General features: G+C 40.0%; 2 protein-coding genes across 9 annotated transcripts; one reads left to right on the top strand and one right to left on the bottom strand.

The window, feature by feature from the left end:
• Nucleotides 1–49,822: 49,822 nt before the first annotated feature.
• ALG14 (ALG14 UDP-N-acetylglucosaminyltransferase subunit) lies at nt 49,823–144,821 on the bottom strand. 2 transcript variants are annotated; one of them, XM_065927773.1, is made up of 5 exons: nt 144,608–144,821; nt 139,720–139,871; nt 111,646–111,777; nt 56,161–56,344; nt 50,114–50,255 (listed from the first exon to the last, which is right to left on the bottom strand). In XM_065927773.1, exons 1-5 carry the CDS (start codon nt 144,744–144,746, stop codon nt 50,245–50,247), a joined length of 618 nt encoding a protein of 205 aa, XP_065783845.1. In that variant the 5' UTR covers nt 144,747–144,821; the 3' UTR covers nt 50,114–50,244. The 2 variants fall into 2 exon arrangements, with proteins under 2 accessions (XP_065783840.1, XP_065783845.1); XM_065927768.1 differs by lacking the exon at nt 56,161–56,344 and having other exon boundaries at nt 49,823–50,255.
• A 2,210-nt stretch (nt 144,822–147,031) lies between these two features.
• Nucleotides 147,032–258,963, top strand: TLCD4 (TLC domain containing 4). Of its 7 annotated transcripts, none has more exons than XM_065908299.1 (7): nt 147,032–147,366; nt 210,604–210,769; nt 215,043–215,132; nt 217,056–217,114; nt 219,285–219,379; nt 238,001–238,074; nt 252,999–258,963. In XM_065908299.1, the coding sequence occupies exons 2-7, from the start codon at nt 210,615–210,617 to the stop codon at nt 253,315–253,317; spliced, it is 792 nt and encodes a 263-aa protein (XP_065764371.1). In that variant the 5' UTR covers nt 147,032–147,366; nt 210,604–210,614; the 3' UTR covers nt 253,318–258,963. The 7 variants fall into 7 exon arrangements, with proteins under 7 accessions (XP_065764371.1, XP_065764361.1, XP_065764349.1 ...); XM_065908289.1 differs by lacking the exon at nt 147,032–147,366 and adding an exon at nt 188,006–188,123; XM_065908277.1 differs by lacking the exon at nt 147,032–147,366 and adding an exon at nt 188,184–188,309.
• The last annotated feature ends 15,438 nt before the right edge of the window (nt 258,964–274,401 follow it).

Here is a 274,401-nt window from a genome sequence, read left to right as displayed (position 1 = left end):
CAAATTTTGCATTTTAAAATGCTTGGATCCTGATCACAGATTTTTAAAATATTTTGACCTCACCCAGTCTTTGTTTTTTCCAAAAAGTTTTCAAAGCAACTGCATTGTAAAGTGATGCAAGCACTCTTTACTTTCAGCTTTAAGCAGGTATAGGTACAAGTTACAGGCATTACAGTCATACCTCGAAGATATTATGAGTTCAGTTCCAGATCACTGCTATAAAGCAAATGTTGCAATAAAGCAAGTCACACAACTTTTTTGGTTTCCCAGTGCATATAAAGGTTATGTTTATACTACACTGTAGTCTATGAAGTGTGTACTAGCAGTATATCTAAAAACACAGTGCGCATACAATACTTAAAAAAATACTTTATTTCTGAGAAATGCTGACCAACATCTGAGCCTTTAGTGAATCATAATCTTTTGCTGGTGGAGGGTCTTGCTTTGATGTTGATGACTGCATACTGATCAAGGTGGTGACTGCTGAAAGTTGGGGTGACTTTGGCAATTTCTTAAAATAAAACAAGGAAATCTGCCACACAGATTGACTCTTCCTTTCATGAACAGTTTCTCTGTAGCATGCAATGCTGTCTGACAGCATTTTACCCACAGGAGAACTTTTCAAATTGAGGTCAATTCTCTCGAACCCTGCTGCTGTTTTTTCAACTCAGTTTATGTGATTTTTGAAATCTTTTGCTTTCATTTCAACATTCTTCACAGCATCTTTAACCAGAAGTAGATTTCACCTCAAGAAATTAATTTCTTTGCTCCTCCTTAAGAAGCAACTCCTTATCCATTCAGGTTTTATCTTGAGATTACGTAACTTCAGTCACATCTTCAGGTTCTGCTCCTAGTTCTCTTGCTATTTCCACCACAACTGCAATTACTTCCTCTATTGACATTTTGAACCCCTTAAAGTCATCAATGACGGTTGAAATCAACCTCTTCCAAAACCTGGTAATTGTTGATTTTTTAATCTCTTTCTATGAGTCACAATGTTCTTGATGGCATCTAGAATGGTGAATCCTTTCCAGAAGGTTTTCAACTTACTTTTCCCATCCATCAGAGGAATCCCCAATCGATGGTAGCTACAGACTTATGAAATGTATTTCTTAAATAATAAAACTTGCAAACTGAAATTACCCCTTGATCTGTGGCCTGCAGAATGGATGCTGTGTCAGCAGGCTTGAGAACACCTTTAGTCTCATTCCACATCTCAATCAGAGCTCTTGGTGACCAGGTGCATTGTCGATGAGCAATAATATTTTGAAAGTAATCTTTTATTTCTGGGCAGTAGCTCTCAACAGTGGGTTTTAAATATTCAGTAAACCATGTTGTAAACAGATGTGCTGTCATCCAGGCTTTGTTGGTCCATTTACAAAGCACAGGCGGAGTAAATTTAGCCTAATTCTTAAGGGCCCTAGGATTTTCAGATTGGTGAATGAGCACTGGTTTCAACTTAAAATCATCCACTGCTTTAGCCCCTAACAAGAGAGTCAACCTGTCCTTTGAGGCTTTGAAGCCAGGCAGTGAAAATCTGTTTTTTAGTATAGCACCTTCATTAATGATCTTAGCTGTATATTCCGGATAACTTGCTGCTTCATCTTACACTTTTACATTATTGGAGATGGCTTATTCCCTTAAACCTCTGCTGCTGCTGCTGCTGCTGCTAAGTCACTTCAGTCGTGTCTGGCCCTGTGCGACCCCATAGACGGCAGCCCACCAGGCTCCCGTCCCTGGGATTCCCCAGGCAAGAACACTGGAGTGGGTTGCCATTTCCTTCTCCAGTGCATGAAAGTGAAAAGTGAAGGTGAAGTCACTCAGTGGTGTCCGACTCTTAGCACCCCATGGACTGTAGCCTACCCGGCACCTCCGTCCATGGGATTTCCCAGGCAGGAGTACTGGAGTGGGGTGCCATTGCCTTCTCCGAAACCTCTGCTAGTTTTTTTTTTTTTTTCCTCTGCTAGTTTTAAGTTTTTCTTCTCCAGCTTCCTCACCTTTCTCAGCCATCTTAGCATTGAAGAGATTTAAGGACTTGCTCTGAACTAGTCTTTGACTTAAGGGCATGCCATGCGTATTTTGATCTATCCATACTAATAACACTTTCTCCGTATCAGCAAGAAGGTTGTACTTTTAATTTCCTTCAAGAACTTCTTTGGTTAACTGGCACAAGAGGCCTAGTTTTCAGTCTTTCTCTGCTTTTGACATGCATTCCTCATTAAGCTTAATTATGTTCAGCTTTTTATTTAAAGAGAGACATGTGAGATTCTTCCTTTCACTTGAATGCTTAGAGGCCATTACAGGGTTATTAATTGGCCTAATTTCAATATAGTTGTTTCTCAGAGAACAGGGGGTTGTCCAAGGGAAGGGAGAGTGATAGGAAGTGGCTGGTCAGTGGAGCAGTCAGAACACACAACATTTATCAATTAAGTTCACTGTATTATATGGGCATCATGTTATACAATTGCAAAAGTAACATCAAGGATCACCATAACAAATATAATAATAATGAAACAGCTTGAAATATTGTGAGTACTACCCAAATGTGACACAGATATATGAAGTGAGCAAATGCTGTTGGAAAAATGACGCCCATAGACACTCGATGCAGGGTTGCCACAAACCGTCATTTTCTATAAAGTGTAATATCTTCAAAGCACAATAAAGTGAAGTGCAATGTAACAAAGCATTCCTGTATTTCAAATCCAAAAAATAAAAATCAATTTCAGCTATTGCAATTTGCCTTTGAATTGTTTGGTTTCACTACTGTCTTACCAGAAGTTATACAGGAAAAAAAGCATGTTTTTTTCCTATGGTTATGTGAGGTTTAAATGATCATAGAGAATTCCCTAGTGGTCCAGTGGTTAGGACTTGGCACATTCACTGACTGGGCCCCAGGTCCATCCATGGTCAGGGAACTAAAATCCTTTAAATCTCAAGGCATCTTAAGAAAAAAAAAAAAAAAAAAAACTTCTATAAAAACACAAATACAAGTTAAAAATAGATTAATAATCACATATTTTTATTTTTAAGCTTACGTTTCCAAGGTGAAATTGTACTTATTTCATTAAAAACTCTCAATTGTTCATCTTACATTTATTAGCATGCTCTTATCTTTGCATACATGACTTAAACCACTATTGGTTTTTATCATGCAATTAGCTTAATAATGATTACCCTTCTTTAATGCAAGTGTAGGAGAGGAAAAGATTTTACCCTCTTGGGTTTGGTCACTAATGACTGCAAATGAAACTGACAAAAGACATTAACAGGAGAAAAATTTGACCGTGTATGCACATGGGAGCTTCACAGAAAAGAAGCGAAATCCCAAAGAAGTGTCTAGGCTTGAGAGCTTATATACCATTTTAGCATCGGGCCGTGAATGTGGAAGAGCAACAAGATAAAATAAAGGGGTTCTGGCTTCTAGTGGCATAAAATTGGGGGAAGGGAAATATATGAGGGATATGAATGGAGATAAGGGTTATTTCAGTAAGGTTTGCTATGCAAACTCCAGTGATAAGAGTCTCTTGTGATTAAGGGTCTCTTCTTAGTACAGGAGAGGGAAGGGGGTGACACCTTTACAAAGGGATATTTATTTCCTGATTTTTGGCAGAAAAGAGGAAGGCAGTAGTTTCCTCCTGTGTCTGCTGTTTCTTAATTGCCTTCATTTCAAAAGAATACACATGCCAAAACAACATATTTTGGCATGAATAATCTGATCCTCTTCACGTTATCCCCATTATTACAACTTACATCCACAGGATGGGGTCATGCTTTATGTCTATCCTTAATGGTTCCTAGATGAATCCCAAGTACAAAGTGATGCTCACGTTTTACTTATGAGTTTAAATTGAGGTATAATAGATTATAGAGCTTCCTAGGTGGCTCAGTGGCAAAGAATCCACCTGCCATGCAGGAGATCCGGGTTCAATTACTGGGTCAGGAAGATCCTCTGGAGAAGGAAATGGCAACCTCCTCCAGTATGTCCTGGGAAATCTCATGGACAGAGGAGCCTGGCTGGCTATAGTCCATGGGGTCACAAAAGAGTTGGTCTTGACTTAGTGACTAAACAACAACATGGTCAATTATGTTGCATATACTTCAATTAAAAGAAAATACAGAGTTACCTCCTGAGAACTACTGAATTATTTTTATAACCATCCAAAGGAGTGATTAATATATAACCAGTCAGCTCCTTCAGATATAAGCCAAAAGTACCATTCTAATCAACATTAATCCACAAAGGATAAGTGAAGGTTGGCAAACAGTGCTCTTAAAAAGCACACATCTTCTTATCCAATGCATTTACGCACTCAACAAATATCTGTTGGGTGGTTACTGTGTGCCAGGGTCTGTTTTAGACCCTAGAGAGAGAGCTCTGAGTAAGACACAGTACATGCCTTCAGTATCATGGCTTCCCCTGTTTAGGTCTCACTATCTGAACTCATTCATGAAAAGTCAAGATGTTTGTTTTTTTATATTTGATTTAACCAAAAGCACATGTACCCCAAAATAGCAGCACACTCAGTCTTGTCCTACTCTTGCGACACTCACCTGTGCTTCCAGGATGAAGATACACATCTCTGAGTTTACGATGCCTTTCTCACATGAAATGTCTCACTGATAACCAGTGGAGGAGTGGGAGGGGGTACACTCTGAGCCTCATGTATTTCACCTTCACATTCTATGTTCTAAGCAACAACTTGCTTTTAGTAATTTAGTAAAACAGCTGTGTCCAGAAAGCTTTTGTTCCATATGTCTTTTTCTGCTTTACCTTCTGTCTTGCTCTTTCTCTCTATTTTCTCCAGGAAACCCTCCTGGATCCTCCTTACATGGTTAAATACCTCTTGAGGGCTTCATGACTTTTAGTTTTTAACCTCTGTCATAGAAATGGCCATATACTATAATTGACTAGCCCCTCATTTCACTAGACTATGTGCCCCTTTAATTTAGAAATTAATTCTTTTATATCTATGATGACCATATTAAATTAAAGAAAAAAAGAAGAAGAAAGGGACCATGTGTGGTGAAACTGATAAGAATTCCCCTTTTTTGGAGTCAGACGTACTTGGTCCAAACCCAGCATCAATGATTCTTAATTGTGAAACTCTGGGCAAGTTACTTAACTCCGCTGGGTCTCTTGCTGTCAGTGCTAAGCAGAAGCTTAATAAGCATCTGCTTAATGAAGGAATAATAATGATTATTAGAGGTCTGATAATGATAGCTAAGATACATAGCACTTACCCTGTGCCAGACACTGTTTTGAGCACTTTCCACATATTATTACCTCTGTTAATCCTCACATAATCCTGTGAGATGATGCTATTGTTTTCCTTCTACAGATGAAAGTGAAACTGTGGCTCAGATAGGGTGATCTGCTAGATGGCTCCGGGGGGCTCTTGAGCCTATTCCTGTAACTCGTACTCCCTGCTGCTGGCTACTGGTTACTGACTAAGAGAACAGAGGACAAGAGAAGATGATGAATCCCCTGCTTCATTCTTCCTTACTGTTTTCTCATTCCCTGGGGATGACCCACCCATATACTTTTCTTCATTCTGGCATCCCTTCCTTTCATTCCAAACTCTCCCCTACCTACCAAAACACCTCTCTCTGTGTGTGTGTTTGAGGGTCTAACAATACACAACTCCCTGAATATCCTTGCCCAAGGAGTCTTTCTTCTTTACTTGGGACCATCACCCTCCTCGGCAGAACCAGCAGCCTTGGAAGATCTTTGTGGGAGCACGGGTCCAACCTCATGTCCACAAGAGACCTTATTAATTGGGAGAGAGATCTTGGCTTCCTTTTCAATTTCTGAGCTTTCCTTCTCACTTAATTCATATGCTTTACGTTTACATATTATAAGTCATTTCTAAAAGAATACGTATATACCTCTAGAAATGCTTAGTCTCAGTACAGAAGCACTGGTCAATAAAGTAGACGGGCCTCTCTGAGGACCCCTGAAATTCACTCCACCCATGGGGTCAGCCCAGCAGCTAGGCTTGTATCCGTCAACTCTCCCCTCTCAGTCCAGCTGACTAGAAGACCAAGATGGGACAGTCGATTCTCTTGCTTGGGGTTTTTTTGTTTTGTTTGGTTTGGTTTTTGGCCATGAGGCTTGCAGGATCTTAGTTCCTCAACAGGGATTAAACCAAGGCCCCAGCAAGGAAAGTGCCAAGTCCTAACCACTGGACCACCAGCACATTCCCTCTTGCTTGGGTGTTTGATCCTTGGTTGGTCATCTCAATTTAGGTCTTATAAATTTAGAAGCTATGAGGTGGTCATTTTCCATTTTATACAGAGAAAAGCAGAGAAAGCAGGGTTACTCGTTAGGTTCCAGGCTCTAGCTTCTTTCATAATGACCAAAACAACAGCAGCTTAAACAAGACTGAAGCAGGTTTCTCTTTCCTAAAACAGTCTGAACCTGGCTCAGATAGTAAATAATCTGCCTGTGTTTGATCCCTGGGTTGGGAAGATCCCCTGGAGGAGGAAATGGCAACCCACTCCAGTATTCTTGCCTGGAGAATCCATGGACAGAGGAGCCTGGCGGGCATCAGGAAAGAGCTGGACACGACTGAGTGACTCACACACCCACCCACCCCCGTGCACACACACCCCTCCCCCCACAAGTCATCCAAAACCAATCTGATGGCTCCATGGAGTTGGTCACTAGGCTCTTACCTTGTGTCTGCTATTTTCTATGGGCAGCTTCCATCTTCAGGTCGAAGAAACGTCTTCAGTTTTACCACTTTCAGCCACACTAGCCAGTAAAGGTAAAGGAGAAGAGGAGTTCTTTGTCCATTCAAAGAGGAGCTCTTCTTTGTAAAGAAGGAGTTCTTTTCCATGTAAAGGCATAACCTGGAAGTTGTAAATGTACGTCACTCCTGTCTGTATTGCATGTGACCAGAGCCTAGTCAGCAGCTTCAATTAGCAGCAAGGGAGGCAAAGAAGCATAGCCTTTGGCTGACAGCCTTGGGTCCAGCTAAACCTCTATACCCGTGGAAGGGGAGGAGTGATCTCACAGGTACAACAAGCAGTCTTACCTGGTCTCAAGTTCACACAGTTGGCCAGCACAGAGTCAGCATGAAATAGAAAAAGAGGCAGCCGGAGGCTTGGGAGCTACAAGGAGAACCATTCTGGTTCCCACTGGCACTCAGGTCTTGGTTTTGTTCTCTTACTGAGACCCAGCAACTTTCTTTCTCTTGCTTATAGTAAAGCCTTGGTTTTGCATAAGCCAGCCCAAGGGCACTTCTGTTTCCTGACACCAAAAAGCTTTGTCTAAGACAGGCAACCTGGTTGTAAGTTCCTCGAAATCAACATTTTACTTCCTTATTCCTGACTGTGGGTTTCCATATGCCCTGTGCTCAGTAGACACACATTGATTCCACTGAATGTATTGCTGCCTTTTGCAACTGGATACATTTGCTATTTGTATCATTTTTACTGGTTACAGATTGTAGGCTTTCAAATTACTTCAAAGAACAGAAAGGGTGGGCCTGCAACAGGATCAGGGAATGTTTCAATTTGAAACTTGAAGTGGAAAATACTAACAGTTTTGGCACAGACCCTTCCCTGAAATCTGTCATCACAATCTTCACCCACTGTTTTGCAAACCAGGAGGACCAGGAGGGTTTGGTCCCTTCCTGTGAATGGACAAAGGCTTGGGAATGTGTGAGTTAAATACCAACACATCCAGCTGACACTCACATTGAAAATGCTCTAGCCCAGAGTGGAGAAGAGTCTCATGTGAAACTTCTTTTTTTCAGTGTTCTAAATTTAACCAGCTGGAAAGAGTAACATTCTATTAAACATTTTTTTAAAATATAAAGGATTTGCTTTTTTAATGGGAAAGCTGCCTTTCATCAAAAGGATGGAAAACAATACTCCTGACTAATTCATTTGATACAAAGCCCAGCACAACAACATACCCAAATACATGGTCTGATGATCATCTTCAAGAGAAAATAAAGCAAGGGGTTTTGAGTGGCTGGCCTAACCAGGACCAGTAAGTGGATTCTGTGGTAACATAATGAAAACAGCAGGACTGAAGTTAAACCAAAGAATTGTACATGTCTGCCTGGCACGTAGAAACTATTCAATCAATTCTCATCAAATGAATACATTTCAAAACTGATGCTGAAGCAATTAGTCAAGAAATATTTATAACATGATACATTTGCTTTTAACTCTTAGAGTACAGGATTTGTGAGTGAATATCAAAATTAATTTATACTGGCCAATGAAATCAAGTCCACTTTCCCTAGTGACTTAGGCAGTGAACAATCTGCCTGCAATTCAGAAGACCTGGGTTTGATCCCTGAGTCGGGGGAAGATTTCCTGGAGAAGGGAATGGCTACCCACTCCAGTATTCTTGCCTGGAAAACCCCATGGGCAGAAGAGCTTGGCGGTCTACATACAGTCCATGGGGTCAAAAAGAGTCGGACACGACTAAATGGCTAACACTTTCACTTTTTCAGGGGATAAACTGTATGAAGGGAGCAGGAAGCCTTTTAAAGTATGATGATCTAAAAATTATAAATTATATAGCACTGCCAATTTTTGTCTTCCTCTACGCATTGCAGTTAACTTTTACAGTGCTGAAAGATTCCTAATATCTTTACAATTTTGTAGAGAGGTCATTGAGGACAGAAGCTGCCTGGCAGCATTTTTTTTCTTTGCTTTTTCAAGAACATTTTCTCAAGTCCTATATTTCTGAGTCTTTATGAAAATGATATGTTCACTTATTGATATTGAATTAGATAATGCTGTGGTACCAGTATTTTCCAAAAAAGTATTTTTCTTTCATAGTTTAGCACTGTGTCTGGAGGTCACCAAGACCACTCCCGAGTTTGATGATTCACAAGCAGCACTCACAGGACTCAGCATCCTGTCCCATTTCTAATTTGTTTACTTTTAAAATTGTATTTATTTATTTAGTTTTGGCTGTGCTGGGCTTTTGTCGTTTCACGGGCTTTCCTCTCTTTGCAGAAGGCTACTCTCCAGTTGAGGTGCATGGGTTTCTCTTTGCGGTGGCTTCCCTTACTGCGGCGCACGGGCTCTAGGGCACGCAGGCTTCAGTAGTTGTGGCACGCAGTCTTAGTTGCTCCATGGCATGTGGGATCTTCCTGGATCAGGGACTGAACCTGTGATTCCTGCACTGGCAGCTGGATTCTTTACCACTGGGCTCTGATCTATTACAGTGAAAGGATACCAAGCACAATCAGCAAAGGAAGAGCAGATGGATGACGGCCAGGGAAAGCCTGGTGCAAGCATCCAATGGTCTGTTCCCAGTGTAGTCCCAAAGGACACCCTTGGTTCTTTGATTAAGCAAAGAATTTTGCATGTGTGAGAGATGCCATCCAGAGCTCCTTGGAGACTCAGTGCCCGAGGTTTTGACTGGGCAGACAGGCAGCCTCTGCATGGCACATGCCCAAATTCCAGACTCTCAGAAGGAGAGCGGGTGTTGAGAATAAACCACATTGTTTGTATAAACAGTTTGGGCACAGCAAGTTAGTCTTATCAGTTAAGGGTGGGAAACTTCTTAAAATCTACTTTCCCAGACACCAGCCAAGGGCCAATCTTGCAAGCCGATCTCTTCTTGGATAGCAGTTTAGTTTCATGTATTAGCTTCACATGATTTCAAACTCACTTTTTCCCTCTACATTGGGAATTCTTTTTTTTTTTTTAATTGAAGGATATTTGCTTTTACAATATTGGTTTCATTTCTCATTCCAGAAAGGTCAGCTTGCCTTTGTAGAGTTTTCTGCTATCCTTTAGAAGTTACTGTGTTGGAGTTGTTCCATATTTTGATGAGTTTCTGATGTATTTGTGGGAAGGCAGGCAATCTCCTAGTCTTACTCCTCTGCCATCTTGTTGCCAGTCCTCTTACTTGGTTTTTGATCTAAGAATGAGCTTGTTTTGATCTAAGAGCAAAGTTGTTTACATAGAGGAAGCTGTATCTTGAGGTCATCAACATCTGTTGATGTCAATGAGCATTCTGTAGGTCAACCACTGGCAGACACTGCTGGGGGCCTATGGGTAAAAATGCATGAGGAGTCACTCTGGCTATGGCATATTTCAGCCTTAAACACCAAGTTGGTAAGGACTTGCAAAGAGCATTCTGCCTGGGCAAGGCTACCCTTTGCTGATCTAAATAGCTCTCTGAAGATCCTGGGGCATTAGCCCCTGCCTGGGCAAGGCAACACCTGGCCGGCACTGGTGAAAAACGTGCAGCAGCCTCTTGAAAGAGACTATCTTGCCAGCCAACACCGGCACCTTCATCCTGAGAAACATGGGACTTCTGCTTCTCCAGCAGCTGGAAGTTAGCTTCTGGTTGGTTAAGCCAACTCTTCCAAACCAGCTTACACAAAGGCACAACTCAACTAAATTTGGATTTTATTCCTTTCATCTCCCCCTTGCCTGGAACAATATTGTAATCAATCTATCAGTGGTTTGGAACATGTTATTTCTTTTCTTTTTTTTTTTTTAATGTTATTTCTTTATTGACTTATAAGAGACATTATCCTGTATGCTCTTGACTTGTGAAATTATTATAATTCCCACAATGAATCTACATTAAATGAATAATTAGTAAAGACCTTCTCAGTCTCTGAATATAATTTGTCTGAAAATAAAAGAGCCAGGTAAATTTAACTCTTCTCTGCAATCATCAGTAGAATATTGATAATCATGACAATGACATTAACAAGTTTGATGTATTTTCCCCCTGAATTGAACATCTAGTTCCTTTCTTTGATCATTATGTAATTGACATTTATGGAGCCCTTATCACACACTGGGCACATGGTTTAAGTCATTTACAAATTTTTACAATAAACCTAACCTACTGTATAGATGAGAACATTTAGACCAAGTGGAGTTAAATAACTTACCTAGTCTCACAACTAATAACTGGTAGTGCTAGGATTGGCCAGGAGGGTCTGACAGTGGAATGTGGGCTCTGGCGGGAGTTCTTAAAAATTTTACCATACCTCTGTCATATCTTCTCTTTCTTTCTTTTAATGTGGTCATCGAAAAACCTACACACACACACACACACACACACACACACATCTGTATTTCCCCACATTGTACTGGTAGATCACAAAGACAACCAAGTACAGAACCTGGTGTGATTAACCTTTAAAGGCATGTTGAAATGAACGAATGATTAACCACAACTGAATGTCTAGCGTTTATGAACCTCATCCTTAAAAATAGTATCATGCTGATTCTTTTTTTTTTTTTTTTTGATTTTATTTTATTAGTTGGAGGCCAACTACTTCACAACACTTCACTGGGTTTTGTCATACACTGACATGAATCAGCCATAGAGTTACACGTATTCCCCATCCCGATCCCCCCTCCCACCTCCCTCTCCACCCGATTCCTCTGGGTCTTCCCAGTGCACCAGGCCCGAGCACTCGTCTCATGCATCTCACCTGGGCTAGTGATCTGTTTCACCATAGATAATATACATGCTGGCTTTTGAAACATCCCACCCTCACCTTCTCCCACAGAGTTCAAAAGTCTGTTCTGTACTTCTGTGTCTCTTTTTCTGTTTTGCATATAGGGTTATCATTACCATCTTTCTAAATTCCATATATATGTGTTAGTATGCTGTAATGTTCTTTATCTTTCTGGCTTACTTCACTCTGTATAATGGGCTCCAGTTTCATCCATCTCATTAGAACTGATTCAAATGAATTCTTTTTAACGGCTGAGTAATATTCCATGGTGTATATGTACCACAGCTTCCTTATCCATTCATCTGCTGATGGGCATCTAGGCTGCTTCCATGTCCTGGCTATTATAAACAGTGCTGCGATGAACATTGGGGTGCACGTGTCTCTTTCAGATCTGGTTTCCTCGGTGTGTATGCCCAGAAGTGGTATTGCTGGGTCATATGGCAGTTCTATTTCCAGTTTTTTAAGAAATCTCCACACTGTTTTCCATAGTGGCTGTACTAGTTTGCATTCCCACCAACAGTGTAAGAGGGTTCCCCTTTCTCCACACCCTCTCCAGCATTTATTGCTTGTAGACTTTTGGAGAGCAGCCATCCTGACTGGCGTGTAATGGTACCTCATTGTGGTTTTGATTTGCATTTCTCTAATAATGAGTGATGTTGAGCATCTTTTCATGTGTTTGTTAGCCATCTGTATGTCTTCTTTGGAGAAATGTCTGTTTAGTTCTTTGGCCCATTTTTTGATTGGGTCATTTATTTTTCTGGAATTGAGCTTCAGGAGTTGCTTGTATATTTTTGAGATTAATCCTTTGTCTGTTTCTTCATTTGCTATTATTTTCTCCCAATCTGAGGGCTGTCTTTTCACCTTACTTATAGTTTCCTTTGTAGTGCAGAAGCTTTTAAGTTTCATTAGGTCCCATTTGTTTAGTTTTGCTTTTATTTCCAATATTCTGGGAGGTGGGTCTCCCTGCTGAGATTTATGTCAGAGAGTGTTTTGCCTATGTTCTCCTCTAGGAGTTTTATAGTTTCTGGTCTTACATTTAGATCTTTAATCCATTTTGAGTTTATTTTTGTATATGGTGTTAGAAAGTGTTCTAGTTTCATTCTTTTAGAAGTGGTTGACAAGTTTTCCCAGCACCACTTGTTAAAGAGGTTGTCTTTTTTCCATTGTATATCCTTGCCTCCTTTGTCGAAGATAAGGTGTCCATAGGTTCGTGGATTTATCTCTGGGCTTTCTATTCTGTTCTGTTGATCTATATTTCTGTCTTTGTGCCAGTACCATACTGTCTTGATGACTGTGGCTTTGTACTAGAGTCTGAAGTCAGGCAGGTTGATTCCTCCAGTTCCATTCTTCTTTCTCAAGATTACTTTGGCTATTCGTGGTTTTCTGTATTTCCATACAAATTGTGAAATTATTTGTTCTAGTTCTTTGAAAAATACCGTTGGTAGCTTGATAGGGATTGCATTGAATCTATAGATTGCTTTGGGTAGAATAGCCATTTTGACAATATTGATTCTTCCAATCCATGAACACGGTATGTTTCTCCATCTGTTTGTGTCCTCTTTAATTTCTTTCATCAATGTTTTATAGTTTTCTATGTACAGGTCTTTTGTTTCTTTAGGTAGATATACTCCTAAGTATTTTATTCTTTTTGTTGCAATGGTGGATGGTATTGTTTCCTTAATTTCTCTTTCTGTTTTTTCATTGTTAGTATATAGGAATGCAAGGGATTTCTCTGTGTTAATTTTATATCCTGCAACTTTACTATATTCATTGATTAGTTCTAGTAATTTTCTGGAAGAGTCTTTAGGGTTTTCTATGTAGAGGATCATGTCATCTGCAAACAGCGAGAGTTTCACTTCTTCTTTTCCTATCTGGATTCCTTTTACTTCTTTTTCTGCTCTGATTGCTGTGGCCTATCATGCTGATTCTTGAAACTCAGTAGAAGGAGCTCAGTGAAAGAAATCTGGGTCAGTCACACCTATAGGTACTTTCTTTACCTATTTAGACCTTCTGGAACTGTTTTTGTATTTTTCAAAGCTTAGAAGAAACTTCAAAACTTATATCTTATGAAACAGTGCACATATTTGTCATCACTTCTTCAGTTTTTCCAACATGCAGAGCACAGGATTACTGCTTTTATTCTTAAAGAAAAAAAAAAAGGGGGGGGGCCATGAATAATGGAAGATGTATCAGAGGCCTGTTTGCCCACTGCTCACAGATTCCTTTGGAGCCCAGCTTCCACTCGGGGGAGGCCAGACCACTGCTGTTACACAGCACAATTTGGTTTGTCAGAAAGTCACACTGGTGACCCCAGTGCCTTTTGAAAGAAGTCATTTGCCCTAGATAGGCTGCAGAGGACTAGGAGGACCTTGCATCTCGGTCCTAGAGCAGGGATGAAAGCAAGTTCATAGCAGCTGAACCAAGAAGCATGAGGCTTCTAGGAAGTTAGAGCTGAAAAGATTTCAGAAAGTATGAAACTGAGGGCATGATAACTGTTCACTTCTTTGTAATTGATTCATTCAGGGCACTGCCCCAAGGTGACAGCAATACCTAATTTACATGATCTGTGCTCAGTCATGTCTGACTCTTTGCGATCCCATGAATTGTGTAGCCCACCTGGCTCCTCTGTCCATGGAATTCTCTGTCTATGGAATGGGTTGCCATTTCCTTCTCCAGGGATCTTCCTGACCCAGGGTTAAAACCCACATCTCTTGCCTCTCCTGCATTGGTAGACAGATGTTTTACCACTAGCACCACCTGGAAAGCCCCGTTTATATGGTGCTTAACTGTTTTTTCAAAGTACTTTCACATACATCCTCTCCCATCCTCTTCACAGCAGACTGGAAGGGAGGCCACATCTGTATTATTAAGCCCATTTTGCTGACAAGAAACCAAGACTCAAGGATAAAGTGACTTTCCCAATGCATCAGGGTTAGTAATTAAGCTTGGACACTGTTTCTCATTCTTTAATGAGCAGACAAACCACTGAGGACCAGCAGGTCTGGTAGCTCTGAAATGGGGTCCGGATTCTTCATTTCTGACATGTTCCCAAGGCAACATGACAAAAGTCAGAATGCAGAAGGCATTAATTTTCAATTGATTTTTTTTCTTACTGTGAAATAAAACCTACTTTCACAAGAATATATAAATTGCATGCAGAATGGAAGAAAACATTTGCAAATGATGCAACTGACAAGGGATTAATTTTGGAAATATACAAACAGCTCATACAGTTCAATAACAAAACAGTCAACAACCCAGTTAAAAAAATGGGCAAAAGACCTAAATAGAAATTTTTGCAAAGAAGAGATACAGATAGCCAAAAAGGCTCATTAAAAGATGCTCAGTGTCACTAATTGTTAAAGAAGTGCAAATCAAAACTATAGTGAGATATCATCTCACACCAGTCAAAACAGCCATCATCAAAAAATCTACAAATAATAAAAGCTGGGGAGGGTGTGGAGAAAAGGGGACCCTTCTACACAGTTGGTGGGAATGTGAATTGGTGCAGCCACTATGGAGAACAGTATGGAGGTTCCTTAAAAAACTAGAGTTACCACGTGATTCAGCAATCCACTCCTGGGCATATATCCAGAAAAGACGAAAACTCTAATTAGAAAAGACACATACACACCAATATTCACAGCAGCATTATTTGTAACAGCAAAGACATGGAAGCAACCTAACTGTCTACTGACAGATGAATGGATAAAGAAAATGTGTATATGTACACAATGGAATATTACTCAGCCATTAAAAAGAATTAAATCTTGCCATTTGAGGAAACATGGATGGACCTAGAGATTATCATTTTAAGTGAAGTAAGTCAGACAGAGAAAGACAAATATATGATATCACTTATATAGAGAATCTAAATTAAAAAAAGATATAAGTGAGCTTATTTACAAAACAGAAACAAATTCATGGACACACACAAAAAATACTTATGGATACCAAAGAGGAAAGGGGGAGATGGATAAATTAGGATTTGTGGATTAACAGATACACACCACTATATACAAAGTAGATAAGCAACAAGGACCTACTATATAGCACAGGGAATTATATTCAAGATCTTGTAATAACCTATAATGGAAAAGAATCTGAATGACTTTGCTGTACATCTGAAATAAACACAATATTGTAAATCATCTCTACTTCAATAAAAAAAATTATTTACATACTTTAAAAATTGCTATTAAGCAAAGGCTATGTGACTCAAGCACCCAGAAAGAAACTGGATATTACCTGTAGCCTTCTCTCTGTGTCCCTCCCTGACCTTTAACTCACTCCCTCCTCCTGGGAGGAAACCCTATCTTGACTTTTGTGATCATCATTTTCTTGCTTTTTTCTAGAAAACTGAATATTTGAGGTGATGCTTTTTCATTGTCCTGGTTCCTGATTCTTTAGAGTCACCAGTGCTTCATGCATGATGATGGTGCATAGGCCAAAGTTACAGGCTATGTCTTTGGAAATCTTTAGTAGGACAAAGTCCCTTAGAGGAGCCCAGTCTTCAAGTGTGTAGAAGCAGAGGCACCTGCCCCCTAAAATACTCACTATGGGAAGTGGTGTCCTGGAAGAAATGGATCGTGGATCCTCACTACTGCACCAAGTCAATGTTTAACACATCAGTTACAGTTGGTCAAAGTTTGTTACTGATGGAGGGACAGATAAGAAATGTCAATATCCAGAGGAAGACTAAAAGCAAGGAAGAGGTTTCAAAAGTTTAGTCTGCCTGGGAGTGCTCTTGCTCATGGTTGTTCAAATTCCCTTCACTTCATGGAATAATCACTCCTGATTTTCAGTAAAACACATCTTCCTAAGATAGCTGCTTGTAAATATGAATCTTTGCTTTGTCCAGTGCCCAGTCTGAGTAAACACTGGACTGGTGGCATATTCAAAGGGGCTATCACATTGGAGCCGTCCACGCTTATGTTCAGCACCAGGTGTCTGGGGAGTCTTGGTGTAGCAAAGAGAGAGGCTGAAACTTGCAGCTAGCTTGTGAATAGGGCTGAGGATTAAGATAGGAAGGCAAACAAAGGCACTTACTTCTCTATAGACCAACCCTTCCCGTGCAATCTGTGCTTTATGTGTCCCTGGTAGCTGTTGCTGTATAACATAACATCTCAAAACTTAGTGGTTTGAAACAACATATACTTTCTCAGGCTTCTTTGGTTTGACTGAGTGGTTCTTGTGCTAGTCTTACCTGGGCACTTTGGCTGGAGAGTCAGCTGGGCTGGAAGGACCAACATGGTTTCACACACATAGCTGACACTAGGTACTGGCTGAAATCTGAGGTGTCTCAGACCCTGCATGTGGTAACTCACTCTCCCCACCACCACCTTTGGCTGCAGCATGTGAGATCTTAGTTCCCTGACCAGGGATTGAACCTGTGCCCTATGCAGTGGATGCAAGCTCATAGTATAAACTACTGGATCTCCAAAGAAGTCCTGCAACTCATTCTTAAATGTTTGTTCCAGCGCAGCTAAATATTCAGGATTTTTGCCAGCCAGTTGTTATGCCTCTGGCAGCTTGAAATCAGCCACAATGGGAGTGTTTCCACTACAAAAATTAAAAATTGGCAAATGCTGTTAAGTCTTCTTTTCTCTCTCTCTCTCTTTTTTTTTGACTCAAGATCTATCTTTTATTCATGTGATTCAAATTTCTAGGTGACTTTGGAGGGAGGTGATGAAGTCTTCTTTTCTTGAGTGCTGTTCTACCCGGGCACAACAGGCCTACAGCTGTGTGGGTCCTACGGAACCTCACAGAGTGGGCGTTTGGTGTGTGTTTCTGCAACTGAGTCTTTGGTTAAGAGGCAGAGAGTTGGTTAAGACAGCATGCTACAGTCTCATCAAAAATGTAAACAAACAAACAAACAAAAAACCCTGTAAAATGAGGGGACTAAATCAAGACAGCTGAATTTGAGGAATATGTGTGATTACTAAACACCCACATACATACCCCATGTATTGTAAAGAGTATCAACAACTCTGTTAATTTAAGCTGTTGTGGTGGGTTTTGGATGGAGAGTGTTTGACTTTGACATAAATATGTAATTGGATACTTATATAAGCTGCAATGTAGGGGGAATAATTGAGCTTCCCACAGGACGGCATCCATAAAGCTACACTCGGGTTGTATCTAAGAGGGATACTGTGTTGAAGTAGAGGTCGGACAGTTCAAGAAACAAGCCTCCGCTGTATTCACGTATCTTTGTCTCTTCTTTACTGTGTTGTCTGTGTTCTGTAGAGTTTGATTTCTGTCTGTCTTTGGCTGCCTCTGCACACATCTCTGCCTCCTTTGGTGTTGACTATGTGGTGAGTTTGTCTATATTTCTCCGCATTTGTTTGGGTTTTCCTTGGATCTCTGTCTGGGTGAAAGAGGAGCATGGGCAGCAAGATGGTTTAATAACTTTTTCTCACAGTTTGCCATGCCACTTCACAGAGCATTTCCCCTGTGCCCTGGAATGAGATGGGGAACATGTGACCACTGATCTGTTGTGTTTCCAGGGGTCCTTCACATCCTGAGAATGACTGACTAGGTCCTTGGGACATCCTTCCATTACCATCCCAGGTAGACTCTTAACTCCTATTACTTTTCTTTTTTTCCTTATTTATCAGCCAGAAAAAGAGGAGGAACAAAAAAAGTAAAGTACATAAACATAGTCTATCCCTTCTTAACTCTGTTAAAAAACTGTATCTCCTCTTTTGGCTTTCTTTCCTCTGCCCAACCTTAAAAGTGAGTGTTCCCCAAAGTTTTCTCTTCTGACCTTTGGCTTCTGCCTCCTCTCACTCATTGGGTGGTCCTGGGTGACTTAGTCCACTCCCAACTACTGAAAAAGATGACTCAATCCAGGCAGCCCCAGACCCATGAATTCACCTACCAACTGGACATCTGGACATACTGAAATATCCCAATGGCTCCCAAGGTTCTTTTTTTTTTTTCAATTGGGGGGTAATTACTTTACACTGTTGTGTTAGTTCCTACTGTACAACAATGTGAGTCAGCTATATATACACGTATGTATGTATGTATGTGTACCTACACATACATATACACCCCCCCTCTTGAGCCTCCCTCTCATCCCACTCCTCTAGGTCATCACAGAGCACCTAGTTGCGCTCCCTTTGCTATACAGAAGCTTCCCACGAGCCGTCCATTTTACACGTAGTAGTGTATTTATGTTCATGTTAGTCACTCAATTCATCCCACCCTCCCCTTCCCCCACTGTGTCCACAAGTCCCTTCTCAACATCTGCATCTCTATTCCTGCCCTGCAAATAGGTTTGTATGAACCATTTTTCTAGATTCCACATACATGTATTAATATTTATTTGTTTTTCTCTTTCTGATTTCTCTCTGTATGACAGGCCAATGCTCATTACACCCTCATCTGCTGTTTTTCCCTTTTTCTTACATGTATTTTCTTTCTTAAACAAACATTTGAATGCCTCTTCATTGGCTGGATTCTGTTTTACTAGTTAATATCTTCTATCTCATCTCCCTGTATCACCTATGCTAGTACTGAGCATATAGTAAATACTCAACTCTGAAATCTACTCCAGAAAGATCTCACACTCATCCTTCTATTCTGCAATAGGAAATGGCAGAATATTATCTGTTTCCCCCCCTCCTTGAGAATGTATGCTATTTTATTTATTCCAGGAAACTTTAATAAAGGAGGTGAGATTTCAGCAGCTGCTTGAATGAAGGATGCAAGTCCTATTTATAATCACTTGCCTTCCTATTAGCCTGCAGTGTTACTCACTAGTATCATTACCTATTTCTTTAAACCTCAATTAACGAGAGTCATTCTAGTCATTGTATTGCTCACCTTCAAACAAGTCCTTACGTTTCTGCCTGCTTCAGTTACCCATTGTGCATAGCACAACGCCTACAAACTTACTGGCCTAAAACAACGATTCACTATTTCTTATAATTCTATGGTTTGCTGGGTAATCCTCTATTGTTTCTCCTGGGCTCATGACACTGGCTGCAGAGAGCTAGAGAATGAACCAGCTGGGAGATCCAAGTGGCCTCACTCATAAGTCTGGCCATTGATGTCGGTGCTGGTTGTTAGCTAGAGCACCTCAGCTCTTTCCCGTGTGGCTTCTCATTTTCCATTAGGCTAGACTGGCCCCCTCACATAAGAATCTCAGGGCAATGCTCCAAACAAGCAGCAGCTGCCATGCATGTTAGTCCTAAATTTCAGAGCTCTCACGTCACAATCTGCTGCATTTTGTGTGTCAACACAAATCCCAAGGCCTACCCAGATTCAAGGAGGCAAAAAAAATGGACTCCACTTCCCAGCAGGAGAAGCAGCAAAGTCACATGGCAAATACATACTAGGATGGGAGGACTTTGTGGGCATCGAACAAGCAACCACGTTGCCATATTAAAGATTATAGAATTAGTCCCATGTCAACATCTATCACAATCTGACCTGTGTTTTAGGATAATAAGTCTGGTAGATTATACACATTGAGTTAAAAAGGCCAGAGATTAGAGGCAGAAAGTCAAGTAGGGAGTTGTTGCTGTGCGCCAGGCAACAAGCAAGAGGGTCTTGCTCATAGGATGAGGATGGGGAGCATGAATAGAAGGATGCATGTGTGCATACTCAGTTGCTAAGTCATGTCTGACTCTTTGCAACTCCAAGAACTGTAGCCTTTCAGGCTCCTCTGTCCATGGGATTCTCCCAGGCAAGAATACTGGAGTGGGTTGCCATTTCCTATTGCAGAATAGAAGGATGAGTGTGAGATCTTTCTGGAGTAGATTTCAGAGTTGAATATTTACTATATGCTCAGTATTAGCATAGGTGATACAGGGAGATGAGATGGAAGATATTAACTAGTTAAACAGAATCCAGCCAATGAAGAGGCATTCAAATGTTTGTTTAAGAAAGAAAATATATGTAAGGAAAAGGGAAAACTCAAGACATTAGAGGTGGTAGTGAAGTGCACCCCTCTTTTCTCCTTCTGATAACAGAATCTTTCTCCTGATAGATCCTTTTGCACATTTCAGATGGGGCTGGTGAGCCTGTCCAGACCCTCACCCAAACATACATATCTTTCTACACTGGGGCACATGGGCCAGCACTGGCCAGAGCGGTTCCCTGCTCTGACCATAGTACCGGTTCGGGGTGCACACAGGGCCCAAAACTGAATGAGAAGCCTCTGCCCCAGGTCAGCCCCACAGGCACTGCCTAGGAAGATGGTCTCTTTCTGCTGGGCTTGCCAAGGGTCAAAGACGTGAGGCGGGAGCAAGCAATGCCATGTTGCTCATCATGTAGAAACGGACTGAGAGCAGGGTCAGGCAGGGGCGAGGGATGGGAAGACTAAACTTTAATGATACACGTTTTGCTCCTGGATTCCAGCCATGCTTAACACAGATATAGCCAAGATTTCTCTTTTACACAAACCAAGAAACCCTCTTTTTGCTTCAGCTAGTTTAAGTTGAACCTCTTTCGCATGTAACTAAAAACATTCTGACTAGTACAAAGACAACCACAGACTGTACAATCAGGGGTTGTGAGGATTCTTGTCTCTTGCTTCTCTGTGTTCCTCTCCAAACCATCCTGCGTACTTCCACTACATTGTTCTTCTGAAATGTTATTTTCTTCATGCAAAAATCTTCTAAGGATCTCCATGAGTTATATATTACTTCAATTCAAGCACAATCCAGATTTAATTTGCCTTTTTATTAACAAAAAAACCAATATTCTCCCTAGAATGCTTTCTAGTCAGGTTGTTTTTTTGACTATTCTTCAAGAATTACCCTCTCGTTTCTGCCTCTGTTTCCTTGCTCAAGCCTCTCATCCACCCTCCTTGAAATGTCCTCACCATTCCCTCTGCTCACTGAAATCCCACTCAGGTTTAACGTTTCGGTTCAAGCACACATCTTCCATAAATGCTCTTGCTGAACATAACAGCCCAGGAGTCTTTCCTTCCCCTGAACACCCATTGTACTTCCCTTCTCTCCTGCTCATTGCACATGTAATAATATGTTCTGCTTTCTGTTTTTATTTAACATTGCTTTCCTCATTAGATTTTAAATCTGTGAAAGGTCTAATGATGCAAGGTCAAATACTCAGGAAACTGACACAAGGTGCTCAGTATTACTCTAAAAGGAAACACATTAACCAAAGAAAACACAAAAGGATTTAGAGTTGAGGTGGAGTAAGTCTTCTTAAAAATACACATAATAGAAAGTGAGTGTTCACAAAGAAGACTGTGGTAGCTCCCAAATTCTTTATTCCCTTTCGATAGTGGAGAATGGTTGTTGGGAAGTGGCTTCCCAGTCAAGGGCCACATTTCCCAGACCCATCACCCTTCCTGATGGAGTCATATGGTTAATATCCAGCAGTGGAAAATTAGTGGAAATATGTATGTCTCATCTGGCCAAGGTGGTTAAGAAGATGTGCCTTTTCTGCGCTCACTTTCCTTTCTGGTGGCTGCACACACAGGACTCAGAGGCCTGGAGGAAAAGGGAGCATAAGATTAAAGGATCCTGGGTTTCTGAATCACTACATGGTGGAAAATTGGTCCCTGACAAGGAACTCTGGCATTCAGCTGTTCCCTGAGCAAGACATCAGTGTTCAGTGTTCAGTCATTGAAATTGGTAGGAGCATTTGTTATAGCAGTGTATTCATTAGGGTTCTCCAGAAAAACAGAATCAATATGATGTGTGTATCTATCTATTCACCGAGATTTATTTTAAGGAACTGGCTCACATCATCATGGTAGACGGCAAGGTCAAAATCTGCTGGTTAGGCCAGCAGGCTGAAACCCAGAAAGAGCTAATGCTACAGCTCAAGGCCAAAGGCCATCAGCTCAGGCATTTACTCTTGCTTGGGGAAGGTCCGATTTTGTTCTCTTCAAGTCTTCAACTGATTAGATTAGGCTCATCTGTATCATGGAGGGCAATCTGCTTTACACAGAATCAACTAATTTAAATGTTAATCTCATCCAAAAATGCTCTTGTGGAAACACCCAGAATAATATTTGACCTCATATCTGGACACCATGGCTCAACCAAGTTGACACATAAAATTAACCATCATAAGCAGGCACTATTTCCTTAATTTACACCAAATGTGCTGAGAATAGCAACACACTCAGGCAGAAATGGCATATTTCTCTTTCACTTGCCTTCCCTTAGAGGCCGTTCCTATTCTGGTAAAGGAAGACACATTGTTTTCAAAATAGGCTGGAAACATCAAACTTTTCACAAAGGTATAATAAATTATTTGCAAAAGCATTGGAAAATACACTATGATCAATATACCATAATCCATCATGACTCAATCAGAAAAGATATAATCATCTGAGTTAATAAACTCAGTTTATAAGCATCTGCCTGTAGTACAGGAGACCTGGGTTCAATCCCTGAGTCGGGAATATCCCCTGGAGAAGGAAATGGCAACCCACTCCAGTATTCTTGCCTGGAAAATCCCATGGATGGAGAAGCCTGGTAGGCTACAGTCCTTGGGGTCACAAAGAGTCAGACACGACTGAGCGACTTCACTTTCACATCCTAGAATTAGGCACACTGAACATTATCACCATGGCCATCTTCAACAGAAATGAGTGATGTGTTATTTTTGTGATGAATGGTTTTTCAAGCAAGATCACCTGACCCCTGTTATTCATCACTGCGGCTTCCATGACTTGGTTCTTGGCTCTTATAATGAAGCTGGTAAGCAAAGGAGAAAAACAGGACTGAAAAGAGGATTGCTATATATTAATTTCTCAGAAAATAACTTCTTTACCTTCAGTAGCAAAAAGATCACTCGAAAGCTAAGTGTCTCCCTGACCCCCATCACATCTTATGAGAAAATGGTGGAAAGGAATTGGTATTTTTCCTTAATATGTATACAACACTATAGGTTGTATAGCTCTGACAATACATTGAAATGTTTATTATTTACCCAACATTCCGGTCAATGTTGCATAATGATCTAGGTAACTTACTACCCTCTTCCAGAAACCTGCTCTCATCATCCTAGAGCTTTTTATTTCAACAGGTATATATTTAGTTAACAAATATTAATTGAGCATCTACTATGGATATAGCACTGTATCAGGAACTGTAAATGATTCAAAGGAGTAGAAACTATAGTCTCACACATTTCAATAAGCTCTTACTATATAATCTCCATGTACACTAACTCTGTGTGTGTGTGTGTGTGTGTGTGTGTGTGTATACAAGTGAAGGATAAAGCTATCCTTCTTTAACTCTATGTTCCTACTGTTCTCCCTTGTCTGGAGTATTGGAACACTCTGCCTGTGACCATTTGGAGGGGTATAGTTTCCTGGGTCTCCTTCCTTGAAGGCATTTCTGTCTCTCTGATCTTTGAATTGTAATGAAATTACACTCACAGCACGGACAAGAGGGGCCCAGTAGTCTGTGGTCCCTTATCTACTTCCCAGTGGCCCCTTCTCAATTCTAGAAGGACATTATGGCAGGTGTAGCATGAGGAGAAAGTCTGTTCACTTGCTGACTTGCAAAGGGTGTGAGCAAAGAACCAGTACCTACATACTCTTGCACCCCCAGACCGTGGGGAAGCCCACCTCACAGACACATTTTGCTTGATGCCTGTACAGCCTAACTGCTGGAGACCAGATTCCGAAGCAGAAAGTCACCTGTCTGGGCCTCCCTCCCCTCTTCCTCCTTTTATTTTCCTGTCATAGGTTTCTTGAAGCTCAGCAGGTCTTGGATCCGTGAATCTGGAGCAAATCTTCCCTGTCGGGCAGCGTGAGATGGATACCCAGGCCTTCTGTCTGCAGCCCCGTCAGTCCCTCAGGCGCATTCATGCCTCGGGGTGCGGGGAGGGGGGGCGGCATCAGGAGAAGACATCCTCCTTCACCATCTGGTGCAGCTCTTGGTTTATTTATCAGACTGTGAAGTTTATACCCAAGTTTAGGTATTTTTGTTGAATTGAACCTTTCATGATTCCTCTGGCTAGGCTACAATCTCAACATCCCAGGTTACCAGGCCTTGTTCTCTTCCAGGCCTTGCCGCTTCCCTGCTCACCCCAACTCTTGTCCCTGCTGAACCGCCAAAGAGCAGGGCAGCCAGGGAGGGGCGGGAGGAGGGTGGGGTTCCTGCCTCCCTTCATCGCATAAACAAGGAAGTGAAGGAAGCTTCTGTATGCCTTAGAATGCCAAGCATGGAATGCTGTGAGTCGAAGCGTTTTTATTACTTGGCTGGGATTAAGCATGAAAAGCTTTACTTCTTCAAATCAGTTAAGCTTGAGCTTCCATGATGCATTTCAGGACTTGTGGTTATCATTTTAATGATACTTCAGTGCATGCATTGGATGTTCTGAAAAGTTTTAATTAAACAACAACAATAACAGCAGCTATGATTTAAATCTATGCCCCTGGCTGGGCACCATGTGCTTCAATTGGTATCTTTAACATTTGCAGTTATTCTCAATTCTTACAGAGAGATAACAGGCACAGGGAGGTAAAGCCAACAAATAAAGACTTGCCCCAGGACACACAATAGGGCAGAGGTAGAAGTTGAATTCAAATGTCGGGCTTTTGTTTTGCCAAAGTTCTTTTAATCTCTTCTGATCTCTCAGGAGAATTGACATAGATCAAATTACACTTTAAACCTACTTAGATCTGCTATTTATAGGGTCTGATGAATCCTTCCATCAAATAAATAATAGCCTGTGTGTAAATCCAGACATTATATATACATGTTTATATAATAAATAATTTTTAGCATGTTTAAGGTAAGCTACAATATTTGGATCACAATGAACTGTGGAAAATTCTGAAAGAGATGGGAATACCAGACCACCTGACCTGCCTCTTGAGAAATTTGTATGGAGGTCAGGACGCAACAGTTAGAACTGGAAAGGGATAAACAGACTGGTTCCAAAAAGGAAAAGGAGTACATCAAGGCTGTATATTGTCACCCTGCTTATTTAACTTATATGCAGAGTACATCATGAGAAACGCTGGGCTGGATGAAGCAGAAGCTGGAATCAAGATTACCGGGAGAACTATCAATAATCTCAGATATGCAGGCGACACCACCCTTATGGCAGAAAGTGAAGAACTAAAGAGCCTCTTGGTGAAAGTGAAAGAGGAAAGTGAAAAAGTTGGCTTAAAGCTCAACATTCAGAAAACTAAGATCATGGCATCTGGTCCCATCACTTCATGGCAAATAGATGGGGAAACAGTGGAAACAGTGGCTGACTTTATTTTTCTGGGTTCCAAAATCACTGCAGATGGTGACTGCAGCCATGAAATTAAAAGATGCTTACTCCTTGGAAGGAAAGTTATGACCAACCTAGACAGCTTAAAAAGCAGAGGCATTACTTTGCCGACAAAGGTCTGTCTAGTTAAGGCTATCATTTTTCCAGTGGTCAAGTATGGATGTGAGAGTTGGACTATAAAGAAAACTGAGCGCTAAAGAATTGATGCTTTTGAACTGTGGTGTTGGAGAAGACTCTTGAGAGTCCCTTGGACTGCAAGGAGATCCAACTAGTCCATCCTAAAGGAGATCAGTCCTGGGTGTTTTTTGGAAGGACTGATGCTGAAGCTGAAAGTCCAATACTTTGGCCACCTGATGCAAAGAGCTGACTCATTTGAAAAGACTCTGATGCTGGGAAAGATTGAGGGCAGGAGGAGAGGGGGATAACAGGATGAGATGGTTGGATGGCATCACCGACTCGATGGACATGAGTTTCAGTAAACTCCGGGAGTTGGCGATGGACAGGGAGGCTTTGCATGCTGCAGTCTATGGGGTCTCAAAGAGTTGGACACAACTGAGCAACTGAACTGAACTGAACAATATTTGGTCCTTCTATTTGGGAAAGTAAAGATGTTTCAAAAAACACTAAAGGGGCCTTTGTTATTCCTTTGCAGATATATATTAAGTGCTGCTCTGTGGGAATACAAAGGTGGGAACAGCAGAGGGTCTCTATCCCCACGAAGTACATAGCTTTTGGCTTCCTGGAAGGTCTTGCCTTTTCTATTCAGCTGTTTAGAAAAAGGGCTTCCCTTGTGGCTCAGGTGGTAAAGAATCCGCCTGCAATGCTGGAGACCTGGGTCTGATCCCTGGGTTGGGAAAATCCCCTGGAGAAGCGAAAGGCTTCTGGCCTGGAGAATTCCAGTTTAGAAAGAGAATGTCCATTTTTGTGTGGCAATGGTCAATAGCTTAAAAAACATTTTTTCCCCTATGTATCACAATAATGCATCTTACTGTAAAAACGAAAAAAAGCAAAGACTATATAACATGCAACATTATATATATAGAATATATACTATACAAAGTTAGTTTACAGTATTGGCAGCCTCAAAGGAGCAATCAGAATTACAGATGAAAATATGTAATAAATAATTAAGTCTCTTCCTCCAAGGGAATATTCAGGCTGGTACCCCTCCCATGGCACAAGGCTCCGCAGGACTCCTGGGGACTTTGTTTCTAGACGGCTCCTAAGCTTGGGGCAAGCAGAAACTCAGCTAAAAGTAAATACAAATCAAAATTCTGGCCAGAGGGTCTTACAAAGGCTTTTCTTCCCCTCTTCCTTGTAAATTTATTTCCATGAAAAGACGCCAAAGACATTTAAAATTGGGATTGTTCTAGAAAGCCCAGGGTAGATGGGTACCAGACATATACGGGGGATCAAATCACACCATAAGAAGCACTCAAGAGATGTCTGCTAAATGAAGGAACGAAAACTCTGTCCGGATATTTAGAAAATTAAACCAAAATAACTCTGGAATACAACATTCAAGACTCTACAGGTTTTATAGGTTTTCCATCTAACCCCCTTCCTCCCCCCTTAGACGCAGCAAAGGGAAAAACAGCCAAGAGTTTTTTGGCTGAATTATAAAATTTTGCTTTCAGTTTCTGCCATTTCAGTTCCTGTTATCATGCTCTGAGGTGCACTGCAGTGCGGTGAACCCCTGGGGTATGCAAGGCTGCTAGAAAAACTTTGCAGCCTCGGCAGCAGGAGATATTAATAATGGGATGTCAACACAGTCCACACTCAGGAACCTCTGGGAAAAGAACCCGGAGATAACCCTGGGTTTGTGGTACAGAGCACTCTGTGAAAACGCCTCACTGCAAGAGTGGCATGGGTTTTACAAGGGCCATGAAGAAACGCATTGGAGTTAATAAAGTTCTTTATTGAGTGTTTACTGCGCTGCAGTGCGCTTTACATCTATTACCTCACTTCATTCTCAAAACAACTCTCTAAGAAATCACAGCTATAATCCCCACTTCACAAATGAAACAACTGAGGCACAGAGCGGCTCTATAACTCGTCCAGGGTGAGGGGAAACGGCAGAGACCGGAGGTAAACACAGGCAGCCTAGCCCCAGGCCCCCACGCTAAACCACTCTGCTACAGGAACTTGATCCAATACTTTGTAATAACCTCTGATTGAAAAGAACCTGAAGAAGAATATATACATATACATGTAGGCTTCCCTGATGGCTTGGTGGTAAAGGATCTGCCTGCCAGTGCAGGAGATGTGGGTTCGATCCATGGGTTGGGAAGAACCCCTGGAGAAGGAAAATGACAATCCACTGCAGTATTCTTGCCTGGGAAATCCCATGGACAGAGAGGTCTGGGGGGCTATAGTCTATAGGGTCACAAGAATGGGCATAACTTAGCGACTAAACAAACCATCACCACTACCACCATAACAGAATCACGTTGCCGAACACCTGAAACTAATACAAAATTGTAAATCAACTACACTCTGATAGAAATAAAACACCAACCAGCGAAAACTAAATAAATAAGGACCAAAGCAGAGAAAAAAACCCAACCCCATCCAGCTAGAGTGCCTGTCAGATGACAAAGAAAACTGACTGATTATTGGGTCACTACCTTTTAGGTTTTTACCCCAACCCCCCACACACAAATATGAACAAAACATATCTGAAACATAGACAATAACACTTTAAAAAGTTATTCTTCTATAGTTTGTTCATTCTTTTCATTTTTTTTCTGTTTTTATTTTTTGGCTGTGCATGCACGGTTTGTGAGATCTTAGTTCCCCAACCAGGGACTGAACCCACACCTCCTGCACTGAAAGCAGAATCCTAAGCACTGAACTGCCAGGGAAGCCCCTGTTGATTCTTTCTGGACAGCATTTATTGAGTCCTTACTATGTGCCAGCACCTGTCAGGAAAACGAAGGTGAATAAAGCATAGTTTCATGTAAGAGTGTCTGTGGTGAGTTTTGGAATCACCCTATGCAGGGGTGAGGCGGGGCTTACCAGGTGGCGCTATTGGTGAAGAACCTGCCGGCTCATGAAGCAGACGGTAAGAGACTGGGTTCGATCCTGGGGTGGGGAAGGTCCCCTGCCTGGCAGGCTGCTGTCCAGAGGGTCGCCCAGAGTCTGACATGACTGGAGCGACTTCGTGCACATGCACGCACACACATCTAGTTCTGAATCTCACTTCTGCTATCAACTGTGGGACTGTGGGCAAGCTTCCTAACCTCTCCGAGTTCAGCTTCCTCCCATAGAAAAGAGGGATACCAGCAGCCCTCCTCCAGGGTTGCCCTGAAGAGTGAATGTGCGAAGGTGTGCAGGATGCCAGCCAAGCGCCTGACACATTGTACACCCAGCAGCTACTAGTGAGGCTTCAGGCTCAGACCCTTATACCCTGTGAGGGAGGTGAGACACATTAGACAAAACAGATGATGCCTTCCCTATGGGATCCCCCAGTGTGAGCCACAGAAAACCACGGGATAATTTATGACCAGGAGTGCTCCACTGCGGAAACGCAATCACTGTGGGTATTGGGTGGATCAATGGGAGGATGAAGGCCTCTGACATCTTATTTACTAGCTGGGCTAACTCCACACAGCGTCTGAAGGTCTGCTTCTCCTAATCTAGTTAAGTTGGGTGCATATGTGCTAAGTTACTTCAGTCATGTCTGACTTTTTGCGACCTTATGCTCTGTAGCCCACCAGGCTCCTCTGTCCATGGGGTTCTCCAGGCAAGAAAACTGGAGTGGGTTGCCATGCAACCAGAGATTGAACCCAAGTCTCCTGCGGCTCCTGCATTGCAGATGAATTCTTTACCGCTGAGCCACAGGGAAAGCCCCGCTAGTAAGTTGCAGGTTGGTCTAAATGATGCCAAAGTTTCTTTCAGCTATCAATTCTCTTTTAATCAACCTTTTAGTCTATTCTTCCTGGAAGCCACAAAAGAAGGGAACCATAATTGAATTGCTCCACAAATAGGGTAAGGTCTTTTATCTTTTATTTTGAGTTTCATTGACAGGCTAAGCATTAAAACTGGCAATCACAGGCCAGAGCCAGATGATATATGAGAACGCTGGAGCTGTAGCACATCAAACAAAATCCTTAGGGTACAGAATTTTTTTTTTTGGTATGTAAATTATGCAAGTAACAGATAATTACCCAATCAGAGAGAAAAGTCAAATGTACAGAAACCTCTACTCCAAAAAAGTGAATGTCCTTTACTTCCTTAATGTTAATTCCTCCACAGTATAACTTTAAATAAAGAAACATATCTTAATGAAGTCAATTTTAGAAATCAGTTTCTGGCCTAAGAACCAGAATGACAAAGTTCACACCTGGCCCTTTGTTGTGTTCCTGTTATCAGTTTTCAGTGATAGGTAGGATTATCTTTTTAGTTTTCACCTAGTACCTTATCTGAGTTTCAGGTATGCAATTATGTTTTTATTGCACATTCTTCAATGGCATAGTATGCTACATCAAGTTACTTTTTCTCACTTTAGTTCACTGGATGATGTACAGTGGAAAGTAGGCCTAGGAGTTAGAACACAGGAGTTTTAGAGCTTGTGTGGCTGGCCAGCTCTGTGTTTTGCAGTGTCTTTGGTCTTACATCCTCATTTGTTTAAAAAAAAAAAAAAGTGAAGGTGTCCATTTATAAATCTTCAGTTTCTAAATTTCATGTTTTCACATCTGAGCTATTAACTTCTTTGTATGGTACTCACCAAAGAAGACAATAAAATATCCAATTGAAATGATTTTTTTCTTTGGCTGATTGCAAGCAGAATTAACATATTTGTGCTTTGGCAAACTGTTACTCTTATGGTCTTTTGTTTAAACCCCAAGATGGTTTATTTTATATCTCAAACTTATATTCAAATGATTATATCTGATTTATTTTGCATGTCAGTCTAACCACTAAGCATATGTCATCACATCACTTAATTTATAACAGAACATAAATTTGCTGTGTCGGCTCCTTTAGTTAAAATAGAATCCGGTAATTTACAGTCATCCACAAAAGAATTCACAGTGACTACTAAATAACAATAACAATAGCCAAGAGACCAGGGTAGAAATATTGAAAAATCAAAGGCAGATTTCTGGGAAAAAAATTATTTTCTTTAAAAAAAATTCCATTACTTTTTCCCCCCAATCTTCTTTCTTGCATCCTGCTGCCCTCAGAGAAGGCTTTATACACACACACAGACACACACACACACACTCATACACATCATTCATTTTTGGAGGAGTGGGATGATTGAATAGATACAGAAGGAAAGGAGATAGGTTGTTTGGTTTACCATTAAATTTCAAGATTCAAGTTGAAGAAAAGAGTTAAAAATAAATAAATATGTCCTTGAAAGCCTCAAAATCTTATGTATAAGTTTCGTTGCCTTCTTTGGGGAGTAAGAGAAGAGTCACAGAAAATCTAAAGAAAGTTATGGCCTCTCTTTCCAGAGAATGCACAGCTAAATTTCATAATGTGCAAATATTTCCCCAGCTTTGTCTAACCAAACCTGTTAACGTTATTTTTTTGCTTTCAGTGGATAATAAATGGGAATTAATCTATACCATACACAAATTATACACTGACTCTTTTGGAAAACTAAGGATTTGGTTTACTACTATTATCCATTATCTGCTAATCGTACATCCAATATTTTTCAATATTTTTTCTTCAGTAACTAAGCCAGGGATCCTTAAAACGGGGTTTAGACCATTGTATCTCTCTCTGGAACAGGAAAGGAAAAAGTAAGGAAATCCTTCCATTGTGTAACTAACTTGTTTTTTTTCTCATAACTTGATGCCTTTTAACACATGTTGCCTTTTATCTATACATTCAGTATCCTATGGAAGCCAAGACTCACACGTGGTGACACTTAGATACTTTAATTGTGTGGACATTCACTCCTAAGGTGCTGTCGGACAATAGAAGCAGCAAAAATTCCACAAAAACCTTGACACTGACTGGAAATTGTCTTGATTAATGTCACATTAGAACTTTCACAAAAATCCCTGATGCTTGTAAGAATTCAGTGACTTCTGTTGCTCAAACCAGATCACTCTAGTCCTTGTGGATAAGAAGAAGCTGCTGGCAGCCCACCAAAGGCATGTTGCCACTTACCCCATTGTTTTTAGAATGGAAATAAATATCTGTCTTGTTTCTTTGTGAATTCCTGCAGGGGGTCTCATTGATCTCCAGAGAAAGGCAGTCTTCTAAGAAGCCTCTGTTTAAAAAATTGCAACATGTGGGAAGTTGTAGTAATAATTTGAAACATTGACTATGCCAAAGCCTTTGACTGTGTGGATCACAATAAACTGTGGAAAATTCTGAAAGAGACGGGAATACCAGACCACCTTACCTGCCTCCTGAGAAATCTGTATGCAGGTTAGGAAGCAACAGTTAGAACTGGACATGGAACAACTGACTGGTTCCAAATAGGAAAAGGAGTACGTCAAGGCTGTATATTGTCACCCTGCTTATTTAACTTATATGCAGAGTACATCATGAGAAATGCTGGGCAGGAGGAAGCACAAGCTGGAATCAGGATTGCCGGGAGAAATATCAGTAACCTCAGATATGCAGATGACACCACCCTTATGGCAGAAAGTGAAAGGAACTAAAGAACCTCTTGATGAAAGTGAGAGAGGAGAGTGAAAAAGTAGGCTCAAAGCTCAACATTCAGAAAACTAAGATCATGACATCTGGTCCCATCACCTCATGGGAAATAGACGGGGAGACAGTGGAAACAGTGTCAGGCTTTATTTTTGGGGGCTCCAAAATCACTGCAGATGGTGACTGCAGCCGTGAAATTAAAAGATGCTTACTCCTTGGAAGGAAAGTTATGACCAACACAGATAGCATATTGAAAAGCAGAGACATTACTTTGTCAACAAAGGTCTGTCTAGTTAAGGCTATGGTTTTTCCAGTAGTCATGTACGGATGTGAGAGTTGGACTATAAAGAAAGCTGAGCGCCAAAGAATTGATGCTTTTGAACTGTGGTGTTGGAGAAGACTCTTGAGAGTCCCTTGGACTGCAAGGAGATCCAACTAGTCCATCCTAAAGGAGATCAGTCCTGGGTGTTTTTTGGAAGGACTGATGCTGAAGCTGAAAGTCCAATACTTTGGCCACCTGATGCAAAGAGCTGACTCATTTGAAAAGACCATGATGCTGGGAAGGATTGAAGGCAGGAGGAGAAGGGGACGACAGAGGATGAGATGGCTGGATGGCATCACCGACTTGACGGACATGGGTTTGGGTGGACTCTGGGAGTTGGTGATGGACAGGGAGGCCTGGCGTGCTGTGGTTCATGGGGTCGCAAAGAGTCAGACACGACTGAGCGACTGAACTGAACTGAAAGAGAAAACCAAAGAGAAAGACAAGAGATTCCACTATAGCGGCCTGAAATGGCTTTAAGTCCATCACTTGGAAGCATGTTGAGAAGCAGACAAGTTACTTCTACAGCCAGCATCCTGAATAAACTTTTTCCAGCTAAAAAAGGCCTTAAAGTCACTCAGTTGTGTCTGACTCTTTGTGACCCCATGGACTGTGTAGCCTACCAGATTCCTCTGTCCATGGGATTTTCCAGGCAAGGATATTGGAGTGGGCTGCCGTTTCCTTCTCCAGGGGATCTTCCCAACCCAGGGACCAAACCCGGGTCTCCTGCACTGTGGACAGACACTTTATTGTCTGAGCCACAAGAGAGGTGATTAAGTCATGAGGCTGGAGCCCCTGTGAATGGGATGAGTGCCCTTATAAAGGACACCCCAGAGACCTCTTTTGCCCTTTCTGTTACCTTAGCTTATATCCGGAACACGGCTGCCTGTGAACCAGGAAACAGCTCACATCAGATGCCATATCTGCAAAGCATCTTGATCTTGAACTTCCCAACTTCCTGAAATGTGAGAAATAAGTGTATGTTGTTTATACACCCAGTCTACAGTGTTTTCTCATAGTTGCTCAAATGGACTAGGACAGAAAACATGGCAAAAATGGAAGAGGAAAATAGATTCTAATGCACATCAATATTCCCAACAAAACCACACTTTGGGTAAGAGAAGATGAGATGGGATGAGATGGTGCATAAGCACAGAGACAAAAAGCACAGCATATTGAGTCAGGCTTGTCTGGGTCTGAATCCTCAAGCTGCTGCCCAGTGGCTGTTTGACTTCAAAAGTCCCTTGGTTTCTCTATCAAGGAAAGTGGAATAATAGTACCTATAGCTCATGGCTGTGAGGGTTCAATGGTCAGGTAATTAGTGTTGGGGCACTGTGAATACCTAACACATTCTTGTTATAATTACCAGTGTCTCTAAAGGAGACACTGCTATGAACTTAATTTCACTGAATCACAGAGTTCTTTTTAAAACTTGAGTTGAAAGTCCTTTGAGAGCAAGAAGTACTCATTTCTCATTTTATATGTTAACAGTTTTAAAAAAGCATTATTACTGAATAATTAAATACTCTCTATTCCCCTACTAGCTGTCTTTGGCTGGATGCAAATTTAAGAAGCTATGACCAGGTTAGATCACTCCATCTAATAAAGGGATAGAATGTAAAGTCTGCTGCTGTCTCCTCCAGCAGCAAGAACAGTCCTAGGAAGTAGTAGGCATGTAATAAATATTTGTTGAATGAATGAAAATAGACTGGGATAGGGAGAAATCCTGAAGAGCGTGGTCTGAGAAAGGAATGGGCAAAGAGTTGTGTATGTATTTTAAAGGGAAAAGGAAACAGAAAAAGAGAATTTCGGCAGCTGGTAGAGGAAGAGGGAATTGGAGGGAAAACGTGTTCAGGCAACTGTAAAGATGTTTTGCTGGTGATGTGTGATGCAACCCTTCTCCCCCTTATCCCCAGTGGAAATCACCACTGCCATTCAAAGCCTTTGGAATAATATTTTGGGTGTTTTGGCAGGTGACAATATAGCCACTGATGGCCAAGACAGTCCCTGGGCCCAGGAAATCCCATTACATTTGTGCTGTATCTAGATGAATAAAAAGGGGCCCAGAGAGGTCAAAAGATTTGCCCACAGACCTAACTAATGACAAGATCTGAACTCATATCTCCTGATTCCTGTCTCCTATGAACTGGCCATGAAAAGGCCGTGAACAGGCCCTCCCATGAACTGGTGTGAGGCTCTCTTCGTCTGCTACCATTCTGCTGCCATACTTATTCAATTTAATGGTGAAGAAATTAGAACGTGGTCAGTACAACCTATTTCTGGCTCTGCCCACACACTGGGCCTGTGTTCACAGATGCTGCACTGTGATTGAGCGTCCAAAGATTCCAGACCTGGCATGACCATGTACTATCTTGTGTAGGCTTGGGAAAGGCACAAACTCTCTGAGCTTTGTTAAATCAGAGCCATGACTATTTACCTCTCAGTGTCTTTGCAGGGATCAAGTGAGATGCTGTGAAAGTTGTACATAAAATAGTAAGTATTAGACACATGTTTATTGTGGGTTTTTCTTTGGCCATGCTACTCAGCTTGCAGAACATTAGTTCCCCAGCCAGGGATTGAACCTGAACCCTTGGCAGTGAAATCTTGGAGTCTGAACCACTGGACTGCAAGGGGATTCCCTAGACACATGTTTATTAAGTAATTATTTCTATTATAATTTGTTACACTACTGGTCTGATATTTCTCAGAAGAAATTATGTTTCCCTTTTTTCTACTACCTGAACTAATGATTCACAGGAGTTAATTTTTTTTTTTTTTTTTTTAGGAGTTAATTTTTTAAAAATCTTATTTTCTTTTATTATGTAATACATAGTCAATATGGAGTTTTAAAAATTATAGAATGAACTTCATACATAATTCCTTAACTCAGAGATAGCCGTTTTAAAACTCATATGTTTCTATCCATTTTTAAACTTTACATTTATATAGATTTTCAAATTGTACTCACAATATATATTTATTTGCATCATTTAAAAAATTACTTAATAAAGTATTTCAAGCATTTTTCTATGCTGTTAAATATTCTTCAAGAAAAAGATGTTTAATGACTACACAAATAGTCCATTATCTGGACATATCATAATTTACTAATTTTTATATTTTTCCAATTTAGATTTCTTCTGGGAACTTCCCTGGTGGTCTGGTGGTTAAGACTCCATGTATCCACTCCAGGAGTCATGGTTTCAATCCCTACTTGGGGAACTAAGATCCCACATTCCATGTGGTATGGCTAAAAAATTAAAAGTTAAAAAAAATAGTGTTTCCAACTTTCTTCTATTATAAATACTACATTAGTAAATCCATTTATGTATAATTTCAATCTAAGCTTACCATTCTCTCTATATTTCAATTTCCTCATCTGTGAAGATATAATAAAGATCAAGTGAGCGAATATATAAAAAATGAAGGATTATGCTTGGCACATAATAAACACTCAATGCTGTTAGTTACTATTATTAATACCAACCTTAGATATTTGTGCTTAATATCCAAGACATTACTAAATAGAGCACTTGGTATTAAATACATCAAATTATGCCTTCTAAAAATACCATAGGAATATTTTTATAGATTTGTTCAGAAATTTGCTTTTTTTCAAATTACCTATAATTCCCTGGATGTTCTATGATGAATAGTCATTGAAAGTATGTTTGGTTAGATTTTATTTCTGTGTCTTAGGATATCCTTGGAGGGAAGGTAGGGGTCTTAACATATTAGAAGTAATTTCCTGGTTTTAGAGTTGAAAGGAAATCAACAAAGACCTGCTTATTTGATTGGCCAAACACTTGTTTAACAGGGTTAAAATCTAGTTAAGGTACCTTCTTGATGTTCCGTGGTTGATCTAGCAGCTGTGGGTAAGGAGTTCAGAACAAAAAGTGAAATCCTAGGATTAACTGTCATACTCTTGTATCAAATATTTCTCTGTTGAATCAGCTTCCCATGGTAATTTTTTTTTCTGGATGAGGCTTGGCTCACCGCCGCTGTCTGCCACATTCTCAGTTGGCACCAGTAATGTCTTTGGGGGTAGAAAAGCAACTCGTCTGGTGGAACACAGCTTTTCGGGCCCTTCCCTGCATCTCAAGAGGGCCCTGGGGATCTGCAGGGTCTGCGGGTTTTGCTGGATGGCAGCACGAAAGGGAAGAGCATGGAGTCAGGACAACAGTTGGAACCCTGGCTCCACTGCTAACCAGCTGTGTGACCTCAGGCGAATGACTCAAGCGTTTTGTGTCTCAGTTTCATCCGCTGTAAAATCAAGATGGTAATAATAATACTAATCTCATTATTCCCACCCCTAACATTGACAGAAGCCTAGCCAAGAGCTTAAACACCCACCCTCGCCATTGTCCTTCACTCTCTCCTTTTTAAAGCTTTTTTTTGGGGGGGCACACGGTGCGGAATGTGCGATCTTAGTTTCCTGCCCAGAGCTCGAACCTGCGCTTCCTGCATTGGAAGTGCGTCTTATCCCCTGTCCTTCTCTTTCTACCCGGTTCCACTGAAGGGTTCTGTGCATTGTGTCCGGCCCCCAGCCTGCAGGGACTAACCTTCCACACTCCTCCCCACTGGAAGCAGCTCCTAGGCGCAGCCCTGGGCCACTGAGGCAGGGAATTCTGGGGTCCTCCGCTGCCAGAGTTGGTCCAGAAAGGGAGAGTGAGCTCAGGTGATCACACCCCTCTGGCCTCACACATACAGCGAGGCGGCAAGTGGAGGGGGCTCTAAAGCGTCAGGCCTCCAGCGCCTGGGTCTGAGGAGGAAATGAGTCGCTGCGTGCGCTGTTCTTAGCGCAGGAGCTAGCGTGCTGCTGGCATGTGATAAATCATGGAAGTCGCTGTAACTGCTCTTGTGGTGGCAGTGCTGTAGTCAGAGGGGATCTCAAGGACGAGCTTGCTCAAATCCTTTGTGTTCTGTGTGTGGTGAGGAAACACAGACATAACTACAGTTAACTGTGATTAAACACACGCACAGTGGCGGAGCCAGAGCCTGACTCCGGGCTCTCACCACACAGCTGCCTCTCCTCGGCTCCATGATGCAATCGCGAAGGCCTGAGGGTCTGCACCAGCTTTCATATGCCCAGGCCACAGAGGTGACTTGTGCTAGCACTGTCTTCTGGATGGGGGCAGGGATTGTGGCCTTGGAGAAAGGGGACACCTTTAGGGGCAGTTAGCGCCGGGAGTCTCCTGGGAAGGTCTTGTCAGGTTGATGTGGGAACACCTCAAATATTTACTCAACAACGAGAAGCACAGCCCTTACACGGATAAAGAAGGAGGTGACATTCTGTCCTTGAGAGCAGTATAGTGAAAGGCTCAGGACATTAAGTCAGAAAAACTGATTCTGGTTCAGGAATCAGATTTGCAGGCTGAATTTCTTTTCATGAGTGAAATATGAAATAAAGGTAACCTGTAAATTTCCTTTCTTGTTCTCGTTTTAAAACCTAGCTTATTTCATTTTACCTATAATCAATACATTCTCTTTTTTAGCAGTTGAAGATTTCCGACAAGATTTGTATTTTTAAAACTTTTAATTATGGAAATGCCCAAGTATATATGAAAGTAAGGGGAATAAAATGATGAAGGTTGGGTATAATGATGCCCAGTCTACCCACTGTCCCGTTCCCATATTCAGTGATCATGTATAGCTAAGCCTCTTTCATCTGCAAACCTGAGTTCTTTCCCTACCCTGGCAACAAATCTTGAATCAAATCTAAGACCTTTTTCTTAAACAAATTTTATTTTCTAATGGAGCATAACTGATTAGCAGTGCTGTATCAGTTTCAGGTAAACAGCAAAGTGATTCAGTAATATATGTATCTATTCTTTCTCAAATTCTTTTCCCATGTAGGTTATCACAGAATATTGAGCAGAGTTCCCTGTGCTATACAGTAGGTCCTTGCTGTTTATCTATTTTAAAAAGGGCACTGTGTGCATGTCAATCCTAGACTCCCAATCTGTCTCCCCCTGCTGTCCTCCCCCACCCCAACCCCGGCCCTCCATCTTCCTCGCTGGTAACTATAAATTTGTTTCCTGTTTTTGAGTCTGTTTCTGTTTTGTAAATAAGATCATTTGTAAGCAACGTCATATAATATTTGTCTTTCTCTGTCTGACTTACTTCACTCAGTATGATAATCTCTGAGTCCATCCAGTTGAGTTCAGTTGTTCAGTTGTGTCTGACTCTTTGTGACCCCACAGATTGCAGCATGCCAGGCCTCCCTGTCCATCACCAACTCCCGGACTTTATTCAAACTCATGTCCATTGAGTTAGTGATGCCATCCAACCATCTCATCCTCTGTCGTCCCCTTCTCCTCCTGCCTTCAATCTTTCCCAGCATCATGGTTTTTCCAAATGTGTCAGTTTTTCACATCAGGTGACCAAAGTATTGGAATTTTAACTTCAGCATCAGTCCTTCTGATGAATATTCAGGACTGATTTCCTTTAGGATGAACTGGCTGGATCTCCTTGTAGTCCAAGGGACTCTCAAGAGTCTTCTTCAACACCACAGTTTAAAAGCATTAATTCTTTGGCACTCAGCTTTCTTTATAGTCCAACTCTCACACCATCCATGACTACTGGAAAAACCATAGTTTTGACTAGATGAGCTTTTGTTGGCAAAGTAATGTCTCTGCTTTTTAATATGCTGTCTAGGTTGGTCATAACTTTTCTTCCAAGGAGCAAGCATCTTTTAATTTCATGGCTGCAGTCACCATCTGCAGTGATTCTGGAGCCCCCCAAAATAAAGTCTGTCACTGTTTCCATTGTTTCCCCATCTACTTGCCATGAAGTGATGGGACCAGATGCCATGATCTTAGTTTTCTGAACGCTGAGTTTTAAGCCAATTTTTTCACTCTCCTCTTTCACTTTCATCAAGAGACTCTTTAGTTCTTCTTCACTTTCTGCCATAAGGGTGATATCATCTGCATATCTGAGGTTATTGATATTTCTCCTGGCAATCTGGATTCCAGCTGTGCTTCATCCAGCCCAGCGTTTCTCATGATGTACTCTGCATATAAGTTAAATAAGCAGGGTGACAATATACAGCCTTGACATACTCCTTTTCCTATTTGGAACCAGTCAGTTGTTCCATGTCCCGTTCTAACTGTTGCTTCCTGACCTGCATACAGATTTCTCAGGAGGCAGGTCAGGTGGTCTGGTATTCCCATCTCTTTCAGAATTTTCCACAGTTTGTTGTGATCCACACAGTCAAAGGCTTTGGCATAGTCAATAAAGCAGAAATAGATGTTTTTCTGGAACTCTTGTGCTTTTTTGATGATCCAGCGGATGTTGGCAATTTGATCTCTAGTTGCTCTGCCTTTTCTAGATCCAGCTTGAACATCTGAAGTTCATAGTTCATGTACTGTTGAAGCCTGGCTTGGAGAATTTTGAGCATTACTTTGCTAGTGTGTGAGATGAGTGCAATTGTGTGGTAGTTTGAGCATTCTTTGGCATTGCCTTTCTTTGGGATTGAAATGAAGACTGACCTTTTCCAGTCCTGTGGCCACTGCTGAGTTTTCCAATTTTGCTGGTGTATTGAGTGCAGCACTTTCACAGCATCATCTTTTAGGATTTGAAATAGCTCAACTGGAATTCCATCACCTCCACTAGCTTTGTTTGTAGTGATGCATCCTAAGGCCCACTTGACTTCACATTCCAGGATGTCTGGCTCTAGGTGAGTGATCATACTCGTGGTTATCTGGGTCACAAAGATCTTTTTTGTATAGTTCTTCTGTGTATTCTTGCTACCTCTTCTTAATATCTTCTGCTTCTGTTAGGTCCCTACCATTTCTGTCCTTTATTGTGCCCATCTTTGTATGAAATGTTCCTTTGCAATCTCTAATTTTCTTGAAGAGATCTCTAGTCTTTCCCATTCTATTGTTTTCCTCTATTTCTTTGCACTGATCACTGAGGAAGGCTTTCTTATCTCTCCTTGCTATTCTTTGGAACTCTGCATTCAAATAGGTATATCTTTCCTTTTCTGCTTTGCCTTTCGCCTCTCTTCTTGACAGAGCTATTTGTAAGGCCTCCTCAGACATTTTGCCTTTTTGCATTCTTTTTCTTGGGGATGGTCTTGGGGATGGGCCCATCCATGTTGCAGCAAATGGCCTTATTTTGTTCTTTGGAATGGCTGTCAAGTCTCAGACCTTTTACCATATCAGCCATAAACTTTTCTGTAAGTTTTTCTAAAACTTTTCAGCTTTTCTATAAGATTTTGATGAATTTTAAACTCTCTCTCCATGTTTAGACTTAGCTTGTTCAGCTGGGGAATCAATGGACCAAAGCTTGGGCCATTCTAGAGGCCTTGCTTGGTCACAGGTCCAGAGAACTCAGAAGAAATCAGCTTGAAAATGGAGCCTCTATAATTTGGCTGCCAGGCTGGAATTGAATAAGGAAACATTTTGGATACTTTTTATTCCTTGCTGAATTTCTGCCAACTCTGTATATGGGATTTCCATAAAAGTCTTGTTTTCTTTCTGTTTTCTTTGAAGAATGAAACTTCTTTCCCCTTTTTCTGAGAGAGAAGACTATCATTCCAGACCCCACACCTCCTGCCACTGTTGCCTTCTCTTCTGTTTGATTTCAGCACAAGTCTCAGTTTGTAAATTCTGGGGTTTGGCAGTTCACAGGAAGACCCAGAAATGGGAAGGGTGGGCCTATTCGATGTCATTGAAAGATTGCTGAAATTCAAGCACTGGCTCTTGAATGAAAACTTTGAAAAGTACTCTTTATAATCATTGAATTTTAAATAATTATCCCAAAAAGACTGAGGGAAGAAAAAGGATGCCAAGTTCACATTTCCCTGCCAGAAACATTGTCCTTATTTTCAGTTGAATGGCTTGGCTATTAATTGAGGCTTCGTGCTCTGCGGCTATCTCTTTCTCTACATTCTTGCCACTAATCGTCATACATGTGACACATGACTTCTGTTTAAATACTAAAGTTTATTAGAGTGGAAAAAAAAAAACCATCAGTTACACAGGAAAGGAAAAGAGATTAGGAATCAAGTCCAAGCATTTGCTTATTCATCTGCATATGGTTAAAAGATTTAAAAGAATTCACTGGTTTCTGTTTCACTGCTACATGTAGGCCAAGGAGCAAGGAGAAGAGAAAAAAAAAAAAAGCATTTTCCTATTCATGGTGTAGAAATACATTTTCTTCCTTTTGCCTCGGAGGGAGAAATCGTTTCCTCTCCTAATATTAAGCCAAAGTAACCAAACTTCGGAGGGACTGGCTCCTTCTGAAAAGTTATTGTTCTCATTACCTATTGCTTTGAAGTGAACTCTTCCAAAACTTAGTGGCAGAAAACAGCAACCATTTAATTCTGCCCAGGGATACTCTGGGTCAGAAACTCAACGGGAGCAGAGGGAGACCTTTTCTCTGTTCCGTGGTGTTGGAGCCTCAAGCTGGGAGGACTAAAAAGGCTGGGAGCGAGTCAGATGGTGGGGCTGGAGTCACCTGGAGGCTTCTCCCATCACATGTCCAGCATCTGTATGGAGATGACCCCAAGCCTGTGCTCAGCTATGACCGTGAACTGCAACACCGACAACTGGCCCCTCCGGGAGCCTTGGGCTTCTCATGGCCTGTGGCTGCCTTCTGAGAGGGCATGCCCCCGGGGAGTGAGTTAAAATGTTTGTCACTTCCCAGGTGACATTCTGGTGGCCATGTTTAGATCTGGGGAAGAGCAGCCAGACTCCATTCCCGCGTGGGGCAGCGGCCAGGTCATACTGCAGAGCACGTGGCTGGCCAACTTTGGAAAATACAGTCCACCTCAGCCGTCTGGGGTGAGGCCCTTTAGGCAGGAGGTGGGGAGGGACTTGGTGTGCACCGAGGCCATCTTCCCCCGCCAGCCTCCCCCCAACCCCGCGCTGGCTCTTTTCATCCCGTCCTTACTCAGCTCTTCCCCAGTAGCCGGGCTTTGTCCCCAGCACCTTGTCTTTGTTCAGTCTCCCGCTGTGGGCAGAGATGGAATCTCAGTAAACAAAAACGCTCCCTGTAGCTGCTTCCTGGCTGGTGGGCTGAGTTTTCTGTTTTGTCTTTCTTCATCTGTATACACACCCACAAATATCTACAGACAGATTCGGTGACTACTGATAGGGTTTTTCATTGACAAATAATTCATACGACGTAAGGTACATCCATTTAAAGCATACGACTCAGTGGGTTTAGTATGTTCAGAGTTGTACAAACCATTACCACCATCTAATTACCACTAAGAACAAAAGAAACCTCATATCTCCTTAAAGTTACCCTCATCGCCTCCTTCCACAGCCCCTCGGACTTCCCAGGAGGCACTAGTGGTAAAGAACCCGCTGCCAATGCAGGAGAGATGTAAGAGACATGGGTTCGATCCCTGGGTGGGGAAGATCCTCTGAAGGAGGGCATGGCAACCCACTCCAGTATCCTTGCCTGGAGAATCCCATGGACAGAGGAGCCTGGCGGGCTACAGTCCATGAGGGTCGCAGAGTTGGACACAACTGAAGCGACTTAGCACAGCACAGCCCCTTGGAAACAATGAATCTACTTATTCTCAATGGACTTGCCTATTTTGCACAATTCATATACACAGAATCATACAATACATTGGCTTGTTCCCCTTAGCATGTCAAGGTTCATTCATCCATGCTGTAGCATGTTATGAATTAGTACTTCATCCCTTTTGTGACTGAATGATATTGCATTGTACAGATACACCACTTTTGCTAATCCATCCATTTGTTGGTGGATGTCTGGGTTGTTTTCACCTTTTGACTATTGTGAATAATGCTGGTATGAATGTTTGTGTACAGGTTTTTGTGCAAACATATGTTTTCAATTCTCTGGGGTATATACCTCAGAGTGGAATCGCTGGATCATACGGTAACTTTAATTCTTTGAGAAACTGCCAAATTGTTTTTCACAGCTGCTGAACAATTCTCCATTCCCACCAGCAATGTGAGGGTTCAGTTCCTCCACATTCTTGGCAACACTTGTTATTTTCTGCTTTGTTTGATAAAGGGCATCCTAGAGGGCAGGAAACGGTTGCTGTGCTTAGTTTAAGGACAACCTACCTCTAGGACCTGATATACCAAGGGAGCCACCTTGGTTGCCTGGAGATATCAGGTTGCATAGGGCTTGCTATGTGTTAGGCTCTGTGCTAAAGGCATTACATGTATCTTCTAGTTTAATGCTTAAAGCTCTAAAAGTAGGTAACATTATCATGCCTATTTGACAAGTAAACAAAGTGAGGCACACAACAACTTGCTAGAAAAAGGATAAGGTTTGGAAGACATGAATTTTTCATATTAAAAAAAAAGGCTAGAGAATTTGGATGCTAATGTAGGAGTTTGGTGGCCTAAGTAAAAGTTAAAAAAAAAATTTTTTTCCCCAAAACAGAACAAAATCATCAGGAAGATTATAACTGGCAGCATTCTAAGCTGGCCTAGAATTCTACCCCATGATGCCCACACCCTGTATGATCCCCTATCTTGAAGTAGGAGTTGTTGCTGTTTAGTCACTAAAGTGTGTCTGACTCTTCTGCGACCCCATGGACTATAGCCCGCCGGATTCCCTTGTCTGTGGGATTTTCCGGGCAAGAATCCTGGAGTGGGTTGCCATTTCCTTCTCCAGAGGATCTTCCCAACCTAGAGACTGAACCCACATCTCCTGCACTGGCAGGCACATTCTTTCCCACTGAGTCACCTGGGAAGCCCCCAGGTAGGAGTGGGATGTGTGAATATCATGGGCTATTAATGTCCTGATGACATTATGCTAATATAGCAAAAGGGATTTTTTGGATATTATTATGGTCCCTAATCAGTTGACCCTGAGTTAATTAAAAGGGAGATTACCCTAGGTGTGTCTGACCCAGTCTTGTGAGTCCTTAAAAGACAAGCAGCAACAGAGACTCTCCTGCCAGCTTGTAAGAAACAGATCACCATCGGGGACTTCCCTGGCAGTCCAGTGGTTAAGATTCCGATGCCTGGCTGGGGAACTAAGATCCCATATGCCATATAGCAAACCGCCCACCTACCCCCCAAAGAAAAAGAAACAGGTCACTGTGAGTCCTACAATTGCAAGGAAATGAATCCAGCCAGCAACACCCTGAATAACTTTGGAAGATCCAGAGGTTCAGATCAGAGCCCAGTCCTGGCTGTCACCTGGATTACAGCCTTGTGAGACCCTGAGAAGAGAATCACTTAAGTCCTGCATGGGTTTCTAAGCAAGAACTGTGAGATAATAAGTATTATTCTAAGCCTGTAACTCTGCAGCACTTTTGCTACACAGCAATAGAAAACTGGTAGACAGGGCACAGATTGACGGAAGGCTGCTAGAGGAGGTGAACTCATTGGCGTGTCATTATAAACAGCAACTCTCAAAATGAGAACATGAGGTCAAGACTATTGTCATAAGACATATTGAAATGTTATTTGCCTTTTCCCCTCCACATTCTTTTATTATTTTGTGGGATAATGGAAAGTGTCCTTGTATATTCTTATGTTCAAAAACATTCTGGTTTAATTTCTAATGTGGTAAATATTGACAAATATAGCCCATAGAAACAGAAGTTCATTGGGATCTTTCAGCAATTTTTAATGAGGTCTTGAGAGCAAAAAGCTTGAGAAGTACTGATCCAGATGAAATGGAACTAGTAGAAGTAGGCCTGCTGCTGCTGCTGCTGCTGAAGTCGCTTCAGTCATGTCCGACTCTGTGCGACCCCATAGACGGCAGCCTACCAGGCTCCTCCGTCCCTGGGATTCTCCAGACAAGAACACTGGAGTGGGTTGCCATTTCCTTCTCTAATGCATGAAAGTGAAAAGGGAAAGTGAAGTCGCTCAGTTGTGTTTGACTTTGCGACCCCAAGGACTGCAGCCTACCAGGCTCCTCCATTCATGGGATTTTCCAGGCAAGAGTACTGGAGTGGGGTACCATGGCATTCTCCTAGAAGTAGGCCTAGACAAAGTCTAAAGGTGTAAGAATTTATGTACTTACCTCATGGCTACATTCTGTCCTGAGCTGTGGTAGGTATGACCAAGAATGAAGCAAGGACACAATAGTATGAGGCATAGTCCCTCAAGTAAGACCAACATAAATAATCAGCAAAAGCATTGGTGTCTTCCCTTCACAGGTGTTTATAAGCACAAGGCATTGCAATCTGGTGGTATGTAATCAGCTTTAACTTTGTGTGTGTGGCCAGGACACGGAGTGTGGAGAGGGGCTTCTCTGGCGGCTCAGTGGTTGAGACTCTGCCTGCCAAGCCAGGGGACATGAGATCCATCCCTGATGTGGCAAGATCCCACATGCCGTGGAGCAGCTAAGCTCACGTGCCACAATTACCGAGCTTGTGCTCTAAAGCCCGGGAGTTGCAACTACTGAAGCCCGCAAGCCTAGAGCCCAAGTTCCTAAACAAGAGAAGCCACTGCAATGAGAAGCCTGCGTATCTCAACTAGAGAAAAGCCTGAGCAGCAACAAGACCCAGTGTAGTCAATAAATAAATAAAATTATATGTATGTATAAAAAAGAAGTGCGTAGAGAAGTTGCTGAGACCAGGCTAAGGGTAACAGGGGAGATATTATGGGAAGTGGGAAGAGGACAAATACATCAGGCACTCGGCCTCAAATCTCATCTAAAGTGTCCCTTTCTTAGAGAATCCTTTCCTGATATTCCTCTTTATAGCACCCGGCACTGTATTCTCATCACAGCATCCTGTTTATCTACTTTTTAGCACTTTTCATATTTCAAAACATAGCTGTTCAAGTAAGTCTGGCTGGAGCAAGTGTACCTTGGTTCAAATGCCAGCTCTGCTACGTCCTAGTTACAGAATCTTAAATAAATTACTTAATCTCTTTATGCCTCAGTTCCTCAACAAATGTGTTAACATAACAAGAAATTTATGTTAAAGAGTTAGCTGAGTTGTGACCATGGCACTAAATAGGAAGGCCTGATACGAACTAGTTCAAAGGCAGAATTGATGGGTAAAATCAGATGACAAGGACAGAAGAGAATGAAAAGACAAGAGAAAATTATAGGGCTTTTTTTTTTTTAAAGGCAATCCATTATATGTGGCTTAAAGAGAGTAATAAAACAAAAATTACTCCAAAGTTTGTGATTTGAGCGAGCTGGCAGAGCCTGGCATTGGGTTATCACTCTGGCGAGAAAAGGCGGAGACATGTCAAATCTGTGTTTAAAGTGAGTGGCAACAAGAACGCAACTTGCTTTTCTTTTTTTTTTTTTTCATTTATTTGTATTAGTTGGAGGCTAATTACTTTACAATATTGTAGTGTTTTTTGGCATACATTGATATGAATCAGCCATGGATTTATATGTGTTCCCTATCTTGTTTTTAGAGTGTTGGGCTGTTGAGACTTACAGAAGCAGGCTCATCACAACCCACTCCAGTATTCTTGCCTGGAAAATCCCTTGGACAGAGGAGGCTGGCGGGCTACAGTCCATAGGGTTGAAAAGAGTTGGACATGACTGAAGCAACTTAGCACATATGCGCAAATGACATTATTGAGGATAAAAGACGCTTCATGTAAAAGAGTTTGCTACCAAACTCTTTTTGGTGAGCTGCGGATTTTTAGAAGGTATGAAGCATGATTCCAGGCAGGGAGCTGCACAGTATGGGGTGGTACATTTCCCAGTGTTAACCTCTCCTGGTAAAGGCAATTAAAGTGTGTTTGAAGTTGCTTTTGTAAGGGAAAGCTTGGGCCAGCTCCATTCTAGCAAGGAACTCTTGCTATTCAGTTTAAAACTGTACAACATTCCTCTTGTTGACATGGTATCATAGCACTCTTTGTTCCAGGCACAAGCTTCCTGTGATGACTCTTGGAAGCCCTCTCTGAAACAGTTTGGTTTTGACCTGGCAAGCTGCTGAGACCCTTCAGGACAGCTGAATTGTAGATAAAATCTTCCAGGGAAGTAGGTGTGGGCAGGATGTGTGGTTTGCCTGCCTCTCATTTCAAGACTGATACAACTAATTTCTCATGAGCAGTCTCTACCAGTAAGAGCTGCATTCCCAAGTGTTTCAAGAGAAATTGGAAAAGACAAGCTAGCTACTGATTTCTTCAGTTTGAATCGAGAGTAGAGTGCTAGCTTTCTTTATACCACAGAAATGCACAGCAGGAGAACGGCCTCTACTGCAACCTCAAATCAGCCTCTTTTGCTAAAGTGTGATCCTGAGGACTTGAATTAGTCATAACAAGAAGGCACAGGGGAACACGAATTTGTTTACCAAATAACCTGGAACTGAGCAGGAACCTGGAACTGATTCTGTGTGGCTCTGCCAGGCTCTGAATGTGTGCACAGCAGCCCCAGTCCCTGCAGATGTTTCTAAACTTTTAGTGATATACATAAGATTCTTTCTCTGACATTCCAGACTAACCACTGTCTAAGTTAAGGCTCTGCAAAACATCTGGGACATATGTTTCTGGAAAAAATCATGGTCTCTTTACTACAATTCTCCATGGCCTAAGCCAGTGCAGGAGCCAAGTCAGCAGGCTTAGCTGTGGGGCCCCCGGGGCAGTTGCCCTGGAGCACAGACAGGCATTAAATGCACAGAACACAGGTCCAATTTCACTGAGCAACTATTCACCCAGCGGCACTTACAAACAAACTCCAAGACACATAAAATGTATGTGCTACTGTCCCCCAAAAAATCACTTTCTCCCTAGAAAAGTAGAGGCTTACTTCGTTTCCACTCCTGGTTGAACCACACAAATACGTTGTCTGATATTTCAGACCTTTATGTCAGGTGACACGGAGCCAGTGCCTGAGGTTTGAGAATTAAAGTCAATGTGCAATGAACTAGCGCTTGGCTATCCCATGGCCACCAAATCCAGACAGCAAGGTACTTTTTCTGTTCTGAGTGTCTTCTGCCATGCGCTTCTCCAGGCAAAAACCCAGGAAAAGGTACTGATAACAGATGACCCTACTTGACTGCAGAGAAGGAGATTTTCTAAAAGTACAAGAAAGGCTGGAGTAGCCTCAGTGTTTTAACTGTAGGTCATCTTGGGTGATCACTTTTTTCCCCAAAAGTCAATTTCTTTTTCAATTTCTATTTTTTTATTAGCTTTATATCATACTTATAAAAAAGATTTAAGAGGAAAAAAAATTAACAAACATCACAAAAGGTCTTCTCATTGTCTGTTGCCTTGTTAAAATAGCAAGGAAGGGAATGGAATTCCTGTTTATTGCAGACCTGCCAGGCCAGGCCCTGCACTGGGTGTTATATTTCTGTTAAAGTTGACATGGCTGTTTAGGAGAAGAGATTCTCAAGCTGGGCCAGCTAAACAATCTGCGAGGTCCAGTGCAAAATACAATTAGAGCCTCTTGTTCATAATATGTGAAGAATTCAAGAGGGAGACAGCAGAGTGAGGGGCCTTCCTAACTATGGGTCCCTAAACTGGCTCTGCTATTAAGCTTGAGCTCGAATTCCTACATTGGCACTTATCAGTCATGTAATCTTGGAAAGTCATCTGTAAAATGGGGATAAAAACAGACCCTACGTCACTGAGTTACTATTAGAGTTAAATCAGTTACTATTTGAAAAGTGCCTAGAAGAATACCTGGCATACAACAAGCACTCACCTAAATGTTAAGTAAATACTGAGCTTACACATCTTAAAATGCCAGAGACAATTATAGCCACAAAATGCTGAAGTTACTAAAACGCCAAAAAAAGTGTTTTGAGAGTTCGGCCCTGATACACAGAAACATGTTCTTACTCCTATGACAGTAGTTACCTTTCCATTTATTTTAACAAACAAAAGATTTTAAAAGATATTCTGGATTGAGGCCAACTACTCACAAAGCAAAACTGAAGAATAAAAAAAGATACTGGTTTATGCGCTCAGTTCTGGAAGCCTGTGGAGTGCAAATTGTCATGAAGCCAATTTAATATAACTGCTTCCTTTATGCCGAAAGGATTCACCAGGGACCTCTCTGTTTCCATACAGGAAATAAAGCCTGTTGTGTCTGAACAAAAACTAAGAAATATTTTTCTTTCTATAATGTAGAATACTGTAAAAAAAAAACAACAAACCAACCAAACAAAAAACCTATAGAACAGGAAATGTGGCTAATCATACAAATTCTATATTTAGCCCTAGAAAAAATATTAAGTAAAACAAGTCAGGAGACAATTTGCAGGCAGTGATAAATACTTTTACATAGAAAGGAAATCTGGAGCACAGAGACATACATACTTAATAGTCTATTAATGTTTGTTTTACAAGAGGAACCTCAGTTTCCTCACTGGGTTACTGACATATTTCTTCACTCTTGACCACCAACAATTCTCAGGATTTTCAAAAGCTTTTTTATAAAAAACAAGTTTTTTGTTCCCCATTTACAATAAACACTGTTGCTAGCAAAATTCTAAAGAAGTAAGTTGTCGTAGGTCAAACAATTCGCCCGAGGTACACAGATTTGGGATACTTCTCCTTAAGAGTCGGCCACTGAACAATGAAGTAATCGGAGAGGTGAAACAGAATCTTTCCGGACAGGGATAAATGTTCCACTCGGCAGATGCTCTCAACGTAGACAATGATCACTTTCTTTATTCCCAGTATCCCAAGGAGAAGGGCAGATATACAGATAGGAACACATGTTCCTGGTCCGTTACACAACACCTTGGGGAAAAAAAAAGTTGAAGGTCAAATAACAACACAGGATACTACTCTAAGTGAGGCATTTAAATTAAAAACATTCTAACCTTAAGAGTTTTTTTTTTTTTTTTAAATTCCAAGTCTTGAGTGATTTCCTGTTAAGATTCAGTCTGTAGCAAACTCATGTGCTTGGGACCCAAGTGGGGCTGTGCTGTTGGCTCCCCAGCTTATCAACTGTGTGACGTGGGGAAAATTACTTCACTTCTCTGCACCTGGGAGGCCTGCCTTGTGCTAAGGGAGGTGTGAACACAGTGTTGGGCCAGCACCCACGGGATGGGTGTGTGTTGCTCTTCTGACTGCTCTGTGGATCTTGAATGTTAAATATATGGAAACCAGCTGTGATTCACTGTTTTCTAATGTGATGACTTGTGTTGATTTTTTTTAAAGCAATCTTTATAATAGTTGGAGGACTAACATGAAAGATATAGGAGAAAATGTCTTTAAATGACTAAATTATGTAGAACATTTTTGTTGGAGGTAGAATCACTGAAGTTCAATCAAAAAAAAAAAAAAAAAAAAACCACCCAAAAAAAAAAAAGGGGAATATTTGAGAGAAGGCTACCAAATGAATGAGATTTTCCCTCAAGAGAATTCAATCCACACTTGTAATCCAGAGACTTTTAATGCTTTGAATTCTGCTAATCTTTTTTTTTTTTTTTTAATAGAAAGCCACTGGTTAAAAACAAATTTTTTTTTTTTTTGGGTTAAAAACAATTTAGTTGCTGAATTTAACAAGAGAAATTAAAATTTAACTCATAGAGTAACTGCAAAGAATTTTTATGTTTTTTAAGAAAATGAGAGGAAACCTATCTCACAGAACTGTTGGTAAGATCATTGTTTGTTGCTTAGATGCTAAGCTGTGTCCAACTCTTTGTGACTCCATGGACTGTAGCCCACCAGGCTCCTCTATCCATAGGATTTTCCAGGCAAGAGTACTGGAGTGGGTTGCCACTGCCTTTGCCAGGTGATCTTCTCGACCCAGGGATCAAACCTTCTGTGTTTCCTGCATTGGCAGGCAGATTCTTTACCACTGAGCCACCAAGATCATTTATTATTATTTTTAAAACATTTTGCACATCTTAATCATATGTTCATGTTGACTAAATTAGTAAAACCTAATTAAACATTTTTTACTCCAAAATCTTAAAACAGAAGATCTGTGGTTGTCGACACACACTTACTAGGCATAGCCTACCATGTCACATGATCACTTCAGCACAAGGTCCACAAAACTTATTAGATATTTGCGACCCCATGGACTGTAGTCTGCTAGCCTCCTCTGTTCTTGGGATTTTTCAGGCAAGAATACTAGAGGGGGTTGCCATTTCTTCCTTTAGGGGATCTTCCTGACCCAGGGATCAGTAGGCGGATTCTTTACCACTGAGCCACCTGGGAAGCCTCAGAGAATTTTAGAGCTGAAATTACCATCTGAACATTGCAGGGACCCTCTCCCACAGACATGTGTCACAGCTGTGACACACGGAAGAATATAAGGGTTTGGTAAAGGGCATGTGACCTAAGCTCCACATTTCCCCGAGGTAGGACCATCTAGAACACCATTCACAAGAGCTCTGGGGTCAGACAGAGTAACCTGTTTTCAGGTGGGAACCAATCCTTTTTAGTCTTCCTTAGCTCTTACCTACAAGTTAAACCCCTGCCTGTCTCCTATGAAGAAGTTTTGTTCAGACTTTCTCCTGAAGTCCCAGCTACTAAGCTGCCCTCCAGGACAGTGCTATTCAATCCTCAATGAGTTGCCCCATAACCTTTCTTCACAGACCCTCAAGGGAGCATGAATGAAAGAAAATGGGACAGTGAGTTCCATATATATGCATTAATATATGATATTTGTTATTCTCTAACATACTTCACTCTGTATAATAGGCTCTAGGTTCATTCACATCATTAGAACTCACTCAAATTTATTCCTTTTCATGGCTGAGTGATATTTCATTGCATATACATCCCACAACTGCCTTATCCATTCATCTGTCAATGGACATCTAGGTTGCTTCCATGTCTTAGCTATTGTAAATAGTGCTGCAATAAACACTGGGGTACATGTGTCTTTTTCAGTTATGGTTTTCTCAGGGAATATGCTCAGTAGTGGGATTGTTGGGTCATACAATATTTTTATGCCTATTTTTTAAGGAGTCTCCATACTGTTCATCATAGTAGTTGCATCAATTTACATTCCTACCATGCATCAATTTACATTCCTACCAACAGGGCAAGAGGGTTCCCTTTTCCCCACAACCTCTCCACCATTTATTGTTCATAGATTTTTTGATGATGGCCATTCTGACCACTGTGAGGTCATACCTCATTGTAGTTTTGATTTGCATTTCTCTAATAATGAGCAGTGTTGAACTTTTATTTCATGTGTTGATTAGCCATCTGTATGTCTTCTTTGGAGAAATATCTGTTGAGGTCTTCTGCCCACTTTTTGATTGGGCTGTTTATTTTTCTGGTAACAATGGTAATCTTAATTACCACCTCGGCTCTCACTACCACTATTTATTAACAACCCACTGTGGTCAGGTACTGTACTAAACATCTCACATGTATTCTTTTCTCTATACCTCAGATGTATTTTTAAAAATTTTTAACTGGAGGACAATGTTGTGTTGGTCTCTGCCATACAACAATGTGAAGCAGCCATAAGTATGCATATGTCCCCTCCCTCCTGTATTCTTTAAGTTAATCCTCACAGCAATCATTTGAGGCAAATTTTTGGTTCCCTTTTCACAGAATATGAAAACTGAGATGCAGAGACTGGACCAGTTGCCTGATCATGCATTGGAGAGGTGGAGTTCCACTGTTTCCAGTCTCCTTTCCTCTATGTGACTCCTAACTGTATGTGGGAAATAGAAAGACTGGACTAGATGACCTTTCCCATTAGTTCCAGGATTCTAGAATTCTCTGAGTCTCGTTTGTTTCTGGGTTTGTCTGAAGCCTGAGTTACAAGATTGTTCTGAATCCTTTCAGGGTTTAGAATTCTAAAAATCCTATTAATGCAAGGTTTCTCAATAGCGGCACTATTGACATTTTGGACTGGATTATTTTTGCTTGCGGGGGCCAGTCCTGTGCATTGTAGGATGTTGAGCAGCATCCCTGGCCTCTACCCACAAGATTCCAGTAGCCAAGACGATCAAGAATGTCTCTGGGCACTGCCAACTCTCCAGTTGAGAGCCGCTATGTTAATGTATTCCCTAATCCTTGGATTATTTGTGTTGCTTTTTCTCATTTTGTTCTCCCAAAGCACAGAACAAAATAAAACCTGCAGCTAAAAAAATAATAAAAAGGGTTGCACGTTGGATCTTGAATGTCACAAAACTATTTTCATGTTTGCTGCCTTAAAAAGAAAAAAAAGCATACAGGGCCTCTGACTCAGTGGTGAAGAATTCGCCTGTCAATGCAGGAGACATGCAATTGATCCCTGATCTGAGAAGATTCCACATGCCACAGAGCAACTAAGCTTGTGTGCCACAACTATTGAGTCTGTGCTCTGAAGCCTGAGACCACAACTATTGAGCCCACCTGCTGCAAATACTGAAGCCTGCGTGCCTAGAGCCCATGCTCCCCAACAAGAGAAGCCACCGCAACGTGAAGCCTGTGCACCGCAGCTAGAGAGAAGCCCCCACTCACTGCAACTAAAGAAGAGCCTGCATAGCAAAGACCCAGCACAGTCAAAAATTAATAAATATTAAGAAGTAAATATCTACACGTGTCCATTCAGTATCTGGTTGGCTGACTATATACAAGCTGTGAATATACTGATAGAGATGTCTGGAGATAGAAGGGGAAATGACTGGGCAGTGGTGGGAGACGCTTTACTAACCTGCCATAGACCAGAAGCAGAGACTGTTAAGGTAAAAGTGGAAATTAAAGGTATTTTGTTTGTTTGCCTCTGTTGTATCTTTATTTTGAGGTACCTTACTGCAAAAGTCCTAGGAACAATAAAATCACAAAACCCTAAAGACTGAAAAAAAAAAAAAAACCTTAAAACTTAAGTGAAGGAAAGCTTTTAATTACATACAGGTTTTAAATCTAAGTTTTACAGAAGCCTTATTATTACTGTTGTTTAGATGTGAAGTCGTGTCTGACTTTTTTGGGAACCCATGGACTGTAGCCTGCCAGGCTCCTCTGGGAATTCATGGGATTTTCTAGGCAAGAACATGGGAGTAGGTTGCCATTTTCTTCTCTAGGGCATCTCCTGGACCCAGGGATCAAACCTGTGTCTCCTGCATTGCAGGTGGATTCTTCACCACTGAGCTACCAGGGAAGACCTTACTGAAGCCTAGGTAAATATTGAAAAATTGTGGATTATGGAGTTTCTGTCATTCAACGAAGCATACAGAAAGACTTATTTCAAGCACTAAACAAAACAGAATTTACTGAAGACTGCCTGGGGAAAGAAGATTTTAAACAATATAATGGTTGAAATTGTCTTTAATTTATAAAAAACACAAAAATTCTCTTTCTTATTTTTCTCTTCCCTAAAATACAAATTCTCAGTAAACATGGGTGCAGTGTTATTACTATATTTCTACCTCACTATTTTGTAAGCTGCTTATGAGCACGGTCAACTTCTAGTATAATCTATGCCGTGCACATGTGACAAAACAGGCACTCATTAAATTCTGCTGAAGGAAGGAAGAAAAAGACGCATTGGGGGACAAGGAAGCTGGAAATCATTTGCCTGTCATATATGAAGTCAAAGGCTCCTGTTGCCAGACTCGACTTAGTTTGTAGCTCTATCGCACACATTCATCATGAGCATAAAGGCTGTGACTGACAGCTTAAAAATTCTTCCTTTTTTTTTAACCATCTCACATCCATTGCCTTTTCCTCAGGGTAACTGTACCCCTTGCTCTCAACTTAAGTGCTTGAACAGAGTTGAGTTCACACTCAACTACAAGCAGAGGACATATGACTTTAGTCTGACCAGTGAGGCCCCTAAATTTCCCTGGCAAAAATCATTTGTTCAGGAAGCAGCATCTAATCCAGTGAGTAACCACAAGACATACTAGGACATGTGTTGGGGCTGCTAAGAGAGCAGTACCTTCTCTGCTGTACTGGCACCTAGGAGAATGTGGGCCTGGCACTGTTAGCATCTCTCTTGCCACCATGTGGAGAGCTGAGAATGAAGCCATCACACAGCATAATGGAGCAGAGCTGAGATGAAGACAGGCCAGGTCCCAAAGGTAGCATTTCAGATCCATGAAGCCAGCTGTGCCTGAAGGAAACCAGATCTAGTCCTAGGTTTGTCAGGCATGTGAGGGGATACATTCCATTTTTGCTTAAGCCAGTTTGAATCAGGACTTCTGTCACTAGCAATAAAAAGCATCCCAACTGACACAGTCCTTTATTTTGTCTAACTTATTGCCTAGCCTTTGATTGTTTACGGCGCCAACCAGTAGGTGCTCATATGGGCCTGCTGGATGAATTAACAAATCAATCAATAAATGTCTCTGAAAGCAGGAAACCCAAGACATATATATACTAAGGATAATGTAAGTTATGGGTCCAGAAAACAGAAAGAGGTTAGGGCTAATATAAACATGAAGTCATGAGGGTAGATGAGCCAGATCAAGGATTAAGAGCAGTTACAAAAGGACTGTTGTTCCATAGATTTGGGTCACCACAGGTCAAGTCCTGTTGGTTGAGATATGATACTGGTACATGCATGACAACATATATTTAACTAGGGTAGTCTGAACTTTATTGCTAGCCTAGTACAAACCCCATACACAGAATATGGGTCAAGACCTCTGGGGTCCTAGGTTGGTTTGAAGGTCAGTGAGAGTGATTTAAGCATATGAAGGTGAGCTTGAAAGCCAGATGAAGTGAAAGTTAAAGTGTTAATTACTCAGCTGTGTCCGACTCTCTGTGACCCCATGGACTGTAGTCCACCAAGCTCCCCTGCCCGTGCGGTTTTCCAGGCAAGAATACTGGAGTGGGCAGTCATTCCCTTCTTCAGGGGATCTTATTGATCCAGGGATGGAACCTGAGTCTCTTTCATTGGCAGGTGGATTCTTTATCATCTGAGTCACCTGAAAGCAAGATGTGTGTGAAAGTTACTCAGTCGTGTCTGACTCTTTGTGACCCAATGGACTGTAGCCGGTTAGGCTTCTCTGTCCATACGATTTTCCAGGCAAGAACACTGGAGTGTGTTGCCATTTCCTTCTCCAGAGGATCTTCCCGACCAAGGGATCGAACCTGGTCTCTCGCATTGCAAGCAGACTCTTTACCATCTGAACCACTAGAGATGCCCCACAGAGAGCCCAGTTATGGCTGTAATCTGAAAAGACTGGACAGAAAAGCAGATTCCAACTCTGAGGCCGTGGCCTGAAAACGACCCTCTTGCACAGCTTCTTGCTGGTAGCGGTGGAAGCTGGAGAGAGCTAATGAACTGCAGGAACACAGCTGCAGGCAAGGTTTTACTGAGCTTCCAGGGCCACGGATAAAGCTGGGGAGAACGCAAACCTACTGTCAAAGCCAAGCTGGCTCAGGCAGGTGGTCTCTGGAGGTCACAGGTCCTGTCAAAACCAACACTTCCATGTAGAGGATATTGGTTCCACCACGCTGGAACCAATACAGTGGCAAATGAGATAAATGAGCAGATGAGGAAGGAAGTAAGCACTGAGTCCTGGGACTAGTCGGGAGACACAGGAAAAGCTCAGATGTGAGGTTTTCTATGAAGCCTTACAGGTAGGGCGCTTAAGAATGAACACTTCTTAGTTTAGAAAATAAGAAAACCACAAGGTGACCTGGCTAAACCAATAAAGACAGGATCTTCAGATCTGGCTAAAAGAAGAGTAGTGGAAACCCTAGAGATGGTTATGTCAGTGAATCACTGAGCTAAAATGCAGGGAGGGGAAAATGAGCAGGAGAGAGGGGGAGCTCACATGCAAAGTGGGGCTGGGGAATGGCTTACAGAATGGAATGAAGAAGCTGTACATGAACATAAAGATTGGGAGAAAAGAGTAAGAATTTAAACTATTTAGTTTAAGATTGGACTGGAAAAATTGTACTGAGAACATGACAAATGTTAAAAATGGTGGCACAGGAAGTCTACCATCACCAGATTTTCTTTTCAATATTTATAACTTCCCAGCTCAATGTGAAAAGTGCAGAAAAGCATAAAGAAAAAAAATAATCCTTCTAATCTCATCAATCTGTCAACATTTCGGTGTATTATATGTACATTTATATATCACTATAAAATATGTTCATGTATGCACATATATAATTCTGAGAGCTTACATATTATGAAGTTCTTGTCAGTTATATTTTTGTGTGTTGTAAAAAGTTTTTAAAATTCATGATTTCTAATTACTGCATATATTTAATCCTATGGATATATCGTAATTTATCCAACTATTCCTTTATTGTTGAAAACTCAGGCTGACTCCTTTTTTTTCCTTTTTGCTATTCTAAATCATGATGTTATGAACATTTCATATATAAATCTGTGACCTCTAAGGCTTTCATTTTGCATTAAACTAAGTTCCAGAGTTCATGCTGAGTGAGAGGTTAGAAGAAACAGCTTCAAGGACTTAAGGAAGTTGTAGAAAGTTTAATAAAACAACTGTCCTGAATTGGGGATGGGCCATGTGGCCTCTTGTTTCGCTTTTTTGTTCTTGTCTGGAAACAGAGCTATTTCCCACTGTAAGAGGTGGGGCAGCAGGCTGAGCCCAGCTCTCACAACACCAGTGAGATGCCCCTGTCTGCGTCCCCCCTGCAGCCAGTGGGTGGGCTGTGACTTGGCTGATGTTTCTGCCGAGGTCTGACCAGGAGCTAGTGGTGCAGAGAGGCAAGGCCAGAGGAGACTGTTCTGGCAGAGGAATCACTGGCAGAATCTGGCACCCAGTACTGGGGGCCTGGCTACACTGCTCACTGTCCAGCACGGTGGCGGCACCACCCCTCCAAACCAGACCTGAGGCCACGGTTCTCATGGTTCCAGCTGCCCGGCTGCCCAGCTTGTCCCGCCACGTTTACTAATCCTCCTTCATTAGCTTTCCCAGTAACTCTCAGAGCTCTCAACAGTCTTTCACTGAATTCTTTTTCTGTTTCAGTCAGCCAGAGTGGATTTTTATGGTTCGTTAACAAAGAACCTGACCCGTCTGGAAAAAAGACAAAGGCTTTGAGAGCAACGAACTCAGAGTGAGAGAAGGAACAGTTCATGTCAGAACAGTTGCAGGATCTCCTCGGGCAGGGCTCCGAGCACTGGCCCATGCGCACAGGAAGAAGCAGTGAGACACGGATGAGGATGCAGTAGAAAAGGCCGGGGTGAGTGCTCTGGCCTGGGGAAAGGACACTCACAAGTCCTCATTTCAGGAGCAGTGGGATAACAGCCTCAGAAAACTAGAGAGAGAAGCATCTGAGAGTAATCAAGAGGGTAAGGGAGAAAATGCAGTCAGAGGGCAGGTGGTCTATAACACGCAGCGGAGATCGTCAGAGGACAGGGAGGCTGGGGGTGGGCGTTCAGCCTAAGCGAAGGCAGTGCTGAGTGTTGGTGCTCATTGGAGGTGGACAGCAGGGAGGAACAGGACGCAGAGCAGATGGGATGACGTGTCCGCTTGGCTCACACTGTGGTACACTGCATTTCTTCTTTTTTATGTATATTTAATCATCTGAGTAGTAACAGTCCAATAGGAACATCTAAACATCAAGACCCACATGAAATAACCAAAGAAAGCCACATGAGAAAACCAAAAAGAATCACTATTTATGAACTTCAAGGTCTCTTACAATTCTATTGCTAACACGCAGCATTTTCAGAGTTGTCATCGTGTACATGGCATTTTGAGGTCTACTTTTCCGATTATATCACTACTTCTATTCCATGTTTTTACATGGGCATCAGCTGCTTCACTGCTTGAGCATGTCACAGCCCACCCAGGCCCTGCCCTACTCCTCTTTACTCCAGCATAGCTTTCATCTTCTTTTAAATCATTTCAAAAAAGGTTAAGTTAAAAAAAAAGTTAAGTTATAAATTGTTTTTATCTAGGCTAATGGCTTATGGTGTAAAGACAATGAATTTGTTAGTTCCTCAAATATCAGTTATTCCATTTTGTTTGATAACAACTAAAAATAACTGTTCCCGATGTAAATTAGGCTCCTGGACCCAATTCCAACGAGTGTATGTGTGTGTGTGTGTATGTATAGGCTTCCCCACAACAAACAATGCTATGGACACCTACTGTTTAACTTAATTCTAACACTATCTACTCTGATATAGAATCACATTCCACAGGTTAATGGCTCAGTCCCCAAGACCACCCTCCCCTTCAAATGCCTGTCACAAACTCAGATTGTTACTCACATTACTGACCAACTGGCTATAAATCAGAGGTTCCCATGACCCACTCCTTGAGGTCGAGTCACATGCTAGAATGGCTCACAGAACTCAGAAAAATCAGTTTAATCACTAGTTTATTGATTTATTATGAAGGATATTAAAGGACACAAACCAATAGCCAGAAAGAGACATACAGGGTAAGGTATGGGGCAAAGGTGTGGAATTTCCATGCCATTCTCCCTAAGTCTGCATGTGTTCACCAACCTGGAAACTCTCCCAACTCTGACCTCTTGAGTTTTTACGGTGGCTTCATTACATAGTCACAATTGATTAAACTACTGGCCATTGGTGACTGATCCATCCTCCATCCTCTCTCCCCTGCCAGAAGTAGAGGCTGGGGGTAGGGTGGGAGTGGGATTGAAGTTCTGACCCCTTAATCACACAGCTGGCTCCACGGGCAAGCAGCCCCCATTCTTGAGTGCGTTCCAAAAGTCATCTTATTAACTTAACAAGGCATCTTTATCATTCTCATCACTTAGGAAATTCCAAGGATTTTAGGAGCTGTGGTCAGGAACAGTGGACGAAGACCAAATATGTACCAAAAATATTTTGGTGATCTGAATGACCAAATATATATATATATATATATATACACATATATATATATATTTTAAATCACATAAGCATATAATGTAAACTTTGGTCCTGCAGAATTTTGCCCAATTGATAAGTTCCTAATACTGACACCCCAATGTTGATTACACTGGGCTGGAGGAAGCACAAGCTGGAATCAAGATTGCTGGGAGAAATATCAATAACCTCAGATATGCAGATGACATCACCCTTATGGCAGAAAGTGAAGAAGCACTAAAGAGCCTCTTGATGAAAGTGAAAGAGGAGAGTCAAAAAGTTGGCTTAAAGCTCAATATTCAGAAAACTAAGATCATGGCATCTGGTCCTATCACCTAATGGGAAATAGATGGGGAAATAGTGGAAACAATGGCTAACTTTATTTTTCTGGGCTCCAAAATCATTGTAGATGACGACTGCAGCCAAGAAATTAAAAGACACTTACTTCTTGGAAGGAAAGTTATGACAAACCTAGACAGCATCTTAAAAAGCAGAGACATAACTTTGCCAACAAAGGTCCATCTAGTCAAGGCTACGGTTTTTCCAGTGGTCATGTATGGATGTGAGAGTTGGACTATAAAGAAAGCTGAGTGCTGAAGAATTGATGCTTTTGAACTGTGGTGTTGGAGAAGACTCTTGAGAGTCCCTTGGACTGCAAGGAGATCCAACCAGTCCATCCTAAAGGAGATCAGTCCTGGGTGTTCATTGGAAGGACTGATGCTGAAGCTGAAACTCCAGTACTTTGGCCACCTGATGTGAAAAGCAGACTCATTTGAAAAGACCCTGATGCTGGGAAAGATTGAAGGCAGGAGGAGAAGGGGATGACAGAGGATGAGGTGGTTGGATGGCATCATTGACTCGATGGACATTGGTTTTGGTAGACTCTGGGGGTTGGTGATAGACAGGGAGGCCTGGCATGCTGCAGTTCATGGGGTCTCAAAGAGTCGGACACGACTGAGAGACCGAACTGAACTGAACTGAATGTTGATTACTCCCAGTCAACCAGAGTATTCTTGCTTATGCTGCATTCACATAATCCAGCAAGAAGCTGAACAACATGGTGCTTATGGACCAGGGCTTTGCAGTCACACAGGTGTGAGTTGTCTGCTTAGCAGCAATGTGAATAGGGACAGACTGCTTATTCATTCTATATCTCAGTTTCCTCACTCACGGATTCATTTGTCCAAGAAATAGCTATTGAGTAAGAATAATATGCCAGGTACTGTTCTGGATATTAGGGATATTGTTGTTTACAAGTAAACAAAAGCCCCTTCTCTCACAAAGTTTACATTCCAGGGGGAAGACAGAAAACACTAGGTACACATTTATATAATATAAAGCAGAAGAAGGGAACAGAGACACATGGAGGTTTGGGAGGACGTGACTTGTGAGCTAGTAACTAATGAAGTGGTACAGTATTTTAGGCAAACCAACTAGAGCAAGATGGAGGAGAGAGAATGTAGATTTTGTGGACTGACCATAAATCGGGGCCAATAAAGAGTTTGAGAGGTTGGGGAGGGTTGTGGGCTTGAGACTAATTATAATTTAACAGAGCTGACAGGTCTAGGTGACTATCTCAGGGGCTTCCACCTCTTGTGAATAAAGTAAACTGAGACATATATACAGGGCACGATGAGACTGTCCTGAGGGTCCATCAGGGAGACAGTAAATGCTAATATTTCTCCTTCTTGGGAGCTAGAGATGGTAAGGTAGAGAATGTTGGGGTGGGAAATGGTAATCCAAACAGAAACAAATATAAACACAGGGAAAACAGTATCTATTTTTTAGTATTGCTGTGGAGATCAAATAAGATAACACCTGTAAGGCACTTAACATAGTGCTTGTCCCATGGGAAATAGTCAAGAAATGGTAGCTAATCCCATGTACCTCTGAGGAGCCTGGCAGGGAACCCATGGGGTCGCACAAGAATTGGACATGGTTTAGCAACTAAACAATGACAAAAGCTATTATTATAGTCCATCCAAAAGTAAAGTAAAACGCTTATGGCATTTTTCAAACTCTTAAGAGTACTGTGTGGCTTGTCCCTCACTCTTTCACAGGCATGGCACTGACCTGGCATGATCTATCCTACCCTTCAGAGGGTACCTTATGAGAGTAACCCAACCATCCATTTAAGTTTCTTTATTTGCAAGTCACTTTTTATTTTTCTCTGCCTGATCCACTCCAGTTCATTTCAGCCTCTCAGTGGTGTCCAGCTCTTTGCGACCCCATGAACTGCAGCATGCCAGGCCTCCCAGTCCATCACCAACTCCCTGAGTCCGCCCAAACCCATGTCCATCGAGTCGGTGATGCCATCCAACCATCTCATCCTCTGTTGTCCCCTTCTCTGCCTGCCTTCAATCTCTCCCAGCATCAGGGTCTTTTCAAATGAGTCCGCTCTTCACATCAGGTGGCCAAAGTACTGGAGTTTCAGCTTCAACATCAGTCCTTCCAATGAAAAACCTAGGACTGATCTCCTTTAGGATGGACTGCTTGGATCTCCTTGCATTCCAAGGGACTCTCAAGAGTCTTCTCCAACACCACAGTTCAGAAGCATCAATTCTTCAGCACTCAGCTTTCTTTATAGTCCAACTCTCACATCCATACGTGACCACTGGAAAAACCATAGCCTTGACTAGATGGACCTTTGTTGGCAAAGTGATGTCTCTGCTTTTTAATATGCTGTCTAGGTTGGTCATAACTTTTCTTCCAAGGAGTAAGCATCTTTTAATTTCATGGCTGCAGTCACCAAGTGATACATATAAAAAAATGACAGAAGGAGCCTGATTGCCAGGAGTAGTGTTTTCTCTTTTTCCACAGATGGTGGAAGACTGAAGGATTCTTGAGCTCCCCTGCTCAGGATCTGTGGAGCTGCTATAGTGTACTTCTTGGCTTGTGGCCAAATGGCCACCATTACATGGTAAACAAGCCTGATGACCCAATGTGTAAGCCTGATGTTCATTTTAAAATGAAGTTTGGCTATTTTATTTTATTTTTATCTTTTGGCCAAGTTGCACGGCATGTGGGATCCTAATTCACTGACTAGGAGTTGAACCCACACCCCCTGCATTAGTAGCACATTGTCCCAATCACTGGACTTCCAGGGAAGACCCCAGGTTAAGTTATTTTGTCCTTGTGTGGGAAACCAGACTTCCTAACATTCTGCAACCATCCTGATTTGTTGGGTTTGAGTTGAGATAGAGAGGTGGAAGTTAAGCACGTAAGAGATGCACAAACAGGAGATACCAGTGTCCCCTCACAACTCTAGGGTGTTCACCAGCAGTTTCAATGCATGTTGGTAAGACCTTACTGACCCAAGGCTCCACATTATTTGGCCGCTCCATAAATGTTTATGGCTCCTCTGACTGTAAGTACAGAGTAGGCAAAAGAGCTCAAGGGGGACTTCCCTGGTGGTCTAGAGGTTAAGACTCTAAGCTTTCAATGCAGAAGGCACAAGTTCCATCCCTGATCAGGGGAACTAAGATCCCGCATACTGTGCAGCATGGCCAAAAAAGAGTCTAGAGGTTTTCAGTGCCCATACTGGAAAGGCATTTGATTGTCGTGCCCTGATGTATTTATAAAAATAAATACAAAGGGGCTTCCCTGGTGGTCCAGTGGTTAAGAATCCGCTTGCCAATGCAGGGGACACGGGTTCGATCCCTGGTCTGGGAAGGTCCGCCATGCTTTGATTGTGGCATGTGGCAACTAAGCCACAACTAAGCCACAACTACTGAGCCCACCCGCTACAACGACTAAAGCCCAGGCACTAAAGAGTGCAGGCCCCACAACAAGAGTAGCCCCTGCTCCACAACTAGAGAAAGCCTGCATGCTGCAACAAAGACCCAGCACAGACAAAAATAAATAATGCTTTGAAATAAATAAATACATAGATAAAATCAGTACCTTTTTTTTTTTTTTAAAATCTGAATGGTTAAGCTGTGCCTTCTTTGCATCATCGTTAAAGATCACTGTCAGGCTAGCCAAACATTGTTTTCCGAAGCTTCCTGGCTGATTCTACTTTCAGTTGAGGAAACTGAATCTTTTAGTTTTCCTGTTCTCTGGGCTAAATGGTCAAGGTGACGATTTCCTGACTTCTTGGTCTTTTTTTATTTTCATTGTTTTTCAACACTCTGAAATGTTTACATGGAGGCCCTTAAGTCCTAGTAATCCAGTAGTTTTTCCTCTTGTTTTCCTCACACCATATACTCAGAAGCGCTGATTGCTAGTGCTGGGTGCAGTCTCGGGAGTCACTTAGGTTCAGTCCTTGCCCTTTGGCTTGAGAAGGGAAGGGAAAGATCTCCGTATTCACAGGGCTGCTACTACTTGCCAGGTGCAGAGCCTAAGTGTGGCACTCTGCATAATTATCCCACTTTAACCTTGCAACAGACCTCTGACGTGGGTTCTTTATCCTCATGTTTTAGACAAGGAGACTAAAACGCAGAGCAATTAAGTGACCTATGAAAGATCACACAGCTGAGACTCAAACCAACTTTATAAGACAAGCCTGGGACTCTCTTGTCCCCCATCCTGGTCCTGCACCTGTCCATCAGGTCCAGCATCAGTTGGAAGAGGGCTGAAGGCAAGGCAGACACCAAGGCACAAGCAACACAGGGAGCTGGATTGAGGCAAAATTCTGGCAATAGATGTTCATATTTTATAGCTTTAATAGAGAAATTAGTGGCAGACTATAACATACCATTGGACTACAATGGATTACAAAAGCTTTTCAGCAGATAAAATTGGGGGGTGGTGGTGGAAATGGTTAACATTTTCAAAAGAAAAGGGAGTATCCTTTTTAAACAGGAAGGACTGGCTTGAATTCAAAGCAATTATATAACTCCTGACTTGTGTCAAGGCCCTCTCTCAGGCAGATAAGTGATATTTTATTCATGATCCTTCCCTAATTTCTTTTACATGAACCTATGTATAAAATTTGTCTTGCTGAACCAAAAACTACTCAGCAGTTTTCCTTGGATAATTTCCTTTATGTACATATTGTGTGTACAGTAATAAAAAAAGGCTTACAAAATTTTTTACAGAGGATTATGTAATTCCTTAATTCTAAGGTGAAAGGACACATAGAAACACTTGTTTGCGAGTTTCTGGTTGTGTGTATAAAAGAGAGACAGACATAATACTCAAAGACAGACAATGCAACAGAGGCAAGAAGATAGGATTCAACAAAGTGAGATGCATTAGGAAGCTGTTATCTTATTGCAGCTTAAAGAACATGGTATTCTAGAGCTGAGCTTGGATTCCACACCTAGAATCAGAGATTCAGGATTCTCCAGAGAATATGTGCTTCATTCCCTGCAGAGATTCAAAAGGCATTTCTCTTTCACTGTCTACCACACATCTATCTAGATTCTAGCATTGGTACCCCTGACTCCACTGGTAACTTGCAGAAGCAGAATGACACTGCTTATCAAAATCAGTATCTTTTGGAGCTTTTTATTGCCTTCAAGTTTAGTTGAGTTTTGCTAAACTTGTTTAGGTATGCTGAGCTGTACTAACAACTCTCTCTTATTATAGATTGAGAAGACAGGAGTATTGGTAGAAACTGAGCTAAGCACTGAGTCTGTCCCAGTTCTGTTCAGAGAGGGACCCTTTAAACCCGCAAGGACAGAAGTGACTCCATGTTAGTATTTCACAGCCTTCTGCATCACATTCGCCCAGGGGTACTTGTCAACAATGCAGATTCTTAGGGGAGGGAGAGGGATGGACTGGGAATGTGGGGTTAGTAGATGCAAACTATTACATTTAGAATGGATAAACAACAAGGTCCTACTGTAGGGCACAGCAAACTGCTGGGCTGACCAAAAAGTTCATTGAGGTTTGGTATCTTACAGAAAACCCAAATGAACTTCTTGGCCAGATCTCCTGGAATAAACTATAATGGAAAAGAATATTTTATTTATTTATTTATTTTGAAAATAGTTTAAAAAAGAATGTATATGTGTGTAAAACTGAGTCACTTTCTACTGCAGAGATAGGCACAATATTGTAAATCAACTATACGTCAGTTAAAGTGAAAGTGAAAGTTAGTTGCACAGCTGTGTCCAACTCTGCGATCCCATGGACTGTAGCCTGCCTGGCTCTTCTGTCCATGGGATTCTCCAGGCAAGAATATTGGAGTGGGTTGCCACATCCTTCTGCACGGCATCTTCCTGACCCAGGGATCGAACCCGGTGTTCTGCATTGCAGGCAAATTCTTTATCAACTGAGTCACTAGGGAAGCCCAATATATTTGAATTAAAATGAATAAAAAATTCATATTCTTTCCAATCAGAATCCCTGGGTCTGGGGCCCAGGAATATGCATTTTAAACACGCTCCCAGGTGTTTCTGGTACAGATTAGTGCTTGGAAACCTCTGCTCTGCACTACAGGAAGGGGGCTGGCAATCTACATAAGCATCGCCTCATCTGCCTTCCTGCGAAGGGATCTGAGTGTGCTAAAGGGGAAGACAGTGTGGGGTGGGGGGGATTGGGGGGAGGAAATGTGGGGACTGGTGAACCATCAAAGGCCACTCTCTCTCATCCTGCTCAGAAACCACTCTGGGGACAAGCAGCTCAATTAACTCATTTGGAAGAGCTTTTCAGTGAGCCTGAGGCTCCTAATAGCAGTGAGAACTGCCAGAAATTGAGGAGCTCTGCCAGGACGCCCCTCTTTCCCTCCACTGGCTAGGCTTAGCGATCACCTCCTTACACAGGGAGCAGCCCTGGGAGGAGTCCTATCTTAGAGACTCGAAGTTAACTCCTTAATTATCTAACTCTTTAAAAATGATAAGTGGACAACCTTGTGAGGATAAGGACAGGCTAAAGAGAAGGAAGGCGCCTGAGGGAGGGCAGAGAGCGACACTGATGAGTTAGATGGCAAGGCAGCACAAGCTCTGCCACTCTGTCACCTTTGCTGCCAAGAGGCCCCATCCCAAGAAGGAGCATCTCTGCAGACGTGGGGAATGGTTGCTCATGCTCCTTGGCATCACAGCCCGGGTCTTTTGGGGGTGGTGGGGTGGGCTGGATAAGCAAAGCCTCAGTGGTGGGGCTCAGTCTGTCAGTAGCACCTGGGGGGTCCTTTGCCACAGTCATCTTAAGGGCAGGGCAATAGGCTTTGATTCCAGTAGATAATCTCACAAACGTCTTGGTTGACCAAAAGCCAAATTTTGTTAAGAAATTCTTGGCTACCATGGAGAGAAGACCAAATCTTCAGGTTTTCTCATTCACATGTGCTCGCTCCCCATTTTTTTGAAACAAGTTTCTGTCTTATGGTCAACAAGATGGGGTATCTGAGGCACCGACAGTCCAGGGAAAGGGCAGTGATGAGGGCATGAACCCTGGAGCCAGACCACCTGAGAGTGAATCCTGGCTCTACACTTTCTACCCTGTGATGCTGGGCTAGTCATCTCACCTCTCTGAACCTCAGTTTCCTCATCTGTAAAATGGGGATTGAAGCTGGGCTTTCCACACAGTGTTACAGAGATGTCTAAGTGAGCAGAGTGTGCCAAGCACTTAGAACTCAGCAAGTTCCTTGCGTATATTTGCTGCCTTTATTTTTTCTTTTTAATCTCTCTGCCTAAGGCTGCTTCACAACAGTGACCAAAAGAGGGGTCTCAGAGCTGGAGTGGGGACAGAATGCTTGTGTCATCTGCAGCTGATGCTCCTTCAAGATCAACAGTGGCTCTTTTGACTGGATTGCAGTCTTCCCCCTCCTGCAAACCCTGCCCAGGGCACCGTTGGGCCAAGGTCCAGGCACCTTCTGTTGGGGCAGCAGGTTCTCGCAGCCTCTTTTAAGAGTCTTTTAATGGAAAAGGCGATGGGCTCTATTTTGTTCAGTTCAGCTAATAGGACAAATAATGTACACTGGATGACTTACTGGTAGGGCTTCCCAGGGCAAGACTGAAAATAAAATTCTGTTACAGGGACAGTCTATTCTAGGGTATGAAATGGAATTATCTTCACCAGGATTAAATCATACTTCCTGCCTGTGGCAGAGCGTTTCCAGGGAGAGTGAGCGCCATGCAGCTTTTAATGCCGCTGGTTCATTGTTGCTCATGACTCCCACCCCCACTGGCTGTCTAACCCCATTCAGTCTCCCCCGGCCCGGCCCACCGCGGTTTCAGTCTTTGAAAGAGAGCTGGATGTGGAAACAAAAGCAGGCTCCCTTTGGTCCGGGGAAATGTTGGCAACGAGAATGCTGGAGGGGAGCTGAAGTCAGGCACTCACACATGGGATAGATGCTAACTTCAAATTTGATGTTAATTATAATCAAGCATGTTTCAAGTCCATGCTGTAAGTCTAATTAACTATCACCAGCCCGTCACAATGGATGGTCTCATCCGTATGACTCCATTAGGATATTTACTCATGAATTCAATAGTTTTGTCCCGAGCAGAAGGGTAGCAGAGTACAGTGACTGGCGCATAGATGCTGCAGTCTCGAGCTATCTGGGTTTGGATCCTGTTTCTGCCACTTAGTGTCCCTCGGACTTCGGGCAAATCAATTTTCCCCCCCTTACGTCTCAGTTTTCTTACCTGCAAAATGGGGATAAAAATAGGATAGGGTTATTGTAATGACTGAATGAGTTAACACATGTAAAGTGTACAAAAGTTAAGAAACAGAAACCTCAGTTAAAATTGAGTTGGAAGGCCAGAAGGTTCTCACGCCCTGTGAAGACAGAGCCCAAACAGGGAGAAGACAGACTTCTCCTCTTGCCTGGCAAGAGCTCACAACCAGCCAATGAAAAGCCACTATTCTTCAAACTCTCAGTTCATCCAATGGACTCTTTGTTCACTATCACCCTCCCAGTTTCCTCTCCCCCTCTTTAAGCAAGGTCCCCTCTTCTTGTGGCTTGGCAGCAGGGATTTGCACATGGCTCACCCATGGTCAGTTCAGTTCAGTTCAATCTCTCAGTCATGTCTGGCTCTTTGTGACCCCACGGACTGTAGCATGCCAGGCTTCCCTGTCTACCACCAACTCCCAGAGCCTACTCAAACTCATGTCCATGGAGTCGGTGATATCATCCAACCATCTTGTCCTCTATCGTCCCCCTCTCTCCTGCCTTCAGTCTTGCCCAGCATCAGGGTCTTTACCAATGAGTCAGTTCTTCGCATCAGGTGGCCAGAGTGTTGGAGTTTCAGCTTCAGCATCAGTCCTTCCAATGAATAATCAGGACTGATTTTCTTTAGGATGGACTGGTTGGATCTCCTTGCAGTCCAAGGGACTCACAAGAGTCTTCTCCAACACCACAGTTCAGAAGCATCAGTTCTTCGGTGCTCAGCTTTCTTTATAGTCCAACTCTCACATCCATACGTGACTACTGGAAAAACCATAGCTATGACTAGACAGACTTTTGTTGGCAAAGTGATGTCTCTGCTTTTTAATATGCTGTCAAGTTTGGTCACAGCTTTTCTTCCAAGGAGCAAGCGTCTTTTAAGACTATGGGCACAAAAAACCCACAAAAAACAAAAAACTATGGTTGCTGATCCTCAAATGGCAATTCTTTGCTGATCCCAAGTAAATGCACTTGTGGAGAAGTAACTGGCAGTCTATTTGTTTACAGTCAACAAGTATTGTTTTTGTTTTTAATTTATTTTTTTAATTGGAGGATAATTGCTTTCAATGTTGTGTTGGTTTCTGCCTTACAATAACGTGAATCAGTTATAACTATATAAACATATACATATGTCCCCTCCCTCTTGAACCTCCTGCCGCCCCTCCCCACCCCACCCCTCAGGTCATCCCAGAGTCCCAGGCTGGGCTCCCTGTGTTATGCAGCAGCTTCCGACTAGCTGTCTCTTCTATACATGTTAGTGTATATGTATCAATGGTATTTTCTCAATTCATTCTTCCTGACAACAAATATAATGATGCTTGGCGTTTTTCTTGGTACTTGGGCTTGGGAAGACAAGTAAGCCACTGGGGAGCCTACAATCTAGACACGTGGTCCTGTATTCAGCCCTTATCAACAAGCACTTTGCACAAAACAGATGCCCCAGAAAAGTCTTAGGTGAGCTGGCAGAAATACTGATTCACTGCTGGGTCTCTAGTTTTGCTCAGTTTAATATATCAAAATACTTCAGGAAAAAACAATGGCTTTATACACTGACTCTACAAATATGAACAAAACTCTTTAGTAGTATGTCATTAGTTAAAAACTCCTTGCTCCAATATTGGGTCTTTAAAAACTATGAAATGGAAGGAAAAATCTTCAGTTTTTAAACAGAGAAAATAGTTTTCCATTGTTTTATGTAACCACTTAGAAAACTAAAATGTATGTTCACCACAGACATGCCTAACACTGCTCCGTTATGATGGGAACGGAGTGCTCTGTTTAATTAGTAGAATCTATGGATATAAAGCGGCTTCTCAGGAGGCGCTAGTGGTAAAGAACCTGACTGCCAATCAGAGACACAGGAGTCTCAGGTTCAATCCTTGGGTCAGAGAGATCACCTGCAGGAGGGCGTGGCAACTCACTCCAGTATTCTTTCCTGAAGAATCCCATAGACAGAGGAGCCTGGCGGGCTACAGTCCCCAGGGTCGCACAGAGTTGGAAGCGAGTTGGCACGCACAGACACATGGATATAAAAGGGTGAGAGAAGAACATCATGAACTGTTCCAAAGCTACCAAGTCATTCCTCTTTCCTTCCCCTTCCACCTTGCAAAAGTATTCACTGATCTTTTCTTGTTTACTGTTTTTAGATCTGTTTTAAAACTGAAAAGTTCTGTAACATCCTATAAAAACTGACTACAAGGAGAGAGCCTGTCCCAAGGATGAATTCCCTCCATCCCACTCAATAAAAGAATGCAATTAAAAAGCCCCAAAGAAAAAAACTGTTCACAAAACAAAAAACCATATAGCTTAGTATCCACCTAAGAACTCTTGTTAAATCTGTTTTTTTGGGGGAAAAACTGAAATAAGGCTTTATGTGCTTATTATGAGAATGGCTGACATAATTATGCAAGAGGCAGGACAATCTACAGCTTCACAGCATTCTTGATAGTGCCCCCCGCCAAAGTCCCCAAATGACTTAAATTCTCTGCCTTTCTTTTCCTTCCTCTCTCTTTCCCATCAGTGGAAGGCAGGCAAATCTCTGTGTCACGCCATACCCTGCTGCTTTATCTTGCCAGAAGGCTCCCTCTTGGGAGACTGGTCCAGCCCCTCTTACTGCCCAAGTTCATCTCTCCTCTGGCTCGGTCTCTCTCATAATGAGTTTCCCATGTTAACTCTCTAATCCTGCTTGGGAAGGGCCTCTGGCAGCACTGTCATTTGAATTCTTATTATTCTAACTTTATTTTATAGTTTCTTTAATATTTATTTATTTGGCCAAGCCAGGTCTCAGTTGCCACCTTAGCTGCTACTTAGGTCTGAGTTGTGGCATGTGGGGTCTAGCTTCTGGATCGGGACTCAAACCTGCACTTCCTCTATTGGAACCTTGGAGTCTTAGCCAGTGGACCACCAGGGGAATTCCTATTTTAACTTCAGAAAAGAGCCCTCTTACCAGATACATTTCCCGCCCCCCACACCCCCGCCCTTGGCATCCTGACCCTGCCATTTCTACTCCTGAAGGTCCTTAAATCTGGGGGCTGCTACTTGGTGTGAATCAACTTCCTCTCACCTGGCTCACCTCCTCCCTGCTCTCCCAGACCTGCCTTCTCCCCTGTTTCACTCTCAGTGCTGCTACGTGGCATTCTCCCACGATACAAACCTGACCCTCTTAGTTTTTGTCATCAGTGGCTTCCTGCTGCCCTCAAAAAAAGTCCAAGCACCCTGAATTAAAAGTTATTCCCTAAAACTCACTACCTTTACTGTTTTCCTTCATCATTGTGGTTTCCAGGTTCACTTGAATTCTTTTCCACAGTAATAAAGAACCTCATGAATATCATTTAAGTTAATATAACAGTAAGTGTGAGGAATCAAAACAAACATTTCCCATGTAATAGAAGATACCTGCTTGTAGCCACATATTGTATTTTGGTGGCCCTTCAAGAACAACCAGTTTTGTAGTTCTAAAGTAGACTTAATTGTCTGTAATGCTTCCTTTTTCCAGATTAATGAGTTGTGTAACACGTACACCAGGATTAGAGAAGATTTGGCCAGTTCGCTTACTGTGCTTTAGGACCAGTATTCCTGCTTTTTATTTCCACTTTTTTTGTTTTTTAAACAGTAGTGAGGAGGGGAAAAATGACCAAACTGGGGCTCAAAAAGAGAAGATAAAGAGGACAACAAAGATATATCAAGCCACTGAGTGACTAATTCTACTTTCGTTTGGTCCTGATCAAAGGGTGACAGCTAACAGGTACTCATATTCTTAATAAACAGCATCTCATTTCACTTTAGTTCCCAAAGCCACAGTAAGAGATGGGTACGATGGTTCATATTTTATACAGAACAGACCGGCAACATTTATTCTGCCTGTTATGGTAATCACTGGTTAGGTACAGTGCTTAAGAGTTAAGGGCGAGCTCTCAACCCTCCTGTTTCCCTGGAGGGAAGGGAGTTTCTAGATCCTAGGAGGGAGGAGTGAAATCTTCTCTCAGGCTTCCCACTAGGGCCTTCCCTGTAGGAGGAGTGGCCTGCCTATGGGTGAGGTCAGGAGATGAGGATGCAGCAGTCCCCTGGATTTCTTCACTCTCTTCTTCTCAGCCTGTCTGTCTTCAGCATCTATCCTCTATACCTGGCTTGTGTCCTGAGTAGAGAAGAGAGGCGGGCCTAAAGCCTAATGCAGCAGAGAAGTAAACCCATGGTGGCTGCATGTGTTAGCCACATCCTCCAGTCTGGCTTTCATCAGTTGATAAAGCTGATATTTTGATTTCTACTGTCTTATTTCCCAATTGGCTGGGAACATAAAAGAGGAAGACAGAGGGTAATTAATTGGCTCCTTAGAAGGCACCTAATAGGCACTTGATAAACATTTGTCAAATGAATGAATTTGTCCAAGGCCGCGAAACTAATAAACAACAGAGTAGAGACTTGAATCCATGTCTGTCAGAGAAACCCATAGTTTTCTAAAATTTCCCCTTCAGAGCTTCCTGTAGAGTGTTCTGTTTCCAGGCTTCAGTTCATGCTTTAGCATGGCTGCCAGGAAACTGGAAACAAAGGCTAGTGTAGGCATTAACTGCCTTAAAAACAAATCTGCCTAAGAATTTGGCTGACAATCTGTCTATAAGGTGACCACGGACAAGTTCAGTTTGTCTGTCTGCCGTTCCATGGGCTATTACTGACTGAGCCTACGGGTACATGAAGAGGGGACCCCAAGGAGGAGAAGAGCAGGGGAGGCAGCCCCAGCAGTGCCTGTAACAGACCCGCAGGAGAGAGGAGGGCAGCCAAGCAGGAAGCAGGATGTGCACAAAAGGGGCGGGGCAAGGGCCTGGGGACCCAGACAAGAAAGGGCCGCAGGGACTCAGCGGGACCGGGGACGGGGGATGGGGGATGGGGAGAGAGCAGGGGAAGAAAAAGTGGACAGAAAAATCCCAGGAAAAGAACAAAAGGCTGCACAGACGGGAAATAAAAATATGTTCAAACAAAGAGTATAAAGCAGAGATAGATAAAAGAACAGGAGTAAATCACTTGCTATGAAAATAGCCACAAACTGATTTTCCATTCCATGTCAAGATGATGAAAAGTGAGGCCTGTCCTATGTGCCAGCAGCCTTCAGGAACTAAGAAATAAAACACCCAGGTTGAAAATAGTTTGGGGAGCCAGAGGATGACAAGATTCCTCCTGCAGGCAGAAGTGAAATTAAAGGAATGACAGCATCTTCTCCCCCTTCTCCCCACCGATCCCCACTCCGGTCACAAAGGAGGGGGGAGCTGCTTGGCTGGCAACCGTGCGTATGAGCTCAGCGGGGACCCTGTTCTGACTGAGCTAATAGAGTTAGTTTTTAAGAGAATCTGGTAGAACTCAGGATTGTGTGTTCACAAACACCATATAAAAGAAAAACAGGGTCATCGCTGCCTTTCAAGCAGCTTTTTTCAGTCTGTTAAAGGCCGGGTTTCGTCTTTTTTTCCCCTCACTGGAGCAGCACACAAAGGCTTCTCTGACACGCTGCATCCGCGGCGGATGAGAGTGCTTAAGTGTGAGTGAAAGCAACAACGTTCAGAGTGACATTTACTAGGTGCAAACAGTGAAATCGGAGCGCTCCAGTTCGTGGAGATTAAATGTCAGGCTCTAAACAGTTAGCAGAGTATTAGCTGTGGAAGTTTTTAAAATTTAGGATTTGGTCTTACACTGCAAGCAGCACTTAAAGGGTTTTCAAAGCAAACAGTTGAGTCATAAGCTGAATAAGAATATGTATTTTGTACTGAAGGTGCGACAAGTGCAGGACAGTCATGGGGTTTCGCCCAATGATGCTAGAGGTGGTCGCTGGTCTTCACTGTTCAGATAAGCAAGAAAAAAGTAATATTCCCCACACTTCACGTTTTGGAAAATACAAGTCAAAATCCAAAACACAGGAGTTTCTAGGCATGTAATTTTCCACAGTGGGCACAGACTTTACAAGCCCAAGGGTTTTTATATTACTGTTTCAGGATGAATGCTTTTTAATACACCTAAAAAAAAGTCAGAGCTGAAAACAGATTCCTTTTTTTCTTTCAAGAATATTTTCCATGGATAAATTTATGCATGATAAAATTGGCTATAAGTGCCAAATATAACATCCGTTTGAACATGACTAAATAATAAAATCTCCAAATCTGACAATATCAGCAGTCCGTGCTTCCTTTATTCAAAACAGCTGGTAAGTACCTTCTCTATTTTGCTTCTTATGAGGTGCTGGACAGATACAAAGCCAATGAAAATGGTTAACATTTCAAGCTTTGCTCTAAACACTTTGTAAGGAGTATATATATATATATATATATATATATTTTTTTTTTTTTTGTAAGCAGTATATTATCCCCATTTTACAGATAAGAAAAACTGGGGCTTCCAGAGGTGAAGGCTTTGTTCAAGACCACAGTACTGCTAAGTCATGCAGGATTCAAACCCTAGCCATTGACTCTAAAGCCTGAGCAATTAACTTCTATTCAAGGAACTCTCAGTCTGGCAGAGGCCGCAGGCACATGAACAAACTCTAACACAAGAAATGATACAACAAAGATATCAACAGAGACACAGAGGGGGTAATTCTGTCTGAGATCTGGGACCAGAGGAGGAGACATTTCAGCTGAGTCTCCATGTATGAGTCTTCAAGTTGAAAAAGGTAACAGTTACTCTAGGCAAAAGGAGCTACACTAAGATCATGGCATCCGGTCCCATCACTTCATGACAAATAGAAGGGGAAACAATAGAAACAGTGACAGACTATTTTCTTGGGCTCCAAAATCACTGTGGTTGGTGACTGCAGCTATGAAATTAAAAGACACTTGCTCCTTGGAAGAAAAGCTATGACAAACTTAGACAGCGTTATTAAAAATCAGAAACATTACTTTGCTGACAAAAGTCCATATAGTCAAAGCTATGCTTTTCCAGTAGTCATGTATGGATATGAGAGCTGGACAATAAAAGAGGCTGAGCACCGAAGAACTGATGCTTTCAAACTGTGGTGCTGGAGAAGACTTTTTTTTTTTTGGAGAAGACTCTTGATAGTTCCATGGACTGCAAGGAGATCAAACCAGTCCATCCTGAGGAAAATCAGTGCTGAATATTCACTGGAAGGACTGATGCTGAAACTGAAGCTCCAATACTCTAGCCACCTGATGCAAAGAGCTGACTTGCTGGAAAAGACCCTGATTGAAGGCAGGAGGAGAAGCGGGCAACAGAGGATGAGGTGGTTGGATGCCTCAATGGATGTGAGTTTGAGCAAGCTCCAGGAGATGGTGAAGGACAGGGAAGCCTGGAGTGCTACAGTCCATGGGGTTGCAAGGAGTCGGACATGACTGAGAGACTGAATGATGGGGCTACACTACTCCAGAATGGAAGGCTTGGCATGTCAACAGAATGTTTAGAGTTCACTGTGCACTTGAAGGATGGTGATTATGGAGGCCAGAAAACAAGGATATTATAATAGAAGAAGATATAAGGGAGGTTGGAGCAGGGGAAACAGAGGGTCCCTGAATTAGAGCAAGCAGGAGTGATGGTCTGTGACCCACCAGATGTGCATAGTGAGGGAGATGACCCCCACAGTGGCTAGCTTTTTGGACCACTGTAAAGACTGATAATGAAGATAGTTAGCAAAGATTGAGGAGCGAGGCTAGAGAAGAGGAAGATGATGCCTTGTTTGGTTTCAGAAAAGCTGAGCTACAGCTACTTGAGGAACATGTGGGCATCCTCTCTACTACATTCTCTACTTTAATAAACACTGAGAGCCTCTTGTACCAGGTTCTGTGCATGCTAAGTCGCTTCAGTTGTGTCCAACTCTTCGCAACCCCACAGACTGTAGCATGCCAGGCTTCCCTGTCCACCATCTCCTGGAGCTTGCTCAAACTCACATCCATTGAGGCATCCAACCATCTCATCCTCTTTGTCTGCCAGGCTCCTCTGCCCATTGGATTCTCCAGGCAATAATACAGGGAGTGGGTTGCCATGCCCTCCTCCAGGGGATCTTCACAACCCAGGGATCAAACCCACGTCTCATTATGTTTTCTGCACTGGCAGGCAGGTAGGTTCTTTACCACTAGCGCCACTTGGGAAGCCCCATCAGGTACTAAGGAAGTTAAAAAAAGAACAAAACTGAGTCTTGCCTTAGAATTCATTTACTGTACAGTCTGGCTCTCAATGGTGGTAATGATAAGGGAACAAATAGGGTTGTTTCTGCTTGTTACAGTGACCAAGGGGTGGTACTTGCATTCAGGGGACATGTGCCAGTGATACAGATATTCTGCAATATTTGGGTCAGTTTCAGTCAACAAGGCCCTGTCCCCCATCCCACTGGTCATCTGGATGGGTGACAATCCATTTACAATCACCTGAACTGAAAGCCTAACTCTGTTTTACCTACAAAAAACAAAACTTTTTTACATGTTTTATATATACACTGAAACCTTATAAGTAGAATTACTAAGGAAACTGAAGGAAGGCTGTTATACATTGTGTTGTTTGGACCTTTACCAGGAGTATTCATTACTTAAGAAAACTACATCATGAGTTGAGGGAGACGAAAAAGTTCGGAAGATGGAAGGTGGTGATGATTACACGACAATGTGAATGTACTTAATGCCACAGAACTGTACACTTAAAAATGCTTAAAATGATGCATTTTATGTTACACATTTAAAAATAAACAAGTTATAAACTGAAAAAAATTAAAAGGAAAGAAATACTGTATCATGGGAAGCAAACACATTCCTAGTTTTTTTTTTTTTTTTTTTTTTTTTTTGAGTTACTGATGCAATGTGCCTACACCAGCCTGCAGTGTAGCTGCCCTAACTATGCTGCTCCCACATTCCAAATCCATCTACTTTACTGTGTTTCCTGGTGTGGTCTACTCCTGGAGATTGTGTAAAATATGTTAACTCAAATACAATTTTTTTTTTTCCTTTTAATTGCCCTTAATATAAGGGCTGGAGAATGGCATGGCAACCCACTCCAGTATTCTTGCCTGGAGAATCCCACAGACAGAGGAGCCTGGCAGGCTACAGCCCATGGGGTTGCAAGAGTCACACTTGACTAAACCACCACCATATATATTACAACATATATTTGTTATAATATATAACATGTATTTGTTACAATTTATATATACTATACTTGTTATAAAGAGAATACAAATAGGTTGAAAGAATACAGTTAGGTCCGACTCTTTGTGACCCCATGGACTGTACAGTCCATGGAATCCTCCAGGCCAGAATACTGGAGGGGGTAGCCTTTCCCTTCTCCAGGGGATCTTCCCAACCCAGGGATCGAACCCAGGTCTCCTGCCCTGCAGGTGGATTCTTTACCAGCTGAGCCACAAGGGAAACCATAAAAAGAATACAATCAGGTTGAAAGTTAAGAATCACTAGTGAGAGACAGACAAGTATAAAAAGAATTAAGGCCCAAGTGAAACCATGGCAGTACTTCAGAGCAGTAAGAGTACAAAGGGAGAAGAAAGGGAGGAGATGTTACTGGCCATGGGCGGCCTGGGAAGGTCCACGGTGTAGGTCTGATGTGAGCAGGCACTGACAGCCTCTGTGAGAATAATTTCAGAGAGGTGGGGCTTGGTATCTGTCTCCAGTGATATCCATTCCTTTAGATATGGCTTTGATTTTCATCAAGTTCTTTTTGATGATGTTCTTCCTGTATCTCCCCTCAATGACTCTTGTTCTTGGAGGCTCCAGTAGGCGAAGCACAATGAATCCTTAGCCCATCCTTAGCATCTCTTCCAGAAACTGAAAACTTGTGGTCTCTGTAATACTTTCTGGTTAATCTTCTCTTCTTTCGGCTAAATCTCCGTACTTCCTCCAAGTGTTTCTCATATAACTTGGTTTCATATTCCCTTACCATCTGGGCCATTTTCCTCTGAACATGCTCCAATTTGTCAGTGGCCCTTTAGAAGTGTGGTGCCTAGAACTGAATGTGGTTTCCAGCACTGAAATATATAACTATATTTCCTAATATCCCCACCAAAAGGGGAAAGTGTTGTTGCTCCACACAGTGAGATCAGGATGGGGGAGGGAACAGGGGAGATCTATCTTAATCCTCAATGTATCACCAGTATTGAAAAAATTTTTCCTTTCTTTTGTTTAAACAAGTTAAATTTCAATTTTTAATAGTCACGAAGAGAGTACAGATCTCAGAACTATTTTTTCTTCCGAGTTTGTTTTTGTGTTAAGGATCAAATGAAAATGTGGGTTTGGCTAATAAATACTAACATGTATTTTTATTTGCCAATAGTATCTGTTTACCACCCTCCTATAGTCATTTCTTGTCTGCCCATGTCCCAAGTCTATTGAAGACTGGCAAGTATGCCACCCATTCTAGGGGCTTGGCCTGTAAGCTGGAATTAGTATTTCTGCATTAAGCATGAATCTGGTGTGTGCAGAAATCCCCTGCATTCCTGTGTGTCTAGTGAATGTCAGCTTGAGCCCCACCATGCATAATTCCATCCAGGCTTCTGATTTTTCACCCCATTTTGGTCTGAGACTGAAGCCCTGCAATAACTGGCTCTTACCATGCCGTCCCTTGGGACTGGAACAGCACCAGTTCATCTCCTCATTGTAGGTATAAGGACTTTTGAACCCCAGCACACCATTCACTGGTCTGAGTCTTTGGAAGCTATGCAGAACTCTGTAGAAGAACATCACTCTGATAGAAACATTAGCTTGCTATCTGCCCTGAATGCAAAGATTTCAGTGAGTTGATCAACAAGTAGAGGACCTGTTAGCCTCAGAAATTTAAGCCCTTGATGTCACATCAACTTGCTGCCCATGTCTCAAAATGCTTTTGCAGTGGAACAGACCAGCTCAAAGGTGAGCTAAATGAGGGCTGGGTTATTTGTTTTGTTAGTTGATATACCCCAAGCCCTCAGAACAGTGTTCATGCTGCTCGACAAATATTTGCTGAATGAATCAATGAGATAACCTGATGTAGCAGATATCTATCTTTATTTTGCCCAGTATTCCCTTCTTTTGTGAACTGCTTCTTGATGGTGCTGCCAATAATGAGACTGAACAAGCTAGTAATCGGTGTTATGAGTATGGAGCTTATTAATCTGCATGTCCATAGCCCCTAGATTTCCTACAATTTAAGCAGATATTTGTACTCCTTCCTACGTCTGGAGAATCAACGCATAGTGTCAGGAGGTCTGATGAATGTGAGTGGTACATTTTGCAGGTAGATCACTCAGAGCCTAAACTTTATGTGAATCTTCATCACAAAACCCAAGGCAACAAGGTAAAATCTATCTCTAGTGAGAACAAGCTTATGTATCTAATACTGTTCATCTTTGTAACTAATCAAATACTAGTCTCAGAATATATCTTACTCACATTGAAATAAATCTGGGGTGAAACTTTTTCAAACTTATAATGATGGAAGAAATACAGCTTTTATAAGGTCAGCTTTACCATGATAATACTATTTAAGGTTTCTCAGAAAAAAATAATCAGTGAAACACAGCAAAAATGCATATTGGATTAAAATGACGCAGTAAGTGGGGAGTGGGAAGAGAGTATTACTAACCTGTGAAATATGGAAAAAAATTACATACTGGATTAAAATGACCCAGTAAGTGGGGGTGGCAGGGGGTGGGAAGGAAAGGGATAGTTGAATGAGACATTTTAAAACCTGAGGTAAAATATACATAACATAGGACTTCCCTGTGGTCCAGTACCTAAGAATCTGCCTGCCAATGCGGAGGAGGTGGGTTTGATCACTGGTCTGGGAAGTCTCTACATGCCGTGGGGAAACTAAGCCCAAGCGCCACAACCACTGAGGCAACACACCGCAACTACCGAAGCCCTAGCACCCTTGAGCCTGTGTTCCACAGCAAGAGAAGCCACTGCAGTGAGAAGCCCGTGTACCACAACAAAAGCAGCCTCCACTCGCTGCAACTAGAGAAAGCCTGTGTGCATCAACAAGACCAGTGTAGCCAAAATTAAATTAATTTAAAAAATTAAAAACTACACATAAAATTTACCCTTAAACCACTTTTAAGTATTGTTGTGCAACCTCACCACTTACTGTCTCTAGAACTTTTATATCATACCAAACAGAAACTCTGTACCCAATAAATAATAACTCCCCCTATCACCTCCTCCCAGCCCCTGGTAATCTCCATTCTACTCTCTATCAACTTACTTATTCTAGGTACCTCATATAACTAGAATGAAAAAATATGTCTTTTTTGGGGTCTGGTTTATTTCATTTAGCATAATGATTTCAAATAGATGTTACAGCATATATCAGAATTTCATTCCTTTTTATGGCTGAATAATGATATTCCATATACCACATGGTGTTACGCATTCATCTCCTGAAGGACACTTGTGCTGTTTTCCTCTTTTGATTGTGGCTAGTGTGCTGTGTGCATTGGTGCACAGGTATCTATTTGAGTCATTTGGGGTTAACCCAGGAGTGAAACTGGTGGATCATAAGGTAATTCTATGCTTAATTTTTTGAGGAACCAATATAAGGCTCTTAAAGATAACTTACAAAATAAAATTTATTAATTTAGTAACTATATTCCGCATTAATAAAGCTATTCCTCACATGATACTTCACATATCATTACTGGAGACAGACAGACTGCTGCAGTAGAAAGAACTGAGGATACATCATTTCCTCGTACTGAGGAGGAATTTTCAAATAACTATAGACCCCCAAGAAGGTAAGATATGACAAATAACTGCAACCTGATAAAGGTCCGTCTAGTCAAAGCTATGGTTTTTCCAATAGTCATGAACGAATGTGAGAGTTGGACCATAAAGAGGGCTGAGGGCCAAAGAACTGATGCTTTTGAACTGTGGTGCTAGAGAAGACTCTTGAGAGTCCCTTGGACTGCAAGGAGATCAAACCAGTCAACCTAAAGGATATCAATCCTGAATATTCACTGGAAGGACTGATGCCAAAGCTGACACTCCAATACTTTGGCCACCTGATGTGGAAAAGACTGATGCTGGGAAAGACTGAAGGCAGGAGGAGAAGGGGACAACAGAGGATGAGACGGTTGGATGGCATCACTGATCCAATGGACATGAGTTTCAGCAAGCTCTGGGAGATGATGGAAGGACAGGGAAGCCTGGTGTGCTGTAGTCCATGGGGTCGCAAAGAGTCAGACAGGAAACTGAGCAACTGAACAACAACAAAATGTAAACAGGGCTTCTCTGGTGGCTCATTGGTAAAGAACCTGCTTGCCAATGCAGTAGACACATGTTCAATCCTTGGGTCAGAAAGATCCCCTGGAGCAGGAGATGGCAACCCACTCTCTAGGATTTCCTAGAAGATTCCATGAGCAGAGGAGTTGGGTAGGCTACAGTCGATGGGGTCACAAAAGAGTTGGACATGACTTAGCAACTAAACTAACAACAAAATGTAAACACCAGGATTTTCTCAAACATGAAGTGAAACCTTTAGAAAACGCAGACTTTCGTTCAGAAATAAAGACACAATGAATCCCACTATGCATCATACAACTGTAATTTCTGTATGCAAAATAATTGACCAGTTTGCTTCTAAAGTGTAAAGGTTATGAAAGAGAAGGAAAGACTGGAGAAATGTCACAGATTAGAAGAAACTACTGAGACCTGGTAAATAAATAGCATAGGAATCTCGGATTGGATCTTGAACAGAAAAAGTACAGTGACAGAAAAACTGACAACATCTAAATGAAGGCTGTAATTTAGTTATTAATGGTTATTATACCAGTGTTAGTATCTTGGTTTAGGTAACTGTAGCATAGTTTTAAAAGATATTAAAACCAGTGAAAGCTAGATGAATGATACACATGAATTCTCTACTATTTTTTCAACTTTTGTGTAAGCCTAAAATGACTGCAAAATAAAAAGCGGTCCATATTTTAAAGAAATTATACCAATTCTCTACATTATCTTTTTCAGAGGATAGAACTGGAGGGAATACTTCCTAACTCATTCCATGAGTTCAGAATTACCCTAATTCCAAAAACTGACAAAGACATTAGAAGAAAACTATAGATGAATTATAGCTCAGTTGGTAAAGAATCCGCCTGCAATGCAGGAGACCCTGGTTCGATTCCTGGGTCGGGAAGATCTGCTGAAGAAGGGATAGGCTATCCACTCCAGTGTTCTTGGGCTTCTCTTGTGGCTCAGCTGGTAAAGAATCCACCTGCGATGTCGGAGACCTGGGTTCAATCCCTGGGCTGGGGAGATCCCCTGGAGAAGGGAAAGGCTACCCACTCCAGTATTCCGGCCTGGAGAATTCCATGGACCATGTAGTCTATGGTGTCACAAAGAGTCGGACATGGCTGAGCAAGTTTCACTTTCATATACCAATATCTTTCACAAACATAGATGCAAAAATTCTCAACAAAATACTGGCAAATCAAATCCAAGAATGTTTGAAACTAATTATACACTACAGTCAAGTGGGATTTATTCCATGCATGCAAGCCAGGTTCAACATTTGAAAATCAATTCATGTAATCTATCACAGCAACAGGACAGAGAAGAAAAATCACATTATCATATTAATAGATGGAGAAAAAAGTATTTGATAAAATCCTAATCGATTCTTGATTAAAAAAAACTCTTATAAACTAGGGATAGAGGGAAATTTCCTTAATTTGATAAAAAAAATTTATGAAAAGCCTATAGCTAACATCATAGTTACTGGTGAGAAACCAGTTTTTCACTAATATCAGGAACAAGGAAGGGACGTCCACTTTCATCACTCCTTTTCAATGTTATACTATACATCCTAGCTAATGTGAGTGAGATAAGAAAAGGAAATAAAAGGTGTACTAATTGGGAAGGAAGAAATAAAACTGTCTTTGTTTGTAGAAGGCATGATCTGAAAGAAATGAACAAAACATTCCCCGAAGTAGTAAGTGATTATAGCAAGGTTATAGGATATAAGGTTAATATACAAAAGTCAATCACTTTTCTATCGAACAATTGGAATTTTCAATTAAAAACACATAATCATTTATATTAGCACTCCAAATCATGAAACACTTAGATATAAATCTAACAAAATATGTATAAGCTCTATAGGAGGAAAATTACAAAACTCTGAAAAACAAAATCAAGGAAGATTGAAGTATATATTCCATGTTCATGGATAGGAAGACTCCATCCATACTACCAAGATTTCAGTTCTTCCCAATTTGACCTATAGACTCAATACAATCCCACTCAAAATCTCAGCAAATTATTTTGTGGATATCAACGAATTGATTTTAATATTTATGTGTGCTAAGTTGCTTCAGTCATGTCTGACTCTTTGTGACCCTAAGGCCCGCAGCCCGCCAGGCTCTTCTGTCCATGGGATTCTTAAGGCAAGAATACTGGAGTGGGTTGCCATGCCCTCCTCCAGGGGATCTTCCCAACCCAGGGATCGAACTCATGTCTCTTATGTCTCTTGCACTGGCAGGTAGGTTCTTTACCACTAGTGCCACCTTTAATATTTATATGGAGAGGCAAAAGACATAGAACAGACAACATAATATTGAAGAACAAAGTAGGAGGACTGACACTACCTGACTTCAGTAAGTAAGTACTGACTTTGTAATTATTGTAGAGCTACAATATCAAGAGAGTGAGATATTGGTGAAAGAATTGACAAGTATAACAAAAGAGCATAACAGAAAGCCAGAAATAGAACCACATAAATATAGTCAACTGACAGTTGACAATACAGTGAAGGCAACACAATGGAACAAAGATAGTCTTTTCAACAAATGGTGTTGGAACAACTGGACGTCCATATGCCCAAAAGAAAAAAAAAAGATACAGATTCCTTCTTACATAGATCTTATACCTGTCACAAAAAGTAATTCAAAGTAGATCACAGACCTAAACATAAAATGCAAACCTATGAAATTCCTAGGCGATAACACAGAAAATCTATTAATAGATGACCTTGGGTTTGGTGATGACTTTTAGATTTAACACCAAAGGCACAACCCACACAAGAAATAATTGATAATTTGGACTTAGTTAAAATAAAAAATCTATTCTTTAAAAAACTTTATCAAGAAAATGAAGACAAGTCGCAGACCAGGAGAAAATATTTGCAAAAGACATATCAGACAAAGAACTATTATCCAAAATATACAAAGAACTTTTAAAACTCAAAACTGAGAAAACAAACAAATCGACTAAGAAACGGGCCAGATCTTTACCAACACTTCACCAATAGCAAATAAGCATGTGAAAAGATGCCCCACATCATACATTATTAGAAAAATTCAAATTAAAACAAGACACCAGTACATACCCACTGTTGTTGTTATTCAGTTGCTAAGTCATTTCCAACTTTTTGTGACCTCATGAACTGTACAGGCTCTCTGTCCATCAGATTCTCTGGGCAAGAATGCTGGAGTGGGTTGTCATTTCCTTCTCCAGGGGATCTTCCTTACCCAGGGAAGATTCTGAACCTGTGTTTCCCGCATTGGCAGGCAGATTCTTTACACTGATACATGTCATTATATATTTCTCAAAATCTACTGAATGTGTTAACACCAAGAGTGAATAATAATGTAAATATCTGGACTTTGGATGACACTGATGTATCAATGTAGGTTCTTCAAATATAATCAGTGTACCATTCTGGTGAGGGATATTGATAAATGGGGATGTGATACATGCATGGGGCAGAGGGTACATGGGAACTCTCTGTGCCTTCTTAAATTTTGCTGTAAATCTAAAATGGCTCTAAAGAATAAAATCTACTTTAAAAAAAGAAAGAAACAACAAGTTACTGTATACTGTTATTTCTATCAGCCATGTGACTACTCATTTGTTTAGTATGGATTTAGAAAATACCACAAGAAATGAGTTAGTTCTTTTCACCATTCCTAAGATTTGCAAAGAAAAGAAATTCTTACTGACTGGAAGTGAAAATGATATCAGCATATCATTCCATGTTTAGTGAAAAGTTCTATGAAATTGGAAGAGAAAATTCCAACAGGACCTAGCAGAAATATAAACAAGCACATTCTTCTTTATGTAAACAAAGAAACTGAATAACATCAGAGGAATTGTTCTTATCACATACTAAGAATACTATGTGTTTCTCCGGCTACGCTATGATCATAAAGCCATCTCAGAAAAGAATGAGGGAGGTGGAATCTAAATTAGCCTAGAAACCTAAAGATTCCTATTACTGGATTGGCCAAAAAGTATGTTTGGGTTTTTCTATAAGATGTTGCAAAAAAACTTGAACAAACTTTTTGGCCAATCCAATCCTTTTATGTAAAGTAGGATTAGCATTCTATTATTCCTTGTTATTGAAATTCAAAAAGTAAATCTGATAATTGTTTTAGTCTTTACTTTTAATGAGTAAAAGTGATAAAAAGTGAATTTCAATTATTTCATCAATATGGACTTCCATGTAAACTTGGTTTGGATCTTTTGGTGAATGTCATGGTAATCCACAATCTCTAGTTTAGGGAAATACCATCCAACTCAATGAGAAGTGGAGCTAAACTTCAGAACGATTTTCCAGTTGTTTTGTCTTATTAGAGAAAGCTACCAAGTTATTATAGTACAGCCCAGTAAGATTTTGCTGCTCATTAAGTAATAATGAATTCCCCATATCTGTTACTAAGAAACACAAATGCTACATTTGCTGGTCACCAAGGCTATGCACTCATCTCACACGCTAGTAAAGTAATGCTCAAAATTCTCCAAGTCAGGCTTCAGCAATATGTGAACCGTGAACTTCCAGATGTTCAAGCTGGTTTTAGAAAAGGCAGAGGAACCAGAGATCAAATTGCCAACATCTGCTGGATCATCGAAAAAGCAAGAGAGTTCCAGAAAAACATCTATTACTGCTTTATTGACTATGCCAAAGCCTTTGTGTGGATCACAATAAACTGTGGAAAATTCTGAAAGAGATGGAAATACCAGACTACCTGACCTGCCTCTTGAGAAATCTATATGCAGGTCAGGAAGCAACAGTTAGAACTGGACATGGAACAACAGACTGGTTCCAAATAGGAAAGTATATTGTCACCCTGCTTATTTAACTTCTATGCAGAGTATATCATGAGAAACACTGGACTGGAATGGAAGAACCTCAAGCTGGAATCAAGATTGCTGGGAGAAATATCAATAACCTCAGATATGCAGATGACACCACCCTTATGGCAGAAAGTGAAGAGGAACTAAAAAGCCTCTTGATGAAAGTGAAAGAGGAGAGTGAAAAAGTTGGCTTAACACTCAACATTCAGAAAACTAAGATCATGGCAGCTGGTCCCATCACTTCATGGGAAATAGATGGGGACACAGTGGAAACAGTGTCAGACTTAATTTTTTGGGGGCTCTAAGATCACTGCAGATGGTGATTGCAGCCATGAAATTAAAAGACACCTACTCCTTGGAAGGAAAGTTATGACCAACCTAGACAGCATATTAAAAAGCAGAGACATTACATTGCCAACAAGGTCTGTCTAGTCAAGGCTATGGTTTTTCCAGTGGTCATGTATGGATGTGAGAGATGGACTGTGAAGAAAGCTGAGTGCTGAAGAATTGATGCTTTTGAACTATGGTGTTGGAGAAGACTCTTGAGAGTCCCTTGGACTGCAAGGAGATCCAACCAGTCCATCCTGAAGGAGATAAGTCCTGGGTGTTCACTGGAAAGACTGATGCTGAAGCTGAAACTCCAATACTTTGGCCACCTCAGGCGAAGAGTTGACTTCGCATGGAAAAGACCCTGATGCTGGGAGGGCTGGGGGCAGGAGGAGAAGGGGATGACAGAGGATGAGATGGCTGGATGGCATCACTGACTCGATGGACATGAGTATGAGTAAACTCCGAGAGTTGGTGATGGACAGGGAAGCCTGGCGTGCTGCGATTCATGGGGTCACAAAGAGTCAGACACTACTGAGCGACAGAACTGAACTGAAGGCTATGCTGGCAGCATTAGGTGAAGTTCTGAGGTACCTCTAATCAGGCAGTCCTCTGCAGGTCAGTCACACTTACATCATCATACATTGGGTTTCCCCTTGAGAACATCTATACTCCAGGGCCAAAAGGGCCTGTTCCAGGCAGTCCTGCTCTGGTGGAATTCCCTAGAATATCCCATTAGAATCAGTGAATTAAAGACTCTTAAAGCTGGAAGGAATCTCAAAGATCAAAAGTGATATCACAGGGAAAAGTATAACTTGGTAAGATGTTGTCCAACTCTTTGATGGGTTTGTGCCATTGATTAAACAAACAAACAAAAAAAATCCAGAAGAATCTTTCCTTCTCATCAAAAATATTAGAGTTGTCATATATATAGGTGATCATAGAAATCAAAGAATTGCCTCATCTTTCCAGTGTAGGATAAGTAACAGACTGTATTCGAACTTGACCAAAAGTTATTGTTTATTTACAATTATTCTAACACTTTACTGCTTCTGATGGAAGTTTCCTGTGCTTTATAACAAAAATACAGCAACCAGAACAATTAAAACAAACAACCCACCTAATCTGCACTGACTTTATAGACAAAAGAGATCAAACAATTATTTCAGAGTTTCTAAACTAACTTATTGGTCTAATGAAGACTAGATTCCAACTTGGATATTTTACTGTTCTCAGGTTCCCCCATGAGATAAAATGCTTCAGCATATATTTTTAGCCTTGAATTACTTTTTTTTAAAAATAGCATTGCCTTTAAATCACTTTTCCTTAAAAAAACAAAAACAAAACCCAAAAAACCCTCCAGCATTTCTAACTTTATAATTCTCTAATTGAATTATGAAATTAAATGGTGAAGCAACAGTTTAGCTTATTCAACTTTTATCATCTTATATTTAGAATCATTCTCAGAAATCCAAATTGGCTGATCACTGAACAAGTTCTAATTACTCCCCAGAGACTGTGGGAGCCCGGGCTTTTAGCATTGTTCACTGGCTGGGAAACAGGCTTCCTCTTGGAGCGCCCGATCTGTTATTGATTTACAAACTGACCCAAAGGGCTATTTGTTCTGGGTTCTTTGAAGCACATTTGCTGCTCCTGCCTTCTGGAACTGTTCTGTCAGACATCCTGAAGCCTTATGCCATATTCTTCACTATGTAGTTTGTGAATGATGGGATAATGGCTCATTAATCAGCTCTCACCTCCAAAAGAGGGTCTGGGATTTAAAACACCTCCAAATAATCACCCTGGTGTTTCTGTTTTGAACCCTGAGGCAGGTCAGTTCAGTTCCCAGTCCACACGATCTTACTAACCCAGGACTTGGGGCAGGGCCTGCCTCCAAGATTATAGACCCTTCTGAACATGAATGCCACCCACGTCTCATGGTCACTTCCACCTTTCATGGTGGTCAGCTCAGGTCTCAGCTCACAGCAGTTATTTAATGTAAAATAATAACATCATTGTAAATAATTTACTTATTTATAATTAATTTACAAATAAATTACAATTTTTCATAAACTTATTTAACAGATAATTTTTATTTGTAAATAATAACAAGTTTATAAAACAATAACAAATTCAGGAATAAATGACTTCAAAGGATAGAGATTCAGATTATAACCAATAAAATCTTGCTCTGATACCCAGGTTTTACAATCCTAAGAAGTGGCATCAGAAAGCAATTTCATACTGATAGTTTCAGGTCCTCTTAAAAAAATAAAGAATAATTCAGTGAGTAACATCTTCCCTAAGAATCAAGTGGGTATTTTGGGGGAAAGGCAGCAGAGGAAGAACTGAGTTTCTCAGGTTTGGTTATGTTTCCTAATGTTTTTCAATCTGAAGGGAGCTCTGCATGGTTTTAGACTTGCCATGGTGCTCTTAGAGAAAGAGGAGGCCCAAGTTCCCATGATCTCTGATAACTAGGAGTACAGGGCACACCCAGCTAGCAGGGAGGGAGAGTCTCAAGGATAAAGGTGACCCACAGGCAGATGAAGGGTCCTCTGAATGCCACTCCCTACCACTGACTGGCACCTAAGAAGGAAAACAGCGAGGTAGCCGGGGAGGAGATATCACTAACAACTGGCAGAGAAGGAAGACAGTGTGGTGCACTGGGAAGAGACGATCAGGAGCTAATCTTTGTCATGCTGTCTTCCAGTTCCTTACAATCCAGTTATTAATCAGAGACCTCCATAAGCACCCAACACATTGCAACACAAGCTCCCTGGGTGATAATAACACAGTCAAAAGATTTTGTTTCTGGCCCTTAAAGTGCTCATAATGTAATTTGGGAAACGGGGAAAAATGAATGGAAATGAGATGACCAGAGAACAGTGAAATGCGAGCCTATAAGCCCTAGGAGTTCAAGAGAGGGAAAGATCTGGATGGAGTGATAGTGCAAGACACAGCTAAGACGAAGTTTCCAGAAACTGAGAAAATGAACAGTGTAACTGAGACTCAGGCCTATGCAGATGAGCTCCTCCTTGAGAGGGGCAGATTCAGTAGGATGTTGCTGGTGGCCCGGCAGGAGAGAGAATCCTGACAGACTGCTTTTAGAAGGGCTGGAGTCGGTGATGAAAACACAAGAGGGCCAAAAAAGAAAGAATGAGAAGCAAATAATCCTCAGTTGTTTTCATGCCTGAAGGGGCTCACTGTGGCATGAAAATCAACATGAAAACAGACACATCACATCATCCAAGCTGGGCACCATGCAGGCATTCCTTGGCCTAAGTTTAAAAATATTTATTAACTCCTTGTTAGCCTCTCAGTTTTTGGAAGAGAATATTTAACCTGATGATAAAGGAGTGAGGAGCACTGAATTATGCTTCTCAGTCTAATCAAATATTTTGTCCCAGATCATGAGTTAGTGATTGATCATTATGCTTTCAGATGTAGTTTTAAAGATAAGATTATATAAGTATTTTTTGAAATATGATTTTTAAATAAATTTAACAAAGTGATTTTTGTGAAGTAATTGTGTATAATAGTATCATACAATGAATTATTTATCTTTTCCCTCTAATATGAGATAACTAAAGAGGAATACTTTAATAAATAGCATTATGTTTCTCGTTAAGTCATATGATAATTCTATATTGAATTCCTGCCAAATTGATTAAGCTCCAAACACAATATATTTAATAAACACATCTGGTATTTTGGTTCCCTTTTGAAGGAATAATCTCAGTAATAGGATACTGACATGAATTGATAAGAGTAAATATTTCATGGTCTTTAAAAGTTATATCACAGTCTACTTACCTCATGTGGAAAACTCATAAATAATTAAAACTCAATTATACTTGTTAAAATAAATTAACAAAGTATGCTGCTTTATAAATATATTTTATTATGTTTACTTACCTAATAACTTTTTACCAAAATCAGTAATTTGCAATATTTCTTCTCAATATTAATATATACAAATGGTATTATTCTTAAATTATGTGCATAAGGTTTTATTGTTCTCCTGTTATTGCTTTCTCCCTAAAAATTGTTTTTGTAAGTCATCAAAAATTTTCAATCATTTATAAAAAGCCAAACTTAACATTTTAAAAAAAGAGGTGAAGAGGACCTAGGAATATACCATGGAGGCTCCTTATGTATACAATCGTTATATTCACATAAGACTAAGAAGTATGTATCATGGTCTCTGTTCTACAGAGGAAAAGGAAGTTTACGGATATCAAACAGTTCACGTAAGCTTGCCCATATATTAGAATGGCAGACCTAGATCCTGAACCTTAGTATATCTGCTACCCAAAGCCCATTCTCTGTTTCATGTAGAGAATATACACCTGGATGCCCTAAGTATTAGTTGCTCAGTCATGTCTGACTCTTTGTGACCCTGTGGACTGTAGCCCACCAGGCTCCTCTGTCCATGGGATTCTCCAGGCAAGAATACTGGAGTGTGTAGCCATTCCCTTCTCCAGGGGATCTTTCCAACTCAGGGGTCGAACCTAGATCTCCTGCACTACAGCCAGATTCCTTACCATCTGAGCCACCAGGGATTTCCTTCGAGAGGAGAGAAATCCATGTTTCATTTCTAGTGTGGTCTAGAGCTGAGCCTGGAGGTGGGAGTGAGAAGAATGGGCTTTGTCAACCATGCTTTGCTGTTGGTTCTAAGACAACACAAGGCAAGCTCCCTCCTGGCTTTATAATCCAAACTTTAAAAAGAAGATGTAGGATTAAGCAATTGCTAAGGTATCATCTGTGAACATTTACGAGTCTTAAGTGTACAAGCAGATTCCCCTCCAGGGAATGACTTAATATGACTGCTCAAATTAAAAGAGGAGGGGGGAATATGAGGACACACATTGATCTCTGTATATAGAAATCTACCAGGCTATAAACAGTTCTGTCACAAAAGCAGTGGCAGCTCCGGGATTTTAAGGAGTAAGGGTTCAGGGGTAGCAGGTCTGTCTTGCTACCGTGCACACTCAGCCCACTGCCCTCACTTGCATGGCCTGCATTGAGTCCCCTGAGTGTACGAGGCCTGCAAACCACTGCACTGAGCTACTACCACCCACTCTGGTCTCCAAGAAAGGTGTGAAAGCTGAACACAAACACAACCTGCTCAGGGAGCCTACATAAATGAGACAACAGAGGTAAGAGAATATGTGCCCCCGACAGGACAGTCACTACTCAGCTCTGGCTGCTATCTCCCTGCAGTCACCTGCTCTTCCAATTCCTCAAATAGAGTCAGAAATATGGGTTTTTGTGCAACATGAAACACCTGAAACCACCATGTGGTACAAAATGCCAACTAGCTAGGTGAATCAGACAAAACATATTTGTATCTGCATGTGATCCAATGCTTTTCAGTTTGCTTCAGAATTAGCTGGTTAAAAAAACAGAATGCAGGAGACCTAGTCTTAAATATAAAAAAAAGGGGGGGCCTCATTGAAGTAGCCAAAGAAAAGGCATTGAGAAAGACCTTTGCCATTTTATTTGGATAAAGTCTATCACTAAAGGATAAGCTCTTACATGTCTAACTCTAATAATGCTTACAATTTTTGTCAGTACCTATCTGCTTCCTATAGTCAAGGGGAAGAGAGCCCTTAAAACAAAGATGAGTTTGGTAGGGACAGTCACCTAGCACAAAAAAACTGGGAGAACTGTGGAAAATTAAAATTAAATTCTATCTCCCAAGAGAGCTAAGGGAAGAAGAATTCCTGCAGTGGAAGGTGATCAAGACAGCTGTAGAAAAGGAAAGGTTAATGGCCAAAACTATGGGGCTTTCAACATGAACCCCAATGGGAGGTCAGAGGTATGAGTGAGAAAGCAGAAGACAGAGAAAGAACGGCCAAGGTATAAAAAGAGACAGAAGGGAGAAGCCCGCTCTATAAGGCAGGGCAGTAGAAGGGTAGTCAAGCTTTTGAATGTGTGTGTATAGGTGATAGGTATTCTGCAAATAAACTATGAGGAACCACAGAAATGTTCTCAGAAGTAAGTCATCACAATTTAAAAAAAACATGTTTTGGGCATCCACTATATCTAAGATACTGCAAGGTGCAGGAGCTTCAAGGGGCCATCAGTCATTCAGACAGGAGGTGAACAGAGCAGAATTTAGTGGTTTTAAGAGGCAGGGAATCCATCACCTTCCTGGCAGAGGGAGCGGCTTGTTCAAAAGCAAGTGGATCTGACATCTGTGCTCTGTCAACTTCTTCTTATTCCCATTTGATCGGGAAGAGAGGCTAAGCTCAGACAGGCTAACTGATTAGCTTCGAGTCACATGCCTAATTATTCACAAAGCTGAGAGTGAACCCAAAGCTCCTGATTCCCAGTGTGGCATATTTCCTCCTGTACCAAAACGAAGGTATAATGGGTGCAAGCCAGAGAAAACGGTAATGTGGAAAACAATAATATGGAAGAAAAAATGTAAAGCAAATATTCAGAACCAATTCTTGATGAAAGTTATAGAACAAAAATGAACTCTTCTGTGACCTGAAGAAGTCTGCCATGCACAAGTCTCACCCAGTTCTCCTAGAGAGGAGGAAATACACACCCCCACCCATGCCCACCCCAATTCTGTTCTCTGTGCCTACTGAGCAATGAGGGTTTTTTTTTTTTCTCCTTGTGTGACTTCACAGAGATGAATCACAGCTCCTTGAAAAGCTGAAACAGGAAAGCTGGCTTGGGAATAATAAAACAGCAACAAAGTCCCTTGAGTCCTGGGCACTGACTTCATTAACAAGACTTATCTACAAAATACTGTATTGTATAAGCAAATCTTTTGAAATATAGCATCTGGAGCTTTTAAGATGTGGACACAACTGATTTGAGCATGAGACACCTGTCTTTAGAGAAAAATGATTATTTAGCCCATAAGCACAAGCGTGTTTTCACGAACTGTCAACTATAAACATTTTTTAAAAGTTGCTTTGTCAAAGATTTGCATAAATGGCTTAAGTGTGACTTCAGGAAAACCAAGAATGCAAAATGGTATTCTGCTCACAAACGGAATTCGCTGCCCTTTGCAATTTTACAGATGATTCCTCTGCAGATTTCATTCTTTACGGCAGAATATGGAAATTTTGACATCATAACCATATGAAACTTATAAATCTGCTATTCACATTTCTTAAAAGGAATGATCAGTCACGATATGTTCTTTCTGTAACTTAGAGGTATTATCAGCAGGGAACGGCTTGCTATTTTTAAGAGAGCTCTCAAGCTCTCTAACCTAACTGGGCTCTTTTCACTACTCTAAGCAATAATGTTAAAACATCTTATTCTGTAAGCCACAGCAGTGTTTGAAATTTTTAGGGTTTTATTCATTTTTCTCAGTAAATCTAGGGTAGTCATAAGTTTCCTCATCCCTGACTATAAGGTCCTTTGGAAGGATATTTTTATAATTATCTGTCCACGTGTCTTAGAGAAAACCAGAGTCTGCCCTTTTCATCCTGTGGCAAGGACCCTTGGAAGGTAAGGTACTTGGCTTACATCTTCTGTAAAATGCTGTCCTGGTGGAAGTGGAATCTCAAATCTCATGCTCCACGTAGAGAAGTGATAAGCTTTCCACAGCAGATTTTTCTAACACTAGAAAAAGAAATCCAGGACCAGGAGGCTTTGCTGTATTCATGCTACAAAATACAAGAATTATATCAGGAGGCCAGGAGAAAAAGAAACCATCGAAAAGCAAACTACCAAAGAGGAAAAGCCAGCCTAAAAATGTAAGTTTTACCCAATGATTCGGGGGGAGGGAAACGAGAAATTTAAAAGACAGACTATGACAGAGATAGCATTTAGTCTCCAGAGGCTGCAGGAAAACACTAAGTTTCAATCTTTTTAAAAAAAATAAATAAATAAAGTAAAACACTCTAAGTGGTTTCATGATACTCAGGCGTTAAAATAAAGCAACTCTTGATGAAAATGTTTTGGAACCTAATACAGGTGCTACTTAATACTGTCTATGTACTAAATGCTACTGAATTGTACATTTTAAAACGGTTCATTTTATGTTATGTAAATTTTATCTCAATAAAAAGAAAAGTATAGTAAAGCAACTGTATTCTGCTTAAGGTGAATGAGAAATGTTTGCCATTTTCTTTTGATTGCTCCGACAGAGACAATATTTAATGCTTCAGAAACGTGCCACCAAGAAAATCCTTAGATGAATTCCAGGGATTAGTTCAGTGGGTGCAAAGGTTAGCCAAGGAGCAGTTATGCAATGTTTTTTCCCCTATTCTATTTTTTCCACCCCCTTAAAAGCTCTAAGCAGTCATCACTAAATTTTAATAGCCTCTCTGACTCTTTCCTTCCTATATTCCTCCTACCCAACTTCTTTCCTTCAATATTTATTGAACTCTTACATGCCCCAGAGCACTTTAAGAGGTGCTAGGATTGCCAAGATGAGTAATACATCTTACCTTTCCTCAAGGAGTTCACAGTCTGCATTCAAGCTACTTCCATACCAACTGAGTTCCAGACATCTCCAAATCATTAATGACTGCACTTGACTTGGACCGTAGCAGCCCTTCCTAAACTCACCTATTTCATACTCAGTTATTTGTGTTCTGATTGTGCTCCTTTTTTTTCGTTTTAGTTCAGACCAAAGGGAAATTTAAAAAATCCTAGACAAAAATGGCACCTTAGTGATTTTCAGATACTATAAATATATACCGATTCATGTGAAACTTTAAAATAGGCACTGTAAGGGTCTGAAACTGGCTGTTTCTTAGGAATCATTATTAAAACTGAAGATCATTTGAAAGATTTCCTTTCTCCTGATCCCACTCTGTTTTCACTTAGCTACTGGTGCCTTCCACCACCTTTCTGCACAAGGCCAGGTCTCTCTGAGGTCACTGCCTCTGATTACATATCAGTCCTTTCTTGGAAAACAGCTTTGTTCCCATCACGCTTCCCTAACCCTTTCACAACTGAATTTCTCTTCCTTCAACTTTTGTTTCGGTTTTCACTGTAGCCACGTTGTTTTCCTTATGAAAAGAGGTTAGCTTTCATCTTAAGAGGAAGAGGCCCCACCAGACCCAGATCTCATCTGTGCCTGTGATGATCTGAAACAGTGACAACTCACAAGAGTTGTGTAGGCAAAATGAAACAAGAGAAAAATGGTAGGCAGAACCACGCTGGCTTCTGCAGAGAGGAAAAACATCGCGTTTACCAAGGAGAAAAAGGATCAACTCAGAAAAGAAAAGAAAAATTGTTTTCAAGCTTTGGAGAATACCCCAAAGTGGAGAAAAAAAAATTCAAAGCAATCTCTAACTGATAACACAAAGCATAATTTTGACACAGATTTTAAGGGCACTCAAAATGTGAATCAGAAACCATAACATTTATATCAAATACCTCATTTGTAGATGGAAGCAGCTACAGGTTGTCACCTAGCCATTGTGTCAGCAGCACAGCTGGTGGTTTCACATGCAGCTGGGAAAAGCAGTGGTCAGGCCTAAGAAACCAGATATGTGGGAGAATGCTCACATCAAGTCACTCCTCACAGTGGGCTCTGATCTTCATCAGATCTGCTAAAGGCACATACAATACAGAGCTGGTTCTTCTGTGTCTCTATGAAAGTTGCTAAATTTACAGTACATGTATGGAGAGGAAATAGAAATTGGGAAAAAGTAACACTGGTATTATTTTAATGTGCTACAGAGGATTGGTCAACAGAGGAACAGGAACTGAACAAACTTAAACAAATGGCTCCAAGAATGATTTCACTAATCTTGGAAAACAAGAAGCAACAGACGCCTGCGAGCTAATTGCTTCTTATTTGACTTGGCTTGAAAAATCATATTCTCACTTAACTCCAATTACAGATAGGCATCTTGGGCCAGCTGACCTTTTCTTTGTCTAGCTGAGTTTCCTTTGAACATGCTATAAAGGTTTTGATCACCAAAAAATGTAATACCAGATGAAGGTCATTATACAAAGAATCAAACCAACACATATTAAGGGGAAAAACAAAGTTCCTGTAAAGGTTCTGGCATATCAACAAGAAACTAACTGACTCTTCCTAATGTCTGAAACACATGTCAATCAATAGGCCAATAAAATTTTTATATGCTATGCAAACAAGTGGTAATCCTAGTACCACCCAGTTTGTGGTTTACCACTGAAAATACTTCATTTAAAAAAATCATAGTATTCCATTTATGGACAATAACCCATTATCCACGTCATCAACTTGCTACTGCTATGAACTTAGACATTTCACAGCTCAAACTCGATATAGAACATGGAAAAAAAAAGACTAAGTAAAATAATGGATTTCTTTCATATAAAGCATGAGTGTACATGTAATAAATACATCTACATTTGTCATGGTGAATTAAATCAGCTTCAGCTTCAGGCAAAGAGGCAGAGTATTAGGTTGAAATGGTCCATTTCTTTCCAATTTGTTATACATGTAGAATCTGATATTTATTTTTTACTTGATTAAAAATTAAATTAGGTTTCATTTTAACATGCAGAGCTCTTTCTCTGAGTATTTCATTTAAAAACAGCCAGGTTGGAAGGAAGCCAGTAATCAAATCCTTGCAGACTTGGGAAACCCTTCTGGTTTTTCAGACTCTTTAATAAAGCCTGAGAAGAACAAAAGTTTAGGGACCAGGCATCTTTGTTTTTGTGATGACTCACATCATCCAGTATTCATTCATTTATTTTTAAGTCATTCCACAAATATGCGGAAGACACTTTTCTAAGCAGGGACCATGGGAAACAGAAAAATACATGGCCTTTATCCTCAAGAACTTTACAGATCTCTCTCCCTCAACATAAGTAGTCCTCTTTAGTTTAATGATCAGTAAATCACAAATTCAATGTTCTCTTTTTCACATTGAAACAAACGAATTTTTCCGTAGAAGTATGCTTTCAAGAGAGTATGAGATGAGCCAACTTACTGAAAAAACGATTCAAAGACCCTCCACTTTTAGGGGAGACTAAAAAAACACAATAGTGAAGAAATACATGGGTTTTGAGAGACAAAATAGTGAACTATAAGGTCTATTTAAAATTCATATTGCTGCAGGATCAATCTGTATATTACAATAGGGGGAACAGGGCATTGAATGGATTATGAAGAGCTAAGACCAATGAGACCATTTAGACATAGCTTTAGAAAGACTCATGAAATGGTCCGCATCTTTCACAGTTATATGCAGATCTATTAGATGGAAAATCAGCAAAAATATGGAAGAGCTCAATAGCATCATCCATCAAAAGGATCTAATGGGCAATTATAGAACATCCTGTATAACACAGAAGAACACACATTCTTTTCAAGCACACATGGAATATTCACCAAGATAGACTATATCCTAGATCACAAAACATTAAGTCAACATATTTAAAACCAGAGTGTGTTCCCTGACCGAAATCAATCAAACTAGAAATCAGTAATAGGGAAAAAAAATTCTCCAAATAGAAATTAAAGCATGCTAAATAATCCATGGGTCAAAGAAGAAGCATCAAAGGACATAAAAAATACTTAGCACAAAATGAAAATATATCTACAGGATGAAAATATATCTACAAAAAGAAAATATATCTTAAAGATAAATTTAAAATACTAAATGCTTACATTAGAAAAGAAGAAAGGTCTAATCAATGATCTAAGTCCCTACCTTAAGAAACTAGAAAAAGAAGAGCAAAATGAACCCAAGACAGCCACAAAAAGGAAAAAATAAGCAGAAGAGAAAATAGATGAAACAAAAAGCTAACTATTAGAAAAGATCAATAAAACTGTTAAGTCTCTAGTAAGACTTGACAAATATAAAAAGAGAAAACAGAACCTCCCAATATCAAGAATGAGACCAAAGCTATAACCACAGACCCTAAACCTGTAAAAAAGAAAAATTAGGGAATATTACAGCTCTATGCACATAAATTTGAAAATTTAGATTAAATGGATCAATTCCCTAAAAACCGCAAACTACAAAATTTAGCTCAATATGAGACAGAGAACCTGAATAACCCTATGCCTATTAAAGAAAGGTAATCTGTAGCTAGAGCTTTTGAAAAAGGAATCATCAGGACCAGATGTTTTCACTGCAGAATTTTACCAAACATTTAAAGGAGCACTCATGTAAATTCTACATAATTATTTTCAGAAAATAAGGAGGGTGAAACACCTACCAATCATTTCATAAGGTCAGCTTAATTTCAATACCAAGCTGAAAGTCTAAGACAGAAAACTAATGACAAGTACCCCTCATGGACATCACCATTGACATTCTCACAGATTACTAACAAATCAAACCCATCTATACCCAAAAATGATTACACACCATGATCTGGTAGAATTCACCCCAGAAATCAAGTCTGTTTCAGTATTTGAAAATCTCTCAATGTATTGTACCAACAGTTAACAAAAAATCACGGCTGTATCAACCAACAAAAAAAGTTTGTGACAAAATTTATTTTGTCATTAATACATTAATTTGTCACCAATGTAATTAATAAAAAACATTATCAGAATACTAGGAATAGAGGTTGTGACGGTTAATTTTACATGTCAATTTGACTGGGCCATGAGGTGCCCAGAATTTGGTCAAAGGAGATCAAACCAGTCAATCTTAAAGGAAATCAACCTTCAATAGTCATTAGAAAGACTGATGCTGAAGCTGATGCTCCAATATTTTGGTTACCTGGTGTGAAGAGCTGACTCACTGGAAAAGAACCTGAGGCTGGGAAAGTATTAAACATACTAGAAGTCTTAGCCAGTGCAATAAATTAAGAAAATAAAACTTTCCTATTTGCAAAAAATATGATTGTCTAGAAAATCCCAGAAAATCTATTTAGGTGACAGAGGATGAGATAGTTGGATGGCTTCATAGACTCACTGGACATGAGTCTGAGCAACTCCGGGAGATAGAAGAGGAGAGGGGAGCCTGGCATGCTGCAGTCCATGGAGTCGCAAAGAGTTAGACACAACTTAGCCACGGAACATCAACAACGTCAGTGAGGTGTTTCGGAGTTACGATTAACATTTCAAGCAGTAGACTGAGTAAAGTGCATTGTTCTCCCTAATGTGTTAAGCTGAACACCTAAATAGTACAAAAAGGCTGAGTAAAATCCTATCCTATTGTTTCTGGTTCAGTTTTTCTGGAGAACCTTGACTAATACAAAAGGGAAACTTCTCCAACTTGACAAGGAGCATCTATAAAGAAACCTAGAGATGACATCATAATCAGTGGTGAAAGAATGAATGCTTTTTCCCTAAAATTGGAAAAGAGACAAAGCTGCTCTCATCACTCTTATTAAACATAATACTAAAAGTCCTACTCAGCACAACAAAGAAACGGAAATAAATTATATACTGATTGGAAGAGAAGAAATAAAAATATTATTTACAAAAAAATATGATTTTTCTAGAAAATCCAAGAAAATCTATTTAGAAAAGCAAGATCACAGAATCTGAGTGAGATAAACAAAGATCAACAGTATTTTGGTATGTTAGCAACAAACATGTAGAAACCAAAATTAAAAACACAATTCCATTTATAACTTACAATTTTCCCAAAAAATGAAATACCAAGACATTAATTCAAAACACATGCACATAATTTAGATGCTGAAAAATGACAAAACATTTATGAATAAAATATAAGAAGATCTAAATAAATGAAGAGACATGCCATGTTCACATTTTGGAAGACTCAATATAGTAAAGATGTCAATTCCCCCCCAATTGATCTATACACATAATGCAATTCCTATCAAAATCCCAGCAAAACTCTGTTTTATATATAGAAAAACTTATTCTAAAGTTTATATTGAAAGGCAAAGGGATCAGAATAGCTAAGACAATTTTGAAAAAGAAGAATAAAGTAGGAGAAATCGCTCTACCTGAAGTTAAGGTTTATATGCTATAGCAACCACAGAGATCAACACAACAGAAATTTCACACAAACACACCCAACTACCTTGTTTTTTAAACTTCTGATTTCTTTGTTGATTTTTTTTTTTATACTTAGTAATCATTCTCTCAAAAAAAATTATTTGGCTGCACCATGCTGCATGTGGGGTCTTAGTTCCCCGACCAGGGAGGGATTCTATCTGAGTCCCCTGCAGTGAAAGCAAGCAGTCTTAACCATTGGACCACCAGAGAAGTCCCTCCAACTAATTTTTAACAAAAGGGAGAAGCAATTCAATGGAGGAAGGAAAGTTTTCTTTTTCGTTTCTTTCTTTTTTTTTTTTTAATTTTTCAGTGGGTTTTGTCATACATTGATATGAATCAGCCATAGAGTTACACGTATTCCCCATCCTGGTCCCCCATCCCACCTCCCTCTCCACCCGATTCCTCTGGGTCTTCCCAGCCCACCAGGCCCGAGCACTTGACCCACTTTTTTTAAAAAAACAAACTGCGCTGGGCATCCATAGGCAAAGTAAGCCTTCATCTAAACCTCTCACCTGATACAAAAATTGATTCATACATTTGAACATAAAGCATAAAACTATAAGACTTTTAGAAGAAAATATGAGGAAATCTTTGTGATTGAGGGCTGGATGAAGAGTTATAGATATGACAATAAGAGAATAATCTATGAAAGAAAAATTTGAAAAATTAGACCTCATCAAAAGTAAAAAGTTTTGCTTTGTGAAAGACCTTGGTAGGAAGATGAAAAGACAAGCTATGAAGTGAGGGAAAATATCTGTAAACCACACACTGGACAACAATCCAATATCTAGAATATACAAAACTCAAAAGTAAAATGGAAAACTCAGTTAGAAAATGGGCAAAAGACATGAACAAGCATTTCAGTGAAGAAGAGCTATTAATGACAAACAAGCACATGAAAAGATGTTCAACTTCATTTGCCATTATGGAAATACAAATTAAAAACACAATGGTATATCACTACACACCTAAGACGTCTAGAGAGAAGACAGGGAAACTGGATCTCTCATAAATTGCTAGTGAGATGTAAAATGGTATTGCCACTATGGAACATAGTTTGGCTTTTTTTTTTTTTTGGGGTGTGAGGCTTGTGGGATATTAGTTCCCTGACTATGGATCAAACCCCTGCCCTCGGCATTGAAAGTGCAGAATCCTAACCACTGAATCGTCAGGGAATTCTTGGCAGTTTCTTATAAAACTAAATTTGTACTTTCTATCAGACCCAGAAATCTTATTCTTGGGCCTTTATTCAGAGAAATGAAAACATGTGTCTACACAAAAACCTATGTATGAATATTCACAGTGGCTTTATTCATAGCAGCAAAAAAACTGAAAAATAGTACAAATGGCCCTCAGTATAAATGGTTAAAGTGTAGTACATCCATAGGATGAAATCCTACTTAACAATAAAAAGGAAATATTGATACATATTAAAAAGCTGAATGGCTATCAAGGGCATTAAGCTCAGTGCAAAAAGTAAATTTCAAAAAGTTTCATACTGGGTGATTCCATTTATAGATTATTCTTGAAATGACAAACTATAGTGATGGAAAACGAATTAATGGTTACCATAGAACATGGACTGGGGCTAGAACAGGGCTAGTACAGTTCTCTGGCAGTGATGTGAAACAGTTATGTACCTTGACTTTGACACATGGATTAAAACACCATAGAACTACGCACACACACACACGAACACACATGAGAAAGAGTGAAAACTGAATAAGGTTTTTAGTCTGGTTAATAGTATTATGGGGACACACACACACAAAGTTTGGTTTTAGAAAATTACTATAGTGTGTGTACTAGTGTATGTCTGACTCTTTTGTGATCCCCATGGGTTGTAGCCTGTCAGGCTCCTCTGTCCATGGAATTTCCCAGGCAAGAATACTAGAGTGGGTTGCCATTTCCTTTTCCAGGGGATCTTCCCAACCAAGGAATCAAACACGTGGCTCTAGGCACGTCTCCTGCATGGCAGGAGGGTTCTTTACAGCTGAGCCACTAGGGAAGACCCTAACAGTATTATACTAATATCAATTTTGCACTATGGTTATATAAGACCACCACTAGGGGAAGCTCAGTGAAGAGTACCTGTACCTGGAACGCGATGTACTATTTCTGCAATTTTTTGGAATCTGTAATCATTTCAAAACAAAAAATGCTAAAACATCTACTCAAATGCTTTTTAAAAGAATCTCAGCTACCAAACAAGGTGCAAGCTGAAGAGATGGAAGAACTATTTCTGATTTAAAGGGCTTTTCCTCCCCAACAGAATTACTATTTCATGTCCACCTGCTATTTCTTTATTCCATTTTCCTTGAAGCTAACTAAATACAAGCTTCTTGAGGACACTGGCTGTATTTTATTTAGCCAGCGCTGCTTTCAGTGCTGCTGCAATACAGACATTAAAATATAAAAAATACTAGTTAAGTTTCTATTGAATAAGTTATCTAATTTGGGCAGAACCTGATACATTTCTAAGAGAACTGGAACTATGCCACTCTGACTAGGTTTGTGGCCTTGGTTACTTAAACCTCTCTGGATTTTGAGTTTTTATCCATAGAACAGAGATGAAGAGTACTGTGTCACAGGATTGCTAAGGGTATTAAATGAGTTAATATATGTAAAGCACATAGAATAGTAACTGACACAGGGAGAGTTGGAAAAATTTTATTTTTCTAACATTTTTAAAAAATACGACTTTAAGGTGTTCCATTCACATGAATCAAAATGATAAATCAATAAAATGTTTAAGTGGTCATTTCCTTTAAATACTATTGCACTTCAATGAAAAAAAATCTGCTTATGGGGTTTATAGAGAAAAAAGTCCCATATGCCATCTTAACAGTACCCATAATAATTAACTTTATAAAAATGACTACCTTGCTACTGCATTCAGGTCTTAAGTTTTGGATCTCATTAATTTCTAATAACAATAAAATATTATATGTGAAATGCTAATTAATAAAGGTATAGTCTAAAGACTTCAATCTTATATACATTATGTGACTCACTCAACTGACTTATTAATCTTTTACTCTTCTTAAAATGACCTTTTTCTATTCTCTGACTGATTAACTCTTATCCATCTTTGCTTAAATGTCATCTCCACTCTCAAGCCATATCCAGCTCCCCAGAGAGGACCTATTGCACTATAATAACCCAGCTGTGGGCAAGACTGCTGTCTGCTGTGCTTACTTTCATACTTCTCACACTCAGGATAAATCCTGTCACAGAGCAGGGTCCCTGACCACCATTTGTGAATGAGGGAACCTCTGAGTTCTTCTGTGATACTCCCATAGCAGTGTTCACTTAGCACCGTAAGGCACCAGTAACCTAGCACAGTGACTGGACCATTCATCAGAAATATGTACTGAGAGGTTACCAAGCGCCAGGCACTGCTGAATTAGTACAATGAACACGGCAGCTGCAGTTTCTTATGGAATGACAAGCACATACATAAAATAGCTTTTTTTAAAAAATTGGGATTAGGACTATGAAGAAACTAAAGCAGGGCAGTCTCACAGGGAGGTGAGGACGTGAGCTGGAGGAAGGGCTTGTATCAGGGGAGGCCTTTGTGAGGAGGGAACATTTGAGCTCAGAGAACAAAAAGGCACCAGTCACATTTAGAGCAGGTGTGAAGAGCCCCACACACAGGGAACGGCCTGTACAAAGGCTCTGAGACATGAATCAGATGGGTTTGTTGGGGTAGAAAAAAAGGCAGGTCTGGCTGGCACATAGAAAACTAGGGAAAGAGAGGAGGAGGAGAAGAGGTCAGAGAAGCTGGTCAGGCTGGAGCATGCGGGCTACAGTGAGAGATTTGGATGTTATTCTAAGAACACAGAAGACTGCGGGATGTAACGGCATTCTGTGAGGAGTAACAGACTCTGATTTACATTATAAATCACACTGGCTGCTGAGTGGTGAAATTGCAGGGGGTTATGAATGTCCACAGGCAGACAAGAGACTATGCAATGGGGATGGGGTGGTGCTGGGTGGCAGGGGGACAGGGAAGATGGACGGAAACAGACAGAAATCATGATAAATTGTGAAGACAGGGCTGGCAGGGCTTGCTGTTGAACAGGAGTAGGGTGTGGCAGTGATAAATCAAAGATATCTCCTGAGAACTTGACTTTAGTAAGTTTACCAAGATCGGGAAGAGTGTGTGTTTGATCCCTGGGTCAGGAAGTTCCCCTGGAGGAGGGCATGGTAACCCACTTCAGTACGCTGAGAACCCCCAGGGACAGAGAAGCCTGGCAGGCTACAGTCCATAGCGTCACAAAGAGTTGGACATGACTGAAGTGACTTAGCATGCACATACGGGTGTGTGTGTGCACGTGCATGCGAGTGCTCAGGGAAGAATACTGGAGTGGGCTGTCCTTTCCTTCTCCAGGGGACCTTCCCAACCCAGGGATCAAACCCACGTCTCTTGTGTCTCCTGCTTTGGCAGGCGGATTCTTTACCAATGTGCCACCTGGGAAGAACAGGAAATACCTACTACTTTGACCCAAGAAAGTTTCAGGTGCCTATTGGATGTACAAGTGGATAAGCAGTACAAGGGGAAAAGCTGTAGGCATTTAACATATACTTTCAATAACTAACTCTTTGATGATGACAGACTCACCTAGAATCAAACATATAATACAGCGTCACAAATTTGACCAACTCTACTTACTGTTTCCAAGGTTACCGAGACAAACATAAAATAACAAGTGATTGAAATGACTAGAAATCTCAGGTCATTTGATGAACTATGTCATTTTTGGCTGCTAGAGATGTTCCCTGACCCAGATTCGTAATTCAGCAAAGGAGTTGAATTTTGTGTTCGAAATTTTAGACAGATGCTGTAACTTGACTCTGGTATTTGTGCCACTTAGAGAGGGTCTTAAAAACACTAGCGTGGTGAGGTGCAGGGAGGAGTAAGCAACGATTCACCAAATCACTTTTACTCAAAGATAACTACATGCTATACATGAAGCTATTGGGAGGCAAATATTTGAGGCTTTCAGCCATGATTCAGATTTTAAAACTGATATCTATTAAGATATAATTTATAGAGTGAAATTTATCCTTTTTAGCACACAAGTCTTAGTTATGACAAACACATGCAATTAACAACCACCACCATCACCATCACCACCACAATCAAGATATAGAACAGCTTTTCACCCAAAAATGTTCCTTCAAGTTTTTTGTAGTCAGTCCCTCCCCTACCTCAGATGCTGGCAACCAATGATCTATTTTCTGTTCAATTGTCTTTTTAGACTCAAGGAAACTCTTAGGAACTTACGACTCTTATTCACAGGATGCCTGGCAAAGCCATATTTCTTGGAAAAATATGATATGTGAAATATCAGAATCACCTAAAAAGTATTTCATGACCTTGTAAAAGAAGAAACCATCCATTCCAATTAGTAAAGATTAGATTCAGGCCTCCAAAACAGAGTTTATAACCTTTCCTCTAAGATGCTTTTCATCTAATAATTGGCTTAGAAGAAGCAAGCATGACTTTTTTTCCACTGCGTGGCATGTGGGAGCTTAGTTTGCTGACCAGGGATCACACCCAAGCTCCCTACATTGAAGGCTCAGAGTCTTAACCACTGGACTTCCAGGGAAGTCCCCAAAACAAGCATGCCTTTTAATACATGCTCAACAAGCACGATTCTACACTTTTTCCTCAAAACAACCTGAGTTTTTGAATTACTGTCTCATTCAAAAAGTTAAATTAAGATATAATATTACATATTCTTACAATGGCTTTACATATGATTTTCTACAGGAAACTGATAAATATGAATTCAATCAATTTTCCACATCAGCCTCATTTGTAAAATTCGGTAATATTTCTTTATTAATACTTATTTGAATTACCCATTTTGAATTCTAAAAATATTCTATTTTGACAAATATACATGATACTTAATTTTGAAATATATACTACTATTACTATTATTCAATTAGATCACTCTTTATTAAATCTACTATGAAAGCAAGTAATTGACTTGAGCTGCTGGGTTATATTTAAGTTTACATACTCAATTAGAGGACTGATATTTAACATAATTTATTTTATTTTTTTTTTTTCTTTACATACTTTTTTTCTAACATAATTTATTTTAAAGGTAATTTATTAATTGACTTCTAATTGGCCTACATGAATGAATACACCTTCCATGGTGAGCCAGAATGGGGCAGTCCAGTAGTTAAGGCTCTGGGCTGTGGAATCAGAAAGACCTGGATTCTAGACCTGGCTCTGTTTTCCCCTGGTTTTGCATACTCTGGGCAAGTAACTTCCTGTCTCACAGAACCTGAGTTTCCTCCTCCATTAAATGTGCATAACAGTACTACCCACCTCACACAGCAGGAATGCAAGTACTAAGGACCAAGCCTGGCACATGTAAGTGTGGTCAATAAATGTCAGCTATTATACACCAGATGGAATTCCCATGTAAAAAAATGTTGAAATGTTCTTTTATTCACCATTTGCTCTGAAACAAGGAAAGTGACTTTATTTCTGTTTCACAGATGACAAAGTAAGAATAGAGACAGGTGAATGGAGAGTCAACTTACTGGCTCAGGTGCATACAACTGAGGTGAAGCAGAAAATCACCTTGCTGTTCAGACAACTCAGGTAATTTAAGGTCTGATATTACTATTGTTTCTAAAAGTGGGGTTTTCTTTTTTTTTTTTTTTAACAGAAGTAAAAAAGAAACTTTGATCAAAGTCATAAGAACGCACAAAAACAGACATATGGATCAATGGAACAGAATAGAGTGCCCAGAAATAAGCCCAGGCGCTTGCAGTCAATTAATTTTTGACAAAGGAGGCAAGAATATACAATGGAGAAAAGGCAGTTTCTTCAGCAAGAGGTATTGGGAAAGCTGGACAGTCACGAGTAAATCAATGAAGTTAGAATACATCCTTATACTATACACAAAAAGAAACTAAAAATGGCTTAAAGACTTAAATGTAAGACAGGATACCATGAAACTACAAAATAACATAGGCAAAACATTCTCTGACATAAATGATCAGACTATATTCCCAAGACAATAGAAATAAAAGCAAAAATAAACAAATAGGACCTAATCAAACTTATTAGCTTTCGCACAGCAAAGGAAACCCTCAACAGAACAAAAAGACAATCTACAGACGGGGAGAAAATATTTGAAAATGAAGCAAACAACAAGGGCTTAGTTTCAAAAATATACAAACAGCTCATACAACTCAATAACGAAAAACCAAACAATTCAATCGAAAAATGGTCAGAAGACCTGGAGACAGTTCTCCAAGGAAGACATACAGATGGCCAACGGGTACATGAAAAGATGCTCATCATCATTAAGTGTTAGGGAAATGAAAATCAAAACTCACACAAGTCAGAATGGCCATCACCAAAAAGTCTACAAATAATAAGTGCTGAGGACATGGAGAAAAGGGAACCCTCTTGCACGGTTGGTGGGAATGTAAATTGATGCAGTCACTGAGGAAAACAGTATGGACATTCCTTAAAAAATTAAAAACAGAGTTGCCATATGATCTAGCAGCCCCACTCTTGAGCACAGATCCAGAAAAGATAAAAATGTTAATTTGAAAAGATATATGTTCATAGCAGCACTATGTATAATACCCAAGACATGGAAGCAACGTAAGCATGCACGACAGATGAATGGATAAGAATGTAGCATACATTTACAATGAAATATTGCTCAGCATAAAAGAGAATGAAACAATGCCATTTGCAGCATCATGGATGGAACTAGAGATTATCATATTAAGTGAAATAAGTCAGAGAAAGACAATACCATATGATATCACTTATTTGTGGAATCAAAAAAAAAAAAAAAAAAAGATACAAATGAACTTATTTACAAAACAGAAACAGACTTGCAGACATAGAAAACAATCTTTTGGTTACCAAAGCGGAAGAGGTTGGAGGGATAAATTAGTTTGAGGTTAACAGATAAAAACTACTATACATAAAAGAGATAAAGAACAAAGTCCTACTGTATAGCACAGGGAACTATAGTCAATATCTGCAATAATTTATAATGGAAAAGAATCTGAAAAAGAACATATATACATGCTCACACATAACTGAATCACTCTTCTGCATACCTGAAACTAACACAACACTATAGATTTAATATATTTCAGTTTAAAAGGGCAAAAATATTCAAAAGAATTAGTGCCATTTATAAATTTTTTAAAAAAGAAAAAGTCAAGGATGATTACAGGAGAGAGCTGCGTGTTGTAGTTCTGCTCTTGAGGTAGGAAAAAAGGCCTTTTACCCATTAACTTGGTGGGTGTGTAAAAGGGACTTTCACTAAGTGGAAGTTCATTCTGTGACGCCAACCATATCAGAACAGCAGACTGGACAAATGTTCAGGTTTGAAATAATTTTGAAAACTCAGTTTTAAAATGGAAATAAGTACCTCACATTCCCTCCTTTCCCCCCTCTTATTCCTTTAGAAACAGAATGTGTTTTTTTTCTCCCTTCCACTCTTTATAGGCAAATTTATGGCACTCATAAAATTTTACACTAAGTTTGAAGGAAACTAAGAGGACATCTAGTTCAATCCTTTTGTTCTAAGGTAGAGAATGATGCCCAGAAAGGATCCAAAATAAAAAAAAGCCAAAACGAGCCTGGGACCAAGTGTCCTAATACCCCACCCGCTACTCTTCCCACTACAGGGGTATCAAACACTTGGGCCAGGCAGACACCATAGTCCTCCACATCCACAGCAGACATCAGCCATCACGTCGTTGCCTCCTTCTCACTTTCACACCTTAGTGTCCTCAAGTCATCACACTCAACCTGGCTGCTGCCTGTGACAGTGGCCATGCCCCCAGTGACTTAGTAAATGTAAACTCAAAACTTCCAGCTTAAAATGTGAAGACCATTTTTCTTCCTTCCATTTTCTCTCTTAAGTTTCAGGAATACTTAAATCTTGAAGAGCAGTACACACGTGTGTGCTCAGTTGCTCAGTCACGTCCAACCCTTTTGTGACCCCATGAACTATAGTCTACCAGGCTCCTCTGTCCATGGAGTTCTCCAGGCAAAAATACTGGAGTGGGTCCCCATTTCCTCCTCCAGGGGATCTTCCTGACCCAAGGATCAAACTTGCATCTCTTGTGTTGGCAGGTGGGTTCTTTACCACTGAGTCACCAGGGAAGTTCCTCAAGAGCACTAATGATCTTTCAGAAAACATCTGAACTTTACACACTAAAAATATGGTTGGAGACTGTGAGATAAATTTACTTTGTCAAAAATTTTAAAATAAATATAAGCAAAATTAATCTACAGTGATAGAAATCACCAGAAATTGGTTGCTTGGGGAGGGGCCAGTGGGGTGATAGAAATGTTCTATATCTTGATAAGAGATATAGTCAAATTATATACTTAAGATCTGTGCATTTCACTGCCTATAAATTATAGCTTTAAAAAACAATCTAAATTATTCATATACAAAATTCCGGTTTTAAAATTCTAATCTAAAGGAGGCACTTGAATGGCAATTCAGTTGGTGAGAGGCAAAGACCAAACTGATAGAGATCTTTCAAAATCATCAGAGCTAAGTGCATTTTTGTCCAACTATTCATGAAAATCATATCCACTGTGCCAGAAGTCATGTATAAGGTAAGCTAATCAAGAGTTTCTTTAAGGCTACACAGATTAATGGATTCTGCCTTAACAGGAATGACAGTATTATTTAAGAGCTGTCTACACTATTGTGATAATATATCTGCTGGTCTGCCTTACACTGAAGTGCATTTAGAATTTAGTAACAGAACTTCATCCACAGAGAATTTAAGACCATTATAGATAAGGAAGATACGGTTTAATATAGTGCACTAATTAGGTTTTCACATTTCTATCTTCTGTATTACTTTCCTATCAAAACTTGGGAGTGTATGACATTCTGCCCACTGCATATCATTTCTGGTAACAGAGTTTTATTTGCCTACTAGATTGCTAATTTTTAAAATTTTTACTGGAGCATAATTGATTTACAATGTTGTATTTGCCTACTAGATTGCTAATTTTTAAAATTTTTACTGGGGTATAATTGATTTACAATGTTGTGTTTGCTGCAGGAATTCGGCAAACTAAATAAGATACATATACCCACACATTTTTCGATTCTGTTCTCAATAGGCCATTACAGAAAATCGGTAAAAGAGTTTTGACAAAACAAGAAGAGTATTGAAAAGGAATAAAAAACTGGCTCTTTTCCAGCTGACAAGTAAGCACAAGAGGTTGGCTCAGGAATCACAGGTGGACAGGAGCACAAATTGGTTAAAGATAGTGCTCTGTGAGTTCTTACTGCCATAAGACAGAGAGTGGGGAAGAAGGCAAATTCAGAGTTCAAGTTAGAGCCAGACAAGGAAGACAAATTCCTCACCTCATTCAGCAAAGTGCATTGAAATGATAAATCTTAGCACGCATTAGTAAAAAGGCCTGGTACAGTATCTAGTGCAATGATAAATAGTAGCTGTTTAAGAAAACAGTTTGTCTTATTACTAACAAAGCATCCACAGGAGAGTGACCCTCGCTCCCCTCCAAATACCAAATCTGGTGTCTGGTACCAGATACGTACCAGATCTGGCTTCGCTCGGTAGGTCAGGGGGAAGGAGAGCCACATGGAGTACAAGGTGGTGAGCACTGAGGACAGCCAGGATTGCTGGACCTCCCGGCTTCTGGGAATGCGGTGAACATAGTATTCAGGAAACTGGAAGGAAACAGCAAAAATCCAAATCAACTGGGCCACTGATACGGAAGTTAAACATAGTAACAGTTAACATTTGTACAAACAGGAAATGCTGTCTTGATTACTTTTAACTTTCTTTGGAATTACTTTTAAACTAAGCCTTTTTCCTGCTTTATACAACACACATCATTGGGTTACCACAAAAAGTTCCTAAATGTGATTCAAGATGTTAAAGTCAATGTTGACAATAACTGTCAGTTGCTCAGTCATGTCCGACTCTTTGCTACCCCATGGACTGCAGCCTGTCAGGCTCCTCTGTCCATGGAGTTCTTCAGGCAAGAATACTGGCGTGGGTAGCCAGCCCCTTTTCCAGGAGAGCTTTCCAACCCAGGGATAGAACCTGGGTTTCCTGCATTGCAGGTCGATTCTTTATGGTCTAAGCCACCAAGAAAGCCTGCTGACAATAGTTAAGGGAAATTTTCTATAAAATATGTTTTATGTAAAGACCTTAACATACTGATATGCAGAGTCATTACAAATCAATATATAAGACAAGTAACCTAGTATCAAGATGGGCAAAAGAGATGAATAGATAATTCTAAACAGGAAACACAGTCAAACATTTGAAAAGATGGTTAACAACTAAACACAATAGGAAGCAATGAGTTATTTTTCACCTACCGAGTTGGCAGAGATTGTGGATATTTAATGTTACTGAGGATATAGGGAAATAGACATTTACATTCCCTTAGCAAACACATTGATATAACTTTTGAGGAAGGCCGTTTGTGAATATCTATCAGAATTTTAAGTGTGTCTATTTTTGATCCAGCATTTCCGCTTCCAGAAATACATCCCACAGATTTATCCATATGCTATCCACTTTATCACTGTATATGTGGAAATTGGAAACAGCCCAAATATCCTCCAATAGGGATAGGAAAAGTCCATGCAATGAAATATATGGAGATACATGAACAAATGATATAGATTTATATGAACAGATATGGAAGATGTGCCCAGATAAGTTGTCAAAGTGAATATGCACGTTGCAGGACAGTATGTTTAATATGACCCAATATGTATTAACAAATCACACAGTTATGTGTGTTGGTATACACACTGGTACACATATTAGTATTTGCATGAAGAAATTGGTCCCTGAGCCACGGACCACCCAGTCTGAGACTCATAAGGCATGAAACCATGTGTGAAGGCTTATGCTGTCCTCCAGGAGGGCATCTATGTAGTTCCTAGAATTCAGCATAAAGTGAAAATGGGGTACACATGTGACCACTCTCTTTTACATATGATGATAAAGGATATTCCCTCTTCCTTTCATGCTATACCAGGGAAGAACAAAAGCTCTGGGCTCAATATGTTATTCACTATTATTATTTACTTATTAATCATTTACTATATCAGTGTGTTTGTTTTCTTCCAAAGGATTAAGGTACTAAATGTTCAATGAGAAAATAATACAAATAGTTGCCAAACTATAGACCATACAAGGAGCAGAATCCAAACGAGGACAAACTTGTAAGGAATCTTGTTGGAGGTTGTGTTTGCCTAATTTGTGGAGATTATTCATTGAAAACATGTAATGGGTAAAATAGTCCTGTTAGCTGAAACTGAATTCCCCTAAAACTGAGTTCCCTCACTGAGTTTATGACTAATCTCTCTATCCAAATCTTTGTTCCCTTTATTGTCCCCTTTGACCTCAATCCTATGCTAACTGAACACTAATCCTACCAGTGTCCGATGACTAAAATATATATTGCCAGTAATCATTGCTAATGTACTAAAATCACTAGTATGTGTTTTCATCGTTAACATACAAACCCAGGTTGTTTCTTCAGGGCAAGATGAGCTAATAGACTCCTGAGCCATGGACCACCTGATCTGAGACTCACAAAACAGAACATCCTGACCCCCAAAACTATGATTAAGAAATGTCACAAGCCAATTCATATCAGTCTTTGTGCTTGCCCTTAAAACAAAAAAAAAAACCCTAACTTGAAGAAAAAGTCAGAATGAATCTGAGGCTTGCCTCCCACTCCCTTACTTGGTGCCTGGCAGTAAACCCTTACTTGGCTGCAAACTCCGGCTGTCAGAATTTGGCTTTCTGCACTGTGGGCACGTGGGTTCTAGATTTCAGCACTACAGAGACAAAATCCCCCATCAGAAACCTTTTGGGTCAGAAGTGCTGTGAACAGGTATCACAGAACATATACCATATATTACATAATACCCACCTTTAAAGTTTGGAGAAGTAACCCAGTAAGATGTCATTATTATTACAGTAAAAATAACTCAGTTGAGTCTTAGTATAAAGGTTTTTTTGGGTGTTACTTCCAAAATTTGAGGCCTGATCTTAATATCTATAATATTTTATTCAAAAATCATGGGTATTTACTATGCTCCTTGAATCTTTTAAAGCTGTGAGCAATATAACTTAAAAAAATTTTTATTTTACTGAAGTTTAGATGATTTACAATGTTGTATTAATTTCTGCTGTATAGCAAAGAGACTATGTTATACATATATATATATTCTTTTCCATTATGGTTTATCACAGGATATTGAGTGTGTAGTTCCCTGTGCTATACAGTAGGATCTTACTATTTATCCATTCTATGTGTAACAGTTTGCATTTGCTAGTCCCAAACTCTCACTTCATCCCTCTGCCATCCCCACCTTGGCAGCCACAAGTTTATTTTCTATATCTGTGAATATAGATAAGCTCTATTGTGTCAAATTTTAGATTCCAAATATGTGATATTTATGGTATTTATATTTCTCTTTCTTACTTCACTTAGTATGGCAGGCTCTAGGACCATCCATGTTGCTGCAAATAGCATTATTTCACTCTATTATTAATATATATACACACATGCACACACTGCATCTTCTTTGCTTATAGCTATGTAAAGAAGCAATGAACAATATTTTGGGGGGTATTTTTAGTGTCCTGAGGGGTTGGAAGGGAGATTTGGTTTGACTCTGGCTTCAAAGTCCACTCCTCTGACTCCTGAACCCCAGAGAGGCAAAAACACAGGCCTTCTAGGGCCTATGCAAGGGTCTGGAGACAGCTCTCTGAGACCTGGACAAGGGAGAAGAGCCTACATCTCATCCCAGGTGGCAGCTTGAAGAAGCTGAGAAAACAGGTTCTTGAAGTCTCCAGTCCATTCCCAGCAGAAAGGAAACTAGTGGAAGTGTGTTCTGGGGCCTCCTTGATGGAAACTAGAAGGACAGGCCTGAGGGTGAAAAGACAAGGTCGTGACTGAAGAGGGGTGACGGATATTTGACTTCTGGATGACCCATATAAGGAGCCCAACCTCATTCTTCAGATCAGGTGCCAGGTTGGGGAGGGAAGGGTCTTGGTTCCACTCATGAGCTGGAGATAACTGGGCCCACCACCGCATGCATACAGTGACCAATCATCCAGTTTGCACACGATGGTCCCAGTTTATACCTGTAGTCCCAGCATAGTTATAAATAATACTTCCTTCTGCTCTCAGAAGTGTCTAAATTTTAGTGATAGAGTATCTTGTTACCCATAGGATGGACAATGAGTAGGTAGGTTCATCCTAGAGATAGGAAAGAAAATTTATTCAGCATAGTCCAAGGCAATGTGATGCAAGAATCTACATTACCATCAAGGAGGAGAGCGTAAGTGGTAGCTGTGAAGAGAGCCAACCTGGAAGTTCTACTAGTGCAATAAACAGGAAAACAGAGAGGTGGTGACCAGCGTGGAGAAAGGCGGGTAGTAAGGATTGAGCTAGGCAAGGGCTCAGAACCATGACAGTTACTAGCAGGGGATGGGGCCAGGGTGAGTGGTGGTGGTTACACACGGTGCCACTTTCTGGCTTATGGCTTCACACCAGACAGGCCAGTACCTCCAGATACCATCTAAATTTTCAGGTAACTGGCAATCCTACCAAAATAGAGATTTCTCTCCAAATCCAAGTCTCTTCCCAGCCAACTCCATCAGATCAGTATTCAGAGGCACCTTTTCCGACTAATCTTTCTACACAACCCTTCACCTCTCGCTGGTATACACACTTCTTTCTCCTCCAAACACCAGGCTTGCCTTTTGTTTTAAAGTTATTCTACTTACTCTCCTGGCATATTATGTTTCCTCCACATGTCTGACTGTTTGCTCCACTAGAATATAATTTACCTGAAGAGGCCAGGAACCTGAATCACTGCAATCTCAGTGCTTATGAGTATTTGAGCAATGCATATGTACTGAATAAATGATTCGTACATTATTGCATATTAATAGAAAATAATTCAAGCTTCCTGTCACTTAGCTGAGGTGTATTTAGACAGGGAATGAAGAAATGACACAAAGGAGGCAATTTCAGAGTGCTTCCTTGGGCCTTATTTGTACAATCTACTCAATAAACGGGAATTCCTGGGGCTAGAGGAAAAATGCCCAAGCACAGCCCAGGATTGAGAGTTCACAAACAGCCAGAGTCAAGAGGCACGAAACCCTAAGGGAGATGAGAAGGAACCAACGACAAATGAACAAGACCCGGTACACGGCCTAGACTTCTCTCTGTGGAACCGACCATTCACAAGGGCCTCAAGGAACTTCTTAGCCCTTGTGGATCCTCTCCCTAGAAAACAGGTCCATGAGAGAGGAGTGATGTGATGCTTGAGGTATGAGCACAAAGGGCAAGGGAGTGAGGTTAAAGGAGAGCCTCCCACTGCGTATCTAAAAGTGTCTGAAAAATTCTACGCCCACTGGGTCTGTTAGCCTATGTGCAGGCATACAGTCAAGTGGATGGAAGCCTGAGGCCATCCTGACATGGACAGAGCCCTCAAGTTACCCATGCCTGACTCACAGAAGTTGGTGGTGGGGTGTCTGTCTGATGTCCCATGTCACCTAGAAGAAATACTGAGAACCAGGCCAGGACAAAATCTTAAGAGAGTTTTTATTACTTTATATAGTTTCAGAAGATACTCAAATATATAAAGAAGTACATGAGGAAAACTGATTGACAGAATGCTTATATTTTGGTCTTCACCAAAGTTCCTTTGAAGACAAAGGAAAGGAATAATTTCAGAGAGCTACAATTTAGGCTTGGCTATGACCAGGCATTCTGAGGACTTGCGGCATCTGGAGCAATTCAAGCGAAGGCATCTTTATAGACATGTTTTTGTTAGTCTGTACCTTTGCCTTGAAGAAACTGTCCCTGACCCTTTTTTTATGTCTTATTAATGGGATGCGGGACACAAAGGATGCTTCACTCATCATTTTACTCACTGAACCACATCCCCAGACCTAACATTTGATTTGGGAGTAGCCACACGACCCAAGCAGGGTCAGCTTTTTCCTAGATTCTTATAGAGACCCAGGGAAAGTTCTTCCTCTGAGAAACACTGTGAACTGCTAAACTGGCCCTCAATCCATGCTACTGGGCAAGAAATACATACTTGTTTTGGTGTTCCTCTATTTAATAGGCTTTTCTATAACAACTTGAAACTGAACTCTTATATTTGCTACCAAAACAGGATACTCCTGCACTCCCAAACCAGAAATTGACAAATGAACAGGAGACTCTATCATAAACAGATTTCCTGAATAGACATGAAGATCTATGTTGGCACCAGCAGAGAAGAAGGCTGGTGAGGGGGACTGTCCCCTGTTTCCTTCTTCCCAAACCTCTACACACATTCTTATCTATCCATTTCTTCCCTACATCCTTGCCACTTTCATGGTCCAAACCATCACACCTCTCACTATTACAGTTCCCTTTTAATTCATCTCTGCTTCTCCTCTTGCGCCCCTTCATTTTATCCTTCACAGAATCTCCAGAGCGATCTTTTCCTAAAGTACAGCAGATCTTTCCTTTCACTCTCCTGCTTAAAACCCTCCAAAGGCTTACCGCTGCACTTGGGATGAGATCCAACTTTCTCACCACTGCCTCCAAGGTCCCATGTAGTCTGGTGCTGGCTTACCTCCCCAACCGCCCCCTGCTCACCCTAACCACACTGCTCTCCTTTCTGCTGTTTGAATGTGTCGGACCCATTCCTTCCTGAGGGCCTTTTCTGCTTCTTCTGAGCGGTCTGCCTTGACCCTGGACTGTCTCTTAGGAAGCTCCTTCCTGCAAGTCAGGTCTCTCTTGAATGTTCTCTCCTCAGAGAGGATTCAGTTCTCCTCCATCAGCCCCTGCCCTGAAATACACGGTTGCACCCTCCCCCCACCACACTGTCTTCTTTTACCATCTTCATAGCAGTTCCTGGTAACAAATTAACTTGTTTGTGACGGTTTGACTGCTCCCTGCCTCTCTCTCCAGAGGGAGAGCTCCAATGAAAGAACAGGATTTCGTGATGCTGGCACACAGCATGGTGTTTCATGAGTCACACTGCCCTTCACCACTGAGTAGATAAATGAGTGTCATTAACATTTCTAGAAGTCCCAACCTGTGGTCTCTGCTAGGGAGGATGCTGATTCTTTATCTCATAACATCTCAGGAACCTAAAGTACCAATTAATCCCATCTCCTCATTTCACAAATGAGGAGTCTGAACTTTCCCAGGGGGACAGAGCCAGCAAGTGGTACAGCCAGAACTGGAACCTCGGCCTTGGGTCCCTAAACCTTCCTGCTGAGAAGCGTGGCTCCCCAACACACAGCTAGTTGAACCAGCTGCCCCTGGAGCTGTGCTTCCCAGCCTCCTGTGGTTTCTAAGACAGCCGGCTACCCATCCTGACCCATTTCCTCTTCCTTCTCTGTTTGGCAACCCCCTACCCCACGTGTCCCCAGCCTTCCACCCCCAGAGTGTGCTGCATCTCCATGGGAACTGCTCTCCAGGCCTTCTCTCTTCTCTCTGTGCCCCGCTCTGCACTGCAGGTTTGGCACCCCTCACCCACCTACCACTGTTACCAAGGACTCCCTCTGCCCCCACGCCTTTCTGGGGAACATTCAGAACACAAACACAGGGCCTTGGAAACCTTCAGACTTTTCTGTTGACTCTTAGGCCCCAAGTCCCTGTTGGCAGGGTTCAAAACAGGTTCTGCTGTTTTGCCGCTGCTCCTACCTGGCGGCCAACTAGGTCACACCCTCCTCGAAAGCATGTCGTAGTTGAGCCCTTTCTGTGCGGGTCAACGTGGCCACCCTGCAGTATGTGTGCATCTTGCAATGTGATCCAGTCCCTTCTACACAACTGGCAGTGATATAAAAGACAAAGAGAGACTCTCCCTTATTCTCTCTTCACCATATGGTTAGAGACATCCTTTCCATCTATCTATATAAGCTTCCTCATTAAGAAGTAGCAGGGACCAGGCTTACATTACTATGTAGCCCACAGAGCCTCCCAGTGTTCCCCACACATACTTGATTGATGGATAACCAAATCCACAGTAGCAAGACAGACAGCAAAGGCGGAATGTTCAAGAGTTTAAAAAAAAAGAGTAATAGATTTTTTTTTCAACCTTCTAGCTTGTCTGGAATTATGTGGAACACTTAAGTGAAACGCTAAGGCTATATGACAACTTGTAACTTTCAAAGTGTCTTTCAGAATTACATCACCGCTAAAAACCACAAACATATCTGGCTTTAGATTTGTGACAAGCTAAATAGGAGTTTATAGTGATTTAGATGGAAATAATTCCACCAAGGAATCCAGATGGCATCATAAACCCACAACAGAGCAGGTCAAGTGGTCTATGAAGTCATTCTTTGCTGTTACCACATGCTGAAATGTACAATACATTTATTATTTAGTGAATGCCATGCTAGTACAGAATCTTGGAAACTAGACAAAATGAAAATGGTAAAATTCTATTCAACCAAAAATGGTTTCAGCTTTCTTTCATAACTGCTCTTTTTAATAATGAAAAGTATAATATACGGTAAAAGTATGTTGGATGATTCACCCAACTACTCTGAAATCAAGATGACCATAATTTGCCAAAAAAAAAGGTTTTATACACATGTCCTTCCAGAACTTGGTAGCTGCTTACTTCACGGTAGATGATGATGATGCACCGTGAAGTGACTTAGGATGAATGAGCTGTGGGTTCCAAGCTGGGTTCCGCTCAGATAATCAGCTCTGAAACCCGGGTGACTTAGCCTCTCTGGAACTCAGGTCTCTCACTGGAAAGCAAGGAGGCCTGGCTGAGATCAGGGATCCTTAACCAGCCATCACGATCCCACAACTGGTCCTCAAGCTTGACTTGTCAAAGACAAGGCTGCTGCTCCAGCCCTTCCCCACGACTTGCATTCACTCCTCACTTTACCTTGAGAAGCTCTTTTCTTACGTGGAGGTCTCAGGCTTCAGGGAAATAAAAAAAGAAGTTTGTTCTTGAAACAATTATGGGAATCTGGCCCAAAAGATTTCTAAAGTCCTTCATAATGAACATTAGTTGTCCTTTTCCAGCCTTTTAGTGACTCTTTCTTTTGCCAGCAATAATCCGATTTTTCCTTTGGGTAATTCACTCTTGCTTACATTTGCAGTCAGATGCTTTTGGTGGGATTTTAGCCCGTCTCCTTAAGCCCCAACCTGTAGCTCCAAGAGTAGACTTGGAATAGCTTCAGCACCAGGGAACAACGCTCACCTCTGGCTGTGATGATTAGCTGAAAGGTGGGAACGTGACCCAGTTGGAGATCATTAGGCAGGAGATGTTAGCTTGGATTTTTGGGGAAAAGACGCTTTCTCTCTCCCTCTCCTACATGCTATAAGAGATCTTCTTCTTCCTTACACAGTTAGGGCAAAGACATGAAGCCGGAAGGTGCTAATGCTCTTTGCTCTCCTGGGGGGAGAGTCGGGGGTTGCTGGAGGCAGCACTGGAGGCAGCACTGCGGAGGATGAAGCAGAGACACACCGCTATCCTTGGTGACCTCCCTGGGCAGCTGGACCAAGTCTTGCTAGAAACAAGAGTGAATTTTTCCCATGTTGTAAGTCAACACATTCTCTTTACTGTTTGAGCCAGTTTTGAGTTTGGTTTTAGGGCACTTGCAGTTGAGACACCCTTCCTTTTAGCTTTAAAATGGTATGAATTTAAAGACTATTTTCCTCTGCTTCAAAGGGAAAATATATTCAAATCATAGATGAAGCAATCATTTATGACACTGGCTATCAGAGCCGGACTCTTCATTGTAAGCTCAGATAAACTCCCAAGAGCACCTACCAGGTGACAGAATCGGGCTGGGAGCACAAGGGTAAGTAAAATATTTATAAGGAACTCATTGCCGTCTGGTAGAGCGACACAGGACCACTAATAATTGCAACCAGAGAGACTGATACAATAAGAGACATAATTATTAAACATAATGTTAGCACCAAGTAAGAAATGATGAATTAATACTTTGATAAACCAAGTCAAGCTTTATGGAAGAGCTGTTTTATCTAACTTGGAAGAATATGAGATTTATGAGGTCTAGCAGAGGGGGAAAGAGACTCTTCTGGCATTTTCATAGCAGGGAGGCATGGAGTGGCATGGAATACCTGGGGGACTAGCTTTTGGCATGTAAAGAGCAGAGAGCGGCAGCAAATGGAGCTTGAGAAGTAGGGCCCCCAAAACCATGCTGAAGAGTATGTGCTCAAATCTAAAGGCAAAGAGGAGATACTGAAGATGTTAAAAAGGAAAGTATGAAGAGAGTGGATAGAGAGGCCCTGCTGAGGGGTCTCAACCAGAGAAGGGAGAGCATTTGGGAGAAACTGAAATATATCAATAGAATGATGTTGAAGGCCTAATGGGTACTCATAACACTAAGGTGAAGGGCTGGAGTGGGCAAGAGGCAGGCATCAGGGATTTAAGAAAGACGGGGAGCTTGGGCTGACTCTCAGGTTTCTAGGGGAGTGATGGTAAAAGGGGAAACAGACTGAGAGCATATCATTATGGTTTGGTTTTGAGCATAATTTTGAGTCACAAAAAAAAAACACTCTAAGTACAAAATATATCAGTGTCAGAGAAAGTGTGTGCTAAGATGCTTCAGTTATGTCCCACTCTTTGTGACCCTACAGACTGTAACCCGCCAGGCTTCTCTGTCCATGGGATTCTCCAGGCAAGAATACTGGAGTGGGCAGCCACGCTCTCCTCCAGGGGATTTTCCCAACCCTGGGATCGAGCTCACATCTCTTATGTCTCCTGCATTGGCAGGATGGTTCTTTACCACTAGCGCCACCTGTCAGGGAACACACACAGGTAATTTTCAGGTTGAGATGGGGCAGACAAGGATTTGTATGGGAACATGGGCAATGGGTTGACTTGGCAGGGTGGCAGACAGAATTAGACAACTGGGAATCTAGGAAAAGGTAGTGTTGGGAAATCTAGATTCTAGGCAGGCACTGACAGGTCTCAGGGTAACCTGGCCTGGGGCAGAGGCCTCATTTGTCTCAGACAAGTCAGACTTGACAGCCAACAGTGGGATCACAGATGCTTGTTGAAGACCCCTGGTCTCAGCCAGGCCTCCTGGCTTCCTTCACAGTGAGAGGCTGAGATTCAGAGAGACCAAGTTGCCCAAGGTGATAGAGGTGGTTGGTCATCAGCAGGACCCAGCTTGGAACCCAGGGGTCCTTCGTCATAGCTCACTTCATGGATCGTCACTTTCACCATGACTCAGGCGCCTTTCACATCCCTGAAGGCCAAGTGAACACCCTTGGCACCCCCTCTTCCACTTTTGCCTCCTTCTAGTGCTCAGCTCTTTGGTCAGTTGGTGATTGAAACCACCACCGATCAGCCTCACCACTTGCAGGGCTTAGAACCATGCTGTCCCTAGCAGGATTGTGACTACCGGCTCCAGAATTATTTCCTGGAGCTTAAAGGCTAAAAGGGACCAAAGAATCTCCATTTGTGCAAAAAGAAGGATAAAAGGAAACAGGCCACATCCTGATTTTGTGTCAACAACAACAGAAATTACTGTATGCTTGGGCCCATGAATTTTTAAAGTATGCTATTTATGTAAATATTTAGATTAAAACACTGGTTATTATAATGTCTTTAATTTGCTTTAAAATGGAAAAACAACAGCATCATACTGTAAAATGTTACCAGCTCTGCATGTTGTAAGACACCCATACAGATTTCACTGGCACAGGGAAGGCAGCTAAATTACCTGAAAGTTGAAATAAATGCAATATGCTACTTACAGTTATTTTAATAACATCAATTCAGAATCTGATTCAAAGAAAGTTTAAACTAACTTGCCTTTGTTGCAGAGATGGAGGATGTGACAATTAAGATTTGGGAAAGAGTTTAAGAGATTAAGCTACTTAAAATATTTGAGAACCATATATTATACATCTATTTGCTGTACTGTTTTAAAAAGAATCATTCATTCACTGAAAGAGACACTGCAGGATCTCCAAGTGCAAAACATTTTAGATACTTTCTATTTAAGGTATTTCAGGCATCTAGCATGATCCTCTTCTAAATTAGAGATATTTTTTACCTTCACCTATAATTGAATATAGTTAAGGTCCACTATAAAGAGGAAAAGTGCATGTATACACTGGCCACACTCTAAAAAGGTAAATATGTTAAACCATGAACTGTAACACACAATTCAGAAAGTGAAACAAAACCCCATAACTGCTTTTACACAGTTCACAAACTTACTTCTTTTAGGACTGCCTGGGAATTATGTAAGAGAGATACCAAGTGCATTAGCATTAGATTTAGAAGTCTCAGCAGTTAGACACAGCCTCAGTTCACTGTGTGAAGTTAGCACCCCACCTTGTGGAAAATAGCAGGTGTCGTTAAATAGAAGCACATCATGTTAATTTCAGAAGTACTGGTCGATGAGTCCTGCAATCATGACACTGTCACTGAATCATACAGACGGGCTAAAAGATGATAACAAAAGACCCCTATTTATTAAAAAAAATTATACTAGTCCCAAAATACTAGTGCTGATGAAATGTGAGTATTCAGAAAATTACTACTTCCACTGGGGCTTTTCTCTCTTCTCAGCTTTATTTCTAAAAACACAAACAGAAAAAAAAAAAAACCTCCTCCAAAACACTTTGTTTTCTAATTATAACTTTAGAAAACACAGAAAATGTTCAAACAAAACTGAAAATCAACCATTATTCGTAATGCTAAGATGATTCCTCTACCCACTTTGTACAATCTTAATACCAGCTAACTTAAATCTCTTCTGCAACTGAAAACTAAGACGGTCTTGGGTTTCTAAATCTGAAATAATTTCTTGCCTTGTAAATTTAACCAACTGCTTTAAGCAGCTGTTGTGATTCTTGTCAAACACAACCTCCATTTGTCTGAGCGAGTGCTGCACTTCCCACCTTCCTTACTTTTCCAGGTTCACTCTTGGCGTCCCCCTACCCTTCTGGAGAAGCTACCATTCCCCCACCCCCCACCGCCCCCCACCACTCCAGCTCCAGAGCTGTCCCTCCTCCACACTCCAATCAGCATGGTCCTTTCTCTCTCTGGGCCTGCTGAACATGGCTGTCTTCACACGGAACTCCTTCCCTGCCATCCTGAGAATTCCGCTTGCTGCTCTCAGGCTCCTGGACTAAAGCTTTCCTCCTTCTTGGATGCCCCTTGTTTTGGTGGAGCACGTCCTCTGTCCAAGGATTTATGGGGAAGCAGCTTGAGGACATTTCTCCACTCTCATTCTGAATGCCATCAGAACCTCCAACATAACTCCTTTCCTTTTTCTTTCTGGATGTTTTTGGAATTTTCCTCTTTAACCACTAGCTCTGAAATAGTATGATGATGTATCTTGTTGTGACTACAGTTTTAACTGGCTTGGGGGGTAGTCCTTTAGTTTGAAGGTCATGTCCTTCAGGTGCTAGGAATTTTCCTTGGGTCTTCACTTAAAAAGAAAACAACTTCCCCCATGGCCTTGGTCTTTTTGGATAGTAGACCTCCAACTTCTAATTTAATTATTTAATTTTCTTACCTTTCCTCTACTGTTTTTATTTTTTGTTCTTATTTACAGTAGAGCTCCTGAATATGATCTTGCAATATTCTGATTTTTTAATTCCTATAATTAAATGTTAATAGCCAAAGGTTTTTCTTATTCTATGAGGGCTTTTAAAAAGTAGATCTCATTCTTTTTTTAAAGATACAATGTCCTCTCATTTCTTAAACATTATTGTCTTCCTTCAAAACCTCCTCCTCCGCCCTCCCCAGTTCTTTTTTCAAAATCCCTTTCCTGATTAGTTTTGCCTTCTCTTATGTTAGGGACTTTCCTCCAATATCTGGTAGTCCATGGATGCCGGTTCAAGAGAGAGGGGGAGATTTCTCCCTCAGATATCTTAAGGCGACAAGGACAGGAGACAGGTTTGGTCGCCAAGTCTGGGGGTGAGGGGTGGGGAAGGAATGGGTGCTACTGCCCTCTAGTGGTGAAGGCTGGGGATGCTGCTAAACATCCCACAGGGAGAGGACAGCCTCTGCAGCTAAAATATCAACAGCACCAAGGCTGAGAAATCCCAGCTCCTATTGAAAAATGAGGCATAAAAAGGAAGACGGAAGCTCTGTGTGCTGGGTGGAACTTGTCACGTAGAGGACAAAAACAGGACTTGACCACTTCACTGGGGGAAAATCCCAAGTGTTGGAATACATAGTTCTATTCTCCAAAGCAAATCAGTTTCTTCAAAGTTAATGTTTAATCTCCTGCCTGGGGGAAACATATGAACTGATGGCAAAGGAGACCTAAGCGGTGTGCATGGGGGGGACAGGGGTAGTTCTACACATTCCTTAAGCTCTCAGTTTTTAGGGGAATGTCTTAAGTCATCTGCAACTTGGTTTGTTGTTTTCAAAGCCAAAACTTCTTTTATTTAACCTTTCCGGTGGATAAACCTTGGGTTTTCTACCAGGGACGGGCAGAGAGGCTGGGAGCCTAACTGACAAGGCAGTTAGGCAGACTTCAACCTTGAGGCTTCTTTCCCATCCCAACCTGTACTCCATACTCCAGAGGTACCTGGTGCTATATTATTTTTTAGTCAGTAGCACTGCCCATTAACACTTTCATTAATTAATTCCTAAGGTTTCCAGTATTCATGCTCTGCCTGTCCAACCATACCAAAAAATCCCCTCAGACTAAGGGTACTTCCTTTCCTTACTTCTTTATAAAAACACAGTCTAAATTCTGCATACAGAAACTACTTAATATCTACTTATAATTTTCAAGAAGGACTTTACTTTTGAGAAGGCTTCTAGGGAGCTGTTCTACCTGTCTCAAATAAAGAGTGTATAAAACAAATAAACAGTACTGCAACCTCAAGAAGGTGTTTGGTGAAGAAGACACACCCTACATGGAAAGACTGCCAGAAAGCCAGTTAGAGCCTTTTCAAACTCAAGAAAAGATATTATCTCTAGAAAGGCTATATGATGCTGCTAAAAAAAAAGAACTGGGGACAATCTCTCCTTATCTTCCCCAAGCCAGATTAGTATCGATATGTATTAGAAATCCATTCTGCAGTCCCTGCTAAGTCAGGCAGGGCCCAAGGGCGTAATGCTCCGCAGTGCACTGCCACCTCGTGGCAGCATGAGGGAATGACAGCAACATGGGGCGAGGAGGCAGCAGAGGGAGTCTTAGTATTTCACAAAGTTCCTCAACACCTGGAAGGACTTCCGTAGAATCATTTCTGGAGCTTGAAAGGCGTTTTTGGGTTGGCAGAGGAGGAGTGAGAGGGGAAGCGGGGTAGGGGAGAGAAAAAAGAGAGAGAGTGCAAGCGCACAGGACTTAGGAAATGGTCTTAAACCAGTGCCGGGAGGGCCTGGGCAGCCCCTTTGAATCCCAGGTTGCATCCTGGTTCCTCCAGTCGGTGTAGAGGCTGTTGACTCATTTGGGTGGTACAAAATATTATTTATAAAGACACTTGGAGATGAGGACGCTCCACTGATAGACTTCCCAGGACCACTGACAGCATCTCAGAACTTCTGCTTGATTGCTCTTTTCTTCTCAACTCATATCCAATCTGTCAGGAAATTCTATTACTCTACTTTCAAGAAAAAAAAAAAAAAAATCCCGATTCTAACCATTTCCCCCTATTCCTGTCCCTAGTAATACAAGCCACACTCTCTCTTGCTTGGACTGCTTCCACTACCTAACTACCCTCCCTGGTTCCACCCTGTCCCCGACAGTCTACTTGCAACACAGCAACCAGAGTGATTTGCTTAAAATAGCAGTCAGGCCATGTCACTCTCTGGAGCAACACCTTCCAACAGCTCCCTGTTTTCCTCAGAGCAAGAGAGGAAGTCCTCACACGGGCATACAAGGCCCCATACCATCTGGCCCCAACCTACCCTTCCTTCTCTTCTCTGGTGTCCCTCCCTCCACTCACTCTGACCCCCAGCCATTCCCCCAGCATCCATTCGGCAGCTTTTCCAGACCACACCCTCTGTCTGAAATGCTCTTCTCCCAGGTGCTCCCATTTTCTTGAAGATCCTGATCAGAACTGCAAATTTTTCCTCCTCGTCAAAATTCTCAACCCCCACCGCATCCCCGGTTTTTGTGCAATCATCCCCCAGCACTGACTGCCTACTAACAGGCTATATGGTTTTCTTATTCACTCTGTCTGGTATTACTGCCTTTCTGATCCAGCTCGAGTACATTAAGCTTCATGACTGTAGGAATTTTCTGATTTGTTTTTTCACTGATGTATCCCAACTGCCTATGACAATGCCTGGCAAGTGGAAAAAAAAATTAGCATTGAATAAAAAAACAAAGTAAAAAAACTCCAGAATTCTGACTGATACTGCATCATAAACTGGGGAAATTTGAAAAGCTTTTTAAGTTTTTATACACCAGAAGCATGTTTCTGTATTTATTTACATCAAATCTAATGTCTCTTAATAAGATTTCACTATTGGGTCTATACTGTTTGTTTCCTTTTATTCAAGATCCTTTCCCAATGCTCAATATTTAAGGGATTTTTTTTCTCATGATCTTTACTTACAGCTAAAACTGGCATATAAGAATGCTACTAAGCTTCACATATTCAGATCACCCATGATACCTTCCTGAACTTCTTTTTGATAGTCTTAAAAATTGATTTTTTTTTTTTTTTGGTTTCTAGATATACTTCATAGAATACAAGGCTTTATTTCTTCCTTCTCAATATTTACACCACTTATTTCATCTTATATAGAGGGCTGAATCAAAAAACTGAAGACTAATTTCACGCAAAGATGGGCATGATAAAGGACAGAAATGGTATGGACCTAACAGAAGCAGAAGATACTAAGAGGTGGCAAGAATACACAGAATTATACAAAAAACATCTTCATGACTCAGATAACCAGGATGCTGTGATCACTCACCTAGAGCCTGACATCCTGGAATGTGAAGTCAAGTGGGCCTTAGGCATGACTACAAACAAAGATAGTGGAGGTGATAGAGTTCCAGTTGAGCTACTTCAAATTCTACAAGATGGTGCTGTGAAAGTGCTGCACTCAACATGCCAGCAAATTGGGAAAACTCAGCAGTGGCCCCAGGACTGGAAAAGGTCAGTTTTCATACCAATCCCAAAGAAAGGCAACGCCAAGAATGTTCTACACTGCACAGAATGTTCAAACTACTGCACAGTTGAACTCATCTCACACGCTAGCAAAGCAATGCTCAAAATTCTCCAAGCCAGGCTTCAGCAGTATGTGAACCATGAACTTCCAGATGTTCAAGATGGGTTTAGAAAAGGCACAGGAAGCAGAGATCAAGTCGCCAACATCCACTGGATCATCAAAAAAGCAAGATAGTTCCAGAAAAACATCTACTTCTGCTTTATTACGCCAAAGCCTTTGACTGTGTAGGTCACAACAAACTGGAAAATTCTGAAAGAGATGGGAATACCAGACCACCTGACCTGCCTCTGACAAACCTGTATGCAGGTCAAGAAGCAACAGTAAGAACTGGGCATGGAACAACAGACTGATTCCAAATTGGGAAAGGAGTACGTCAAGGCTGTATATTGTCATCCTGCTTATTTAATTTATATGCAGAATACATCATGAGAAATGCTGGGCTGGATGAAGCACAAGCTGGAATCAAGATTGCCAGGAGAAATATCAATAACTTCAGATACTCAGATGACACCACCCTAATGGTAGAAAGTGAAGAAGAACTAAAGAGCTTCTTGATGAAAGTGAAATAGAGTGAAAAAGCTGGCTTAAACCTCAACTTTCACAAAACTAAGATCAAGGCATCCAGTCTCATCTGTTCATGGCAAATAGATGGGGAAACAATGGAAACAGTGAGAGACTTTAATTTTGGGGGCTCCAAAATCACTGTAGATGGTGACTGCAGCTGTGAAATTAAAAGACACTTGCTCCTTGGAAGAAAAGCTATGACCAACCTAGACAGCATATTAAAAAGCAGAGACATTACTTTGCCAACAAAGGTCCATCTAGTCAAAGCTTTGGTTTTTCCAGTAGTCATGTATGGATGTGAGAGTTGGACTATAAAGAAAGCTGAGTGCCGAAGAATTGATGTTTTTGAACTGTGGTGTTGGAGAAGACTCTTGAGAGTCCCTTGGATGGAGATCCAACCAGAATCCTAAAGGAAATCAATCCTGAATATTCATTGAAAGGACTGACGCTGAACCTGAAACTGCAATACTTTGGCCACCTGATGCGAAGAACTGACTTGTTGGAAAAGACCCTGATGCTGAGAAAGACTGAAGGCAGGAGAAGGGGATGACAGAGTACGAGATGGTTGGATGGCATCACTAACTCGATGGACATGAGTTTGAGCAGGCTCTGGGAGCTGGTGATGGATAGGGAAGCCTGGCATGCTATAGTGCATGGGATCACAAAGAGTCGGACACTAATGAGTGACTGAACTGAACTGAACTGAATTGGCAGGTATTCTTGTTTCAGGTCTGATTCTAGGGAGAAGAATGCTTCTTATGGAGATTGGCTTTTGGCTCCAAATACACTTTTTCACATTAAGGAAATCATAAAATATGTTAGAATAATAGGTTATTTGTACAATGTAGTGTTTTAGGACAATAAATGTAGGCAGCCAAGAATATGAATATGATGCAGATAAGAAGACTAGAATTCAAACTAACTGCAGCACATGGGGGGTTTGAACATAGCATGCGTTCAGGACAACCTGGCTCAGTAAATTATTGAAAAATATGAAGAGAGGGCCAGGAGGGTTTTATTTAGTGACCAAAAGAGTAAGAGTTTGGGACAGCTATCACACTTGTTTACCCCACAGGATACTCTCATATGTTTACTGCATTTACTTCACATTAAGAATTCAATCAACATTCTAGCAGAATGCTACAGGGCCAAAGGGGTGACATGCCCTTCCATGTCAGCAAGGTACTTAATTTGGGCTTTTTGTTTTTAATGTTTTTGTAATCAAAGTCACACTCACATTTGCAGAAAATCTAGAAAGTTATAAGAATACTTGCAGACTATACATAAGTTTGAAACTGTTTACTGTCGTATTCAATGAAAAACTGAAAACAGCAATAGGGAAAAGGTACAACAATACTACATATCCAAGCATTATAAGGTAGACCTACAAGTACCAACATGGAAAACTATCTAGGCACAGAGTTAAAAGAACAAAAAAACTGAAAGCAATATACAGGGTGTGATTTATGAACTAGCCATGCTCTGCTCTCCCACCCCTGTTTATATAGTTACGTATATATGTGCACACATAATTCATAACATTTTGTTATAAGTGCATGTATAACAGGAGGGAAAAAGCAATACCAGCAGGATATGACTCAAGTTGGTACAGTGTTTCCCTCTAGACAGTGAGACTGGAGTGGTTACAGGAAACTCCCATTTTTCACTCCCACACTTCTTTGCTGTTTACAGTTTTTCAATTTAGAAACAAACAAAACTTTTGGAAAAGAAAAGAAACAGAAAAATAACTGTTTACAGTCCTGTAGCAGGTAATTATGGGACATACTGATTATAAAGATATGCTGAAATAGTCACAGAAGCATCATGTCTTGTACAGAATTGGCACACACTGAATATTCTTTATTTTCCCCCCACAAAATAAACAAATGATCTTTCTTGGCAGAACATTATACGCTTAACTACAGAGTAGTGAGAAATCTAGTCAGTGACCCAAAAGTAAAGAAGGTTGAGCCTAATTTTTAACCCTTCAACTCAGTTTTCAGAAACTTCTATTATTGTTTTACATATGAAAAAAGGCCACTCTTTTAATTTTTATGTGTATTAAAAAAATGTTTTATTTGAGTGTCACTGAACTTCTGTCTTTACTGATATGATCTAAAGGTGCCGACTGAGGCTCTAACAGAAATGACAAGGAGTAATGGTTGTCAAGCTGGGTGGTTAACAAATAAGGTGCAGACTGAGAAGCAAATAAAAAAATGAACCAGAATCTACAGTGCAATGCCCTGACTCTTATTTCCCTCAGTGTCCCAGAGGGGTGGATGTCCCTGCTGAAACACAGGCCAACAGTGGATGACTGCTTTCCGGGAAGAAGCTCTACTGTGATTCTTCACTTACCTTTATATAATACAGCTCTGGTAATTGGTTCTATCTGGAAAGGTTACCATCCAATTTTTCTAAAAGATATTACTTTAGGCACTCTTTACTTTAGAGTTAATCTCAGTGGAAATTACATTTTCTTTAGAAGGCTTTTCCAGATTTTTTTCACATAGGTAATTTCACAGCTAAACATGGTTTTGTTTTTTGTTTCGCTTAGCGTTCTGCCCCTCACCTTTCTAATCTCAGTTGCTTTATTTGAGTGGGATCGAGAAGTTTCTCCCCAGAGAAGCCTGTTTCTCTTCAAAAGCTAGTTAAACTACTTAAGGCAACATAGACTGAGAGGAGTTAAAAGTGCACCAGAAATAACTATTTCTCTTCACTCTTGTGTAACTATAAATAAGATAATAAGATAAATTATGTACCTAGAGATGTTAAATACAAGTAAAAATGTGCTGAATCAAAGGAATTAGAAGGCATTTGAATGAGGTTTCTGCAACAAAAGTAGGTCATCTCTACTGTTCAATAATAAGACTATATTATTAACACAAAATTTAGCTTTAAAATCTGCTAGATACTTATATCTAGCATAAATAGACAAATATTAACATTTAAATATTTTTCTAAAAACTAACAAAAATATTTAGAAATTCCATATTAGACTAAGTTATTAACCAAAGACTAGAAACTTCCTATTCTACTTGGGCAACAATATGTGATTAATAATAGGTCATTTGTATCTTGTGGTTTCTGGGAAGGTCTTCTTTATGTTTTTATAAGAGCGGGCTTGTGATGAAAATGCAGGTTTTGGCTTCTTACCAGAACCAAGTGGGACTTGATGCACTTTTATTCCTAAAGTGCTCTGAGTGATATGGATGAGACACCCCACCCAGGCACAGAGTGCAATTATTGTTAATGCTTTAAAGTGGAACAGAGTTTCTGGTTTACTTAAGAAGTCCGAAAAAAAATTAGACTAATAAGAGACAGTCAAGGCCTTTAACTGCAGGAGTATTATCAACTGCTAGGAAACTGCAGTTGGCACAGTTATAAAAGATTTTAAAGAGTGAGGAAAATTGGATGGGTACGGGGTGCTATTTATTAGATGTACTAAACACATTAACACAGACAGTGTAGAATAGGCATCTATATAGAGGATATATTAAAACTCTGACTTAAACCAAGACCCAAACTCTTCTATAAATAGATTAAAATGCTGCAAGATACACAACAAAATATAATTTTATCTGAACTGGAAAGGAGGGAAATCTCTGCTTGCTAGAAACAAGAAGAAAATGAAATGGGAGCAGTCTATGACCCTGAAGCTTGGGGAGGGGGACCTAATGGTGCCAGAAACCTAGAGCTGGGTTTTGGGCTGCCCTCCTCAGGTTCTGGAGAAGAGGCCTACTGGGGAACGACAAACTGATGGGTGATAATTTCACAACAGTAACAGCTCCCCTATATCTGAAACCTAGAGTGCTCTGGGCTTAGTTGTTAGCCGTCGTCTATTTCCTTACTACATTCAATCCCTGGGTGATATCACGGTTTCTCGTTTTGAGTACTACCATGTAAACACAGGTGACTCCAAAATTCATGTTGAAGACCAGCTTCCTTCAACTTCAGACTCATACATCTAGCTGCACAGTCAACATCCTTGCTTACACATTTACAGGTGCCTTACACTTAGCTCTGCTGTTCTCTCTTGTAGTCTTCCTCATGTGAATGAATGGCAGCTCCATTCTGGCCACCCACCCCAGTATTCTTGGGCTTCCCTGGTGGCTCAGCTGGTAAAGAATCTGCTTGCAATGTGGGAGACCTGGGTTTGATCCCTATGTTGGGAAGATCCCTTGGAGAAGGGAACTGCTACCCACTCCAGTATTCTAGCCTGGAGAACTCCATGAACCATACAGTCCATGGGGTTGAAAAGAGTTGGATATGACTGAGCGACTTTCACTTTAACTTTCAAAGGCAAAAATACAGTAAAGGTATGAAATTTTCCATGTGCAAAGCTAGCAGGAAGGTTAAAGACAAAAGTAATAAAACCATCTATATCCACAATAAGCAGATAAGAGATACATGAAACAACTACTGGTAAAACATGAGATCAAAAAGAGTTATCATACGGGTGGAGAATACAAATGCAAAGTTGTTAAAATGCAGTTGAAATTAAGAGATCATATAATCATAATCATATATATAATCATAATCATATATATATATCATGCAAAAAGAAAAAAGAATCCAAACCTAATACTAAAGACAGTCATCAAATCACGAGAGAACAAAAGAAGAACAAGAACAAGAAAGACCTACAAAACAAAGAACACAATGGCAAATAAGAACATGCATATTAATAATTACTTAAAATTTAACTGGACTAAATGCTCTAATCAAAGACAATGAGTGGCTAAAAAAAAAAATGCTGCCTACAAGAGATGCGCTTCAGATCTAAAGATACACACAGACTAAATATGAGGTGATAGAAAAACATATTCCACACAAGTGGAAATCAAAAGAAACCTGGGGTAGCAATACTTATAGCAGAAGAAACAGATGTTAAAATAAACACTGTTACAAGAGACAAAGAAGGACATTATATAATGATCAAGAGATTGCTCTAAGAAGATATAAACATATGCACCCAACATAGGAACATCTAAATACATAAAAGAAATGCAGACACAAAGGGAAAAATCAACAACGATAGTAAGGAACTTTAACACCCTACTCACATCAATGAACAGATCATCCAGACCAGATAGGAGATTAATAAAAAAAGAACTAGCCTTAAAAGATACAACAGTCTTGATGGACTTAGGAGTATTTATAGAACATTCCATCCAAAAGCAGCAGAATACACATTCTTTTCAAGTGCACATGGAACATTTCTCAGGATACCTTACATGCTTCACACAAAAGAAGCCTTGGTATATTTAAGAAAACTGGAATCCTATCAAGCATCTTTTCTGACTACACTACTATGAGACTAAAAGTCAACTCTAAGAGAAAAGCTTCAAAACACACATAGACCCATGTAAGCTAAACACTATGCTACTGAACAATGAATGGACTGCTAAAGAAATTGAAAAGGAAATTAAAAAAAAAATCTGTGAAGACAAAGAAAAAGAAAACACAATGATCCAAAACTTATGGGATGCAGCAAAAGGAGTTCTAAGATGGACATTTACAGCAACACAAGCTTACCTCAGGAAACAAGAAAAATCTCAAATAAGAAATCTAGTCTCAAATCTAAAGGAGCTAGGAAAAGAAAAACAAATAAAACCTAAAGCTAACACACAAAAAGAACTTATAAAGGTCAGAGTGGAAATAAATGAAATAGAGACTAAAAAACAAAAGAAAAGATCAATGAAACTAAGAGCTGGTTCTTTGAAAAGATAAACAAAATTGATAAACCTTTAGCCAGATTCATTAAGAAAAAAAAGAAAGTGGGCCCAAACTGATAAAATCAGAAATAAAAAAGAAGCTACAACCTACACCGCAGAACTACAAAGAATCGTAAGACTATTACAACTATGTGGCAATAAAAAATGGGCAACTTAGAAGTGGACAAATTCCTAAAACTCTTACATGACTTCTCAAGACTGAATCAGGAAGAAATACAAATATGGACAGATCAATTACCAGAAATGAAAATGAATCAATAATTTAAAAAAATTTCAAACAAACAAAAGTTCAGGATCAGAAGGCTGCACAGGTGAATTCTACCAAACATTTAGAGAAGACTCAACACTTATCCTTCTCAAACTATTCTAAAAATCTGCAGAGGAAGGAACACTTCCAAAACTCCAACACACTTCCAAACTCATTCTATGAGGTCAGCATCACCTTGCCACCCAAACCAGACAGAGATACCACAAAAAATAAATTACAGGCCAAAATCACTGATGAACATAGATGCAAAAATCCTCAACGAAACACTAGCTCTAACTGACTCTAACAATACATTAAAAGAATGATATACTACAATTAAGTGAAGTTTATCTCAGGATGTTAGGATTTTTCAATATCTGCAAATCAATAAATATGATACACCACATTAACAAACTGAAGCATAAAAGTCATACAATCATTTAATAGATGCAGAAAAACTTTTTCATAAACTTTAACATCTATTTATGATATTGAAAATGGGCATAGAGATAACACACTTCAACATAATCAAGGCCATATATGACAAGTCCACAGCTAAGCTCATACCCAAAAGTGAAAAACTGAAAACATTTTTTCTAAAATTAGGAATAAGATAAGAATGTCCGCTCTCACCATGTTTATTCAACACAGTGTTGGAAGTCCTATCCACAGAAATCAGCAGGGAAACAGATATTAAAATATCCAAACTGGAAAGAAGTAAAACTGTCACTGTTTGCAGATGATATGATACTATATGTAAAAAATCCTAAGTGAAGTCGCGTCTCACTCTTTGCGACCCCATGGACTGTAGCCTAACAGGCTCCTCCCTCCATGGGATTATCCAGGCAAGAGTACTGGAGTGGGTTGCCATTTCCTTCTCCAGGGGATCTTTCCCGACTCAGGGATTGAACCGGGGTCTCCCACATTCCAGGTAGACGCTTTAACCTCTGAGCCACCAGGGAAGCCCTCCCCCCAAAAAACAATCCTAAAGACACCACCAAAAATCTATTAAGAGTTCATCAATGAATATGACAAAATTGCAGGATACAAAATTAATATACAAAAATCTGCTGCATTTCCACACACTAATCACAGACTATCAGCAAGAGAAAGTAAGGAAACAATCCCATCTACAATTGCACAAAAAAGAATAAAATACCAAGGAATAAACCTACCTAAGGAGGAAAAAGTTCTGTGTTTGGAAAATTATAAGACACTGATGAAGGAAATTGAAGACCACATAAACAGATGTAAAGGTATATCATGTTCATAGATTGGAAGAACTGATAATCTTAAAATGACCATGCTACCCAAGGCAATTCACAGGTTCAATGTAATTTCTCTCAAATGACCAATGGCATTTTTCACAAAACTTAAAAAAAGTTTTTAATTTGTATGGAACCTCAAAAGACAACAAAACAGCCAAACAATCTTGAGAAAGAACAGAGCTGGAGAAATTGTGCTCCCTGACCTCAGACTATACCATTAAGCTACAGTAATCAGAAGAGCATTGTACTGGCACAAAGACAGACACACAGATCAATGGCAGAGAACAGAGATCCCAGAAATAATCCCACACACTGAGGGCCGATTACTTAGGATAAAGGAGGCAAGAACACACAGTGAAGAAAAGACAGTCTCTTAATAAATGGCAATGAGAAAGCTGGATAGCTACATATCAAAGAATAAAATCAGAACATTCTCTAACATCAGGTAGAAAAAATAAACTCAAAATGGATTAAAGGCCTAAATGTAAGACCAGAAACCATAAAACTCCTGGAAGAAATCATAGGCAGAAGACTGAACAGAAATTGTAGCAGTGTTTTTTGGATCTGTCTTCTAAAAAAGGGCAACAAAAGCAAAAATAAACAAATGGAACCTAATGAAAGTTAAAAGCTCCTGCACATGAAAGGAAAACACTGACAAAATAAAAAGACAGTCTACGGGATGGGAGGAGAAATCTGCAAATATATGATCAATAGGGGGTTAATATCCAAAAATATATAAACAGCTCAAATTAAAAAAAAAAAGCCCAGCAACCTGATTAAAAAAGGGGCAGAATATCTGAACAGACAATTTTCCAAAGAAAAGATCAGATGACCAATGATCAGGGAAATATCAGTTAAAACTACAATGAGATATCACCTCACACTTGTTTGGCTGTCATCAAAAAGAACACAAATAACAAATGTTGGTGAGGATGTGGAAAAAACAGAGCCCTCACACACTGTTGGTAAGAATGTACATTGGTGCAGCTATTGTGGAAAACAGTATGGAGGGTTCCCTCCAAAACTAAAAATAGAACTACCACATGACCCAGCAATTCCACTCCTGGGTATATGTTTGAAAAAAGAAACAAAAACACTGAATCAAAAAGATACATGCACCCCAAGGTTTATAGCAGCATTATATACAGCTGCCAAGATACAGAAGGAACCTGAGTGTCCATCAACAGCTGAATGGATAAAGAAGATGTAGTGTACACACACACATACATAATGAAATACTACTCAGCTATAAAAAGAATGAAATTTTGCCAAATGCAACGACATGCATCAACTTGGGGAGCATATTACACTAAGTGAAATAAGTTAGAGAAAGACAAATACTGTATACTATCACATGTGGAATCTAAAAAATAAACTAGTGAATATAATAAAAAAGAAATAGAATCACAGATATAGAGAATGAATTAGTGGTTCCCAATGGGGCAAGGGAAAGAGGGAGGGGCAAGTCGGAGAAGGGATTAAACTCCTACACATAAATAAATTATAAGGATATATTATACAGAATACAGCCATTATTTTATGATAACTACAAATGGACTGAGAAAATAAATTTCCATTGCTTCAAGCCACCCTGTGTATAGTACTTTGTTATAAGAGCACTAGGAAACTAACACAGTACTGAGTCCTGAAACAGAAATGAAGCATTTTGGCTCCTCCCATACCACATATTTCACTATGGCTGAATAATAGCGGGTGGATTTCAATCTTGTTTGATGGGGATCTTCCAAGAACACATTTTAGTAGTGCGTTAAGTGAGGGATGGCCACCCGATGTGAAGAGCTGACTCATGTGAAAAGACCCTGATGCTGGGAAAGATTGAGGGCAGGAGGAGAAGGAGATGACTGAGGATGAGATGGTTGGATGGCATCACTGACTCAATGAACATGGGTTTGCGTAGGCTCTGGGAGGTGGTGAGGGACAGGGAGGCCTGGTGTGCTGCAGTTCATGGGGTTGCAAGGAGTTGGACATGACTGAGTGACTGAACTGAACTGAAGTGAGGGATCAGGGGCTTCCTAGGTCACACTAGTAGTAAAGAACCCACCTGCCAATGCAGGAGATTTAGGAGACATGGGTTTGATCCCTGGGTCAGAAAGATCCCCTGGAGGAGGGAATAGCTATCCACTCTAGTATTCTTGCCTGGAGAATCCCATGGGCAGAGAAGCCTGGCAGGCTGCAGTCCACAGAGTTGCAAAGAGTCGGACACGACTGAAGTGAGTTAGCACGCATGCACACAGTGAGGGATCATGCTTACAAGTGACCAAATCATAATTAAAACAAGGTTTAACTAGCTAAAAAGCTCAGCGGAGGGTGAGTTACCCATTAGTGCATTCTGATTTCCAAGAAAGATAAGAACAACGATAGGGCCCATATGAGGGCAGTTCTGGAGTAACTGAAGGCAGGGTCTCCATCTGCTTTTCCATCTTGCTCTTCCTGTATGTTAACTTCATAAAGTAAAGTGAAGTGAAGTTGCTCAGTCGTGTCTGACTCTTTGTGACCCCATGGACTGTAGCCTACCAGGCTTCTTTGTCCATGGGATTTTCCAGGCAAGAGTACTGGAGTGGGTTGCCATTTCCTTCTCCAGGGGATCTTCCTGACCCAGGGATCGAACCTGAGTCTCCCGCATTGCAGGCAGACGCTTTACCCTCTGAGCCACCAGGGAAGCCCATAGTTTGCTATAAATGCAGTCGGTCTTTAGCTAGCAGGTGAAAACATGACTGCTTTTCTCCAAGTTTTCTCTTTCATAGAACTGAAGCACCTGAAGAAAGACTATTTCCATTCTCGGGGTCCTCAAGTCCAAACAGCCCAGAGGAACACTTCGAGTGGCCTGAGCTGGGTTGCCTGTCCATTCCTGAACTACCTGTTGGAGCTCCATGGCTAGGCAGGTACCAGAGAGAGGGAACGATGGAGACAATCTAATGAAGAACAGCTCTGGTTTCTTTCCTTGATAAAATAGTTTCACTTTTTTTCAATTTACCCCAAATTCTGACTAAAATGCTAAAATGAAGTGAGCAATGAGGAGCTGAGAAGTAATTTTCAAGGCAGATACAGATATAATTGGAAGGATAAACAGTAATAACAGATAAATTATCAATACACATAATACATTGATAAAGAACTTTAATGAGAAACTTCCTTGATGGTCCAGTGGCTAAGACTCCATGCTCCCAATGCAGGGGGCTCAGGTTCAATCCCTGGTCAGGGAATTACATCCCACATTCCATGACCAAGAGTTTGCACAGCCAAATAAAGACAAATATTAAAAAGAATTACACTTTGGTGTGTTCTTAAAAAAAAAAACTTTAACGAAGAGCCAATAAGCACATGAACTGGATGCTTCAATGTATGCAATTATAAATAAGACAATTTTTGCAGTTGGAATTACAAAAAAAAAAAAAATTCTCTATTTAAAAGAAAAGAATATAAGAAATTAGCAACCATTTTTATCTGAAGGTTTATTTTAAAGAAGCTTTTATCTTTGGGTAGTAAAGGCACTATATTTCATTCGAAGTAAACATGTGACTCTATTGTGTGAGCAGGGCACTGAAGTGCCATGAAATTGTTTCATGAGAGAATTAAATTCAATATACAACCTGTAACTTTCTTAGACACAGAAATTATTACTTACCGTAGCACTGGGGTTCCTATCAGCTCGATTTTGTTCAAAAGAATTTATTTTATGGGTACTCATTTCATCAGTGTCAGCAACGATATAATGTCTAGGAGAATAAGCATCGGACAAGTTCTCCAGCAGCCTTAGGATCTCAGTGGTATGCCCACCTGGGAAAAAATATTGGAAGGCCTAAGATGAAGAAACTTGTAATGGACATATCCATCTGATGATGTTATCCTAATGCTAAGTTTTGTGCATTTCTCAAAATACAGAAGGAATATTTGGAAACAATCATCTGTGCCCTTGTACAAATACTACTTCTATATGGGGGAAGAGGATAATAAATGTATAAAAATAAAATCAGCACCAGCAGTAAGTCATGCTACTGTACTAGCTGAAGAAGGTACAAAGAAGTATAAGACGCTGTACTGTGCATGCCCAGTGGCTTAGTCGTGTCCCACTCTTTGCGACCCCATGAACTGTAGTCCACCAGGCTCCGATGTCCATGGGATTGTCCCAGGAGAGAATACTGGAGAGAGTTGGCATTTCCTTCTCTAGGGGACCTTCCTGACACAGGAATCAAAACTGTGTCTCAAGTCTCCTGCATTGCAGGCAGATTCTTGGCCACTGTGTCACTTGGGAAGCCTGGTATAAGACACAGGTCCTGTCATCAAGAAGTCTAATGGGAGAGGGGCAAGACACACACAGGTATATAAAGAGTGACACAAGACAGCAAAAAACATTAAAATGAGGGGGACGGCCAAGCAAACTGTTATGAAAAGCAATGCCCTCAGCATAGAGAAGATGCCTGGTAAAGGCCGAGATGACTTAAAAGTGAAGCTAATGGGCAGACAGGTATGGGGTGCCACTGGGTGGGGTGGGATCTTTAGGACGTGAGAAGACAAGAGCTGGGATGGGTGGTCAAGGCTTGGTGGGAACACTGGGAAGGAAGATGAGGGTGAAGTAAGGTCAGCAAAGTAGGTTGGAAAATGGGAAGCAGCTGCTGAAGGCTTCCATGTTGTGAAGTAATACTAGGCAGGCCTGAGCGCTGATTGCCAGGCTCAGATCTTGCTAAGGAAGGCTTTTGTTCAACACCTCCCAACAGAGGTCTCAGCGCTCTGCAGGTCCTCAAATATTCACCAGACTTCACCCAACCCCTGTGTATTCAATTTCTGAAATTGTACAATCTCCAAATTTTTAACACTTTAATTTTAAAACCATGAATTTAAAAATCAACCGTGTTCATTAAGGTTTCTTTCAGGGGAAAAAAAATCAAAAGAACATTTATTTATCTCATTAACTATATGCCAATTAAGCAAGGAAATTGAACTTCTTAAGAATGAGCCTTATCATATCTATTTAATTGCACAATCCCTTGGCCTCAGCCAGGTTGATGTCTTTAACACTCTCTGTGTTCATCTTATCTGTTACCTCTTCTTTGCTTCTGGTCATGCTACAAAGCTCCCCTTGCCTCACCTCCCTGTTGTAAGAAAGTTTTCAATAGAGATACAAACAAACAAATAGGATAATCAAACAAATTAAGTTTGTGTTTTCTCGAAGCACATATATTTTCTTATAGTAGAAAGGGAAAGATTACTCTCTAGATCCCAGAAGGAATTAGATATAGAAATAAAGTCAGCACAGAGTAAATATAATGGGAATTAGAATCATATTGTAATTTAATAACTTGTCACCCATTTTCTTCTGTGAAAGTGAATGAAAGTGTTAGCTGCTCAGTCATGTTTGACTCTTTGTGACGCCATGGACTGTAGCCCACCAGGCGCCTCTGTCCATAACTTGTCACCCATCTTCTTATGCAAGTAATTCACATATCTCATACTCATCTTAGAATTTTTAACTTTGAAAAAGTTTGGTAGTTTGCAAAGGAGTTACTTATTTTCACAGCTGGAAAAATTAAGGATAAAACCTAATATACACAACATCTTCTGCTGCAGTTAGGACTTCATTTTACCTGCTTTCATGGTCTTTTTTCCTTTTTTTTTTTTTCTTTAAAGGAAACTCTCCCTGAATACATTCTTTGAAAATTTAACCTTGTTACTGAATCAAGTCATTAAAATGATGGGCTTTGTTTTCCATTTTACTCTTTCATTAAGATTTATTCTTTGGGAATGAAATCCTCTCAGTTCTATCTTAAGATCGCAGTTCTATCTTAAGATACCCAGAATGCAATCACTTCTAACTTCCTTTGCAAGCATCCTGCTCCAAACCACACCTCTTTTGCATGGATTATGACTACAGCTCCCTGGTCTATTCCCCTCACTGCCTTTGTCTATTTAAGTATCCACTATAGTCTATTCTCAACACAGCCTCTAGAGTGATCCTATTAAAAAGAGTTGATCAAGTTATTTATCTCTATTCAAAATCCGCCAAGGGCTCCCCTTCTCATGTGGAATAAAAGACTTTGTGTAAGCTCTTGGGCCTCATCTGCTTCTTCCCCACCTTAGGCAGTCTACCCCAGTCACTCTGGTGTCCTTGCTGTTGGGTATCTGTCATCTCCCCAAGGAGGCTTTCCCTGACAATTCTATCTAAAATGCAAATTCCTTTCTCTACATCATAGTATTTATTGCCTGTAACTAACTATATAGTTTATTCATTTTTTTCTGTTTTGGTCTCCCCCACCCTTGCCCCAAAAGAAGGTAAACAAGGGGTTTTGTTACTGCTCTACTTTCAATGACAGACAATTTAATATTACATCTAAAATTGTCTAAGCAGGTCACATGTCTTTGAAACATATGGTATTTCAAACACAAATAGTAATTTTGATCTGTATTCTTTAAACAAGTGATGCATTATGGTAAGATTAAGCATTTTTTGGTATTCAGGGTAAACAAGGAAAATGCCTTCCCCACCCTAAATTTTGGACATGAACTATTAAATTACTTATCTAACTACAAATCTTTCTTTGGTTTGGATGACTTTTGGAGGTCCTTGACTCTTCACACCCTCAAAGGTTTGAATGACAGAGGGCACCACCTGCCAGACAAATTCTCAATTTTAGTTCTGGTTCCCAGTCTGCCAAATCTAATGATGTTAAGTGAACGGCTCGAACATCCATTCTTCCATCCATCTGCTCAAGCCAGAAACTCAGACATCACTCTTGAGCCTACCTTCCCATCACCCTCCACTTCTAATCCACAAGTCCAGTGATTTTTATCTCCTAAATCTCACTTAAATGCATATACTTTTCTCCATCCCCTCACTCATCAACCCTAGTCAGGCTGTCATCTGTCACCTGAAACATTCAAAAGGCTCCTATTTGTCTCCCTACCTCAGTCTTTGTCAAGACATTCTCTTGACAATGCAGGCTGAATAATCTTTGTGAAAGCTCAGTTTCAACTGGGTCACTCTCCATTTAAAAATCCTTTAAAAGATCCCTTTGCTACTAGGACTATCAAAAGTCATCACTTATTAAATGTATTACTATGTGCCAAGCACTTTGCTAAGCACTTTACCACCACATTTACTCTCTCACCTCTTCCTAACTCACATTTTTCAAAGTGGAAATAGAAGGCTCAATGAGGTTAACTAATTTGCCCAAGATCACCAAATTAGTAAGTGGCAGAGATATGATTTAACTCTGGTATTAAGTTAATTTAGAGGTAAGTGATCCTAATGATTATATTGTAGGAAGCAGTGGAGTAGTGTCCTTTGCTCTATTTGTCTGTGTTTGGGGGGTGTTCAAATACCCTCTCCGATCATTACCTCCCCACATCCAACTCACTGCAGGAGTGCTCTCTCACATCTGGCCATCCCAAGTGCCATGGCTTTCTTTACACACCTTTCCAGACCTCAAAGACCCAGCTCTCCCTTATCTGGCTAATTCTTAGTCTTTCAAGTATTCGTTTAGACATCACTTCTTCCAGGAAGCCTCCTGCCTCAGGTTCAGATAAAGTGATGCCCAGTGTGAACTCACAAAGCAGTTTCTACTCCCAGGTTACAGCACTTCTCTCACTGTGGCAAGGATGCATTCTGGTTTTTTGTTTTCTGTTAGTTTTTCTATTCTCCATTTCATTCACAGCTGTTCCCTCACACCTTTCAGCGCTTGGGACACAGTCAGCACTGCAGGGCAAGCAGCGTTAATCAGTTTTGGTATTTTCAGGGCTTAGTTTACTGCCTGCCCTCTCTCCCATGGCTCAAAACACATTAAGTGAATAAAGTAATGAATTACACGTGAACATAGGTTTAGAATACTTGCTAATACTATAAATAATAATCTTTCTGGATGCAATCTTCTGGCATTTCTGTATGTACATAGTGTGGGTATGTATGGCTGCCAGAGCTGTCCATTTAAACTTGTAAGCGCCTACAGAGCTGGCCGATTCCGTTTAGATTGCATTACCTGACTGTACAGATTGTTGTTCATTCCCTGACACAACATCCTGAGGTGTGTGCTGTTCTCCTGTTAGTAGGTAATAGCTTCTACACTCGCAGATTTTGTATATGTATACTTATAAATGCGACGATTCGGTTTGTCTCGTTTTTCATGCAGTAACTGTGATTCCTAAATTAAATCCCAAATGTCTAGATTAATAATGCAAAACAACAATGTTTATTCAGGGAAATTTCATGTTGCATCAACAGGCTTCTGTGTCATCTTTGGTAACTGATACTTACTTTGTTAGAAAAATATACGCTACAGAAAAGCTTATTACAGACAAGTGTAAATTACGCATTTGTCAATAAACGCGCGGCCTGCGGCACACTGACAACAAACCAGCGTTTTGCCCAGACTGGGCTGACTTGAGCCAATCACGCAGACAAACTACAAATCTCAGCATGCAAAGCTGCAAAAATGCCTATTGGCGCCGCGAAGAGCGCCGCGGTGGACGCTGGGTTTTGTAGTTCCCGACCCTAGCCCGCCAGCCACGGCCCGTATACTCACCAGATCCAGCCACTACCAAGAGGCTGAGAGACCGCCGAGGCACAGGAGCGCGAGGACTCAGGACTACCCACAGCCGCACTGCCAGCAGCAGCAAGGCCAGGGCTCCTGCAGCCGCCGCGAGGATAAGCGCACCACCCATTCAAAGAAAATACGCATGCGTGCTATCCCGGTGCCGGCCGCAGGAGCAGTCAGAGTTCAAAACTACGGGATCTCCCGAGACTCAAACTCGAAGAGTGGGCGTCTTGGAGGGCGTGGCTTGCTTGAGGTGGGAGGAGTTCAAGGCCAGAGGCGGAAGCCCGGCCTCAGACCGCTCTGCTGGCGTCTGGGGGTGGGGGGCGGCAGTGCAAAAACTGAAATTCACGGATTAACGCGCTGGAGAAGTTTGGTTGCAGCTCATGAGAATGTCAGGCCACCTGTGCGTCCTAAAAATCCCGGAGTGCCCAAGTTAGCAGGTGTTCCAGCTTTACCAACTTTGTGACTTCCACCTGAGGCCAATGGCATACATCGCCGTTTTTCTTTATGAAACGCCGAGAGAAATGTTTCTGTTGCACATGCGCAGCTACTGAAAGTGTTTGCCAGTTAAAGGTACCTTTGTACAGAAAGTTGAATATAGGGTCTTCGTTTTTCTCCTCTTTCCCAACATTCAGGCTTTTCACTTTTCTAGACATTTTCACAGATCTCAGTGTGACCAGAGTAGCTGAGGGTGATCACCTCAGGTTACGTCGTGATCCTGAGAGGAGTGGACGCCCAGGGGCTCAAGGTGGCGGGCTAGAGATAGCATCATCCTATTCAGTTAGTTTTACCATAAAGGCAACACCTCCCCTATCTCAATTTTGCTTACTTTTGTGTTTACTTAATTCACATTACAGCAATATAAAAATACTGAGATTAGAGAAGCCCCTTCACCTCACGTGTGATTTGCCTTCAGTCCCCCGTGGACTTGTAGGTTAGATAGGACAAGTGTACAGAGGAGTAAAGAAGTCCAGAAAGGCTAAACAGCTTGCCCAAGTGAGATAGTGGCAGATCTAGATTTAGACAGTGGAAACTCCAACTCCTGTTTACATTGTGTATTCCTTTGCTAGGTCTTCTCTGATGGATCAGATGGTAAAGAATCTGCCTGCAATGCAGGAGAACTGGGTTCCATCCCTGGATCCTGGATCAGGAAGATCCTCTGGAGAAGGAAATGGCAACCCACTCCAGTATTCTTGCCTGGAGAACTCCATGGACAGAGACCCCTGGTGGGCTAAAGTCCACGGGATCACAAAGAGTAGGACACGACTGAGCAACACTTTCACACATTCCTTTGCTTAATTCAAATTTGCTTAGATCATAGAACAGTGTTTTTTAAAATGTGACCTCTAGGGTACAGTAGGGAGCTACTGAGACAGAATCTCCAGGGGAGAGACCTGAGATCAACTCATCTAACCAATCCATCTATTTGTATAAGCAGGCATGTTTGGGAAATATTTAGGGACTGTGTAGCATCATTTTCTGACTAATGGACCTTGCAGCACGTCCTGTATTCTATCAAATCCTCTGAACCCTGTATCCTCATAATAAGGTCATAAGGTGAATATTATTTTTGCACTTTACAGATAAAGAAAAGGATTCTATAAAAATTAAATTGCTTAAGATTACTTCACTGGTAGTGGTGGAGAAGTTTTATAATTGTGGATTTAGAACTCAGGGCCTCTCAAATTTTGATAGTATCAGAATCCCCTGGGCTTAGGAGTACATAGATGAAAGTCCAGAGGTAGAGCCTCTGGCTCAGTATGAACAACAGCTTAAGAACATTACAAAGGATATAGTTTTCTTTCATCTGCCCACTCAGCCATTCCCAGCAATGGCTTCAACTTAAGGCTGTTTCCCTTCCTACTTAAAAGCAGATATTAGTGGTCTCAGAAATTACATCCAGATAGGGTGGTCTCCAGATTTCAAGAGGTTATCTTGTCATTGCCCCCCCCCTCCTTTTTTTTTTAAGAGTGAGGAAACCTTTTCCAGAACCTCTCACAGAAGACTTTCACTCTCTGGCCATGTTTATATCACCTACCCATTCAAAGGAATGAGACCACAAAGCTGGCTGGGTAGGATGGAGGATGCCATACAACTCACCTGTTGTATCTGGCTGTTTGATGTTGGGTGGGTACTGAACAAAATGGTCATCCTGTTGGAGAGGAGGAAGTTGGAGGAGGGTGGAGGAGAGAGAATTGTTGGGTAGGCAAATAATAGTGTTTGGCTTGCTGCGGAGATAGTATGTCTGAGGTGGTGTTGTAAACTGACACAGGCAATGCAGATGTTGGACATATTGATAATGTCTAGAATCCAAGCCCCAAGAGATACCCCTGCATTCCCTACTACCCATCCCCTCACTACTGGAATTACCTGTACCTGTATGAAAAATCAGCTTGCCCACACTTAGTTGCAGAAGGAATGAATAGGGGGTGCTCAAACGTTTTAGTGACTACTAGTAAATGCCGAGAATCAAAGAAGGTGGAGTAGCAGACATTGTTGGGAGTTATTGGTTGAGTTATTTTGAATTAAGGCTGACAAGGAAGTTGAGGACGCAGGGAGGAGCTGAGTGGCTGGCAGGGACAGAAACCAAGTTGGGAACTCCTGAACACTTGAATGTCTGCTCTGTGAGCTGAGTCCTGTGGGCTTGACAGGCATGGAATATAATTAAGAGGTCAAGAAACTATACTGGATTAATCAGAAAAGGCTGGACTGATCAGGAAGGAGCAACGAAAACTTCTTTTGGGGAGGTAAGCTACACTGATGATGCAGATAAATGCACAGAGGTAAAGTGTATGAAAGTGTGAAAGTTCTTAATAATTGATAAACTGAATAGTAATATTTAGCTGTAATCAATCCCAAGTAAAGTCTGGAAGTGATTTTTATTGTCTTCTTACATCTGTTTTCTAAAATTTCTTTAACAAGTATTATTCATGAATATTTTTAAAAATAAGATTATTTTGCACTATTGAATAGCATTATACTTATTAATTTTTTTCAACATATTTAATGTACACATGCTGTGTGCTATGTTTCGGTGCAGGGGATTGTATATGAAAAAGACACTAATCCAGACAGAAACCTTAGACTAGGAAGATGACAGTGGGAGGCAGAAGAAGGTAGATTTGGCATATATTTTATAGATAGAGTCAGTAAGACTCATTGATGGATTAACTATTGGGAATCAAGGTGACTCCTAGATGTTTGACTTGAAAACTGATTGGGTGCTGTCATGCCAAGACTAGACAGACAGGGAGAGAAACAAGCTTTTGTGGGTAAAGAAAGGGGAGGTGGGGATGAAAAATGGTGTTCTGTCTTGGATGTTAGTTTGAATAGCCTGTTAAACATCCTAGTGTTGTGTCAGGCACTTTATGTATAAATCTGAAGTCTGGGTCAGAGCCAGAGGTGTAAATTTCGAATTCAACATATAGATGGTGTTTAAAGCCTTGGGACTAGCTGGGTGAGATCACCTAGGGAAGGAATTTGGGTCAGTCGGGTCCAACAGAAGTTTCTGCAATGACGGAAATGTTTTGTGTCCATGTTGTCCACTAGACACATTCACCTACTGTGCCCTTGAGATGTGGCTAGTGTGATGGAGGAACTGAACTTTTATTTCATTTCAGTTATTTTAAACTTAAATAGATACATTGGCATTAGCCAATGGCTAGTGTATTAGACAGCTCAGAGTAGAGAAGAGTCTGGGGTCATTAATATTTAGAAATCCAGTCAAGGAGATTGGGCCAGCAAAGAAGATGGAGAAGGAAAAGCCAGGGAGCCAGGGAGGAAAATCAGGAAAAATGGTGTCCACAAAAACCACAGGAGGAAACAATTCAAGAATAGGAGTGCAGTTAGCTGTGTCACATGCTGCAGATAAATCACATCGAGTGACTTGGGAACAAATTAGTCACTGGCAGTCTAAACAGGAACAGCATTTCCATGGAATGGTGGTAGTGGAAGGCAGATAGAAATGGGCAGAGGAGAGACTGGGAGGTGCAGAGAAGCAACATCTGTACATAGTTGTTTCAAGTTTGTCTTTGAAGGGGAATGGATGAATTGGATGGGAAAGGAGGAGAATTTGTGGTCAAGGAAACATTTTTTTTCTTTAAAAAATTAATTTGATTAATTAATCAATTAATTAATTGGAGGCTAATTACTTTACAGTATTATGGTGGTTTTTGCCACACATTGACATGAATCAGCCATGGGTGTACATGTGTCCCCTATCTTGACCTCCCCTCCCACCTCCCACCCCATCCCATCCCTCTGGGTTGTCCCAGTGCACTGGCTTTGAGTGCCCTGTTTCATGCATTGAACTTGGACTGGTCATCTGTTTCACATATGGTAATAAACATGTTTCCATGCTATTCTCTCAGATCATTTCACCCTCGCCTTCTCCCACAGAGTCCAAAAGTTTGTTCTTTATATCTGTGTCTCTTTTGTTGTCTCATGTATAGTCATCATTACTATCTTTCTAAATTCCTTTTTTTTTTTAAATATATATAATTTTATTACAAAATTTTTTTAAAAAAAGAAAATGCAACATTCTCATTCTAGGAAACCCAAAATCTGCTATTGATGCTAATTTCTATGAGTTTGCTGTGCTACCATACACAAGTCAAGAAATTAAAGAAACCATTAAATATTTAGGAACATTTAACATCAGAAGCTTGAAAATCTAACTGTATGTAGTAGCCCCTCAAAAAGCCACAACTTGCATTTTTAAAAAAGTATTTTCTCTACAAAGAATCTTATCAGCTATACAAAAATCTGTACAGTTTTTATACTGAAGCTAATATTGAGCTGCACTTGAATTCACATTCTTAGCAAAACAATTGCCTGAGCACACACGCACACTCCACACACATCATTACAAGATAGCCATTTATTCCTCATCTTTCTCTTCCTCTTCCTCATCTTCATCTTCTTCCTCCTCATCTTTCCTTATATAAGGGAAACATTTTTAAGATGGAAGTTAATTGTCATAGTCAGTTCAGTTCAGTCACTCAGTTGTGTCTGACTCTTTGTGACCCAATAGGCTGCAGCACGCCAGGCTTTGCTGTCTATCACCAACTCCTTTTGATGTTAAAAATGATCCAGTAGAGGCAAGTTGATTCAGGAGAGAAAGGGAATGAGAACAGGAACACATTTATTTATTTTAAATTACTCACTTATTTATTTATTTTTATTTTTGATTCCACTGGGTCTTCATTGCTGTGCATGGGCTTTCTCTGGTGGTGGGAAGTGGGGGCTGCTCTTTAGTTACGTTAGGCAGACTTCTCATTGCAGTGGCTTCTCGTTGCAGAGCACAAGTTCTAGGGCACGCACGCTTCAGTAGTTGTCGCTCTTGGGTTCTAGCGTGTGTTCTCAGCAGCTGGGGCTCACGGGCCTAGCTGCCTTGTGGCATGTGGAATTTCCCCAGATCAGGGATTGAACCTATGTCCCCTGCATTGTCAGGCAGATTCCCAACCACTGGACCACCAGGGAAGTCCTGTAATGCATTTATTTTAAAAATGAAAAGGATTGGAATCTTGAGGACAAGGGGAGTGGTTGGGCTTTGATAGGAGGGACCCTTATTCCATGGTTACAGGATGGAGGGCAGGGATATGGATACGGTACTGGGAGGTTTGTAGAATTGGTGTGGAGACTTGAGTACAGAAGAGTATAAGGAGCTCAAGAAGAAAGATTGCATGAATTAAGCATCTTGAAGAGTAATTGGCATACTTACCAGGATCAGCCTAGGATTTCTGAGTGGATTGGGATGCCCATTTGTAGCTTGAGATAGCAAATATAGAGAAAAGCCAGTTGGTATGATTTTGTCTCCCCCACCACTGGAAAAGGCAAACAGTTGGCTTTAACCAGAGTTAAATTTTTGACAGGTGAATACATTAGAGAGGTTCTTTTCAAGGGACTGAGGTTCATGGAGTTTTCTCTGGACACAGTGGAAAGTGAAGACAGGAGAGTGGTGGTGGGACTGTGGATGAATTGTGGAAGAGTATAAAGTCAGTGGATTGGAGGCCTAAAAATGTTTAAAAATTGCAATGAAAAGAGTCAGCGAACTTTAGAGATAAGAAGTGGTGGTCAGCAAGTGAGATGCTTGAAGCCGATGTTGTTATTGGTGGTGGTAGTAAGGGCGTGACAGTATGAATGGATGAAAAAGATCACGGGGTGGGGGTGCACACCCAAATGGATGCTGAGGTCACTAAGGGGCAGAGAGGAAGAAAATGAGCTTGGAGTTCACATCTTCAAAGAGTAAGAGGTTGAAAGATGATAGCCACCCAAAAGAGCGTTTTTTAAAAAAGGATATTTATTTATTTGGCTGCACTGGATCTTAGTTACAGCACTCAAGAAGGATCTTCTATCTTTGTTGCCACATGCAGGATAGAATTCCCTGACCAGGGATAGAACCTGGGACCTCTGCATTGGGAGCACAGAGTCTTAGCCATTGGAATACCAGAGAAGTCCTCTCAAAAATCATTGGTTTTAAGCTAGATATGTTCCATCTGTCCCTCCAGATCCACATTTCTCCATCATGCTCAGTGCCATGGGAGCTCAAACCTAGATTAAACCAACTGGGTTTTTTTGCTCTCTGTTTCTGGTTGGGTTTGGCGAATGGGGATCCTCAGAAGATTGGATGGAGGGAGGCTGTGTCCCTGAACTCGAATCTCTGCTCTTCAGCGTGGCTTTGTCTACACATCTGTCTCCTTCTGGGTGCCAGCGCTCCTTTTCCTTGTTCCATCAGGCCTAGGAATGATGATAGTTCCACTGATACTAACCTGAGTCGCTGCATGACCTCTTGTGCCTTCCTTACCTCATTCACAGCTTTGTAAATATGTTGACCTTTGAACAACACAGGTGGAGCTTTTTCAATAGTAGGCACTTCAGTATTCGTGGTCTGAAGGTGGTTGAAATTGTGGAGGCAGGAAACACAGATATGAAGGAATCATGGATATGGAGGGCTGACTATAAATTATACTAGAATTTTCTGCTGTACAGAATGAAAACTCTCACCCCCACCCTAGGGTTAGGGTTTAGGGTTAGGGTTAGTGTCAACAATGAGTTGACCTTTGTTTAAGGGTCAACTGCAGTCCCTTTATTAAATCATCTTCAAATTAACCAAATACAACTGTGCCATCTGCATGCCATCTGTTAGGGACGCTGATATAAGGTGGTACAACAGCATGACTAGAACTTCAAAGGAGCTGAAGTTTTTGAAAGAAGAAGGCGAAATGGTTTGGAAGCAGTGATAGGGGTCCAAGAGGAGTACCTTCCCCACCTCCTGTAAGGATGTGAGAATCAGACAGCCTCTGTTTGAGAGAAATACTGAAGAAATGTGAGAAAGTGAGTTTTCAGCTTATGCAGCAAAGTGAAGAAGACATTCAGAGAAAAGGTGAAGGTTCAGGGAGAATTTGCATTTAAGATCAAGAGGTCCAAAGGTGCAGTGAAGGGGTTTGTAAGGTGGTGAGGAATGCCATTTGGGTCAGATTGGGGGATTTACAAATAACTACAGAGATGAGGCTTCTGGCTCATCTGGGAGGCTTCTGGATTGAAGTAAAGAGGGTTGAGGGCAGGGACTCAATTCATTTTCATCCAGGTGTATTAGTACCTGTTACATGCTGCACTCTGTGGGCAGTGACAGTTAACACCCCAACAGTGACTTTACAATGATTCTGGTTATATGAAATGTGTTTGTCTTACCAGAACCTCCTAGAGAAAAGTCACCCTCCCATGCTCTCATGGGCTGCCTTGAGGTGTGGGCTGCCAGGAAGCCTAGCAGCGAAGCTCTTCCCACCAGAGTTCAGCAATCTTCAATCCTAATGAGGGTGGTAAAGAAGAATGAAGCTTTTCTGCAAGAGCCAGGGAGACCCACTTTGGTCAGCATTATGTTTGTCCTTGACAAGGTAGGATAAAGCTGGAAGGGAGTTCTTAGCCTGGGCCAGAGATAGAACTGTGGCCACCAGGATGGATGGTTGTATGCTTTACCGTAAAGATCTTCTGGAAAGTTGGGTCGGATAGGCTGCAGAAATTGTGCCAGTACAACCAAATATCTGAGTCATAGCCAAGACTTTTTTTTGGCCAAATATACTTAACATATAGGGCTTCCCAGGTGGCTCAGTGGTAAAGAATCCACCTGCCAAGCAAGAGACACAGGATTCATGGGTTCTATTCCTAGTTAGGGAATATCTGGAGAAGAATATGGCAACCCACTCTAGTATTCTTGCCTGGGAAATTCCATGGACAGAGGAGCTGTCAGGGCAAAGAATTAGACATAACTGAGTGACTGCACACACACACGCACACACACACACACACACACACACACACTTAGTATATATTTAAGTCACAACCCTTTCCTAGAGGAAGCCACTTCCTAGTGTTCCTTGAATGCTACCTCTTGAAGGTGATTGTTTAATCCTTAAGTGGCATTTTACTGTGTGCTTAATATATGCCAAGCATTCAGATCATGAACTAACTAATTTAATGCTCACAACAACTCCATGAGGTAGGCATTATAATGACCCCCATTTTGCAAATGAAGACATTAAGGTACAGAGAGATCACATCATATACTGTAGGTCACAAAGCCAGGAACTGGTAGTCAGAATTCAAAATATCTCACACTTTATCTTCTACAGTATCATTAAATGTGTTTATTGTGTATTTATACTAGCTGCTGTGCTATACATTATAGAAAGCAAGATAGAAATACAGTGTTGTTTACTATGCCTGACTTTTCATTTATAAAATTAGAGCTCAATGGGAGGAAAAGGATTTTGAAAAGTAGCTGTTTCACATGCCAGTCAAGAACTGGTTTACTGTTTTCTAGCCTTTTCTCCAAGCATTGATACATTTAAAATACGATACTAGATTAGATAGGTTGACAGACAAATGTATGCTCCTCTCTCTCTCTCTCTCTCTCTCTAGACATAAAGTGAGAGAACAAAATTCGTGTGTCTAGTCATTTCACTGTAAATTCATCTTAACACTTGATTCAATATATTTGCAGTGAGATGTCTAGATGTGCTATTTTTTTCTCTCACTTTATGTCCGTTTATCTCAGCTATGCCTTTCCAGGTATGTTTATAAATCCCTGCCCTAGCATTGTGCACCCAGAATGCCTTATCAGTTCCAAATTTAACAAGACATTAAAATCTTATTTATAAATGTATTCCAAAACTATCATGATAAGCACCATACCACATTATACTATTGACTAATGACAACCACAATAGAAGTAGCTCTTTTAATTTTCATATTTTTTGTTTTAGACTTATAAAGAAACAATTCCATTTTTTCACATAATACTGCTTGTCTTTGATATCTGCTGAATTAATTTTCTACTCATCCCAACCCTTCCTCCCCCTCCCAGAGCCTCTGACCAGCACCTCCATCAAATCCATCTTTTCTTCTTCGTTGTATATCTGCCCTTTATTCTGTCTTTCTCAAGTTGCTTTCTGCTTCCATAGAACTTTTCGTCCTTGATTTATTGTTACTGTTTTTCAGTCACTAAGTTGTGTCTGACTCTGTGACCCCATGGACTGTAGCATGCTGGGCTCTGTCCCCTACTACCTCCTGGAGTTTGCTCATATTCATGTCCATTGAGTTGGTGATGCTATCTAACCATATAATCCTCTACCAGCCCCTTCTCCTTTTGTCTTCAATCTTTCCCAGCATCAGTCTTTTCCAGTGAGTTGGCTCTTTGCGTCAGGTGGCCAAAATATTGAAGCTTCAGCAACAGTCCTTCCAATGAATATTTAGGGTTGATTTCCTTTAGGATTGACTGGTTTGATCTCGTTGGTGTCCAATGGACTTTCAAGAGTCTCGCCCAGCACCACAGTTTGAAAGCAGCAATTCTTTAGCATTCAGCCTTCTTTATGGACCAACTCTCACAGCTTTGTCATGGCAGAGAGCCTTGTGTAAATCAATGAAGCTATGAACCATGCTGTCTGTGCAGGACTGCCCAAGACAGATGGGTCACAGTAAAGAGTTCTGACAGGACGTGGTCCAATGGAGAAGAAAATGGCAACCCACTCCACCAGTATTCTTGCCTGGATAACCCCACGGACAGTATGAAAGGCAAAAAGATATGACACTAGAAGATGAGCCCCCTGGGTTGGAGGGTGTCCAGTATGCTACTGGGGAAGGGTAGAGGGCAATTGGTAATAGCTCCAGAAAGAATGAAGTGGCTGGGTGAAAGCAGAATCAACCCTCAGTTGTGGATATGTCTGGTGGTGAAGTAAAGTCCAATGCTGTAAAGAACAATATTGCATAGGAACCTTAGGTCTATGAATCAAGGTAAATTGGATGTGGTCAAGTAGGAGATGGCAAGATTGAATATTGACATCTTAGGAATCAGTGAAGTAAATTGGATGGGAATAGGTGAATTTAATTCAGATGACCATTATATCTTCTACTGTGGGCAAGAATCTCTTAGAAGAAATGAAGTAGCTCCTATAGTCAACAAAAGAGTCTGAAATGCAGTACTTTGATATAATCTCAAAAATGACAGAATGATCTCAGTTCATTTCCAAGGTAAACCATTCATCATCACAGTAATCCGAGTGTATGCCTCAACCACTGATGCTGAAGAAGCTGAAGTTGACCAGTTGTATGAAGACCTGCAACACCTTCTAGAACTAACACCGAGAAAAGTTGTCCTTTTCATCATGTGGGATTGGAAAGCAAATGTAGGAAGTAAAGAGATACCTGGAATAAAGGCAAGTTTGGCCTTGGAGTACAAAATGAAGCAGGGCAAAGGCTAACAGTTTTGTTAAGAGAACCCGCTGGTCATAGCAAAACACCTTTTTCAACAGCCCAAGAAATGAATCTACACATGAACATCACCAAATGGTAAGTATCAAAATCAAATTGATTGTCCTTGATAGAAACACACAAATTATGTTTTCATTCTTATCTGACTATACATTATTCCTTAACTTTATATGAAAAAACAAAATTCATATACACAGGCATTCAAGCAGTCTACCATTTAGTAGGCATTTGTATAGCTTGTCAACTACCTCTCGCAACCATCTTATGATCTTGAGTACTATTATCCCCATTTTGTAGGTGAGGAACTTAAGGCTCTACTGTGCTAAGTCAACACCACTGATGTTTTGATTTGAGTTCCTGTGGATGTGCTGTGGCCATCTAGTGGCTTCAGGAGTATAGTGATGTTACTTAGGGAAAGTAATTCATGCAGTAAATACAGAGAACATGTTACATTAAGGAGATAAGAAGAACGAAATTTACAGATGTGCCTCTTAAAGGTTAGTGTTATTTTTCTCCCTAAAATTCTGTGCGAATAATATTGAGTATACTTTACAACAGGGAATATATTGCTCTTGCTGTGACATGTAACCTGGTTTCTTCTCAGTTTCTCCACAATTTATTTAATATCCTAATCATTTTTCATCTGTATTAGGTGCCCTATTTACTATGAATTGCTTCTCAATTTGTTACAAACAGGCTTGACAATTTACAGGAAAAGTTTTTTTAGATAGAAATCTTAGATGACTTGACTGTTTCCCAAACTTAAGATTCCTTTCTTTACACCAGTGCTCCAGTGGGATCCTTGCTGGTTATATTTGTTTTGGAGTAAGGTGGCACATTGGTAAAAGAATCTGTCTGCCAGTGCAGAAGACTCAAGAGACTAGAGTTTGATCCCTGGTTTGAGAAGATCCCTGGTGTAGGAAGTAGCAACCCACTTCACTATTCTTGCCTGGAATATTCCATGGACAGAGGAACCTGGCAGGCTACAGACCATGGGGTCACAAAGAATCAGACACGACTAATCACACACACAAGTTAAAAGATAACTTAAATGAACCTGAGAAATTCTTAACACTCTGTAATACCTCATTAGTTTTTTCCTGGGAACTGTGGAATGTCTGTGTCTTAACTTAGAAATTAAAAAAAAAAAACCTCAATTTTCCTTTCTAAAATGGTGCTATAAATGAAACAAAACCTTTTATGGTCAATTTCCTCCATCAATTATGCCTTTTCTCCTGAATCTTTAACTATGGACTCTCATTGTATCTTTGTCCTTAGCCTCTAAAGCTGAAGTCTCTCCCATTAAAAAATAAAAGCGCAATCAATAAAAACCTCCCTCAGTTGGCCTGGCTCAACAGAACTCTTTTAAACTACCAGTTCTGCACAGCTCAACCACACCTTCTATCCCTTTGCCAGAGTGTTTTTCCACTCCCAGTCTATTTTTAAGCAATTGGACTATTTTCATAGAACTGAAGCCTTCTGGTGTGCATAGAACAGAATTATTTTTCAGATGTTGAAAGGCGGTCATCCTGAACATGTAGCTAGGCAGCCTGTTTTTGGTGGACTCCAAGCATATGGAGGCTCCTCTCAGCATATGGAAGAAACTTGATCCTCCCAGCACTACGGAAGTCAGGTATTGATTGACACAGGGCTTGTCCTAGAATGACAGTGCCCTGTGCATACTAGTGACCTCCGTAATCTTTTCCAAGGATCAGAGAGCTTGCTTGGTTGAGTTACTGCTGTTTAGATGTACATTATGTATATGCTGGACAGCTAGAACTGTGAACCACCCTAGTCTCTAGGACCCAATATCCCAACTCAGCCTTGGAGACTGGTTCTTATCTTAGTCCACATGGTAGTGGAACTAGTCATAATTAGTTACCATCATATCCCTTCTTTCCTATAAGATCAGTGTTGTTAAAGACTACTGCATATTTGCTGTCTAGTTTTTGTTTGTTTTTTTCTTAATTCACTGAAATCTAGCTTCTGCCATAATTATTCTCTAGTAACTGCTGGATTTTCAAATCCAAAGAACATTTCTTTTTCTAATTTTTTTTTGTCTTCAATCAGGCAGTTGAACTTTTTTCTCTCATTGACTTCCACAACTCCATTTTCTCCTTCCTACTTTCCTCATACTAGTCATACTGCTCCTCATACTACTCTTCTTTCTACTTTCTGATTGCAGCCTTGTCTAACTCAGTGAAACTAAGCCATGCCGTGTAGGGCCACCCAAGATGGGTGGGGCATGGTGGAGAGTTCTGACACATGGTCCATGGGAGAAAGCAATGACATACCATGTCAGTATTCTTGCCTCGAGAACCCCATGAACAGTAAGAAAAGGCAAAAAGATAGGACACTGAAAGATGAACTCCCCAGGTCAGTAGGTGCCCAATATGCTACTGGAGATTAGTTATCTAAATAATAACTCCAGAAAGAATGAAGAGATGGAGCCAAAGCAAAAACAACACCCAGTTGTGGATGTGAGTGGTGATAGAAGCAAGGTCTGTTGCTGTAAAGAGCAACAGTGCATAGGAATCTGGAATGTTAGGTCCGAGAATCAAGGCAAATTGGAAGTGATCAAACAGGAGATGGCAAGAGTGAACATGGATATTTTAGGAATCAATGAACTAAAATGGACTGGAATGGGTGAATTTAACTCAGATGACCATTATATCTACTACTGTGGGCAAGAATCCCTTAGCAGAAATGGAATAGCTGTCATAGTCAACAAGAGAGTCTGAAATGCAGTACTTGGATGCAGTCCCAAAAATGACAGAATGATCTCTGTTCGTTTCCAAGGCAAACCATTCAATATTATGGTAATACAAGTCTATGCCCTGACCAGTAATGCTGAAGAAGCTGAACTTGAACGGTACTATGAAGATCTATGAGACCTTTTAGAATTAACACCCCAAAAGATGTCCTTTTCATTATAGGGGACTGGAATGCCAAAGTAGGAAGTCAAGAAATACATGGAGTAACTGGCAAATTTGGTGTTGGAGAACAGAATGAAGCAGGGCGAAGGTTAATAGAGTTTTGTCAAGAAAACACACTGGTTATAGTGAACACCCTCTTCCAACAACACAAGAGAAGACTCTGCACCTGGACATCACCAGATGGACAACACCAAAATCTGATTATATTCTTTGCAGCCAAAGATGGAGAAGCTCTATACAGTCAGCAAAAACAAGACTGGGAGCTGACTGTGGCTCAGATCATGAATTCCTTACTGCCAAATTCAGACTTAAATTGAAGAAAGTAGGGAAAACCCCTAGATCATTCAGGTATGACCTAAATCAAATCCCTTATGATTATACAGTGGAAGTGAGAAACAGATTTAAGGGACCATATCTGATAGGCAAACTGCCTGATGAACTATTGATGGAGGTTCATGACATTGTACAGGAGACAGATATAAAGACCATCCCCAAGAAAAAGAAATGCAAAAAACCCAAAATGACTGTCTGAGGAGGCCTTACAAATAGCTGTGAAAAGAAGAGAAGTGAAAAGCAAAGGAGAAAAGGAAAGATATACCCATTTGAGTGCAGAGTTCCAAAGAATAGCAAGGAGAGGTAGAAAAGCCTTCCTCAGTGATCAGTGTAAAGAAATAGAGGAAAACAATAGAATGGGAAAGACTAGAGATCTCGTCAAGAAAATTAGAGATACTAAGGGAATGTTTCATGCAAAAATGGGGACAATAAAGGACAGAAATGGTGTGGATGTAACAGAAGCAGAGGATATTAAGAGGAGGTGGCAAGAATACACAGAAGAGCTGTTCAAAAAAGATCTTCATGAGCCAGATAATCATGATGGTGTGATCACTCGCCTAGAGCCAGACATCAGGAATGTGAAATCAAGTGGGCCTTAGGAAGCTTCACTACGAACAAAGCTAGTGGAGGTGATGGAATTCCAGTTGAACTGTTTCAAATCCTGAAAGATGATGCTGTGAAAGTGCTTCACTCAATATGTCAGCAAATTTGGAAAACTCAGCAGGGGCCACAGGACTGGAAAAGGTCAATTTTCATTCCAATCCCAAAGAAAGGCAATGCTAAAGAATGCTTAAACTACCACACAATTGCACTCATCTCACACGCTCGTAAAGTAATGCTCAAAATTCTCCAAGTCAGGCTTCAGCAATACGTGATCTGTGAACTTCCAGATGCTTAAGCTGGTTTTAGAAACGGCAGAGGAACCAGAGATCAAATTGCCAACATCCGTTGGATCATTGAAAAAGCAAGAGAGTTCCAGGAAAACATGTTTCTGCTTATTGACTATGCCAAAGCCTTTGCCTGGGTGGATCACAACAAACTGTGGAAAATTCTTAAAGTGATAGGAATACCAGACCACCTTATCTATCTCCTGAGAAGCCTGTATGCAGGTCAAGAAGCAGCAGTTATAACTAGACCTCAAACATCAGACTGGCTCCAAATTGGGAAAGGAGAACAACAAGGCTGTCTTTTGTCACCTTGTTTATTTAACTTATAAGCAGAGTATCTCATGTGAAATGCCAGGCTGGATGAGTCACAAGCTAGAATCCAGATTGCAGGGAGAAATATCAACAACGTCAGATATGCAGATGACACCACTCTAAAGGCAGAAAGTGAAGAGAAACTAAAGAGCCTCTTGATGAGGGTGCTAGAGGAGAGTGAAAAAGCTGGCTTAAAACTCAACATTCAAAAAATTAATATGGCAGCCAGTCCCACCACTTCATAGCAAATAGAAAGGGAAAAATTGGAAGCAGTTACAAATTTTATTTTCTTGGGCTTCAAAATCACTGTGGCCAGTGACCACAGCCATGAAGTTAAAAGATATCTGCTCCTTGGAAGAAAAGTTATGATGCACCTAGACAGCATATTAAGCAGCAGAGATATCACTTTGCCGAGGAAGGTTTTGTATAGTCTAAAGCTATAGTCTTTTCAGTAGTCTTGTACAGATGTGAGAGCTGGACTATAAAGAAGGCTGAGTGCTGAAGAATTGATGCTTTCAAATTGTGGTTTTGGAAAACACTTTTGAGAGTCCCTTGGACTGCCTGGATCAAACCAGTCAGTCCTAAAAGAAATCAACCCTGAATATTCATTGGAAGGACAGATTCTGAAGCTGAAGCTCCAGTATTTTGGCCACCTGCTATTCAGAGCCAACTTATTGGAAAGACACTGCTGCTGGGAAAGATTGAAGGCAAAAGGAGAAGAGGGTGGCAAAGGATAAGATGGTTAGATAACATCACAGACTCAATGAACATGAATTTGAGCAAATTCTGGGAGATAGTGAATGATAGGGGAGCCTGGCATGCTGCAGTCCATGGGCTCACAAAGAGTCAGGCACGACTTAGCAACTGAACAGCAACAGCAAATTAAGATTCTTCACACAAGGAAAGAAATCTAGCCTTTCAGCAAAGATCAGATTAAGGGTGTTATACTCACTTATTTTTTAAGATTACCTCAAAGTAGGCACCATTAAAACAATGAAAAGAGGAATGAGTAGACCATAGAAACTACAGAATAAGCTAATTTAAGAGCTAGGTCCATAAAAGAACTTTGGCATCATTTTTGACACATAACTGGATATGATTAGTACAAAAGCCTAAAAGTTTTTTTTTTTTTTTTCAGGAAGTTGCATTACTAAAGAAACCATAAATCTGACCTGCAAAAACCATTCACTGTGTCCTCAAGGAGTTTCCAGGAATGCTAGTCTCCAACGTCCTCTTCAGTCTTGATCCTGGTGAATGGTGGACATGGAAGAACCTCACAGAGGGTGAACCCAGGGGTCTGCAGGCATAACCAAAGGCATCCAGATGGGTTCATCAGTCAATGTCTTCCATGGTTAGGGCAAAAGTTTCTGTCTGGAAAGAAAACTATTAAGGATTACAGGTTGCTACGTGTTTCCCATTCTTTCATTGTTCACATGGAAGTTTGTATTCTATTCCTGATCCACCATTGCAGATTGGGTTGAAAGTGGGGAACAAGTTAATATTTTTGGTTTATAAGTCACTGGACTACATGTAGCCACATCTGGACAAGACAGAGAAGGCTATACTTTACCCAGAGGTAGTAGACTTTGAGCTGGCTATGGAAATGAATAGGCCCACAGATGGCTCCTGTTAGAGAGAGGTTGAGATGTATGGGAAGAAGGGTGCACTTAGACATCTCGGTGGTGTGAGAGATTGACTGAATCTCTTTGTTTACCTTTACCTGAACTAATACAGTCTTGCTTGAGGTTCTGATTTCTTTATTCAGACACCTGTCGCCTGCATACTGACAGCTTTCAAATTTGTATGTCCAACCAGGATTCTCTTTTATATTCTAAACCTGTATTATATGAATGGTAGACAGCTTTGCATGGATTTGTCACTGGAAAAACCTACCTTAATCATCAGATGTCCAGGACTGAAATGATTTCATTTTTCCTTAAACATGTACCCCATCAGTGATAGATTGCAATAAATGGTCACAAACTCATCCTGTCCCTCCACACACATCCCTTTGCAACTACTGAGCTGGTGCCCTAGAGCCCGTGCTCCACAGCAAGAGAAGCCACTGCAATGAGAAGCCTGCTCACAGCAACTAGAGAAACCCATGCAGCCAATAAATAAATAAATAATGCAGAAGTCATGATGTGGCAATTATGAGCCTAGACCTCAAGAGCCTTGCAAGCTTTGCTATCAGTCTCTTGGAAAGCTTCTACCATTATGTGAAGAAACTTGGGCTAGTCTCTTTAAGGATGAGAAGCTACGTGGAGAAAGATGCCAAGCTGACATTCAGCACCAAACACCAACATGACTGGCAGCATAATGTGCAAGGCCCTTGAGGGCCTCTTATTTCATAATGATTAAGAATTTCAAGGTAGCAATAGCAGAATGATGAGCCAAGCACAAGTCACATGTGCATGCTGCTGGCCTTGACAGATGGAGACAACACTTCAGAGCATCAAGCTCTTGTCAGGCTGTCACAGCTGACTGTCACCCTGTGAGTGAGCTCAGACAAAACCAGCTGAAGAACTTCCCAGCCAAGTTCAGCCCAAATTGTTGACCCATAGAACTGTTAGCTAATGAACAATTATTATTTTAAGGCCATGAACTTTGATGAGAGTTTGTTTGGGCAACAATAAATAATTAAGTCATCCTTCTAATTTCTTATCCTGAATGATTACAGCCTGAGTCAGTCTAGCTCACCCACACTTTCCATCTCATTCTGTGAGGCCTGACGAATCTATATGCTACCTGTTTCCGGATATATTCCTTCTTAGCCAGAAATATATGTAGAGGTGAACTACCGAGGCTTAAATTCTAGATCCTACCATTTCTAATTGTGTGACCTTGGACACATTATCTTTACCCCTTGTGCTTCTATTTCCTTATCTGTAAAATAGAACTGACCTTATCTTTTTTATTAGGATCTGTGAAGGTTGATTGAGTAACACAAATGGCACTTGGCACAGTGACCGTGCTCAGTAAATGTTAGTATTATGACCTTGGATTCAACACACTATCTGTGAGATTCAGGATGAAACTTGCAGGAGGACTGCAGAAGACTTCCAGGGTTGTATGGAAACAGATTCAGATAGGTTAAAAAAACAGCAACAATAACAGACATGGTCTGGAGAAACTATAAAGTAGTATGCAGTTAGAAACTTGACTTCTGGTGTCAGACTTTCTTTTCTCACATCTCAGCTTTGCCATTTGTTCTGTTTCTTTGTCAAGTTACTTAACCTCTGTAAGTCTTCATTTTAAAAACTGTGAAGTGGGACCAATGAAAGGAAATCTGTGATACCATTATTGTGAGGCTTGAGTGAGGACTAAATGATTAAGTCCTCTAAGCCTGATTTAGAGAAGTCCTGTGAGCTTGGCATGCAGAATATATGCACCGCATGATACTTGAAATGTAAGTAATGGTCAGAAAGGCAAGCCAAGATCATGTTGAGAGGAGAATTACCAAATATGGAGCACACTATATATAAGCCTATAAGCAGGATATGAGGTAAGAGATTAGGAGCCAAAGAGAAGGTGAACAGATTAAGTTTGGAGATCAAGGCAGATGTGAAACCATTCAAGACTTTGGTTGCTGCATCAGTAACTCTGGAAGATACATTGCATGTTTCCTTATCCTCAATGCAAAGTACAATGGTGAAGCAGAAAATGCTTCAGAAGCAGATTTTGGATTAGAGGAAATAGCTCAAACAAATCTTTAGCTCATCCTCCATCAACTAGCCTTTGAGGGCTCTCTCTAGTTTTAAGGTGAAAAAGTGAAAGTGTTAATCACTCAGTCGTGACCAACTCTTTGCAACCCCATGGACTGTCGCCTGCTAGGCTTCTCTGTCCATGGAATTCTCCAGGTAACAATACTGGAGTGGGTTGCCATTCCTTTCTCCAGGGGATCTTCTTGACCCAGGGATTGAACTTGGGTCTCCCGCATTATAGGCAGATTCTTTACAGTCTGAGCCACCACGAAAGCCCATTTTTAAGGGTGGTTCTTGTCTTTTCCTTCCTCGACAGTCAAGAACCCATTTATCCACAAATTATTTATTGAGTACCTTGGAATACAATAATTTCCAATTGTACTGTACTCCCAGAGCCTCAGACTAACAGGAAAGTCAGATAATTAAACCAGCAATCTCAATACTTTGTGAGAACTTAGGAATCAGAGAAAACCTCCTAAAAGAAGTTACATTTAATATGAAACTTAAAATATAGATAAGTAGGCATCAACTAGGGCTTCCTAGGTGGCTCCTGCCAATGCAGGAGACATGGGTCTGATACCTGGGTTCGGTAGATCCCCGGAGGACGAAATGGCAACTCCCTCCAGTATTCTTGCCTGAGAAATTCCATGGACAGAGGAGCCTGGTAGGCTACAGTCCATGGGGTCGAAAAGAGCTGGGCACGACTTAGTGACCAAACAACAACAAGGCATCAACTTAGCTGGCAATGGGGGAAGAGTGTGGCTGTTGGCTTAGGGAGAAGGGAGTATTCCAGGTCAAAATAACAGCATATACAGATGCATAGAAGGAAGACAATCAGGAACTGGGGGGAATTTAAAGTAGTTCAGTTGGGCTGACAAATTGAGCTAGAAGCTAGAAAATACTAGAGAGAAGGATAATGAGATGAAATGTCCTCTGTTAAGGAATCTGGACTTTATCCTAAAGGCAGTGGGAATCTATTCTAGTTTCTAAGCAGAGAAGTGACATTTAGAAAGACTACCCTGATTATAATGTGGAGAACAGAAGATGCAGGATAGAAAGCCTACTACCTGAGTTTGTAAATAAAATTTTATTGGAACACAACCATATGCATTCATTTCCATATTGTCTATTGCTGCTTCTAGGCCATAAGTGCAGAGCTGACTAATTGACCTTTTGGCCCACAAAGCCTGAAATAGTTATAATCTAGCTCCTTAAGAAACGCAGGGAGATTATTGTAGTAACCTGGCTAAGACAATATTCCTGTCTTCCCAACACTGGGGAAGAAAGGAATCTTAGAAAGGCAGTCATTGTCAATAGCTGAAGAAATCATGACCTAGATATCAGTTGTCATAGTCTGTTTTGTTTCCTCTAAGGTTTTTATAGTATCCAGTCTTTCATTTAGGTCTTTAGTTCATTTTGAGTTTATTTTTGTGTATGGTGTTAGAGAATGTTCTAACTTCATTCTTTTATATGTAGCTGTCCTGTTTTTCCAGCAACACTTATTGAAGAGAATGTCTTGTCTTCATTGTATATTCTTCCCTCCTTTGTCAGAGTTTAATTTTTATAGGTATGTGGGTTTATTTCTGGATTTCTGTTCCATTGGTTTATATTTCTATTTTTGTGCCAGCATCAAAAGCTGATTCCTCTAGGTCTGTTTTTCTTTCTCAGGATTGCTTGGATTATTTGGGCTCTTTTGTGTTTCCATATAAATTTAGAAATTTTCTGTTCTATTTTTGTGAGAAATGCCATTGGTAATTTGATAGGGGTTGCACTGAATCTGTAGACTGCCTTGGAAAGTACAGTCATTTTGACAGTATTGCTTCTTACAATCTATGAACATAGTATATCTTTCCATTTGTTTATGTTATCTTTGATTTCTTTGATCAGTGTTTTAAAGTTTTTCGAGTACAGGACTTTTGTCTCTTTAGGTAGGTTTTTTCCCAGGTGTTTTATTCTTTTTGATGAGATGGTAAATGGGACTATTTCCTTAACTTCTCTTTCTGATCTTTCGTTGTTAGTGTATAGAAATGCAAGAGATTGTTGTGTATAGTAAGTCCCCTACATAAAAATTAGTTCTATTCTGAGAGCACATTTGTAAGTCAAATTTGTTTATAAGTACAACAAAGTTAACCTAGGTACCCAACTAACACATTTTGTTGCAGGAAGGGGGACCCCTTCCAGGGCCCCAAAGTGGGCTCTTGTCTAACACTCAGGAATGAATTGTTCGAGGAGACACATGTGGTGACAAAGCAAGAGATTTTACTGGGAAAGGGTTCCTGGTTGGAGAGCCGTAGGGTAAGGGAACCCAGGAGAACTGCTCTGCCTAGTGGCTTGCGGTCCCTGGTTTTATGGTGATGGGATTAGTTTCCGAGTTGTCTTTAGCCGATCATTCTGACTCAGAGTCCTTCCTGCTGCTGCACACCATGTTCAATCAGGAGGATGCCAGCGAGAAGGGTTCTGGGAGGTGGTCAGACCTGTGGTCTCTCCTTTTGACCTTTTCCAAACTCTTCTGGTTGCTGGTGGCTTATTAGTTCCATGTTCCTTACCAGGACCTCCTGTCATAAAACAGTTCTTGCAAATGGTTCCTATGGTGCCTGGCCATGGTGGGCGGTTTGTCAGTGTGCTTCCCCTAACAATTTGACTATATAGTACTGTGCTGTAATAGGTTTATAATACTTTTCACACATATAATACATAAAAATAAATACAAAAGATAAAATGTTTTTAATCTTATAGCACAGTACCTTGAAAAGTACGGTAGTACAGTACAACAGTTGGCATACAGGGGCTAGCATCAAGTGAACAGGCAGGAAGAGTTACTGACTGGAGGAAGGAGAGGACGAGGGAGATGATAAGAGTAGAAGGACTGTTAGGATGGAGAGCAAGCTGCAGTCACTCATCCCTGACATTGATGGAACACAAGTGTGCATCTTTGAAAGTTTGCAAATTGATGGTTCATATGTAGAGGACTTACTGTGTTAATTTTGTATCCTCCAACTTTACTGAATTCACTGATGAGCTCTAACTGGTCTCTCTTGGCATCTTTAGGATTTTCTATCATGTTAAGACTGGTTCAAGCCCCTATTACACAACTCTTAAACAAAGTACAATATCTCCTGAAGCGTTCTGCAGTTTTCTAGACGCTTGTGGTTTTAGCATTACCATGGAGCCTAGTCCTACCAATAAGTTCAGTTTATGGACTGTCTCACTGTTCTGGGTGTGCTGTCTTTGTTCTGCTCCTGTTTGATCCAGCAGTGGAACTTGGTCCCATGATTTCTTCACTTATCCAACCATCATCTCCACTTACAGTGTATGCTGTGGGGAGGTGGGGTGGTGTAGGGGTAGTGGAAGACTTACTGAAGATTTGAGAGACATGAGGGTGGTTAAACAAATGCAAGTAACAGAATATTGCTCTTGAAAAAAAGCATTTTAGGCATTATGAAGTTACTCTGCCTTCTGTCTCTTTTCTGTCTCTTCTGTCTTCTCTTTTCTCCCCAACTTTTTCCATACCCCTAAGTGAATTTCTAATATAGAACAATCTTTGTTTATATTGCCTCTTGCTAATCCAAGTTCTCAAGCACTATTCCATAACAACATGTCTATTCATAACAACTCATCAAAGTATTTCCCTCTGAGAAGAATTCCAGTGCCTGCTGTTGAGAAATTGGTTTAACTTTACTACGGTAGCAAGGCATCTTGGAACCACGATGGGGTTCTGAGGATAGGCTTGGATCAGATGAGGTGTAATCTGACTCACTCAGGAAAGGAAAGAGTCCAAAGCTGAGGGAGGAGGAAAATGAAATAGAGAAACCAAGATCACTTCCAAAGAGTAGTGTAAATATCAGACCTAAGTGGTGAGTGGAACGCTGTAAATAAAAGAGGTCAGAGATCTAGAATAAAGAAAATCAACCCAAAGAGCTGTATTGTAGACACTTGACTTCTTGTAGAGAAATTATGTCATAACTGCTTTTATGTATGCACCACTTAATACAGTGTTGAACACAAGGAATGTTTGATGAACTGAACCCTCAACCTCATGCCATCTCCGAAATCTGATTCGCTTTGTGTTCCTGGGACTTTGCTCTTCTGATACAGATCAATCTACTATGTCTGAACAAATCAAGCAATATTGGCTTTATTTCTAAGCAACCCAGGTAGAAGACTAGAGATCTCCTCAAGAAAGTTAGAGATACCAAGGGAATATTTCATGCAAAGATGGGGACAATAAAGGACAGAAATGGTATGGACCTAACAGAAGCAGAAGATACTAAGGAGAGGTCACAAGGATACACAGAAGAACTATACAAAAAAGACCTTCATGATGCAAATAACCATGATGGTGTGATCACCCATATAGAGCTAGACATCCTGGAATGCAAAGTCAAGTGGGCCTTAAGAAGCATCACTACAAACAAAGATAGTGGAGGTGATGGAATTCCAGTTGAGTTTTTTCACATCCTAAAAGATGGTGCTGTTAAAGTGCTGCACTCAATATGCCAGCAAATTGGGAAAACTCAGCACTGGCTACAGGACTGGAAAAGGTCAGTTTTCATTCCAATACCAAAGAAAGGCAATGCCAAAGAATGTTCAAACTACTGCACAATTGCACTCATCTCACACGCCAGCAAAGTAATGCTCAAAATTCTCCAAGCCAGGCTTCAACAGTATGTGAACCATGAACTTCCAGATGCTCAACCTGGATTTAGAAAAGGCCGAGGAACCAGATATCAAATTGCCAACATCCACTGAATCATCGAGAAAGCAAGAGAATTCCAGAAAAACATCTATATCTGCTTTATTGACTATGCCAAAGCCTTTAACTATTTGGGTCACAACACACTGTGGAAAATTCTGAAAGAGATGGGAGTACCAGACCACCTAACTGGCCCCTTGAGAAATCTGTATGTAGATCAAGAAGCAACAGTTAGAACCAGACATAAAACAACAGACTGGTTCCAAATAGGGAAAGGAGTACGTCAGGGTGCCTTTGATGTATGTTGTCACCCTGCTTATTTAACTTCTGTGCAGAGTACATCATGAGAAATGTTGGGTTGGATGAAGCACAAGCTGGAACCAAGATTGCTGGGAGAAATATCAATAACCTCAGATATGCAGATGACACCACCCTTATGGCAGAAAGTGAAGAAGAACTGAAGAACCTCCTGATGAAAGTGAAAGAGGAGAGTGAAAAAGTTGGCTTAACACTCAACATTCAGGAAACTAAGATCATGGCATCTGGTCCCATCCCTTCATGGCAAATAGATGGGGGAAACAATGGAAACAGCGAGAGACTTTAATTGTTGGGGTTCCAAAATCACTGCAGATGGTGACTGCAGCTGTGGAATTAAAAGACTCTTGCTTCTTGGAAGAAAAGCTATGACTAACATAGACAGCATATTAAAAAGCAGAGACATTACTTTGCTGACAAATGTCCATCTAGTCAAAGTTATGGTTTTCCCAGTAGTCATGTATGGATATGAGAGTTGGACCATAAAGAAAGCTGAGCATTGAAGAATTGATGCTTTTAAACTGTGGTGTTGGAGAAGACTCTTGAGAGTCCCTTGGACTGCAAGGAGATCCAACCAGTCCATCCTAAAGGAGATCAGTCCTGAATATTCACTAGAAGGACTGATGCTGAAGCTGAAACTCCAATACTTGGGTCATCTGATGCAAAGAACTGACTCATTGGAAAAGCCCCTGATGCTGGGAAAGATTGAGGGCAGGCAGAGAAGGGGACAACAGAGGATGAGGTGGTTGGATGGCATCACTGACTCGATGGACATGAGTTTGAGCAAGCTCCAGGAGCTGGCAAAGGAAGGGGAAGCCTGGTGTGCTGCAGTCCGTGCGGTCACAAAGAGTTGGACACGACTGAATGACTGAAGTGCAGTTTATTTCACATGTTCTGTCTTCAAAAAGACCTACAGTATTGCTAGTTTGTATCACGACAAAAATGGCAATAAGCAGCTGTTAATGCAACCACCATCATTTGTCAAATGCCTACTAGATCTAAAGTGCAGTCAGGTATTTACCCACGTTTTTTCCTGTATACCTCATATAGAAAACTTGGTATTGCCTAGTATGTTCATCGTGTAGATGAGGAGCCTGTTGCTCAGAGAAGTTTTCTTCCCTTAGGTCATGATAAGTGGCATGGTGTCTGGCTTCAAAACTGTTTGACCTCAGTAATACTAGCCTCTGTTTTTTCCTAACTCATTGCTCTGCCTCCAGGCTAAGCCTTTGAGTTCTTTACATCCCTTGCTTAAAAACATTCATTGTTTCCTCATTTGCTCCTGAGCAGAGTCTGCAATATTTAGTGTGACATAGTTTATTTTTCACAATCTCTGAAGTGACCTTTATTGCTCTTTCCATATACGTACATTGAGTTCCAAGCGTTTCTGGTTCCTGGGGACATCCCAAATTCCTCCATGCTTCCAAGATTTTGCACGTTTTCGCTCTTTCTAGAGTGCTCTTCCTCCTCAACTTGCCTGGGCTTTAAAATCAGGAACACAATTGCTAATCAGTCTTTCCTGGAAGATTTCATAGTCACTCTGGGTTTTGAGTCTCTTGTTAGTAAATTGAGACTATGTTTCCTACATTTTGGAAAGAGGTTATCAGGGATGAATTGTGGCTTTGACACTCACTAGCTGTATCATCTTGGGAAAGTTGCTTGACTTCTCTAAACCTCAGGTTCTTTTCTTCATAAAATAGGATAATGAAGTTTATCAGAAACAGGGCCTGACCCAAAGTAAGTACTATTATTTTATCACTCTTGTGTGAATTAAATAAAATTAACATACATAACATTCTAACACAATAATTGTTAGCATACTGTGCTTCTTTTAGTGACTTCCATGTCACCCTTCAAAATTCAGCTCAAATTCACCTTTATAATGCTTTTCTGGAATCATTCTGTACATTCCTCACATGGTTAGCCATTTTCTTAATTGTTCTCACAAATCTCAAATTTTACTTTTTATATCCCATGTAATTATTTGTTTAACCTCTTATCTTTGCCAGTCTGGACTCCTTGAAGACAAAGACCATTTTATAATCCAGCCAAACATAGCATGAATAGATGTTTTATATACATCAGTTGATTGAATGAATTACTACATACATTAATAAACAAAAATGAGTCTCAAAGAACTTATTGTTGGTAGTAATACTACCACTAGTATTACTACCACTGTGTAATGTTTATCAAGTGTCACTTGCTCAATACTGTCCTAAGCTCTTGGAACTCATTAGCTCATTTAATTCTAACAATAGCTCTGTTAGGTAATTATTGTCCCCATTAAAACTTTGCGAAAACAATGAAACCTTATTGCCATTTTATAGATAAAGTAACTGAGGATCAGAGAACATAGTCAAAATCAAACAGCTAATAAGTAACATGGGGTTTCCCTGGTGGCTTGGTGATAAAGAATCCACCTGCAATGCAGTAGACTGCCTGTAATGTAGAAGACGTGGGTTCGATCCTTGGGCTGGGAAGATCCCCTGGAGAACAAAATGGCAACCCACTCCAGTATTCTTGCCTGGGAAATCCCACAGACAAGGGAGACTGGCTGGCTACAATCCATGAGGTTGCAGAGTCAGACACAGCTTAGTGACTAAACCATCACCATCACCAGTAAGTAATATACTCAAAATCAAACAGCTAGGAGGTAAGGTGAAATCAAACAGTAAGAGGTATAGAAAAAAACGTCATGTTTCAGTAGAAAACTTGGTATTGCCTACAAGAAATCTTCCAGGTCACCTCGATCTTGCTTTTCATTGTCTTAGAACTATTGCACATCCTTCTGAACCAGCTGATTATAGCCGCTTATCATTTTTGCTTCATTTTACAACTTTGAATAAATGTGTCCTTTTTTTTTTTAAAGATTATCTTTTGAACAGGTTGTAACATCTGCTTGGTTCCTTCACTGAACGAGTTAAATAACATCTTTAACTTTTTTGCTTTTCTGTCTGAATCAGTCATGATTTTAGTTTTTTTCTGAAAATCATCTTTTAACAGAGATACAACTGGAATGCAACTCCCACTTGCAATGACGGCAAAGCCCATTTCCGTACCTCACAGGCCTCCAACTTCTCTGTGCACTTTACCAGGGAGCCTGTTTTCAAGTTGCAGAATTCTGAATTCCACCTCAAGAGAGTCTGATTCTGTAGCATTTTGTTTTTAACGAAGACTGCAGTTATGCTGTTGCAGGTGGTCTGAAAAGCACTGCTTTGAAAAACTGTATAATATTTTTTTTTTTTTTTAAAGTGAAAGTGTTAATCGTTCAGTCTTGTTCGACTCTTTGGGATCCCCAAGACTGTAGCCTACTAGGCTCCTCTGTCCGTGGGATTCTCCAGGCAAAAATATTGGAGTGGGTAGCCATTCCCTTCTCCAGAGGATCTTCCCAACTCAGGGATTGAACCCAGGTCTCCCACATTGCAAGAAGACTCTTTACCATCTGAGCCACCTGCAGGTTTTTTTTTTTTTAAAGCAGGTTGAGTAAAAATACTTATACAAAGCAAGCTGCAAACTAAGTTTCAAAGAAAGAGAGAAGAGGAAGAGAGAAACTTTGTCTGGAAGAAACACTAAGTTTTATGAAGAAAGTGGTGTTTGATCTGGAACTTAAACTAGGGAAGCTTTTGACAGAAAGATATGAAGACAAGACATCTTGTTTTGAAAGCAGTAGAGCAAAGTCAAGGAGGGAGGAAAATGCACAGCACTTTTGGGAGAATGACTAGTGGTTGGATTTGACCAAACTGAGTAAAAATTTTGAGGGGTGGTATAAACAACAAGACTAGAAAGGTAACTTTGAGCTAGAATGGAGGATTTTGATGCCATGCATTTACTTGAAAGGCCATAAAGAGTAATAAAAAGCTTTGATTGGACATAAAAGGATAAGATAATCAACAGCAAGTTAAAAGAATCCTGAAGAAGCATGAGGTTAGATGAAGAGAGAGAGGCAATCTAATGAATGGCCAGGAAAAGAAAGATGAGAGATCACAAGGATTTGAAGTCTCTTCTGTAATTAATGAATATTTACTGATGGTCTGTCACATGTGAAATATGTGTTATTAAGCAGTGGGAAGGAAGCTGTCGTCCTGGTAGTTTGTGTATAAAGGCTCAAAGAGGGAAGATGTCAGAGAGACGTCAGAGGTTAAAGAAGGTTTATGGGCCTAAACTTTGGTGAGTGAAAGAGGAAGGGTGCAAGACAGAGGATATCCTCTTGGATACAGAGGGCTAAATAAAAGGGGAGAGTCTAGGAAAATAGAAGTTTCTGGGTTGGGTAATTAGGCACATAATGACTCCATAAACTGAGGAAAAAAGAGCATGGGGAAGAAGAGGGGATAATGAGTTATGCTTTATTGCATTTGAAGAACTTGAGAACACAGAGTAGGATATTGGGGATGTAGGTCTGGAGCTCAAGAAAGAGAGCTTTAGATAGCTATTATGTAAACAGAGTTGATAACAGATGTACCTTGGTGAATTGGGGAAATAGGGAGAAGAGTTAAGCCAAAGATGAGATCAGGTCTAAATTGAATGAGGCTGTCTCTTGGAGTGGGTGGAAATGAACTAAGCGAAAGGTTGACTGCAAAAATCAGAGCTCAGAATTAAAGCAGGAAAGCCCATATATTGTCAGGCTATGCAGGAGGTTGTCTAAACTTGGAGATGAAAAAGTCAAGGGGCCAAGAGAGTACAAGAGTTTACTGAGAAATAAAAGCAAGGTAGATGAATTAAGTTAAAGAGTGTTTTCCCTAGGACTTATTTTAGGATTAATGCTGCATTTGTTTGGAAGAACTACTTTAGGTAAGCAGTGAAACTCCAGGGATTTTAAGAGACTTAAGATGCCCACTCAATTCTCATGTGAGGAAAAAGGGAGAGGAACACAGAGCTGTTTCACAGATCATTCGACTCCTCAGGAATCTCCTCAATTATATGTTGAGTTGGGGAAAACCATGAAATTCTTAGAGATAATTTACTATTAAAGCTAGAGGGAGGGTTGAACTCTGGGTACAGGGTGTTGCAGGGCAGCAGGAGTGTCAGTGAATTAATTCTTTGTGTTTTTATGTTGATATCCAAATTCAAAGAATGATTGGTTTTTACTGTTGTAATGGTTATTACAAACCAAAGAAGGGTGGATCTACCATAAAACACATCTAAATTATTGAGGAGACATGTGGTTTTAAACATTAGCTCTATTTGTTTGTCCTCTCTCCCTTCCAGATGAATATGTTGAATGTAGACAGTTGTTTTTAGCTGTTGGTTGTAGTTAGTTTTTTCTATGAATTTCTTGTATGGCTTGCATCAGAATTTATGCAATTAAAAATATTTATTCATTTAGTTGGCTGCACTGGGTCTTAGTTGCGACACGTGGGATCTTTTTTTTTTTAAGTTGTGGTATTCAGGAATATTTTAAATTTGGTTAAATGGAGCATGCAGGATTTTTTTAAAGTTGCAGCACATGGAGTCTTTAGTTGTGGCATGTGGGATCCAGTTCCCTGACTAGGGATCAAAGCCGGGCCCCCTGCATTGGAAGTGTGGAGTGTTAGTTACTGGATCACCATGGAAGTCCCAAATTTATGCACACAGAGAAATGGTTTGTTTGTTTATTTAAGGCAGATGTAGGGCAGAAACACACACCTGGAGAGAAGGAGTGTGAGTGTGCTTTCTAATGAGGAGGAGTTCAGTAAGTCCAAAGCTAAACAGAGATACACACCCAGAGAGGAGTGTGGGTGTCCAGAATGAGGAGTGTAGCAAAGAGGTGATTTAAGTCACTTTTATAGGACAGTCCTTCTGGGTCTTTATTTACCTTTGGCTATTATCTTATTTCTTTCTTCACACCTGACTGGTCCTAGGACCCACCCCAACATACACGTGCAACTTTTTGTTATGATGGATCCTCCTGTAAAGGCCTGTGGGTGCATGTTCACATTTATTATGGGGTTGGGCTCCTTCCCTTTTTGACCCCCAAGAAGCCTTTCTGTACATGTGCAGACAGTAAAGTCTTCCTTGATCTCAGGAGTGGGCACCTTATCACTTTAGCAGAGTTCAGCTTTTGCCACTAGCTTTGTCCTCAAAGTGTCTGAGTGAGAACAAAGCTACAGTTTTACTCTACTTGATAGACATCCGCTGTCCAACCTAGGGGCCCATCTATCTCCTACCTCATTGTAACCGATGGTGGCAATTGAGTTCGATTAGAAGATGTGGGAACAAGCCTGGAGCAGAGGAGACAGTTGCGGTAATGCGATCCTAAAGCTTCTGTGGGGCTGGAAAGGAGTCCAAGGTGTCTTTCAGTTGCTGGTGGATCATGTTGGCCATGCAGAGAGAGAGAGAACTACTGCAGATAATACTCCCTCTGCCAGCTGGTTATTGCCAAATATCCAAATTCCTATGATCTCACCTTCTATCTATAAATGTTTAGAGGAAAAGTGAATTTCATATCTACATTGAAAGAAATAGTTTCTATGCTAAAAAATTTTGACATTTCATTTTAACTTGGTATATATATGATTTTTGTGAAACCCTTGGTTTGTATTTGACTGGAGGAAGAATTCATAGATTAACTTAAATTTCCTTATCTTGATGATCTTTTTCATCATCGATATTATAGTTTCTAACATGCTGTGAATAAATAGTATTAATAGTTAAAATTTTCCTTACCCCACAATTCATTTCTACCTACTTTTTGGCTACTAAACAATATGTTAGCATTTTGAGACACTCCACATTTTATTATGGGACATATTTCAAAAAGTTTGAAGATACTTAATTTAACAGTCTTTCAAAAATTATTTCTTACCTCATATTTTCTGGCAAGCAAAATTTAAAAATCTGTGACTAGAACCACACATTTTCTGGTGGAAAAAAAATTTCCAATGGATGATTTCTTTTTTTATTAAAGCTAGATTGTCTTCCTAGTATATTACAAAGTATAACAGCAGTATTTTGAAAAGAGATGATAATTTTTTGAAACTGTTACTTACTGGAGGGCAAAAATGTTTTGTTTGTACTAAAAGGCAAAGAACACAGGCCTCAAGTTTAAGTGGCAGATCAGAATGTTTTCTGTTTTTGTAGAATGTAATGTTTTCAGAATATTATTTTCTATAAAAATAATAATTATAACTGTCATTCTTAATGCTTCTAACTTCTTATACAGAGTGCCTAAAACAGTAACTTCAGTTAGTGATGAACACAGTTTAAATTGTGGGTTGATTATAGTAATACTATCACATGAATAGGCTTTCCTGGTGGCTCAGTGGTCAAGAATTGCTGCCAACACAGGAGATGCAGGTTTGATCCCTGGGTCAGGAAGATCACTTGGAGAAGAAAATATCAACCCACTCCAGTATTCTTGCCTGGGAAATTCCATGGACAGAGGAGCCTGATAGGTTACAATTTATAGGGTCTCAGAGTCGGACATGACTTAGCGACTAAACAACAACAACAATCAGATGAACAAAAATCATAATGACATTAGGAGATCAATTTGATTGGGACATATAAGGGAGATGTTACGTTTGTATATTTAAAAAATACTGTCATGAAAATTGCTCATATTTTAAAATTTTAGTTAAATTAAAATTTAAAAATAAGACTTTTAGGATAGTTTATATGACCAGTGCATATGAACATATGACCAATGAAGTAGTTGAATTATATCACTACAAGATTTGATTCTTTTGGAACTGAGTATATTTGGCAGAGGATGGAGCTAGGGTAGGAGATGCTTATACTAAGGAATATTTCTAAATTCTAAAATTATATTTGACTATAAGGACTATGAAAACTACTTATAAATAATTTATCAACTTATTTTTTTTTAAAAACATGATTGTTCATAGCATAAGGATGAAGAACATACTGATTTTTATCATACCAATATATGGGTTATTCATATTTCAAAACAGCAAGCATGAATTTTAGTATGTTGATAAGCAGTAATACTCCCATGTTATCTTCTTAAGATCTGTATGCCTTGTTAACAAAATGTATGGGATATAGAACTTATAGAAAGACACAACTTCATAAATTTCCCATTTTTTTGCTCAAAATGATGCTAGATAGAGCCACTCTAAAGAGTGTAGTGAGAAAATACTGAGAAGGTAATATAACAATCTGTGTATGGATGGGATGAGGTTGGTCAGTTGTAATTTGCTTATCTTTAATGAATGAGGGCCATTTATAATGTGTAAGGGTCATTTTTATATTTCTTTATACATCTCTTGTCTGTTAACATCTTCTTTTCACGGGGGATGGTTGCAGGTCTTTTTTCCTCTTAATTTCTAGAAGCTTCGTATATATTAAGGAGATTAGCTTTTTATCAGTGATTTGAGTACTAGATATTTTTCCCTGGTTTGTAATTTGTGTTTCAACTTTGCTCATGTTATTGCTATTAGTTTTTGCCTTATAGTAGTTAGATTTATTAGTATTTTATGATTTCTAGATTTTGAGTCATAGAGAGGCCTTCCTATTCCAAGGTAAGAAAAAAATTCACTTATATTTTCTTAGAGTAGATTCATTTGTGTTCATAGTTTATATATTTGACCCATTTGAATTTATCTTAGTATACAATATGAAATACAGATTTAAATTTGTTTTTTCCACATGTTATCTATTTATTAAAAAGTCCATTTTATACTACTGATTTGATGACATGTATTTGGGTCTGTTTCTGGACTTTCTATTTAGTTCCATTAGTATCTCTATTCCTATGGTTTATCCCCAAATATTTCATTATTGAGGTCCTCTAGTATTTTTTAATATATATTGGGAGATTTTTTTCCTTTTTAAAAAAGTTTTTTGGGTGATTCTTGCTTACTTATTTTTCCATATGAACTTTAGAATCTGCTTGTCCTTTCCTTTGATTTTCATTGACATTGCAATAAATTTAAAAATTAAAACTTTTGGAGAATTGACATACACTGACTTTTCCTACTTAAGAACATGGTCTATTGTTTCATTGTTTGAGTCTGTGTTGGGTCCTATAGGAATGTTTTAAAGGTTTTCTCATATAAGTTTTTCATGTTCCTCATTAAATTTATTCCTAGGCACTTGATGTTTTTTGCTCCAGTTACAAGTGGAGGCTTTTATTTTATAAGAGGGTATTGTGTGTGTATACACATATCTATATATATCACAGATTTTCACAAATTAATTTTATATCCTCCTCCCATACTTAATTTTCTATTGTTTATATTTTTCAGTTCATCTTCTTGGAGTTTTCTAATTACATAATCATAATATACAAATAACTACAATTTAATAACCTTTTTCTCCCAATAGTTACTGTCTTTACTTTCTCTCTTTCTCTAGTACCTTTGACTGATAGCTCTAATACCACTCTATTAGAAGAGGAAGAGTCGCCACCCCTCTTTTCTTCCTCTTTACCTGAGCAGGAATCCTCCAGTGTTTCCCCATTAAAGTTGAAGCTAGCTTTGAATATTTATAAATTTCTAGTCAGATGTTACCAGTTTACTCTATGTGGAAAACTGAAAATTTGGTCCATTAGTAAGGTCTATAAATGTCCAACAATAAGAGATTGGTTAAATATATTATGATATATCCTTGAATGGGATAGTCTGAGCAATTACAAAATAATATGTACTGTTTTAATTCTTCTTGCTGTTTAAAAAATCCTAAAGTATATGTAAGCATGCATGGAAAAATATCTGGAAGGACAGTCAACAAACTAATCTAAAAGTTATAAACATATACGTGAACCAGTGATTGGTAATGTCTATTGAATTTGTAACATTTTTTACAAATTTATGAAAATATAATATTTTGGCACAATAAAACAAAAAGTTACAAATTTAAGAAGAATAAATCCATGTTCATCCCCGTCCTCTGTTTTGGATCCCTTTCTGTTAATTTTTTTTAATCACTTATTCTTATGCAAAGTAGCACTAAAACAATAGTGTACAAAGAGGTTTGCAAGATATAAGTCACAGAAAAAAGAGAACAGGAGCAAAGTACACAGCAGCTGAGAGATCTCAGGAAAACGTGGAAAGCACAAGTTGGGTGGAATAGAGATGCAGTCATCCCTTGGTATCTTTCCAGAACCTCCCTTGGATATCAAAATCTTCAAATGCTGGAGTTCCTTACATAAATTGCTCAAGTACAGTCTGCCCTTCCTAGGTCTGGGTTCTATATCCACAGAAATTACAGGCCAACTATATCTGACTTGACAAATTGGGAGAGATCCCCTTCATGGATCACAGCCTTGTCGTGGCAAAGGGGCTTGCATGACTCAATGAAGCTATGAGCCATGCTGTGCAGGGCCACCCAAAGAGGATCATAGTGAAGAGTTATGACAAAACTGGTTCACTGGAGGACAAAAAGGCTAACCACTCCAGTACTGCTGCCTCAAGAACACCATGAACAGTATGAAGAGACAAAAAGATACAACACTGGAAGGTGAGCCTCCCAGGTTAGAAGGTGTCCAATATGCTACTGGGGAAGAACAGAGGGCAGTTGTTAATAGCCCCAGTAAGAATAAAATGGCTGGGCCAAAGCTGAATCAATGCTCAGTTGTGGATGTGTCTGGTGGTGAAAGTGAAGTCCAGTGCTGTAAAGAACAATATTACCTTGGAATCTGGAATGTTTGGTACATGAATCAAGATAAATTGGGCCTGGTCAAGCAGGAGATGGCAAGATTGAACATTGACATCTAAGGAATGAGTGAACTAAATTGGACAGGAATGGGTGAATTTAAATCAGATGGCTATTATATCTACTACTGTGGGCAAGAATCCCTTAGAAGAAATGAAATAGTCCTCATAGTCAACAAAAGTCTGAAATGCAGTACTTGGGTGCAGTCTCAAAAATGACAGAATGATCTCAGTTTGTTTCCAGGTCAAACCATTCAGTATCACAGTAATCCAAACCTGTGCCCCAAACACTAGTGCCAAAGAAAGTGAAGTTGACTGGTTCTATGACCTACAAGACCTTCTAGAATGAACACCAAAAAAGATGTCCTTTTCATCATAGGGGTCTGGAATGCAAAAGAAGGAAGTCAAGAGATATCTGGTGTAATAGGCAAATTTGGCCTTGAAGTACAAAATGAAGCAGGGCAAAAGAACACACTGGTCATAGCAAACACCCTCTTCCAACAACACAAGAGATGACTCTATGCATGAACATCACCACATGGTAAATACTGAAATCAAATTGGTTATATTCTTTGTAGCCAAAGATGGAGAAGCTCTATACAATCAGCAAAAACAAGACCTGGAGCTGACTGTGGTTCAGCTCATGAGCTCCTTATTGCAAAATTCAGACTTAAATTGAAGAAATTAGGGAAAACCACTAGGCCATTCAGGTATGACCTAAATCAAATCCCTTACAATTTTATAGTGGAAGTGACAAATAGATTCAAGGGGTTAGATGTGATGACAGAGTGCCTGATAGGAAGTAGTGACCAAAATTATCTCCAAGAAAAAAAAAATGCAAGAAGGCAAAGTGGTTGTCTGAGAAGGCTTTAAAATAGCTGAGGATGACTGTGGCTTTGTAGTAGAGTCTGAAGTCAGGCAGGTTGATTCCTCCAGTTCCATTCTTCTTTCTCAAGATTACTTTGGCTATTCGAGGTTTTTTGTATTTCCATACAAATTGTGAAATTATTTGTTCTAGTTCTGTGAAAAATACCATTGGTAACTTGATAGGGATTGCATTGAATCTATAGATTGCTTTGGGTAGAATAGCCATTTTGACAATATTGATTCTTCCAATCCATGAACACGGTATGTTTCTCCATCTGTTTGTGTCCTCTTTGATTTCTTTCATCAATGTTTTATAGTTTTCTGTGTATAGGTCTTTTGTTTCTTTAGGTAGATATACTCCTAAGTATTTTATTCTTTTTGTTGCAATGGTGAATGATATTGTTTCCTTAATTTCTCTTTCTGTTTTTTCATTGTTAGTATATAGGAATGCAAGGGATTTCTGTGTGTTAATTTTATATCCTGCAACTTTACTATATTCATTGATTAGCTCTAGTAATTTTCTGGAAGAGTCTTTAGGGTTTTCTATGTAGAGGATCATGTCATCTGCAAACAGCGAGAATTTCACTTCTTCTTTTCCTATCTGGATTCCTTTTACGTCTTTTTCTGCTCTGATTGCTGTGACCAAAACTTCCAACACTATGTTGAATAGTAGTGGTGAGAGTGGGCATCCTTGTCTTGTTCCTGATTTCAGAGGAAATGCTTTCAATTTTTCACCATTGAGGGTGATGCTTGCTGTGGGTTTGTCATATATAGCTTTTATTATGTTGAGGTATTTTCCTTCTGTTCCTACTTTCTGGAGAGTTTTAATCATAAATGAGTGTTGAATTTTGTCAAAGGCTTTCTCTGCATTACAGTATACTAACACATATATACGGAGTTTAGAAAGATGGTAACGATGGCCCTATATGCAGGGCAGAAGAAGAGACGCAGAAGTACAGAACAGACATTTGAACTCTGTGGGAGAAGGTGAGGGTGGGATGTTTCGAAAGAACAGCATGTATATTATCTATGGTGAAACAGACCACCAGCCCAGGTGGGAGGCATGAGTCAAGTGCTCGGGCCTGGTGGGCTGGGAAGATCCAGAGGAATTGGGTGGAGAGGGAGGTGGGATGGGAGACCGGGATGGGGAATACGTGTAACTCTATGGCTGATTCATATCAATGTATGACAAAACCCACTGAAAAATTAAAAAAAAAATTAATTAAAAAAAAAATAGCTGAGGAAAGAAGAGAAGCAAAATGCAAGGGAGCAAGGGAAAGATATACCCATCTGAATGCAGTGTTCCAAAGAATAACAAGGAGAGATAAGAAGGCCTTCTTAAATGAACAATACAAAGAAATAGAGGAAAATAATAAGATGGGAAAGACTAGCCATCTCTTCAAGAAAATTGGAGATATCAAGGGAACATTTCATACAAGGATGGGCATGATAAATGACAGAAACAGCAAGGACCTAATAGAAGCAGAAGAGATTAAGAAGAGATGGCAAGAATACAGAGAACTATACAAAAAATGTCTTAATGACCTGGATAACCATGAGGGGTGGTCACTCATCTAGAGCCAGACATCCTGGAATGTGAAATCAAGTGGGTCTTAGGAAGCATTGGTACAAACAAAGCTAGTGAGGTGATGTAATTTCAGCTGAGCTATTTCAGATCCTAAAAGATAATGCTGTTAAAGTGCTGCACTCAATATACCAGCAAATTTGGAAAACTCAGCAGTGGCCACAGGACTGGACAAGGTCAGTTTTCATTCTAATACCAAAGAAGGGCAATGCAAAAGAATGCTAAAATTGTTGTAAAGTTGCAATCATTTCATATACTGGTAAAGTTATGCTCAAAATCCTTCAGGCTAGTTTTCAGCAGTATATGAACTGAGAACTTCCAGATGTACAAGCGGGGTTTAGAAAGGACAGAGGAACCACAGATCAAATTGCTGACATCCATCGGATCATAGAGAAAGTGAGGGAATTCCAGGAAAACATCTACTTCTGTTTCATTGACTATGCTAAAACTTTTGACTGTGTGGATCAGAACAAACTGTGGAAATTTCTTAAAGAGACAGAAATATCAGACCACACTACTCTGAGAAGCCTGTATGCGGGTCAGGAAGCAGCAATTATAACCAGACGGAACAACCGATTGGTTCAAAATTGGGAAAAGAGTACGACAAGGCTGACTTGCCTGTTTAACTTCTATGTGGAGTACATCATCTGAAAGGCTCAGTTGGATGAGTCATAAGCTGGAATCCAACTTGCTGGGAGAAATATCAACAACCTCAGATATGCAGATGATACCATGCTAATGGCAAAAAATGAAAAAGAACTGAAGAACCTCTTGATGAGGGTGGGAAAGGAGAATGAAAAAGCTGGCTTAAAACTCAACATTCAGAAACAAGGTCATGGCATCCAGTCCCTCACTTCATGGCAAATAGAAGGGGAAAAGTGGAAGCAGTGACATATTTTATTCTTGGGCTCTAAAATCACTGCAGACAGTGACTGCAGCCATGAAATTAAAAGATACTTGCTCCTTTCAAACAGAGCTGTGACAAATCTATACAGCATATTAAGAAGCAGAGACATCACTTTGCCAACAAAGGTCTGTATAGTCAAAGCTATGGCTTTTCCAGTAGTCACTTATGGATGTGAGAGTTGGACCATAAAGAAGGCTGAACACTAAAGAATTGATGCTTTCAAATTGTGGTGCTGGGAGAAGATTCTTAAAAGTCTCTTGGACTGCAAGGAGATCAAACCAGTCAACCTAAAGGAAATGGACCCTGAATATTCATTGGAAGGACTGATGCTGTGGCTGAAGCTCCAGTACTTTGGCCACCTGATGCAAAGAGCTAACTCACTGGAGAAGACCCTGATGCTGGGAAAGACCAAGGGCAAAAGAAGAAGAGGGCAACAGAGGATGAGATTGTTAAATAGCGTTACCAACTCAAGGGATATGAATTTGAGCAAATGCCTGGAGATAGTGGAGAACAGGGAAGTTTGTCATACACAGTCCATGGGGTTCAAAGAGTCGGACACGACTGAGTGACTGAACAACAACAAAAACAGTCAGCAGTCTGCCCTCCCTACATCTGGGTTGAACATCCACAGAAATGGCAGGCCAACTGTAATTGACTTGGCAAAGTGGGATAGGGGTTAACCTCAGTGCTTAGCATTTGGAGGTACAGTGTAACACAGAGGGTAGGGGTGAGGCAAAAACCTGAAAAAGGGAGATTGCTGAAAGTTGTTAACAAAGCTCTTGAACCAGTAGATCTCTTCCCTACTTCATACAGCCAGCCTGCATTCTACCACTGTACCACTACTAGCACAATCCTTCTGTGAAATGGGAATATATATATATATATATATATATATATATATATATATATATATATATATTTATGGCGAGTTCACGTAACGAAAGAGCTAATCAGAGAATGGGAAAGAAAAATATGTTTGAACTAGAAACTTCAGAAGGTTGGAAGATAAACTTAAATAATTCTCCTAGTCCAGAATTTCTCAATCTTAGCATGACTGACATGTGGACAGGAAATTCTTTGTTGTTGTGGGAGGCTCTCCAGTGCATTCTAACATGGTTAGCAGCCTCCCTAGCCTCTACTCACTAGATGCCAGTGCATGCCCCTTACCCTGTGATGACCACCAAAAATATCACCAGACATTGCCAAATGGCTGGGGTGAGGTGGGGAGAACCAACTCTCCCTCTTCCCAATTTAGAACCCCTGTCTTAGACAGTAGAAAAGAAAGATGCACAGATGATCAATAAGATAAAAGGACAAAAATTTAGAGAATAATACTGAAGTCCCATTACATGGAAAACTCAGCAGTTGCCACAGGACTAGACAAGGTCAGTTTTCATTCCAATCCCAAAGAAGGGCAATGGCAAAGAATGGTCAAACTACTGCACAATTGCACTCATTTCCCATGCAAGAAAGGTAATGCTCAAAATTCTCCAAGCTAGGCTCCCAACAGTATGTGAACTGAGAACTTCCAGATGTTCAAGCTGGATTTAGAAAAGACAGAGAAACCAGAGACCAAATTGCCAACATCTGTTGGATCATAGAAAAAGCAAGGGAATTCCAGAAAAAATAACTGCTTCATTGACAGTACTAAATCCTTTGACTGTGTGGATCACAACAAACTGTGAAAAATGCTTCAAGAGATGGGAACACCAGACCACTGGACCTGTCTCCTGACAAACCTGTATGCAGGTCAAGAAGCAATAGTTAGAACCAAACATGGAACGGACTGGTTCCAAATTGGGAAAGGAGTACGTCAAGGCTGTATATTGTCCCCCTGCTTATTTAGCTTATATGAAGGGTACATCATGTGAGATGGCAGGCTGGATGAAGTACAAGCTGGAATCAAGATTGTCAGGAGAAATTAACCTCAGATATGCAGTTGATACCATCCTTATGGCAGAAAGTGAAGAGGAACTAAAGAGCCTCTTGATGAAAGTGAAAGAGGAGAGTGAAAAAGTTGGCTTAAAACTCAACATTCAACAAACGAAGATCATGGTATCTGGTCCCATCACTTAATGGCAAATAGATGGGGAAACAGTGTAAACAGTGACAGACTTTAATAAAGAAAGCTGAGTGCCAAAGAACTGATGCTTTTGAACTGTGGTTTGGAGAAGACTCTCGAGAGTCCCTTGGACTGCAAGGATATCAAACCAGTCAGTCCTAAAGGAACTCAATCCTGAATCTTAATTAGAAGGACTGATGCTGAAGCTAAAGCTCCAGTACTTTGGCTATCTGATATGAAGAGCCGACTCATTAGGAAAGACCCTGATGCTGGGAAAGATTGAAGGCTGGAGGAGAAGGGGATGACAGAAGATGAGGTGGTTGGATGGCATTGCCAACTTGATGAACCTGAGTTTGAGCAAGCTCCAGGAGTTGGTGAAGGACAGGTAAGCCTGGTATGCTGCAGTCCATGGTGTCACAAAGAGTCAGACACGACTGAGTGAGTGAATAACAACAAATTGAAGTCCCAATATCCTACTAACAATAATTCACAAAGGGAGAACAGAGAAAATGGGGAGGGAGGAAATTAGCAAAGAAATAATGAAAGGAAAAAAGTACAGATAAAGTCAAAAGAACCCTTGAGTATCCAGCACAATCAATGAAAATAGAAGCATTCTAAGGCACACCACTGTGAACTTTCAGACTGCTAGAGACAATGGGAAGATTCTAGAAGGAAAAATAGGTCAGATACAGAGGAATGGGAACTAGAAAGTTATTAGATATTTCAATGGCAATGCTGGAGTTAAAAGACAATGGAACGATTCTCTTAAAAAGCAAAGGGAAAATGATCTGCAACTTATCCAAATGATTAGTCAAGGATGAGAATAGAAAAGAGACATTTCCAGACAGTCAAGCCCTCTAAAAATTTATCTTCCATGCACCCCTTCTGAGTAAGTGACTGGAGTCTGTGCTTTAGCAATGTAAGAGAATAAACAAAAAGTCATGTGTTTGGGCATTAGAAGATAATGTTGATGGCATTTGATAGATGTGTAGAAGCACATGGGTAAAATTCAGGTTAGATTAGATACATTTTAAAAATGTGATAAAGCAAAGCATTTAACTCCAGAAAAAGCAAGAGGTTTTCAAGAAAAGCATTATCCTGGTGCCTTACTTGATTCAGCAATAGCCTGTATTGATCAGTATATTTTCAAGATGATATAAACCTTAATTGTTGACTTGAATGAGAATTGTGATGTGTCTATGTTAGAAGGAAAGTTGGGGGCAAAGTGGGTGGTGGTGTGGATAAGGAGCTAAATCCTCAAATATATGACAAGAAGTCAATAACTAAAGTCTAAAACTGAAAATCAAGAAACCTTGGTATAAGTTTATCATTTAGGAAATGTAGAATACCTAGTAGGTTATGTGGAAATGGGGTGAAGCTAGGTGTTCTAGAGGGGTGAAGCTAGGTGGTGGAGAAGCTGGTTAGGGGACTGATAGAACTCCTGGGTATTTTTTGTTTAAAGCCTTTAAGAACCACTTGAATTTTCACTTAAATGTATTACTTTCATTAAAAATAAAAATTCAAACAAAGTAAGACATATATAGATAATAGGAAGAAAATTTCATAAAATAAGAGAAACAAAAAGAATACAAGACATAGAATCTCATCCGCCCAGAGATAACCACTCTTAATATCCTGAAATAGTTTCTTGAAAAATTCTGAAAAAGAAAGGAAAGTACAAAAAACCTTACACAAAAGTCTTAATACACTAAAACTACCAATTAAGGGAAAACCTGTACCTGGGCATAGTCATCACTGACTAACTCAATTTTCCTTATCAAAATGTTTGGTGCCATTTTGGTTTTATCTTCACTAACAGAGCAGAATGGAGAATTGAGGCAGTCTCCCCAAAATACTTTTGCTTTAATTATCTTGTTATTTCAGGAAGAAACAGCCTTTGGTCTCAGTTTTCCAAACAATTGGCTCTAATTAGAAGTTTAGGAATTTTTGGAAACAGAAATTTATCAGGAAAATTTGTCTGAAAAGAATTTCAGTATTTATTTTTCTTTTTTTTCAGTGTGGATGGATAATTTCATTTCTCAGAACTGTTTCTTGGAACTGTTTCAGTGAACAAAAATATAAAAAGTGCAATCCAGCTTTGCAACCTCATATTCAAAATGCAGAAAAACTTCAGGGTAGTAAAGACAGAATTTGGGGGAACTGTCCTTGGAAAAAGAGTATTGGTAAAACAAAGTTAAGAATAGTAATTAAAAATCTAATGGTAAATAGTGAAATGGATATTTTTGAGGAAATTAAGCTGCATTAAAACTTTGAGGAAAACTAGTTGATGTATTTTTCTACCTCCTGAAAGTCATTGAGTTTTAGTTGGTTTAAAATCTTCAAAATTCAACTAGTATTTACTGAATTCCTTTCATATCTCAGGCCTTGTCATTGATGTATTCACTTACATGCTCTCTATAAACAATTCTGCAGATTTGATGATGCGTCAGTAGAGGCCTAACATGAAGGAGTACGGGGGGACTAGAGGATACTGGATTTCTGCGGTTTAGATGACCTTGGCTCCTGCTGTGGGTGGTAGAGAATATGCATATCAAAGATAATCATGGTGTGTTTATCAGGAAAGGGCAGAGCAACTGTCATGTCACTGTAGACAAGCACAGGATGAAGTCTGGAGGAGTAGATGATAGGTGTCCTCTGTACTGGCAGGGCTGATGGCACAGGTGTGCACAGCCATCCTACCCCGTGGATAGTTATGAAATACCCATGTGAGTATGGGGCAAAAAAAGTCATCAAGGGCTATGCACATTGTGAAACACCTGTGATGGGACACATTGTACTCACAGGGCATTGGTGCCCGGGTACATCCCGAGAGTCTTAGAGAGAAAGGGGGAATGTGTACTGGGGGCCTGCGAGATCTTCCCTGTTTGACGACAGGGCAGGTTTCTGTCTTTTCTAAGTCAGTCTGAAGTCCGTTTAGCAAGACACTTCAGAGGTGTCTATGAATTATTATCCCCATTATACAGATGAGAAAATTGAGCCCCAGTGAGACTCTAAAAAAAAAAGTATTTGTGATTTTTTTTTTTTGGTGTGCAAATTATAACAACCAGAACGTATTTCTTTATTATTTTGTTTTATTCAAAACAATTCTATCGTGTTGATCCAGGACACTTGGAAGTTTCTGAGGCCCTATTTAGCAGATCAGAAGAGCTACTGTTTATTAGCAAACTTCATGCACTGGGCAACTTGGAATTCTCAGCCAGCTCCCCTCAGAATTCCAAATCCTACTTCCCCTGCCCTGACAGCAGAGGGACTCCGCGTGGAGGTGGTGTTTTTCTTGGATTCCAGAGGCGGCGGCTTCCAAAGCACTGGCCTTTTCCACAAACGCCCCCTACCCAGTTTGGAACGCACCTGCAGCCCCAAACGGAAACAGCTAGGACCGCGACGTGGCAGGAAAATCAGCAATTGCCCTTTTACCTCCTTTCTGATCGTCAAACCATGCGCTTCATTCACGCAGAATCTGGACAACTAAGGCAGAACGTAAATTTATAATCTGAAAAGAATTTTGGTTACGTGGCGAGCCCAGGTACTGACCGCTGCGAGAACGGACTCAGACCGTAGCCTCACTTGCTAGTTCTGTTACTTGCTTCGGAAAGACGCGGAACCGAACACTGTTCCAAGCGAGGTGTGCTCTTCCAGAATTCCATCGCAGCCCGCCTCGCGTGCTCCTGTTTTTGAGCTCTTTCCGGGACCCAAGTTCCAGCACCCAAAGGTCGGCCCCATCGCCCGCCTCGGGGCCCCGCCCACTTTGGCCGGGGGTCGGAGCCGCGGGGAGCGGCAGCCGTAGCCCGAGCGCCGCGGCCCCTTTAAGGAGACGCTCTGCGGTAACCCGAGCCCGCAGTCCGGGCGGCCGCGGCGGCAGCAGTAGCCTCCGCTGCTGTTCCCGCGGCCCGGAGCCCGAGGCTCCCCTGGCTCCCGCCGAGCATCTCGCGGGACGGCTCTGGCCGGCGTCAGCCCTCGGGCCGGGCCGGATGACCAGGCTCCTGTAACCCACCCGCCGCCCTCTCCGGGCCCGGCTCACTGCCGCCCGCTCGCGAGTCGCCCCGGGACCCGGCACAGGTGACGCGGTTTGGAGAGGGTTCGGAAGGAGGGCGGGCTCACTTTGCCCAGCGGCTCTCCGCGTCGCCGAGCGCAGCCCGCGGGAGGGGCTCCGCGGCTTCCCGCCCCCGGCCTAGTGAGGCCGGGGGCTCAGGCACCCGGAGCCTGGGTGGGCGTCCCCCGCGCGGGAGGCGGCCGGGGGGGTCCGGGGAGGGCTCCAGCAGGTGTGTGCGACCGGCGCAGCAGCATCCCGGCACGGCGGGCTCCCACGCCGCTCTGGGCGCAGATGGTGTCCCCGGGCCCGCGGCCCCCGCGTCGCCCGGACGCCCCGCGTTCCAGTTGCGTTTCCCGGGCGATGTGATCTGGGCTGCTTGTCGCTGCCTGGCGGTGCCTTGGGGTCTCAGCTCAAAGGGACGGGTGTTTGGGCATCCATGGAAAGCTTTCTTGTTAGAGGCCAGTACACGATCAGGTGCATCAAGTAGGTAAGTCTCCCCCGTCTCTCACCTCCCCGCTACTAAATAAAACAAGAAGCTTTCATTTACCCTTGCAGTTCTCAAGTGGGTCCCATTTTTAGCCAGCGAGTGCTGAAGAGTCTAGTGGGAGAGTGACTGGGCTCAAAGTCAGAGGGAGAAATTGGTTTCTATTTCCAGCTCTACCATTATATCCCGGAGCAAGTTTTTTAAACTAAGTGCCTCGGTTTACCCTGCTATGAAATGGGACCTGTAATGCTAGCATTTTCCTATGGCCCTTCGTGAAGGCACTTTAAGTTGTCTGTGTTCATGAAAGGGTCGCTGTTGCTGGCCAGTGTTTTCTTAGTTGTACACATCTCAGTGTGAATGTAGTGCACATTTTTATACGAAATTACAAAATTATCCTTAAAGAGTGATCTTTGATAATGTTTAAATGAATCTGATTCCAATTTGAGGACAAGTTGGAAGAGTCTGTGAGGATGTTATGAGTCCATGTGTGAAGTAGGAAAAAAAAACCCCAAAACCCTCACTTTAATAAAATCTTCACCCAGTCATAAATGGAGCTGAGAAAAATGGATCTTAAGTGTGTGTTTTAAGTGAGATACTGCTGTGTGAGCCCAGCAGGGTATAGTTTGGAATGCAGCCTCATCTTTATGTAGCCAGTTAAGAGAATATGTTACAGAATTTCAGTCCCTTTTTAACTGAGCTGTGTGAAGTAGAAAATTTTCTCCTTGTTTATCTGTCCTTAAATTGGTGAAACTGTATTAGAAAAGCAGACTCTTGCAACACTAGAAAATTTGAAAGATTCCTTTTGAGGAAGCATGGATTTTAGTTTATTTGCATCCTCCCTCCTGTGCTATTAGATGATCCTGAGGTTAATATATTTTGAGGGTGCTTTTTTTCTCCTTATCCCTGCAACTCCTTTTTGCCACATTGCCTCCCTCCAGAGTTTGATTCCTTATTGTGTGATCTTGCATAAGTTTCACCTAAGGGCAGATGCCACATACCAAGCTGCTCAATCAGTAGTGATTTTTTACACTGTTAACTTTCTGTTCCTGTTCCTTTCACCCTTAGCCTTCTTTATCTTGCTGGAAAGAAAAATGACTCTACAACTCAAGTTGTATGCTTAGAGGTCCCTAGGAATGGCAGGGATCAAGGGGCTGAGACTTTATAGTAAATTCCTAAAAAGCAAGTCTTCCACGTAGTCCTAGAATGTGGATTCAAGAATTTGGCCTGTCTTTTCCTTGCTTTTCTAAAATCTGCATCCAAGAGAGATTCATTTGATGAGCAAGATAAACAGAGGCCTCAGGGGCAGGGAGCCTTCAGAAATCTAATTCAGAACTAGATTGATTCAGAGCTTCTTCAGCTAGGACTAGGGGAGGAGGAAGAGACGACTTGGGAGGGGCTGGAGGGCCCACCCTCCCAGAAACCAGGTGACCAGAGAGATGGTAAGGGAGCTCTGGATTCCTGACTGAGAAATGGGAAGAGGGCCAGGTCACAGAGAGGGGGTTGTGGGGCAGCACGGAGAATTCTGGAATGTGCCCTAGATGTGACTTACCCTTCCTCCCTTTCACTTTGCGAGTGTTTCTTGCCCTTCCAAGCCTAGCCCAGCTGTCCTGCAGTTCTCAGACCTGTTCACCCCCTCCGTTGGTGCTCAAACTGACGTTCCATGTGTATGATCCTCCCTCAAAGCTGGCCTTCCATGTGGGAAAGGAAACCGAGCACTTTGCTTCACAAGAAACCTTCAGACCTCAGTGTCTCCCCACACCCTTCTCCTCAAACGAATGCGCCACATCTTACAGATGAAGGACTCATGTGGCTTTGTTATCTCTTGGAAGGCTAAAAAGTGGGATGCCTAGATTGATTGAGAAAAGTAAAATGAATGATCTACAAGAGGATTACAGAGAAGGAGTTTTTCTATCGAGGAAGATAATGTGTGAATTGTCTCTGGGAGAACTTGGGCACTTGGACAGGGGCGGGCAGGACCAGGGTGGCGTTGTGCTGGACAGCTTGTGCCCTCGCTCTTGAGAGAGGAGAGGAGGCCCGCGCTCCCACGGTCACCTGGTGATGCCTTCTCTCCTCCCATTTGCTTTGTGAGAGGAAGAAGATAGCAACATGGAGGTGGGTTAGCCATCTGTTCTCAAGGATGGGAGACAGACGTTAATTCAACAGGAGGGGTGAGCCGTAGTCACCTGGCATTGGTATCGGACCCTGTATGTGTTACACCAGGGAACATATTACATCAGGAAAGTGAGGTTACTTTTGTAAGAAGATCTAAGGTTATTTCAAGAGTGACTTTGGTGATGTTTTTTTCCTCATTGGAGATGAAAGGTAGCATACAAAGAAATGGAGTCCTGCTGCTCTGGGTTTGTTATTCATAGTGAAACAGTCGGAGATACTGCTAGCAGATCCCAGACCTGAAAAGAGGGCCTGGAATACCAAAGGTGTGTGTGTGTGAACACTGGTCTGATCAAGGAGAAGGCAGTCCCTGGCTACATGAGAGGAGCTTGTGAGTCACTGTAAAAGGCCAAGGTTTGTGCAAACAGCCGATGAAGAAGGCAGCTGGCAGTCTGTTCAGAGCTTGGGGCCGGCATGGAGAAAGCAGTCGCAGCGGGCCCTGCAGCAAGGGGGGCGGGGTCTGACGAGATGGACAAAGGCTTGTTTCAGGCATTTTTGGATTACAACACAGTACAAAATGAGCAGTACAATTTTCACATTGACTTAAGACATGAGTAAGTATATGTGTATGTGAAACAGGTTTCATGAAACAATATGTACCCTTACTCTGTATTGCTTCTATTTTCGTTTCTATTTCTACTCTATTTCTGTTTCTATTCTGTGTTCTGAAAAACTCATCAACTATTAATGGATCACGGTCCACTATTTGGAAACCATTTGTCTAATGGGTGGGAAAGTAGGTTGCAGTGGAGCGGGCAGGACATTGAACTTGGAGATACTGGAGGAGGTAGGGATGTATAGATGTGGTTGGGAGATCTCTGGACCAGGAGGATACAGGGGGAATATGGGAGCTCATCTCTATCTGATAGGCACCAGACTCATGTTAATTGGAGGGCACCTGGATGGGAAGGTGCAAAAGTAGAGCATCATACCAGTTCTGTCTGCTTCAAAGCAAAACAGCTGGTTTTAAGGGAAAAGGAAGTGTGGAAGGAGTAAACTTTGATTTGAAAGTAGTGTCTTTAGATCAGTATGTTTCTCTCCTTAGGTTAAATGAGAAGGCAAATGGACTCAGAACAAGTTGGCTGATTGACTAGGTCACTTTCATCAGCTGGATAGGGATTAAAGGGCCTCCCAGTGTGAAGTGGGTGGGTAGTTAGGCGGTTTTGGGAAGTTCTTACAGAAGCAGCGGATAGATGTGTTGTTTCAAAACCCCATTTGCTGTTCAAAGTCCTTGGGAAGTTGGCTGCTTGCCTCACAGTGAATTGGGAAAGTATTCTCATTGCATTTTATAAAAGGGTTAGATTATAAGACTTCTTTTGACATCTATTTCAAGATCTACAATCAAACTGGGATCATCTTCACAGTCTTTGGGATTGCCAAAAAAGCTTTTGGAGAAATAGGTGAGCCGGCACCCTGGAACTATTTCCACTAGCTGTGCTGTTTAATCAAGGGCAGATGTGATCTGCATGCCTTTGATTTCCTTTTTATAATAATTAACATCTGACTCCAACACCTAACACCATCACCAGTGGAGAAATACAAAGCCAGGAGGAAGACGTACACAGGTATCAGAGATCAGCCGAGTTGCTTGCTTACTGCTTGCTTTTATCATCCGCACTCTGACCTAGTTGGATCCTTCCTTTGACCCGTCTCTGCCTTGTCTGATTTTCCTACCTTGTCGTTTAGTTGCTAAGTTGTGTTTGATTTTTTGCGACCCCATGGACTGTAGCCCACCAGGCTCCTCTGTCTGTGGGATTTCCCAGGCAAGAATACTGGTTGGGTTGCCGTTTGCTTCTCTAGGGGATTCTTCCTGACCCAAGGATCAAACCCATTGATCTGCATTAGCCGGCGGGTTCTCTACCACTGAGCCTCCAGGGAAGCCCTTTTCCTGCCTTAGTTGATGTTTCCAGTGTCTGACTTCAGCTCTCCTCAGCTTTCTGCTGTCTGTCTGATGCTTTCAACCTTGGTTTCTCTGACATCATCTGTAAGGTCCAGACATAGAGTCTCCACCTCACTGTTCCCATGGAGCCCAGGCTTGGAGTTGACATTGGATCCAGGCCTGGGCTATGTTAGTGTTCCCTGTGTCTTGCCATGGCCACCTTAGAAGTAACTGGTACATCAGTAGATTTATACTTGGCTTTGATTTAACTTTAAAATTTGGGGGACATAGAGAAACTATCTTCGTCAAGTTAATTTATTTCACTTTCTCCAAATAGGCTTTAAAAAAACCTTTAAAAAGTACAGTTTGAAGGTATAGAAAATCTCTTGTTTGGCAGGTGTTTATTTAGTGGAAGAGGAGGAAGAAGGAATTTTCATTTGATAAAAAATTTAGAACAAATTAAAAACCCCTCTTTACAAAGTGTTTCATTTTTAGGGGCATATTTCCCCATACTCATGTTATTCAGTTAGCATGTTTTTCCCTAATACATGTGAAAATATTGAACCAATTGTGAATTTAAATGCTCTATAATTTGTTACATGCTATTTTGTTGTTGTTTAGTGGCCAAGTCACGTCTGACTCTTTTTTGACCCCATGGACTATAGCCCACCAGGCTCCTCTGTCCATGGGATTTCCCAGGGAAGAATACTGGAGTGGGTTGTCACTTCCTTCTTCAGGGGACCTTCCCGACACAGGGATCGAATCCGCGTCTCCTGCATTGGCAGGTGGATTCTTTACTACCGTGCCACCAGGGGAGCCCACATGCTGTTTAAAGGACTTAAAAATTCTGCAGCTCTGTTCTGATGGAGAAAGATCCCTTGCCTTTTTATATTTTGACAACCTGTATGGGTTGTTACTGAACGGATCAATTTCTTATATACTTTGTGGAGAAATCCAGGGCAAGATAAATTCTACAGGGAGGAAGGCCACATTGCCAGAAGAGGAGGCCTGGCTGCTTGCAGCAAAGGGGGTGTTTTGGGAGTATCCCAGTTTACTATCTCCCAACAAACCCAACCCTTAAGACATTAGGCATTTTGAGAATTTGAGAGTGCATTGTAGCCTCAAGTCTCTAAATGTTTTCTTCCGTGTTTTTAATTTTTAAATCACAAGAGTGATACTTGCACATTATAAAAAAATTGCAATCAGTGTTCCAGAGAATGAAACTTCATTTCTTCCCCGCCGCCCCCAGCTCCTACCCTACCCCCTTTTCACCCCCAGCCTCAGCTAGTTATCAGTTTGTAGGGTATAGCTCTTCAGGCCTTCTTTCTGTACAAATACCAGAATGTGCCCAGCTATGTATTTATGAAAATGTATCATTTCGCAGCAGCTTACCATTCTTTTCCACTTTGTAGCATGTGACGGACATTCTTCTTTATCCGCTTGTTCATTTCAGTGTCGGTCTAACTTGGGATAGTGTGTCTGTACATATATATTTAACCATGTCCCTATCATTGAACCTTGAGGTTGCTTCTGGTAACTAATGCTAAAGTAAACTCTTGTATGTGCATCCCTTCACACTCATGTGAATTTGTTCTGAAGATAAAAGATAAAATCGTCAGTATACTGCTTATTTCATAATTCAGGTAAAATAATGCTATGAAAATGTACATATTCTGCCATTTAATTCCCCAAATATTTATTTAACAGTAAAAGCACAACACTAGACACTATAGAGATTTTAAAGTGGGGCAATGCACAGCGCTTGCTTACAAGAGCTCCCTCTCTCTAGAGTAGGGGGATTAGGCATACACACTGACTATTATGTCTTTATATCCCACCCTGTTCCAGAAATGATTAGGGAAGGCTTACAAAGATGCACACAATACGACAAGATAAAGTAAACTTAGGATAAGTAAGAAAAATAAGTGAAAGGAAAATAAGATGGAGGTATGAGTGAGGCTGGCAAGTGTACTTTGAAGTGCTGTTCTATTCTTCCTGAAAGTTCTGGCCATCAGATTTCCAGCAGCCAAAGAGAAGAGGTCAAGAATCCAGAATAAGCTTTAAAGTGTCCAGAAGAGAAACCAGATTGGAGAAGCCCATCTATTCCTGATTCGAGGATGTAAAAGAAATCTCTCCTTTGGATTTGCATTAAGAAAATGCTGCACTTACAGTGGCCAGCCTGCTTAACCACATTTCTGGTATCTTACAATAAAACCTAGTGACCTTGCTCTATGATGTATTTCATATCATGTTCCTCAGTTCTGGCCAGGGGTGTTATACCTTGGCCCTGCCAATGAAAGGTCATTAGGGTAAGGTGTAAGTTCATGGGTTCAATCCAGAATAGCTTTAGGAGGATACATGACCAATGAAAACAGCCATCCAATATTGTTCTTGGACATTTTTTTTTTCCTGCAAAGTAGTAGAGGATATATAATCTTAGTGGAATTTCTAAATTTAGTGGAATTTCAGTAGAACTCATTTACCCAAGAATACTAGGCTTGCAAGTTACAAAGCAAGAAGTGAGATGTTTCTGATGACATGAATGTATTTGAACCATAACAAAGATTGAAGAAAAAGTTTTTCTTTAAAACAAAAAGAGCAAAACTCTGCACTTGGTCCATGCAGGAAGGATGGTAATGTGGTCACTGATAAGCTCCACAAATTAGAAAGGTCAGAACTACAGTTCCAAGGACCCTTGAGAGCATCACCAAGCTTAACATTGTTAATAGGTTGTAGAATGAGTGTTTCTGGCAGTAGAAAACTACAACCTGGGTAGCTTGATCCTGTTTTGTAAAACTGGGGAAAGTTTAACTTTCCTGAACCACCTGGATCTGAGCTTTCATAACCTCATTCACTTAAGCCTGGTCTCATGAACATTGACCCAGAACAGTTCTTTGTTACCAAGTCTCTGGGCCAAGCTTAGGTATTTTATAGGACTTAACTCTGTATTTAAACATGAGGTTTGTAATAAATGTTATACTTGAATTCACCTGAAGCCATCTCAGATTTGTTTTGCACATCATCAACTCTCTGATCTGTGAAATGGTTCAAAGAAACAGGTCAACACATTTAGATTTTTTGGCTACCTGAGAGTGTCAGATCAGATACTGAGTCAGATAAGTACCATGTTTATTGGAAAAAAGTGCAGTTGGAAGCAATTTGAGGCAATGGCAGTGTTACGGAAGGAGGTAAGAAGAGAAACCACTCTCACAGTACCTTGGGGAGGGATTTAAGTGGCTCTTAGGTAACAGGATAAAGGGCTCCTTAGAGAATTTAGTAGCTCCTTGACTGTCTTCTCATTGAAGTCACCAAATTTCCTAATCTGGTCATAGGTGTAGACAAACTTCAGGGTCCCCAAGTTAAGGGAAGGGGGAGATGATCACATTGCTTAAGATACAGAATATCCTATCCCTGTGTGACTTGGTGCCATCAGAGAGAGAGATGTAACAATTTCCAATTAGGAAAGAGTGGTAGTAATAAATGATATCCTTTATTGAGTGGTGTTTTGATCTATTGCTAAATAGCGAGCCACTCCCAAACCTAAAGACAGTTTCTTTCTTCTGATTCCAGTTGGTGTTTGAGCAGTTACTCTGTGGGTTATAGGTTCACTAGTGTGTCTGCATTCAGCTGGAGGGTCAGTTGGGCTGGAAGGTCCAGGGTGGACCTACCAGCATGGCTGGTAGTTGGTATTGCATGTTGACTGTCAGGTGGGCAGCCTCAGTTCTCCATGTGGCCTCTCATCCTCCAATAAGCCAGACGGGTTTCTTTCCATGGCAGTCTCTGGGCAACTCTCCACGACAGTGAAAAGCAGATGCTACAAGGTCTTTGGAGGCCTCCCTAGACTCTGAAGCCCTCTCCTCTACTGTATCTGTCATCAGCAAGGCCAACTCACATTCACAGGGGACAGAGACTTGGACGACACCTGTGAATGGTAGGATGGTAATGCCACATTACAAAGGTATTTATGATCATTAAATGACTTGCTGCAAGTGGCTGCATGTGCCAAGCACTGTGCTAGGTGTGTTTAACTCATTTCATTTATGCCACATAACTGTCTCGCACCTTTGGCACTCTTATCTCCATTTTATAAACCTTGCACGTCATAGTCTTCTTGCCCAAGACCACTTGATGAATACCAGGACTAGGATTTGATTGTAACTCTCTTTCTCTCAGTTCAGTTCAGTCACTCAGTTGTGTCTGACTCTTTGCAACCCCATGGACTGAAGCATGCCAGGCTTCCCTGTCCATCACCAACTCCAGGAGCTTGCCCAAATTCATGTCCATCAAGTCGGTTATGCCATCCAGCCATCTCATCCTCTGTCATCCCCTTCTCTTCCTGCCTTCAATCTTTCCCAGCATTAGGGTCTTTTCGAATGAGTTGGCTCTTCCCATCAGGTGGCCAATGTATTGCAGTTTCAGCTTCAGCATCAGTCCTTCCAATGAATATTCAGGACTGATTTCCTTTAGGATGGACTGGTTGGATCTCCTTGCTGTCCAGGGGACTCTCAAGAGTCTTCTACAACACCACAGTTCAAAAGCATCAATTCTTTGGCGCTCAGCCTTCGTTATGGTTCAACTCTCACATCCATACATGACTACTGGAGAAACCATAGCTTTGACTATATGGACCTTTGTTGGCAAAGTAATGTCTCTGCTTTTTAATATGCTGTCTAGGTTAGTCATAGCTTTCCTTCCAAGGAGCAACCATCTTTTAATTTTGTGGCTGCAGTCACCATCTGCAGTGATTTTGAAGCCCAAGAAAATAAAGTCTGTCACTGTTTCTGTTGTCTCCCCATCTATTTGCCATGAAGTGATGGGACCGGATGCCATCGTCTTAGTTTTTTGAATGTTGAGTTTTAAGCCAACTTTTTCACTCACCTCTTTCACTTTTATCAAGAGGCTCTTCAGTTCCTCTTCACTATCTGCCATAAGGGTGGTGTCATCTGCATATCTGAGGTTATTGACAATTCTCCCAGCAGTCTTGATTCCAGCTTGTACTTCATCCAACCCAGCATTTTGCATGATGTACTCTGCATATACGTTAAATAAGCAGGGCAACAATATACAGCCTTGACATAATCCTTTCCCAATTTGGAACCAGTCTGTTGTTGCATGTCCAGTTGTAACTGTTGCTTCTTAACCTGTATGCAGATTTCTTTGGAGGCAGGTGGGGTGATCTGGTATTCCCATCTCTTTAATTTGGCTTAAGAACTCAACAGGTGGGAGAAATTTGCCCAATTGTTCTTCAACACCTCAAACCCATTTAATACAGTCTCCTTTTTTCCTGTGGAGAGCAGGCAAGAGAGAAATAGAAGATAAACAGGCAGGCAGGCAAACTCCTGCCACAGTCCCTTTCTTGCATCCTGAGCCCTTCCTTGGGGGTAATCAGGTGGACAATTTGGAGATGAGAAGGCCCTCCCTGTCTCCTTAGATTTTGAAGTCTTAGGTTGCTTGGCAGGTGTCCCAGTGATTTCTTTCTTTCTTTTTTTTTTTTTTTTTAAAGAACAAAACACGGTTGGAAAACTTGCTCTGTCCAGCTTTTCCTGGATTTCCTAGTGTTGGCAGGAAGCCAGTAGATGTCCCAAGCCAAGAGGCTCCTGCTGTGATCCCTCTAGGAAAGAGTGGAAATAGCACGTCAGAAGCTGGGAGAGATGGGATACAGAACCTCCTCCTCTCCCAGAGTCCCCCAGGTTATGTGGTCCCACCTGGTCCCTGTTTCAGCTAAGGCTCAGGGAGTGCATTGTGTTTGAAATGCTGAGTTCCTTAAAGATGGGTCCTCAAATTCCAACCCCTTACTTTTTACTTGTGTCAGATACTGTATTAGTGTGATCTAATTGTTTCTGTCTTCTGGCTTAACACATTCTGGTTTATCTAAAATCTAGTGGCTGTGGTTGGAGCTTATAAGTTTAAAAGGCAGACTTCTTTATGAAAGTTTTTGTTGGAGTAAGATGCTAGGAAGCAACATTTATCAAATAAATAAAATGTGCCACCTATGCTCTGAGCCTTAAGACCCTGGAAAATCAACTCTTGAATTTCTCAAGGGAAGTATTCTTCAGTGGGTAGGGAGCTGAAAAAGAAGGCCTTTTTTTGCGTTACAGTCTCAATTCTTGTTAGGCATTATAAAAACAAATCCCAAGCCAGGAGTCAATGTAAAATGAAATTAAAATGTTTAAATAAGAACAACAGAAAAGTGCCATGACATAGATTACCCTGAATGAGGATGTTTTTGCCTCGGAGTGGGTGACTCTTATGGCCAGTTTGGGGGAACAATTTAGCCTTCTTCCGGCCCTAACACTGTGATTGTAATTATTACATAGAATCGTGGGGGTAATAAAGGTCAGTTAGAAATGTGTGGATATTTAGCCTTATATATTTCATTCTTTGTTTTCATTAAACAATCTATATTTTTAAAAAAAAAACACAAAACAAAACAAAAACCTGTTTCAGGGGATTAATCATAGCCAAGCTCTGTAACAGTAGAATCAAACAGTTTGTCTTTAACTTGAATTCTATTATATGTTCTAGGAAAAGAAAGGGTTGAAAGTAAAGGAAAAATGTAAAGGATACCCTTATTCAAAGTTTAGGGTCTTAACTGACAAGGAAGAAGTATGGAGAAATCTTTTCTATAGTAATGAGCAATTCCTTCTTAAATCTTAAGTAATGTCATATCCTCAAGAAAAGGAGTGTAACTTATAGGGTTCTTTAGCCTTTTCTGGTTTAGTCTTCATTTCTTTTCACTTGCTTCAGTTTAAAAAGGGGTACCATGAATATTGGAGGATTTATAGAAATTAGGTTGACATTTATGCAGCTGGGGTTTTAGACTTTTCCAGTGCTAATGGTTCTTAAACCTGATGTTCAGGGAAAAAAAAAGAGATGGATTCTCCTAGCTCTTTTTTTCATATAGCTCTTAATGCAGAATTAGCAATAATAACAAAACAATAACAAAAGCAGTCACTGCAGTTAGCCAAAAGCTATGTACACATTTGATTAGATGCTCAGATTTTTTCATGAATGAAAAGTCAAAAGTGGTTAGTGGGAGGTAGATAAGTTATTCTTTACTGAGTGGTTTTAATGCCTCTGGTTAATTATTGACATTTAGTGAGCACTGCGGAGAAGGAAATGGCAACCCACTCCAGTGTTCTTGTCTGGAGAATCCCAGGGATGGGGGGGCCTGGTGGGCTGCCGTCTATGGGGTCGCACAGAGTCGGACACGACTGAAGCGACTTAGCAGCAGCAGCAGCAGCAGCCGCAGTGAGCACTGAGAAAGGGGATTGCAATGTACCAGCCATATGAAAATGCAAATCAAGCCAGAATGGGTGGGGAGCAGGTGTTTTTTTGGTAGGATTTTTATTTGTTTGGTCTGGTGAATATCTCATTTTTTATAGTCATGTGTTCATTTACAAATGATTTACAGTTTGTTAATAGAGACTTTTAAAACACTTTTACATGTTAGGGCTACTGGTAGATAAATTGATAAATAAGTACTTCTGTAATTGGAAAGAATATGAAAACACAGTGCAGATTACAGTTAAATATACTCTTGAAAACTTGAGAACACATGTCACACGTTGGTTGGAATAGACAAACCAAATGTACTGTTGTGGTCTGAATGTTTGTGCCCTCCCCCCCCCCCACCCCCTCCAATATTCTTGTATTGAAATCCTAACCATCAAAGTGGTGGTAATAGTAGGTGGAGTCTTTGGGTGTAATTAGGTCATGAGGGCGGATCCCTCATGAATGGGATTAGTGCTCTTGTAAAAGAGATACCACAGAGCTTCCTCGCCCCTTCCATCATGTGAACTCTGTGACCTAGAAGAGGGCCCTCCTCCAATCATGCTGGTACCCTGATATCACACTTCTAGCCCCCAGAACTGTGGGCAATAAACATATGGTATTTAAAAGTCATTCAGACTGCAGTGTTTTGTGATAGCAGCACAAATAGACTAAGGCACATGCTCGATATTAGTTTGTTTTATAGCATTGGTACTCTTATTTTGGATGTTTGGGGGTGAGGATCCTTTTGTAGTCAGTATGTGTTCATGCTATAATACTAAGGTTGTCAATTTAGAAAATTCTTATTTCCAGTGTTCTGACTGTACTGGCAAAACGAGGGACTTATAACTGATCAGGAACTAGCAGAATGCAAAGCACATGTAAGAATATGAATGTCTGTTGTTATCATTATTACATTTCATAGACATTTGTTGAGCGCAACCTGGGTGGCAAGGCACTGTGTTAGATAAGACCCCATGGTGGGGGGAAATGTTCTTGTTTCCCACCCTCATAGGGCTCATATTCCACTGGGAGAGATGTTCATTTAAATTGCATCTGTAAAACAGAGGGATGTGATGCCATGCAAGCAGACGAGGGGGGATTGCTCCAACAAGACTTTCCTGAGGAAGTGAGGATTGACTTGAGCATTATTGTGGTGGTGGAGGGCTAGGGCGGGAGTGGGGAGATAGGTTATGCAGAGGCCTTGAGGATGGAGGGAAGATGACATCTTTAACAGACAGAAAGAAGGCCACGTTGGCTGAGGAAGGAAGCAAGTGAGGGTAAGTGCCTCCTGAAGCTGGGGAGAACAGGGCCCTCATCAGAGGACTGGGCACCCAGTGAATGTTTTAGGTTGGGGGTAGGTGAGGAAGTCTCCTCATGAGCAGAGACAGCTTTTAAAACCGATTCCCCTGGGGTCCTCCAATCTGTCTTCCACGCTAAGGAGACCAATTTGGAGACAGCCCAGAAAAATGGTGATGGCAGGTTGAGAAAAATGGGTGTTTTTGAAAGTTATTTAGGAAGGGAAAGGACATGGTGGCTTAGTAGGATGGTGTGGAAAGCAAGTTATCAGGGATGATTCCTAGGTTTCTGGCTGTCAAATGAGAGTGTATGGTGGTACCACTCACAGAAGAAATGCAGAACTTAGAGGAGAACCTGAGTTTGGAGATCAGGCCCTGAGCGGGGCTTGAAATGCTCTGTATTGCTAACAGCCAGGCGGTCGGTTATGCGCCTCAGGAGCTCAGAGGGCAACCTTGAGATTTTTCTGCATGTAAGTGGTAACCAAAGCCATAGGTATAGGTGAAATCAAGTAGAAGAGAGTCAGGGACTGAAACTTAGGGGATTCTATTACTTAGTTTCTGGGCAGAAGAAGTGTGGTGTCGTAAAAACATAGGAAGAAAAAAAAGTGTTTCAAGGAGAAAGTGATCCATAGTGTCTAATTTTGCAGAGATGTCAGGGGACAGAAAGGCCACACGTGGAAGTTGTCACTGATGTTAGCAAGAACTATTTCAGAGGAGTAATGAGGGTGGGAACAAGAATGAAGAGTAAGAGAGTTGAGAAATGATGATGATATTTACAAACCTTTCTAGAACTTTGTCCTTAGGGAAGAGGGAAGGAGAAAGGTTAAGAGATTATAGTGGAAAAGAGGAAAATGAAGAAGAGGTGGTGGGTTTATTGATTTTTGGTTTTTTTGGGAACTTGAGCCTGTTTAAGGGGCTTTTTCCCCCTGGTGTTAAGCCAGGTGTTAAGCCTCTGCCTGCCAATGCAGGGGACACGAGTTCAATCCTTGGTCCAGGAAGATGCCACATGCTGTGGAGCAGCTAAACCCATGTGCTGCAGCTATTGAACCCCGTGCACCTAGACCCTATATTCTACAACAGGAAGCCACTGCAATGAGAAGCCCACGCACCACAGCTAGAGTAGTCCCTGCTCACCACAACTAGAGAAAGCCCCTGTGCAGCAATGAAGACCCAGTGCAGCCAGAAATAACTAGCTAAATAAAATAAAACCTTTTTTAAGAAGCCAGTAGTTGAAGAGAGAGTAGAGAAGAATGGGAAATAAAATTTCCCAAGAACACCAGAGAGGTTGGCCCCACTTGCACAGGTTAAAGAGGTGGTCTTGAGAAGGGAGGACAGATGGGTAGTTTGAATGGTTGATGTTTGGCCAAAAAGTTCATTCAGGTTTTTCCATAAGATGCTATGGGAAAACCTGAATGAACTTTTTGGCCAACCCAGTGTGACAACATACTTTTTATATGTTGCCTTCTGTTCTTCTGTGAAGTAGGACGGGTATTTGTTGAAAATGGGGCTGTATGGCTGGAGGTTTGAAAAGAGGAGGGGCAATTTGGAAAATTAATTGTGGAGCATAAAAGGATTGGTTGGCAAGGGCAGTGCATTGGAAGTGCAGAGCAGGGTTGAGAGCTGTTTGATCTCTCTGTAGTTTCACACTCACCAGCCTCAGTCTTCTCTGTTATGTGACTTTTTCCAACAGTGCTCTGATTGTTTGGGGCTTGTCACTGTGTAAATTGTTGGACATATCCCCCGTTGTATGTTTTGCTGGCTCTTGGCAATAGAAAGGGAATGTCGGATGTTAGAAAGCCTTATTGGAATGATGGGCTCTAGGATCTAAGCCGATTAAAGAGGGACATAAAAAGAGGAAAGGGCTAGTGGATTGAGGAAAAGTTGGGAGGTCAATGAACTTGAGAATGTTGTCATACTAAGCACACTTGAAGGAAAGTTCAACAAAGAATTCTTGAAATATTATTGTGGAGGCAGAAAAGTGATGGATAAGAGATGACAAACAAATGATTGAAGTCCCATTCCAAATGAAGATTAAGAGACCTACTGTGTATCACTGGGAACTCTGCTCAATGTTATGTGACAGCCTGGATTGAAGGAGAGTTGGGGGAGAATGGATACATGTATACATACGGCTGAGTCACTATTGTGCACCTGAAACTATCACATTGTCAATCAGCTGTACTCCAGTACAAAATGAGAGGTTGAAAGAAAAGATTAAGGGATTGAGTTGTTGAGGAAACTGGGTCTTCTATGTAGGAAGTCACTCAGGATGATGGCAGGGTTTCCCAGGTGGGTGAGAGGTAAAGAACCCACCTGCCAATGCAGGAGACTCAAGAAACATGGGTTTGATCCCTGGGTCAGGAAGATCCCCTGGAGCAGGAAATGGCAACTCACTCCAGTGTTCTTGCCTGGAAAATCCCACGGACAGAGGAGCCTGGCAGGCTGCAGTCTGTAGGGCTGCAAAAAGTCAGACTGAATGACTGAGCATGCATGCACACAGGATGATGGCAGGGCTTGAGGACGTAAGTGAACCAGGACCAAAGTTTTTGAATGGGGGACATGTTCAGGAGGTTGGAATATGATATCATTGTGGAGTGGAAGAGGGTGTGAATAGAAGGACCTAACACCCTGGTTGTCTGTGGGAGGTGAGGGAAGGGAGGAAAGAGGCTTGAAGTGAACATGAGGAGCAAAGAGGATGTGGGGCCACTCCTGACCCTGAGGGATGAGGGCCTGGGCTCTCTGAAAGGATGCAGAAGAAGAGCATGTCTTCAGAGCAGGCAGAGGAGAGGCCAAGGAGAGAGCACTGTTTTCTGGGGGTGGGCCTTCACTTTCAGGGGGCTAGTTGGAAGCATGTGGGAGGTGGAGGGGTGGTGGGCTGGGTCAGGTGACTGGAAGGAACATTGGAGCCTGACAGCCGGTAGTCCAATGGTGGAGGCTTGATTTCTACCGTGGGGCCACCTGCGTTTTGAGTGTTGACTAAAGTAAAGGGGATGAGTTAGAGAAAAGAACCCAGTGGTCAGAGACTTGTCTTGTTTTCCTTGGCTGGAGTGATGACAGACCCAGGAGATGGACGATAGTGGAAGCATAAATAGTACTCTAGTGTGCACCACATGCCAAGTACTGTTCTAAGTGCCGAGCATTCTGTGGTTTATTCCCCGTGTCAGATTAATACTGTCCTTATCTCCACTTTCTAGATGAAGACACTGAGATGCAGGTAAGGCAAGGCAAGTAGCTTGTCCCAGGTCACACAGCTACCAGTTGGTGGAAGTGAGGCTCAGACTCAAGCCTGTGGCGGAACCTGTGTACTTCCCACCGGGTAATACATAATTGATATTTTCTTATGTATGTAATTTTGATTTTGTAAAACATAAGTGATAGACTGTTGAGAAGCTAATACAAAGTAAGCCTTTTAGATGCCAATTCAGTCCTAGAATTCCAGAATCTTACTTTTAAGTTCTCTAAAATTTAGGCTTGCAGACCAACCTCGTGGTCATTTTACTACTTCCATGATGATATTTGCGTGTGTGTTCGGTCATGTCTGACTCCTTGTGACCCCATGGACTACAGCCCGCTAGGCTCCTCTGTCCATGAAATTTTCCAGGAAAAAATACTGGAGTGGGTTGCCATTTCCTTCTCCAGGAGACCTTCCCCACCCAGGGACTGAACCCACGTCTCTTGCGTCTCCTGCACTGCATTTACCACTATGCCACCTGATGGATGCTTGGGTACTTCTGAATTGTTAGAAGATGCTTCCTTCAGTTAAGGTCAGCTCTTCCCTTTCTGTAATTTTTGTACATTTGGGTCATCTGGAGTAGCGCAGAGTAAGTTCTCTCTTTTACTTTTCTATGTGACACTTCTTTAGATGTCGCAGAATGCCCTTCAGTCCTCTCTAAGTAATCTTGTTCCTAAGCTGACATCTCTCAGCCCTTCAACTCTTTATGATATGATATGCTTTCTAAAAATCACATCTTGGTTACACTGCTCTAAAGGTACTTTGATATGTGGTTAATTCAGAGTAAAAGAGGGCTGATATGTCTTGATCTAACTCTCTGATTATAGATGGTTCTAAAGTTTGTTTTTGTTGTTTGTGTCTTCATTACATTATCATTTCTCATTGGTTTGTGCAAATTAAAATGGTAAGATTTCCTCCATGGGTATTTGTGTGTGTTATGTCACTATTATGCTAAGTCCTATACTTGGATATTACTTTTTAAAAATTTATTCCTGTTTTTCTGATTGGGATTATTATTTCAGCTTCTGAAGATAATTTTGAAACCCGAATCTGTTAACTAATTATATTAGCTATCTTTCCGAGCTCTGTGTTATAAGCAGAGTACACATATAAATATTTATAAAAATATTCCTGAAAGAGATCAAAAAGAGAGAACCTTATGTGATAGCAGGAGATATTTCTTAAGTCTCCTTCAGATCACTGATCTTCATGCTGGTTCTAGTTTTGCAACTAACTCTGGAATTACTTAATTTGGTTAACCAGTCACAATTTTTGTGTTGTTCATAAGGCACTCAAGAGAAACTTTCAGAACTTCCCTGGAATCACGTTGCTATTCATTTGGTATTCTTCAATCTACCAGGACTTGGCCGTCAGTTAACTGTGGGAGTAAGAGATAAGAGGGGGACCGGGATGACAGAGTTGCTCTAGATTGAAGGTGGGGAGGTGTCGTAGTTGATAATGTCCTTCTCCGAGATCTGGAACCCTGGGGGAAGGACTGGAATGGGTTTAAATTCCGCTCAGGCCATGTAGAATCTGGGCGTCTTCAGGATGCTCCTATGGAGCCATTGAGAGGGTAGCTGACCATCCAAGACTGGTACCTTTGGAAATAGTGGGGTTTGGTTGTACACAGAATAAGCCATGTTGAAAGTGTGGGACATATACCCCTGCAGAATCCATAGTGTGCAGAGAAGAGCTTCTTGGTTGGGGTGAGGGGAGGTGGTAAACATTGCCTTCATCAGAAGTTCACACTTGAGAGCCTACATTTTTTGGTGAATTGGGAAGAAACCTTATCTATTGTAAGACAGGGAGAACAGGTGGTTTGAGAGCAATCAGTGTTTGGAATCAGTGTGTGTGGAAAACAGGAAAGGGAACTTACTAGAAATGGGAAAAGGACTGCTAAGCATGTGTAGAATGCTCTTCCCAGCTTCCTCCTTCCTTGCTGCCCTTAAAGACAACCTCACAAGGCCTTTCCCCCTGGTTTTAAGGATTTTTACTGCTAATCAGTACAGCAGTGGTTTTATCTGGAAGTTGTATCAGAGAATGAAGGAGTGTGGTATGTATGTGTATTAGTGATTGGAGGTGACATTGGTGATTCCAGCATACTCCCTAAGGAATTCCTTGTGTTACAATGGGATAACGAACATGGGGAATTGAGAGGAGCAGTTGCATTCCCAGGGTGATAGTTCTAGAGTCAGCTGGTGTAACTGAATCCTTATGGGCTTCAGCCTTAAAGTGTCTTGTTGGGATTTTAGTAGAAGAGAAGGTATTCTGTTGGTTTACCCTGAATACCTCTGGATATCTCCTCACTGTTTACATATCATATCTGCTGGGTATTTATTCCCTGGAAAGCAGAGAGTGCCCCCTTAGCACCATGAATTTATCACTCTGTGTGGGGGTGATCAGTCTGTTGCTTACCTGCTGACCCATGAGCATGTCTCCCATTTTGTATTTGGAGTCGCATCATGGTACCTGGCGCAGAGTGGACTCACGACAGGTGTTGCGTGAACTGTTGGCCGAGGACTGAATCAGCCTGGCCGAGATGTTTCCAGTGGTCTTGCCTCTGGGCGTCCTCTTCCTGGAGTTCTCCTCGCAAGCTGATGGTTGAGAGGCCTTCTGCAAACCTTTTCATGGTTTTCTCTACCAAGAAACCAACTTGAGTTAAAATTTATGGAACTATCTTAGAGGGAAAAGTACAAAGATCCTTTGTATCCAGGAAGCCTCTAAAGAGTTTCTTTGGTGTCCATAATTCCTGTGAATCAAGATGGGCTAATTAAAGTTCATGTCTAGACTCGCCTCTTGTAAATTGCCACAGAAGTATTTCCCGCTTCTGTCCTTGTTGCTCTGTTCTGGGATAGCTTGTTGCTCTGTTCTACCAGCTGCTATCCACATGTGGAGGTGTAGGAACCACGTCTAATACTTTTCTGCTTTTACTGTGTGTTCCTCTACCAAATAACCACTAAACTCTAAAAGGCCTTTAATCTGTGTCAGTGATTAGCATTATTTGGTTTTATCCATTTTTACCATTTTCATGCCAGATTCAGTGAATGAACAGAGGCAGTTGCTTCCTACTGGAAACCTTGGTTTCTTAGGGAATTTTTTTTTTTTAATTCCTTAAATTAGTCCTTGACTTGGCATGACTGATGAAGCAAGCAACTGCTTAATAAGAAGCAAAGCTGGGAGTTGGACAATTTAATTAGCTTCTGTCTTTGCGCCTTTAATGGAAGCCATAACTTGACTATGTGGAGCCTTTTAGTTTTAAAAGTGGGACATTTTTGCAAAGGGAGAGTCTCAATATGTTCCCTAAAAACCCTAGTTAAACAAAAGTCTGTTGAAAATATAAAATATCCAGTATAGCAAAATAGCAAAAAATTAATAAAAAGTAGCTTTTTTTAAAGAATGAGGAATTTTTTTAATGGTGAATTGAGTGATTTTTTTAATGTTACTTAAATTAACAATTCATAAAATGGATAATGTTACATGACACTTTCTATGTTTTATAACTTTTAGCAAACATTCATGAAATAAATGCTCATTGTATACATTAAATTTTAACTGAAGTAAGCAGCCCTTGCCTAGCCACCCTCCAGAACCTCCAGGGAACACATAAAGCCCTTCAGGACAAAGCTTCACATTTAAGATTAGAGTTTGTGCTAGCTTCTTGTTCCTGGTTTCATTGTCTTTGTTTATCTGCCCACCACATAGAAGAAAAGCTATGACCCACCTAGACAGCATATTAAAAGGCAGAGACATTACTTTGCTGACAAAGGTCCATCTAGTCAAAGCTATGGTTTTTCCAGTAGTCATGTATGGATGTGAGAGTTGGCCTATAAAGAAAGCTGAGTGCTGGAAAATTGATGCTTTTGAACTGTGTTGTTGGAGAAGACCCTTGAGACTCCCTTGGACTGCAAGGAGATCAAACCAGTCAATCCTAAAGGAAATTAGTCCTGAATATTCATTGGAAGGACTGATGCTGAATCTGAAACTCCCAATACTTTGGCCTCCTGATGCGAAAAACTGACTCACTGGAAAAGACCCTGATGCTGGGCAAGATTGAAGAAGGGGATGACAGAAGAAGAGATGGTTGGATGGCATCACTGACTCGATGGATTTGAGTTTGAGCAAGCTCTGGGAGTTGGTGATGGACAGGGAAGCCTGGCATGCTGCAGTCCATTGGGGTTGCAAAGAGTCAGACACAACTGAGTGACTGAACTGATATGCCCACATGGGATCCATATCCTTATTTGCTTGAATCTTATAAAAACATTTTCCTTTTCATATCTCACTTAGCAAATTATGATGACATTAATTTATGTAGGCAACTTACTTTTATGTATTATTTGATTAATATTAAACTGAGGCTAAAAGACCAAGATAAATTAAAATTAAAAATTTTAATATCCAAAAAACATTTATTGAATTAAAAAAATTAAATGAGGAGTGAAGTTAATGGAATTTCACAGAGAAGAATTGTGATATCAATATTTTTACTGTGCACACAGGCCAGAAAAAAAGAATGAGGAAGGAATTCATTACAGACAAATGAATTCAGTCTGAAGGGGCCCTGTGGGAGACCAATTCTTATTATGATATCCTGGTTGGAAGGGAATGAAGTAGGGTTATTGCCAGTGTAGTCAATGACTTGATTTTTCTCTTGTGAATTGGCTTTCGTAGGTGATTTTATTTCTTTACATTATGCAGCTGGAAATGCGTATTGATTCATTTCCTTTTCATTTGAGGGTCAGCTCTATCAAAGATGGAGTCATAGAAATGCTGTATTTGCTGAAAATGAGCGAATGATTTAGTGTCTTTTTTTGGTCTGAATGTTCCTAAGATTTTTAGGAGCCAAATAAAGTTGAACTCAATGAGATAGGAAATATACTTTGAATGCGTATATATGCGTATTACTATTCTTTCAGTAATTCTGTCCCTAAAATCTGGAGTGTTTTTATAAAAATGTTTTATTTTAGAGATAAAAAGGCATAGAGGATTTTTGGTTCAAGGATATGTGTAGTTGAAAAATATTTTTTCTTTTAGGTTAAATACTAATTTAAGCAAAAACAACGGTATGATTATTTTCCAAGGTGGTATTATTCTTCTTAAGACTTTAAATGTTTGTCTCATGGTACAGTTATTTTTTATTAGATGATTGTATTTTGTTTCACTATTGCAGATAATGTTCTATTCTTATTTTTGGTATAATTTTTTTCTTAGAAATTATCTAACTAACTTTCTCATTTTATAGATGAGGTAACTGAGGCATGGAGAAATCAGGTGATTTGTTCTTGGTTTAATTAAAAATATGACTAAAATATCTTCAATTACAGTATTTGAAACTCCCTTATAATGTTAAACTTTAGACTTAGATCATTTAAGTATAATGGTGTTAAATTTGTCTCCTGACGTTTATAATATTGAGATCTTTATGACAATAGATTTTTCCCTCTTTTAGGTATAAATATGAGATACCAGGACAGATAGCTGGTAAAGGTTTGAATTCATATAATTTCCTTGTACTCTTAGGTTTGTGCTAAATTAAATTGCAAAAAAATACAACCACATACTCTTTTAAAATTAAAAAATTAATTTGCATGTGTTATAGGAAATATAAAGGAATTTATAGCCATCATTTCTTTTAACAGGTTGAAGAAATATGGATACCAACACCATACTGCTCATCAGCACTTGTTTTGCCAGCTTTTTCACCTTTCAAGTTATTTTCCACATTATAAGTTATTGGTTTTCAGCAAAGATTTCTCCAGGTTTTAATAATCTCAACTTCAAAAAGAAGATTGAATGGAACTCAAGGTAAAGCATATATGAAAATGTAATTGATTTAAAAAAACCTAGTCTTATGAAACAAGATTACACATTTAAAATATTTCCAAAAATTCTTTTTCACTTAGTATTTAACAAAATCTTAGGTCAGATTTTTTATTTGACATTAGAAGTAAAAGAAAAGAAAAGTGGATAGATCTTATACAAGAAACAGTTTTAAATTCTTATTCTGAAACATGTTAGGGAAAGTTTAACTCACTAGGGAAGTGGTAAGTAGGCTGTGTCTAACTGTGGTGGAAGGCACTGTTTTGCATTCTCTTCTGAAATATTTATGATAACAAATACATGTTCTTTGGGAACAGTAACGAAATTAATAGTAGTTGGGACTGTGAGTAGCCTATATATAGTATTGACTGGTTTAGTCCACCCTAGGGCATTAAACACTACATACCAAAGAACCTGGTTTACAGTTAGAACATCTGTGTCTCTCTTATAATGAACTTTTCATTATAATTCAGAGCCCTCCAGAATCTATTCGTTACGTAATTTTAAAGTAAAACTTACTTAAAAAAAATTTTTTTTTAACAAAAAAGTAAAAGAAAAACGAGTAAGACATCTAAGGATGTAGAAATCTACCAGTTTTAGTTAGTTGATTTGCAAATTGTTTGTGCATATGCAACTTGTTAATCTCTCACAGTTTCAAGCGTGAAACAACTTTGATGACTGGTTCACTTGCTTTAGAGCATTTCAGATGCTCAAAGACCTCTGTGCATTTGCAAACCTCAGGGAATTAGAGCAGCTATGGGATACTTTTTATTGTTCTTATTTAGTTGAAGTTAATGCTGACTAGAAAATGAATCCAGCAGATCTCCAACATTGCTATAATTATTTTTCATTGAAATTTCTTTTTAGAATTAAAAACTTCTGCCAAGGTATTTATTTGAGAGTGGCCTTACAAGACCTGAAATGCCCCATCTTTTATCCAAATTGTTTTGCAGGCATGCACTTTTATATCTCAGACTGGGAATAAGTCTAGTTGTTTTTCTCTACGTCTTACACTGATTAGTCTGGTTCATGCATGTTACGGCTCTTCTCCCCAAAAGTTAGAACTATTTCTCCACATATTTTTGAAAAATAAGAGGTATGATTCTTTTGTCTAAAGAATAGCATGGAAATGTTTGTTCAAATGTAGGATACAAAAGGCACCGTTATTTTGTAAAACCATTTCTAACGTGAAGATAGAATGGAAAAGAAAAAGATAAGAGATGGTGGGGAGGGGACAAAAGATAGTGGGAAAGAAAAGGAAAGGGATATACAGGAGGACATACATTTTCTGTGATTAAATTTTGAACTATTTTCATTTTCTCTTTAACATGATTAGGGTGAGTAAAGGCATTTGAATATTGGGGTGCTGCAAGCCAAAGAAATAGGGAGGTTTCAGATAGATTGAAGCAAAGATAAAAATGAAATAAAATGATGAAATGGGAAAATACTTAGCATTATTCAGTCTTATCACTACCACTCTATGAGACATGGAGTCACAATTTGGGAAACTGAGTTCCTATTTGAAAAAAAAAAATCTGGAATTATCTAAGATGCATTATGCTATTCAAATAGTATTCTCTTTCTTCACATTTACTCCTGTTTCCCACTCCACCTTGATTTACATGGGACTTAAGCTGTAAGGTGGAGAGTGCAAAGAAAGAAAACCAGTGGGTTGCTTTTTGAGTACATGTATATATATACGTGTATATATAAATCTATCTTGAACTTCCCAGGTGGCACTGGTGGTAAAGAACCTGCCTGTCAATGCAGGAGACATAAGGGACGTGGGTTCGATCCCTGGGTTGAGAAGATCCCCTGGAGGAGGGCATGGTAACACACTCTAGTATTCTTGCCTGGATAATCACATGGACAGAGGAGCCTGGCGGGGTACAATCTAGGCAGAAAAACTCTCCATAAAGTTCACACCTGAGAGATAACAGTTAATTAATTATAAGTGAGAAAATCTTATACATAATTGTTGCTTTTTCTGCAAAGATGCATACTTATTGATATTATTTATGTTATAAAATTAAATGAATTCATTATTTCCACTTGCTTTCCTATGACGTGGAAAGTCCTGTTATGCTGAAATATTCCTAATTTTTAAGTCGTTGTCTTCAAAATGTAACTCTTTTGTCTGATGGAGCTATATCATTTCTATTGGTCATACTCATACTACTTGTAAGTGATTACATCAGTAACTTTAAATTGCTATTCTAAAATGGTCATTATTTCCTTAAAGAAAAAACCCACAAACATTCTTTTTCAATTTCTTTGAAAAAATTTAAATATTTTATTTTGGGTAGCATCTTGTTTTTTTTTTTTTTTTAAAGACCTTGAGGAATCTACATTCTGCTTTGCCAGGAATCTGATTTTAAAGAATGAAATATGAAATTCTTACTAGTAGAAGTTTCTGAATGTATAGGCTTTTAATACAGAATAGCATATAAGCATGTTTGCTTATATAAGGGTGTTTGTTTCTTTTGTTCATTATAGTGGGAGCTATTTGATCAAAGTACCATGTAACTTTTCTCTCATGAATTATATGTCACTTCCATCAGTTGAGGCTTGCAATTCTTCCCTTTTACCATAAAACATCTCAACAGAGAAGGGAATTTGAGGCCTGAGTATCAGGAACAAAAATTTAGATTTTTTTTCCAAAAGGGAACTTCTTGATAGAAGGTTACCAAGCACTACCATGGGTTAGTAAGAAGTTATGCTTTTTCCTTTAGCAGAATTTTTGAATGTCAACAGGAAACTGGTTGTATGATTATTTAGATGGAGTGCTTTACTTGACATCAAGGAACTTATATTTTTATCTTGCTATGTTCAAGTGGAATACAGATGTACTTGGTGTGAAAATTTCAGACTTGTAAACCAGGTTAATTGAGCTAATTATCACATTTCAAAATGATATTTTGGTATTACCAAGGACTCAATACCTTTAACTTAGACTCTTTGAGCATTTAAAATGATTTGATTAATTTGATATTCTTGCTAAGGATCACATCATTTATAGATCAACTATATTGATTTTTCAAATTGCAGTGAAATTTTTTCATATCAACTTTTATATTGGTTGATATATTTCACTCACTTTTAAAGATTTTGGGTATACTTAGAGAGATTCATTGCACACCATTAATTTCTACTCCTCACTCCTATGCTACACTCAGTCGTCCAACTCCTTGTGACCCCATGGACTGTAGCCCACCAGGCTCCTCTGTCAATGGGATTTTCCAGGCAAAAATACTGGGATGGATCACTGTTTCCTACTCCTGGGGATCACTGTTTCCTACCTAGGGATCCAACCACATCTCTTCTGTCTCCTGCATTGACAGGTGGATTCTTTACCACCGCAATTAATTTCTAAAAACTTTACTATTCCTCTCATCTTTTATTCTAATGAAAAAGAAACTTCACTACTCATAAATGCTTTTGTTTTGTAAATAAGTGTATAGTGTCCTGTATACAGTTCTGTAAGTAGAATATCTTGGAGCTTGGTTAAGTCATTAAATGTTTAACAAGATATGTTCAATGAAACTGATGTTTTTCAGCTAGATGTTATTCTTTCTATAAGGAAAATTTGATCTGGATCCTGTGAACATTTTGTTTTCACTTGGGCATTTTAAAAAACAGATTCTTCTGGATGAATTCATAGCCTTTCATTTTCATAACAATGATAAAGAGACACTAATAATCGATAGCTGCCCTAGCTATCTCACAGATTTCTTAAAAGAATCAAGTACAATAATGTGTGTATTAAAACTGAAATCTCCAAGGGAATACATTTTCACTTCTTAATCCATACCAATTCTGATCCATGGATGTAGAGTTCATTAAGGGCAGTAGATTTGGAAGTCCTTCAGGTCTGATTGGAGCAGGAAACTACTCTCTCAGTGACGCTGCTGGTGATGAAGCAGGGTGCAGGGTGGTGTGCTTACCAGTTGCCACCTGTTTGCATAAGACTGTCAACCAGATCATTAGCTATTCTTGCCCTTTAACCAATAAGTGGTTCATCAGTTGTCTAGCAGGAAATTGTAGACCTAGGCATCCTTCTTGTTATCAATTCCAAAGTAAAGTTATGGCCCTTGGATTTCTAACTAGCCATTTTGTATTATACTCTCAGATGTACTGCAGTCCTATATTTAAATGCTTCCAGATTTAACTTCTTCAGAGTGTTAAATGTCTTGCCAGAATTAGTTAAAGTTTATTGCACAGAATCTAAAATCTTTGTGTGTATTTCCTCTCGTTTCAGGGTGGTATCTACGTGTCATTCTTTGTTGGTTGGGGTTGTTGGCTTGTACATTTTCTTGTTTGATGAGGCTGGTATTGCTGATCCACTTTGGTAAGCTGTTTTTTTCTAATATCATCAATTTGATTTATGTTTTGATATTAATTATTAATAAGAACATCTCTTTACTGTAAAACAGAAAGCATATTGATGGTGTATGGTTTATTTAAATGCTTGTGTTCAGACTTGTTTCAGCAAGGTGCATTAGAATGATTTATTTTAGATTTGAGTACAAATAATGAGGGCCATTTTGCATTAGTATTGCAATTGCTATCCAAAACAGAGAGAATATGATAATTATGTAAACATGTATACTGTGTTAGTGAGTGAAATCAAGTTATTATAACCACTGTTTTGAGCAAAAATGAGTTGTTATTGAGATAGAATAGTCAACTTGGATAAACAACACTTTGTCTTCAAGTTTATGTTTGATCCATCCTTCAATTTCAAAGATAGGAAAATGAGAATTATAGATGTCTTTGTGAAAGGAGTTTAGTACCGCATGAGATGATTTAAAGCATCAATGGTAACTGTGTTCAGCCGTAATAGGATTATTTGTAAAGTGTTCTTTTTGGAGAATTTAAATATCTTTCCTATGGCAGAAATTTCACAAACTGTGCTTCCTGGCAATACATGAGAAGCTTTAGTTCAGCTTAGTTTAAGAGACTGTGTTTTGAGAGAGCCCTGCACAAGGATGTGATAGTCATGGCCTCTGAGGTTGTGGGGCGATTTAACCAGGTCTTTTGATTGTTTCTATTTGACTGAAATTATGTTGTTTTTTATTCATAAATATGAAGTTATGCTAGTCAGAATCACACCAGTTTTGGTTAATTTCCATTGAGAAGATCTTTTTCAAAGTGAATTAATTTAGTGAGTTTAATTCTTTGACCAGGTTTTAATGCAATCTACCTAAACAATTGCTGTTTCTTCCCCATATTTTACCAACACGACTGTCAATAGAACCAGTTCTTTTGGGAAGTAAATTTTATAATGCTGATTTGATTCATTGACCAATTTGTCCTGAACAAATTTTTACCTATTATACGTTGTGATATTTTAGCATTTTTTGGTACTGCAGTTTATTCCAGGTCCAATTTTCCTGGATCATATTTACAAATGAAAATTTGTAAAGAAGACATAACTTCTACTAAATATTTCCACTTGTAGTTTAGCTGTTATCAGTTTTACTTAATGTTCATTTTACCAGTAATTCACCTTATAAGTCAGATAAAGGACTGATAATTTGTATTTGTTCCTTGGAACCAAGGTTAGGGCAAAAGGGTTGAAACAACAGGATTAAATTGTCCTGTTCTGACCATTTTCTAATGTATGCATGCCCAGTTGCTCAGTCATGTCCGACTCTTTGTGACTCCATGGACTGTAGCCTGCCAGGCTCCTCTGTTTGTGACATTTTTTCAGGCAAGAATATTGGAGTGGGTTGCCGTTTCCTCCTCCAAGGGATCTTCCCAACCTAGGGATTGAACCCACGAATCCTTCATTGGCAGGTGGATTCTTTGCCTGGAATCCCTTCTGGGAAGGGATTCTAATATGTGCTAATAGGGAAGTCCCTCCAGTCCTCAGAAAAGTGAGAATGCTAATAGTATTCAATATATTGCCTCTATATCGGGGCAGGCTAGATTATTTCTTGAGCCTGTTTGAGCCTCTGATTCAAAATAGGAATCAAAACAACAACCAGCATCTGGAACTACATTTTAGTCCTTTCAAAAACAAATCATACGAGAACATACTTATAAAACGTTGTTTATTTTCCTAAAACTTTTGGCTAATAAGTATAAGAAATTCTGATTATTGCAATTAGAAGTATTATCATAGCTAACATTAATAACTTATGCAAATGATAGGTTACTATTTGCTACCTATAGAAAGCATTTATATTTAAATCTCGATAGAAAAAATAGTAACTGTCATCTATAACCATGTGCTAAAAAAAGAAACCTGTTTTTTTAATATTTATAGGGGTGATCCATCTCTTGGGAAAGTGAATGTTGCTATTGCTTCAGGCTATCTCGTTTCTGGTATGTGATATGTTGTTCATATCTGTCTGTTTCTTTTTAAACTGCTTATGGAATTATGCAAAGAATACAGAGTCAATGCTTTAGGTTTGAGTATTTGAGAAGTAGCTTTTAGGACCCACACTGAGGGAAAAAATGTCTGCTCTGATGGTAGGATATGAAACATTTTTCATGGTGGCTCTATAGTTCTCAAAGATTAGAACTGTAGAGTGAGGCCTCAGTTAAACCTGAAGTGGTTTTTTGGTTTGTTTTGTTTTTTAACCAGTGATTGTTCCTGTTTAGACTAAAGTTGCTCAGGTGCAATCACCCTGAAGCTAATGAAGTCTAAGCCGGAGAGTCCTCATCTCACAGGCACTTGAGATGTGCTTCCATGGTCATGGTTTTGTATGGTTTTGGTAAAATCTGCAAAAGTAAGCTGTTTTAGTTATAATCAGCTAAGATCATGGAGTCTTTCTACTTCACATTTCCCTCTGTCATATTTCATCTCATGTTGGATGAGATTGGAGTCATCTTTTACACAACGAGACAGAGTGGAAGTTAGGTTGAGAATATGCCATTTAAACTGCTTTTTAAAAAGACATTTTGAACTGCCTCAATAAAACAAGAGAGAAATAACAGATCCCTGACTTGGACATTTATGTAGGAAACACTCTTTTGGAATTTTTGAACTTAATAAACAGCTGAAATAAAATCCAAATAAAAATAACAGAATATGAATCAAAAGTGATATAGATGGTCTTAGAAAATGTTCTGCCATCAAGAAGTGAATTGTAACCAAAAAATTAGATTAAATTGAAACACAGTAATTTATTTAAAGGAAAAGATATATTTGGGATAGAAATAATGAATAGGCTATTGGATTATTTGATGGCCCAATTAAAAGAAGAGTGAATCATGTGGACACACTGGGAAAATATTTGCTCATTTGGCACAAAATTCTGTCATTGACAAGGTTAACACAAAATTTATAATATGCTTTATACACTGGTTAATGACTGTTGTCAATTCAGAGAGTAGTTACAACCCAGGAAATCTTGTACAAAAGGGACTTGACAAAGGTTTACTCAGATAAGACAATAATTCAAAACACTTAAAAATAAGGATTATGAACTGAAACAAAATTTTTATACCAAACTGGGTGAAGAGTGAATTATTTTATTCTCTCTAAAGAAAATATTATAAAATCATTATCTTAATATAAATTGGTGATCAAAGACTATACAGCTGAAATATAGGGAAAGTGCATTTAGAGAAGTATAAAGGGCAGGAAATTACTAACACTTTAAAATTTTCTTGGTTTCCACATTTATGGTACTTTTTTCTCTCCTGAAAATTTATAATTTGATAATTTCTTTTATCTTTATGCCTATAGTCGCATCTAGTTTTGTGTTAGCAATTTTTATAAAAGAAACTCCCCATGCTATAAGCTCCAAGTCCTTAAAACCTGAATTCTCCTCTGGTTTCAATCCATGATAGCCATTTGTTTCCATGTTTAAATTTCATGTTTAACCATTTGGTAAAGAAAATAGTTGTGTTCAAATTTTGAGACATTTCTGTTTTGTTAAAGGAAACAATTTTCTGAATCACGGTGCTGATTTTGAATTAAAAGAAAATCAATGCCTTGAGCTCTCTTTTAAGATCTCCTTTTAATAGCTACAGTTCTTGGTCCTTTTCTTTTTTCTCTTCTGAATTAATATTTAATCACATTCTTTGTTAATTTTTAAATTCTTTTGCTGAATTTGTGTTATAAATGAGTTGGTCATTTTATACCTTTTCTGGGACCATCTTAATTTCTGAGTTTTCATACTTACAAAAATCAGTAATTTAAGCTTATTTTACAATTATTTTTATTCAATAATATTTTTGTTTTGTTTAACTCTGGAAACAAGTTATTCATTTATACTTTCAACAAATACATTACATAACTATATGCCAGGCACTGTGATGGATGCCCCTACTTGGTGCTTGTGCTAGAGGAGTCGCAGTAGTGTGAGGGAGATAGCCTCTGGAGGCACCGGCTTTGTGGTCAAAGGGTAGTTGATCTCCTGGTGTATGAGACAAGTGCTGTGGGCTCAGAGTGGACTGTGGTGAGCTGTCAGGAGAAAGAGTTAAATACATTTGAAAAATGATGATGCTTTCTTCCTATGTAATGTCTTACTTTTCCTTCTTACAGATTTGTTGATTCTCATTTGGTATTGGAAAGTGATTGGTGATAAGTATTTTGTAATTCACCATTGTACAGCGCTGTATGCATACCACTTTATACTGGTGAGTGCTAGGATTTCCAGCAGTCTAACAAACAGGCAACACTGGGAGTAGTGACTCAAGGGTGAACATAAATCTAAACATGTAATTCTTAATTTATAAAGGTCAACTCCAAATGTGTTCAGGGATCACTCTTGTGATGTTATCTTGTATAAGAACAAAAATAATACCTTTACCTGTGTATTTGTATTAGTGTGTATATCTCTGGATTCATAAACTTTGAGAAAGGCGAATGATCCCAATTTCTTGAATGTTCACTTAAAAACCTTTAGGATCATGTGGCTCTTGATGTTTGTCTGTCTTTCTAGATGTATTTATGTTTTAACAGCCAGAGCTACGTATAGATTCCTATATAGCCAGCTAAAATATTTCTTTTCTATTTAATCTCATGTATAATTCCATGTAAATGCATGAAGTGAAGTGAAAGTCGCTCAGTCACGTCCGACTTTTTGTGACTCCATGGACTACTATACAGTCCATGGAATTCTCCAGGCCAGAACACTGGAGCAGGCAGCCTTTCCCTTCTCCAGGGGATCTTCCCAACCCAGGGATTGAGCCCAGGTCTCCTGTGTTGCAGGTGGATTCTTTACCAGCTGAGCCACAGGGGAAGCCCAAGAATACTGGAGTGGGTAGCCTATCCCTCCTCCAGCGGATCGACCCAGAAATTGAACAGGGTCTCCTGCATTGCAGGTGGATTCTTTACCAACTGAGCTATCAGGGAAGGCCTATAAATGTATAATTGCACTTAAGTAGCCTAGAGAGTGGGGCAGGGAGGGATGGGGAGTCTTGCTCAGACTTCAAAACTGAACTAATAGAGGATCCAGCAAATCTAATGTAATGTCCAGCACTAATGTACATTAATTTTTATTTCTAACATTATTTTTCTACATTATACATTTGTAAATTAGCAATTTTATATCCTTTGCATCTCCTCAGTCAATTATTTTTTAGCCTAGATATACCACCAAACCCAAGAGATATTAGGAAATAATAGACATATGCAAACTAGAATAGTATAAATTTTGTGTAATACATGTTGTATACACTTCCATGTTTTCTCTGTTTTAAGACATAAATGTAACCATTGGCTTTTTTTAAATTTGGTGTTACTAAAATATGCATATTAGTGGACATTTGCAACTGTTTTGAGGTCTTTTCTAAAAAAACTCATACAAATGTATGTTCCATTTTTATTTATATTGCCCCACACAAAGATAGCTGGTAAATAAGACATTAGTTCATCATTCTGCAAGAACAGAATATAGCAAAGCATCTCTTTATATCACCCATTTGAAGTCATGAGTCTAAATAATTAATGTAAATGTTTTTAATGTTATTTATAATGCTTATATATCCCAGTAGGTATCCACAATTGCTTTATTTTCTGAAACAAGAGGCTTTTTTTACTGGCATTTCCTACTGTTTATTTCCTTGTCTTCCTTTTTAGATTTTAATAGATTATAAGCAGTTATAACATATAGGCTTCTACTTTTTACACGTCTTAGATAGTTGGAATACATGCACTTTGCTTCCTAAACACTTTTGTTAAAAAGACATGAAAACTGACTAACCTAATATTGGTTAATTCAGGGAAGAATTTATGTGGGTACCTGTTTGAGTTTAATATCATGCCGCAAGTTAGAAATATGGTTTCTGAACACAAGTCACAAATAATCATTGTGCTACGAGAAGAATATAAGTTGGTGAAGGATAACAGGTCACTTACATGCATTTGTAAATGTGACTAGTATGAACTGTTGTTCTCTGTTGACCACTGAAGTCACAAGCTTGGCAAGTGGCTGACTGAACATGGGTTGGCAAGTTGAATATTTCATTATGTGGGATGAATGCTGTATTCTCTTTGAACTTTTATGCCTTTATAAAAAAGTCAGTGATATAAATGCTGGATTTTTAAAAAAGAAATTAACTATTGCCTTTTTTAGTAAAGTTGATAAGATCAACAGCAATATTTTTCAAGAGATTGTTGCTTTTTTGATATGTCTTCTTATGTTCTATTGTATGAAATAAATGAATGGTATGAAATAAATTTAATTAAAGTGAATCTATTCATAGGGAAAGAAAATAGAAACAAAATCGATGAACTAATACGTGTTTATATATAGAGATCCTATGTCATTTATAGATCTTACATTTACTATTTGAGTATAAGGGAAATTTTCCATGTGGTGAATTCTCAGATCACTTGCTTACATTTTAAGTAAAGCTAACAAAATACCAACAGCAAGTACTACTATTCTTATTTCATATAAACTTTTATGAAATTGTTACCCTTATGCAGTGAGAATTGGTACTTGGAAAGCACTTTGACTTGATACTTCTGTAGCTATTTTAGCTGTTTTTTTCAAAAATTTTCTAATTGGAACTAAATAAAAAGTTAAGAATGGAGGCTAATTACCTGTAGGTTTTAAATGTATGCCCTACTGAATAGTTATGTAAGTAACAACTTTACTTTATCTGATATAACACAAATCAGATTGTCATGAATTTAGTGTATTGTAGGTTGTAAAAAGGTTTAGAGTTTAAGAGGTTTTCTCCCTTCTGCTTACATAGGAAGGTAAAAAAAAATTCTACAATTTTTTTTCCTGATATTCAACTTTCACCCCTTGGGCAGAATACTCATAATCAGGGAAAATATGACAGGTTAATCTCTTATCATAAACGAAGTGACACATTTATGCTTTAATATCCTATTTTTAGGGGTAAACCACCCTCTTTGTACTCCATTTCTGACTTCTCAGGTAGTCTTACTTTTCTTGTGTTCCTTGTGAATCATTGTCTCCCCTCAAAAAAACCAATAAGTTATAGTATATTTGGAAAACTTTCAAACTTGATACGAAATGACTGAGTCTGTGCATACTTTGCCAACTCTTCTGTGTCATTCCACTACCTTAGGATCTCATCATTAAACCATTCTACTGCAATTTAGGGAGAAAATTTGGTTTCAAATGCCATTTGCTACATTTATTTCATGGTTGTGTCATACTTCAAGAGTGAGGAGTTTTGGTTTTTTGTTTAATATTTTACCCCAGTATCTGTATTTTAAAAACATATTGCCAGCAATTACATATGAAGTGGTTTTGAAAAATGAGATTTCGTGTTTAAGATAAGATAAAGTTGTAATTTACATCAGGAGACAAGAAGTAGAAAAATACTGATCTTATATTTAGTCTAAAGAAAAATTTCCACAATGCTGTGGAATAAATGCCATGACTCTCTAACATTTGATGATTAACAGTGTTTTAAAAAAACTATTGTTTTTTAAGATTATTTTAATAATGTTGCCTATTCTCAATTCTTCCTTTCCCAGCTGAGCCACAAGGGAACCCATTCTCAATTATGGAGTTCCCTGGTGGCTCAGAAGGTGAAGAATCTGCCTGCTGCCTGCATTGTGGGAGTCCTGGGTTTGATCCCTAGGTCAGGAAGACCCCCTGGAGAAGGAAATGGCTACCCACTCAGTGTTCTTGCCTGGAAAAATCCATGGGCAGAGGAGCCTGGTGGGCTGCAGTCCATGGGGTAGCAAAGAGTAGGACACAGCTGAGCGACTAAGCACATCAAATGACTGAAGCAAAGTTAGGAGGAGGAACTAATAATGTGTCAGATGATATATTTTATATTTAAATGTTTCAGACTGGAATAATAAGCTGAAACAAATAGATGGAACTTAACAGTGAGCAACTGAACTGAACTGAACTGAATAGTGGTGAATGTCAAGTTTTGCATTTGAGTTTGACAGTGTATAAAAAGAGGGAAATGACCTGGAAGTAGCAGATGACCACAATTGCATGTATACCAATAACATGTCCATCTGCTAAAACACAAAGTTGTTTTTAAATGTGTACTCTATTAGGGGAGGTTTGGTATCCAGTTCAAACAAATTGCAGTTTCCTGGTTAGACCATACCCAAAGCCTCTGAAGTCTCTAAAATTGCCTTTGTCCGGAGGTGAGCTGCTAGATAGCTACAGAGGAGAGATTAGATTAGGTAGCTATTGTCCCAGAATAAACAACTGAAGGACCCAGAGAGGTCAGCATAGAAGAGATAAGTTTTAGGACATCTGTGTGGTTTTGAAATGTCCTTAGAAATGTGAAACGACTGTTCAATGGAAGAGGAATTAGACTTACTCTGGTTTAACTCAGACCTTGGAACTAGGACCAAAGGGGATAGTAATGAGAGGTAGGGGAGACTTCTCTTTTACGAAAGAGACATCCCCAATGAATAGAAGATTTTAACAACAGCCTTTTAAAGTGATTCTTCTCCATAAGGTATCTTCAATCAGATAGGTATAAAAATGGATCTAATAAGCAGAAGCTTTAGGTAGGAGCTTGTACTAAATTATCTTTAAAATTCTGTTCTAATCTGAGATCCTGTGATTCAGTTGTTTTGATGAAATTATTGGACTTACTTCTAATACGGATAGCTAAGCACTGGGCGAGTAAGAAGCTACATTTTGTCACCAAGTTCTTAAGTAAGGAAGCGGCGCAAGCAGCCGGTGTGCAAACCCATTCACTTCCTGGGAAGAAAGGGAGGGGGAGAAAGAAGGCAAGTGACCCAGGTCTAATCTCCTGTCACCTGGACCTTTGAGTAAATAGGGTATGTACTGTTAGAAGAAGGCGATCTTAACCCTGAAATGCCCTTAGCCTTTTCCTGGCCAAGGATTCCCTGTAGTAAAGAGAAGCCAGACTCTGTGAGGCCTGGCTCCTTGGAGAATGTCATGTAGGCTCTACAATATATTAAGAGGCATAAGATGAGGACGTTTGATAAGATAGACTCCTATTGTTGTGTGAGGAACTTTGTAAATCTCACCTAGTAGAGCCTTAACTTTTTTGGGCCAGAACTGCTTGTTCAACACAGGAAGGACCTGGCTTGCCAACTTCCCTTCATATCCCAAACCTATCTCTGCTTCCTCTGCATTAATCTGATAGCCTCTCTGCTTGTAGCAATTAGTAAAGCTGCCTGGAAAATCCCATGGATGGAGGAGCCTGGTGGGCTGCGGTCCATGGGGTTGCTAAGAGTCCGACACGACTGAGCGACTTCACTTTCACTTTTCACTTTCACGCATTGGAGAAGGAAATGGCAACCCACTCCAGTATTCTTGCCTAGAGAATTCCAGGGACGGTGGAGCCTGGTGGGCTGCTGTCTATTGGGTCGCACAGAGTCAGACACGACTGAAGTGACTTAGCAGCAGCAGCAACTCTAGGTAAGATCACTGTTTCCCATGAGCCTGATTTGGCAAACTAGTCCAGTGTGTTGCCTCAAACCTTCAACTCTGTCTTGTAAGTAAATAATGAAAAACTTTAAATGATTTAAGTGAAGCAAACAGTAATTGAGTACATGGTAGAATTTGTTCCCAAATCTCATTTCTATATTGATGGTGCCTTAAAAGGGTTCTCTTAGATCATGGAAATGACCTAAGATTCTGAGTCAGTTCAAATAGCCTAGAGAAAGTACCTCCTAATTGCTATAGTAGAACATAGTCAGTTTTATACAAAGCCTAGTTGGGATGCCCATAAATGACCTCACACCAGTTATACAGCCCTAGTGGTGGGAAAATGTGTCCATCCCACTCCACACCCTTGACAGTGGCACAATATTTAGCATGATACTAGCTGTAATAGGTGCATAATAATTTTATTTATCTTCCTCCCTCACCTTCTGAATTCCTGACCCTAGCATTTCTTGGCTATTGGAAAATTAAATTGCTCGTGATAAGAAAATCTAGATTTTTGTAATCACTGGCTGAAAGACTTTTCTTTAAGCTCTGGAAGGGATCAGACAAATCTTACTTTGTTTTCTCTCACAGAGTCATGGCCAGTATGAATTCTAATACAGACAAAGCTCCTTAAAGGTAGATGCCAGAAGTGGAAACACCATATTGACCTATATAGCAAAGAGAGTTTACTCAGTTGTGAGTTTGCCATAATATATTACAGGAAAGTATCAAAATATATAGTTTATTTGATCTGAATTAAATCTGTCCTCTTAATAGCATCTATCTGACTTATATTTTAGAAAGTTTTGTTGATGGGGTAGGGATAAGGTAACAACGAATTGTACGTAACATGAACCTTATCTAATGGCTACCTCTGCCTGTGGAAGCCTCTGCCGTACGTGATGCTCACTCCCACGGGTGGATTGTATTAAACAGGTTAAGAGTCACTGATATACAGGATCAGAAAATATGGAAGCCAGGCTACTGAAGCATAGCTCACTGGCTCACTGTGGTTTTGAAATAAGGAGTTGGGGGGTAAGGAATAAGATTATGATAGCTACCTAATTAAATATCACAAGTCACAAGATTTAAATAAAGGAAGCTATTTTTTAAAATTCAAGGGACTTCCCTGGACCGCATCAGCCTTGTATTTTACTTTTCACAGAATTGTTGTAGGACCTTCAGCCAAAAAAATAGCTTGATGCAATTTACATGTTAGAAATTGCATGTTAGAAAAATAAAGCTGAAGGTGATATGTAAGGGGAGAAAAGTTTTGTGTGGAAGGATCTCTTTGAGGAGGTTATTGGAGCAATGTAGATGATAAATTGTGAAGAACTTAACTTTGGTGATTTTATTAATGAGGAAGTTCAGTTCAGTTCAGTCGCTCAGCTGTGTCATGGGGTCTTCTTTGCGACCCCATGGACTGCAGCACACCAGGCTTCCCTGTCCATTATCAACTCCTGGAGCTTGCTCAAGCTCATGTCCATCACTCAGTGATGCCATCCAACCATCTCATCCTCTGTCATCCCCTTCTCCTCCTGCCTTCAATCTTTCCCAGCATCAGTGTCTTTTCAAATGAGTCAGTCCTTCGCATCAGGTGGCTAAAGTATTGGAGTTTCAGCTTCAGCATCAGTCCTTCCAATGACTATTCAGGACTGATCTCCTTTAGGATGGACTGGTTGGATCTCCTTGCAGTCCAAGGGACTCTCAAGAGTCTTCTCCAACACCACAGTTCAAAAGCCTCAATTCTTCAGCACTCAGCTTTCTTTATAGTCCAGCTCTCACATCCATACATGACCACTGGAAATATCATAGCTTTGACTAGACAGAACTTTGTTGACCAAGTAATGTCTCTGCTTTTTAATATGCTGTCTAGGTTTGTCATAGCTTTTCTTTCAAAAAGCAAGTGTCTTTTAATTTCATGGCTGCAGTCACCACGTGCAATGATTTTGGAGCCCCCCAAAATAAAATCTCTCACTGTTTCCTTTCTTTCCCCATCTGTTTGCCATGAAAAGATGGGACCAGATGCCATGATCTTAGTTTTCTGAATGTTGAGTTTTAAGTCAACTTTTTCACTCTCCTCTTTCACTTTCATCAAGAGGCTGTTTAGTTTTCTGCTTTCTTCCATAAGGGTGGTATCATTTACATATCTGAGGTTATTGATATTTCTCCTGGCAATCTTGATTTCCAGCTTGTGCTTCATCCAGCCCAGCATTTCACGTGATGTACTCTGCATATAAGTTAATAAGCAGGAAGAAATATCCATAATACTAAATAAGCAGGAAGAAATAATGAGGAAGAAACTAATCCAAAAGCAACATTGTAGTCAGTAGATCATGGTGACTAATTTAGATTTCAGAGAAGGAAGGGAAACAAGAGGGCAAAGTGACCCAGGGCACTAGAGGAATGGAGACCCTAAAGGAAATGGGAGAACCAATTTGGGCAGGAATGTGCTTGTAAATTTCAGGTTTGTGGTGATACATGGTTATTCCAGGGGAAAAGGGCCCATATGCCATTAGAAATAAGAAGTGTTCTGTTGGTGCAGGGTGATCAGTCAGGGACCCAAAGAAAGTCAGTCCTCTAAAAGAGGCAGAGGAGAACTTCAGAAGTGCAGAAAGAGAACCACAAAAGAATACATTTGGTAAACAGTGGTTAAGGCAACACTGTAATTTAAAAAGCTATGATAAGAAATGTCGGTGCAGAGCTATTTGAAAAAGTTAATTTGGTCTCTCATTTTTATTTGAGAATTAGGAAATATTGACAAGCAAAAAGAAAAGGTAGGTAATGCTCAGTCTCGCAGTCCAGAGATAACTATTTATATTTACTTAATCACCATTTACATTTAGGAATATGTCCTGTGTATATGCATAATTAAAAAATACTCTTTTGTATATGAATGTATTTTACAAAAATAGGATCAAACCCCAAAATTTTAAATTTGTTTTACATATTGAAGCATTACATACAATCAAATAAGGTAATCTGTCAGAAAGCAAGGAACCTAATAGGGTTTTCTCAAAGACTAATAGGGTTTTCTCAAAAGGATGCTGGAACTGACACAATGGCTATCCCATTGGTTACAATTGTGACAATTTGATCATCAGTTAGAATACTGACTTAGGCCAGTGAAACCCATTGATTCACAAGTTTTTAATTATATTTTAAAAAAAAGAAGGAAGAAAGAAAGCTGGGTGGTCCTTGCGTGAGGTCTCCTGTGGGTGCTGTTAGGTAGCAGTTGAGACTGGATAATCTAAAGGCTTGACTGGATTGCAAGGGGCTCATTCAAGTAGCTGGTAGTTCTTGCTGGTTCCCAGCTGGGGCATCACCAGGCTCTTTGCCTGGAGCTCCTGTATGTGGCCCCTCCATGTGTCTTGAGCGTCTCACAGCCTGGCTATTGTGTTCCAAGAGGGAGCATTTTAAGAGCAAACATTCTAACAGACCCAGGAGGAAGCTGCATGGCTCCTTGTGACCTAGCTGCAGAAGACCAGAACTTCATTTCCTCTGTATTCTGGTGGTCAGATGAGTCCCTGAGGCAGCCCAGATTCAAGGGGAGGAAAGTGGGACCCAAGCACATGATCTGAGGAACACTGTGCACATACAGGAAGGGACAGAATGGATGGTGATCACTTAGGCGACTGTCAGTCACGTCTTAATTGGCCAGTGTTAGATACCACGTATTATCTTCTTGCTGTGGTGGGTAAGAGTTTAATTCTCCCACCTCTATCTCCTTTCCCTTCTTTCTTCCCATGTAGATAACATAATTTTGAGTTCCTCTCTCAGTTTCTCTGAAAACTTGAAACATTTTTATTTTGGGTTTGTAGCACCTCTTGATCCTTTGAGGTGAAGATGTTTATGCTTCTGTCCTTCTGTTCAGGTCTCCCACTCTGCTTCCCAGTTTCTGTCATTTGTATGTGTACTTTTGTATCACTAAGATTTAACAACATTTGCCTTTTATTCTATAATCATATTGCTTTTCAGTTGATCCTACACAGAGAAAATGAAGTGTTTCTTATGATTGTATTAAAATAGTTCACTGAACAACTAGGATTATTTTTCCTGTCTAATTTTTGCTTAGACTATTTGCCTTCTTTTTTTTTTTTCCTTGTAACTTATGCCTTTATCATACACTTGCGTTGTCCCGTCTCTTCAGTCAAATTCTCCAGATACCTGCCCCGGAGCTCTCCATTCTCCTGCCCTCTAGGTGTGCTTCTGAATGTCCTGGCTTCCTGCCATGACTCTTCTGGTTTGAGGCCACTGCTTCCCTTACCCCGTATCTGTCTTGGTTTATTCACTCTTGCTATAGTATATCCTCAGGTATTTTCCAAGAAAGAGGGTATAGGAGGTACACTCTCGAAATCTTCAGCAAGTTCTGAAGATGTTTTTATTTTCAGGCCATCTAGTTGCATCATTATCTCTGTGGATGGCATATAGATATACAATCATATTTAATCAGTTCTCTATCCTTATGTGTTTGTTCTAAGTTTCACTATTGTATATAACTTGCATAAACATTCTTATGTCTTCATATTTGTGCCTATACGTAGTTATTTCAAAGGTTACTTTTGTGGGGTTCCTGGGCAAATGGTATTTACATTTTTAAGGTTAGTGACATGTTCTACTAAACTTCTCTTTCAAAAGGTTACCCAGTGTCCTCCAAAGATGTATGTGCGTATGTGATTGAATTGGCTAACATGTAGGGAGTGTTATGTGTAAACGGTTCTTTTCATCAAGAGATTGGTTGGTTTTGTTGTTGCATCTGTTTGTTTTTGTCTTGTGAATGCTGGCAGTTCATAGGGCCAAGGAACTCTGAGAAAGATAGGCCAGAATTTTCTGTGCAGAGTGGAAATGATACCTATAAAGAAGATAGACAGGTACTTGGAAAATCATTCAATATTTGAAGGGTTATGATATGAAAAGAGGGGCTTCCCTAGTGGCTCAGATGGTAAAGAATCTGCCTGCATTGTAGGAGACCCATGTTCAATCCCTGGGTTGAGAAGATCCCCTGGAGAATGGAATGGCAACCCATTCCAGTATTCTTGCCTGGAGAATTCTGTGGACAGAGGAGCCTGGCGAGCTATAGTCAATGGGTTTGCAAACAAACCCAGTTTGAACACAACTGACTCACTCTTTCACTTTCATATGAAAAAGTGATTTTGGATAGCCAGAATCTGGAATAGGACAAGCAGGTGGATGTCAAAGAGGGAACAGAATAGTTCTGGAACTTTTGGAAAGCTGCTTTAGAAGATGCTACTCCTTTTAACACAGAGTTTTCCATGCTGGGGGGCAAACTGGAAGAACTTTTGTAGAAGGGATTTAAGACATCTGTGGGTAATTGAAATAGGCAGTCTTCAGAGGCCATCTCAATCTCGCCACATTTTGATGGTCATAAGCATAAACTTGTCATGAAGAAGTAAGTTTAGCTTGGATGCAGTTTAGTTGTGTAAAGTGAGGTATAAAGTTGATACAACCGACTGGGCAAATAAAACAGGTGAGTCTTCCCTTAGAAGTATTTATTTTCCTTTCCAGTGTGGATGTTTTTTCTGCAGCAATTAGAAAGTAACATTAACTACTTTTTGAGGAGTGATTATTAATATATAGTAAAATAGCAGTAGTGAACCTACATTTTAGTCCTAATTGTGATGATGATCTGTCTTTCCTATCATCTGTTCATTGTCATCACCTCAGGCATGGCCCTTAATCTTGTGTAGTCATCCAGGGATCAATGACTAGAGTTGAAGGCTTGTACCTAGGCAGGAAAGAATACATCCTTTCAGGACTTGTGTGGTAAGAAAAAGTACCTGGTTCTATTTCACTTTTAACTTAAAAAAAAAAAGTGTTTTTTTGCAGTGCTTTTCTGTTTTAGTATTTTTCCTGTTTGCCGTTAGTATGTACTGTGTCTTCTTCTCACATCAGTTCTGTCATAAGGATGGTATTCTGCTTGTTTTGCACATGGAAAAACTGAGGTTTTGGTCATCTTTGCCCAAGATCACCCAGGAGAGCTATGGTTCAAATCTTGGTTTTCAGACTGCAGGCCCATAATCATTCATTAACTATCCTTGCCTCCTTAAACTTAACTGCTTAATAATCATCATGAATTGCCCAAAGAGGATAATGTTTTACAGACTTTCTAAGCAGTCAGTTAGCCTGTAAGTCTTCATGGAAATTCTATCATGAGTATTGGGATAAAGAGGTCATGGCATCCAGAGACCTCTCATCTATCAGTTAACTGTATCTCTCATTCTGTTTTATAAAGTGATGAAGATCATGGTGGTGGCAGTGACAGCCATACTCTCCTAACAACAGCTCTGGTACAAAGTATTCCTCATATTTTAAAGAGATCTGGAAATGAGGTTAGGGGAGTTCATCAGTAGACAAGAGGTCATGGGATGATGAGGGACTCTGCTTGTGTGCTCATTGAAAACCTGCTTCTAGCTGTTTTCCTTCTGATTGGTAGCCATTACATAGGTCTCAAGTTCCCCTACCTCTTTTAGTTGCCTGCCCACTTTTCCTGTCTTGCCTTCCCTAACCTGAATGTATCAAGGTTTAGAGATCATCCATCTATTTGTTTTTCTCGTAGCAAGTTTATGATCACCTCTAATGCTACTCTACTGATCTCTTTAAATAAATTGAAATTGAGATATTTTTCTCTTTTCATTTTTGGGCAGAATACTAACGTTCTCATCAGGGTGCACCGACCCGCCCAGAAATAGGCCTGAAGGTTTCTTTTAGGATTTTTATTTTGGAGGTGATTCTTTACACTGGTTAGCAGGCGAGGCTCAACTCAGGAAACCTGGGCCAGGTGCTGCACTAAGCTTTGTGGATAGAACAGTAAGTGAGACACAGGGGGTGTAGGTATTTGCAGGGGGCTAAGTACAATAACCAGGGACTTCCCTGGTGGCTCAGAGGTTAAAGCGTCTGCCTGCAATGCGGGAGACCTGGGTTTGATCCCTAGGTCGGAAAGATCCCCTGGAGAAGGAAATGGCATCCCACTCCAGTATTCTTGCCTGGAGAATCCCATGGACAGGGGAGCCTGGTGGGCTACAGTCCACGGGGTCGCAAAGAGTCGGATGACACGACTGAGCGGCTTAACTTAAGTACAATAACAGACAGGAAGGGGTCAGAAGAAACTTTTCTAGTGGAATGTATCAGGTCCACCTAGATAATACTTGTGGGTTTTAATGAGGGCTTTTGTAAATCTTCCCTAATTGTGATTTCAGAGAAGTAGGGAGCTAGTTTCTTTAGGACTTCGATCTCTAGGTTAGCACAGTAGCTCTTTAACACTAGTGTATATGGGAATCACTTAGAGGACCTGTTAAAACTAGATTACTGGTGTTACCCCCAGGGCTACTGATTCAGTAGGTCTGGGGTGGGGTCCAAGAATAAATTATGCAAATTTAGCAAGTTCCCGGGAAATGCTAATGCTGCTAGTCTGGGGACCAAATTTTGAGAATCATTGGCTTACAACTATCTGATTCTCTTTAGAAAGGGGTAAGAGAAGTTAAGAGAAAGGTCAGGATGTTATGCCCATTATTTTTAAAGAAAATCTAGAGGAAATTTTCTCAAAATGTGAAAAATTTGTATTTTGGCCATATTTAGAAAAAAACAATGTACCAAATATACTATTTTTACTAGTAACTTTTAATACTTAAAGAATATCATAAAGTCAGGTTTAATCTGATATTAATTTGATATTTGATTAATAGGTATTTTTAATTCTGTTCTAATTCGAAAGGAGTTGGAAGAAGTAATCTTTTAAACTCTCAAAAAAGTCTTAGACATAGTATATTTCATGAACATATTTTTTTGTTTTTAAAGTTAACTAGAGAATAATTCATAGAATTCTCTTTTAAAGTTTAAGACTGAGGCTATTGCTACTATATCATTTCAGTATTTTACATGACTTTGAGGTGTCTTTTAAATATTTTTGAAGTTGCATAAAATGCAAATTAAACAAAAATAAATTTTAGAGTCGGATCTCATCTTTGGAAAAACTGTTTATTTGAAAGACACTAATGAAGCAAGGATTTTGACTGACCATAGGAATACATTAACTCACAGTACAGCAGTGTGTACTATCATATTCTCTAAACGTTGGATACAGTTTTCTAGAATAGCATAGACTTAAAAAAACTAATCAAAAGAAGAAGAAAATCATTAAGAATAATGATTGATAATGGATCGAATGAGGAGCTGCCTTTAACTGAGGGGGAAGGCAATGTTATGGATGAGAGAATTTATCTTTAAGAAAAAATAGGAAATGTTTATTATGTATCTGAATCTGTTATAGTGAAAGATTATACTAGTAAAAATATATCCAAGATTTTTACCTCTGGTTCAAGTAACAATCTTACTAAAATAACTTTTTTCCTTTCATTTTCTGTCCTCTGTGGCCCCACTCATATTGTTTGTAGTTTTATCCTGTTTGCAAGGCTTTTCTCCCTTAACCTACTCACTACAGAATTCAACTATGGAAGGAGAGAAAAGAAGAGCATTTCAACTTCAGAATTTTCTTTGAATGGTTTGTCATTGGATACAATTTCTTGTTCTTCTGACCTTTTCTTAATTTAACTGCTCTGACCACTTCTTTTGGAAAAACTCACCTAACCTTGAAACAAATCATTCAAACTAAAAATAAGCCCACAAACTATCCAGGAACCTGGGATATGAGTAACATTTTTTTCTCATTTTCTCTTTAAAGTGCTTTTTTTCCTGCTGGATGGCTTAGGAGAGACAAGATGCTTGTTGTTTATTCATTCCCACATCTCCTAGCTGGGAATGTGATTCCTATTACATATTAAAATGAAAACATTCACCTGCCATTTGTAATTCATTATAATAAAATTCATAATAAAGTAAAGTTAGGAGTGGCCTACCTTTGTCTATCCTGGTTTTACCATTTTACAATCAAAAATCCTACATCCCATGAAACCCCTCCCTGTGATGCAAAATAATCATGGCAACCATGATTTGCAGTTCTCAATAATGAGTCATCTGTTGTCACATCAGTCTGAATGATGCAACTTAAGTGTGTTGTCATCCTTGACTTTGCCCGTTGGATTAATGTTGTATTTTTATTGAAACAGTGTTAGCTTAATTTATTAGTACTGTACATATTGTGACCATTTTTTTAAGAGCAGATAATGACAATGACAGCAGTTATGATACCACGAGACTGCCACAAATATGACCAAGAAAGAAGGTTATAGTAGTTGTTACATATGGATATATATACATAGTATATATTATTGTGTGTAGTGATGTTATCACAGATGGTTAGAAAGACAATTAGGAAGTTGGATGACCAGAGCAGAACATACTGCACAATGTGCATTAAAGAATTTTGGGTTGAATTGTGTCCCCTGCCCCACCCTAACCTCAAATGTATATGTTGAAGTCCTAAGCCCCAGTACTTCAGAATATGACCTAATTTGGAAATAGGGTCATTATAGAGATAATTAGTTAAGTGAAAATCAGGTCATACTTGAGTAGTATTGGTCCTTAATCCAATATGATTGGTGTTCTCATGAAAAGGGGATTTGGTCACTGACATGCACACAAGGAAAACGTCATATGAAGATTAGAGCGCCACTGAAAACTTAAAAAAATAAAATGAATGAATGAAAAAAAAAAAAGATTAGAGCTGAGCTGCCAGCAGCTAAGGAACAGTTAGAATCTAGGAGAAAGGTCTAAAATAACTTCTTCCCTAAAACATTCAGAAGGAGCATGGCCCTGTTGATCCTTGGTCTTGGACTTCTAGCCTCTAGAACTGTTAGATAATACATTTTTGTTGTTTAAGGCATTCAGTTTGAGGTACTTTGTTGTAGCAGCTCTAGCCTCCAACACAGGCCTGGTGGAGAAGAGGGTGTAAAAGCACCTGAAGAGACCAAATCTCACAGATCTGGAACAATACAGACAGATACATCTCAATCTGGGCTTTTCTCATCTTGCAAGAAGACACCAATGCTCAAATGAAAATAGCAGGCATTGACTTAACTTGGATATTCCACATAAATGTACACATTTTATCCCCTTGATTGCTGTGTGAAACTGAGTAAAGCTGGATTTCCTGATTCAGAAGGTGCAGCTAAAATATTCTGTAGTTGAGAGAAGGGGGACATTTTGGTAACAGATGTGATGGCTTCTTACATAGAACTGATTCTGTCAGATCTTACCAACGATCATTCTTTCTGCAGTGTGTCAAGTGATTTATGAATCGCAGCAACAAAAAGATGTCCCCCTCCATCTTTGGTATTTTAATTTGAAAAACAGAGTTTCAAACTGAACTTTTGATTTCTGTGACAATTATAAAGAAACCACATAAAACATAAAAATTGTTGATTTACTATACAAAAACAAGTTAGATTTTGCTCATCTATCTACATTTTATAGCAGACAGTAGTATTGTCAACTTTGGCAAATTTCGTTCAGTCTATAAACTTCTTACCAAGGAAAGTGAAAAGATATTACCTGCTAGATGTCTTCTACATCTTGTATACAACCCTGTTAAAAAAGGAACGTGATTTGCTTACCTGTGACATTGAAGCTTTCATAATGAAAGTTCTTGCTCACCTTCCATTTACTCAAAACCTGAAGAAACACTTAATGAGATATTTGACTTTATGGAGATGGAAGGAGATAACCTTTGTGGACAAAAGCCTACAAGTAGCTATGACTGCTGCCAGCAAATGTTGGCCTGCTCTGCAAGCATATGTTCAGAGTGTGAGGCAAGAGGAATGTCCTTTAGTTTGGAAATAGATTGAGGATGAGAGTGCAGAAAAATGTTGCAGTGAAACAGATATTTATGTACTGGTTCTGCAAAACTGAGGATAGTTGAAGAGGCCATAAGGAGCTAGAAAATGGTGAACTATCAGTGCCTGCATCGCTTGATGTTATGTGCAGATTGTGAAATTGCATACAATGAAATGAGAAAACTCATACAGTGAAATACTGGCTCAGGTATTTGGAAATAAGACTGCCTCAGAACTCAAGAATGTTACCAGAGAAGAGTAGCTACATTAAATAGAACTTTTTTTATACTAAAACTATAACTTACTGGAAGTCATTCAGTATGCTCTAGAGTATCTTAAAATGACATGTATTTTAGAAATAGATGGCATATATGATGAATTTATACATACAAATGATCATGCAAACTGCTGGTTTACCAGAAGAAGCCTGTAGCTACAAAGTGAATGGATAGTGTTAGAGAGCTGGAAATTTAATTCTTATAACTCTAAAAGCCTGCTATGCAAAAACCACTACAATATTGTAAAGTAATTAGCCTCCAACTAATAAAAATAAATGAAAAAAAAAAGCCTGCTATTGCTAATAAGTAAAATTTTATGTATTTTATGCTTAAACAACTTTATTGAGAAAATATTTAGCTTGAGATCATCATTTTTGACTGATACCAGTAATGTGGACCTCTAAGAACACAGTTACGAGTCAAAGTAAATTTTATATTTAACTGTAGTTATTTTAATCCTGCAAAAAATAAGGATATCCTAAAGGCTGCAGACATTTCAGAAAGGTACTGTTGGAAAAGGAAATAAGGAGTGAAAATGTCCTACTATGTCATGGATAAAAAGATATCATAATTTTTTTTTATTAAATATGGGTAATAACTGTTTAGTCCTATTGTATTTGCATTCTTCTTTTAAAAAGTCTTACATTTATGCTTCTGAAAACATAATATAACCTACCAAATTTCAACATCAAAGAGAAATAAAAGATCAGAAAATATAAAATATTATATTTTTCCACAATTTGATTTGTTTGATTAGTCCCACTATTAATTACTAGTTACTGATATTAACTAGTTCTATTATTTAAATAAAAGCATTTACTGTAACAGAAAAGCAAATAGTATAGAATAATATAGAATTTCGAATTCACACATATTTCTGTGTTAAAGTAACAACACATGTGCATAGTTATTTCCCAAGTACTGTCATGTGTTTTTGAACTGTCCAGTTGCCTCTAAAATGTTGATCATCTTCCCCTTCTTCCCCATCACCCCCCACATGCACAGAGCTCATCTTGGCTATTGTCTTCATCTCTCTGCTGTCCTCTCTTCTTCCTCATAACCCATTTCAGTTTTGCTAAGGACAGCGAGTTTGAGATGATGAAAAGTTTTAGTTTTAGTTTTAGATTTATCTTGGAAAAACTAATTCTTGCAATCCAGCTCTCAGTTTTTAACCCCTAAAATAACTTGCATAGAGAAGAACTGAGACTCTTCAAATAAAAAGTCCATTTGTTATCATTTTCTAAAATATTGCTTTATATTGTTCCCATTTGTAAGGCAGTGTGCTATAAACAGTGGGAAAAATGTTTCTGAAGTTGTGTATCTAATGTTTTGAGGGTGTGCATGCTAAATCACTTCAGTCGTATCTGACTCTTTTGCAAGCCTATGGACTCCAGCCTGCCAGGTTCCTCTGTCCATGGGATTCTCCAGGCAAGAATAATGGAGTGGGTTGCCATGCCCTCCTCCAGGGAATCTTCCCAACTTTGGAATAAACCCATGTCTCTTATGTCTCCTGCGTTGACAGGCAGGTTCTTTACCACTAGCGCCATCTGGGAATGTTTTGAGGGCAGATGGGACTATTTCTTTTGGTGTATAATCATAATTCTGATTTAATTGGAAGTGCTAGAATGATTCCATTTACCTAGTAACGTTTTTAAAATTACATAACATTTTTGCAATGTATACTTTTGGTTTTAGTTCTAGTGCTTATTAACACTATTGTACTTTTCTTGCTATTAAGTTAGTGGAATGCACTAAGCATTATATTTCTAAATTCAGAAAGGTCCCCAAAGTATGTGTTTTAGCTATAGGATCTTCTGATTGACAAATATATTTTTCAGATCAAATATGATAGATAAGGTTTAGCTTGTGTTGTTATATTTGGCAAGTGTGTGTCTGCTTATAGGCTTATATTGTTATTTAGGAAGTGAAGCACACTCTGGAGATTTTTAAGGTGTGTCTAATGGATATAAAACTACATTCCTATTAGGTATTTAATTGCCATAAAATTACTCAACTTTTGAAATTCACACTACCATGATCACTATTTCTATGGTAATTTGAGAATGCTGTTACTCATTGCTATTTGCAGAATTCATTAGTTCAGCATGAGACTGCTGCTTGAAATCTGTCTTTCTGAGTGAATATTATGTACGTAAATGAACATAAGTATGCAATATGTTGTCTTTAAAAACTACTGTAGAATTCTAATGACATTTCTAAGTTTTCATAAAGAAGATCATTTTAGCAGACTTGGTTTGTGTTTATATTGATCATTGTTTTATGCCAAGAAGCTGTTGAATGTCTCTTCAGTGATTGGAGATTTTGATAAGAATGTTAACCCTGACATGATGTTTTATATTTATCACCCAGAAGGATGGTGTGCTGGTGTACATTGGGAATTTCCGCCTGCTTGCAGAACTTTCCAGCCCTTTTGTGAATCAGCGGTAGGTTACTGATATCATTAATTATTTTATACTTGGGTTGTTTAGTTTGGGGAAATATTTTTCTCAAGATCCTAGCTATAAAAATGAGACTATGTGATATGAACTATCACCATTGTACAAATGAGGAAATTGATTGAGCCTTGGAAAGGTAAAGGAAACTTAGCCAAGATTGGTGGTGACCCTGGCTTTTGAACACAGCTCCCTTTGTGGTATGACAATACTTTGTTGTACTGGATTTATCTTGGGTTCAGTTAATATCCCTGACACCAACTTTCTCCTGTTCCCAAATTTTGATACCAACATTATGTTGTCCCTCTTTTAAAAGAATCTTTTAATTTTAGATTTACAGAAAAGGCACACAAATTACACAAAAACTCCCACATACCCTTCACCTAGTTTCCTCTTTTGTTAATATCTTACATTATCACAGAACATTTGTCAAAACTAAGCCAGCATTGACTCATTATTACTAAGTAAACTCCAGACTGTGTTGGATTCCCCAAATTTTTCTATTAATGTCTTCTTTTTGTTCTATGATTCAATCCAGGCTGCCACGTTGCATTTAGTTGTCAGTCTTCCTCCCCGATCCACCCTGGTCTGTAACAGATTCTTAGTCTTTAGCCTTTCCTTGTTTTTCATGACCTTAACATTGTAAAAGGATACTCTCCAGTTATTTTGTAGAATCCTGCAGTCTAGATTTACCTCTTTTTCTCGTGACTAGGCAAAGGTTATAGGTTTTTGGACCGAATCCTATAGAGGTGAAGTGCCCTTCTTGTCACTTAAAAGCTGGCTTAAAACTCAACATTTGGAAAAGCTGGCTTAAAACTCAGCATTTAAAAAATTAAGATCATGGCATCCGGTCCTATCACTTCATAGCAAATAGATGGGGAAACAATGGAAACAGTGACAGGCTTTATTTTTTGGAACTCCAAAATCACTGCAGATGGTGACTGCAGCCATGAAATTAAAAGATGCTTACTTCTTGGAAGGAAAGTTATGGCAAACCTTGACAGCATATTAAAAAGCAGAGACATTACTTTGCCAACCAGGGTCCATCTAGTCAAAGTTATGGTTTTTCCAGTAGTCACATGTGGATGTGAGAGACTATAAAGAAAGCTGTGTACTGAAGAATTGAGGCTTTTGAACTGTGGTGTTGGAGAAGACTCTTGAGAGTCCCTTGGACTGCAAGGAGATCCAGCCAGTCCATCCTAAGGGAAATCAGTCCTGAATAGTCATTGGAAGGACTGATGCTGAAGCTGAAACTCCAATACTTTAGCCACCTGATGTGAAGAACTGACTCATTGGAAAAGACCCTGATGCTGGGAAAGATTGAGGGCAGAAGGAGAAGGGGACGACAGAGGATGAGATGGTTGGATGGCATCACTGACTCGATGGACACGAGTTTGAGCAAGCTCCGAGAGTTGGTGGTGGACAGGGAAGCCTGGCGTGCTGTAGTCCATGGGGTCGCAAAGAGTCAGACATGACTGAGCAACTGAACTGAACTGCCCTTGTCACATATCAGGAGCTATATGATATCCATGTGACATCACGGGGGGTGTGAACTTCCACCATGTGGTTGAGGTGGTGTTTGACAAGTTTCTCTGCTGTGAAGTTTTTCCTTTTCCTTATTCTCTTCTTTGAAAGCAAGGCATGAAGTATGTAACCCATTCTGGGGAGAAATTAAGCTCCACCTCCTGGAGGGAGGTAGTTGCTCATTTTGACAATGGCTTTATTATTATAATTTATTACCATTATCTTGTCATTTAACAGGGTCTGCTGTAATTTTTTGTGTGTAATGTTTAGCTGCTCCTTTCATTCCGTACCCATGGTCCTAGTTTAGGGCCTTTAGGATCTCGTAGGTGACTGATAGCTTTCTAACTGACTTCCTGATTCTCCACCCACTCTTCAATCCTTTCCTCATAGTGCCTCCAAGTCATCTTTCTTTTGTCCCACTTTCAGCGCCTTACTTTCTTACTAAATGCTGTGCCTTCTTTAGAGTCCTCTCTGAACTTTTGAAGCTCTCTGTGATGTGCTCCATGTCTCCAGCCTAATTTCTTACCACTCATTAGAGTTAGTTTTATACCTTTAAACTATCTCATGCACCTGTGGATTTTTCTCACTTTTCCTCCTTTATTCGTATCCTCCATTTTCCCTCCATCTTTGAAAAATTTGCCTGTCTTTCAAGTTTTAGGTCAAAGTCCCAAACCCAGGGAAAGCTCCCACAATTACATGTAGCTTTTTATATCTTAGTACAGAGATAGCTCTGAGAATTGGGAGTCTAATCAGACTCATGTGCATTAGGGAGCTTACCCTGTATCAAAACCTTACTAATAATCCAAAGGATACAAGTAATCATGAAACACTGGCAAAGCATGGTGATGTTCAGGACCATCAGCAAGGCTCCCTAAGTTTTTTTTGCATTGGGCACGTTCTGGAATGAGGTTACTTATGAGGTCTCTAAGTGATATGTATAGTTCATATTGCTGACATAAAGTAGCTGTCTTGGTTATGAAATATCTCCATTTAATGTTCACATAGTTACATAGATTATTTAACGTTCCCCAGGGAGGTCAGACCCCATACATCTGTACACTCTAGGTTCATTTATTATAAGCAACCCTAGCCTACATGTATCCTAAAAGCATTCCAAGGTTGAAGACTCTTCTGCTGCAAATACCGTCGTTATGCTTACCAAGCAATTAGCCTCATCACTTGTTTTTCTTGCCGAAGGTGGGAACCATGGTCCTTCGAACCCAAACAGGAGAAATTAGGTTACATATCTGCTGCTTAAACTTTTCTTTCCCAGGTACTTACATACTATCTTATTTTGTTTCCCAGTGTTTTGCATGTTTTAATTTTTATTTCTTCAAGAAGACACCAAGTTCTTTAGCCTTGGCCATTTGAAATTTTAAAAATAAGAGTTTTTCTGCAATTTTTAAAGACCCTGATAATGTGAAAGTGTAGAGAGCAAAGAACATGTTCTTTGAAGGCAGGAGACCTGGATTCAAATCCAAGCTGCCCCGCTTCCCACTGTATGTGAGTAGAAAGTTATCTCATCTTTCTGGGCCTCTGTTTTTTTTTTTTTTTTTTTTTTTTAACCAGGGATAATGATCCCTATAGGCCTCACTCAGCAGTGGCCCCAGGACTGGAAAAGGTTAGTTTTCATTCCAATCCCAAAGAATGCTCAAACTACTGCACAATTGCACTCATCTCACACGCTAGTAAAGTAATGCTCAAAATTCTCCAAGCCAGGCTTCAGCAATATGTGAACCGAGAACTTCCAGATGTTCAAGCTGGTTTTAGAAAAGGCAGAGGAACCAGAGATCCAATTGTCAATATCCACTGGATCATCGAAAAAGCAAGAGAGTTCCAGAAAAACATCTATTTCTGCTTTATTGACTATGCCAAAGCCTTCAACTGTGTGGATCACAATAAACTGTGGAAAATTCTGAAAGGGATGGGAATACCAGACCACCTGACCTGCCTCTTGAGAAACCTATATGCAGGTCAGGAAGCAACAGTTAGAACTGGACATGGAACAACAGACTGGTTCCACATAGGAAAAGGAGTACGTCAAGGCTGATTATTGTCACCCTGCTTATTTAACTTATATGCAGAGTACATCATGAGAAACGCTGGGCTGGAAGAAGCACAAGCTGGAATCAAGATTGCCAGGAGAAATATCAATAACCTCAGATATGCAGATGACAACCACCCTTATGGCAGAAAGTGAAGAGGAACTAAAAAGCCTCGTGATGAAAGTGAAAGAGGAGAGTGAAAAAGTTGGCTTAAAGCTCAACATTCAGAAAACATGGCATCTGGCCCATCACTTCATGGGAAATAGGTGGGTAAACAGTGGAAACAGTGTCAGACTATTTTTTTGGGCTGCAAAATCACTGCAGATGGTGACTGCAGCCAAGAAATTAAAAGACACTTACTCCTTGGAAGGAAAGTTATGACCAACCTAGATAGCATATTAAAAAGTAGAGACATTGCTTTGCCAACAAAGTCCGTCTAGTCAAGGCTATGGTTTTTCCAGTGGTCATGTATGGATGTGAGAGTTGGACTGTGAAGAAAGCTGAGCAGCGAAGAATTGATGCTTTTGAACTGTGGTGTTGGAGAAGACTCTTGAGAGTCCCTTGGACTGCAAGGAGATCCAACCAGTCCATCCTAAAGGAGATCAGTCCTGGATGTTCATTGGAAGGACTGATGCTGAGGCTGAAACTCCAATACTTTGGCCACCTCATGCAAAGAGTTGACTCATTGGAAAAGACCCTGATGCTGGGAGGGATTGGGGGCAGGAGGAGAAGAGGATGACAGAGGATAAGATGGCTGGATGGCATCACTGACTCGATGGGCATGAGTTTGAGTAAACTCCGGGAGTTGGTGATGGACAGGGAGGCCTGGCATGCTGCGATTCATGGGGTTGCAAAGAATCGGACACGACTGAGCAACTGAACTGAACTGACTGATAGGCCTCACAGTTTATTGTGAAGATTCCACGTCGTTATATGTTTGGTTGTACATTTACTTACATGTGTAAAGTACCTGACCTAGTGCTTTTCATTCACTACATATGCAACAAGTGCTGAACATAGTGTATATTCAATATGCTGAAATCTAGTCAACACTGGAAGTGCATAGTTTGTGTTTGCCTTCTCTACTTGGTTGTATCTTTTTTGTTCTTTAATGCATTAAAACTAGGCTTCCTCTTCTGTCATTTTGCTAGAATGATTTCATTAACAGTACCAATGACTTGCATGTGTAAAATTCAGTGAACACTCTTTGGTGCCTATCTCATTGCATCTCCCTGTGGACTTGATACTGTTGGCCATCTGCTTCTAATGCCACAGGTCCCCTTCTCGTTCAGGACACTGCACTGGTTCTCGTAGTGCTCTGACCATCCTGTCTCGGTCTTTTAAGTAATAGATAGTTCCTTAAATGCTGGTGTTCCCCAGGGCTCTCCTCTGGACCCTCTGACCTTCTCTGTGCTTTCCCCTGAGTGAATTGTGCTTTCAAGATTTCAGCTATTACCCATTTTCTCAATGTGGTGTAATGAGCTATGCCAGAGTTTTAGAATCATAGCAACTCAAGTTGCAATTTAACCTTACTTGCTCTGACCTTGGCTAAGTTATGTAACGTTCCTGTACTACAGTGGCTTTATCTGTACAAAAGCATATTTAACATTACTTACTTCTTTGCATTGTGGTCAAGTGTTTTCTTCTCCCAGGTGGCACGTCAGAATCCACGTGTCTGAAATAGAACGCAGCACGTTTCCCTCTGTGTTCTCGTATACCCTCCTGTTCAGCTTGTGACCTGGCCTTTTTCTCCGTTATCTCTGCTCAGCACGTGGGACTCATCTTTGACTGTTTCCCCCTCACCTGTATTTGATACATCCCAGGTTCTGCCACACCGCCTCCTAAACAGCTCTTGCCTCGGCCGCCCCTTCCCCATCTCTGCTGTCTGTGCCCTAGCTCATCATCTCTTGCCTGGGCTCCTGAACTAGCTGTCATACCTGTACTCTCCAGTAGTGTAGCCACAAGCCACACGTGTGACTATTTATATTTAATTAAAATGAAATGAAATTGAAAATTCAGCTCTTCAGCATGACTTGTCACATTTCCAGTGCTTCATAGCCCTGTGTGTCTACAGAACTGGGTAGAACATCTGTGGACTATTTCATTACTGCAGAAAGCTCTTTTGAACAGTGCTATTTTTTTTTTTTTATTGTCACAATGAATCTTTATTGAATCTTTTTTTTTCTCTATTGCCATATGTTATTTTTTTTCCACTTATTTTTATTAGTTGGAGGCTAATTACTTTACAATATTGCAGTGGTTTTTGCCATACCTTGACATGAATCAGCCATGGATTTACATATTTTCCCCATCCCAATCCCTCCTCCCACCTCCCTCCCTACCCCACCCCTCTGGGTCTTCCCAGTGCACCAGCCCCGAGCACTTGTCTCATGCATCCAACCTGGGCTGGTGATCTGTTTCACCCTTGATAATATACGTGTTTCGATGCTGTTCTCTCGAAACATCCCACCCTCGCCTTCTCCCACAGAGTCCAAAAGTCTGTTCTGTACATCTGTGTCTCTTTTTCTGTTTTGCATATAGGGTTATCGTTACCATCTTTCTAAATTCCATATATATGCGTTAGTATACTGTATTGGTCTTTATCTTTCTGGCTTACTTCACTCTGTATAATGGGCTCCAGTTTCATCCATCTCATTAGAACTGATTCAAGTGAATTCTTTTTAATGGCTGAGTAATATTCCGTGGTGTATATGTACCATAGCTTCCTTATCCATTCGTCTGCTGATGGGCATCTAGGTTGCTTCCATGTCCTGGCTGTTATAAACAGTGCTGCGATGAACACTGGGGTACACGTGTCTCTTTCAGATCTGGTTTCCTTGGTGTGTATGCCCAGGAATGGGGTTATTTTAGACTGGAGTCGGCAAACTAAGACTTGAAGGCCAAACCTGCTGCCTGTTTCTGCAGATAAAGCTTCACTGGGGCCCAGCCCTGTCTGTTTGTTTACTGTGGCTGCTTTCACATGACCGTGGCCAAGTTGGTTAGTTGTGACAGATACGGTATGGCTTCCAGAGCCCCTTGCTTTCTGTTCACTCCCTGGCTTTTTCGGGAAGAAGTTGATGATTTCTGCTCTAGCCAGTCTGCCTGTCTCTGCTGTATTGTTACCTTCCACAGTGATCTCCACACAAAAATGAGCACACACCTCCCTGGTTAGATCCTCTGCGTGATTTCTGCTGCTTACAGGATAAACTACGGGCTCTGTAATGTGACATAGAAAGCTCTGTAAGTAGAGCTGTTTTCTCTCTTTGTGCCATATTCCCCCCAAACCCTCCTCTCGCCCCACTGTCCCTGGGCTGGAAAGGTCTCCTGGATCCTTGCTCATTCTTCACAAGTCAGCCCAAGAGTTGTTGTACTGAGCACAACAAGAAACCCCATGTCTTCCAGGCTGGGTTCTGTGTCCCTCACCTGTGTCGCACAATAGCAACGCACAGTTATAGCATTATGATTAATAAGTTATTGTAAAGTAAGCTTTTCTTTTTTTCCTGTTCTTTACTTATCTCTGTGTTTTGTTAGGTCAACAGCCAAACTTTGCTGAATTTTGCATTGTCCAGTGTCCACGTGTTGTCTGGTACTTAGTAGCCATTTAATTGCTTATTCAATTAATGGTTCCCAAGAGGTGACTAGTTTAGCTTTAGCAGTGTCTGTATCTTGAAGGGGATTCAGATTTGAGATTTTAAAGCAGGAGGAACTTATCTTTTGACACTTACAGGAACTTTAATATGTTTTTGTTTGAAACTCTTTTTGAGAAATCATAATATTAGAGATAATTTAACTTATTCTGTAATTTTATAGTAAAAAGCTATGCTCTACCTTTATTTAAAATCTTTGAGTCTTGAAGAAATTAAGAATTGAGAAATGGGATTGGAATATGAGCAAGAAATGGTATAATGGAGCAACAAGGAGGTTATAATGAAATTTTCCATAGTTTCTTTTCTTTGGTTTGTGATATTTTTGTTCTCTTCATTCCTCCTGAACTCACAATATCTCCTGGACCCTGTAGGTTTCCCAAAGCTCGCACTTGTGACTCTCAGCTCCTAAAATTCACCAAACCAGTACCCTGTTGGTGGATAGATTCTTGGTTCTCGTCCTCTTTTTTCCTGTCTTTCTCTCTGAAAGTAGCTCTGGCTCATCTTCCCAAATGTGAATTACACCCGCTGATGCCTTGTGTTTACACTGAGTGTGTTTAATATCACACAGTGCACAGTTCATTCCTAGGACACTTGATTGAAAAGTCCACATGCATTTAGAAGAACAGAGGGAGGAGGAAGTGCTAAATGACCAAAGATAGATTTTTCTATATGGGGTTGGGGAGGGTTGCAAACGCATACAATCTACCATCTTTTCTCCTATACTCATCTGAGTAATAACTGTGGATGGTGGGGAAAGAGAGTGTGTTCCCACTCTCCTTCCTTCCCACAGGCATGTTTTCTTGCTTGCTCCTGTTCCTCTCCCTCTTAGCATCAGTACATATATTCAAAAACTGTTAACCTGTATTTGTTGGAATGAAGGAGTGTTCTAATTAGGTAAAAAGAGGTACATTCCAAAAACATAGGGGTTCTTCTGACATGAGGAAGAGAAAAACAATTATGTAAATATTATTTTATCCTAAAAATTAGTACATGAGTTCTTTCCTTTGAAAGAGACTGGCTTAAAGGTCAGGCACCAGTCACATGGAGAAACTGGCCGAAGATAAATGTGATGATTGTACAGTAAAGCCAAGGCTCAAGTTCTTAAAGTTCAGATTTGTAGATAATCACCTTTCCAGACAACCAAAAATTTGGAAAATGTGTAAAGTGCTGGAGAACAGGAAACAGTCTAAGCTAAATACAATCTAGGAGTTATGAGATCGAAGAGAAAAGGCTAGAAATATAGAGTTACAGGAGACCAGTTGGGTTATTGCATTCATCTAGGTGTCTAAGAGACACCAATGACCAAAAATTATAATGGCAACAGGTGTAATGGGATAAGTTGGGAAAGGATTAGGAAGAATCTTAGGAGAGAAGATGAATAGAGCTTGGTTCCAGACTAGGAACAGTCTAGGGTGACTCCAGGTTTCTGACTTGGCTAAGTCGATGATGATCCCATTGATTAACATTGGGAGATTTCTGTAGTGGTGGTCATGGAAGAAAGGGAGATTAGGCAAAGAGTAGGGTATTGGTTTTAGGCGTGTTGGATTTGAGGCATATTTGAGAATGTGTAATTCGTCAGGTAAGGATGCTCAGCAATAACTTAGAAATATGGAACTACAAGTAGAATATAAGAGAGAACTTGAAACCAGAGATTTGTGTCAGGGTGTTTGAGCCTTTGAGGAGGAAAATGTTTTCCTCTACTAGTTTTGGTTCTTTGGTGGATCTAATAATCAAATTAACATAAGGCAGATTAACAGGAGAAAAAACAGATTTAATTACATATATGTGGGAGTCCCACAGGACAATGAGATCCAAGTTTAAACTGGACAATAGAGGCTTATAAAGTCGTCTTGAACTAATGAATGGTGTAGGGATCTGTGGAGGAGGGTATTCACAGGATGATAAGAAGAGCGGATGTTTGGTAATTAGATGTTTGTCCTGCCACACAGATAGGTCATTCAGATGAAAAGTTATCTCTTGGTAATAGCTCTCTGTGTGGCTGGGTTACCTGTCTGAATTCTCTCAGGTAGGTAAGGGAGAGGTAGGAGTGTTTCTTGAATCTGCTGGGTCTTAATTTCTTTCAGCTCTATTTTTGCCAGGAAAATTCCATGGACACAGAAGCCTGGTGGGCTATAGTCCGTAGGGTTGCGGAGAGTCAGATACGACTGAAGCAACTTAACACACATGCGCACACAAAATATTCTGCATGCCATAGTGGTGGCACATTTTGGGAAACTTGTTCTGAACCCCTTTAGGCTCCTGGGAATAGATTAAATGGCCTTGGTACAGCATATGGAAGAAGTGTACTTGGGAAGCACAAAAATTTAAGGGAAAGGCAGAGGAAATAGAAACTGAAAAACTGTAGCTCTGGAATCAAGGGGAAATAGTATCATGGAAACCAGGAGAATAGAAAGGAAATGTGATGATCGAGAGTGTCATATGCTACAGAAAGGTCATCTGGGATGAAGGCTGAGATGAATCCACTGTCTTGTTATAGAGATGCCACTGGTGACCACTGCATTCATTCTTTTGTAGGGGAATGCAGTCATATGTACTGGGTTGTGAAGTTATAGCAAGAATGTCTGTGAATACACTGTTGATGTCTCTTTTTAAAAGTTTAATAGGGAAGACGAGCAGAGGAGGAGAGATTTTTGGATTAGGAAGAATTGGACATGTTGGTAAAAAAGAATGAATCAACCTATAGCTGGAGAGCTGGATGGAGCAAAAGAAAGGGGATAATTGATGGCCTAAGGTTGCAAAGCGTAGGTGCAGAACAGTTGGCCTTGGAGAGGGCAAGAGAAACCACTTCTTTTGAATGTAGAGGAAGATGTGCCTGAAAAGATTTGAGGTCTTGAGGTCAGAGTTTGAGGAATCCATGGTTGGTGGACTAATACCTTAATAGTAGAGGAGGCCAGTTCCTCTGGGATTGAGAGGTAAAGTTAAATGAGGAAGGAAAGTGACTTCATTGGTGATACAGACGTTTGGAGGCAGTTCTATGGAGAATGTCGAGTTAAATGAAAGGAACATGAAGCAAATCTGAGGATATACTGGACAGTTTAGATCTCTCTATCTTTGTGCTATTTATCTAATGTCAATATTGGTGAGTAATACTATCTATTGATTGAGCTCTTTAGTTCGAGGGAGTTCTTACTACATATCATAACAACTTCATTGTATAAGGGGGGGTGCTGTCATTATCCACCCTGATCTTTGTAGATCAAACTGAGAGAAGTCAGACCACACAACAGCCAAGGAAGAAGGAGATTTGAGCCCAGTCTTTCTGACTGCAGAGTATAGTACCTGCCTTCCCTCTGTTTTCTGACTAAGGAAAGCTGACTTGATGAGAAGTTGGCGATAGGCAGGTGGAGTATGATGGATGAAGTGGCAAGAGTGCTGAGGGTACTGATGTGTGTCCTGAAGGTAACTGAGGTAGGTAGGAAAAGAAGTGAATCAGAGGCTGATAGTGACAAGTTTGGGAGTGGAAGTCAATGAAGAGATTTAGATGGAATTGGGTAAAATGAAATATCAGGTATTACGAATATGCTTAGAAGGGAATGGGTTAGGACTTCCCTGGTGATCCAATGGTTAAGACTCTGCATTCCTAATGCACAGGGTCTGGGTTCAATCCCTGGTCAGAAAACTAGATCCCACATGCTGCTGCTAAGAGCCTGCATGCCTCAATGAAGATCAAAGGTCCCACCTGTTGCAACTAAGACCTGGTACAGTCAAATAAATAAATATTTTTTAAAAATATTTTAAAAAAGAAGGGGGTGGGTTATTTAAGGTATACCATTTTTCATTAAAATCAAGGCTATATAGTCACAAAAATGAATAACTGAGGATCAGATGGGGAAAATTTTGGGGGTAGGGGAAGGCTGGAACACAGGAGATCTGGATAGAGCAAAAAAATCTTGACTTTACTGCTACAGTGACATTTTTCCTATTTGTGATACTATTTTATTAATTTGAGCATTGCTACCTAAATTGCTACCTTAACTTCCTTCTTTTTTCACCCAACATAGTTATAAATTGTAATCTCTTTCTTATCCTGCAAATCATTTCTGTTTCATAATTTAATTTTGTAGTAAAATATTTTAAGGTCTTTTCTAACAGCTTAATTTTTAGTTTCTGAGGTTGAGCAGTTTCTAGTTTAGTCATGACTAATGCAGTCAAATTGAATATTAAGATGCATGGATATATTTCACTCCATTTTATAATTCAACCTCTAAAATATAATGAAGCAGCATTAGGCGATGTCATTTCTTTAAGGAGGAAAAAGTAGAATAGAGCAAATACTGAATTTTTAAAAAATATGCTTTTTACTTGAGAATAATTTTAGACTTTCAGAAAAGTTTCAAGGATGGTTCAAAAGGTTCCTATATACCCCACACTCAAATTCTCCTAGTGTTAATATTTACATTTGTATGGTACATTTGCCATAATTAGTGAAATATTGGTGCATTATTATTAACTAATGGCTGTAGTAGTTCAGAGTTCCTTAGTTTTTACCGAATGTCATTTTTCTGCCCCAGGATTCTGTCTGAGATACTGCATTACATTTAGTTGTCACTTCTCTTTAGACTCCTGGTTGTGACAGTTTCTCAGTCTTCTATTGTTTTTGATGACCTTGTCCGTTTTGAGAAGTCCTGGTCAGGTGTTTTGTAGAATATTTCTCAATTTGGATTTGTCTGGTGTTTCTCTTGGGTGATTAGATTCAGGTTATGGGGTTTTCTGGAGGCTTCCATGGTGGCTCATTGGTAAAGAACGCTTCTGCCAGTGCAGGAGACGCGGGTTCCATCCCTGGGTTGGAAAGATCCCCTGGAGAAGGAAATGGCAACCCACTCCAGTAACCTTGCCTGGGAAATCCCATGGACAGAGGAGCCTGGCAGGCTACAGTCCATGGTGTCACAAGAGTTGGCCACGACTTTCAACTAAACGACAACAATGGGGTTTTTGAAGGAGGACCACAGAAGTAATGCGCCATTCTCATCCCATTACGTCAGGACTACATGCACAAACATGGTTTATCACTGTTGATGTTTACCTGTTTACCTGGCTGAGGCAGAGTTTGTAAGATTTCTCAGTTTTTAAAGTTACTATTCCTACCCCACTTACCTTCTACACTGAACTCCCTGGAACAAAGTCGTTACACATAGTCCCCTATGTGTATGAACAGTGGAGTTCTGCTTCATGAACTCTTTGAGGATGCATCTACATATTTTGTTTGCAATCATTCTGTACAGAGTATTTATCTTTTCTTCCCTATTCATTCACTCAGTCATTCATTTATGTTACCATGACTTCATGGATATTTACTTTTTACTTTGAGTTTAAAACCAATACTACCTATATTTATTTTGTTCAAATTGTTATAACTTTTGCCATTGGGAGCTCTTTCAGTTGGTTTCTTAGTCCCTTTGACATAAATTCATCATTTTGTTCTTTGAGCACTTATTTAGTTTGTGATACTAAAAAAAGTATTCTGAATTTTTATTGTATATTGTGTCCCAACCCTAGAATCTGCCTTTTCTTAAGAAGCCTTGTTTTCTTTTATTGGAGACTGGTATTAGAAACCAAAATGTGGGCCCTGGGTGTGCTCACTGCTCCTGGGGCATCATTGTTCCTATGTCCTCCCAGCTGACAACTTAGAAATATACTAACCTGTATATACACACATATCTATAATTATTTCTCTCTATATATCCATCTGTATCTGTGTTAAACTAAGTGTGAGTTTATACTGAAGTTTCCAGCTGTAATCCAGGATCATATGGATCAATCTAGCCTTTTACACTCAATTGTCTGTAATTTCCACTCCAACAATGAGAAATCTGATCCCTACTGCACCATCAGACAAATTTATTTGTTAAATCCTAATATACATGCATAATGGTTTCAAAATTATTAACCTGTTCCCCCTTGAGATAATACTTTTTCTAGCTAGAGTACAGTACTTGTGTATAGTTTTTTTTTGTCTTGCAGTCTATTTTCAGAGTTACCTGGGGTCCCCTGGGAGATTTTATTTATTAATTTTTTTTTAAACTTGCATACATTCTTCATGCTGTTCTGTGAGTTTTGACAGATGCATATTGTCATGTATCCACTACTACAGTATCATACAGAATTGTTTCACTGCTCTAAAATATTGCCCATGCTTCACCTGTTTTACACTCTCCTTCTCTCTCTGAACCTCTGGCAATCACTGTTCTGTTTTGTCTTTACAGTTTTGCTTTTTCCAGAATGTCATATAAATGGAATCATACAATTTTTTTTTTACTTTTTTGATTTAACAATATGCATTTAAGATTCACCTATTGTGTTACATGAATTGATAGTTTGTTCCTTTGTATCGCTTAATAGTATTTTATTGTATGTATGTATCACAGTTTGCTTATTCATTCACATACTATGTTGTGAATAACATTGTGAACCAACCTGTAACATTTGATTACTTCCAGTTTTTGGCAATTATGAATATAATTGGTATAAACACTTGCATGCAGGTTTTTGTGTGGATATATATTTTGAAATCAATTGAAAAAAGTACCTAGAAGTGTGATAGTTAGATTGTGCACTATGAATATGATTAACATTTTAACTGCAATGCTATCTTCCAAAGTGGCTTCCATTTTGCATTCCCACCAACAATGAATGAGTATTCCTATTGTTCCACATTCTTGCTGACAATGCATATTGTCAGATTTTTGGATTTTAGTCATTCTAATACATGGGTAGTAGTATGTCATTGTTTTAACTTACATTTTTCTAAGGACAAATGATGTTCAGCATCTTTTTTATATACTTTTTTCCTTTTGTTTATCTTCTCTGATGATGTATTTAAGATCTTTTGCCCATATTTTAATTGAGTTGTTTCCTTATTTCTGAGCTTTAAGAGTTCTATATATATTTTAGATACAAGTATTTTATCATATATGTATTTAGTAAACAATCTCCCAGTGTTTGGATGTCTCTTCATTTTCTTTTAATAGTGCCTTTCACGGAGCCCATTTCTAATTTTAGCAAAGTCTAGATTATTGATGTTTTTTTCTATAGATTGCGCTTTTGGTATTACATCTAAAATACTATCATCAAACAGAACCCAAACCATGCAGATATTTTCCTGTTTTTTTCCTAGAAGTTTTATAATTTTGCATTTTATTTTCAAGTCTGTGGTCCATTTCAAGTTAATTTTTGTGTAAGTTGTGAGGTCTCTGCCCAGGTTTATTTTTCTGCATGTGGCTATCCAATTGTTCCAGCACTGTTTGTTTAAAAGACTGCTTTTTCTCCATTGAATTACCTTTACACCATTGTCAAAAGCAAGTTCAGTATATTTGTGCGGGTTTATCGGTGTACTCTCTGTTCTATTCCACTGTTCTATTTGTTCTTTTATCAATGCCATGCTGTCTTAATTATCATAGCTTTACTGTAGTTCTTGAAAGTGAATCTGTCAACTTTGTTCTTTTTCAGTATTATGTTGACTATTCTAGGCCCTTCGTCTTGCCATAGATTGGGTTGGCCAAGAAGTTTATTTGAGTTTTTCTATACCAGCTTAGGAAAAGCCTGAACAAACTTTTTGGCCAACCCAATAAATCTTGCCGGGGGCGGGGGGGGTGTTCTGAATTTTAAAAACTGTAAACCAGAAACCATTAATCCTCAAAGATGCAGAATAAATGAGATGTTTCTTTAATTTTTTTCCCAGGTGGTTCTTTGAGGCTCTGAAGTATCCTAAGTTTTCCAAGGCTAACGTCATCAATGGAATACTTATGACGGTGGTGTTCTTCATAGTGAGGATTGCCTCGATACCTCCTTTCTATGGCTACATGTACTCTGTGTTTGGAACGGAAGCCTACGTGAGGCTTGGATTTTTAATTCAGTTTTCCTGGGTTGCCACTTGTGTGGTTTTGGATGTGATGAATGTCATGTGGATGATCAAAATTTCAAAGGGGTGCATCAAAGTCATCTCTCTCTTAAGACAAGAGAAAGCCAGAAAGAGTCTTCAGAATGGAAAACTTGACTAAAAGTGGGCTATTGATAAGCATACTTCATTGATACCCACATTGTATCTTCTGATAGGATAAACTCTTGGCATGTTCTTGTGCTTCTTTATTAATTATATTTGGTATTCATACTTTCAGTGTCTTTTATTCTTAACCATTAGAAAAGAGAAACTAAAACAGTTTTTTCCCCCTCAAGATTTAATTTCTAATTTTCTTTTGCATTATAAGCATGGATAAAATCTTAAAGATTTAAATAAAAATGTATAAATATGGTCATGAATCTTTTTGGAAATCTGTTCACTGGCATTGGTACTTTTCTCTGTGAAAAGATGACTATGCTAATTTGGTACACTTGGTTTTATGTCACTGATTTTGCTGAAAGAATGGGAACTGCTTTTAAATCTGTAAATGGCTCTCCACATTCTGATGCACTGTGCTTATTTCTTACTATGGCTGTCAATTCCTGGAGTAGAGTTTGATTTCCAAATTATTGAAATGTTCTTTTTCTTAGACTATTAGAAGTGATGTCTTTTTCATTTCAATTTGCTATCATCTACTAATAATGAAGTATTTTTCTTGCTTTGGAAACCTTTAATTAGTTTTCATGGGAAATACTTCCTACAATTTTAGACTTTTCTGACATCACTTTATTATATCTGTTTTTAACATTTTATCAAATTATTGCTTTTTTATTCAGTAGTAAAGCTTAAGACCAATCTAATAGAGCTCCTTAAGAGAGTAATTCTTCCTTCTAAACATGCATGTTCTAGATGACTAGTTAGACTAATACGAGAATTCATTAAGAAAAAGGCTTTAACACTGCTGTCTCTATCTGCTTCCTTTGCATTTTTTCTTTGAAAACTATATTATTTCTATTTGCAAAACCTCCCATGAGTTCTGAACCCAACATTTTTTAGCACCACAGTCTTGTGCAATATATATTTATCATGTTCCTAAAGTAGGCTTCTTCTTGATGAGACCAAACCTGCAAAAACTAAAAAAGTCAGTATTCATATTTTACTCACAATTTACACCCATGCTTGCTAGCATTTTGAGTGCTTTGAATTTCTGTCTTTCTTAAAAGACAGGCAAAAGATAGATAATTTAATCTAAGCATTCTGATTATCAATATTATTTTATGTGAGGATGTGAATGGTGACTTTTTTTCTGTTTGTGTATGTGGGTATATGTTTGCTTTTGTTTTGGTCCTTACAACCCAGATATAAAATAACATAGTTAGCTATTATTGTCTTTATTTTTCTCAAGTACTTTACTTTAATGATCATTATTAACCTATGGAAAAAAATTAATCAGTGGAAAATACTTGAATTTAATTGAACCCAAACCAAAAGATCTAATCCATTCAGTTTCTCAGTTTGAATGAGAATGTGCGACTCACTCTCATTGTCCATGTTATGGTGATGAAGGAAGGCTAGCTGGATATTTCAGGACTTTTGATTTAATGTGATTCGATTTGACTCAGCTGTCTGATGCAGATAGGGTCTGATAAGTTATAGAACATTTAGAGAAGGTAATTGAAATCTCAGTCAGTAACTAAATGATAAGTTGAAATTGATTGGCTTATACCAGTACACTTATTTTTGAAAGGCTTTAAGTAATGTAAAATGTAAGTATTTGTTTTCAGATTTACTAATATTACATTGATAATTTGTTGCTAAATTTAGTCCCTTTTACACACAGGCACTTAGACATGTATTGGTTGTTTAGAGGGAGTATGAAAGCGTGTGGTTTTATCTTATTCCTTTCTTGCTCTATTGCAAGAAAAATGGCTTTCAAAAAGGAAAACACTTACATTAGAAAACTATTTTGGAAATTCATTCCTTTAGAAAGAAGCAAAATGTGAAATAAATAATTTGGACTATTCAGATATTTCTGTAGTTTCTGAACACAGATTTTAAACCCACCATCAATATGAAGAAAATATAATTCTATATAATATGAGTGAGTTTCCATATAGCAGTTTCAGTTTTTATAGTTGTTATTTCATGCTTAAAACTTTATTTTTACTTTCACTAACAGCACCTTTCAGTAGTATAGCCCCCCACTAAGTAAGTATAATTAAAAAACCAATGTGTCGAACTAAAGTTTGTTATTCCCTTAGTTAGTCAGCAATTCTTATTTTATGCTGGCTGCATGACAGATAATTTAACATCCAGATTAAATATCCAAAATGGATTCTACGTACTTCCTCATACAATAGGTATGAAATGGAAAAGACACTATAAGCTGCCACGCTACTTTAAGTCAGATCTTTACAGGAGCTACACTTTGCTGTTCTGTGATTTTATCCACCTGCCTGAGATACAAGTAGTTAAAGACAGAACATTTCATTTACTAAATAATGAATTTTTCATTTGTTAAATGACAAACTTTTGCTAGACATTTTACATATTAAATATTTTGACTACATGGATTAATTTAAATGATTCTATTGATATTATGCATTCTGATATTAAACAACTGTTAAAATATTTATAGAAAATGAAAGCAAATTGGTATAAATTTTTAAGCAACTCTATTTTTGTAGAAAAAGGTTAGTGACAACCTGTAACTATATAAATGTTCTCTGAACATGTAGTATTCTAGAGAATAAAAAATTCATACAAAATTTTGAAAATGAATGAAAATCAACTAAATATCATGCAAGATCATAGACTCTGCATTAGATATTTTATTTGGGAGAATTTAGAAACTATGAGCTTGAGTTTATAGAGTCTGTATTATTGTGTCTAAAATCTTTTGAATGAGTATCATTTGCATTTATTTAAATCTCAGTAGGAATCTGAGTGCAGAGAAATGAACGCCTGCTTAAATTCTGTCTTGATATATCATAGTAAGTTGAAATGCAATATTTATTCTAACTATTCAGTTTTGTTATTTTATGGATTAGTCTTTGTTCAGAGAAATAATGATGTTTTTATCATTCCTAAGGGTGGCCCATATACGGTGGATGACCCAGTACTGTTGTAAAGATCTAGTTTTAAAAACTGCCTAGTTTATAGGTATTTGAATCAAATTCTTTTCTAAATTTTAATGACCTATTTGACTGAATTCAAAATTTTGCTGAAAGTATCAGTTTTTAAATTATATATTTTCTCTGAGGTGCACTAGGCATTTAAGGAATGGTTCTTCCCTTTATTGTTGGGTATACCAACATTGTAATCATGTGTTTAGAAATATTCTTCTCATGGAGATATATAGAGGGAAAGCATGTTGTAATATTCATGTTTGTTCTGCTTCATTTTTAAGGAAAATAAACATGTTCCAAAAGACACTATTAAAATAAGTGTTTGAATAAATTTCAGTTTCTAGGTTTCTCTTCACTCTAAATATGTAAATATACATTTCAATTGGCTTTAAATGGTTTAATCTGTTGAATGAAATTTGAAAGTCCATGTCATTGTTGACATCATCAATTATACTTCATAGAAAATTATGTATTTATATGTTTTGGATTCTACAAGAAGCAAAGTGGTATAATTTTATCATAAGTGTGACAGAGTGTATCTCAAAAGGTGCAAACCAGCATAGCCCAGAGACCCTCCTGTGATGAGAGGCCCCGGGCGCACACACACCTTCCTAGCCTTAACTACAGCTGGTTAATGACAGACACACTAGAGGTACTGAAAGCAAATTCTGACATAAAATGTGTGATATGAGTGAGGACAGGAAAAGCCAGCAGGATCTAAGGTTGGAGGAGATAGTATGACTGCTTTGCCCTTAAAAACCATGATGTTCCTCCCTCAATCCAGAAGTTTTCTCTCCAGATCTTTTGAGCCCTTCCATCTCATCAGCACCTCCCTCCTTTATGCCATCTTTCTATGTCAACTTTTGAGGCCTCCCCAGGTGGCGCCAGAAGTGAAGAACCTACCTGCCAACGCAGGAGATGTAGGAGACATGGGTTCCTTTGCTTGGTGGGGAAGACACCCTGGAGAAGGGCATGGCAGTCCACTCCAGTATTCTTGCCTGGGGAATCCCATGGATGGAGAAGCCTGGAGGGTTACAGTGCATAGGGTCTCAAAGAGTCAGACATTACTGAAGTGAATTAACATGTGTGCAAATGTGTAAGCTTCCCAGCCCCTTGTGGGAAATTTAGAATTTCATTAGTATGTTCTTTCATTGAGGGGGAAAAAAAGCATTGCTGTAAGTTTCAGTAATGAACAGACAAACCATAATTTATTAAGAGGCTATAGGAAGCCATTTAACATTTAATAATATTTATAACACCAAGCAAAGCTTATAATGTTATGGTTTTATTGAGAAACATCTTTAGGTGTCTTTTCCTTAAACTGTTTAGCAATAAGAGCTTTATAGCTTGTTTCAGCTAGGGATTCATTGCAGGCATGTAAATTATCTAAATGTTCTTCCTTAGACCCTCTGATAGGCGAGGGAGGAACTGAGGTGGTTCTGTGTTATGAGGTTATTATGAGGAGGGTGTGCTGATAAGTCGCAGCATTATTGAGTCTTGCTCTTTAATCAAGCAAATGTAGCCACAGTCCTGTTTCTTTCAAAAGTGAGTTCACTGAGAGTGAATTACTCAGGGTGTTTTCTGAAGTACAACACCCAAGGATTTGAGCCCTGTCTCTTTTTAGCCCAGACCTCAAACTACCGCTGTTAGCTTTGTATGGTCATACCTTTCTTGGAAGATATTTTTACAGTGAAACTAAAGATTGCTTTGTTTGCATAGAAGGTGTTTACACTGATTCCCTCCAAGGAGTAGACAGTTTTAAAAATCTTAAAGATATAAATACCTCTGGCTGAAAACTCGTTAATTGTCATTTGCATGTTTTTTCTTTTATATATTTATGTAATTCTTGCTGTAATTAAGTATGCATTAAGGTATTTGCTACTTGTTGGTTAATGAAGCATAAAAATATAACTAAATAAAATGTGCTATATATTTTTCTGTTTCTTGCTTGGTTTGCTTCTAGTATGATTATGTCTACTTTTTACTCAAGGACTTTTTGCACATATAATACTCTCTTACTAACTTGTAACTGGGGTAAGTTATGAGAATATTTTGGTAATTATTTGATTTTGTAATAATAACTTTAGACATGGATATAATTTGAAGAAGTTACTTGAAAACTTCAGTAGATGTGACAGCTATTGTGATATACAATTTTTCTCTGAGAATATATCACATTAATATTTAATTGTCAAAGATTTTAGAAGTCTTTCAAAATACATTTGTTAACATTTTGAGAACACACCTTCTAATGTATTTCCATAAAGCTGAAGAACTCTTATTTACAGAATGTAAGATTTGGTAATTTACAAATCAATGTTACTCAGATTTATCAGCAATTAAAATAGCGATTTAGTGTTCTTTTTTTGTTTCTGGTTGTGCTGTAGAGGGGTTTCTGGACGTCTTTGTGTATTTCCCTTAAAAATTTGTAATATTTGTATACTTAGTAAGTGTGCCAGTTTAAAGTAAATATATGCAAGTTCTAAGCAATAATCTGCATGTTATACAGGGTTGGCATTTCTTTGTCATGGCAATTTTATTATTTTAAGAATGTATAAAATCAATATCCTTATCAATATTTATATATAAATCACTCCTCTCCCCTATTTATATATAAATCACTCCTCTCCCCCAATAAAAAAACATTGGGATTTTCTTGTGGTAGAACACTAATATAATGTGGTGCAAAGCTTTGTATTTTGTGAAAAAAATAAAATCACAGTTATTTAGTGGAAAAGTTTGACTCTGCAAGGTGTACACTTGAACAATAATTAATGGATGATAAAATGACTTTTTTCACATGCCGTCATCTCTAAGATGCTTATAGATCTTGTTCCTTCCCATCTCTCCCCACAGTCCCAGTACATCAGAAGATGCAAACATTTCAGTCCTGCTTGCTAATGGAAAGGATGGTGCTATCTAATCAATAGGCTTTTTTAGATTAAGTAAAACTTTGGCAGTTATTTTTTTCATCTCCTTTTTTTTGTCCCTGAGGCCTCTCATGTGGTCTTTAGTGTTTTGTTTTATGTTTTTTTTGCCAAATGTCTTGGCTGGAATTCCTACCTTCTCAAATTGCCCGTGGTCTTAATCTTGCATCTTACTCCGAGAATATCCAGTAGATCAGGAAGTAGAGCACTAATTGAATAGAATACTGAAGTGGCTTGGCCTTTGGAGAGTAGCATGAGTCATGCTTCAGAACATGCCTAAAAGGAACAGCTGAATTTCAAAATTAAAATAGCAGGCACAGCTGTCAGTGGAGGCAGGCCACAGGTAAAATTCCAAGGATTCAGTTGTTCTCTAAATGAATGTAAATGGACCTGCTCTCCCATTCCTCAGGCCATCTCAGAGATGAGTCACCCTTTACTCTCCTATTTTCTGGTCTTCATCAAAGCCTCTTTACTACTTTCCCTTCTTTTTGGTGGCCGTTACACATGCACAGAGTAAGTGATGATGGCAGGTTTGCAACTTTTGCCCCTCTGAGTAACTGATCATCTGACAGTTGGTCCATAGCAGATGCAATGGATGAGCAGGGAGAGTGTGGAGTCATAGGAATGATGATGGCTTTTGGTAATGACAGGTCAGGACATGGGGTCTCTTGCAGGCTCAGGCAGCCTACTAGGGCCACTGCTCCACAAAGGCCACCCCCTCATTCCTGGCTCCACAGTGAGGCATCTGATTGTTGGTAGTGGGTGAAACACTGCTAAGATATGTTCTCATGTATGTATACGTAAACGCACACACACACACACACACAATATCCCTACGTATACACACACACAGGCATCTAAAATGAATAATGCTTACATTACTTTTAAATACAGAAAAGATGTAAAAATTCTTACACCATGTATAGGAACTTCACTATATTAATTTTTCTTGATAATATTCGTGTCACCCTATACAATGGACACATACATAGCATTTTCTTTTTTCTTTTTATTCTCTGAAATCCTTTCTCCTTCCTTGTCTGTGTCATTCTTTTCATATTTTCATCTGTCCTCGAACTTTTATCCTCAGTAGAAATGCAGTCCATCATTCCTATGACTTTTCCTTTCTCCCTACAAGTCCCCTTCTTTGAAAATTCTACAAAGGTAATGTCGGGAGTGGTATAACCGAATATGTGGTAAAATGATGAGATGTGGCAATAAAATTTGGCTGGAGATAGATGAAAAGAGGAAGGGACTCTTTGGCTGGGATGAGGAGTACCTAGGAACACTGTACCAGAAGCAGCCATGGGCTCCTCAGGCAGAAGGGGGTGCACAGGCTGGAGACAAAGACTCTAATTTGGGGGGAGTATCCAGGAACATCTGTCAGATGATCAGTTATTCACAGGGGCAAAAATTGCAAACTTGCCCTCATCACTTACTCTGTGCATGTATCAGGGCCACCAAACCGAACCACCTCAGACAAGTGCATTCACCTTGCTGGTGTTTGTTTTTTCATCAAGTGAGGAGTTTAACTGGGTGAATTGAAGGCCCCTTTTCAAATTTCAAATTCAGATTTCATCATTCTGTGATAATGGAAATTAGAATCAGGGTTAGGGTTTAGCCCTGGGTGCAGCAGACTAGCAGATTACAATTCTAGTATATTGGTTTAAGTTGTGTATGTTTTGGGAGGTGGCTTAAATTCCTATTTTAATTGTGATTGCATACCCTTGAGTGAGGCCCCTTGTTTATGACTCCATCTTCCTCACTTGCAGAGGAAATTGTATCACTTGGAATCGATGAACCTAGCCAAAAAGACCGAGTGAAAATATTTGCTGAGTGCTTCAACATATTTAGGGGAAAGAGATAAAGTTTTAATGATATTCTTTCCCACTATATTTGAAGCCAAGTTGATTTTTTAATGCTCTTCCTAAAGTTAACCTTTGGAAGATGTAAATATCTTGATCACGGTATCCAAATACGGAATCTGTTTTTTCAGTTTCCCACAATAAAATATCATCAGAAAGGACAATAGGTGACTAATGGAAACATAAATAGCAGTTATTTATTCCTCTTTCTCCAAAACAAAAACATCTGACAATCTGAATCCTTCAATTATTTTGAGAAGCCATTTACTGTTAATGGATCATTCCTTGATTCACTAAGTATTGAATAATCAGACTTTCCACAAGATTTCTGTTTTCTTAGTGACCCTAAATATGGACTGCTGGGGTTGTTTGGTGGGCTTTGTGCACAGGCCAGGATGAAATGGGGTAAGGTAATTATGCTGACAGTACTTACTGCCTGTGACTTGGTTGTGTGGTATACTTGTTTCCTGCAACTTGATTGGACTTATCTGACTGGTGATAGAATTTTCTATAGTAAAAATTCACTCCAAATTTCCACAATTGGTGGATGGACTCTCTAAGACACTATATCATTAAGTAATGGTATTGCTTTAGGGGAAAGTCTGAATGATTCCTTAGCATTGTAATGAGCAAAAATAAACACTAATTAGGATTTATATTCTAAAGAATTGAAAAGAAAATGGATGTGACAGTATGTTAGTTTTTTCCTTTAAAAATGACTGAAAGGAAAGTTTTTATAACTTGGAACCATTCTTTTTTAGATAGGAATCTAAGCTATTAATGAAAAATGTGAAACCAGAATGAAGGTGTCTACACTCCATTGTCTATCCCTCTCATGACTCTCCAGTTGTTAGTTTCAACTCTTAAGTACCTTTGTCCTGGATCTAACCAAATACATACATTTTCTGTGCCTAACCAGGGTAACAGAGACCTCCTGGAAAATCATTTAACCCCATGTAATTGGAGCCACTACAAATTCAGGATCTTGGTCATTCACTTATAAAAACTTATTCTCTAGGTACCAGGGACCATGCAAGGCAGAAGGTGAACAACACTGTTGGGAGCCTTGCCCCCAGGGAACGGAATGGGAATAGAAAGGTAAGGAACAGGAAAGTATATGGTATGCCTAGCGGCTCAAGCATGCCTCCTCTGTTTGATCCCAGATCTAGCAGAGTGTTTCATACACGTTGACTCACTCAATCAAAAAACATTTCATCAGCACTCACTGTGTACCAGGATTTATTTTAGGCTCTGGAAATACTTCGGTGAAAAAGCAGACCTGAAAGCCTCTGCTCCCTTGAAAGTGAAAGTGTTAGTCACTCAAGTTGTCTCTGACTCTGTAACCCTATGGACTGTAGCCTGCCAGGCTCCTCTGTTGATGGAATTCTCCAGGCAAGAATACTGGAGTGGGTAGCCATTCCCTTCTCCAGGGTTTCTTCCCTGACCCAGGCATCAAACCTAGGTCTCCCACATTGCTGGCAGATTCTTTACCATCTGAGCACCCCATCATACATTCTAGCAATTAGAAAATGGCAGTTAGAAAATAAGTCTGAAGAAAAGAAATAAATATACAAGGTAATTTCAGCTAGTCATAAATGCATGTTGTTCAGTCACTCAGTCATATCTGACTATTTGTGACCTCATGAACTGCAGCACACCAGACTTCCCTGTCCTTCACTATCTCCTGCAGTTCACTCAAACTCATGTCTCTTGAGGTGATCCAACCATCTCATCCTCTTCTCTTATTCCACTCAATCTTTCCCAAACTTCCTCAGTCACAGAAAACTAACCAAAGTGATTACATGGACCACAGACATATCTAACTAAATGAAATTATAAGCCATGCCATGTGGGACCACCCAAGACAGATGGATCATGGTGGAAGTTCTGATGAAACATTGTCCACTGGAGAAAGCAATGGCATACAATTTCAGTATTCTTGAGAACCCCATGAACAGTGGTTCAGTCGCTCAGTCATGTCCGACTCTTTGCGACCCCATGAGCTGCAGCACGCCAGGCTTCCCTGTCCAACACCAACTCCCGGAGCACACCCGAACTCATGTCCATTGAGTCAGTGATGTCATCCAACCGTCTCATCCTCTATTGTCCCCTTCTCCTCCTGCCCTCAATCTTTCCCAGCATCAGGGTCTTTTCAAATGAGTAAGCTCTTCACATCAGGTGGCCAAAGTATTGGAGTTTCACCTTCAACATCAAACCTTCCAGTGAACACCCAGGACTGATCTCCTTTAGGATGGACTGGTTGGATCTCCTTGCAGTCCAAGGGACTCTCAAGAGTCTTCTCCAACACCATAGTTCAAAAGCATCAATTCTTCGGTGCTCAGCTTTCTTTATAGTCCAACTCTCACATCCACACATGACTACTGGAAAAACCATAGCCTTGACTAGATGGACCTTTGTTGGCAAAGTAATGTCTCTCTGCTTTTTAATATGCTGTCTAGGTTAGTCATAACTTTCCTTCCACGAAGTAAGTGTCTTTTAATTTCATGGCTGCAATCACCATCTGCAGTGATTTTGGAGCCCCCCAAAATAAAATCTGTCACTGTATCCACTGTTTCCCCATCTATTTGCCATGAAGTGATGGGACCAGATGCCATGATCTTAGTTTTCTGAATGTTGAACTTTAAGGCAACATTTTTACTCTCCTCTTTCACTTTCATCAAGAGGCTCTTTAGTTCCTCTTCACTTTCTGCTATAAGGGTGGTGTTGTCTGCATATCTGAGGTTATTGATATTTCTCCTGGCAATCTTGATTCCAGCTTGTACTTCCTCCAGCCCAGCGTTTCTCATGATGTACTTTGCATATAAGTTAAATAAGCAGGGTGACAATATACAGCCTTGACGTACTCCTTTTCCTGTACTCCATGAACAGTATGAAAAGGCAAATAGATAGGACACTGAAAGATGAACTCCCCGGGCTGGTAGGTGCCCAACATGCTTCTGGAGATCAGTGGAGAAATAACTCCAGAAAGAATGAAGAGACAGAGCCAAAGCAAAAACAACAACCAGTGGTGGATATGACTAGTGATGGAAGTAAAGTCCAATATGCTGTAAAGAGCAATACTGCATAGGAACCTGGAATGTTAGGTCCATAAATCAAGACAAATTGGAAGTGGTCAAACAGAAGATGACAAGAGTGAACATCAACATTTTAGGAATCAGCAAACTAAAATGGACTGTATTAAGTGAATTTAATTCAGATGACCATTATATCTACTACTGTGGGCAAGAATCCCTTAGAAAAAATGGAGTAGCCATCATAGTCAACAAGAGAGTCCAAAATGCACTATTTGGATGCCATCTCAAAAACTACAGAATGATTTCTGTTCATTTTCGAGGCAAACTATTCAATAACATGGTAATCAAAGTCTATGCCCTGACCAGTAATGCTGAAGAAGTTGAAGTTGAATGGTTCAATGAAGACCTACAAGACTTTCTAGAACTAACACCCCCAAAAGATGTCCTTTTCATTATAGGGAACTGGAATGCAAAAGTAGGAAATCAAGACACACCTGGAGTAACAGGCAAATTTGGCCTTGGAGTACAGGATGAAGCAGGGCAAAGGCTAATAGAGTTCTGCCAAGAGAACATGCTGGTCATAGAAAACACCCTCTTCCAACAACACAAGAGAAGACTCTACACATGGACATCACCAGATGGTCAATACTGAAATCAGATTGATTATATTCTTTGCAGCCAATGATTGAGAAGCTCTTTACAGTCACCAAAAACAAGAGCTGACTATGGCTTATTGAACTCCTTATTGCCAAATTCAGACTTAAATTGAAGAAAGTAGGGAAAGCCACTAGACCATTAAGGTATGATGTAAATCAAATCTCTTATGATTATATACTGGAAGTGACAAACAGATTCAGGGGATTAGATCTGATAGAGTGCCTGAAGAACTATTGACTGAAGTTTGTGATATTTTACAGGAGGCAGTGATCAAGACCATCCCCAAGAAAAAGAAATGCATAAAGGCAAAATGGTTGTCTGAGGAGGCCTTACAAATAGCTGAGAAAACAAAAGACACCATAGGCAAAGGAGAAAACGAAAGATATACTTATTTGAATGCAGAGTTCCAAAGAATAGCAAGGAGAGATAAGAAAGCCTTCCTCAGTGATCAATGCAAAGAAATAGAGGAAGACAATAGAATGGGAAAGACTAGAGATGTCTTCAAGAAAATTAGAGCTACCAAGGGAACATTTCATGCAAAGATGGGCTCAATAAAGGACAGAAATGGTATGGACCCAACAGAAGCAGAAGATATTAAGAAGAGGTGGCAAGAATAACTATATAAAAATATCTTCATGACCCAGATAACCATGATGGTGTGATCACTCACCTAGAGCCAGACATCCTGGAATTTGAAGTCAAGTGGGTCTTAGGAAGCATGACTACAAACAAAGCTAGTGGAGGTGATGGGATTCCAGTTGAGCTATTTCAAATCCTAAAAGATGATGCTGTGAAAGTGCTGCACTCAATATGCCAGTAACTGGGAAAACTCAGCAGTGGCCACAGGACTGGAAAAGGCTACTTTTCATTTCAATCCCAAAGAAACACAATTGCAAAGAATGTTCAAAGTACCGCACAATTGCACTCATATCACATGCTGGCAAAGTAATGCCCCAAATTCTCCAAGCCAGGCTTCAACAGTACATGAACTGTGATTTCCAGATGTTCAAGCTGGATTTAGAAAAGACAGAGGAACCAGAGATCCAGTTGCCAACATCCACTGGATCATCAAAAAAGCAAAAGAGTTCCAGAAAAACATCTATTTCTGGCTTATTGTCTACACCAAAGCCTTTGACTGTGTGGATAACAACAAACTGAAAAATTCTTCAAGAGATGGGAATACCAGACCACCTGACCTGCCTCCTGAGAAATCTGTATGCAGATCAGGAAGCAACAGTTAGAACTGGACATGGAACAACAGACTGGTTCCAAATAGGAAAAGGAGTACATCAAGGCTGATTATTGTCACCCTGCTTATTTAACTTATATGCAGAGTACATCATGTGAAATACCAGGGTGAATGAAGTATAAGCTGGAACCAAGATTGCCATAAGCTCAGATATGCAGATGACACCACCCTTATGGCAGAAAGCAAAGAACTGAAGAGCCTCTTGATGAAAGTGAAAGAAGAAAGTGAAAAAGTTGGCTTAAAACTCAACATTCAGAAAACTAAGATCATGGCATCTGGTCCCATCAGGCAAATAGATGGGAAAACAAAGAAAACAGTGACAGACTTTATTTTTTGGGACTCCAAAATCACTGTAGATGTTGACTGCAGCCATGAAATTAAAAGATGCTCCTTGGAAGGAAAGCAATGAACAACCTAGACAGCATATTAAAAAGTAGAGACGTTACTTTGCCAACAAGGGTCTCTGTCTAGTCAAACTACAGTTTTTTCAGTAGTCATGTATGGATGTGAGAGTAGGACTATAAAGAAAGCTGAGCACTGAAGAATTTATGCTTTTGAACTCTGGTGTTGGAGAAGACTCTTGAGAGTCCCTTGGACTGCAAGGAGATCCAACCAGTCCATCCTAAAAGAAAACAGTCTTGAATATTTATTGTAAGGATTGATGCTGAAACTGAAACTCCAATACTTTGGCCACCTGATGTGAAGAGCTTACTCATTTGAAAAGACCCTGATGCTGGGAAAGATTGAGGGCAGGAGGAGAAGGGGACAACAGAGGATGAGATGGTTGGATGGCATCACCAACTCGATGAACATAAGTCTGAGTAAGCTCCAGGAGTTGGTGATGGACACGGAGCCTGGCATGCTGCAATTCATGGGGTTGCAAAGAGTCGGACACGACCGAGCGACTGAACTGACTGAACTGATTCAGTTTTTCCCAGCTCTAAGGTCTTTTCCAATGAGTCAGTTCTTCGCATCAGTTGGCCAAAGTATTGAAGCTTCAGTTTCAGCATCATTCCCAATGAATATTCATCATTGATTTCCTTTAGGATTGGCTGGTTTGATCTCCTTGCTATCCAAGGGACACTCAAGATTCTTCTTCAGCACCACAGTTTCAAAGCATAAATTCTTTGGTCCTCAGCTTTCTCTTTGGCCCAATTCTCACATCCATATAGAACTATTGGAAAAACCATAGCTTTGACTATACACAATTTTGTTGGCAAAGGAATGTCTCTGCTTTCTAACATACTGTCTAGGTTTGTCATAGCTTGTCTTCCAAGGAGTAAGCATCTTTTATTTTTATGGCTGCAGTCACTATCCACAGTGATTTTGGAGCCCAAGAAAATAGTCTATCACTGTTTCCATTGTTTCCCCTTCCATTTGTCATGATGTGATGGGATCAGATGCTGCCATAAGTGCTAAGAATGAAATAAAAGACAGGGGATACTGGGTGGATGTGTTTTAGAAAGTCCACTCTGGAGGTAATCCTTACACTAAGGGCAAGCAGAATCTGCAAAGATTGTGAAGAGTGTTCTAGGCAGGGGGAAACAGCATGTATAAATTTTCTGAGATGAGGATGCTTTGGTGTGTACAGTCAAAAGGCAGCCAGTGTGATAGGGGGTGGGGTTTGGCAGCACATGTTAGTGAGAAGGAGAAGAGAGATAAGACTTGTTGAGAGGTAAGTAGGTGCCAGACCACACTGGGCCTTTAGGCATTGTGAAGTGTTTGGCTTCTCATCATGCTTAGAATAAACATTCCAGTTTTAAGCAGTCCAGGTGAGAAATGATGGGGGCTTAAGTCCACAAGAAGAAATACATTTTTTTCATGGTGACTCAGGGCGTTAACACACTCATAAACAAAAATTTCCTGAGACAATACTCTTACCATGAGGGATGCACCCTGAGATTTTCTATTTGATTTTATTTTAAAAGAAGAAGTACTGATTGTCACTGACTAAAATGATTTCTTAACTCACCAAAGAGTGCAATTCACAGTTGAAAAAATGCTGGTTCAAACTAAAGTGCTGACATAGGAAATGGAGAAGAATGAACAGATTCAGGGTGTATTTTGGAAGAATTGACTGTGATTGTTGATGGACTTGAAGGAAAGTAAGGAGAAAAGCCTAGCAAATGATGACTTTCTACAATTTTGGTTTGAACAAATGGGCATATGTTGGTCCTACATCATAAGATGGGGAAGAAAATAGAAGGTTGTTTTTGAGAGGTGGAGGGGAAATTGAGCAATCTTCTCTTAACTACTTCAGAAATCTTTGATCATAGATGTTCATATGCATAGGGATTTGTAATATTAACTGCTCAAAACCTAGTGTGTGTATGCTCAGTTGCTCAGTCATGTACAACCTTTGAGACCCCATGGACTATAGCCTGCCAGGTTCCTCTGTCATGGCATCTTCCAGGAAAGAATACTAGAGTGGGTTGCTATTTCTTTTTCCAGGGGATCTTCCCCATCCAGGGATCAAACCCATCTCCTATGTCTCCTGCATTGGCAGGCAGATACTTCACCCCTGAGCCATATGGGAAGCCCTGCTCAAATTAAAAGCTGACACTAAAACAGTGTTTTTATGTAAACTCTTACAATTAAAAACACTTAAAATTAATTTTATTTTTACCATAGAAATAAAACCTGCTTACTAAACCATAAAGAAAAATTTGTGATCCATGAGCTAGTCCTGCCCTCAAATGACAATGGTTAATTTTTTAACGTTTCTTTAATGTAATTTTTCCATGCATATTTTTTGGTCATTGTCTAAACTTTTATGGAGATAGTTGTTTAGAGTTGAAATTACATAAGCAGTTTAGAGATAATCAGTGGTTTTAGAGGCTGAGAAGTTTATGATCACTAATGCTTAACAAGTAGTTTCACTTTTGTAATAAAATAATTTTAATGAGAAACCAAATTATTCAGTCCAATGTTGTTCAAACTTTAAAAATCCATGTGTATGATCACATCATAATTTATAAGCAGCTTTGGATATGGGCTGATATTTGCACATCTACATTCATCCTTCAGTATCTGCAGAGGATAAATTCCAAGATCTCCTTTGTATACCAAAATTTGAGGATGCTCAAGTCCCTTCTTTAAAATGGCATAGTATTTGCATATAATCTACAGACACCCTCCCATATACTTAAAATTGTCTGTTACTCCTCATACCTAATACAATGTAAATTCTATGCAAATAGTTGCTGGCCCACAGGCAAATTCGTTTTGATTTGGGGACTTTCTGGAATTTTTTATTCTTAAATATTTTCAGACTGCAGTTGGTTGAATCCACAGATATGGCACCCGTGGGTATGGTGGGTCAACTGTACTTCACACACTCTACAACATCCATCTTTGTCCCCACTGAGAATTCTAGATACACAGACTTTAAGAATTTTCAATTATAAAGTAATTAAATATGCTTGTCTGAGTTGCGTGTGCTCTTTCTGGCCTCCTTCACTTCCCATCTGATGTTGTTTAGTTGCTAAGTCATATGTAACTCTTTTGCAATCCCATGGACTATAGCTTGCCAGGCCTCTCTGTCCTTGAGGTTCTCCAGGCAAGAATACTGGAGTGGTTAGCCATTTCCTTCTCTAGGGGATTTTCCCTACCCAGGGATCAAACCCAGATCTCCTGCATTAACAGGCAGATTCTTTACCACTGAAACACCATTTTTCATCCTTAAAAAGCCACATACTTCTCAGCCTCCTCCAAGACTTCATTCCTCTATGACAAGTGATTTCATCAAGTCCAGCTGGGATTTCATACAACAAAACTTATTTCACACTTCTGATAAGACTGTTAGATACCCTGTGTTAATCTGAAATCCAGAAAAATATTTTCTTTTACACTCAACACATTAATCACTCTGAAGCATTGTCCTAGACTTTATGTAAACAAATATGAGGGAGAGCATGGTCTCTGCCCTCAATAAGTTTATAATCTATCTCATTGCCAAGCAACTTGAAAGAAAAAATCCTTTTTAGTTTAAAGCAGTTTAAAATCTACTTTAAAAGTCTAAAGATAGTACAGAGTCCCAGTATACCCCAAACTGTTTCTTCCAGTATTAACTTTTATATTAGTATTGTTGGGGGAGTGTGCAATTTCCTCGGTTCTGTCTTGTCACAACAAAAATTTGAAACGACGGACGTTAAAGCCCTCGGCATGTCACAGCTCTCGGACAGATCAGTGTTACAGCTCTGTGTTACAGCTATTATATTTAGAAAATAAAGGAAAAGACATCCTTGAGGCATGAGGGCATGCTGACCCAAAAGACTTGAAGAGAAAGAGAGAGAGAGAGACCCAGCCCTTTGGCTCCTCTTTTTATAAGTTTTTTCTCCCTTACCTGCCCCCCACCCCAGGGCCTTCCCTCGTAAATTGTTCTGCGTGAGGTTCTCACTCTGGTCCTCGGGCCTTCCTTTGTTCTATTTTCACGGGCTTTTCTCTTCCTTGTCTTTTAGCCACCGTCATTCTGGACTCCTTTTCCCTGTTCTAACTACCTAACAGTATGGTGCATAATTTTACAGTCAACTTGAATCATACCATTGATAAAATGTTGAATTCTGACCTTTTCACTTTATTCACTTTTTCTTGGAGGATCCCATGGACAGAGGAGCCTGGCGGGCTACAGTCCCCGGGGTCACAAAGAATCAGACACAACTGCGCTACTAACACTTTCACACTGTCAAGCATTGTTTCTACTTAAACATAAATGCTGGCCAGATACTCTGGATATTACCTGTGCCAGCCACCTCCTTTATTAGATAATGAATTGGAGACACAGAGAGGCACTATGTGTTTTTGCTAACTTTGAACCCACAAAAAAGAAAAAAGGATTCATGAACTTAAATACCTTGATACCATTTGGTTTGAATCCAAAAATTGCTGGAGATGCATGACTGTCCCACTATAGGAGATAAAAGAGATTGACAAGAGCTGCTTTGCACTGCCAGGAGTATTGTCTGAGCAATAGCAGTTAGTCAATAAATGTCTGTTGAATAAATGCTTATATGTATATATATATGAGTAGGTTTTTTTGTTTGTTTGTTTGGCCAATTTTGGCCTGGTGGCATGTGGGGTCTTAGTTCCCCAGTAAGGGATCAAAACCGTGCACCTGCAGGGAAGGCTCAGAGTCTTCACCACTGAACTTCCAAGGAAGTCCCTTTTGTTTGTTTCAGTAGGTGTAAGGATTCATTATTGGATATAACCCCATGGGACCCAAGGAATTCTCCAGGCAGAATACTGAAGTGGTTAGCCATTCCTTTCTCCAGGGGATCTTTCCAACCCAGGGAATGAACCCAGGTCTCCTACCTTGCAGGCAGATTTCTTACCATCTGAGCCAGCAGCAAAGCCCACACTACACTTCCAAAGGTGGGTGGATACATTACTGGATGGATGAGTAGATCTTTATTCTGAAGCCCTATGTTCGATACCTTGTTAGGAAAGCTGCTGACGTACAAGTCAGTGAGTGAAAATTCTCTCTCTTTAACTTGTAGATACAGAAGTTTCACTACCAAGATTTGTTTTTATTATTTCCTCAGAAGACCTTGAGAGTTCATCAAGGCCTTGTCAGTGATCTATATCTTAGTGTCGCTATTTATGAGAGCTTCAAAATTAAGGATATAATGAAGGTAACTTTCTGGGGTAATTTGATTGCAGTGTATCCCAGTAACAATCGGCATATTACCATAAAGCATAAAATTAAAAGAATAAAACCACTGGGGTAGAATCCTAGCCTTTAGTACTAGCTGTGTGACACTGGGTAATCATTTGGACACTATGGGCCTCATTTTTCTCATTATAAAATAATCTATACTAGAAAGCTGTGTCAGCTGGGAATCTTGTGAGTTACAAGAGACAGAAATTCTTAACCAATTTATCTCAGACAATAAAAAGACTGAATTTTTATTTTCAGTTCAGTTCAGTTGCTCAGTCATGTCCAACTCTTTGTGACCCCATGGGCCACAACACTCCAGGCCTCCCTGTCCATCACCAACTCCCAGAGTTTACCCAAACTCATCAATGATAGAATGGAGAACCACAATATAATCCCACAATGGAATACTACATAGCAATGAGAATGTTTGAATCACAATTATAAGTAAATATAGATTAATTCCATGAACTTATTTTTGAGCAAAAGAAAGTCCAATACACAAAAGTCAATACTACCTGATTCTATTTACCTGAAGTTCAAAAATAGGTAAAACTAATCTACGATGTTAAAAGTTACCTTGCAGAAGGCTGAGAGTAACACCTAGGAAGGGCAGGATGGAGGCTTCTGTGGAGCTGGCCTTGTTCTGTTTCCTGACTTCAGTGCTGGTCAAATGGGTGAGTTTGCATTGTGAAACTCTTGTGGTTTGGACAAACTTCTGTATGCTGTATGTCAGTGAAAAGCTTACTTAAAATAAAACTGTATGAATGTACGGTCCCAAGGGTTGTTTTTAACCATAGTTTGATTTAAATACTAAGAACTCTTAGCAGGAAAATAATGAGCATCCCCCCACCCACCCTGTTGGTCTCTTCTTGGATCCATGACCCCAAAGCAAAGCCTACAACCCACCCTGGCTTTAGAATATTTCATTTAATAATTGGCCCTAATGCATCTGAAACACTTGCTTTGTGCTATACTTATTAACCTCTCTCCTCCACTTCCCCTAGAACACATTATTTCCAAGCTAGGGTTTAAAAATATTGTTCAATTATTGGTAGGTAATCTAGGCTGGAAGGAGAGTCTTTAATAAATTAATGATAATTAAGAATTGCCTAATTATGATTCTATGGAAGAACAAAGCCTTCTGATGTGCTTGCAATTGTGTCTACTTGGGGCACCCCTTATTCTGAGAGGGCTATAGGTAGAAAGCTAAGACTAGAGATCTAACTAACAAGACCCTACACACTAAATATTCTGGAAAGAGAATTTTTACAAGGCTGTTTAGTTCCTTTATAGAATAGTGAACAACTTAAATACTAAACCATCTGTAGATTAAATGGTTTAAATAACAAACATTTAAGTAATAGATATCTTATAGGTTCCATGGAAAAAGCTAATTTCCTGTAACAAATATGATTTCTAAGATGTGGGATCCTAACATAATTTTTGATTTCCTGGTAAGAAACCAAAAAGTCATATGAATAGTTAAATATCTTTGGGGAACTTCTTGCTCTGTAGCAAACACAGAGGAGAACAGCAACTAAATTTAAATACTTCGTTACCCCTCCAGGCTACTGTTCCTTGTTTATTCCGTTCTTGAGGTCACTGCAGTGTGAGTATTCCAACGTCATCTTATCTTTGCTAAGGAGGAGGAGAGCCAGCATCGTGTTTAGAGTTTTCAAAGTACTTATACCAACAAGATTATTTCTGCACAGTTAGGTTCATTATCTAGTGCCACTGTGACCTCCAGCATTTCTGTAATTTTACCTAGGCCTGCAAGGAAATTTGGAGGGTACTTGTAATTTTAAGTCAGTTTTAAGGGAGCCAAAATCATAAAGTTGTATATTGACTTAACACAGTTTATTTTTGGTAACTTACTTCCTACCAAAATGGAAAAAAAGAATGAAAGTTTATGCTCAACTCTGATAGAGAGTATTAATAACAAGAGGAACAACAACAACTACATTACCTTAAAAACATTAAACAAATATATAAAAAACACAGTGCTAATTGATAGCTAAGAAAGAGAAAACAGTGATGCCCTTAATTTTAGGTCAAAGCTGGCAGCATTTTAAGTCAAATTAGTTAAGTAATAAAAAAAATTATTTCATGCACTACTTTATTCATACTAGTACTTATGTTAAAAAATTAGGAGAAATTTTGTGACAAAGATATGCAATATCAGGCGACAAAGGAAACAGAGAACATCATGGACTGCATAAAATTGATACATTTTAATTTTAAAAATATTCTTCTTATCATCTCCTCACTGTTAAAGTTCTAAAATACTCATTGATATTCCAATGTAAGAGCTTTCAAAATAAGATTGCTTTCCTTCTGTCTATTTTTTCTCTCCTTCAACAGTGAGTGAGGTGTAGTACTGGACTCAGGTTCTTCTCAATATGGATACAAAGCATCATGGATTTTATTCAAATACAGATTCTCAGTAGGTTTGGGGTTGATCCAGTGTTGGTCCTGGAGTTGGTTAGAATATGTTCTTCTAATAAGCTTCTAAGTGATGCCATTGCTGATCACCTTGGACCACACTTAGAGTAGTAAAATTCAGAAAGACCAGTCCATCCTTAAAGGATTCATAGTCTACTTACAGCCACTTCTCTCCTCCACTGTAGTTCAAAACGTTTCAGCCTATTTTTCATATGTATACAGCCCAGATGGCATCAAGGAGCTTCTTCCTCCTCTCAGGATCTAGATAAAATTAGATCAAAACAC

This window comes from Muntiacus reevesi, chromosome 1 (assembly GCF_963930625.1).
Source record: "Muntiacus reevesi chromosome 1, mMunRee1.1, whole genome shotgun sequence".
In the NCBI taxonomy this organism is placed as follows: Eukaryota; Metazoa; Chordata; class Mammalia; order Artiodactyla; family Cervidae; genus Muntiacus; species Muntiacus reevesi.
This window is presented reverse-complemented; position numbering and strand designations above follow the sequence as displayed.

What these genes read in the sequence shown, in the direction of transcription:
- ALG14 (XM_065927768.1), bottom strand. Translation starts at nt 144,746, where the DNA reads ATGGGTGGTGCGCTTATCCTCGCGGCGGCTGCAGGAGCCCTGGCCTTG. An exon ending in ATAGGAACCCCAGTGCTACG is followed by an intron (nt 111,778 to 139,719) that starts GTAAGTAATAAT and finishes GTTTCCTTCCAG; the next exon opens with TTTCCTGAATACTATGTTCA. An exon ending in ACCGAGCGAAGCCAGATCTG is followed by an intron (nt 50,256 to 111,645) that starts GTACGTATCTGG and finishes TTTTTCCCCAAG; the next exon opens with GTGTTGTGTAACGGACCAGG.
- TLCD4 (XM_065908299.1), top strand. Translation starts at nt 210,615, where the DNA reads ATGGATACCAACACCATACTGCTCATCAGCACTTGTTTTGCCAGCTTT. An exon ending in AAGATTGAATGGAACTCAAG is followed by an intron (nt 210,770 to 215,042) that starts GTAAAGCATATA and finishes CTCTCGTTTCAG; the next exon opens with GGTGGTATCTACGTGTCATT. An exon ending in GGTATTGCTGATCCACTTTG is followed by an intron (nt 215,133 to 217,055) that starts GTAAGCTGTTTT and finishes TAATATTTATAG; the next exon opens with GGGTGATCCATCTCTTGGGA.